Consider the following 288,358-nt stretch of genomic DNA (forward strand, 5'->3'; position numbering starts at 1 on the left):
ACCTCTTCCTTCAAGCATGGCTCCATCAGAGTCCTGGCAATCCATCAATTGCACAGAACTGCTGGGCTGCAAGTGCAGCCAGAAAGCAAGAAAAGTATTAATTTACCCTAAAAGCTGATAAAAAAAGAATTATTGGCAAGTTGATGAACATGAAAAACCAGCTTTAAGAATATTTCCACTTGTAAACAGGAAATATTTCCTTTCCCCTCAAATGGAGATTTGACAAAAAGTAATTTTTCCTCTATAAATCTGGTCACATGTCACATGTCAGCCATGGTATTCAGAAATGTGGAGAACTAAACTCTGAGTCACTCTGAGCCAATACAAAGCTCTGGAAAAGTACCCAGCTAGGATGTTATTATACCAGGGTGTGGAGTTTTTTGGGTTTTTGTTTGTTTGTTTGTTTGGTGGGTTTTTTGTTTGTGCTGAATTTTGAATGTTTTTTGGGTGGGGGGTTGTTGCTTGTCTGTTGGTTTTTTTTTTTAAATGGGGATAATACTATTCCAGTAGCTGATGTCCTTTAGAAAACAGTAAACCTCTATGCTCCTGGCCCTACTGGACCACTACCAAGACAAATTAGGGTTTAGTGACATAGGCATAAATACCTCCAGGCTTCAATTTTTTTACTTTACCCAGTGCAGAGGAACTCTCTTAAGGAAAAGAGAACTGACTAAATGTTCATTAAAAAAGTGAGGTTGCAGAGGATCAGGTCTTTGAGGACTTAATCACAGATTTCCAGGATGAAGAAATACTGAAGCTTTACTCCTTTTATTTTCCTTTAGTATATTGCAGTGGTGGCAGATCACTTACCTAACAGTGCTTTTTCCACCAAGAGGCCATGTTCCAATTCAGGTTTTAAAAAGTTCTTGTTCCTTTTTCATGCCCCATTATTACACTAATCTTCTTTAATGTATTCAGCTACCATATATTTAGGACCTTCATTAAGAGTACTAGTCCATGAAGAGATTTCTATTCAGTGCATAGATCATAAGAAAATGAAACATCAGAGGTAATTTTTCAAGCAAGCCAAGGTCTTTAATAATACAGCCAAACAACGCTCTATATACACTGGAATAATCTTTTCATTATCTTTGTATGAAGGACACTGACATCTTCTCATTTTTCTCAATGACATGAATACTGACACCAAAAAATTCTGAAAACTCTCCTTCATATATTCTTGCTTTGATGAAGCATGTCCTTTGAAGTTCTGTTCTGTGAGTGCTTTTGGCTTGTGCTCAATTTGGCATAATTTAACAACATATTATATTTATGTATGTAAACAATCCCACTCAAAGTCAATGAGCCAACTGAAATGTCCTTTGCACTTGGGATCAAACCCCTGATTTGGAAGAATGGAGGTAATTTTCCCTTTCTTGAGAGGTGCATTTGTGAATGTGAAGTCAGAAGCAACCCCCAAAATATTTAAAATTATTACACATCATTTTCTGAAGATTCTGTACCACAAATAATAACTGTATATTAATAAATTAATTTTTATTTTCTTGTTTTTACTTCTGGAAAGAACTTGTTATGTATCTCTTCTTTTCACAACTAAACATTTAGATGTTCAGGTGATCTGAAAGGAATTTTCCATTTGTGCCCACATCGCCTGTCTTGCACTTGCATCTGGCCCCATTGATTTCAAAAAACCTCTCTAAATATTAGAAGACTTCCCAGAATGTCATTTCCATTAGCTTTTGAGGAAGGTTTTATAAAATAATGAAATGTCTCTCTTTTTATTTTCTTTTAATTGAATCTTTCTTACATCCTGACATTTTTAGCAGGGAGAACAGAATAGTTTAATTTGGCCTTTACCCTAGAAATTGTTCAAGTTTTGTTTCATTATTGTCATAATTTCAAGCATTCCTCAAGAATGCATCTTCCAGCCAGGTAGAATATCAGTCCAAACAGGTAACAGTCCAAAAGCTGTATTTTTAAGAATATTTGTTTTTTTCTATAAAAAATTTAAAAGAAGATGAAAATTATGTCACATCAATTCTCTTTTTCCTTGTAGGTCATTTTTGAAATAAAGAAGAATAGAGCATGATTCAAGTAAAGCAAGCAAATAAATGAAACTATAAATAAATTTCACTTTATAAGTTTGTTACAATATTGTCTTTAAAAGCAGTAAGAATTCTTCTCAGGTGATCCATTTCCATACCCATCTGCTTCCTCCTAACAGCTTTTGTAGTGCAACAGTAATGAAGCAAAAACCATTGATGCTCATAGATGAATTGGATATGGAGGATTCTTTTTATGCAAAAAGGTATTCAGTAACAAAGAAATACACTCACTGTTAGACAGTTTGGAGATTTACTGCTTGTATTATCTATATTGCATGTACAGGTCTATATGTATTTACTGTAATTTTCAGTCACTGCATCTTTCAGATTTATTTTTAATATGCAGTGTTGTGTACTTTTTTTGGTACAGTATTGTATATTCTGTACATTTATTTATCAGACACTCTTACTGCAAAGGCTCATCTTGATTATTTTAATTACCATAGGATCAATTTGGCAACAACTGAATTATTTGACCACAGGTCCCAAGGGGCACCTTAGTTCCTTAGGATCCAAACTTGCTCCCTAGCTTAGAGATGCTTAGTTTGCAAAAAGAGATACACAACATAAGTAGTCATTCCCAACAGAAAATCACTTGAGGTTTCCTAGCCTCTGGTGTACTATTACATTGCCAATTTTGAACTAACCACAAAACTTGAGATTTAAGCACTGATGAGAATACTATTTAAAATATTCTCTTATAGTGTGATACACAGATGAAGAGCAGGCCATATGAAGAGGCTGTACAGAAAAAAAGAAGGAAAACATTTTTCCAGGAACATGAAAAAAGCACCAGACACAGAAGATCTATTTTTTCATAAGAGTTGTATAACAGTTCATTTCTTGTTTGTGTGATCAAAGACAGAAACCCAGAGAGACCAGTGCAGAGCTTTTACCCTCTCATGGAAACTGAAGGAACGACTCAACCATAATGCTTTCTGGGAAAGAAGCCTCTCTAGCCTCAATTTATATGGATTCTACTGGGGAGTAGATTGCATCCTTGTAGGCGTTTCTTCTGAAAATCCCTGGAGGGGGGATTAAAGTTAACCACTCCATTCTCTTTCTATAAGATAGGGTAACAAGTTTCTTGGGAACTAATATTTTAAATATCCTATACAAATTAAAACCAAAGTATATAATTGTATGGGTTTTAAAAAATATTGTTACTGGGCACATCTACAGAGTTGACACAACTTGGTTTCTTTAACGCCTCCATCAAAAACACTCACATGAAAGATATTTGGAATTCCATACCTGCTGTACAAAAGCAAATGTTTTAAAACAGCTTGAAGGGGATTATTTTTTGTATGTATTTTTGTCATTCTTCAAAGCATGATAGAGCCCAGAACTGTGGTCATGATACATTTAATAGAAATCTATCAATAATAAATATGGACAGATTATTGAGTTCATCACAGTATAATTCATACTTAGCTTTTTAAACAAATCCTTCATGCAAGTTAATTATTTTCATTCCCATTAAACAATAGTGTAAAGATTTTCGTATCCCAGTATGGGGAGCATATGAACAAAAAAAAAAAGCGTTCTACTGGATGCATGTTGCCTACATCAATTTAGACGAGGCACATGTTGGGGATTGTGGCAGGAATATTTCACATTTTCTTCAAAAGGAAGTCAGAGGATCATGCAACTGAAAAGCTGCTGAAGGGGAGCTATGGAGAAGAAAATTATTTCAAACTTGTGATATGTTTCTTAGCGGTATTTCTTTTTTTTTCAGTAGCCATTTCTTATACATAAAAGAATAATCAGAAAGATATGGGCATTGCCTAGCAAAGTACGTGTCATCATGGCAGCACCACTCCCTATAAAATATTTCAAAGCTTGATGTGGACCTTTGCCTGAGGACACTTTATGCACAAAATACTATATGATCTACACTGGAAGGCTTGGTGCTCAAACTAAATATTAACATTTTCTTTGTTTCCCTTCGGGATAAATAGCTTTCATCTCTTAAACACACCAACTCTTTACACAATTTACATAAATGGGAGAAGAGCAGTCTGGATTATAGCCTCTGCAGTAGTTTTGCCACCTGGCTCAGTCCCAGGCAGGCTTAGATATCACTATTCAATGTAATTATGCACTCAGATAAAGTCAAATTTTTTTAGCCTGATACAAAGTCTGGCAGCAAGAAAATTGAGAGTATCATTCCACATAACATTGCTACTAACACATCCATTCTGCAAGACTGAAATGGAATTTAGACAACATACAGGCACTGGCTTGTTCCTCTGGACATGGGTAAATGTCTTATGGTGCTGCTGGAAGAACCTCACCACAAACAGCCTCAGTGATGTTTTCAGGGACCAAGAACTCCAGTCAGATGCTGTGGCAAGTTGCAGTGTTAAAAAGCTCTCTCGCACAACTCAAGCAATGAGACAAACCCCAGTCTTTTGCTAACATTTTTTGTAAAGAACTGCCAAGGTACACAATACTTGAGAATATAGCATTACTTTGTGCTTATATTGACAGACCTACTTACTCAAAGAAGTCATCTTGCAGTGTTCCTCTGAAAGCATATATCCAGCTGATATTTGCCAAATGGTCCAGTCACAGGACAGACACCACAATAAGCTTTGTTACCCATTATCAATCACTGATTCCTTATTAAAACATGCTGTTTGGTAATTTAAGTAAGACACATTCATTGTCAGAGCACTCAGTCGCCATTATTGGAGAGCCAAATATTTCAGAAGATTTCATCATTTTCTCAATGATAATCCATTGGTTTAGCCATCCAGCTAAACATCAGCCTGTTTCTACAAATGAGGTTCCTTAACTAAAATGGATATGTAAGTTTCTGAACAAAACAATATTCCCACAGACAAAAAAAAAAGAAAAACACTTATTTATTTTTTACCCACTTTTTTTTCCTTTAAGTAACCAATGATTTGTTAAACTTTATGTTATCATTGTTGTTATAAAGAAATTAATTCAAAAGTGGGATAAAACAGCTATTTTAAATTACTAAAAAAGATCTTTGAAAATGGCGTGGCATTACAAACAAGTATTGTACATTTCATAATCTGATGCTGTTGAAGTGAATATGATGGCACAAATCCTTTTATTTTTTTCCAATAAAAAAGGCCAGAACAGGAATCAAAATGATGACCTGACTGACCAGAAAGAATTGGAAGAACAAGAATCAAGATGGGGCCTACTTTGGTGTGAAATTTCATTTGCTAATTTAGACCATTTACAATTTGGTATTTAAGCAATGATGAAAGCAGTTCAGCTTTGTCTGAGTACCATCACATTAGCATTAATTTACTAATCCTGAAATCTGGCATTACTTAATGTTCTCTTCTAATTTCAAGTGTTTATTTTAGTTCTTCGGGACTGTAAGATTTCTTACTTTCTCTGTTTTTTTCTTTCAATTCAAAGAGGTCAAGTATCTAGAGAAATATCTCTGTGAAAAGGCATCTCTATTTCTGGCAAAACACAAAACCAGAAGCAATAAAGCTTTTTCTTTGTTCACAATCTCAACAGCCATCAATTTCTGATTACTATTTAAACATCTCTGTAGGTCTATACTTCTTCTGAACAGCCTCTGCTGAGACCAAACTTTTAGGAGCCTTTATAAATAGTGTAGCTGTGTAATTTTATTTCATTTCCAATAAAAATCCAACCGCCTTCAGCTGTCTCCCTGGACATATGGTATAGATATCAGTTATAAAAATAATATGCCCCACTACAATGTCTGGAATGGATAGTATGATGCTGGAATGAATGGCTAAGTGGGAATAAATTATTTAGTAGCCTTATTATTTAGGCTGTGATTCATTCCTGTCATGGGAATGTGAAGAATATTTTCGAACAAAGAGCTCATTGGGGCAAGAGCAAATGGAAATTACATGTCACATCTGCATGCTTCTTTCTGATGGTAGCCTTTGAGCCCAGGGACTTTGTCTTTGCATAGCATTAAAGAAAAAAATATATATTTAGCCTTAAGAATAAGCAACCATAATCCCTCTGTATTATCCAGTGTAGTGGACTAAAGTACTGCATCAAACACCCAGTTAACAGCTTATTTCCCCTAAACTTTCCAGGTTCCAACAAGACTATAAATACCTTATATATATAATCCCTTGCTTGTCTTACATAAGTTTTACATAAGGAAAATATAATGTTCTATAATACACAAGTCTTTAGGACTGAGGAAACTGGAAATAAGAAAGTAAACTTTCATAACATAGCAACCAAAATAGAATTGGAGCAAGCAGCATGTTGATCATCCAGGGTGCCAGTTATGCTAAAGCAAAGGGCAGTCAGGAAAGGACCCTTGGAAAACAATGCTCTTGTATTTAAAATTATACATATGGGATTTTTTCTAATTAAATAGCAACTTTCCCACTGAAAACACACCTCCTTTGTGCTGTTCAATTTTTAATAGCTGCACATTTAAAATCTCCAAAGTCAAAAATATCTCTGTTTAAATTAAGAAACTAACCCATTGGTCTAAGATGATTTATCTTAGGTCATGGCTCTACCTCTTGTTTCACTTTTTTGTTTATTTTTTGTAGTTTTGGGGGATTTTTTTTTATTGTTGTGTTGGTTTGGGTTGTGGTCTTTATTTGTTTTGGGGGCATTGGGTTGGTTGGTTGGTTGGTTTAGCTTGGTTATATGATGGTGATTTTTCTGGTATTAGTAGAGTGGTTGTTGGATTTTTCCTTGATATGGTTTTCTTTTGTTTCAGATTTTTAAAATAATCTAACTTACTCTGTGAAATTTGTAGCAATAATTTGAATAAGAATTCTCTACTTGTCAGTTTTCACTTGAATCTTTCCCTTGTAAAACACTTCATGTAAGTATTTCAGTGAGGCAGGTCAAATTTGGGGCTCCTTCTGCTGAAAGCTGCCTTTGTTGTGCTCAGCCAGCTACACTTTGCAGCTGTCCTTTCAGCTGCCTGCCACTCACTCATTGGGTGCTGGAATAACTAGGTGCAAAGGGAGCCCAGAGCACTCACCTCCAGAAACAACCGTCACTAGAATCTAGGAAAAATTGCAAAGCTGTTCGGTGTACAAAAAGAAAATTTGAAAATGTTTCTTGAAAGGAACGGTCAGAGGATTGCTGAAAAACCATTAGTAACTTCTGACATCTCAAATGCAAACTTTCTTACAAAAGACAGCATATTCTGAAAATACAAGCCTCTGGGGATTACTCCTGTTTATACCACTGCTGTGCAGCAACTAGAGGTTGTAAGGTCTAAAACTGAATACAGTAACACATGAAGAAGAATTATTTTATGTAAATTTATTATCATAACAACTTCCAGGAAGAAAGATCTTAAACATGGAACAAAACACCAAGATGGAGGTTTCCCTAGACAAATATATTTTTCAAAACTAAAACATGAGTTTCTTGTATATTGTAAAGAGGTCCAGCTCTTAAAAACAAATACCAAGCTGGAACAGTTTAAAATTACAGACAGCTAATCCACAAGTAGCCATGCTAAAAAAGACTTGCAAACATTTGCTCTTCCTCAGGAAAGATTGAGGAATCAGTTCAGCAATACATACCTGTGCTACAAGAAAAGTTTCCATTTTAAAGATGACTTCTGATGTACTAATACCTTAAAACACCTGACTTTAAAACAGCATGGGAATCTTCAGAGAAGCTGATGTTCCCTGACGTAGTCCCCTCCTATACAGGTCTAGAAATTTCACTTTTTGAGAATTTTATAGCACCAGTAGTTTTTAATTCTTAAAGGTTAATTAGAAAATACTAGCACTTTGGTAGCATTTTCCATTCTGAAGATTTTTAATCTTCAACTAGTGCACATAAACACTAGAAAAATACCTTTCTCCTTTGAACTGCTTTGAAGAATGTTAAGAGAAAATTCTTCACCCAGAGAGTGATTGAGCACTGGAACAGGCTCCCCAGGGCAGTGGTGACAGCACCAGCCTGGCAGAGCTCAAGGAGCATTTGGACAACACTCCTGGGCACATGGTGTGATTTTTATGGCATCCTGAGCAGATCCAGGAGCTGGACTCAATGAATCAGGTGGGTCCCTTCCAATTCAGAATATTCTGTGAAGTGATCAAGACCATCAGAGTTGCTGCTTCCTGAATTACTTGTAGCACTAATTCTTCTTCAAACTAGGTGTTGTACTTGTAATTACTACACTGAACTTTCCAGAAATGGTTCTACAACATTTTGTTGATACATTCAGTGAACTTAGGTCTGTAACTGGGATTTGCTATATCATAAATCTACGTGTACGTCCATGCTCTTTAAAACCTACTTTTTAAAGAAAAAATTGCAATAGTTGAAAGATACACCCAAAATAAAACCAAAATGAGTTCGAGAAATCCCTTTTGTTTCTAGAAATCCCTTTTCTTTCTTTCTTTCTAGAGCTCCAGCCTTTGAGCCACTATTCAGAAGGGCCAAGTTGGCCAACAGGTAGACAAAGCAAGCACACAGCCAGTGAATGATTTCTAAGGACAGGTTAAACACCACCCCTTCTTCTCAACTAATCATTGCCTAACTGTAGGTGAACATCACCTCTATCCACAACTGACACCCTATTCAGCATCAAACAAAATTTATAGTACATATTGGCAGAGCTGGATCGGTTCACCAAGCCTGATTTCCTAACAAGGAAAAGCATTTAGCTGAAGATAGTCACAAATAGACACACGGTCTTGCAAACTCTGCCAAGTCAATGGGTCTTACTATTAATAAATCAAGTATAGAAGTGATGAAATTCATTTACCTACTGATAATTTTTATCTCTTTTAAAGGTGAAATCTCAGCCAGTGCTAATAAACCTACTTAAACCAGGGATTTTGTGTTTGATGGGAGGTTCCAAAAAGTGAAGACAAGTGCTGCATTTCAAAAACTCCCTGTGTAATGAAGGCCCAGTGTAATTCAAAAGAACATCAAATTAAATACATGAAGCAGTGGCATTTTTAACCAATGTCCATATGGCATTGTTTTGAAGTGTGGTCTGTATTAGAAGAACTTGCAATGAAAATACCTGTGCAGAGTAGATCAAGAAAAATGGATGTACAAAACTCTCCAGTGTTTATCCTAAGCACAGTCACTACAAGCACAACCCCTTTGACCCCCCTAGGCAGGTTACCCATGGCAAGGACAGACTTCAGCTGCTGTGCCTCACAAAATCTGCTTTGCAGATGGCCACTCATGGCTCTGGCAGCTGCTGGACAGAGCAGAGGAAGACCTGTGCTGGCTGTATGTAGGGAGATGCCAAGCTTAGTCTTGACCAGGCCTTCTCAGCACTGCCTTTATGATCTACAATTGGCAAGGGGTCAATAACAGAGGAACATAATATGTAGGTGTTGTACAACGAAAAGGTGTATGAGCAAGTAGGTTTACAGGAGCAACAGTAGATCTGCAGTTCCCTCAATGGCTGTAGAAGAAAACTGGAAGATGAAATCTGACAGTTTGAAAATCAGAAGACTGCCTGGCCAGATTTCCTTTGGGTACTTCAGTATTTTACCACCAGAATCCTTGTCAAATTTCCACGGCAGCATGTGATACCATGGTGATAGTATTGTTTTCACTTCTCTTTTCTGCACAAGTAATTTTTTCCTGTTCTGAATTTAATGTTTTTAAAATAAATTTTAAAGGCCAGAGAAATGGTTATGCACCATTGTATTGACTGAGGAGTTGAAAAATTTATGATCTTCCCATCTATTTTAAGTGAGATAATTTTCTGCTCTAGATGTTGAAACACCAATATTTCTAAGCACTACTTCTACATCTTAAAGTTTTAAAAGGTTATAAATAGGAAGAAAGGCTTTGGTAGGTTTGGTATCAGCTAAAGAAGAAAAGATGGCTGACTTTCTTTAACAATAGTCACAGCAGATGAAAAAATATTTGCAAAAGATGAAAAAATAAGGGTTTCAAAATCTAAAAAGCTAATACTATTTTCCAGTTTATATACCTCCAGAGCTTGTTCTACGTATGTCTAAAGAATGGTGTCAAAAATGGGGTTAATGTCTTGCAGCTGAATGACTCCTGGTTGTGTCATATTAGATATTTGGTTTTTTCTCTCTTCCTCCTATAAGCTTGTTCAATTCACAGACATCATAGATAGGTATTCTTTGGATAGAAAATTTCAAAGGAAGATATTTATATTTTGGTAGTACCAAGGATATAAGTGTATAATTATGCTATTATTCCTTTGAGATACATTTTAGGGGAAGGTCTAAAAAGCTTACTTTCCTTGGGGGTTTTTAAAAGATGTGTAGATGTGTCACTTAAGGCACATTGTTTGGAAGGCAATATGGTGATGCTGTGTTAGTGATTGGACTTGTTGATCTCAGAAATCTTTTTCAAATGATTCCATTCTATGATTCAAGAATAGCAGGAGCCAGAGCAGAGGTAACACCATCCTCTCTGGCTACAAGCTCTCCTTCTTTCCATCTCTCCCCACCTTTGTAGTCTCGTTCTGCAGCCACGGGAGCTGACGTGTGCTGGCTATCCGCTCCCGGAGCGGCCCGAGGAGACCACGGATTGCACCACTCCCAGGTTCTTCGCAAGAACCCCGGGTAGCGGTGCCATCTGCGACATGGGTGGCACAGCCGAGAGCGGGACTACGAAGCACTGAGGCGAAGGAAGGAGAGAGGGACACTCATATGGGCACCAAGGCGCTTTATTGTCCCAGGCGGGACCAGTGATGGTGCCGGAGAAGGACCGCTGGGAAGGCTCTGATAAAGGGGATGGGCGTGACAGGAGGAGACACGAGGGAACCAATAAATGAAGCCCGGGGAGGAGCGAGGGACACAATTGAACCAATAAGTATTGCATGGGGGAGGGAAAAGGCTCAGGAGGCAAATCATATCTTGAGTAAGGGATGACTGACATAGAAATTTCTCAAAATAAAGGGGGGGGGGGGGGTAGTTACAATGATGGACAGGGAAATTGGGCAGCACCAGGAGGGAGGATATAAACTTATAAGGACATAAGGGGAAGGACTAGGGGATGGATCACCTTAACAGACAGGTCACTGGCAGGAAAACAAGGGACAAACAAATCAGTGACAAACCATTGGGATAGAGAGACATGGGGGGAACCGACCGATGGTCAAACCATAATCTTAATTTATAAAAAATAACCAACTTTACAACAAAACCTGTATAAAACACACACTGCTACACACCTTCTCTGTCTAGACAGTGGCTTAGTTCCCAATGCCACCTTTTCCCGACCAATATCTCCTCCCTTTCTTCATTCCTCTTTTTTAACAGAGCAAAGTCTATGCTGGGTCCTGCCTTAAAGGAGGAAACTAACAGTGTTGGATCAATCCTTGGACAAAACTCTCCAGGTAAAACTGGATCATACTGAAGTTTCCCACTAAAATCCCAGAATTAGGACAGTAATATCCAGCAACAATTTTAGTAAATGGGGAGAGAACTTTTAAACAACTTTGTCTTTACCATAGCTGAAGAACTGCTGATGGTTATCAAGACAGATTTCCTTATATATACAATATGGACTACCTCTCAGGTACCTTTTTTTTTTCCTTATGTTAGAAGCTTTTCCCATCTGAATAAAATTGATTGTATAGTTACAAATAAAAAAAAATCTACAAAAAAAAAGGACAAACAAATCCCCAAACAGATAAACAACAGAACAAAAAAAACCCCAAACAAAAAAATCTCTAAACTATGTTTACCTAATATTCTACCATAACATCCACTCAGCCTAATTAATTACTTTAGTTCACTTGCATCAAGTCTTATTTGTATTTGTGTTTTGCAGTGTTAAACATTCAGTTAATCCTCCTGATGCAAATGAAATTATGCCAATGAGGGTTGCCCAGTGACACATATCTCAGTATTTATGCCCACAACACACAGAAGAATGGCCTGGGAAAATGTGTTCCTTTATCATAAGGCAAGGTCCCCAGTACAGCTGCTCAGTGATGTGCAGGGTGAACTCCAAATTTAAGAACCCTATTAAAAGCATAGACTAAGAAGTCAGCCTTTTACACTTCAAGTTCATTAATGGACAGAAAGGCATCATGTCAAGGAAGTAGAGTTGTGACACTTTTATAGAGGGTAATAGGAAACAAAAACTCATCACAAACTTGTGAGCAATTCTTTCTCTCCAAACCAAGCCCAAGTCACCCCTTGAAAACCATGCAGTCATTCTCTTCAGCCATGATGAATCACAGAATCACAGAATATTTGGGGGTTGAAAGGGATCTCTGGAGATGATGTTTTCCAAATCACTACCAAGGGAGAGTCACCTACAGCAGGTGACACAGGAACATGTCCAGATGGGTTTTGAATGTCTCAAGAGAGGGAGATTCCATGACCTCCCCAGGCAGCCTGTTCCAGTGCTCTGCCACTTTCAACATAGAGACGTTCTTCCCTGTGCTGAGGTGGAACTTCTTGTGTTTTAGTTTATGACCATTTCTCCTCGTCCAGTATCTGGGCACCATTGAGAAGTCTGGCACCATCCTCTTGGCACTCACCTCGGAGATATTTATGTGCATTGATGAGATCCCCTCTCAGTCTTCTATTCTCTAGACTAAACAGGCCCAGCTCTCTCAGTCTCTCCTTGTTAAGAGAGATGCTCCAGACCCCTCATCATCTTTGTTCCCCTTTGCTGGACCCTCTCCAGGAGCTCCTTGTCTCTCTGGTACTGAGGAGCCCAGAGCTGGACACAGCACTCCAGATGCGGCCTCACCAGGGCCCAGTAGAGGGGGAGGATCAGCTCCCTTGACCTGCTGGCCACGCTCTTCCCAGTGCAGCCCAGGATCCCACTGGGCCTCCTGGCCACAGGGCCACACTGCTGGCTCATTGTCACCTTGTGATCCACCAAGACCCCCAGGTCCTTCTCTGCACAGCTGCTCTTCAGTGGGGCAGCCCCAGCCTGTGCTGGTCCTTGGGGTTATTCCTCCCCAGCTGCGGGACCCTGCACTTGCCCTTGTTGAACCTCGTTAGGGTTCTCTCTGTCCAACTCTCCAGCCCACCAAGGCCCAGCCCAAAGGCAGCAGAGCCTTCAGGTGTATCAGCCACTCCCAGTTTGGATCATCAGTATGAAATCAACCTTGGCTAAAAGTGAAAATATTCAGAGAAATCTGAGAAACCTGTATGCGCATACATGGACACAAACAACATTGTAAATATATGTATCTTACCAGTAAAAAATGGTCAAGTGATAAATTGTTTCCAGTTAGCACTTGCAAGAAGTTAGATATTGATGTGATTAAATCATGTTTAACTAAGTATAAAATTCATTTAACCTAGTTCTCACAACTGAAAACTGATCATCACAAAGCAAAATGCATACTCATGGCATATCTGAAAAATGGGTATGCAAATTTAAGATCTGATGCTCATAGCTGGATAACCCAAATATTACTGCAGACATTCCTTTCAATCATACTGGTTTTTCAAGCACAGCCCAGAGTTACTACTAATGGGTAATCTAACAACAGTGCTTGTAGTTGGCAATTTAATACACACTTACTCATCCTGCTGAGACAGATCAGTGAAGAACATGTTTATGAGCAGAGAAGGCTCAAGAAATGCCAGACCTCCGAACCAAATATCTCATTAAGAGTCTGGTAGCAAAGCAAAAGTCCACAATCACAGAGATTAGAGCCATAATGCCCTATTCACTCATTCCAGCTAATTCCCCTGAAAACTCAATGTCCTTGCTAGCACTTTGCACCATTACCTCTCACTACTTTTATTGTTCAGGTTTTCTCTTCACCTTTGAGGTCAGAAGCACACTGAGGAGAAATTACTTGGAACAGTGGAAACTATTTGTACTTTATCTGTAAAAAGCTATCTGCTTTCCCTTATAATCATAATCTCAGTTTATCAGAAAAATGGTAAGGAAAGCACAGGTGATTGACTCAGAACATTTTCATTTTTTAAAATGATTACTATTGTTTACATTTTGAGCTGAACAAAAGAAAAATCAAAGTTCTTTTAAGTGAACTCAACTTGTTCCATGCTGATGCTTTCCGACCTTTAAACTAGTAATTTGAAAAAAAAATAAGGTGTATCTCCAGACACTCCTTTCTGTAAGTTGTTCAGATCTGTGTTTTATCTATTTAATTTTATTCTCATTTATAAATAACTTACCCTGCATATAAATGATAGGAAAAAGAAGATGGTCAGTTACATCAGACAAAATGTACCTTCAAAATTAAGAAGCCTAGCAAGCTAAAATACCTAACAAATCTGTTATTCAGACAATGTGGATACATTAAAATTATAGAAAACTAAACTGAATGTACAGGCTATTATGGCAGGTATCACAATATTAATAATTCCCTGGTGAGAAATTTCTAGCTTTGATCTGAGCCAATCCTCATAGGAACAAAATTCAATTCTCAGACAAAACAGAAGACAAAATTCTAAGCCTAATTTTGCTTTTCAAAGAGTCTTCTGTAAAGGCAACATAATTCTTGAAATGCTTTAAGAATGCAGATACTTCACTTCTGAGAGAGAGTTAGAACTGGTACCTGGGGGTATTATGAAGAAACACCACTCCATGAGCTGAAATAGAGGCTCAATGAGCTCACAAACAGCTGAATACATGTTACTCATTGCATCTGAAACAGATTAGATTTTCACATTAACAACCACAAGTATTTGTCTCTAACAAGAGTTGCTTGTTACCTCTCTCCAAAAGCAATGATACAAAGGAATGAAAGCTGGTATTCTCTAGGGGCCTTTTTTGTGGAACAGAAGTCAAGTTTTGTTGCACCTAAATTCTTCAAGCACAACATGAATTTCAGATGTGTCAATAGTCAGATGTGTGGAAGATGAACCAATCTTTGCAACAGACAACTTTTCTGACTGTATTTGGAAGAAAAATCAGGGACAGGGAGAGCAAAAAATTATTCCTGGATATAGGAACAGAGACAATTTCAGCCTTAAAAGAATTGTCTTTTAGAAGTGAACAGGAATACTAGCTGCAAGCAGCATTTTTTTATCTCTATGTACCCAGCATAGTGGCCTTCCTGCTAACTCATGGTGATAGCAAAACTGTGCATGGTAATAGTGAGGCAGAAAAGTCCTGTTCAGTCTATTTTTGGACAAGTACTGCCTCACAGATATGGTTTCAGTGCCAGAGGAAGCTCCTGTGCTGATCCCAGCCATGCATCCGAAAGCCAAAGTTGCCCTCACTCACTTCTGAGCCAGCTGCTCTGGGAGTTCCCCCTGGCACCAAAGCCATCAGTCTTCATTGCTCCATGGACAGCAACAAGGCGCCTGGGAGAAGGGAAGTCAGTCTGGGATATCAGCTATCTCAGCAGGAGCAGGAAACCCTCCACAGCTTGGGAGTGTTCCTTAAGCCATGCTAAAGGACAGAGGAAAATTTAGAAGGGATATTAAAAACACAGGGACAACAAACCCACAGATGAGTTCTGTCCTACCCCAGCCCCTCCTGCTCCCTCCCTTGTACCAGCAGCACTGTAGTAGCAAAGTCGCTTGCAAAAAAAAACCACAAACAAACAAACAAAAACAAAAAACCCCAAAAAACAAACAAAACAAAAAACCAACAAAAAAACAAACAAACAAACAAAAAACCAAAAAAAACCCAAAAAACCCCAAAAACCAAAAAACAACAACAAAAAAAAACCAAACCAGCAAAACACAGACCAATTAAATGAGCTTTCAGCTGAACCAGGGTGGCAGTATGGAGGCTCACTTACAGTGTGTTTCCCAGACAACTGCTTTATGGCCTTCACACTTTCTACCTCCATGCACAACGCACAACCCCTTCTTCAACATAAAGAAGCCAAAGTGTTTATAAGGAGGTGTACCATCTGCAGTGCTGGTTTCTGAAAAATCTACATTTAGTTTGGCAGTCTCACACCTACCCATTCCTTGCCAGCTGCAAACTAAGTGGATTTGACAAAATACAACTAGATCTCAGCGGCACAAATGAATGCAGTGGAAAACAGAGGACTCACTACTGGACTGTACAATTCTTGTTCCTAACATTCCTCCTATATCATGTTGTGTCTTCAAATAAACTAGATAGTAGAAAAGTATTCAGCCTCTGTAGTGACTTTTTTATATACCTTTGACTCTTAGAACATTGTTTTTAAAATCAAGACAATTTGAGAGAGAGAGAGAAATGTCTATATGTTTCTCTATGTATAACTCAACCAACTAAAATGCTTCTTGCATTGGCTCTAGGGGGCATGAAAACAATTTCTTCAACTTTAACCTTCAAGGCATTGTTGGTATGTGAAGGCATTTTAAAAAATAAAATTTTATCCAGGCAAAAGCATTACAGAGTGAAGTAACCATGAATGAAAGTTACTCCACATCATAAGAGGCTGTGAGACTAATTTTTATTTTAGAAAAAAATGAGGAGAAACCACACTTGTGCATACTTTGTGGCTTCCTTGGAAAGTTTTGGTGCTAAATCCTGAGTCCTGCTGACCTAAACTGGTCTGTCACAGAGATAAATGGTCATGACTCAGATTCCGTATTTCAAAACAGCACAAGGTTTTACTCAGTGACTTTTAAGTAGTTTAGGAAATGAACCCAGACACAGAACAAAAAGTTTGGATGATTACTTAAAATTTGACACAATCATACTGTCTGGAAAAACAGGACCCAAATCCCAATGCAGATTACTATAACAAAAATTCTTTTTTTCCCTGTCTTTACTCAGATGCAACTTAAGAATTTCTACTTTCTCCTATTCCACATTACCTAGACCAGTCGGATTTATATAATTTTTATCTCCATTTTAATATCCTCTTTCTCCCTTCAGAAACCCTGTCCTCCAGATAGAATACAGAACTGTATCATAACTTCTTTTACCTGTATTTATCTTTTACTGTTTTATCAGCCCAGCTCAATTTTTGCTCAATGTGAACATAAAGTTCAACAACAACAAAGAAAATTCTGGTTTCTTTGGACATTGTATTACCTTTTGAAATTTAGTGATCCCTGAAATCCTTTAGTCAAAAGGAGGCTATTTTAAAACAGCACCATCAGCAGTAACTAAATTAATCTCAGAACATGATTTAAACTGTGCAGTCATTAATGCCATTTCCTGACACTGCAGATGATGAATAGGACTTTTCTGAGGTTTAATGACCAAAATAGGACCAAGACCCAATTTATTAAGGCTCTATGCCTCCTATTCTTACCTGCATAACATAAAAACATTCAGAACAAAGCAAAGACACGGAAAATGGTTTAGAAACTTTCAGAACTACCTGCAGTAAATAAATGTAATACTATAAAAATAGGAGTATTCATAATAGGTAATTGAAGAACAGCTATGAACCTCCCACTCAACATATGCACAAGCAGACACTGTAATTATTATAGAAAAGCTGCAAGTGGTAAGAAGACCAAAGTGTTAACAATTTTTTTTAAAGGACTGACCCTTGTGAAAAATCATCCTCTGAACAGGTACTAGAGCACCACAGGAGCTGATCTTCCAAATCTCAAAAAACTGTCTTTTTAATAATTTTTTTAAGATTCATGTTAGTATACTGGCTCAAATAAATAACTGCTGGCAAATTCTACCATCTCAAGTGCAATTTTCCATTGATATCTAATTATTTTGCTTTTAAAAAGCACATTTTATTTCTGCCTTGTCTTTGTTCATAAGCATATTCAGACTCCAGCATTCCCAACAAAACACTGCATCATCTTTGTATCTCCATGAATACTTTGTATTCCTCTTTACTGTCATCATTAGTCTTCTGTAATGCTTCTATAACGCTCATATTTTCACCAAAAGCCTACCAAAAAAACCTCCCAGTTACTACACGTGAAGATCAGCTTTTGTTCGCTGAAGAAGATTAAAACCCCTTTTGAAACCCCTGAAACCCTTCATGCCATTAGATCTGCCATCAGCATACAGATTACTTTTCTCATCTTTACAGTACAATGCCTTGCAAAGAAGAGCATTCAAGGCAAAGGAAAGAGAAGAGAAAAAAGACAATAATGTGAAGCAGCCAAAGTATAGTAAATTTGCACCAGAAATCTCTCTATGCTAACAGGTACTGGTGGCAGGGCTGGGGGGGGGCAGGGTTTAAGCCTCATGTTTGGCTCAGTAATCAAATACATTTCATCAGTGTGAGGTGAATGCCTTGAGGTTTTCACAGGTTTCAGGGATGCTGGCCCCCGGAAATTTCAGTTTCTGCATGAAAAACCTTAGGTCAGCTCAAAACACATTTGTGCTAATGAAGAGAAACTATCACCTCTGAATCAGATTTATTTGAATTATTTCAAACTGTCCCTTTCTGGGGACCTAAAATGATCAATTCTGATTTATGCACATCTACTCTACAGGCTCACAAGGCTCACCTCACTCTTCATGCCTCTAATAAGAATTTTGTAACTTCACAGGTAATTGCATACATGAAAAGCATTCACACATTTGAAAACGCTGGCCAGGTAAGCCATAGCCAAAAATCAAGTAAACTAAGACAATTCTTGTTTTAATAATGTTACACTTATGATGGAAAAAACACTATGCAAAGTAGAACTCTTTTCTGACCTGCCATGTTTTGGCACTAAAGCTGTACAAATACACACATGTAGTCCCAGGATTCTGAGTCACGAGTCTCTAAAAATGAAAGTCAACTCACTGTCCTTTGCAACAACTTTTTCTTCTCCCCAGTTGTCATGAACTCCTAACTGCATTGAGTGGCAGGGGAATAAAACACCTGACATCTTGGTCAAAAGTGCTTTGCCTAATAAACACCATCTCTTTGATCTGTGACAGCTGTAGACTTAACAGGTATCCAGCCTTCATCCAGGGTTTATCAAACAATCTATTTTGTTTATCTGCACAAAATAGATTCCTCCTGGGTAGTGCAGAGACCCCTGAATTCTGTGGGATGCTACCTTCTACTTTCAGGTTATTGTTTTTAAGCACATTTTTCAAAAGCACATGCAGGTAGTAAAAAGCTTAGTTCACATTGCCTAATGTTTTCTCTGACACAAATATTTTCCCCAGAGAAACATATCTCCTACTTCCACCCAAGACAGGCCCTCATATGTACCTCAAATATATCATCAGAATTACCAGAAGCTTTGTTCTCAACATTATTGTTGAGATAACATATGAGTTATTGCCTCATTAATGCTTAGAGGACTGATATTTGCAAGCAGCCTGAGCAAAGTGCTGGAATTTTCTTTTGAAAAGCTCAGAGATGCATTCTCATTGTGTGTAGAAACATCTTCTACCAACAGAGAAAACAGCTCAGTCTCTTTAACACAGTTTTCATGGTTTGTTTTTACACACTGTATGCAAATAAGCTGTGCAACTCAGTGAGATGAGAAATCCTTTATGACAGGAATTAAAGACTGAAAAAGAGATTTGTAAATATACAAAGGATTTTAAAAGTTACTATCAAGAACAACTGTATGTTCTTTGTATATTCTGTCCAAAATTCTGGAATAAACAATGACCCTGCAGTAACTCAGACTCTGGAGGATACCTGGAGCAAGGACAATGTTAAACTTAGAAATTTAAGTTGCATTTCATAGAATCATAGAATGTTCTGGGTTGGAAAAGGCTTTAAAGATCATCTATTTCCAACCCCCTTTCCATGGGCTGGGACATCTCCCACTAGACCAGGTTGCTCAGAGCCCCATCCAGCCTGGCCTTGAACACTGCCAGGGATGGGGCATCCACAGGTTCTCTGGGCAACCTGTGCTAGTGCCTCACCACCCTCACAGTAAAGAATTTCTTCCTAATATCTAATATAGGCCTACCCTTTTTTAGTTGAAAACCATTGTGCCTAGACCTGTCACTGCCTGCCCGTATTAAAAGCCTCTTCCCACCTTTTTTTATAGGCCACCTTAGGTACAGAAAGACTGCTAGCCGTCTCCCCAGAGCCCTTGTTTTTTCTCTGATTACATGACTCATGCTTCCTCAGGTAATGCAGTGGTGTTGCAAACATATATATGCTACAACATGTATGTATAGCTATATCTCTGCAATCCTTCTCTCATTTCTCACAGCAGATACTTGTAATGCATATAACTCCAGTCCAAGAATATATGTGGAATTCACACAATTCAGTCTTGGAAGAGAAACAAATTTAAAATTGAGTGTTGTGCTATTTGTTAGAAATTAAAAACCCAAATTATGATACTTCATGTGAAACACAGAGCTTGCTTTTTGTCCCAAAATATCGATTCCTAAGGTCATTACATCACTACAGAAAGAAAAGGAACAACAAAAAACCCAGCTGAAACACTTGAACAGTTGAAGCTATATCAGCTAATATATTTGACCTTCTGAAAAAAACCCTAAACCAAGTAAAAATATTATGCAATATAATTTGCCTAATACTTGCCTTTTTCAGATAGTAATTCCAGAAAAAGCAGTTGTTTTGATACTTACAGAGCCAAACCGAACCCCTACCTGTGAAATCTTTATGACACAATTATTCACCATGTACTTTTCCCATATATGAAAAATTACTAATTTATGACACAAAATACTAGATAGAAGAAAGTCAGTATAGGTATCTGATATTGATGATTTTCAGGGGCAGGTGGTGTTTTTGTTTAATTAGCAGAACTTCAGCTCTGCCAACAGCTTCTATATTACTGCAGAAGCACCACAGCAGTAGTACAGTGGAACACATGATATGATGGATTAGTGATACTTGAGGTTAATGGAATTGACCATGTTCAGCTGCAGAATAGGCCTGAATAATGTTGAATAACGAGGCCTGGTAAAGCCTGCTAAGTAAGCAAATCCATAAGATTTATCCCCTTTCCTCCTTCCTGACCACTAAAGCAATAACCTCTCAGATAAAATTGTTATTTTGTATTTGGAAGGATTCCACCCAAAAAAAGAGCATTTATAAGTTACATAGACAGAAAACCATATTGTGCTTAGTGTGTGCATTCATCTGTTATGATAATTATATTTAATACAGGACTATACCTTCTCCTCCTGTGTACTACCATTAAAAACTAATATTATCCCATTTATACTGCTTCTTTTCTTTTCTTCTTCAGGTCCCTTAGTGGAAAGCTTTGCTCAGGTGAGGCTCTCTTGCCAAAAGAGAGGTTGTTCTCTGCTTATCCACAGTGTCACTAGGCAAACATATGCTTTCAGGAAATTGTACAGCATCTAGATAAATCCAGGACAAATGCATTTGTCACCCTTAATTCAAAAATTCTCTCTATAATTTACAGTTTACTCCAAATTACAGCAATTCAACCAAAAGAGGAATTTGCCTTAGTACTTCTGAGTTTTTTGGTAGACATAATTAGTGCCACATCATTTAATAGCTTGAGTTAACGCACTCCAGTTCATTTTTGCTTGCCAGTTTAATGTGATAATAAGCAAATATCTGATAAGAAGCAACTGAGTAATCTTACTGGTGTTGCTTACTCTGTAGAAGAGAAGGCTCAGGAAGGACCTTATTGCCCTCTACAACTACTTGAAAAGAGTGTGTAGCCAGGCTCTTCTCCCAGGTAACAAGAGGCAAGACAAAAGGAGATAATCTCAAGTTGTACCAGGGGAAGTTTAGATTAGATATTTGGAAAAATATCTTCACAGAAAGGGTTGTCAAGCATTGCTCAGGGAAGTGGTGGTGTCACTGTCACTGGAAGTGTTCAAAAAACATGTGGTTGTGGCACATGGGGACATGGTTTGGTGGTGACACAAAGGTGATATGGTTGGACTTGACGATCTTAGAGGCATTTTTCCAACCTTAAGGATTCTATGATTCTATAAAAACAAGAAGCATCATCAAATAACAGTCTAATAGTTTTAGTTAGACTATTTTTCTTGACCAGTAATGACCCTTACTATGAAGTATGACAGACAGAAGAACACAGCATACTATTCCCAGGAACAGTTATGAGGGCCAAGAAAAATCTGAAGCCAAATTTAAAGATGAGGAGAGCAGCATTTCTGTCTGCTGTGCCTTAACCACCACCACAGCAAGGATGAGCCACATGGTGCATTATATCAAGGCCCTGCAGCTGCCTAGCCACAGTCAGCAGAGGCACATGCCTTTCCTGAGAGCAGCAGCAATGATTAAAATACTCAGAAAAAAAAAATCTCCACACAGCACCAGAATGAGTCAGCATGAAGCAGTGTTCTAATTCTCTGCCCTGTCCATCCAATCCATACTGGTGGTGTTTCTCTGGAAAGGGTGTCCCACCCTAGGAGCTGAGTCATGGTTGCTTTTCACAAACCTCCCACTCAGCTCAACATCTTCAAGCAGCCACAGTACAGAACTGGTCTTCTAAATTTCAGTGTGCTTTCTGGGGAAAAAAAAATAAATCCCAAAGAGAATTGGGCAGACTACAGATGAAAGGACTGCCCTACCCTAGGGCACAGGCAACCCTGTTCCCTACAAGTGCAGGTCAATTGTGGACAAATTAGACCCCTCAAAGTGCTTTTAATGGGCTTTAGTTTTGTTGAGACACCACTGAGACATTCAGGCTGCAGGTTAAGAAGGCAACAAGTATAGACGCCCCTAATTGCCATGCTGTTGACTGAACTTGTCTTGACAAAGGTTTATTAGCTCAAATACAGACTAATTTGAGAATAATTTATAAATTACAGGCCAATTTAGGCAGATAAGTGTGGCTGATGCATCAGTGCTATGAGGAGCCAGAACAAAAAGCACTTTTCTCAGCCTGTGCAAGCAGATCCAAACATGGTGTTTCTGGTCACTTTTCTTCACTTGAGAATGCTGCATGCAACAGCACAAGGGCAATTGTGGCAAAGCCAGCTCTGATTCAACAAATGAGTTTTGGCTCAGCTAAAGCTAATTCTTGCAGAGCCTCTTCATATGAGCCAGGCTGTGGGAAAGCAGGAAGCAGTGGAGACTGTGTCCAACATGGACACGGAGATAGCAGAACTCCAGAAATCCAGCCCTAGAAGGACAGCACGCTAAGGAAGTTCTGCAGGAGAAAGAACAGCCAGCTTTGACTTGGAGCCTCAACACCCTGCTAAAGCTCCACCTGGTATAAACAACATCTCTGCACCATTTCTCACTGTGTTCTCTAATAGTAACATCATGCAACCAGTAAACTACAATTATTCTGCTGTATGGGGCCCCTAAACAACTCAATGGGGAAAAAACCAAATCCTCCCGTCCCTTACACAAGAACACACAGTTTTTTCTATTCCTGACCTCTGCTTTGTAGTTTCACATCATGAAAGACTGGAGAGGAATGGATGCCCTGGGTTAGGTATAATTTGCCTCTAATACAGTACTTAAAAATCTCTTATAATAAGAGTGTATGTTAGCTTATCAATATCACAGCCTTTTCACTTTAAATTGTGTCTTTAGTCCCTCTGCTGAAATGTATCATATTTATGGGCACTAAAGCTTATATTAGTTACTTTATCCAAATTAACTGCAAAATGAAGTTGAGTTAGAACTTCAATTTAACCTGAAGCTGCACACAAAGTCCCTTGTACTTGCCTGAACTTAAGATTGCTTAGAATTTTATTGCTGTAAGATTTTATTGACTTTGAAGTGCAAACATAACTGTGGGCAAAGGGAAATAATATAGATTTTAATATAATTTCTACTGAAAGAAGTGTTAAAGTAATAACTCTGAGCAAATTTAGTATTTGGTAGACTGACAACTCCAGAGATAAGATTACACAAAAAGCTCCACTCTCTGAAGGGGAGGCAAATGTACTTCTGGGGTTTGTTTGTTTGTCTTCTCTTAATCATAACATCAAAGTCATATTTTTTACTGGTGATGCCTACAGTAAGGCTTTACATCCATATTTGGGGTGTGCAAAAATGATCAGGAACAAGTGTGTTGTTGCCACTTGGTGACTTATCACTGATCTGCTTCTGTTAAGGCCCAAAGATTCAGTCCTACACACCTTCAGTAGGAGTTCATGCTGTTTTAAGCAAATGTGTTTGTGTTTCTTACTCAAAACAGGAGGACATCTTACACCAACAGCATACCAACTCTGCCATGATTTCTATTGCTACTTTAAAATATGGCTGCAAGTAACAAATAGCTTCCTGCTCCAAAACAGGAGAAGTTCTGGTAAACTTGAACGCCCCAGGTGCAAGTTTCAAGGGCCTATTTCACCAGGCAAGCTCTGAGAAATAAAATAATCCTGGTGACAGAAACACAGGTCAGTGCATGCACACTGAATAGAATGTTATTAGCCAGACAGTGTTACCTGTGTTTTACCTGTTTTCCATCCTTTTGTGTTTATCATTTTCATAATTTAGTATCATTCACTTCTTATGTCTGTTCCCATATCAATTCTCACCACCTTCCACTTTCCTTTTCTTTTCCACTACATTTTTTCTCCTAAACACACTTTTTATGTCCTCTTCCTCCCTAAGGCAGTCCATTTCTCTTCAGCTCCTACTGAGGAAATCTTGTACTCACCTGTTTTCTGTAAGCAGGAAGTTATAATTGTCCTACCCCAAAGCTATGAAGAGAAATCCCGCAGCCGACAATATGAGCTGGTTGTGGTCAAACTCTGCTGAGTCACTGGCGGGAATGTGCAATTCAGACAAAATTAATCTGCATCTGTGAGGACCATGGTATCATCCCAATCTCCAGACCAGGGAGAACTAGCTTAAAAATTCAGTAAATACAAAGGTACACCTGTAGTCTTAGAACCATAAAATTATAAAATGGCTTGGGTTGGAAGGGACATCAAAAATTACTTAATTCCAACCCCCTTCCATGGACATAGACACCTTCCAATAGACCTGGTTACTCAAAGCTCCATCCAGATAGGCCTTGACCACTTCCATGGATGGGGTATCCACCACTCCTCTGAGCAACCTGTTTCACCACCCTCATAGCAAAGAATTTCTTCCTAATATCTTATCTGAACCTACCCTATTTTAGTTTAAGCATATTTTCCCTTGCCCTTTGACTACATGCCCATGTCTCTCTTCATCTCTCCTACAGGCTTCCTTTAGGTACTGGAAATGTCTGGTTAGGTCATCCTGAAGACTTCTCTTTTCCTGGCTGAACAAGCCCAATCCTTTCCTCATAGGAGAGGTTCTCTATTCCTCAAATCAACTTTGTGGCCTCCTCTGGATGTGTTCCAACAGGTCCATGCGTCCTTCCTGTGCTGCTGATGCAGCCCTGCAGGTGGGGTCTCAGCAGAGCAGGGCAGAGGGGCAGAATCCCCTCCCTGGCCCTGCTGCCCACCCTGCTCTGGATGCAGCCCAGGACACGTGTGGCTCTCTGGGCTGGGAGTGCCCATGGCTGGGTCATGTCCAGCCTCTCAGCCACCAGCACCCCAAAGCCCTTCTAGGTAGGGCTGCTGGGATCTGTCCATCCCCAGCCTGGATTGATACTGGGGTTTGCCCTGACCCAGGTGCAGCACCGGCACTTGGTCTTGAGGTTCTCAAGAGCCACTTCTCCAGCTTGTTCAGGTCCCTCTGGATGACATCCTATCCTTCAGGTGTGTCAACAGCACCACTCGGCTTGGGGTCATCTGCAAATCTGCTGAGGGTGCACTTGACTCCTCTATGCCATTAAAGAAGATATTAAATAACTCGTGTCCCAGTACAAACCTCTGATGGTCGCCTTTTTTCACTGATGTCCATTGGGACTGAGCAGCTGACCACGACCCACTGGATCCAACTAATTCCTTATCCACCAAACACCACTCCTATTGAATTCTTCTCTCCAGCTTAGAAGGATGTTGTGAGGGACAGTGTCAAAAGCTTTACAGAAGTCCAGATAAATTACATCCACGGCCCTCCCCTTTTCCACTGATATGGAAAAGTCACTCCATCACAGAAGGGCATTGGGTTGGTCAGGAAGGACTTCCCCTTGGTGAAGCTAAGCTGGATATCCTGAATCACCTCTCTGTCCTCCATGTGCCTTAGCACATCTTCCAGGATAATCTGTTCCATCATCTTCCCAGGCACAGAAGTGAGGCTGACAGGTTGGCAGGTCCCAGAGTCTTCCTTTCTCCCCCTTCGTAAGATTGGTACCGTGTTTTCCTTTTTCTAGTCACCTGGGACTTCACCTGACTGCCATCACTATCTTCCTCAAGTGCCAGTTGAAGCAAACTCAGAATATTTCTGAAAGCCTGAGAAAACCTTCTGAATTTCTACCTACTGGTTCAGTCTTCCAAGATTTAGTGCCAGCAGAATTCTCTAATGCCACTGAGTTTTATTTAGTTGCAGCCCACGACTAATTTGCATGTTCTATCTGTCTGTAAAGGTAATGCAGTATATTAACAATGGCGTAAGAAATACACATTGAAGATAACTGTTTAAGGAAAAAAAAAGCTTTTGAATCTGGTAAATAGAATAGAAAAACGCCTAACATGGTGAGCAATTAGGAGCAGCATCCCAGAATCCTTCACAATAAAAAGAGGTTAAAAATAAAGTATGGAAATAGAACAGCCTCTGATATGGTCTGCTAGGTCTAAGTGTTTTGTACTACTCTAATGTTATTTCAAAATAGTGAAGAAGTGACTCATCACACTAAAACCAATAAGATTCTAAAGCTGGTTTCTGTCATTATTTTTCTATTTACAAACTGATTTTGCATAAAGTGCAAATAAAAATAATTCCACTCATTGCCTATGGGCAATAAGACATTAAAGACTTCATTATATCTTTGGTGCTTAACTCCCACTTATATGCTCATATATTAAAACAAGAGCCTTGAATTCCAGAGATCATGTTGTCGTGAAAAACAGCCAACATTCCCATCTCAAATTAAAGTAAATATCTTCCTTGCTGTTTTACAAATGAGCCAAGCCAGCATTGCTGGTTTTTGTTGAGATGCAATATGCTCATGGCTGGGCATATGTGATGTCTCCAAACTAATTCAGGGTTCATCTGTCCCCAGTTGTGCAAGTTCATCTTAAAAAATGGGACAAAATTATTCTGTTCTTCAGTTTTCAATCTCAGGGCAGATTTCATGAGCAAGTTCAACCTTAGACATTACAAGATTGGATCACTCCTTCCACAACTAATTTGCCAGCTGTAGGTGTCAAGACAGAAAGTCTTTTCAAATTCTGCCTTTTCCCAAATTAGTCTTACCTTGACAAGAAATCAAAATAAAACATGACCTCATCTCTCCTGAAGAGGTCCTCACCTCCCTCTTGTTTTGCTCCTGACATATCCTCATTGTGAAGGTTCAGTTATTTCTCCTTCCTCATGACAGAGTATCTGTAAGACCCTTCCAGTCTGTGGAAATTCATATCCTCTTCTTATTATGGGTCCATCCAGTCTCCAACCCAAACACTGGCCAGTACTCTGCTCTAGACCATGTACAATCCTGTTTCTTCTCCACATCCAGTAACATAGGGATCCACAGAGTTTCACCATTTTATCTTCCTTGAGAGAATTTGTCCCTCAAACACACTCCACAGAAAGAGACTGTCAAATTTTGAGGGATTTTAGCAGTATGTATAGGTACCCAACAAGGGAGATGAAGAAAAGACAGCTGAATTCCTCTGAGGTATGCTCACTGACAGCACAAGAGGCAGTGGACAAAAACTGAAACATGAAATTTTGTTTGAGCACAAGATGTGAGTGTGGTGAAAAAGGCTGCCCAGCAGGCTGTGGAGCCCTCATCTGTGGATGTACTCAAGAACCAACTGGACATGGCTCTAGGCAATCTGCTGCAGCTGATTGTCCTTAGCAGGAGGGCAAACTATGTGACCTCAAGAGAATATTCCAACCTGGACAATTCTGTGAAATTTCATTCCCAGCTGTGTGAACTTGTTCAAATGCTCTCCCTTAATAATGGGACCCTCTAGATTTCCATTTGACAAGTCCCAAGCAAAACATGACACACAAGGGCTGACTGAGCCATCTGTCACAAGGCAGATCAGCATTTTCCAGCTCTAGAGCTTCATCCATCTTTGTGTTGCTATTTGTGTGCTACTTGTGTTGTACTGGGGAGGCAGGGGGAGGGTGGTGCAGAGAGGCGGCTTCTCTGAGAAACTGCCAGAAGCTTCCACCATGTCCAGCAGAGTCAATCCCAGATGGTTCTGAGGATAGACATGCTGCTGGCGAAGGCTGGGCCAGTTAGAGACGATGGCAACACCTCTATGATAACATATTTAAGAAAACAAAACAAAAGTAGTGGTTCAGTTTTAATTCCAGTCAGAGAAGAGGAGGAGGTGAGAATATGTAATGGAAACTTGAAGACACCAAGGCCAGTGGAGGAGGAGGGGCAGGAGGTGCTCCAGGTGCTGGAGCCAAGATTCCCCTGCAGGCTGTGGTGAGACCATGGTGAAGCAGCTGTGGCCCTGCAGCTGATGGAGATCCATGGGAGATGCAGAGATCCACCTGCAGCCCACGGAGGAGGTGCCCACACCAGAGCAGGTGGATGCCTGGAGGAGTCTGTGGTCCAGTGGGAGACTCTATGGAGAGAGGGGGCCCTGCTCCCAGGCTGGAGCAGCCTGTCCTTGGAGGACTGCATCCTGTGGAAGAGTGACTCTTGCCACAGCAGTTTTGGGAGGACTGTCTGCCCATAGGAGGGACTCGGGTTGCAGCAGTTTTGACAGGACTGCTGCTCATGAGATTAGAAGGTGCTGCTTGTGAGGTTGGAACCACGCTGGAGAAATTCACAGAGAACTGTGTCCTGTGGGAGGGACCCCATGGTGCAGCAGGGGAAGGACTCCTCTTCCTGAGCAGCGGAAGAAAACTTCAGGTGAGGAACTGACTAAACTCTCATGCCCTGTCTCTCTGCACTGCTGGTGGGAAGGAGGGAGGGTTTGGGGGAAGAAAAAGCGTTTTTAAGCGCTTATTTTATTTCTCATTATCCTCTGATTTTGTTAGTAATAAACTCACTTTGTACCTCTAACTTGAGCCTGTTTTGCCCTTGGAGTGTTTTCTCCAGTCCTTATCTCAACTCATGAAGCCTTTGTTAAATTTTCCTCTCCCTGTGTCCAGCTGTGGCAGTCTGGCCAGTGACAAACGGCAACACTACTCCACCCTGCTCAGTTACATTATTGCCATTTCTATTTCACTGGCAGTTTTTTTTTTATCAGTGCTCCTAAACCATCCATAAAGTTTGATAAAACTCAGTCCTGATACAGAAACTTTGTGGAATCTCTCTTCAGCCAGGCTGAAAATGGCTTGTTCACTCTCTTCATTACTGCCTGTTACTTGGATGTTAGCATTTCACGTCTGACTGCACCACCACCCAGCCTCCCCAGCAGCCTCTGTGCTGCAGCCTTCCTAAAGACCAACTCCTCTCATTCAGTCGTGTGTTTGACACTGCCGTTGCAGAATCTCAAGAAAGAGGCTGAGATAAATTTGTTGATTTTTTCACAAGTACTTCAGGAGGTGGAGGATGAAAAGGAACTTCTGTGGAGCAGAACAATTCTGCTTGCAGGGCTCTCGGATCGATTCTCAGGAGAGAAACAATAATGCATCAAAATGCTTCAACAAATGAGTACAGCTAGCAGCAAAAACCTAGATAAGGACTCTTGGGATCTAGGGCCTACCCACACATGAGGCATTACAGTATCATTAAATAAAATGATTAAATAGCTTTAAAACCAGATAGGAGAATATGGGACTCACCACTTCCTTCAGCCACAGCTGTTGGACAAACCAATATGCATCTTTTATTCCTCACCAGAGTGCTTGATAGCCAGCATACAAGGATTTCAATTATGTATTTAAGAACTGAAAAACACAAGTGCTTGTGAAACAGCAGGCCCTTGTTGCAGATGTAGTAAACCAAAAAGTTACACCTGGGTAGTGTAAAGTGTGGAAATATACAGGGCAGAGCATTTCAACAGCTGAATTAGGTGAAAAGCTGTTTGTGCATGTAGTTTATGTCTGTAAGCTTCCTTGCATACCTGCCCAATGTTTAAAGTTGGGTTGGTGAAACATCAGGGTGAAGGTACAGTTTTTAAGTCTCTATTCCCTTGAAAGCTCAGTTAGTTAGTCAGCAGTCATTCCCACAATTCAGATGTATGAGAATTACGAGTTTTTCTCAGTATCCTATAAAAAAATCTGTAAGATATCTTTGTCATTTTAGTTTTAAAAAATCAAATTGTAACAATTAATAAATAAATTATTTGCCATTAAAATAAAGACTACTTGGTTTAAAATACTTTTGAAATTACTCATGGTGTATTTTTGAAACACTGCCATGCAACAAAATAACAAGGTGTACACTTTCGCTGCTCAGAATTTACCTATCAACTTCTAAGAGGCATGTTCTAGTTACATTTATGTTTTGCTGGTGGAATTTCCTGGTTTGCAGCAAATCCTTTTAATCCTTTTCACTTCATTTTAGACCAAAACTGATTGTCCATTCTGTGTAAATTTGAAAATTAACTCCTTCATTATCAGTATTTTCAAGCATGCCATATATACCAGTTGATGCAGTAGTACACACAGCCTAACAAACAGCCCAGCCTGGCCACTATGAGCAGAGGATGTACCATTTGTAAGCATTACTTATGAATACCCAATTATATTTTTAAGGGGGTTGTCTCCACTCAATTAGATTTCATTTCCCCAAGCATCAGCAAAATATGTTATGAACAAGCTATTGAACCTTATGAAATGTTTTTACAGAAGTAGTCAAATCTGACTACCTGGTGATCAGTCAGATTGTTAATTAGTCAGATGGAAATTAGCAGTAAGATGGAAATTGTGTTAGTAATCATTTATTTTTTGAAATGGCAGCATTGAAGCAAGACAAGTAAATGAGTCTGAAGAGCTTTCAAAATGTGTATCTTAGTTATTAAGGTGCTGCTTCTGCTAAATGAAGATGTGGCATGTTCAGTGTTCTAACACTATGAGCTGCAATTTAGGAGCAATACTAGAGTTTGGAATTGAGTAAAAATTCAGGGAAGTCAAGCATACTAAACAGTATTGAGTATTAACTCCAAACTGGTATCTGTGTTAATATGATGTAAAGAAGAAATTTCATCATTGCTAAATCATCAGAGAGAAAATCATATCTGTTACAATTTGTAGCTATGAGCTGTGATTCTGCTTAGGACTTTGGCCTTCACTCCAGATTCCTTGGTAGAACATGTCTGAACACCTGACTTTCCCTCCTGCAAATCCTCTAAGGCTTAGAATCATCAAATCATAGAATGGTTTGGGTTGGAAGGGACCTTAAAACCATCTAGATCCAATCCCTCTACCATGGGTGGACACCTTCCACTAGACCAGGGTACTCAGAGTCCCATCTGAAACAATCTCAGTTATTTAGGGAAAATACACTGGAAAAAGCTGATGAGTTATTTGTATATGCAAAGATTCTGAGGAGAAAGAAGTAGACAGGAATGACCTGCTGTTCTAGGGTGACGTTATGATGCTTGTATCCCCAGTTGTCCATTCTGTTTATGAGGTAGGGAGCAGAAGGAGCACAGTTTTGTTATCTGCTGCACTCTCCCCTACAGTCTGCTGGAACACAGAACTCCACTGCTGTTGTCTGAGCACGGACAAGGCAGAACACAGTGCTGCTTTTGCTTTTTAGTTAGTTAGTTTGGCTAGCTGAGGCAGTCCAAGCTTTCCCTGGACTGTTTTTCTTTCCCTTTTCTTGGAACCATTTGAACCTGCTCCAGACCGGGACCCGGGGAGCACTGAGAGCTTGCACATTGTGGCCTCCGGGGCCTACTCTGGGCAGGGGCCCTTCCCAGTGCTGGAGGGATTGATAACAGAGCGACGACCCACAGGAGAGACTTTCTGAATTTGTCATCTCTTCAGAGCAGCAAATGAGTTTTGTCATGCGGTATTGTGCTGGGGAACGTCTTTCCTGTTAAATAAACAGGTTCTTTCCACTTCTCTCTGAGGAAATTTTTCTGAACTGGTTGGAGGGAGGGGCTGAGTGGGTTGGCTTTCTGGGGGGCCCATTTTGGAGATTTTCTCCCAGATTTGCCCTAAACCAGGACAGCTGCATGGCATGTTCTTCTCTGGAAAAGTGGAACCCCTTCTCAGTGAAGGCAGAGTGGGCAGAACACCCCCTGCCCATCTGCCAGCTGTGCCACAAGCAGTCGCTTCCCTGGCAGGGAGTGGCGCTCTCTCCAGCAGCCCTGCCCACGAGGGCTACTGGGACAGGCACCCTGCGCTCCCTCTGCACCTCCTGGGACACAACCATGGCTGAGGTCTCAGGCACACAGCCTGATCCCAGCACTTGCTCACAAATGAGGCAAAATCCTCCACCACTTCACTGCAGGGAGAGTGGGAGGTGACAGCCTCACTGCTGGCAAGGCAAAGAGCACTACAAGAACACAAGACCATGCCCACAGGTTATCCGACCTGAAAACATCCTTGGAAGTTATTCCAGTTGTATTTTTCATGAGACAAACACCTCAACTATTAAACAGAAGTAAGTTACAGCTTGGATAAATTTAGTTTCTGAAGCTGAAAAAGATTTAACAGATTGCAAAGACCAGCACATGAGTTATTAACACTTCAGTTATGCCAGGGGCCTAAAAATGGTCATCATTGATACAGCAAAGCTAATGTTTTGAAGATTGAAGCAGCAAAATTAGTCCTCTCATTTAACTCTTATCAGAAGCAGAAAGTTTTTCTTCACCTTAATCATTGCCTTTTCTGAAAAGTAAACTGATAGCATTTTTAAGTATTCAGTGTACCATAGGAAAAAAAAAAACCACTCCAATTGTAATTACTTTTGTCTTGAAAATCAAAGCCTAGAATACAAGAGAATCCAAGATCCTTCCTCAGGAGAATTACAGGAACTATACTTTACTGCTTTGGCATCAGGCTAATTGCTATATTTGGTTTCCGTTCTTTCCCTAGAGACTAAAGTTAAAAATTTCACCATCAAATTGAAAAAGGGCTATAGCTTGCTGCAGTCCTAACCCATATTTTTCCAGTGAAAATTTAATCCTATGTCTAAAGGTTTAATATATAATGATCGTATGTAATAGTTTTTCTGCTGTTTCAAGCTGAAATTTCTCCACTTTGAGTACTAGATTGTTTCTGGCTGCAGATGGGGACTTGTTTGGCATTTTGCTCATTGACAATGGTTGTCATATAAACAGTTATGATAATGATGATTGTTTTCAATTATAGTCCAAGCCTCAGAGAAAAATCTTCCTAGATCACAAGCCAAACACCTAGTAACAAATTTAACTTGTTCCCTAATGCATATGAAAATGAACACATGCACTATACAAAGACATTACTCAGGAAGTTAATCACAACTTCTTGTGCTGTTATTAGCTGAAAGCACGTCCATCATCCTTGACAGGGTCTCAGCCACCATCACGCATTAACATAAACTGCAGTTATCACTCCACCACATAAGGTAATGGGGGTGGAGGTGCTCTGAGAATTGATGCAGGCAGGCCTGCCTCAGCCAGGATGACAGACCTGACTTGTGAGATGCTGCACAGGGAGCTGGGTGGCTTGGCCACAGAGCAGAGAGCAGCCTTTAGGCCAGGGCTGGACTACAGCAGTGGAACCTGCCTCCCTGTGAAACTCCAGGGAGTGCCATTTGGCACTGCACAAGAGATCCTGCAGAATGGTGGAAGGCCAGGACTGCTTGCTGCTAGGATGTGTTTCTGTACACCAGAAACATGCCAGGTGGGGTCAAAGCTAGCAAAGGTGACCAGATCTGCACAGATTTTATACTGAGCTAAAAGCTTGGGGTGTCTGCAGATTAACTGTGCAACAAATCCAATCGTAGTCAAAATCTGCCAGGTCCTGGTAATTGTGGTTCACAACTGAATGGGACCATCAGCACACTGAGTCTCCTCCCTTGCAAGTACCAAATGTAACCAGATAAACCTCTTAATTATGAGATGATGGTGGATGATTGAGGAAATGACATACACATAACATACAAACAAAGAGTAGCAATTCTTCTGGTAAACCTCCCTATGCCAAGCTAAAATGCAGGAAACAACAAGCTGAGTTCTCACACAACTTCTCCTGACAGATGCTGGCAGCAGGTCGCACGGGAGGTTTTGCATTTAGAACTGTAAGAGCCCAAACAGTCTCTGACACCAATGCCAAAGGAGGAGAGAAAGATGAGCCTTCCTCTACAAACAGAGAGAAGGTTTCAAGAGAGATCACTCCAAGAAGATCAGTAAAAAAGGCTCATATTTTTAAAAGCATCTGGTAATCTAGTAAGGTTGTCAAAAGCTTGTAGGTGTCTTTAAACAGCTAATCCCCTCTGAAAAAAAAATCTGATTTAATAGCTGAATCATCCCTTAGGGAGGCAAAGTTAACTTCAACTTTAAAAGTGGAAGATCAGTACTTTAAAGGAAAAATCTGAAAATGGAAATCAGAATTTCCCTCCCACTTCCACCTACAAGGTACAAAAGACAAAGGGACATAGAAAGGAGGAGCTTTACCCTGCAGGTAACTAATAAATAATTGAAAGTGAGCCCCTTGTTTGTAAATAGTTGTTATAACTGTGACCATTTTGGCTTAAACATTTTAGCAACAATTCTGAAGTATCCTCATGACATGTCTGATGAAAAAACAGAAAGAATTGAGATACTGTACATGGTAATCTTAAGTAGTCCAGGTATGGCCACAACTTAACTAGAATTAATTGCTCATCTACCTCTGGTGAGTTTCTTTGTGTTATGACAGCTAAAACTGAAATAGAAGGAACTCAAGAAATCAATTTCTTGGTAACAGAAAAACAGAAAACTTGGTGATAAAAATGAAAACTCATATCTTCAGACAGAAATATATACTGATTTCTCTAACAATTCAAATACAATTAAAGTGTTACAATCAAAGTGTTTTTTTTCTCTGAGACAATCAATTCAAATGGGAATTATTTTTCTCTCATGATGGAATATTTCTGTTTATAGTCTTACAGCTTTCTAAATCCTTCTGTTTGTAAGGTTGAACATAGAGTCTAAAAAGAGCAATAGAAAGGGATAAAGTTACAGATCTACAGTGTTAAAGGAAGCAGCTCCTGATACTGAATTATAGCGCTGAATTAACAGATGCTTCCCTTTAATATACATTAGTAAGTTCCTTCAGACTGCTGACTTTATGACTTACCTTTGTGAACCAATAGCATGGTAAAGGGTACCAAAAAATGGTACTACCTAGGGCAGCATATACCATGTTAGGAATCATAGAAATCTTAGCTTAATGATAGAAGCCTTAATTAACCTTTAGTCATTAAAAAAAATAAATCAAAAGAGCATAGTTTAGGAGCAACAGCAGAAACTTTTTTTATTATTTTGTCTCAAGTTATTTTCACCTTTCATTAGACTTATCCATACAAGACCAAAGGCTAGAGTTCTTTCATATTTTTGAAATATAAATTTTACATAGAAAATCTTTTTTCTGCTTATTTAGAAGCCCTGTAAAAATTCTTGTAGCTGGGCAACTATTTCTGTATCCACAGTTTCCATAAGGGCGTGAAAACCTTGTTCTCCCAGTAATTCCTGCTGTGCCTTTAACTTCTCATAGATGAACTGCTGCAGTGACACAGTGTGTACTGGGTCCTTCAGTGCAAGCTGTGGAAAACATGTAAAATAAAAATATATAACAATGCAAAAAAAAACCCCTATATGACTTACACATTTTGATTATAACCTCAGCTCAAGAAAGAAATCTACTTTTTTTCCCTTCATACTTACTTGAGAAACAAGAGGAAACACTAGTGCAAAACAAAGATCAAATTAGTTATTATCAAGGCAGATATCAGTTTTAAACTATTTGGAACAGTGTGAAATCATGAGTCTTACACTTTGCTCTAAGGTTTGATGCTTTTACACAATAAAGTAATTTCAAAGCTACTTTATTAGTTACTGCTGAACGGGGTTCCTGTAACTCCTAAAAATCAGATCAGATCTTACCAAGGACTTTATAGTGATGGCATGCAATATGGTCAGTTTTATTTTATTAGTAAGAAAACAAAACACCAAAAAAGTCAAACTTGTTTAGATAATATAACAAACAAAATAACCTGTCCATATGTATAAAGAATAGCCACACTTCAGTACTGATACCCGTAGACCTCAAAAATCTAGCTGGATTATACAATTTTCTTTTGGGCAGGGAAAGACAGGATATTTGTTACTATTTTCCCATATTAGCTGCCTTTTAATAGCAAAAATAGGTAAAAGAAGAAGCTACATTGACAGAGGATGTATTGCTAATTTTAGTGTCAGCAGACACATGGGCAGGCTCAGGGTGTTGACAGTTACGCCACATTTGTCCCTCAGTCCACCAGGCTGGGAAGAAGGGGATGGGAGATGGGGACACCTGGTGCTTGCTGTATCATAAAGTAGGATGTTGAAATCAGTGGCAATTAATGCAGACCTGTGATCTGTTCATCTTAGTGTCAAACCCAAACAACACTACTGTTTATGCTGGAAAGTAAACTATATAAACTATTTTGCTGTTTCAAGGTAAGACCTTTGATGTGGTGCTTTTAGTTTGGTGAAGCTCCTCCTTTATCCAAGCACATTTGTCATTATTTTTACATTAAAATTACAGGTAATTTTATTACCTGTAATTACTATAAAACTCTTTAGAAAGGGGAAGTAAGTGCAGTAACACTTTGGTACTCTGTAGGAGGATTTTTTTCAGTAAATGTAATTTGAATCTGTAGAATATAATAGACTTTTCTAACAAAATTTCTAAATTACAACTAATCTAATCAATATTTGCCAAAGTTAGCAGCATTTTTTTCCTGCCTTGCCAGGCAAAGAATCTACCAGTTTCTGAATGATTTGTATTTGTTCACCTAAAACTGTAGCTTGCTGCTACCATCTGTAAGTCAAATGCGACTTAAGCGTCTTCAGACTTAATTAAGGAGTTGATACACTAACTTGTTTTCATTCAGATAGTCACATCAAAAGTATTTCAAGTAAATAAAAGAATTTCCTGCAACAAGAAGTTGATTTTCTTTTGCTCTACTTTTTTGTAACTAGTATTCAGAACTAACAAAACAAATGAAATAGTTTGATATAATGAGTTTGTCAACAATATTAGACAGCTGCAGTCTTCACTGACTAAGAAAACAAAATCATAAGTTTGGAAGAACAGTAAACATACTTGGCGAAGGACTATATACTAAGTATGAATGCTGAGTTCCGAGGTGTGTGGCCATGTGTTTTATTGAAATGTGACTGATTCTGATAAGACAAAACAAATCTATTTTCCAGTTAAAAAAACTGCTAGTAAATTCCAACAGCTTAGTCAAAACAGCTACCGACAGGAAACAAAAATTTGGCAAGTCATTGGTTATTGTAATGTGCTTTATGATGCTAGGTGAAAACATGGATTTGACTTTTTTAATCTTGTTACTTTAAAAATTGATCTTGACACTGGCTGGACTGAAGAAACTAATCTTCCACCTCACTGGCTGTAAACATGGGCTTGAAGCAGACAAACAGTACAGAGATTTTGCTGATTCCCTTTAGGTTGTTCTTGGATTTTCTTATCACATTATATATTTATTATCTCTTTTACTTTACCAGTGGTACCAGCTACTATAATTTTCTAAGTTTCATGTGAGTGTGTGCACTGGTGCTCCTACAGAGAGGAAGAAATTTCCATCACACAGAGGTAGGAATGGGCCCAGGTAATGTTTTGTTTTTAATCCAGTTTCTAAAATCAAATGCTAGCTTAGCTTTCAAAGCCATAATTAACAATTCTGATTATTATCTGACACTTCTGCTACTAGTGACCTGCCCAAAGGACCTGTACAATTTTGAAGTAAATAGCCAAGTGTTGTGTCGCAATTTCTGCACCATCTGCAATGCTATATATCACACTACTTCAGCTGGGATTCAGAGTGAAATTTATAGCAAACATTCATAACAATTGCAGTTCACTTGCTATCACAGCTGCAAGAAATTACATTAAGAAGAGTAAGAATACTGTGTATACTAAAGTTAGCTGAAAAAATGACAGTGTAGAAGGCTTAAGTCAGAAATATATCAGGAAAAATTAACTAAATATAAGAATGAAAAGACTAAAATAGGCGGCTATTCTTACAAAGAAGGCTTGAAAGGAGAAAAACAAAGAATAATGCTTAGGAATCTAGAAAACAGCAACCATGGAAATAGTTAAATTTAGACTATGAGATTCAAAACGAAAATGAAGCTTTGACATTCATGTATGATAATTTATTCTCTGTAAACTTTATAAGAAAACAAAGGCTGAAAATGTGTTTAAGCTTAACCTTAAAGAGAAGACGAGGAACAAAGCTCAAGCAATTCCTTAGGGAAAAAAGGAAAGTGATATGCAAAGGAAGACATATGTAAGCAAAGACAGATGCAAGGGAAGTAAATCAAGACCTTTGATGTGGTGCTTTTAGTTTGGTGAAGCTCCTCCTTTATCCAAGCACATTTGTCATTATTCAAATGACCATTGATGTCATATTGCATGTCACCCCAGAACAGTTCCCTCACTGTAACTGTGTACATCGGCACCATATTGGTATGTTGTGTAATTTAATGATACAGCATAATTCAATGTGCTCTGATTTTCATTTTGCCTGACATATCACACTGAAGGTAGTCCATGACAAATCTAACAAGTCTAAATTCCTCAACACATATCCAAACTATTGAAGTTAACCTGCAACAGAAAACTTAAGATCTGACACAATGTTATTAAAACTTTAGCCAGACAGCAATGCAGTCTGAGTATACTCAAAATTAATGAAAATTAACTTTTGCTTTTTAAATCTGATTAACAAACAAAACATGTCTTTCTCCTCCCGGTTGATCTATAGATATATCAATCCCTATTCCTAACAATAATGATATACACATATATATCTATATTGAGAGGTTATACAAAACCACAAAGAATAAATATCACTGTGCAACAAACAGCTAGAATTTAAGCCCACAAGCAAGAAGGAAGTTTAACAGAGTCTAGAGATGCTTTTAAGAGTAACAATTATAGAACTGTGTAGTACATTTTTAAGGACCACTGAAAATTAGATTTCTGCATTTTGTTTAAATATGAAATTGCAAGACACTAGGAATTTCTCTTAAGGCACTTCTAATAGCAGAAGAATATGGAAAGGTTTACATTTTTTTAAAAAAAACATATATTGTATTGCTTTTATATGTAAAAGAAAAGTTACACAAGTATACACTGGCTTCTTTGTAAGAGTTCTTCACACTAGAAAAAAATTCTATGCAGGCACATTAATTCTTTTAAATATGAGAAATCTGGCCTGCCATGACATTTCAATAAAGTTTAGCTCTCTTCTTTTCTCAGTAAATTCCTGAGTTAGTATTGTAATACCCAGATTTTGTGGACAGATTATGTTTATTTTGATAACAGTTATGAAGATGCAAAAGGCAAGCAGAAGCCTAAGTGTTGTTGTTGCAAGGTTTGGCAGTAAATTTCCTTTTCTTTGATTCAAAATATGAATTTTCCAAGAACAAGAGATCAACCAAACCTAAAAAGAATTTAGTGTGACAGAAGTGAAGCACAAAATCAGGTCTATGACTGAGTAACAGATCTAAAACTTACCATTTTTTTCCTTTTGTCTTGTTCTGTGGGAGGTTCCTCATCTTCTGTAGCTTTGGGCTCTTCAAAATGAGACATTAACATGCAGCTAAAAATGGGAACAAGAACAGTTTTAACATACATTATCATTAAAAATTATTTCAAAGCACTTTTGAAAACACAGAACAGATACAGGAGTTTCCTGAAAGTCAGGCTATCTGATCACAAGTATTTTTTTCCTGAGAACAGTGAATCTCAGGAAGCCTGGAATGCATGTTGTCTGTCACCTCCACCCAGGTAACAATCTCAGTTAGCCTTCATGCTTTAGTTTAAGTTGTGGGTTTAAATGCATTTGTGCACATAGAAAACAGACTACATGGCTTTAAAAAAATACAGAAAACCTACTGATCCTTACAAAAAATTTCCACTCCTTTTCAAGAAAATGCCATACAAGCACTCTATACATAGTCAAAGTGGCTAAACATATACAAAGATGGCAAAGATGTCTCATGGCATTCATGTTTTTCTGAGATCTTTGTCATTATTCAAAAGGACCTGAAAACTAGCAAGGACAGTGCTATTCTACAATAAAATCTGCAAGACACTGAACAAAGATTTTAAACTCATTTTTTACGTGCCTCAACTGGCAGGTACCCATATGTAAAAATAACAGCCATATTTTAACTTTTATTTTTGAAGTATAAAATCAGAAAATATGAAAAAAAATCCAGTTTAAAAATCAGAGATTTTCCTGCTTGCTGAAATTATTTGAATGGACTTAATAAAGACATTGATGAAAGCTATCCTATAGAAAACATGCCTTTCATTAACTTTACATGCTCTATGCTGAAACAATAGACAAATATTCCACCATTTTATCAAATCTTTTCCTGGAATTTCTGCCTTAAAAACCAAAAAGTATTTAAAAAACACTCAGATGATGACAACTTGCCACCGTGTATCAGGTATGATTTAAGACACAAAGGACACATAATTCACATATTACAAAGCACCAAGACAGATGCAGATTATTGTTCATTTTCAGTCCTGCATTACTGTGCATTTTAAATTACTGCATTCCACTAGCATGTGAAATGCTCCATCAACTAAGATTAAGAACCCATTTTAATGTTATTAACATGAAAAAAGGTTGTGATTTTATGTGTTTTTATATGACTTTCTATGAAAATGTTCAGACTTGTTCTGTTTACATATTTATTTCTATTTACATGTATTTAGAGCTGTATGAAACACTTGCTAGACAGCATGGCAAGCAGGGTCAAATACTAACACAAAAGCCATTTTTAATAAAGGGATTAGTTATTTCAAAATAATACATCAAATTGCATATCTCCTCTGCTCACAAATGGCTGCTTGCATCTCAGTTTATTAAAGGAAAAGGAGACAATTTAGTCTTGTATGTTGACATTGGCAGTTTTAACTTTTTCAGATCTTCATAAATTTTAGGTACCCCAGAATTCCAAACACAAGGAGAGGAGAGAATAAAAGATGAGATGGTGATAAAATTAGGAAAAATCTGAGTATTGGTGAAACAAGTCTAGAGCAAGGGAATGCTCCCCATTCCAGAAAATCTGAGGTTTGTAAATTTCTCTCATAATTATCCCAACAATGTGAAATATGAACTCTAGGAAACCCAGCTAAGTGCAATCTCTTTGTATTATAAGACAGTGTAAACATTTCCATAACCTGATTAAAATCCAATATAAATCTAAAAACTCATAATGCTTTACTGCTTCCAAAATCTCTCTGCTCTAACTACAACAGTCTCTTTAAAATTCCACTTTAAATGTATTCATTTAAAGTGGTTAAGTCACTTAAGCCCTTGCCATCGTTTAACCTTTACAATCTTCCCTGTACGTGTTTACCCCATTCTTCACCCTTCAGTGGCTAAAGTTCTATAGTGTTTCAGCTTTGATCTTCCCTTGTTAAACATGCACATAATTTTACCTCCTGCAGTACAATAATTAGCTATATGATAATCAGTGGACATCACATTATCTTTTTTCTGAACCAGATTGGCCTTAAGCCATTCTTCTTTAGTCTGGAGAGCCACAACAGTGCACATGATTTCAGATGACTGTTCTCACTTTACTTCTAAATGATGTCAAAATATATTATGCAAAAGTCAAAATCTTTCAAACAGCTCTTTCAGAAACTGCCAACATAAATATGTCCTTGGTTCAGTGTGACTATATTTTATGAAGTAAAAACAATGTCAAGACTTTGGAAAAGTAGTGACAAGTTCTACAAGCCTTCAGGCTTAAAATATGAAATGAACTAGGATAAAGTTGAGAACTATTTTCAACAAGTACCAGCAAAGCAACATGTTTAGAAATAGAAGGGCTCTGAAATGTTTTCTCTAATAGTAAACAAAACACAGTGCCAGACATTGTGCATATTCCCAGACTTTCTACTTACATCTTCTTTACTAAGAGTTTGGTGGAAGTACTTTGGCAAGAAATTCCTAGGCATAGTTCAGGCTCAGTGTGAGTGTGGACTGCTCTGAACACACAGTTGTGTGCATACCATCTGTTTTAAGTGGAGAAGAACTTAATAGATTACGCTCTGGCTGTTCTGTGCCACCTAGTTTCCGTGGCAGTAAATATCCCCTTAAGTAGTAAATTAATTAGTTCAGATAGAGTCTGTTCAATCACCATGTAATGGTCTGAAAGAAAATGCTTGATTCTTTGAATCAGAGCATCATTAAACTCTGTTATTACAGAACTCTCCATTCTAAAAGTAAGTAATCATTACAGAGATAAAAATGACATTATGATATCTGCCCAAAAAATATCTTACTATTCATTAGGTTGGCTTTTTTTCCCCCCAGCTTTGATGGGCTCCAAACAGTAACCAGAGAACCATCAGAAGATGAATGAGTGTGGTGCTGGGTGGCAGAACACTCTGGACACTTTCAACATCCACATTCCTGCCACAAGCAAGCTCCAACTCCTAGCTCAGGAAACTTTTGAGATATATTCTGTAGCAGTCACATGTGTTACATGGAACAACTGAAGAACTCTTCTTGCGGGATATGCTTTTAAGTTCTCCAGACTGTGAAATATTGTGCACTAGGTAAACTCACATGAGACTCGTGTCACATTCAAATAAACTCTGAACTACCTCTAAGCAAGGGTGGTCCCTATCAATACACAAGATTGTTATATTGAAATTTTAGATCCAAAAGTCAAGTAAGCAAAAAGCAAATCTAAGCATATGAGTGTTCTAAGACATCATTTACTAGATAACTTAATGAACAATATAAAATTATACTGTCATTTTAAGACCTCTTTCCCCATTGCAAATATTTTAAGACCAAAAGCTCTGTGTCTTCCTAAACACTCACTCTTGAGAAAATTGATTTCTAACAAGCATGTCTTAACTGCCAACAGAATTTTCAAATGAAAATACTTCATATAAAACAATATTGCTACTGTTAAACCCTGTTTAAATTAGATTTTCCGCTTACTCTTTGTATGTTCCTGTTTCAGAATCTTCAGTCATAACATCATTCAGTCCTTCCACTGAAATGTTGATGATACCACAAAATTTATCTTGGATAACACTGTAACAGAACAAAATTTATTTTGGATAACATTGGAAAAGAACAGGAAAGTGACTTAGCTAAAGGAACTGCACAGGAAATTTGCTCAATTGTAGAATACATTTACTGAGAGATATTTTCCTTGCTTACTGCTTAGCTGAGCATGCTATCAAGCAGCTAATTCAGAATATTTTTTTATTACAAAAAGGCTTCAAAATATACAAGAAACATTATTTTTAAATATAACAGAACTTAGTGTGCCACTGAAAACCTAAAAGTAATTGCAAATGAACAGAATAAATTACACATTAGCAATATCCTTGACATTAGGAATCAAGAAACTGACTGGAAAGGGCATGCTCCTGCCAGCAGGGAAGAGAGTAGTGGCTTCTAGTCCCAAAACATTTACAACTTTTCTAACATCACTATTCAATACATAAACCTACACAACCTCTTGAGCAATGGCTGCTTGTAAAGAAGGTACACTCCCCTACTTACCTGTATTTCTTCACCCTCCTAGGTAGCCAGCTCCCCAGGGCGGGTGGAAAAACCCTGCAATCAGTTCTGCAAGAAAGTGACTTTCCTGACTGTACAGAGAAAGGGTGGCTGGATTTATCTGTTTAAACACAGACAGCTTCTGCCATTTGACAAATAAAGCTATTTAAGACTAATGCAAAAGGCTGGTAGACATCACTTGGGAGTTAAAAGACACGAGTACCTTTACTCCGCATGACCTGACGGCTTGACTAAATAGGCCCACAATGCCCAAAATGACACTGAACGTTTACATTTACATTTGCCCCTGCCTTGAGAAAGAATGTGCTGGTAGGGTAAGGGTGTAGGAACATGATCTCCCCTTGATAGACGTACTAGGGGACACCAGCTCCTAGTTAATGGAGAGCAGCCAGCTGCTGCTTCTGCTTCATTTCCTGCTACTGTGTATCTAATGCCAGAGACATGCTATTGTAGAACATGGGTTCTCAGACTCCTACTCCATGAACTGCAAAAGCATGACGACAAACTGCAAGTGAAAAGATGCTCATCTCAGGAATACCTCCAGCTACATGCAGCAAAGAAAGAGAAAGGACCGAACTGGTGATCATAAACTACAACCCTTTTCCTGGGACTGCCACTGACTGATGCACCTTATCACTCCCTGTTTGGAATTTGAGGCTTAATTCTCCCAAAAAGATGCTGCTCCCTAAGAGGCAGAGGCAGAAGCAGACACATTCCATTTATTTACAGGCATCGAACATGAACATATATTGTACTTTGTAGTTGATCATTGTTTTAACACAGACAAATCTATTTCCTAATATTCTTTCATTTCCTTTTCTTACTTGGGGTGAAAACTGAAGACATGGATGAACTGTAGCCCCTTACACAACAGCAACTGCTTTTGAAAAATTTCTTATTGGAAACACAACAAAATTTGATACATATGACAAAGAGTTAAATAACAAGAGATACCTTGGAAAAATGCTTACCACATTAGAATATTAAGTATTGAAAGTATTTTTTTATGTTTATTTTGATAAAACTGTAATCTTATTCATGATCCTTTCTTTCAAAGGGATTAGTTTTTGTTCCCTTTTTAAAATTCAGCTACTCTTGTATGCCAGAATCTGAAGTGTATTTTGCATCATCAGTCTTGAAACTCTTGAATTCCACAAAATGAAAACTGACATGATTTCTAATGCCTGATTGCCAGTTATGTATTTTAAAAGACATTTAGTCCTTTGCCAAAAGGACTATCACACTCAGAACAGCAAAATGTTACATGTTTTGAGACTGAATCTCTGTTAGGTTCTGCAGACAGCAAGCAAACAACCTACTGACCTCACAGCACAGCTGAGAAAGTCAACAGTGCCTCAGTCACCTCTGCACAATGAGCCCTCTGAGACAGAGCAGGTTTCTTCACAAAGTCAAAGGTCCTGCCTAGCACACCTCCATTAAGACTCTTTGGCCTCATCCTTGTTTTTGAAACACATCTCTAAGAAAATGCCTAAAACAGTTAATATTTTCCAACATGAGTAAGGTTAGTATTTGCCAACAAGCTGCCCTCAGATTCATGTCAATAGTAGATAAGGAGCATTCAATGGAGAAAAATGTGAACACTTTGAGCCCTGGAGAAGTAAACTCTGCCCTGTTCATATACACTATTTTATTAATAATACAGGATGCTGTCCAATATCTGTATTATTTCTTCCTTCCAAGTTGCATGAATCCCAGAATGGATTGGGTTGAAAGTGAGGTCACCTAGTTCTGACTCTGCTGCCATAGGCAGGTCACCTTCCAATGGACTAGGCTGCTCAAAGCACCATCCAACCTCGCCTTAAACACTTTCAGGGAGGGAGCATCCACAGCTTCTCTGGACAACTCAGGGCTTCATCACCCTCACAGTAAGGAATTTCTCCCTAAAATCTCATCAAAACCTACTCTCACTTTTAAGCCATTCCCCCTTGTCCTATCACTACAGTTTCTGATAAACAGTCCCTCTCTGGCTTCCCTGTAGGCCCTTTCAGAGACTGGAAGGTTGAAGTCAGGTCTCCACACAACATTCTTTTCTCCAGGCTGAACCGCCACAACTTTCTCAGCCTGTCTTCACAGGAGAAATGTTCCACTCCTCTCATCAACCTTGCGGTCCCTGGACTTGCTCCTGGAGCATCAGGTCCTTCTTACATTAAGGGCCCAGAGCAGGATGCAGCACTCCAGCTGAGTTCTCATCAGCACAGAGCAGCAAAAATATTGCTCTTGATAGTTACCACAAAAGCTCATAAAGGAATCACTAATTTCTTGGAAAGAATATTCCTATTTTATGTCATAACTGAGAAATAGTATTTCACTTCTTTAGTGGAAGATTCATGAGAGTGTTTTTGGGTTTTTTTAAGGAAAAAAAAGAGCATAGAGCACCTTTCAAAAAGTATTTGCTTGCAGCTTTCACTAAATGTAATTCCTTTTCTTTTCTCTGCTTTTTTCTCCCCTTTAAATGGGACATACAGTTTTTTTCTACCAAAGACCCATTGAAATATTTACCAAGTATGGAGCCATTAAACACTGTGACTATTTCTAGAACACAAGACACATGCTGGTGAAAAATAAAGATATCACAGACTCATGCTTTAAAAAAAGAAACCTCCAAGTTCAGTAGCAATATAAAATGCATCAGGCCTTATTTTCATAGATAAGAAAGCATGCCATGTCACTCAAAGTAATACCTTTTCAAAGATACTAAAATTAGCCTACTTATTTAAAGAAATAATTAGAAAATTCATGAGTGGATACAAAGAAGACAAACACTGCATTTAGATGAATTTTCAGAACAGAACAGTTAATATGTTTCATACTAAATCTTAAACCTGGAGGAAGGCACCATTTAAGCAGTTCCCCCATTGAATTGCATACAATCCAGATTAGCAGTGAAACAAACAAAACCATCAGGCTATAAGTGGTGTTCTATCTACCCAGTCTTCCTAAATTATTGGCACAAAAAGTGTTTTGGTATGCAGCAAAAGTAAAAGGCCCACAATTGGGACCAAAAACACTTCATAATCCAGTTTCAAAGATATAAGCACTACTTTTTTTTTATTACAGAACAGATATTTTATGCTGCCTGTTAATAAAATTCACCTTACCAACAGAAAACAAAATTTGGCATTCAGGGCAGCTTCCATAAGAATAATCTCAAAACTTCTATTTCGAAGTTTGTACAAGTTTTTAAATAAAAGAATAAAAGTTCTGCAAATAACAGAACAGACCCCATCTATTCTGAAAATAAAAAAACACATTTTGTTTGGTTTTCTTCATTCTGTTTTAATTTCTAATGCACACAGCTCTCTATACAACTTATTATCCTGAGGTTTTATGTGAAAATTCCTAATTTTTACTTCACTTACATAGACAACTACTGGAGATAAAAGTCCATCATCATGTTAAAACATGTCCTGACATATTTTTAGTGGTGCTTAAATAAAATGGATCCCATATCTCCTTTGCATATCCCTCAGAGAATGAGAAAAAAAATCTGTATGAGAAAAAATACTTTTTCAGAGATAAAAGAAGATAGAACATTTTCTGCTTTTCTACATTCACCAGGATGATGCAAACACCAAGAAGAGTTTGATTTCATATCTTTACTAGTCTACATATTGAGCAAGCTTAATTAATTCTTTTTTATTATCTCATTAGCCAAGGAAAGAGGTGGAGTGGGACAAGCAGAGATTACTCTGCAGATACTGAAAGTGACGTAAATGATTATCACACACACACACACACCCCCTTAGGAGCTGCACAGTTCTAGGGAGCTCCTAAAGCAGTGAAGTAGCAGCTAAGACAGTATTGCCAGGTGAGTCCTATGACTGACCATAAGCCTGATCTTCATGAAGCACCACTTTGCTTCACAAGGGCAGATTTCACTAAGGCTTCTAATTATTCCCTAGTGATTTTAATTGACATATGAACCACATGTGTACATTAAAGAGTTGGCTTCCTCAAGTGAACATTTAAATACAAAAGATACTGGCTGCTAAAGAAAGGCATTTCCCTCACAACTGCATAATAAATCTCTCAGTGCCTTGTTAGTCTAATCCCTGTGTCGGCAAGCTGGTAGTTCGAGGATGTCTCCACTCCAAAGGATGGCTTTCAATGGCTCTAACTCTCTGCTGTGCAAACAGCTGCAACACCAGTTTCCTTTCACGTTCCCCCACTACAGATGGTGAGAGGCATACCTGGCAAACAACTCCCACAGCAGCTTGTCAGTGAAAAAGATGCACCTACAGAGAGAAGCTCTCATGCCTTTGTGTAAAGAGCAGCTGTGGAAATCAAATAAGAGAGCTGCTCCCTGCCAGATTTGAGAATTGAGAATTAGGTTTATTCAGTTTTTAACCTTTGTGCATTATCAAAACTCCTCTGTAAAAAAGGCATAGCAGCATTTCTAGCAAGAGAAACTTAACTAGTTTCTACTGCATTTGAAGTCCACTATTACTGAAGGTATTCACATAAAATTAAAAATTTAAAAATATAGCACATAAAATTGCAGAACCTACTATGTGCAATCGATTGTGCAGTTGTTACCAAGTGAAAACAAAATTAATATTTATCATAACGAATTCTGTAGGAGAGACAGAAGGTAACAAAAATGAGTTGAAGAGAAAGAGACTGCAGTGGATTAGCCTCTGGAGAAAGGTGCATAAATTACAGCCCATGTTTTCCCTTCCTAAAAGCATTTACCCATTATATTTAACATCTGATCTTAAGTTAGAAAATGATTTTAAAAAATAGTTTCTACTCAAGCAATACTAAACAGTTTAGGCTTTTGTCCAAGAAGCTGAATTGTGTGTTCCCTAGAAGTATTTGATCTATGACAAATACAGTATTATTTCATTACACTAATAACAAACAATAATGAAGTCATACTTGCACTTTCACACCCACTCAGTGCAGTCAAGATTTATATATGTCCTGGTAGCAGAAAATAGATTTTTTTTTCCTGCTGGAAAAGAACTGCAGATGGACAAACAGAATGAGTGGGACCTGCACAGCCCAGAGTTACACCACCAAGAAAGAGAAGAGAGAGAACAAGAATGCTGAGGGCAGCTCTGGCTCAGCTGGAGAATGCAACAGGCTCCGGGCTGGAGCCTGGAACAGCAATATGCTTCCACACAATTTAAATCAACACCATGGAGGAAAGTCTATCAAAGCATTGTTCTCCACTTTTCCTTGAGGAAAATGGTCTAGCTGTAAACTGTGTAACTTATAAATGTGGTTGAAATCTCTAGGGCACAGCCTGTACAAGAAAAACAGCATCTAGAAAAATAAGTAGATTTTACAACATTGGACTATTTGGCACATAGTTTTATGACATTTAATTCCAGAAAAAAGTTTGAATTATTGAATTAACAGAAAAACAAAAATCGCAGAAATTCAGGTTGAAAATAAAGCTACAGCATACTAGACATGCCCTGACAACAACAAAACACCAACATTTGAAATAGAAATAAAAAGTTATATGCAAACTATAAAAGAAAATATCCCTATTTTGAAGATGAAGCTTTAACTAAGAACACATATCTTGACCTGACACCTTCAAATAAAAACCAATATGTAAATGTTTTCAGCCATTAATTTAGCATTATGTACTTACAGTGTAGTGTATTTCTTCAATTTGTACCTCTTATCTAGCTAAAAAGTCCCTAATAAATATTACTACATAGATGACATAGATGATGATCTGTTATTGACGATAATTAACCAGCTCTATTACTTTAGACATAATAAATTTGGTCATTACACTTTGGTAAATTTCAACAGCATTTTGGTTTTCTTAACTCCAATTTGGGGCATTTCATAAAACCATACAGATACACACTAATAAAAAAATCACTTAAATATTTACATTATACAGACTGAACACACAACTTTGTATATTACAATATGCTATAGGTATAAATAGAATTTGTATAGTTTGAAATTTTTCTCTTACTCAAGAATTGAACATGCTAACTGTAAATGTGGGGGTTTTCCCCCTGTGCTTTATTTAATAGAGGAAGAGTATAAACTCTATTACAATAAACATATGAAACACTCTTTTCTGATTCCCCAAGATTTCTTGGCATCGTGATCATACTAAGAACTGATGTTTTGCTTGCTGCACAATAGCTATGGAATTTCTATAGGAACTTACATCATTAAGTACGGCAAAATAAATTAAAGTGTACTTTATACTACATGTATACTTGAGCATAGGTGAAAAATTACTACAAACAGGGACCTAGGTTAATAAACTTATCCATGTTAGATTGAAATGACAAATAATGAAATAATAAATTTCAAACATTCAGTAAGCAAATGTTGATGCAGAACCCAAATTGTGCTATTTTCCACAGTTCTATTAAGCAGTTGATTTTAATTGGTAGAGGTATTTTTACAGAATCGAGTTCTTGATTTCTTAACCTTTCATATCACAGTTAACACCAAATCAAATGAGATAAATTACAATGATGAATGTTCGAACAAGATGACCTGTGCCTGACTTTCTGATACTGTTCGCTTGAGCAGCCTTATTTGGTCCAGTTCTGAATGTTCCACCGATTTCCGAGTTAGAGACTGCACTGAGTCAGCTATGTTGTATCTGCCAGGCTGATAAAAGCCATAATATTCTATACTCTTTTCCCCTGAGTTTTCCAGCACCTTTAGTTTCTGCCTAAACTGAATAATTTTACAGGTTAAGAACAGGATAACAGCACAAGCCAGAATGAAAAAGGCTAGTAAAATATCAAAAGCTTGATTCAGCTTTTCAACCTGTTGTGTACAAATCAGGGCTGTTTTTAATGATACAGGAGCAGGACCTGTTGTAAACAACCATTCTTCTTCTACATTTCCATTAGTAGGTATAATTTTTGCTGGAATTTGCGCTGGTAATGTTGATAACACTGTAGCTGCCTGTGACGGCACTTCAACAGCACGTTCCTGATAAGGCAATGGGGTAGAAGATGTAGCTGCAGTTCCCTCCCAGAAACCAACATACTTAGTTTCTGTAGTGACAAACTGCTCCAATGTGTTGTGCCTGTTCCCTTTATGCCAGGCCATCAGCAGAGTGGTAGCGCTGTGACGCACCACGACAGATCCCAGACTTGCGGCAGAGCCTGGGCTGGCAGTGGGGCCAATGCAGTTTGAAAACCAAGCCCATTTCATAAAATGCAAAGGTCTACCACGCATACTCTGAGGATGCTGACAGTGGATTTTTGCAGAAACAGAAGATGATGCTAGCCAATTAAGTAAGGCAAGCATTTTGCAGCTGCAGTTCCAAGGATTAGCATGTACCTGCAGATGAGTTAAAGATACTAAGGGCTTGAGCACTTCAGCTTGTAACTCTGTGATATTATTAAATGCTAAATTGAGTACTTTAAGTGACCGCCCCATTTTTTCAAAGGTACCATTGCCAATACTACCTATTCTATTTCTGTCTAGCTGTAGATACATTAAATTGGTCAATAAAGTAAAAGTGCTGGAATTTATAGTTTCTAAATCATTATAACTTAAGATTAGCTGGCTAAGGTTGTTTAATCCAAAAAATCCATTTACAGCAACACATTTTAGCTTGACATTTTTCAAAGACAGATATTTAAGCTTATTAAGTCCCTTAAATGCAAAAGGCTGAATTGATCCAATGGGATTGTGAGACAAAGAAAGTCTTTCAAGATTTTTGAGCCTTCCAATGGCATTTGATGGTACAAGTGGTAAGTTGTTACCTTCAAGAAACAAATATGTAAGATTTTCAAGATGATGAAATGCTGCATCTGATATCCGTGAAATCTTATTATTTGCTAGGTTTAGTGTTTGGAGACTTATCATTCCCCAGAAAGTTCCACTTCCAAGGACACTGAGACGATTTCTTTGAAGTGTTAAATATCTAACAGAAAGAAGATCACTAAATAATCCTCTGGGAAGAAAAGCTATTTGATTATTCTGAAGGTATAAACAATGAAGATTGGAAAGGCCTTCAAAGATTCCTGGATCCAGGCGTTTAATATGATTGCTATTTAGATGCAAGTAGCACAGTTTAGGGAGTTCCACAAAAGATTTTGGGTGCACATACAAAATACTGGAATTATCCATGTAGAGTGCAGCAAGCTTCAGAAAGCCTCTTAGATCATTTGGAGTGACATGTGATATATTATTCCCACTGAGGTAAACAAGAATTGTTGTTTTAGGAAGGTTCCAAGGGATGCTCGAAAGCCCTGCATTACGACAGCTAACTTGTCTCCCTGTGCAGAGCTGACAAGCAGATGGACAGCCAAAAGCCTCCTTCTGGAGCAGCAACCAAAGAAAACAATTAAATATATACAGGAATGCTCCTGGGCAGGGTGAAGAACTTTGCAGAACACACATATCCCTGTCTTTGGCCTTCTTAGTCCTCTCTGACTTCACTAGTAGAGATAAAAAGAAGTATATAAATATTATTAATTCAAATATATTTATTATATATATTAATCATTAATAATTATTTGAATCTATGTGTACAGTCTTAAAAATATGAGCATTACTCTCAGAATTGGTATTTTACATAATATTCTTTCATGCCAAAGAAGGAGTTTAGAACTCCAACTTACTAACTGGACTTCACTGCAAAAGATTTTTCAAAGTAAATGCACAATTACATAAATATACTGCTAACGTAGCCAGAAAATATTCAAATGGCTGTAGCATAAAAGTATCTAAGCTGCCAGAATAACAGCTTCTATTAATTTAAAAATACTATATATTCTCTACTTCTTATAGTTAACCATCACTAAGAAATGTTTCAAAAGCATGCAAGTAGAAATGCCAACTGTAAACAAGTTACATTTTACTGGCAGATCACTTACAATTTCAATTTTACTTTTATAAAGCTGAGTTACATTTAAAAGAAATAAAAGCATTTCCTTACCCCAAATCTGAAGTTCATTATTTCCGTTATTTTGCTGTTTGCAATCCACTAGATAATGTTATAAACTGACCAACTACACTCATTTGGGAAACCGTGGTAAAGGCAGTATTGCTGTGTACTACAGCACTGACATTTTTGCCCCAGGGTTTGCAACAGTTTGCTCAGGAAACTAAGAAAGAAGTGCCTGAAGTCAGGTTGCCATGGATACAGGAAACCCTGAGACAGGAAGCCATTTTATCTGTGCTTCAGAAGTATTGTTAGAAAGGAAATCTCAATGATTTGTTTCTAGAAAACCAAGAACTATCTTAGTCTGTAACTGCTGGGTTTGGTTGTTTGGGGATTTTTTTTTTCTTTTTCTGTTTTGCCTTTTTTTTTAATCCACTGACTTAACTAGGAGAGCTTAAAAGAGTATTATCTTAAATCTAACTTTCAGAATAAGGCACAACTATTTGTAACAGCACTATTGCATTACCTGCAACTCCCTTATCTTTCAGCCAGAACCTGAAAAGTTTTATTAAATTCATAGCAACACTTACACTGTTCCCTGTCTACAGAGCCAAACTGCTGCCACATGCACACACATTCCAGTGGCCTGGACAAGAGGGAAAAGAAACACTCTGGATGGAAGAGCCCAGTGTCTCCTGCCCTCTGACAAGGCACAATCTGCCAGCAATCCCAGAGAAATCTATGAAATCCTAGGATATGAGACTCACATGATGTGGCACTAAGCTGCTATGTACTTGTATTTCTGACCTGATCCAAGCACTTAACTGTTAAGTCTCACTTTAGGCCACCCTTTTAAAACCAAATTTATCCACAGAGGACTATGAGAGATGGTTTCCGGTTCTGAGAGCCACACCTTTCATGCACAGCTTTCATTTCCTGCAGTGTCCCGGTGCAGAAAAAGACTACATGGGCTATAAATATCCCTCTGCTTAAGGACCGGAGATTACACCCTCAGTTTATCCATCACAGGCAAGAAATACTTGCAAAGCTCCATCACATCATCAAAGGGGGAAAGGGGAGATTAAGCCTACAAATAGCAACATAACTAAAACTCCATGATTTTACTGCAACGAAACCTTCTGCTCAGCAGAAAAAAGATGACAAAGCCCATCAGTAGCCACAGCCAAAAAAGAGCCACAACAGCAGGAGAATCAAGTCCCTTCAGCTACAGTGATCTCACACAGGAAGCGTGAGTTCACATAAAGGGTGAAATGTAACTCAAATGTCTTTGTCTATATAATCCAACCTGAAATGCAGGACACACATGAGAAAGGGAAGTAGAATAGACAAGGATACGCTTTTGAAGAAGCTTACTTCCAAATATATAGTCTAAAATAAGAAATAAAATAAGTAAGCAAAATTGGTCCATGGGCCATTTTAGACAAAGCCTATACCAGTTACAACCCAGAATTAGAACTGCATTTGTTTCTTTTTTTTCTTAAACCAATAGATCAATCGGAAAACTAATTCTTCTTTAGATTTGAATATTTATTTTCACACTTATATTTTTTCACAGTATTTAACATAATTGTTGACATTATGAGAAAAGTAAAATAAAATGTCATGTCATTTACTTAAAGGGAAAACATCATATAGTCCACAGGAATTATGGTGAAGCATCCTGGATGTGGGGGACAGAACAGTAAGCGTAAAGGAAAAAGATTATCAGTAGAGTCAGATGAGGGGAAAATCAGAGACAGGCAAAAAATGGAAAGTGACTTCAAACAGGAAAACTGCCTATAGTCCCTTTATATTGAAACCTATATGTGTAAAAAAACCCAGACAAAAAAAATTATTCTTCCAAGGTGTGCTATATGAAACAACACTTTTTAGCTACAAAAAGTAAGTAAAATTTAAAAAAAAGTTTTTAAAGGCAAATGTTCATAGAACTCTCTTTTTGAAAATGTCAGAAGCAACACAGTTTGAAAAACTAAAGCAATTAATGTGGCTCTATTGTATATCTGATAGCATGAAAATTTAGAGGGACCAGTAGAGCAATGACCAGATAAAAGAAAGCTGATGACTAGTAACTAATTGGCTAAATGTCTCTGTGGTCTTGCACTGAATGTACCTTATGAATATTCACAAAATTTTTGCTTGAACCCTAGCTCCACTGTGGTTCTGACCACACTAAGGACTCTTCTGACAGTTGAATGCCATGCCCAAAACAGGGAAAAAAAATCTTAGTCCAGGTCATGGCTCCTTCCATTCTGCACTAGGAAATCTAGAGAAGTACTGCTTTACACTTTGTTAATATTGCACCCGAAGGCCTGCAGATCTGATTGCAACGTATTTTAGAGTTATTATTTCATTAATACTACATATTGTTAAAGTATCTGAAAGCAGTATCTGTTAAGAACAAGATGCAAAATTATGTGCCACATAACTGATACCATTTTGGGGAAAACCATAAAAAAGGCTAGGTGCGATACTTATGTAACTTGGATCAGCATTTAGTCAAAGAGGCTCATACTTAGAAATAAAATCCATTACTTTTTGAAAAATGTACAGAAAAACCCAGGAAACACTAACAAGCTTCGGCTGCTCTCGTATTTCATTCACTGCAAATTTTATTCTGCAGAGAGAGCACTACTAGGTTTGTACCTGAATACAGCTTCACATGGGAACAGAGAAAATTATTTTTGAGCCCACAAGTGAATTCCATCTTAATATACTAATATTGATGAAATTACTAATGCTATTGGCATTTTAACATTAAAATCTAGTTCAACTATGACTCCTTGTAAATACAAGCAAGTATTGAAGCCTGAGTAACAGCAATTTGTCAAACTGGGCATAAAATGACAGGTAAAAGTAACTGAAAGAACATACAAGCACTTCGCCCATGTTACATTAAAGCCAATATAATGAATATTAGGTGGCACAAAGTAGTCATCCAAATCCCACTTACATACAGTAGAAAACATGCAAGAAGTTCAAAACCAGGGTCTAAAGTCAATTTTTGAGAAGGGATTTCATTCTCATAATTACTACAAAATTCTGTTAAAGCCCACAAATGAGGAAAAATAATTCTAGCTCTGAAATTATTCTTTTAAGGTTATTAGAGTGAAACTATTTATTGCTGTCCCATTATGTATTTAGCAACCATCTGCTCTTGCAGGGCTTCCTTCCTTATACTTTTATTCTCCACAAGTAGGCTATTGTACAACTTTATTTTTTCAAATCCCTACTTCCTTTTGCCCACATCATCTCTAGATATGACCCCAAATCAAGGCAATTCCGAAACTAAACTACTGCTTAAGTAGCACAGACATCAACATTTAATTAACATCCAGTAGGCAGGTGAACTGTTGACACCTTATTAACTTATCAGATCCTGAAACACTTTTCTGTTTTTTTCATGATCTAGTTTACTGAAACATTTCTGATTGTTTCAAATACTGCAGATTCCTTCTAGGATATGATGTTTATGTTTCAGTAAGAATCCTGACTTGATGCTGCATTTACCGAAAATTTCTCTCTTCCACAGCATAAAAACAACAAAATTATTTTTCCCATTGAGGATATAAAAATAAGTTTCCATTCCATAAACCTAATTTGACCTTAGACTCCAGTAAAGTAATATGACAGAAAGCTTTCATGAAACAAAAAGCTCACTTTGAGAAATTAGTTTATTCTCTTTATTCAGAAATCTAAGTCTTCTATGGAGCAACCCCTAAGTTTGTGAACAAAACAGTAATATAAAAAAGGTTGGTGATGAATGTAACCCACAGATGTGATATACTGATAACAACACTACAGCTTTAGCCTTTACTTTTCACTGCAATATTTAGCAATTCTGTTTGAACTATAAAAGCATGTACTCAATATGCAAAATGCAATTTAAACCAAAAGGTCCAAAGAGCTCAAATTAATTTCCCAAATTTCAACTTCTAGAAATTTAATCAAAACTAAATTCAATTCCAAAACCACACTCTGCCTGCTAGTTTAGGAGACAGGTTGGGCATACACTTGGCATTAACAACTGATAGCTCCAAATATTCAATAGAGAAAACTTCAACAGTTTCTAACAACTACAACAGAGAATACTCACACACAAAATACAAAAGCTATTTCTGAAAAACACAAGCTTTCTTTATACTTGGGCATTTTTTTAATATCAAAACCTGATGTTTTGTTTTAAACACTCACTTTCTCATTAAATTGTTTGAATATGAAACATTATTTTTCGAGACAGTACTTATTTGCAGAAGGTCTTGTAGTGACATGGGTTGTGGTGTTTATCACTTCTGGTATCTTATCATAATAGTCTGGGACTGTTAAAGAAAATCACTGAAAAATCTCAGCTACTGTCTGGCAGTCTCAAATTTCACAGAGTAAAGCAAAGAGATAAGCAGATATACCAAAACAGCTCAAACACACACAGGTGCAAAAACAGCTGTAAATCTATGTTTTGGGTTTGGGAATTTTTTTTTTTTACTTTTGTTACAATCTTGTGATATTTACATATTTTTAGTAATATGCTATACTTCAGTCACTACTTATTCAGTATCTAATTTGAAAACATGTAAACCATACATTGCAAAGAGTTTGAAGGAAGCTAGTCAGTCTGCTATCTTTTGCTTTTATAGAATTAAAATCTTAAATTTTAGGGTAAATCATAATTAGAAAAGTTTTAGGAAAGACTTCTGAAATATTTTATATAGGCCGTAAACAAAACCAAGATATCAGCAGCAACCAAACCCTTATGACTGTAGGTTATTTTTTTGCAGCAGTTTAGATGCAATTAATGACATAATTTCTTGCTATCACTTGGTACATTTTTCCTTGAAATCAAAGCTTAAGTGTCTTAGGGGAAAAGATAATATGCTCCTGACCAGTCCATACTAGCTATCAAGTGTAGGACAAAAATTGATGGAGACTGTTAACAACGAAAGTTTAATGAGTGCATCCTTTTGCCAATGCCATAATGTGACATGCAATTAAAGAAGTTGGCAGTGCTCTGTGTAACCTTCTGAATTATGCAGACTCTGATAGTCAGACTAAGACCAAAGCCACATTTTTCACTCTTATCATTAAAATTGCACTGTTACCTGTCAGGCTAGCTAAATAAATCCAAGGCCAAACACTGATGACAACTGCAAAATCGTATTTTAAAGAGCTCCTTTAAATGCTAATAGTCTATTAGAGGCGTGGGTGAGCATTCCTTTAACTAGAGGGATTAAAAAAATGGAGGGGAAGATAAAATAGCTTCAGAGTATCATCCCTATAAAGAAAGGAGGATGTACAAGTAATTATGTAAGAAATTCTGACTTTATAAATGAGGACATAACTATCATGAGGAGAGCATGACATTTTATTAGGCACTTTCTTGTCATTTAACTAACGTTACATATAGACAACTTTTTGAGAGAAAAATTAAAATTTCTAAGTAATTTTAACAAATGACAGAGGCAAAACTCTATAATAATCTAATGAAGATTTATAATTGCATACTGTAAGTGCTTACACTCACAAAATGCCAATTACCTAGCTGGCAGAACTCATACTGGCTGACATATCAGACTTTATACACAATGAGAAAAAGTAGACATTCATTTACATAATGACTAGAAACCTGGGGAACCTCTTAACCCCTTCCCCACAACATATAAACATACTTAACTCAAAGGGGTAAAATGAAAACTATTCATGTACCAGAAACCAAAATGAAGAAAGATAAATTAAAATACTTCATATTTTAAGCTCAGTAAAGTCTCCTCTACTTCAGAATGGTACCACTCTACACAGGTAGTTCCAACAAAAATGAGCCTATCCTCAAGGACCACAATTTGTGGCCTGTTTTGGAAAGCACTGAGTAAAAGTAAACATGGCAATCTCCCATTCAAGAGTGACAGACATGGAAATAACAGTCACCTGCAGAAGGGGAGTGCTTAGCCTTCAACATGGCGTCAAATGCTACCCGTGGGTGCAGTTAGGCACCACCCCAAACAAGGCTGATCATTGACACTATAATCCTCCCAAAATCTGTTTCCATTTTCTTATTAGAGAAAAAATGTTCCTATCAGTCTTTAGCATCTTTCAGTGTTGTGTTCCACTAAAATACACACAACTGTAGAAAAAAAAAAGATAACTACTTTGCTAAATAAATCATTAAAAGCTTTCAATATCTCCAAAGAAGGACATTCCAAAACACTCTAATACTGACATTATACTGCAGTAAGCAAACTAATTATTTCCATATAGATAGATATGGGTAGGAGAAGAGGCCATAGTACTATTTTAGCCACTTTGGCATCAGTAACTACAAGGATGACAAAGGATGCTGAAGAGCTCAAAATGCAGAACCCTAGATAGTGGTGGATAGATAGCCCACACATTTTCCACAACAAATAAGAGGCAGAATGCTGCTACTGACCATATTCACTAGTCACTACTTTAGGGACTAAGGGCACATCTAACAAAACTCAACTCAGCCTTGAAGAGTACTCTTGCAGCTCTAGGTTCATGAACAAGCCATTAAGGCTGTAGACAAGCACAAATGACTGAATATAACAGTAGGAAAATCACGACATTTGTGAAATTACTCATCCAGGTTGCTGTCACACTCTAGCTTAAATACAAATTTCCTCCAAAAAACTTCAAGTCCTTGCATATTTTTCAAAAAGCCATTCCCATTAGAGCTACTGTGTGTCTATCCACACTTTTCTCATGTACTTAACATGGAGACACTCACTCCACAAGTGCATCCTTACTGCCTGAATGTTACTGGTCCCCATTGTTATATACAGCAGTTTAAAGACAGAAGTCTTCAACCTATTTTATGAAATAGTAAGATTCTTTAATAAATTAATGAAAATGCACATGGATGGATGAGTGATAAACAGGCAGTAAGAATACAAAACACAGAAAATATTGCCAATGCACGTACCTGTCAAACATGAAAAAACATGCTAACATTAACTGGATAGCAAAAGCAGACAATTATATAGCATTTAATTTGGGCAAACCCCTAAGTAATACCAGGAAATTACTGTTCCATGAAAAGGTGCTGCAACACACTAATCAGGAAAGTAGCAGTTATTGTTCTTTTTTTAATGTGAATTTCTAACCACTAACACAATGTGCAGCTGTGGGAAGATAAACAGGATGCTAGATTGAAGGACATGCATACATGATTAAAACACAGCACTACTGTTGATACCAAAAGCATGCCATTACATCTATCTCTGTATGGTACTGCCTAGATGAGAAAATTAGTGTTGCTAACAATTTGTCACTTCATAATCTGCTTAGTCAAACTAGTCAGCCCAAGAGCCACTGTGAACAATGCTCTGCATTGAATCCTGTCTTATCTGTTCTAAAATCCTTCACTCATGACACTGTCAAAGGTGTTGTACTTGAAACAGAAAATTATTTGTGTCAAACTATTTTAAATTAATAATGCTAGAACCTACCTTTTACTTTCCCCTAAAATGCAGAAAGTCCAGAGTTCCACATATTTATAATTATAAACCTGATCACTAACTAGAGAAACAATTAAAATCCATGCAGTAATACTACAGAGTTTACACGGAGAATAAAAATGGTCACTGTTTAAAACTTTCCCCAACATTTTATCCATAAAACAACTCTGAGGGAACAATGAGAATACATGTTATCTTTATTTTCCCCCCCACTGTTATTGTCTACTACCTCCCTCTCTTCTCTAAAATAAACCAGTGCTTCAGCTATAGGCTAGAGAAAACAACTGGCAAAAGGAAAAAAATTCTCAGAAAGTGTTAGACACAGCACAGATGCCTGTTTTCCTTTCAGCAGAACCTTGAAAATCTGAGCTTGCTACCAATTGCTACCAATCCTGCCACCACAGAGCAGCAAGATGAGGGAAGAATCTCACTCTCACCTTGTCCTTCTCAAGACAGCCCATCAGCCATCCACATAAGATAGAATTCTGTTCTGCCTCTGCAGTTGAGAAATCCTGAACTTACCTTGGATATCTAAAGTAAAATCTAGTCAGGAAACTGGCTAGTGAGGCATCCCAACAGGAAAAATTACTATAGCTTTTCTTGAAAACACATTAATCCGAACATTTTGTTTAAATACTGTATTCCATTTAATATTCCATTTAAAATGTTTTTCTTTTTGTTTCAACTGTGCAAATGGAGTTGTGCAAGAAGCCTGCAGATACAGGATACAGCAAGTATCTGTAGTATAATCCCTGAGATACAGCAAAACCAGAGTGACTCACATTGTTCTAGTAAAAGAAACAATCAATTGACAGAATCCATTTCCCACACTCAGTCTGAAGCTAAGTTTGGCAGTCTATCAATTGTATAATTGTGAGAGTGAAATTTTCATAGCCTTGACATAAATATGTCTACTAAAGAGAAACTTTTTATTTGAGAAGCAGCTTTCTTAAATGATATGGGTAACTGAAAAATAAAGCTGTCATTTGCAGAAGGTTTTATTAAGTTAAGGACTGCCAGAAATAATTGGCTTTTGCAGCAGGAAATCTGGGGCAGCTGAACATAGTTCAAAATAACATGGTTATCTAAAGGAATTTAATTTTTTCCTTCCTCTAACAGAAACTTCACAGGAAGACAGATGTAGTTCAGCACGTTAAATTTTAGCTAACACCTCCTTAAAAGTATTTCAAATATACTTATAAACAACATAATACTGTTACATTTACTGGGAAAAAAACCTCTCAAAGCAGCTGCTTCGTTCACCTTTAGCTAGATGGTTATCCTGACTATCCATCTGACCAAAAAAAAAGGAAAATTTCTATGCATATAAAAAGCAATGAAGCCTCTAAACTACACATAGGTGTTCCCTGATTTTTTTTTTTAGACAGTGACTGCATAGACTACAGCTTTGACAGATACTACATATTCTACAGATACTAACGTAGCTTTTAGCATTTGGGAGCAACATCTAAGTTCTCAACAGACAATACAACAGACAAGAATGTTCAGGAAACCCAAAAGACTAAATGTAAACTCATGCAGCCTTCTCTTCCTGAATGTCAAACAGATAAAAATAATCTGAAGGTAACTATGGACTGAACTCTCACCTAAACGTGTTATACATGACTTCTAGTATTGACAACTTAGAAGTTAGTGTATTCAGCATTTTCATTTAAAACTTTCATTTTCTATGTATGTCCAACAATGACAATGGCTACTGAAAGGATAATAGTAAAATTTCCTTGCTATAAAACCTATAGTGTTTCACAGAAACAACAGGGTCTTCCATCGCAACTCTTTCTTACACTTAATGTCATAAAGGAGAAAACCAGAATCAAAGTTCAGATCACCTTTAACAGCAAAGAAAACTGAACACTGTTCCCTGGAAGGGACACCAAAATAGTAACATGTCAACTAAAGCAACTACTTAATCACAGATGAGAGAAGCAGATAGTTCGAAGTTAATATGAGAACCAACAATAAAATCTGCAGTGCTGGTTCCTCACTTTGACTAAATGACATTTCCTATGAAATGGAAGAAAGGTTACTGTAATGCTTATGAAGCCAAATAAGAAGTTTATATAACATAGCATGGAATTTCTATCTTTGCAAAATTTCTCTTGGGGGAGAAAAGCAAGCAAATAAAACTATTTGTATTGGAATATTTAGCTGCAGAATTGTGAAACACTTTAAAAACAATTCCAAGGGTCTTTGAAGTATTCTTATTCAATATATTGTACATTTGCTTACCTATTCAATGATGGCAGAAGAGAAAGCAATGCCAAAGCAGAAAGTTTTCTTCTTTCTGGCTGAGTGATGTTATCCATCCGATCAACCCACATTTCAATCATGTTACCAAGAATTTGGTCCAACTGCATTGGGAAACACAATGTTCTTTTTCAGTTTTAAGTAAATCAGTGAGTTTAGAAAATAACTTATTTTAATTTTTCTAGCAAACGAATACATTATTTAGTCTTGGAAAGACACTACATAGTTGTATACCTGACAGAAGTAACAAGCAACATGTACTTTTTAAATTTTCTATGACAATGCTTCTAGGCCCTGAACCCTACATACCATTAGCTGTAACCGAGAAGCTTGAAATGTATTTCATTTATGGAGAGAGAACTAATTCTGGACAGCAAATTATTCTGTTTTTCCCTAACGGACTCATAGAAACAAAGCACATGGACTTATTTTGTTTTATCTACACAGTGACAAGTTAAAAAAAAAAAGACTTGTCGCTATCTGTTTGAAAACTGTATTATACCCCCAAAAAGCAAATTTCACTGGAAGACATAACAGAACACCTGTAGCAAAAGGCCCTCAGTAACTTCACCAGTGAAACTGAAGCACACTGAATTTGATACTCTAGAAGCGCAGAGGAGAATCATTAGACCATCCTCCAGGCTGCAAGATCCATCAAGATGGCACAGAGAAAGAAATTCTCACCCTACAATTGCATGTGAATTAAGGGGGTTTACATGGCTAATTGTGGGATGCAGCAGGAAGAGAATTTAGGGACTCTATAGAAATTTTAATGCGATGTTTTAAGTAATTATGGGAACATGTAAAAGTTGTTACATGGTGTTCAGGGAAAGGAGAGAAGGAGGGAGAAGAGCCCCTTTTCAAGATTAACTGGGCAGGAACAAGCATGGATAATAGAGGGAAAAGTTTATTCAGGTCAAAAGAAGGCAAGAATACTCTATGTAATACAGCTGAAATATCAAGACACAAAAAACCCAAAAGGACAAAAAAGGACAATAAACCTTACCTCCTGACCCAATTCACATGCCATCTGGCTCAAAAGTAATGAAAAAAACCTTGCATTTTGTAGTAGAACTCTACCCATGATCCCCAGATAAGTAGACATCACCACTGGGTACCTCTGAAATGAAAATAAACCAAAACAAAAAGATGCTTAGTGTAAGTAAAAGAAAAATATTTGACACACACAGCAGCAGTACCTGGAAAATACTTGCATGCATCCTTTATGTCTTTCACTAAATTTTAAATTATAAATTGCTATTTAAGAGCCTCTAGAACAGAAGACTGAGTGAGCAATCTTTACCAGAGTTTTCAGTTCTTACAATATGAAACCTACAGTAATTTCAAAGTCTATTTCATCCAAACAATCAAGACAACTTGCAAGGTGATTTTACTTTAAATTTTAAAACCAGTATCCTAAGGAACTAACAGTTTATTGTACTGTTGAAATATTTCTTTTGAAGTTGATGCTGGTTCCAAGTTACTGCTTACAATTTCAGTAAAATTAAGAACTTAGTATCTCTGAAGTTTTTACTTTTTTCAGATGGAAGCCATAATACATTTGCCAAAAACTAATCTGCAGGTGTCTCAAAATTAACTGGATAGAGTAAGAAGTTCACTAATTTATTATCTTTGGTTATTTTATAAGAAGCTATGGATTTTTTCATATTAAATTCAGCACATAACAATATAACTGTATTTTGTAAAATAACCTACTTGAAAAACAAAATGCCAACATTTACCTGAAAATTCTAACCCAGAGTAATACATTCTGAATAGGGTATATTCAACTTATTAGTCATAAATCAGAAGAATTTTAAAAATCCACTCTCTATCTTTGTGTTTTGGACAGCAAAAAGTACTTTGCTATATAGTATTACTTGGCTTAAATTTGGAAATCTTATTCAACTCAGAAACTGGAGCTACTTATTGATATTTGAAGGTGCTCAACTGAGAAAAAAGTAAAGATTTTGATCAAAGAAGTAAAAAAGCTTGAAGAATTCCACCCACTGATTCCTGCTAGAAACTGAAAGGTTCAACACAGTTAAAGCATATTTGATTTTACTCATTTGTTGAATACAAAGAGAGAACAGGGAGAAGTTATGACATGTAAGCCAGCAAAATCTTAAAGACTATTTCACACAAATCATTCTCACACCCTTCAGCTCTTCATATTAGATATGCCAGTTAGGAAAAGAAGGTCAAGTTGATCTTCTCCTGGTTCAGTTTGTTTTTCTCTCATCCAGGTACAATTAAAAAGGAATAGTATGTGTCTTAGAAAAAAAAACCAACAAAAAAACTACATCACCGACTAAGGGTTACACTAGGCCTAATGTTATAACTCTTAAAAATGTTAATAGTGAAGGAACAGTGGAACAGCAGAATTAAATTTGTGCTATTTTATTAAAACAAACACTACATGACAAAACAAATACTGGACAGGTTGTTTTTTCTTGTGCTACTGTGTTACCTTTAAAGATTTTTAAACTAGATATGAAAAATCTATCAGATGCTCTTAAAACAAGAGAAAATACAACATCACTATGAAAAAACTGGAGATAATGGAAGGTACTTTCATTTTCCAAAGGAAAAGTAGAGAGTAGGTAAAGAAACTCTTACCTCCCCTTCTATAATCCCCCTGAATACTGATGGCAGAAGAGGTTGAAACATTTGAGGACCCAACACAGGGTTGACTTTTAGGACATTTTCTACAACCTTAACAACAAAAGCAAATTAGACCATTAGCAAAGTACATTCATAAATCTTAACCAAAGCTTTAAACCCATGTGAACTGATGTACACATATAAAGTGCTCAGAGGATGCTTACCATTAAATACCAGCAAATCCTAGATTGCTGAAACTATATTCTAGTAAAATATTCTGCAAACCTGATTTGCATAAATGCACCGGGTTAAAGCTGACAGGCCAATGAAACCCACCTAGCCAAGCACTTCACGAGCCTCCCCATGTCCCAGGCAAAGTTGATGAGGTGGTTTGGAAAAAGGGACGTTGTTATGGTTCCAGGAAAAGAAAAGGCTGAGGTGGTTGGTAGGGTGAAGCACCAGCAGTTCAGAGCGTATTTCCATAGCTGTCATGTCATTTTTTGAGAACCCGCTGATTAGGACCTACCAGCTCCTTGCAGGTGTGCTCTCAGAGGTGCTCTTCTGGGCACCTTGCTCTGGTTCCCAATGTTTAAACTCTTTACCCTTTGTTTTTCAGCTCCTTTTCCCCCCATGTGCTATTCCCTAAAGTAATCTGTTTTCCTGCCTTCTTCCATTTTTCTTTTGCCCAGATGTTTGTGCTCCACCCTTGTACCAAGAGAGATGGGAAGAGGCTGCGAGAATAATGGGCTGAGGGCTCCTCACTCCTACTTCCAGGTATAGAAAGTGATGCCACATGCATGAACACACTGATGTGTTTTTAAAGCACATAAAGGTATCATAAATGTACCACACCTAAACACTCTTAGTCTCCATTTACTTCCACCTCAGAGGAATTTCAACAAGGACCAATTGTTCTGTGCTCTTGACCAAATTCTCCTAAATATTTTTTTCTCCATTTTGAACCTTGTTCCCAATAGCTTCATTTAATACTCTATTTTTTGCACTGAGAAAAGTGTTAAGCAGTTGACCTTTCTCAATGCCTCTCAATTTTGTAGACCTTTAATATGCAGAGGTATAAAAGAGGCTTATTATATACAGAGGTAAACATAACTTCTCCCCTACTCATCTTTCTGGGTACTGGAAGTTTTGGCCATCTCCTTTGTTCCTTGCACAGTCTTTTTAAACCTTTTATTGTCTGTGTCAAGATAATTAGAAAATCAAGTCACATCAAGTCTCAGCAATCTTGCAACAAATTGTCTTATCAGTCCAAATTAGTATTTTTCAACCTTATTAATTTAATTACTGTTCTAATGTCCATTTACAATCCACCAAAGCTGTTTGTAAGAAACTATTTCAGAGAACACCCCCGGGTGTTTCTGTTCCCAATGCTTATCTAGATTTTGGGGGTTTTTTTTGTTTCACAAGTCAGCACAGTGAAGCCTGACAAAACTTTTGCTTTTTCTAAAAATATTTAGAAGGATGACAGCTCAGTTATCCCTCTGGAATCAAGAGGGCATTGCTAGGAAAGTGTTCCAAGTATACTAGACAAATCTTGCAGCAAGGCCACACTGGGACCCAAGTGAATAAATTATTCTGTACTAGCAGTATAATTCCATTTTAGAAATCTGATTAAAAGCTGCTGCATAAAACATTTGCTCAACTACAGACTTTAAATAATATCACTGAATAGACTGAAATTGACATTTTAAGTTTCAGACCAAGAGGCCTTATGCTCTTCACAGAAGTAACTACAAACAGGGGAGACTCTGAACTTCACCAGTTGTTTTCTGTCCTGGATTCTGGAACCAGCTGTGAATCCACCAAAAGGACAGCTGGGATCCAATTTATATCCCCCATCACATTTACAATTAATTTAATTCAAGTCCAAATTTTCATAAACAACACAGAGCCCCCTGTTAGTGCAACCACTGGAAATGTTACTAGTAGTGCACTACAGCTACTAGTCAGTTAACTTGCAACGTATATTCCAACTTTATTTCCCAAAATTCTTTAAAAGACACATTCAAATTATTGTTATTAATATTTCAAAAGCTTATGAGTTCCAGAACATCATTTTAAGGCTGTGTGAAAATATAAATTTCTGGTTCTTTGAAAAACCTTTAGCAACTTTATTTAAGCAGTTACAGCCATTACAACAGCAACTTATGCCAAAGGTAAACAAAGACTCTTTGAATTCTGTGTCTGGTACAAATGGAAGTATGCTACACAAAGGAATTTCATGGAGACCACATACATACAACATTCAATAAAGATAGGAGAAGTTTGCTCTATACTCACTAGGTTTGCTCTATTCTCACTTCAAGTAAGCAGTTAAACCACCACTGATGGTTTAACTCCAATGTCAAATTCTGCTAAATACATTGGTTTCTTCTACATGTTCTAAATTCTACTTGAAAACATTACATGTACAAGATGAGCCTCTGAATATTATTTTCATTATACTCCACCTTTAAAACTTGAACTTGACCTTCAATAGTTATGTCCTTCAAAAGCTCACAAAATGACCGACATAAGTCAGCAGCATACATCTGAAATAAAATTAAAAAGAAGGTATTATGCAATGCATTTTATATATTGGTATATATTTCAAAACTCAATTCCTTAGGGGTTTACATATGCCTAAAGACCCGGTTTCTCTTCAAAGATCGTATCTGCTAAAATGTTCATCATTCTAAACTAATTAAAATCTAATCTAAGCATTTTGTTGCATTTTTAACATTGCAGGACATTGAAACAATCTCAAAGAATTTTCTAATGAAGAAGGTGTGACAACAAGGCATAATATCTTGTTCAACTTCTGCTAGCATGTATATTCATAATTTTAATCTGGTAGGATAATAACAGTAACTATTATTACCCAACATAGGACTATTCAGATATCAAACTATTAAATCAATCCACAAAGCATTAATTCTAAATAATATTATTTCTCAAATCTGAATGTCCACTGTGCACCATAAAGAGCTAACATTAAAACAGTATGATTGTTTACACATATATGAAAAAGAGTACAAATGTGTGTGTGTATGGCATTCTCCAAGATGAGAGAAAGAACAGTTTGCCAGTAAAGAACTGAGGTGGTAGTATGGATCTTATATAATGGTAACATACCTGCAAAAATTCAGATGAAGATAAGAAAATATAAGCATTGATGATCTTAAAGCAATTTTTGAGATTTTCTGAACTCAGCTCTGGAAGAAACAGAAATCACAATTCAGAACCTGATCATCAAACTGAAGTACAACCAAGATGATTTCCTTCTAAAAGTCTTTTCCTCTTGCAGCTCGTAGAGCCAGATGCCAACAAATAGAAAAAAGATCTTAGATCCAGTGCCAATCAGGCTCTCTCTCTCTCTCTCTACCAAAGACAATTACAGATGTGGGATGACAGCTCTCGTGCTCAAATGGAAGCACAAGAAATCCTACAACCTCAAAAGCCAATGCCAACTAAAAATGAAAAACAAACAAACAAAAGTCAGGTTTTGGATCCAATACTGGGTTAAGAAGATATTAAACAGAATAAATGAAACATGTATTTTAGAGACTTGCAATTACAGATAAATGGTCTCTCTCACACTGAGTCAGTAAATGCTGAGCAAAAAGAATGAAATAAAGATTGCAGTTCTGCTCTTCTGACCCAGATGCCATATCAAATGGCATTGAGCTGACTCACACTGAGCTGTAGGGCATAGCTTGAGTATTTCAGTAAAGAGAGCATACCCGCCTAAGAGATAGACACACACGGAGGAAGATATACAGCAGCAGCTTGAAGAGAGAAAAAATGATATATCCTCAGGCATTACCTGTAAGACTGTCAAAGGAAAAAAATCACTCTGGAACATGTATAAGCAGAACTCACAGCAAAATGAAAAGTTTCAAAGTTTCACATGGATGTTGATAATAGTGCAGAAAGTCCACATTGTGTAAAAACAAGGCAAAAGACCAAAAAACCTCAAAGGGATAAATTTCCTTTAAAGTAGTTTGGGAGACAAACTATTATTGGATAAAAGAGTTGGACCTCAGTTCCATCAGCTTTCAAATATCTAATAAAACCATCATGGAGAAGCAACAGGAAAATATTTTTACATGAATTTTAAATAAAATTCCTTCACCAGATGGAACAAGCATCTGGCTAAGACTTCATGTGTCCCCCATGGCTTAGATGAAAGCAGTCATATGAAAGTGTGGCTTACATCTAGCAATATTTATATATAAAAAGTTCTACCAAAAACAGTTATCACCATGACTGTGGCTGCTTTTCCATTATAACTTCTGTATAGTTCTGGGGAGGTTCAGCAGACTTTCTTTTTTACCCCACCCATTAGGTAGAATAATAATGTTCTTCCATTGGATACGGCCATAAGACAGCTTTGCATTCCTGTGTATGTTCAGATGTCAGTACTCAGACAGGTCATATCTTGTAAACATTTATTATGAGTACTTTTGTCTCTTGACTTGAAAAGAGATCACTTATCAATCGAACATGCTCATCAAAAGATTCCAAGATAACTATGAGTTTAGTTTAAGTAGCATATTACTAGAGTTACACATTGAGTCCTCCTTAGAGGTCTGCATTTGTGTTTTTCTCTTTACTGGATAGAATAATATTTAAAGTTTCAGACACTGAAGCAAGTAGATAAATTCTAAATAAATGGTCATATAAACATGAATTACTACTAAGTCTTCCATAACTTCCCATTCTGTGATAACCAATAAAATGTGTGTAGCAAAAATTGTACTTCAGGTCAAAATAAAAACAGGTAGGACAGATGCAACAGAAATGACAGAACCTCAGTTACTCAAACACAGCTCAATGTTTAGCAAAATTTTCTGGAAAGATCTCATGTCCAACTAACTACATTTAGAAGCTACTTATACATCAATTCTCTTGCCAGGATTTCCATATTGTTCTGAATTTACTAATGTGCTCCTTTGAGTTTTGTTTGGATCAGGGGAGTTAGACCAGTTTCAGTAACCTGGTTTTTGCCAGTACCTTGATAAATACAGCACATGCACATTAAACTTGGTGCTTCTTGGAATAGGTATGTCTAGATTATGACCATATTCCCAACCTGAAATTGTATCAAATTCAACTGTCATTTTAAGCAGCCTCGGTGCAGAAACACTTCCATCCTCAGACAATTAATGTATTTCTCATTTCCACATTATTCAATACATTGCAAGAGATGTATTAAAGAGACTGTGCAATCCCTCTACAGGGCAATTACATTTCAACACAGTTTAAACCGTAGCACCAGTGCTGAACTAAAAACCAAGTATGACTATTATGCTGTGAATAATTATTAATTAATAATAATATCAGTGGCAGCACCATAATCTTTTAAGTGAAGTCAAGCCTTCATATTAAATGCAACATTCTGCTTCTGAAGGCAAATCTAATTGACTTGTATAACTCCTCTGACATCCACTTCCAACAACAGTAGTATCCTGAAATGGGTATAAAAAGATATTTTCATAACAACAATTATATCTGGAAGTGAACAACTACATATTATTTTCAGATTAGTTAAAAAAGGAAAATCAAAAACATATTTATAAATATCTTTCCCCTTCAAGTTCAAAAATCTCACATATGAATTTTTCTTCTCCTGCCCTCCACTCTTCTACTTTGTCCATGTTCACCTCTGACATATTTTCTGAATGAATTACGTGCTTATATAGAAGCTAAACACACCAGCAAAATCCTTACATTATCTATATGTTACAGTAATTCCATTCAGTAAAAATAAATTCAGAAAACAAAGGTCAGGAGGTTAATATTCCTTACATTGTATTTTCAAGAACTAATTTTCTGGAGCATCTTGTTGCCAGTTCTCCACCCTATCCCACAAGACATAAGCATGGTAGTTACCTGTTCAGAACTTCCCTTCATCTCATCTGTCCTTTGACTTTTACTTTGATGACTTCAGACTGAATTGAAAACCAGACCTGGAGAGATTATCTTTTTTTTGCCTTATCTCAGACACTTAAGGCACACAAGACTTTGCAATTTTGACTTCTCACCTTGTTCTGACAGCTACATCACCATGCTAAGAAGGACAGAAGAGTCTGACTTAAAGTGCTGGAAGTTTCAGCTGAATGCTGCTACTGGTGTACTAGAAAAATTCTGCTACAGGTTTAAGACTGAACAGTTATTTAATTAGCTAGCACTATTGATCATCAGTGATCAATATGTTTTCTTTTGCAAGATGCTGCACCTTAAACTGTACTGTTGCACTTGATTTAAGTGAACAATCTCTTTTTCAAGTGTCCTGAATGAAGTAGCTCCCTAATGGGTAGCAGATGGCAGTATTGTACTGGTTTTCTAACTACCATGTTTTAAAATAAGGTTAGCACTAATCCAAAATTCCAGCTCTATTTAAGCACCACAATACCATAGCTGTGTCATGTGGAGGCTGTCTTGTCAGATTCTCCTGATGTAAACAGATTTTGTAGGCAAAGAGCATATCAGAATGGTTTCCAGTGGAAACCATTGCACCTGGAAAAATGTGCATCATTCGTAGCAATCAAAATTTTTGACGAACATGACACTCAAAAACAGTTTTTCAGAAATATGCTCAGGAAGTGAAGTAGTACAGAAGCCTATAGGGTGATTACACATCAGCTGCTGTGTTTCACTCCCAACCCTGATAAAAAAAAAGTTTGACATAAGCATGTTTGAAGGCTCATCCTAAGGACACCCTACCCAGCTTACTGTACTACTTACTCTACACCAGCATCATGCAGCTTTCAATTTTCAGAATAAATAATTTCTCTTGAGAATGTATTTTTTTTCCAAAGGAGAGCATCACTATTCTCCAGGATCCATTCATAAAACAAGAAAATTTATAAGTGTAGAATATTCCAGAGTACCTCTTTTTTAAGAGTATGTCAGGGTTTCCATTTCTACTCATCTCTACTCTCTGAAAAGTATCACACAAGGACTAGGGGGAAAATACCAGTAGCAAACAAATAAGCCACAAATACCGAGTACTTCTGAATTTAAGTCAAGCGGATTAGCAGTGTGACAAACCATGAAAATCAAAGCCATTCATGCAGTGCAGGCTTCCTGCAGCAGACACCACCTCTGAGTGACACAGAACAAGAAGGCAGAAGGAGAGGTTGTAGTTATGGATGATCACAACAGTCATCAGGACTCAGCAGCCACTGAATTTTAGCAGTAGCTGTGGAGTACTTAACCATAAAGCCACTACTACTAAACAGAGCAGTTTTGTCATTACAGATCTCGTATACAAGGGGAAATGACAGAAGACATCATCATCATCCACCTACCTGTCATGACATAACTTTCTACTGACCAGTAGAAATAGAATAAAATATTAAGTCCTGAAAACAATTATCAATTAAAAAGCTAACTTCTGTAATTCTGTGAACACATTTCTCTAAAAAAATGAACCCATTTTCTGTAGTAGTGTTGAAACCTCAAAAGCTAAAGATCTAAACAAAAAAATACTAACATAAAATTAAACCACTGATTTTTTATACTGCTTTTAATTATGAAGCAAAAGTACTTAAAATAACAGTATTTCCTAAGCATTGAATCCTATTTCTCATTACTAAGTTTATATTTTGCCAACAAACTGCTGTTTTTCATTTCAAGTGTTTATAGACATATCTAGGTAGTTTGAAAACATCCTACATTGTTATTAACTGGATAAGGGAAAAGCTAATAACTTTACTCTGGTTGCAAGCAGAACATGCAAGTATTCCAGATAATCAATATCAATAACACTTGGCACATTTGGTGCTCAATTTCAGAAACTTCTTAAAATAACCTGAAATTATAAACTTTCTCTGAAATCTGTCTTATCTCTCACATAGAGCAGCTCCAATTTATTAAAAAAGAAGGGTATGTAGATCATAAGTATTAAAAAATATGAGATCATAAGTCAGACAATAAAAACCTATTCCTTAATTTTTGTTACAATTCTGCAAGCTCCCTTAGTACTTGCAACTACACAAGCATTGCTTAGTGCATGAATAACAAGTAGCAGGAAAAAAACCCTGAAATTTTACTAGTGAAAGACTTACCAAGAAGGGCAGACATATTCTGAAATATTCTCAGGAGTTCTGGTGTAAGACATGGACTATTCTCCAGTGTCACTAACCTAAGAACATATCAAGCAAAATATTTAAGATGATGTATGAGTAACATTAAGCAATCATTTTGACAGATGTAAATATTTTAACTTTGAGTAACCATCTATGTTAACAACAATGTGTAACAATTATCCTAGAGCATACTTCAAGCAGAGCAATAGTCCTCACAACACTCATCAGTATAGGCACAGGTCTTGCCAAGGTAGGAAAACAAAGAACATAATACTGTGTTTTTATAAAGACAACATAAGCGCTGAAATACAACAGTGAGAATGTCTAAGTAGCCAGCCAGGGAACTTGGAGCAGGTGGGTAGAGAGGGATATTCACAGTGCAAGGACAAGACATGTGTTCTAAACCTCACAGGAGAAGCTGTGACAGAGCAGCTCACATGTTTATATTTTTTTTAAGTCTGAAATGAGGCATTATCTTACATTGTTTATAACAATTTAAAATTCCTGAGATTTGAAAACAGTAGTTATAAATTAAGCTTGCATTTAAAGCCCCAGCAACAAATTCCATTTTCTCCTAGATCTTAGGCATGGGATTACCACATTTAAGTAACATGTCTGGTTATGTGAAATATCTTAGTTGTTTTGAGGGCTTCTTGGTTCAAGAAGCCCTCAAAGTCCTAACTGTCTCTGCCAGCTCCCAGATTTCTCTGATGCTCTGAGACATCTTAGAATATCATTCTTCTGCACAGACATCAGAAGAGCAACCTCAAGATCAGTATCATTAAGAAGATACAAAAGTTCTGAACTGATACAGGTAAAAGGCCCCACTTCTATATTTTGAGACACTCTTGCACTTTTACTTGCTGCCACCAGCATTATAAATCTCAGTTTTGCTGTGTATATAGAACAGAGCATTTGTAGATTAAGTATTTGTAATTTAACGCTCATTTATAATTTAGATCAAAGGAATTGCTCACAATTTCAAGACAAACCCTATATATTCCTGTTCTTCAGAATTTGGTCCCCTCTTACAGCATCAGCTGCACCAGAAACAAATAAATCAGGCTCATGGCAAACTGAGCACAGTGTCACTTCAGTCACCAGACAGTCTGAGATACAGAAAGTAACTTCTACATTTTATCCTTGTAATTATGACATCTCTTCCTGCAGCCAGCTCTGATCCACTGGCTCACTGCTCTCCTTAAGTCAAGCACACCGAATTGTTAAATTAGCACACAGTGTGAGTCTAGAGTGTGAGTGAGTCTCACACACAGTGAGTCTAGACTTTTTGTCCTGCTACAGAATGGTATCTTCAGTATCAACTGCCTGAAAATGAATAAAAGACAAAACACAACTAAAAATAGCTGAGTATATAAATTTCCTAACCGCCTCTCCTCTGAGAAAAGGTATGATATAGGTGATGTCATGTAGCAAACCCCATGGAGCTCAGTAAAGCTCCATGGAGAATTGAAGAGTAGGAACTGCTGAGTCATGATGAGACAGCAAAATAAGTTCCCATCTCTCTAACCCCCACCCCAAAGCTTATCTCTGTAACCCTATAAGCCATCTTACCTAACCCTTACTATTGGTCAAGTTTGGATCCCCTAAACCCTATAAAAGGGCATGTTTTAGCCCATGCAACAGAAAAAGAGCTGTTGCTGGAACCTTCACAGCCTCCCCTGCAATAAACCATTGCCGTGGAACACCAAGGTGCTCCTTCTCCTCTCTCTACCATCTGCTGCATCCTCAGCCAAAGGCTACCTACCTAGCAAGCTAAGAGCTGATATCCGAAGAGAGCTGATAGCACTATAGAGCTGGCAATCACCGAGCTTGCTGAGGGGGTAGCCTGAGGCGAGGGCAACGAGCTAGCTGAGCTTTTGGGCACACTGTCTCCCTGAGGACTGGGCTCCCGGCCCATCTTGCACTGCTCGATAATAAGGCCAGAATAGACGCTTTATTAATGTCAAGGTAAGGTAACAAAAACATATCAAATTTAATATTCAAAGCTTTTTACAACCTTTTTTTTCTTCTGGGAATACAAAAATAAAGAAAACATTCTTACCACAGCTCTAAACCATCTTCCAGAAGATAGACATGTGGAGGCTGAGAAACATCTGTACTTAGTTGGATAACTGGAAGTAGAAAAGGGTAGAGATTTTTGCTGTCTGCTCCCAGTCCCTAAAAAAATAAGTAAGAAATGTAAAATATGTCAAAAGCCTTAAATCAAGCATTTCAAAAATAGCATGGAAAAGATCTACACTGCTGTTACATCCACATGTAAACATGCATTCAAGAAATCAAAGGTTGAACTTGCTTCCATTTCATATAACAATAAAATAGCCCAATATTCCTAAGCTTTTTCTCAACATGTCTTGAGAACTTTTTTTTTAAACAATCCAGTTACCAATAGCCTGCAAGAAGAAAATATAAAGAACATACATTCCTAAAAACATTCACTGGTCATTCTCTTTCTTGGAGAGGTCACAAGTTTAACAAATACCAGATGACTAAAAGCTGAACATTTTATAGGTCAAGAAAAAACTTTGGTTCTTATAATTTACAAAATCATGTGACATTCTAATATTCAGGAGAAGGGTTTATTTTTATAGCTACCCAAAGATTCACAGGCCGATGACAGTGATTCAGTTTTTAAATGATCCATGAGACTTTTGAACAATAAAGAGTAAACTGGGAACAGCTGCCAATTACTGAACAGCATTACAGAGTACTGTAATATTACTAATCAAGAGAGCTGCGGCTAGTGGAATGCTGAGCTTACATAATTCCTGTATTTTGATAATGGAAAAGTTCAAAATATTTGGTACTTTTAAGTTGCAGCTTCTTTGTGTATTTATCTACTTACTTAAACAAACATGGCTTAAAATAACAAGATTTTTCTATAAATCTGTCTCATCTTTTTGTGACTACCTATACCAAGACATACACCTTTTGTAAAAAAACCCTCATATTTTAGTCTCCACAGGGGACTAAAGAAGTATTTCCACAGTTTGTTTATGGTAAAAATCTATTTCCTCTTCCTTTAAAGTTACACCACTTTGGAAAGAACCTTTATTTCTCCTTTCATAATATTTGTTATTTCCCTTTCACTTTCTCTCCACTGTTAACCTCTGCAATACCATCCTTTTAAGTCATGCATTTCCACAAGTTCAAGACTGCATATTAAGTCTGTTCCTTTACAGACACTGCCATAGGAGCACTTCTCTTGGTCTCTGCTAGTCCTACTACATTTTCTTTGAGACACAGCAGGGGTTGAGGTAGTGTGGCATATAGTCTGTATTAAAGAAGTAGCCAATAACACATATTCTGCAGGCAATAAAACCACGTGCTGTTTTATCATCAAAAACCTGTAGGAAGTACTGACAATGTTTATGTGACTCAGATTCCTTACCTGGACGAGATGGATTAGGGTGGTTAGAATGGCACATCGTAGCATATTGTGCTCCTCACTCTGCTTCCATAGCAGTGGTAAATACTGAACCAAACATCCCACATATGGTCGTATCTGAAGTTCAGAACACAAATTGGTTTCTTAATATGTGAAACAAGACTAATAACTTATCCCAAACATAGCTGCTGAAAAATATAGGAGCTGATTTTGTCTCAGAAAAAAACACAGAGTTTGCTTAAATCTTTTTATAACAGTGTATTCTTTACTCTGTGGCTAAATTAACTTCCGACTGCAGAGTAGTTTCAAACAAACATATTACATATGGTGATATTTGTGCACAGCAAGCAAGCTTATGTAGTAAATAGGACATAAAAAGTACATAAAGCCTGATACACAGAGGTATTTTCATATTAGTATAATGTTAACTTAGACAGGATTCCTAAACAGCATTCTTTAAAACCAGTAACAGTCCCAGTAAAAAAAAAAAAGAAAACAAAACCAAAAAAAAACCAAAAAACCACAAACAAACAACTGAATAACCTCTGGAGTCACTGAGCAGAAGTTTAACTGTGTAACTTTGAGACATTTGTCCTAGCTTGTATTATTTTCTATTATGGTCTTCAATACTAAAAAGGTTAATCTATTTGTCTTTTAAAGTATTTAATTAGGAATTAACCTAAACATATTCAAGGGGTTCAGAAATCTGCTGTCATGTTGACTTTTTCTTCAAGGGACAATTATGAAAGCTTCATCCGGCTCCCAGACAGGATTACTTATAGAAAGACAAGATAAACTCAAAGACATGCATTATCTCTGTTCTTAATACAGTAACACTGAAAAAAAAAAAATTCCCAAACCAAACCCACCACAACAAAACCTGAGACAAAAGGAGCCAACTATTCACTGCTTAATTCTGCAAAACCATCTTCTAATTCTTCATGTAAAAGCTGAAGCACATAATTTAACAGTAAAGTACTGAGAATTCATAATGTGAATTTGAAACCTGTTATGCAGTTAAGGAGATTGCTTAGAGAAAACACTGACCCATATCAGTATCAACAGATCAATAAGAAATTAAAAATTTAACTGCACACTCCCTACGAGTGCAAAGCATTTTTCCCCAAAAATGCCTTTTTAAATATGTAAGATAGTTTAAAATATTTGCTTATATATGAGACAATTAGAATAAATCGCAAATAAAAGAATAAAATTGCAAGAAATGCCACAAGACTTTAAGAGTACTGAAGGAGTTTTAAGCTGATTCAACACAAAAAATACATTACTTGCATAACTTGGGGAAATTAAATTAACATTTTACACAAAAGATAAATGAGAATTGAGAAGAGGACCAAGTAATGCCAACAGTGCAGGCATCTCTGACAACAACAACCAGTCTATTAATTGATGACATTTTCCTTCCACAACAAGTCCTCCTCCATATTCTTAGGACAAAGCTAAAACTGAAACATATATTAAAAAGTACCTGCATATTGACTCTTTCAATCACACAGGACAGAACATGAAGAACATGCATTTTGGTGTCACATTGTGTTACTTCCTGAAGTAGCTGAAAGAGCAGTGTAAACATGGACTCCAGGTACTAAAAGAAAAATAAAGAAAAATAAAGAACCACCAATAAAGAAAGATTAGACCATTAAAAATATAACTGGTCACATGAACTGGTAATTTTCTCATATGCTTAAAACTCTAAGACGTAAACTTTGAAAACACTTACAAAGTGTGCAAAATATTACTCTTTCACTTTCAGAAAAGCACACTACCCAATCCCTGACTAAGCAAGGTAAAAAAATTCAGATCTACCCCTACATACCAGTTCAAACATGAACAGTTTGAACGTATACCATTTTCACATTTTGATAAGTGTAAATGTGATTTCACTGGTAAAACAGGCTGTCTCTCTAGAAGGAGCACGTTATTAGAGTCAAACCAAAAGTAGTCTTCCAGCCTTTGGGCCAGTAAATAAAAGTTAAATATTGAACCAAAAAAGACATCTTAGAAAATTCCAGTGTTTGCAGTCTAGAGGCACTCTGCATTTTGGTTTTGTTCTCAAGAGAGTTGAGATTAACATGGAAGTCAAAATAAAATGAGAAAACATATCTGCTAAATTTGAGTGACCAAAATAAAACTTTGGCATACTTCTCTCTTTCCATTTTTACTAACTGAGAACAGTAATGACTATGGTAAAGAATACAATCACAGGAGAACTAGAAAGTGGTACCTTTTAAAGGCACTACTGTAACCACACACTTGTATTTAATATTTTTAAGAAGCAGCAGGTTGGAAAGTACTGTGTGAAACAAGCATGTAGAAGAGCCACAGAGTTGTGCAGATGTATTTCTTAGATACAATTTTAATATATTCTTATCATAAAGAAACTAACTATCTGGCAACACTTGGTATATAAAGCACTAAACTTACTGCTATAAAGTTGTAATAGCATAATACTAAAATCTATCTACACATTAGCAACTTTAACAGCAACAGTATGAGTATATATTTGGGTCTGTGAAGACTGAACACATAATACAAACATGCACACACATCAATTATTAAACAACACTGTTCAAAATGAAACTGGAAAATATATTTTCCTGCTTTTCTCTATGCATTTATCTACTCTTCAAAATATGTAAATGCTCTTACCGGTAAGAACTGGTCAGTTCTGAACTCAAAGTCATCTACAGGTAAACAAACATTAAGGAAAAATAATACAGACTGAAGACAGATACCAAGACTCAAATGAGCAAATATTTCATGGATACTCAAAAAATATAATGTGAAGAATTTGGTAGTAAGTTTAAAATTGATTGTTTTCCAGTAATTCAGAATTAAGAACTAATCAAACAGCTTTGCAGATAAGGATATTTAACTTCAGCGTCGTAGCTGTCTCAATACGGACCTGAAAGACAAAAGTCAAGAAGCATCATGCATACGTCCATTAAACATTTTGATTATCCAGAGTACCTGAGTACTCTGGATACAGAGTACATCTTGATTAAAACAGAGTACCTGACAATATCAAATCACTTTATGTTTTGGAAATTGAATCACTCTCTGTGTTCTATCATCCTCTAAGAAATGTAGTCAGTTCATTTTCATTCACTTTCATTTGAGTATCCTTTACATTTTATTTGTCATAGCTGAAGTGGTAGAAATTGAAAAAACTACTCAGGCAAAACCTTCAAGGACAAGAAGTAATTAAACAAGAAGATACCTACTTAGACTGTGATAAAAATTCTTGCAATAGAGGAGATATTTTACTTGGAATTATCTCTGAAGCTTCCTGGCTTCACCAAGAAGCACAGAATCTAATAAACTCAAGTTAGACTGTTCTTCCTGTAGATGCTTAGAAATGCCTTAGAAAGCATTAAATAAAAACAGCTGACACAAACACACTTCGCTCTGCTAAAGCTGTCTTTAGGAATCACAGAAATTATTATTATGACTGGCAATTGCTACTTTATATGTATTTACCAAACTAGCAAAGTTTATTTATTGGTTGTTGGGGTTTTTTGTGGGCTGGTAGCCCAGTTTGTTTAAAAACAAAAACAAAATAAACAGTAGCAAAACCAGCATCTCAACTTCCTCTCACCTGCTGGTAAACCAAAGTTGTAGCTTAAAACTACAGATTTGTACTTAAAAGTTTAGCAACCAATGCCATTTATCATATCCTGTTAGCAGGTATCTTTAAAGCCTAAATAACCATAGAATCACAGAATCATTATGGATGTAAAAAACCTTTAAGATCATCTAGCCCAACCACCAAACCAGCATCACCATCACTAAACCATGTCCCCAGCTGCCATATCCACACATTGTTGAGCATTTCCATTTCCACTGACTCCACCTGTTCCAATGCTTGACAACTCTTTCAGTGAAGAAATTTTTCCTTATGTCCAACCTGAACCTCACTTGGTGCAGCTCAAGGCAAATTCTTCTTGCCCTGTCACCAGCTGCCTGGGAGAAGAGACCGACACACCTGGCCACAAGCTCCTTCTCAGGGAGTGATAAGGTCATCCCTGAGCCTCCTTGTCTCCAGGATAAACACCCCTAGCTCTCTCAAGCACTCTTTACAGCACTTGTGCTCCAGATCCTGCCCCAGCTCCATTGCCCTTCTCTGGACTCTCTCCAGCCCCTCAGTGCCTTTCCTGCAGTGAGGGCCCAGAGCTGGACACAGCACTGGAGGTGTGGCCTCAGCAGTGCCCAGCACAGGGGGACAATCCCTGCCCTGGCCCTGCTGGCCACAGCATTGCTGATCCAGGCCAGGATGCCATTGGCCTTCTTGGCCACCTGGGCACAGCCTGCCTCATGTTCAGCTGCTGTCACCAGCGTCCCCAGGTCCTTTCCAGCCACTCTGCCCCAGCCTGTGGAGCTGCCTGGGGTTGTTGTGACCCAAGGGCAGGATCCAGCACTTGGCCTTGTTGAACCTCACATCATTGGCCTCAGCCATGATCCAGCCTGCCCAGATCCCTCTGCAGTGACTTCCTGCCCTCCAGCAGATCAGCACTCCCACCCAGCTTGGTGTGATCTGCAAACTCACTTCATCAATGCTGTATACTAAAGAGACTAGTCAAAGAATAACTCAGTTCTACCTACATTACTTTATAAATCACTGTAAGACATTTCATAATTTTATTCCTATAAAACCAGATTGTTGCTCTTGGAATTAATTTTCCCACCAAAGTCATCACTTATTGAACATTCAGGCCTCAGTGTATTTGACATTACTCTTCAGTATCTCCACAATGAAACATCACCACATCTTCCCAATGGTTTACCTCTTGAAAGACACAACAGACTTTAAAGGCATGATGTCATGAAATTCTCTATCAAGTGTACACAAAGTGAGATATTTCCGTTTCATCTGTGATTACAACAAATGTGTAGTCCAAAAGATTAACTATTTATGCTTACCACTAAGTCACGGTCTTGAAGCAAGTTACGAATTGCTTCATATAAAACAGGTCTCAAGTCTGATTTGAATTTTACAGAAATCCACTGTCCAATCAGCCATATTACTCGTCGGCGTATTGGTTTATACCTTTAAAAGTAGGAGGAAAAAGTTGCACTTGTTAACTCATTGCACTAGTTGTTATAGAGTACATTGATGAAAAAGAAATCCAAGAATCATGATGAAAATGTTATTGTCCAAAACAATTAAAAGACTTAGTTGTTCAATATCAACTTCAGTGCAAAAAGTGAACTTTCCATTAAAATTCTTCACAAAAAGGCTCAGGAAAAACCAGCTTACTCTGAAAAAGATAATTTTCATCCTAAATGACTGAATCTTGAATGTCTCCCTAGGGATGCAGTTTATTCTACATGCAGCACAACAATTAAAAAAATAAAAATAAATGTTACATTTATTACTGCAGTCATGGTATCTACTGCTTTCACTACAGTTCCCAGCAATTCCCTTGATATTCTGTTTATGCTCAAAAATTTTAAGTCAGATACAATTTAAAAATGCAAACTTAAGGACTGCACTACAGCAACTGTCAGAGTAGTTCACTGCATCAGTCTAAAACTATTCTAAGAACAGACATTACCTAATCTTGCACTAGTGCCACAACAAGGGCACAAATCAAACAGCTTTAGAGTTGATGGGAAGAACAAACCAGAACAATGATTGAGAAAAGCATTTCACAGAGCTAATATTTTTCTCCACTGATCAAATAACTTATAATTATATGTTTAACTTACAGATGTATAAAGTTAAGACAAACCATATTTAGAGAATTCTAAATAATATATGGTTATCATAAATGTGTTTTTCACTTGAAGAATTACTCTCTTGTAAGCCATCAAGAAGACATTTAAACTGAAGTTATTGCGGTTTCTCTACCTTTAGTAAGTGTGTTTCATTAAACATTCCCATAACTATAAGCCTATAAACAAAAAACATCTTCAGAGAACATGAAAGTTGTGGAAATGGCATATATAAAGTAATTCATTAGACTGGAACACATATCTAATGTGGAATAACAGTCCAGTGTTGCTTTATGTTTACTGAGTGGCAGTGAAGCAAAAATAACACATACTGAAGCATGACTTACACAAAACATTGCCTTATTAATGCACCCTTCGTTTTGTTCAAGAAGCTATGATGATAGAACTTTTTTTACTCTTAGAAGGCCCATATCTGACACAATCTTGTAAACATCAGAGTATTTAAAAAACTAAGTGATTTTATTGAGATTTTTATATATATGTATTTTTTTATATATAGACCACTATCACATAAAGAAAAGTTTTAAATTACATGATCTAAGTACATAACAGTGTGCTGACAGCAAATATTTTCAGGTCTGGTCGTATGTACTATATGTTCAATACATATATCCTACCTCTGCATCTCTATATTATTTCTCTCTCTCTACATGGTAGACAAAATACAGCATGCTTTTGAGATTTTTTTGGGGTAGGTGCGTGTTTGGGTTTTGTCTGGGTTGAGTTTTGTTTGGGTTTTTTTTGAGGTTTTTTGTGGGTTTGTTTTTTAATACTGAAGTTTCTCATAGGTGCTCATTTTTTCTACATTCACTATTTCTGGGAAAAGCTTAGCTTTTTTTTTAGCTTTTTTTCAGAAGATTAGCTTTTACAAAAAGAGCACACAGTGACTGAGTATAGGTCCACCACTAAGCCTGGTGGACGTAAAGCTCACATAGGAAAACTGATCATATTCCAAAATAAGGCCATCTCTCCTGCATTAGTCATAGGACAGTACCTTTAAGCAGTCTGGACTGTATCAGGTTGTCCAAGTCAAAAGTACTTTACTTTCTCTCTCAGGAGGAAATGTTGCTTTACAAGTGAGTAATTGCAACAAAAAAATGTATTCAGTAACATACTTTCATGTTACAGAAAAGTTTCTCATTAATCAGAACAAAGAACTGCAAGTGCTAAGTCTGGCAGTGCACGATTTCTAAAAATCTTTTAGAACTTTTTTTTTTAATTCCATATTTCTTCTATTACTGTGGTCATGGCTGATGGGCTTACTATCAAGAGGTAATGAAACATTCAGAGAAAACAAAACATTGCAAACTCCACGCTCACTGACACATAGGTTTGTGTTTCCAAACATCAACCAGTTCTGAACAAGCACACAAGTAACCATGGGACATTCTGTGGGACAGCAGAGGATGCCTTCAAACCCACTCTATCTGAACTGCATATGTATTCCCCAAGCTGCTGTTGAAGCAGTACTCCATTGAAACCACAAATATTGCCTTCCCTTATTGCCATGGTGGTCTCCTATGATGAAGGCAGTAAAAGCAGTTAAAGTAAACAGGGTTTCAAAATTCCAGACAACTTCTACTGCAAGCTTTTGTCCCTACAGGAACTTACTTCATCCTGGGATATCACCAATGCCAACCAAATTGTTAAATCAGGTGTCTTCCTGACTGTAATACAACTGCATCAACAACACAAAACTTGTCAGTTTTACTTATGCTAGATGGGTGAATAGCATAATAGCCAGCACGGGCTTCTAAGACCATGGCAGCTTTATTTGGGGACTGCTGCTGGAGGAGAACAACAGCAAATGAACAATCTTACACAAGATCTCCCATTTTTTCCTGCTCTTCTGACATTTAGCCTAATAATTACAGTACTTGGCAACTTGAAAATAGTAAGTCAATCTTAGTAAAAAAAAAGTCTAATGAGAAGAAGAATAAAAGCATTAGGAGACAGCAAGTAAACAACTGTGGCAATCATTCTTTGACACTAACATAAATTTATACGTCCAAAAATAAGTAATTAATTTTTTCAAAGTTTACTGTAGCAGAAAAAAGCAGTTTAAGTTCCACTCCATAGGAAACTGAACTCTCTTTGTAAATAGAGCATCTAGAAACCAAAGAGCTGACTAGCAACCCATTATGGAAAATCATTTACAATTTATAGCAGCTCCTAAGGGTATAAGGAAACAAATTAGTTTATGTTTCACTTAAAAATTGCCACTGGTAAGATGATTTGCAAATGTAGAAGAAAAACATAGTACCAGTCTTCAAAGGACATTCGGGTCACTGCTGATGATTGTGTTGAGAAAAATAGGACATATTTATTTAGAGTCAACGGCTGATTTGAACTTGTCTGATAAGGATTAGCATGCACAATAGCAGTCACTGTCCTTCCCCTGGGGAGTGAGCTTCAGGGGAAGGGAGGAACAGTGTCTTCCAGATAGTTACAAAGAGCGACAGCTCAGTCTGTACTGAGATGCCAAAAACAATCTTTCAAAATACCCCATGATATCCACTGAACAATAGGAGGTACTCCTGTGAAGGCCATTCAAGTGAGGGTGACCTTGGTGAGAAGGAAACACCAGATGGATTGCATAAAACTCTTCATGCAGGAGAAGGTGCAATCATCCACACTTTACAACACAACCCAAACCATTATTTCCCCTCTTTATTGCAGCAAAATTAACTGATCAGAATTACAGAGGGCTTGTATTTAAACTTAAAGAGAAGAACAAATCACTATCTTGGCTAAACTACCATGTTACAGGGAAGATTTCCACAGACTTCAGTTGAATTCTGCTGCCTAGACGTCTCCGGAGGCCTAAATATCATTTTTTAAACAAGCAAAGGTGGTTATCCTGAGAAGGTTTAGTCAACTCTAATGTATGCAAGAAGACAGACAATGAACTTCTACAGAACCCTGAAATATTCACCACACAGTAATTTGAATAAGAACTGTCAAGAACACTGTCACTTCTGTGACTGCTATCAGTTATCTGTAAGCATTTCATACCTCTCCTCATGTAGTGGAGAGTATTTCAAGTTGAGTATTTTGCAGCTTGGCAATTTTTAGGCATTATATCTTATCAGACTTGTATCAATCATTTATATTTAAATGATGAAGGCATAACAAATCAAAGTGTTTACCTGTCATGAGAAACCTGTAGTTCTGCTAATAGTTGATTTTTAAACCATTGATCAAAATCCACACTATCAAATAGTTCATAAGCAGCCAGTCCAACAGCATTATACACTGGGGAAAAACGATAGTTATGCTTATTGTTTACTTCAATGTTAACTTTTTAATATTGAATAATCAGATTAATAGTCAAACCACATTTTCATAATCTGAACATAATAAAGAAAACAAAACTAAAGCATATTTTTCCAAAGAAAGTTTTATCAGATCATAATGAAAGGAAATCTGGTGCAAATTATTAGTAAAAGAAAAACACTACAGAAGAAAGGTTAGATTCTCAAAAAAAAAAAATAAAAGTCAAAAGAACAATAAGGATCTTATTCTATCATCCAGGACAATTCCATAAGAAACAATTATTTTCATTTGCCATAAAATGTCCTCACTTGTAAAATGGACAGAGTATCTCTATTTTCTTCAGAAAGTACTGAAGGTCATTTACTTGGCACAGCAGAAAGAACAGGACAGTAAAGGAGATTGCTTGTTTCAGAAAAAAGCCAAAAAGCAGTGTATTTTACATAAACATTTTCAAAAGTGAAGACCAACATCAATGAAAGGAGAGTTAGGATTTAGGTCCCACTTTCCAAATGATTTTAAAAAAAATCTTGCAAATTCTTCATGCAATTTTTAAGAAGAAAAACACATACAGAAAATTGGCTCTGTTACTTCAAAGATAAAGTAAAACTTAATTTACCAGCATCTTTAATCAGTATAGCATTGGTATTTTCCACGTTGGTAGATCCTACAAGCCAAAGTTAAAATAAATAAAGAAGTGTCACTAAAACAAGGAAAGTAAGCAACTTTGCACTTAAATGATTTAAGAAAGGAAGACATGCCTTAGAACCGCTTTTGCTGCTTTTATTCAAATTACACGTTCAGTCATTTCAGTTTTGGTACTTTGTTTAGTGACTATATCAAAATCAAATTTCTGCTTTCACACCCTATTTTTGACTTACTTCTTTGGAGACAAACATTTTTAATAACAACATACACATAAGTCAGAAGCAAGTATTTTAAATTAAAAGACTCAAAACCTGCAAATTGCAGACAACTGTCAACCACATAGTACTACATCCAAAAGGGTCTTACACCTGATTTTTTATATATGTGGGCCTAAAAACAAATATTTTCTGAAGCCATGCCAAAATCTACACACAAAGTACTTTATGAACAGATTTTGTGAAGTCAGAAACCACTCTCAGAAAATGATTATTTATTTTATTTTAACAAAATGTAATGATCCTTTCTGATAAGCTCAAAAACAAAATACTGTAACTCAACTAAGACAGCTGGGGCAAACAAACTGAGCTGAACTGACAGGGGAAAAAAAAGCCACTCCCACTTATTATCTTTCCAGGTCATTTTAAAACTTTGTTTGGGGGCAAAGAATCATAAGGTAAAACAAAGAAAATATTAATCACTCCTCAACCCATGAATAACTCAGTCTTCATACAAAAAAATCCCTAAATTTTTAAAGCAGATTCCTCAGATTTGGAAAGTTATCTAGACTCTACAAAATGACAGCATAACTTAAACTTTTTCTTTTAAAATTTTTTCTCCCTCCAAGATTTTGGCAGAGACACAGCATGAACTGCCTTGCAATATTTGAATGGGAAGTTCCCAACTATAAACAACCCAAAGAATTCATTAAGGTTGTGAGTAGATCACTCCTAAGAAAGCCTGAAACCTCATAAAATTAGAAATGCCACAACATTTGTCAAATATCTAGAATAGTTACAATTAAAACCAAAGTCCCTTTAGGACTTCCTCCTCCTAGATACACAATGCATTTTGTTATGGTAGGTTTAGAAATAACTTTGGAATATTAACAGGTACTTTCAAAAATACAGAGAGAATGCACTATATAAAATTAGATGTTACAAGGTAAAATTGTTTAATAGTTGACAAGAGTATGTTATGAATGTAAACAATTCTACATTTTATACTTCCCTTATTTTTTTCAATAACTTACCTTGTAGACTGTGAACCATTTCCAAAAGAACTGGAGTAAGAGTCTGATTATATTCATGAAAAATATCAATAAAAAGGACTTCCATGCATGGCTGAAAAATTAAAAGATCTGGTTAGAATCTATTAAAATAAAGGCAAGTAAAATATATTTTATGCTAAAATTTTAAGTGCTGAATACCTCGCACTGAAAGTCACAATTTAGAATACAACAGCAGCAAAATTAATATTGTAAGAAATATCACTTTCTTTCTCCTATACTCCTATGCTTAACTCCAGCAAGAGTTTGATGGCTGCATCTGTATCAACCAGCCCTGTGGCAGAACAGTCAATCTGTGGAGTGAAACAGCTGGTGCTGTGCCGCCAGTGACCACACTGCAGGTATGTCAACGGTTGTTGGTGTATTGGCTTAGTGGCTCTAGGCCAGGGTCTTGGTCTGAACACCATTTTACAACCAGAACATACTATGTGCACCATGCTAGGGTTTTAAAATAAAAGTAATCCGGCAAATAAGTTTTGAGATCTCTCTACAAAGCAAACCACAGCAGTTACAATTGGGAGACACACTACAACAGCATATTTCTGATCGGAACACAAAATTAACCAATAATTAATTAATGAATATAATTAGCTAATAAAGATGCACCTGGAACTTCCTTCACTCATCATGTCTACTAACAAAGTCATAAGTGATTACATTAATTATCAGTTTAAAAAAGAGACAACTTCTGCTGGCTTTAACCAGATGCTACATAATTCAAATGGTGAAGCAAACTCCTTTTCCCTCCCTCCTAAAATATGAAGTGCATAGATTTCCACGTATTTCATCAAGTTTGAATACTGAAAAAAGAACAAAGTTAAATTTTACTAAATCTGAAGAAGCAAAAGGATTTTTTCCAAATATTATCTGTCTTGGTTACAAAACTATCGAGAATTGCATTCAGGAATGTTTAATGGGTTTCTTTCAAACGGAACACTTACTCTGAGACTGTACTTCCAAGAATCTCCTCCAGTCTCTTCTACAGCTATTATTCCACAAAGACAAGAAAAAAAGCATTATTTCAACTATGGTTCAAATAAAGTCTAGTGTTAAGTTAAGAGGGTATCATAGACTATCAAGAAATCTTTTATTACAAAAAGAATTTCTAGAAAGAATATTTGTCCAAGAAAACTGCAGGAAATAAAATGGCCAATATTGCAGTAGGCAATTTGTAGAGACAACGTGGATATGAAGCACCTAGGCAAATATCTAATTACACTACTACCAACTATACAGCATGTTTCTTACTGAAGCTTTCTGGATCCTCTTCCCACATAGTCAATTCTTCCTTTGTCAGCAGGAAATAGTGAGTGACTAATCTCCTACATATTTCCGTTAGTGTTGGGTATGTGAAAAAAGCAGTCTTTATCTTATGTGCTTCAAGAGTTTCAGGGCTGCTGTCTGAAATAAAACATGAAGATTTCAGATTACAATTAAGTGGCTTAATGATCAAAGACTAGTCTAGTAAAATTAGAAAAATCAATCAAAAAATTCTTGTCCTCTGAGAAAAACAGAAAAACTGAAAAACCTTACTTTCATGACAGACTTTAACTAACTTTCAGCTGGTAAGAGAGGTTTTTAAGCAAGTAATTGATTCTGACATATACCAGTATGTATATACAAACTTTTCTCAAATTCATAGAGAATGCTAATTGTTATCTAGTCACTGCCACTAATGTGAAAAGTTGAGGTTTTTTTTTTAATTCACACATACAGCAATGTATGAAGTTTCAAAATGAAACAGTCCTACAAAGCAAAACATATGAACTCCTTTATATACAATTGCATCTCCAATCCACTGTATTTCATTGTACTGGTATTAGTTAATTACAGAAAATACACCATTTTATCAAACATATCTCATGGGAAAGATGCAACAAACAAGATGATGATAATAAACCAAACTCTATACCTCCGCCGCCCTTTTTAAAATTTGTTCAATGGAAACTAGAACAATCAAAAAAGAAAAGATATTTGTGCTCCTTCTGCATTTAAAATTCCTTTGGAATGTCATTATCTAAGTACACTAATACTTTAGAAGTTAAAGTAACAATTCTCAATATAGAGGTAGAACCATATATATTTAAATAATTATTAAAACATTAATAAAGAAGTAACTGTTGAGAATAGCTAGCAAAATAATTCTCAAGACATAAAAAATTATTTTAGTAGTGAAGTACCTTCAATATTTTTGGATGGTTTGTATGCATAATTTTTTACAATCATCTTAATGAGATTCATGCATTGCACAATAAACTGCTCAAATACAACTCCTTCACCAGCTTCTGTGAAAACGTAGCTTACAGAGAACTCCAGTGATCTCTGAATCAAAGCAGTGAATGAGCAAGGATGTTGATCCAGGAAGTCCAAAAGCTTAAAAAAAGGAATTAGAAACAGAAAAATCAAAACACTTAAAAATGCCTAAACCTATATTCTTGCATGTGAATTTCCATAGGTGGTAGATTAATCAAATTTACTTTCTTTTCAGGTCTGTGAAAAAAGATTCCCATTTGCTATCTAAGTACTATGACAAGGACCAAAAAATAATGAGTCAGAGCATTTTCAGCTCAATTTTGGTGAAGCTGATAGGTGCTTTTTACTTCTGATAACTAGGCTGAATATTTAAAATACACCCATGGCCTCCAGATAGAATCTGAAAACAACGGGAACTCTGTAGGTTTTGTAACTTTAAAAAAAATAACAAAACCAAAAAAACAAGACCAAGTGTCTATGTTAACATTACCTTCAATACAATATGCATTTAACACTTGCACAGAATCAGCTGACAAGTCCAAGTGTATTAGACAATACAAGCCTCAGAGGGCAAGAGTATGTTGGTCATTTTCTTTTGATTAGTATGGCCAGTAATTCCACAGAAATAACAAAGCCATAGAAACAGTGATCTAACTACCTATAAAAGGCATGATGAAAAGCCTATCTCTTCTTTATTCCTTAATACCAGTACCATTGTTTAACCAATGCTTCCCAAACTCTTCCTTAAACAAATCCTAGCTAAATAATTTATTTATGAAATGCACTTAATTTTGTTTGAGCTAAGAAAATGTACTCTTCACTGCTGCAGCTTACAACAGCATGAGTAAATAGACACCCCTATCTTCAAAAACACATCTCCTAACAAAGAAGTCTCAAGTTACAGTACCTTCCACTTCTTTGAATGGTCTGAAACAGACTCACTTTAAGGCATCTAAGTGTCTGGATGGGGACTGCTCCTCCAGAAATATAAGCGATACAATAACTGAAAAGAGATTTTACTTACCACTTTAGTGAACAGAATTATGGTCTTTTCTAGACGATCTCTGCATATGCTTTCTGCTCTTATACTTCTACCTGGTAAATCAGACATTTGACCACTATCATTTTTTAGACTTTCATTTTCATTCTGGATAGCTAGGTTTCAAATAATTAACACTGGAGAAGAACTTATTTTTACTGTAGTTAAGACATTAAGTTAAGCCTGAAAAAAGTTCTAGGGCAAAATAAATTCCAAATCAAATTCAAGGTAATGACTGGGAATAGAAAATATTAAACTGTTTCTCTCAACTGTACTGAAATTCACTGCAGTTGATCAGGCTATAAAAATTGTGATATCATTACAGAAAATTCAATTATAAAAGGCAGTTAAAATAATGCAAGCAAATGCTAGTACAGACAAAAAATAATTATGCATTGAAAATATAAAGATGTCCTTTTAATAAAACCGCATACTGTTGTGCTTTTCTAGAAACTCCACCTTGAAGAATAATTTATTATGGGCATTAGAAAACATTCTGAATTAGGAAAAAAAACCAGACAACTTTTATTAAAAGAAAGAAAAACCAGAAAGGGTCATATTGAAAGCATACAGGCAGAAACACAATATAACAAAAGCAAACACTAATCCTATAAGGTAGTTGTACCTGCTTTTGCAAAACAATCTACTGATTAGAAATGTAGAAATGGGAAGGTTCAGCTCAGTTTTTGTCTTAGGACACAGAAACCCTTAAGTCCTCATATTCTAGGGGACTACAATAAACACCAAACCTCAGTATGGGATGGCCTTCAATCCCTTCTATTCAGACTCTGCACCTCGTCAGAAATGAAATAAGAGCCAGAAGGAGCCTGACTGCAGTATAGCCAAAGTGACAATTGGAGGCAGTTTCCATCTCTTCTAAAAATGAGGCTCAAAGCCCCAGTCAGACCTCTTACTGAAGTACAGGCTCCACCAAAATATCAAAATTACACATAACTTACTTAAAAAAAAATTTCCTCTTCAGTTTAGACATCTATTCTTGTAAAAAGTGTTGTTGAAATATTACACCAAATAGAATTTTGATGCGATTTTAGCCCACTGATACAAAAAGACACTTTTACTGAATTCTTCCTTAATAGTTTCAGCAGCATTTAAAAAAATAGTGTCAACTTCTACAAAAATACCTTGCACCTAAATGATTATTGATGATGCACTAGCCTGTATATTTTCGTCCAGCTTCTAATATTTAACAATGAACACAAAGAAAAATGGTCAGATACTTACTACACTCCAGAAACTGTTTCAACCGTTCAAATACAGCATGTAGAAAACCCTGAAAAACAAATGTGTCTTTAAAGGTGAAGCTTATTCTGCACCATATTATGAGAACAAAATTATGTCAGACTAAAGTTAGTTCATTTGTGTTACCAGCTCAGACATGACCACATAACTTTGAACTGAACTCTTTTATTACTTTAAACAATTTCTTCAAGAAATTAACAATTAGCTAGCAAGCAGACTGCACAGATGATCCAAACTGACCTTATCAGTACCACTTAAAGGCATTGCAACTCTAGTAGAAGGAAGGATAGGTAACTAGAGACATGTCCTTTAAAATATGCTTATCAAGTTGTACCCTGTTCTCAACTTCCTAGTGTAGGGCGTAGGTTGTAGGTACTCAACTCCTCCACAGGCAGCACTGGAGGTTAAGGAAGGTGCTTGGGTCTCTTTATCTCACCCTACCCTCTCCATTGGCTGCAGACTACCGGCTTTTATCTCTCTCAAATGTGACAGGACAAGCATGGCATCAAAGTCATCACTTAACGAAATGGTTTTAACTGGGGGGCGGAAAGCACATGTAAGACATCTTTCAGTAAGCAACAGGTGTGACCACCATGTGGTGTGTAACTTGGAAAGGATGTCTTTTTTTTTAAACATGATGCCATTAGAATCCATCTAGGATTTGAGAGCCCTTGGCTGATGGGAGGACAACTTTGAGAGAATGTTGCTTGATCTTCCTTTGCATAATACAAATGCATGCCTTTCAATGATTTCCAGACATAGCTCCAATAACACCTGAAATCATCAAGAAAGTTTTCTAATCTAGAACTAGAAACACACTTACCATCACCTCTGCATTCCAATGAGGTTCTACAAAGCCATGGACTGTTAGTTTCCGAAGCACTAGGAAAAAAAATTACTTGTGTAGCTATTTATTAGCTCTTGCTTCAACAGATTTCAGAACACAATAAAAATTCCACTTGCTGTGTCTTTCTTTCAACTCAACGCTTTAAAAAATACACATAATTTTTGGTTGTGGATGCCTCACCCATATCTAACATTCACCTTGTTGAAATTACTTTAAAATATACCTTGTGTGAAATAAGGAAGAGAACTTTTAACAATTACTCCATCAGAAAGAATTGTGCCAAAACGTTTAAGTATTAAACTCCTGAAAGATCCTGCAGTAGTAGGAAAAGGACCAAGTGCAGTCAGGTAGGGCACATAAGCCACTGGTAAATTCTCTCAGGTTTATCACTGCCTGTAACCCAGCAAAAGCTGCACGCTGCATCTTCGGAAACAATTCAGGACGTGTATTATTTACATTGCAAGAATTGCATAGAATAAAATCCCAATTGTTAAAAGCAGCAAAGTAGTCAGGATATGCATTTATTCCACTCATAAGCCCTTGAGCACCAACCTAAGACAAACTAACTGCTAAGGCTAGCTTTTTAGTGGACACAAGGTGAACTTAATGGAATAAAACTTGTAGCTCAGCTTCCTCAATTAAGTGCTAAAGACATGCAAGCCTAAATTACAATACATGTAAGAAAACATCCTGTTATGCCACCCACCTTCCAACCTCCTAGACATTGACTTCTTAAAACATGCACAGTGGAGTGCACAGTTTCTCACATACTGAGAAACAAAACCACTCTCTCTCTCCCCCTTCTGCATGAGCAGTAGTCCTTCTGCCTTGTTAACAGTACAGGTAAAACAAACCAAAAATACAGTTATTCCTAAGGGGAATGGCTTTGTTAGAGAATGGGAACTATTTACCAAAGAACTTCTATACATTCCCTGTGAAGAAAGTTATTTGATTCCTTACACTTAATGACTTAACATCATTCTATATTATTACCTTTCAATGACAACAAGGTCCTTTCTAGGGAATTTGCAGCTGCAGCTTCATCCCCTGTACAAATCTGTTGTAGGAATGTATCTGTATGGTGATTCCACAAGGAACACGCAAAGCTATAAATACTTGATGTAAGCTGCAAAAGGAATATGAAGAATGTATTTTGTTTCCTGAATTTTGCTATGCCATAATAAATCCCCAAATTTTAAAGGCTGGTTTAGACTATTAAAATATTTAATCCAGCTTCTTGTATGTATCGTGGACCACAATGTTTAATTTGCTTCTTTGTAATGAGTCATACTAACCTTAAGACATTTTCCAGAAAAATACCTTGTCTTGATTTAAAGATATTATGATAGACTCATCGGTGTCCCTGACTACTTGGGTCTATGACTCTCACCTTAAAGAAAACTATTTAGGGCTCTTTTCTTACCTGATTTTCAGTAAATACAGCTGCTGGTGCATAATATGGTATGACGCTTCAAAAAATTATCAGCTTTCCTCATCACCTCTTCTCCCACAAAGACAAGGACAAGCTGTCCATCTTACAGTTAAATGAATGTCTGATCATCTTACTCTGGGACACACTTAGCAGTTACAGGTGCAATATAGTATTGAACAATGCCTACTCCAAAACTAAATTTACTTTGTCGATAGCTGCAAATACTCGTTTTTTTTAAAACACAGAATGACAAATAGATTCTAATCAGGTAGAACTGAACAAATCTCTAACTTAATTCACATTACAGTTCACACACAGTGCTTAACTGATAAAGACTTCTGAATTACAAACAGAAGATGAAGATTTTTTCGCTCAGTTATGGTAGCAACGGATGGCTTCATAATTACATAAACCTGCATTTAGTCTGTTACACCTTATATCAATGGAGTCAAATGCACATGACCTGTTTATTTAGTTGCTTTGAATGAGTAAAGGTTAGTAAAGGTCCTATTTACAAGTCAGTCTTGAATGCCTCAGACTTCTGATGTTTAAAATTTCATCTTATTGATGACATAGACAGAAATTTCTACATAGATAAGTAGGTAAACCTCCATAAACAGTCTTCATTTACAGTACTCACTTTTTCCTTTAAAATGAAGGAATAAATTAAAATTTCAAAAATTCCAGAGTAACATGTTTGGAAAAAATGTTTAAGTCACTAAATTCAGTTAGCTGGTACTACATTGTTGTCCAACTCCAAATGGGTTTGGAGATGCATGGCCTACAGCCAAAATTACATCTGTGTTCTAATCAGTGCATTTTTACAGTGGAGAATGTAAGCTGAATGACTCGATATTTGGCATTTGCATTCACATCTTGCCTTTTAATTAACCTGAAGAGATGGCCTGGAAAAATCTCAAACACATTCCTGCTGGTAGTAAAAACTAAAATATGGTAGTGTAGAAGTCTAAATCCCGGTATTTTTTAAAGAGTATACTGACTTAAAAATTCAGAACACACTTCCAAAAAATCTCAATAAATGCCTAGAAAAGGTCTATCAATGTTCTATAGATGAAGCTCAGCATCTTTACATAAATTAACGCTCAAGCTGTATGCAAAATTAATAAAGATCACAAATATCTCACCCAGAAAATGACCTCCAGTTATTCCACAGTACACAGATACCCACAACGTAAGAGCACTTCTGTTCCAAGGACAGATATTTAAGTCCACAGACATGCCATTAATGCCCTACCAGCTAAACTCAGGAAGAATCAAGCATGTACAATACACAGTTTGCATGCTGTACAGTACTGCATCACATTACTTACATCATAGAAAAGCTTCCTATCTGCAGCAAGCCGTTTGGATGCCAGGGTCTTTGTAACATGGTAAAACGTAAGTAGCGCCCTGTGTTGCTGAAGATCATCCTGCACCTTCACAGATTCTACAAGAGTGGGTATAAGTTCTGGCCATTGTCTTGGGCAGTCCACTCTGGCAACTTTAGCAATCAGTACAGAGATCTGAGTTGCTATCTGCAAAAAATACCACAGACACCACTAAGTCAAAGGGCATTTAGGAAATGAATAATGACAAGATCCACAGTAAAATAAAACCTGAACAAAAAAAAACCCCTAGAATGATACATTTTTTGTGCTTTTTCTCAAGCTGTTTTCAAGTTTGCTGAATGCAAATAAATGTGGAAAAAAAGTTTATGTTTGTAGCAAGCATTACATAAAATACTAAACTTAATACGTTGCTTAAATTTTACATGAAGACCAGTAACTGTATTTATTCTAGAAATCACATAAAGAACCAAGTATCTGGGAACCACTTCTTACTTAGCGATCTTTTCTCTAATTTTCTATGAACATACACTGCTGAGTCCGTATTACCCACAGTTCGGCTCTACCCGACTTTTAGATAGAGCCATTCCTAGCCCCAGGAACACAGATGTGTAAGCCTAAGCCCCATCCCAGTAACTGGAACTGAGACTCTCTCTTGCTCCAGATCTTCAGAACCTCAGGCCAGGAGCACCTGCACTACTCATACCATCTGACTTTGGTTGCTAGGCCCAAGTTCCACTGGCATCAGTCTTGCCAGCAGCTGGAACCTAGTCCTTGGAGCACACATGCATGATGAACAGAGTGAGATTACACAGTAAGACAGGTAAGTGATGCAATCAGAACACAGGACAGGCAGTGATCATCAGGCACAGGGTTTGTTCAGACACAGGTACAGACCACCCACGTTTACACATGACTGGCCCTTTCTAAGCTCTCTTTCTGTCTATTCTACACTTGGCTGCTGTACAACTCCCTTCCCCTAAACATTCCTTAGCATATTTTGCATGGTCACCCAAAACCCTACCTCAAATATCCAAAAATTTCACATTCTTGTTTTTCCTATTCTTCCCATTCTAATTGAAAAGGTCCTTGACTGGATTAGTGAAGTAGACACTCTCTCCCCTCAGCACACTAGAAAACCACACTTCCAGCCTGGGGAAGAAGTCACCTTCTTAGGCTACCAGAAGGGATCCAAATCCAAGGAATTACAGGCCTAAGAAGGATAGAGCTTCTTTACTGGTGCCTGAGCTGTTTCATCTGGAGTCTGACAACCCCACCAAGCTTTCCACCACATTTATTCCCACCATGCTACTTAGTGAGAAGAATTGCTTCAGGAAAATGATGTCAATGTTCACAATGAAGAGCTGGGAGTCCTACTTATTACTATATCAAATTATGTCAATTGACATAACAGGAGGAGCAAATAAATTCTTCTCCCTATGTGACACAAGAAGCAACCTCCCAGGAAAACCAAAAGTACTTTTAACTTGAGCACTGGCTTTTTAAATGGGGAGAAAGAAGAAAAAGAACTTGCTGAATTACATTTGAAGAAGTTTTCTGTTCCACTGTTCCCTCCATATGCTAAATATCTTCAGAGGGCATGGCAATTATGCTTTCACCAGATTATATGTTCTCTTTTTCTCCTACACCTCCCCTGGAAGTCAAGTTGTATCATCACATCTCCATACTATGCCTGCTTCTCACTTTTTTGTGTTGTTTTTCTTTCTATACAAGAGTCAATTTCTTCTGCTTTCAGTGATGCAAAAAGCATAGGCAGATAGCAACTGTGTTATGAACTGTCTGTGACTGGAAAAGTGCAGTTATCAGGAACACAGGATATCAAAACTCAGACATATCAAGCAGGCTGGGAACTAAACGAAAGATTCCTTGGAAAGGACACCTCAGGATACCTACAAGAGAGATTGGGGAACAAAGGGAAAGAAAGGGATATGGACTCTGTAAACATATTTCCATATCACACATAATTGTTTGGGCAATTATTTAGATTGCTGCGATAAAAACAAATAAAAATCTCCACATCTTAAAAAATGACATCCCAAAAAATGTCATAAGGATGTACAAACCAAAACATGAAGCCACTACTCTTTAAAATGTCAGTTAAAAACGTTCCAATCTCAACTGCAACTACAGTTGGAGAACTCGGGAACTGTTAATCGCATTTTAGTGAATTTAAAACAGCAGTGGCATTCTTAACTAAGAAAAATGCTATGCTACCATCTTAGCAGGCAAACAGATGAAATACTAATGAATGTATGAATGTAGGAAAAAAAAATTGATAAAAAGTTTTGGTTTGCAAAAAATATACTTAATATTAGAGTTTCATAGTTAATTTACCTATTAATATATGCAAAAAACCATACAAACTTCAAAATTAAATATTTGATAAATTATATTCCACCTAGTAGAAGCATAAATAACACACACTATGGTTCAGCTTGACATACTTCATAGTTGTTTTTAGTTAACATACAGAAACAAGTAATATTTGTCATATTGTTTACATTGAAACAATATCTGCAGAACAAATTTTAAAACACTTTATATGCTTTTTTAAAAATTGCATTTGCAATGAAAATTCTTAGCTCTAGTCAAAACTGTCATTTCACAATGGGCTTCTACAAAGACTAAATTACCCTAATTTTGATAAAATGCTCTAAATCCTAGAAATTACATTATCCTGTCAAGAAATTCCAAGAAGTTAAAATTGAACTGTCTGCAGAACAGAAGTTTATTCCCAATGCCTTTTCTTTTCAATCTTAACCTTAAGCCTATGATTTCTGTATTTCCTTGACAACATTTTTTAAGATCCAGCTCAAAATATTAGCAAATACTTCCTTGCAGAATCTTATACTTACATGATGAAGAAGTTATCAAAAGTAAGATTGATTCATCTAGTATGGGCATATTCTGTGCCCCTAACATTAGTTCTGGACTCAATATAATAATAAATTCTTATTCTAATCAAAATCATGGCTTACAATTAGTCACTTTATGTAAGAAAAGACACTATCACACTGAAGCTTTATTAAGCTTATTTAAAGTCACTAAAATGCTGTAACTAGACATGTGACAGCAATACTGCTCAGGTGGATTTATACAGCAGCAACCTCAACAGCTCACTCCTGCTCTGCCTCTGCCACATTTCCTTGCATGTCCACACTGGGAGTCAGGTAAGAGAACAGACACAGATGAAAAAAACAAAAAACACTCAGGGAAAGGTTATTTTCCAGCTACATCCATTCCCTGAACCATTTCACCAAATGGTTGCACAAACAGCAAGGGACAACAAACTGCCACTGCAACACCAAAAGAAACAAACCACAGAGACAAAACGTTGTTTCCAGCCAAAGTGGTTCTATAATTCAATGAGTTATGACCTATGGTAAAAGATCTCACTTCAAGGTCTGTCTGCAAAGCGCTATGTAAACTGCAACTTCATTATTATAATAAAATACTTTGTAAAGAAAGAAAACAAGATATCTATCAATACAAGCATTTCTTGGAAGAGTAATAAACAATCACCACTAACCTGATTCACTGGCTCATTAAAGTTGGTGATAAGTCCAGCACGCAATGTAGATTTTTCTTCTTCAGAAAGAGCACTGCCAGGATATATTTATTAAAATATTATTTATTTTCAATTAAAAAATTACTATCGATTCATTTGTAACTATCAAAAAAACTACCAAAACTAACAAAAGAACATCCTTTGTTCTTCCACTATCTCAAATATCCTTAGAAAGAGAGGGAACTGTGAAAAAAATACTTTTAAGGCATTTTAGTCTCACATTCTGAGACTTGATGTGACCTTTTCCAAGATAAATGGCAAAAGAGTTGACAGAGTGAAATACACAGATATACAATGAAAAAACACAAAACTGTACAAAATACAAATTGATTGCTCATAGATAACTGTCATATAGTTATTACTGACAGAATAGAGGATTTGAACATGAATTTGCCCATGTATACTAATGGACAGTGGCCAAAAATATCCAGAAAAAGGCAATCACCATATCAGATGACAGCTTTTTTGGAAAAGCAGTTAAGTCTTTTCTATTATAAATCCTTTTCTATAAGAAAGCAATATATTTACACTTAAAAGTAAAGATCCATTGAAAATTATAGCTTTGTGTGAAAAGTACATTGATATATTCTCCATAAAGTGCAGGGGAAAATAGTGAGCAGGGAAAAAATTCTAAGCCATAAAGGTTAATTTTCATTCAAGTGCAGCATTGCGGTATCTTAACACCTAATTTTAAGTGACCTTTATCAGTTTAAGACTACAAGTTACAGTATGATATCACTCCTGTATTACTTCAGATTTTATATCATTCATGCAATTTTCTTATAATTTCCAGGCAAGAAACACAACACACTGCTCCAAAAAAGGTTTTGTTGGTATTTATAGATTACACTACTGGGGGAAAAGAAAACCCAAACCAAACTAAACAAAAAACCCCAACAAATTTTCATCTACTGATAGCACCTGGAAAGCTGTTTCTCCTTCATAAAAAGCCTGGAAGTTATCACGCAAGGTTGTTCAGATTAAAGTTTCACTTAACATTGCAATGACTTAGAAGCACGCAAACATCACATCTCAGTGAAGGCTAGAGGCTGGAAATTAAGAAGATTAAACACACCAACACAACCACTTCCTCTTGTCTGACCTCAGGCACAGATATAAACTGACTAGTTTTATATACTGAGGTTTAAAATTATATCTAAAGCTCCCTAAAGCATAGGTTTTACTCTAATCTAGACAAATACTAAATATTAATCTCAAAATAATAAGAAAACAGAGGCAGGAATTGCCATAAGAACAAACATTTACAAAAATATTCTAGTTTTCACTTTGTCTTCACCTCTGCAAAAACACAAGTACTCACTATTTCCTAGATCAAAGACTTATCATTTGAAGTATAGTACAAAAGGGGGGCACTTCATCGTTTCACTGGTGACTCAGAACTGTACACTAAGTCTTATTTTCCAAGGTAATTCTAGCATTCAGGAGCCACAACTTTATTTTTTATATTTTAAATCAAGACATAGGCTTTAAGATCTTTTCCGCAAAAAATTAAATTATCCCTAAAAATATTTTGGTTAAAATTTACAGAGATTTCTGCAACAGTAAAAGCTTTTCTGCATGTAACTGTTTTACTTATTAATCTAGAGCCATGAGAAGATGTTCCATGACAATAATTTTTTGAGGGTTTTTCTTTTATAATATGAAAATGCAGTGTGTAATTTCCTCACATGCAGGCATCCTCTAAGTGGTTTCTAAAACTTAAAAGCTCTTATTAATAATATTTAAAAATCTATAATCAATTAAATATAGATTGTATAATAACTCACTTTCAGAGACAATAGAAAGCATGTAAAACCTGGTTTTTAAAGAAAAAAATAGCCCATTTTACTATATTACTGAATTTATTTTGTTTCTGGGCTCACAAGACCCCTGGCTTTAAACTCTTTTTCATAATTATATTAAACTTATCATATGCACAGTCTAAGAGCAGCAAGAATTCAGTTCATTACTTACTGTAAATAAAAACGCTGTAATTAAGCTTTTGCCATTGCAGACAAAACAAAGGAAAGAAAATAAACAGATTCATGAGGACCAGCGCTTTAAAGACACCAGCTTGTGACAAGCAAAACTGGAAAACAGTAATGAAAAAAATCTAAGAAATCAATGTCGATGCAAGTGTCACCCAGCAGCACTGTGTGACAAGAGTTCCTGAGGGTTTGCCAGACCGTGGGAGGAGGAACTCAGCGTTCAAACAACACGAGAGTGACATCTGCCGGAGAAGAGGGACACCCTCAGCCCCTCGAGGAGACACAGACCCGCACCACTGCCCTCAGTCTCCCTTAATACCTTGCAAGAAAGCCAATTCCACAATTCTGCCTGTAAAAGTTACAGGCAGGGGAGAAGTCAGGAAGAACGTGCCTCCTTCAGCCAGTTATTTCCCTTCAGCATTGAATTATATGTGCCCAAAAATTAAAACAACTTCATCTACACATGAACTTCTAAGTACTATCTACTATGCTGTAGTCTTTCACAATTTGCAAATTCAACATTACTTTGATCTTCTTCTGTGTCCATGGTATGGAGAAATATACATCCAAATACTTTAAAAATTATTTTGGCGCTTTTTTTAAAAAGGCCTGATATTTCACATTTGGATTTATGGCTTATGAGAGGTCATCACACAACTGAAAACATATATTTGAAAAGTATTGTAAAGTATTGTACTGTGTTGCTAACACAGTACTCAAACAAGAGAACAAAGTCCACAAGAGACAGGATACAATTGTCTGTAAAATCAAAAACACGTTCAACTCTTGAAATCAAGACAAACCATTTCTGAGGAAAATAAAAACACATACAAAATCATCCTGTGAGACCGGCTTTTGAGGAGGCTGACAACAAATTTCAAAAGAAGAAGCCAAATTGTGCCTGAAAAGAGGCTATGACAATTCTAGGCACTTCGCCATAGCTGTATGAAAAGCTACCTGAAATAGAAGGAGGGAGGAAGTTCACAGGCTCATCTTCTAAATCACTCTCACTGGAAAATGCAGTTCTAAGCCTGATCTATACATCAAAACATGCTTTGATGTACTACTATGGATGGAGAGCAGACAGCTGCTGAAGTGAGATGCAAGACAAAAGGCAAGAATTTTGCAAAGACAACAAAAATGCAGCATCTACAATGAAGTCTTCAAAAAATCATGGTATTCAAAGTATGATTGGTTCACAAAATTATCAACTGAAAATTAAATCAGGATTTTTCAAAATTACCTCAACTTATTCTAGGAGAAATGTGATCTGGTTGAGTGCAGACAAAATGTCACATCTAACATATTTAGAAAGAAAAACAGTTGGACACAGAAGAAAAATTTACTATGCATTACCCCATTGAATCCTTAACAGCAGCCAACAAATTTTAAAATTTATTTTATCATTTAATTGCACTAAATTAGTGGCAGGAAAGTTAGAAATGGGGAAAAATAGGGTTGCATGGGAAATTTAATATAGATTTAACTCATGGAATCTTTAACAGCCAAGAAAAATTTATTTTTTAAATTGCATTTAATTTAAAACTACAGGGAAACTAACTACATTAAAATATTTCTATTTAATTTTTACCTCAAACAGTAAAATTCCACTTTTTAGTTCTGCAAGAAATAAACTACACTTTTTTACCAGAAATACTACTAGTGGCTAAAAATACTAACAAATTGAAACAACGTTTAACTTCTTCCAACAGTTCCAGCGAAGTACCAGTGTTGTAAGCAGAATCCTGTTAACCAGAAATGTCAAAGATATATGCCATCTTTCATGAAAAAGATGCTATTTTCCTTTTACATAGAAAAGAATCCAAATCCTTGCAGATGTTTTGCAATTATATACTAATTCACACATACAAATACTCTAGTGCTCTATGCCATAATGAAGGAGTACTACACCACTTAAAATGTGCTGTGGATACGGAATTTTATAGTTTTTCATTCCTTCGGTAGATCTTTGGAAAGGCTTACAATGCAAGGCAAAATACATTGAACTATCTCAAACAATGAACAATGAAAATCATATTTTGCATCATAACACGAACTTAGATTTGTGATCCAGAAAAACTGTACCTAGAATTCCACCTAATACCCTACATCTGACAGTGACAGTCCCACCTATTACAAGCATTTGAGACTGAACACTTGCAAGCCTTTGAGTTCTGGAATTGAAGCTCTTTGTGAAAGCACACCTGTTTTTAAAGGAAAGATAAGCACTTCACACAAAAGACTGGGAAGTATATAATTCTACACGTTACATATTAAAATGGCACTTTTTGTAAATTTTAAATAAATTACATGGTGCTCATGAAAAGTGCCTATATTTCTCATCTTCTTTGGAGAACTCTTTGTCATGCCTTAAAGAACAATGAAAAAAGAAGACCAGAACTTTTTAGTATGGTAACTGCTGCCTCCTTCCTGTGTACACATTCAATACATATCAGCTTGAACAAAATGAAATGTCCTTCTCACTGTCCAAGAGATTACTTTTCACTTCTGTCACTCTCAGTAAACCCAGATGTTAACGTTGCAACACATACTGCATCACTTCAAAACCTATTACCTATGAAACAGCCTTCTAAGTCAGCTCTCAAAAGTAAATCAAGAACAGTCATAAGAAGCAATATAAAGACAAAATGTTTTATCAGCAAGTCCTGAAGTTTGAAGCATGTTGTCAGTTCCACCACAAATTCTATAGTAAATTCTACCAACTAAAGATCTCCTGTTTTTCCAGCCTGGCAATCATAACAAAGCCAACTTTAGGATGGTTAAGTGGAAGATCTCAAAACTTACTGTGGTGCGACCCGTCTCCAGTAGCGATCAATTCCATTTTTAAAGTACAGCACAGCTAACCATCTTACATTCACATCCAGGCTATGATTTGTAAAGATATTCTGTTAAAAAAAAAGAAAAAGTTAAAAATTTCTCAAGATACCACAAGAAAGACAGAAATTGTATCAATGCATGTCCTGGTATATGTAGAAATACACACACCACAGTGATATGGGTGTACATAAATAAAAAGCCTTAATCATCATTTGACAGGGAAGTGAAAACACTGGTCTAAGCATAAATTTTTAGAGATTAAAAAAATGTTTATCACTAGCCCAAATTTTGACTTATTTAAAAAAACAATATATAAGGCAAACGTATTGCTAATCTTGTCTGGCAGAGAAGGAAATATAAGGGTATATAAATCAGACAATTTTTACAATCTTTAATGACATAGCTCTCAGAAGTTTGTGCCACTGCAGAACACAGGCTAATTCCTTATTCTAGTCAGAATCCAGTCTTCAGACTATTTATTCATTATGTTATTTATTCATATGGCAAGAACCATCCTATCTAGCAATACTGTTTTAAAATAGTGACCTGGTAGGTCTGCAATTCTCAAATTTGACTATGCTTAGGAAATCAGGAAATTAGTTTCTACCAATAAAAAGCTATGTACCTGTAGATACATACATATATATACACTTTTATATATCTGTATGTACATACAGACAAACACAGAGGAGTTATTTTGTATGGTAATGGTGTAAAATTAATCAACCAAGAGAAACTAAAATAAAGGTAGGCTATTGAATCTCAACACAGGTACTACTCTGAACAGCAGCTCTCCTCCCGTTTTCTACTGCATCAGATGGATCCTTCTCAAGGGGTGAGACATCATTACTCCCACCTTTAGAGAGCAAGCATGCGTGAAGCATGTTCTTACTATACAGTACACTGCAGAAAGAGTGCACCACTTGTATTTCTTGCTTTTAGAAGTCCAGTAAGAAGGGACCTGAAAAATGCAGGGATTCTGGTCAAAAGTATCTGCTACTTTTGGGCACCATGCCTGCAAACACAGGCATAAACAAACCTTTCAAATAACTCAGCACAGCAGAAACCTGGGACCTCATTTTCACTATGAATTGAAAACATAATTTTCTCTCAAAATCTACTTTTATTAATAGTAACATCTATCTAGAGGTAATGGCCAACCCAAAAAAACCCAACACACTCCAATCACTAGAAAGTAAACAGATTTACATGCCAACAATGACATAAACTTCAAAACTAGCAATTGTAGAAAAATATCAGAAAGGTGGTAACCCACCAAAAATAGCACACAACACAAAAATGATCTCTATGTAATATGTTCTCCTTCCCCAAAGCTCATTTAGGAAGACAGACTGAATCTCTAAAAGACTTGACCTTTCCCAAATGCAATTTAAGCATATTAAAATACTAACAGCTAACTTCAAACACCATTTCCACATTACAAAAATAACATTTCAAAATAAATGAAACATGGAAAACCCAAAATACTCATACTGAATATTCCTCTCCTTGCTAAAATATTTAGCAAAAGCAAAGCTTCCACAGATAAACACCCTGAAACTAGACCAGACCTAGACAGAAAAAGACCAAAGAATCTACACAAAAACAAGTAGAACTTCTCATAACACTCTTTATCTTCATATGAACTTCCTAAAACATGAAGTACTTAATATAACACCGTAATGCTGTCACAGACAGAACAGGAATGAAGCCAATATACAAACTGATATAACTTGCACAGAGGTTCTTTTCAAAACCATCCAATTCTGAATCAAAAGAGAGATACGTAATACCTTCAAAAGAGAAACACAGAAAGTAATGATAGCAACTCCACTAGGTACTAAAAATGGTAGGATCAAGGATGCATGTCTCATGATCTTCTTTATGATTTTCTCTACTCTGTCCCAGAAGCAAGTGTATCTCACAGTAAGTAATTACATTACTTGCCACAACCCACAGATATCAGCTGTCTTACCCTCTCTCCATTTACATTAACTTGTTTCCCTGAATCCTTTTCTGCTCCACCAAGAAGATGTCAACTATTTTCTCTCCCAGACAGCACACTTGTCATGATCAAGTTAAAGAAACAGACTCCTCACTTGTTTAGTTTGGAAGACTATATCGATATTTCACTCTTAAAGAAAGGCTGATGTGGCCCCAACAAATCCACCTAACCACATAAAAAGAAATTATCAGCATTTGAATATTATGTACCAGCATATGCATCTTTAATAAGCATCTAAACATCTGAATTTTTAGTCCTTATATTTAAAATTAACTCATATCTGTTCCAGTTACCTGTGAGTACTCAATTTGTTTACACCCCAAGGTGTAAGATCTCAAAGCAAACATGACTAAAGGAAAAAAACATCATTAGTGGCAATTTCTGCTGGTTTCTATCAAGATCATTTACCACCGCAGCTACACTATTGCAAAGCCAGTACATAAAAGGAAATTTGACAGCTCAAAGTATCTTCTTCTACTCCTTTCTCTAAATCCTCGGGCTCACCTTCAACCTTCCAAACAAATTAGAGGGTTTATAGAGACCAGAACACATCACCCAACAAATCTGAGGCATTCGATCTATGCACTATGAGGACAGATGTTTGTAGAAAAAACATTTTACCTCTGTTTTTAAGACTATTATAAACATATGCAGAGATATTGGAGAATAACAACAGTGTTAACTTTCACGTATCTTTGCTGAAACAGCTTCATTTCCTTTTTGACTGTGTTGTCATCATTTTGACCATATTAATGCATCCATTTCACTAATGGTCATAGTACTTCTAGAAGTATTCATCTTCCCCATTCCAGACCTTACTACCATAGCCAGGTCAGTTAATCTCCCTGGGAGTTTCCCTCCACTAACAAAAAGGAAAGTAATCCCAGAGAGGTATCACACAATTCAATGGAAAGCATGAGGGAACTTCTATGAAAATGCTCATAAAGCATCATCTTCCCAGAAAAGGAAAGGTCCTTATTGCCTTGATATATAAAAGGTCCCCTGCCTCTTGAGGCAGTAAAGGCAATTCCTTTGAGTAGGGCCCTCTTGGCCTTTCACCATCCACAATTCACAACAGGCAAAGAAAAGATTTAGCACTACTGCCCACTCATACTGCTAGAGACTGGATTTCCACCTTCTGAATACCTGGGAAAAGAGCTTACTTTGAGATACAGTGATGACAATGCCTAGCACTGTTGTATCCTACTTACCACATCCTTCAGCATAAGGATTCTACTGCCTGGACCATGACAACTCAGGGCTTCCCCTCAGCCAGAGGTTATGGTTCAACCGTGTTCTAGAGACCAGTACTCAAAATTATTAAGAGTTTACTTAGTAGCACTTTTTCACTGTATCTTACCAACAAGACTGAATAAAAACCTGGCTGTGTCTCCCATTGCTTCAGTTGCTCCTCAGCTGGCTTCAACACTGCAGTATCTTGGCTAGTAGCTTGTGTCAAGACTTGCAAAACAACAGTGCTAGCACTGTTGAGATCCATGAAAATCTGAAAACATTTAAAAAGGAGAAAAAACACCTAATGAGAAAAAGATAGCAAATATAGACAGGTATTTTCCATTCTTATTATCCAAACACCCCACGCTTATTTTTCATTAGACTACACAGTGTAAAGATAGCGCGACACCCACTCACAGGCAGTTGAGGTACAGGGATAGAACTATTTGCTTTCAGAAATCTCTCAGCAGAAGGAGCAGGCATTAAATCAATCATTACAAGCACATTTGCTAGATCGGAGGAATTGCAGGAAATATTTTGATTGTAAAACAGTTACCTCTTTTGTGAAGCACAGCAGCTAAGAGCAAAACTGCAACTAGAGATAATTACTCAGCTGTAAGCAGAGCAAACCATGGGGTTGTCTGAAAGAGGCAAAAATGCAGATTATTAACATTTTTGCATTTTACTTTTTCTTCAAGACAGAAAACGGCACATTCATATAGTCACATTCTATAACTCAAATTCATCCAAACGATTCATATTAATTAAAAAAGAAAGCATTAAGTCTCACAATTAGTCTTACATGATACAGAATTTTCCTCAATGTATTTGGTTTCCTTCTTATTTAGCATACAAATGCTAACCAGCTGAACTATAAATGCATATTGCCAAATTTCCAGTTTATATACGTGGTTTGCACTCTTGTACGCTATGAAGGCAAAACAAAACCCTGCTCTCCAGATGATAAAAATTACACTTATAATGACCACAGAAACAATGTTACAAGAAGAAAAAGACACATATATGAAAGAAACTATGAAGTCTGTTTTCTGCTTAAAAAAAAATACAGTTTAAAGCCTAATTAAATTTTAATAACACATACACAGTTGAATATTCATATACTTAGGTTTTCTAAATGATCAACAAAGAACAGTTTCTCTTCAAAGAAGAGAGAGAAGGAGGTTGAAGTGGGGCATCAGGAGGAATTTCTTCATGGAAAGGATTAATAAACATCAGAATGGGCTGCCCAGAGAAGCTGTGGAGTTGTCATCCCTGGAGGTGGTCAGGAAAAGACTGGATGTGGCACTTAGTGCAGTGGTGTAGCTGACAAAGTAGTGATCTGACAAAGGCTGGACTCAGTCTTGGAGGTCTTTTCTAATATCTTGATTGGAAATCACTTCTGTGATTTGCTTTTGTTTAATGGGAAAAAAAGGTTTATTTTTCCACCTTCAGGAAAAAGATCAAGATTAAAATTGTTACAGTAATAGTAACGAAGTGGAAGACATGAAATTTATTCTGACACAGGTTTAAAAATTTTAATTTTTTTTTTTAGAAAAATCACCTTAACAACAAAACTAGCCACAATACTGGAGAGCTTTTATACCAGTAATAGCATTGCACAATTGAAAAAAAAAGTTCTTCATCTCCAAATCTCCAACCATCCTCTAAAAAAGCTGACTAAAATTTGAAGGTCCTAAGGTTAAAAAAAGTCTACATTTAAACCCATGAAACACAAAATCACATCTCTCCTCACAGCAATAATTAAATTGTTGACTCCATCTCTGCTTTATACTTTCCATGTGAAGAACCTTCCAATCTTTCTGCTTTAACCAGTTGTGCACAAGGTAGCAGAAGGGGGGTTACTACAGGGGTGTCTTCTGTGACGAGCTGCAAGAGGCTTCCCACACGTCTGACAGAAGCAGTGCCAGATGGCCCCAAGACACACCTGCCACTGGCCACAACTGAACCCACCAGCAACAGCGGTAGCACCTCTAGAAAAACATGTCTAAGAAGAGGGAGGAAAAACCTGAAGGCTTTGGCTTCCACTGGAAATTTATATACTCCACTAGAACACTTCTCATTAGAAGACATACTTGAGTTAATAAAATGCAAGCACAAAAAACAAGTGACTTTTTTCCAGTTTCTTATTTCAAAACAATTAGCTGGCAGTTCTAAAGATAACAACAAAGGACAACAACAAAAATCAAAGAGAAATATTTGCTTCTTTAATAATGTTTCTCATTCCTGAAAAGGTTTGTACTTCCATGTAAAAACTATGGAGCAGCTATGGTTTGAGCTACTGCTCAAAAAAAAAACCTCAAGAAAAATCAAACAGCTTAGTGGGTTAGAACAAAAACTTATTTAATTCAATGCTCTTGCTCTGTCAAAACCACAGCAGATACTCAGGTCAGAACATTTTACATAATGCTGGCTTGCCATCCAGAAAACTCTGGTTCAAGGATTTTCTATTAAGAGGCAGGGAATTTAACAGCCCTCAAGATTTAGTCTCCAATGAATTTGCACAGTTGCTTTTTGATCCCATATAAAGATCATTAGATGAGGCCATCACAAGCCAAATAGCAAAACTGAATTAGAAAATAATCTCCCCAGAGATAGGTCAACTACAAATAATGTTTATAAATACTGTAAAATATTTAGTGAAGTGGTATAATCTGTATGATTTGGATAGCAAAAAATTAACTGGAAAAACATCTAATAAACGTGTAGCAAATACAAATGGCAGACATGCAAAAAAGCTGTCTATTGCCACTGCTTTTTAAAAATTCCTCTGAACAGTTTCTGTTTTCTTCTAGTAAGTCGCTATTTTACTTGTATTAATTTCTAATTTAAAAAAAAACAGAAAGAAAATAAAGAGAAATTTAAAAATTTCAACAAAATATTTTGAATCAATCCTTACTGTACAAAACTTGAATTTGCAGTTTAAGCTAGCTACAAATTAGTTAACCTAAAACAAAGAGCTACGGTGACCAAAATAAATAGTATAACCCTCTGCTTCTCCCTGAACCCCTTAAATACCCAAAGAGGGAAGGAGCAGGAAAAAAGCAGGTTTTCCTTTGGATCATGTTTTCCAATAATTTTCACACCACATTGTTGACAGGTAAATGTGCTAGGCATAAAAAAGCAGACAGAGCAGCAAGCAGCTTTTATTTCACACTCTTGACAAAATGTGATGTAAACTTAGAACAAGCTTACAAACTGTGACTGAGCCATAACTGCCCAGCAAAAGGCAGGGGTGGGATCCCGGGGGCACACACAACAAAAAAAACCCAAACAAGCCAAAAAGTCAAGCCATCTAAGCACACTGTTCCACAAACACTAGAGGACATTATAGGAGCAAGGAGGACTACATGACTTCAAACAATGCCATTCAGGTTCAAGTCCTAGCATGTAATTTCAACTCTGACGAAGTCGTTACCTTCCCTTCTCACTGACAGGATTTCTACAGGGAGCTTATTCTCTGCATGCTCCCTGTAAAGACAATCCACTCAGGGAGGGCACCAGCTCCTATCTTAGTGGTATCTGCTCAAAATGCAGTTTTAATTACTGCCATGTAGAGATGCACTTGTGAAAGTTATTCCTGCAGACAGACACAGCTGCACCTTGGGAGTTTAAACCCAGATCTCTCCAATCTTAGATTGTTGTGATACTCTCACACTGCCCTCTTTTCTTTTCTAATTGATGAGATAGAGACAATCCTCACTATTTAAATATCTGACTTCAGCTGTTGCATGGGAAAGGCAAAAGGGACATAGGTTACTCCAGAGACTGGTTAAATCACAGAGACAAGGACTTTCTCCATAGTTCATGGGATTTCTACACCTTTACTCAGTACTGAACTATATCTACAAGACTGTCCTAGAGATGCAACTCAGAAGGTGAGTATTAAATAGCTATTGTCTTTTGGGTACTTTCAGAGACATGAGGCACCTATAGAAATTTTGGCAGTCTGTCAACCTTATAAGCAACACATTTTTAGAAGGAATGGTCTAAAGGTCTGCATCTGTGTCACAACAGCCAGAATTTCCAGGTTTGATTACTGAGTAAGGGTGTCATTTCCTTTTTTTGTTTACTAACATCAGTCTGTGTCTTCACAATAAACACTGAGCAGTATCAGGAATGTTCACTGCCTTTTCTGTCGTCCACACCTATTGCTATAACAACCAAATTGCACACAAACATATTGGAGGAAGGAAAAGAAATCCCTTTCACTAGAAAGTATTCAATGTCTTAAATGTTCTAGTTTTATACTAGCCATGTCAGTTTAATGTTTTTCCTTAATAGTCAATGTTTCTGATACTAACAAATAAGTATCTAGGTACTTTTCCCTTCACACTAAAAAGCATCCTAATTTTAAAATCACATGAGCTATGAAAAGAAATTGGCAACTACTAAACATCTGAAGGGGTACAAAACAAAGGATTTCATCACTAAACACCTCCCTACTTCACTTCTTCTGAGAGAATGCAGTGTAACAACTCACTCATATCCAGATAATTAATTCTGTGTATTTTTGTTCTCTTTTGTTAAGGATCCAATTAATTCTTTCCAGCTGTAAGAAGGTGCAAGAATAAATTAAGATTTTATGAAATCAGAAGAAGACAAAGTCATAAACACATTACACAAAATACAGTGTGCTCTCTCTGATCATAATGCAAATACATTCTGGGCTACTTCAAGAGCACCAGTGGCTCTGAGGATATGGTGATCCTGCTTTACCCAGTGTCTGAGATGGTTCCTAGGACTCAATTTCCAGCTTGATTCTCACAGTTCTCCCTCTCTTCAGTTCAAGAAGGAGCAAACTGGAAAGAGGTCAGAGCTACTAGGATAGTCTGTGGTCTAAAGCAAATTATCTGTGAGGAGGTAAAGTTTAATGTTGTTTAAGACAGTGGAACCTAAGGAAGACTTTGCAGACACCTAAAACTAATTCCCCAAAGAGTGCTTACAAAGAGGACTTGCTGCTTCCTACCAACAGATTATACAACTAACAAACAACTTTAAAGCTACACCCTGCAGCTCAGAAGTAGAAAATTGGGACTGTCATTTACAGCACATTTGTTTCAAGGAAAACACGAAAAAAAAAAAAGTTTCCATGCTGAAAAGCCACAAGAACTCCTGAAACAAGTAACACAAACACTGGCATTCAGTCATAGAGATAAGATACGTTACCAAGGATACTCTCACCTTCAGGAAAAGTTGTTAGTTACACTGATTTTTCTCCAGCCTTCCACAAACTCCTCCACAAATCTCTTTTCTAGCATTGCAGTTATCTGCATCAATCATGCCACATGCTCATAGTCCTACTGAGGAATGCACCCAAAAGAACTAAAACTATCCTGGTTATTGAAGGTACTACTTAAACTCACTAATAACTACAGCAATCACCAAAACCAACACAATGACTAATATTAAGCATTACTAAAATTTTTCAGAACCTACATATTAATTTTTCTTTATGTAATTGAACCAAGCTATCTAAAGTTTGCCCAATTTTTAAGCCACAGTAAAGAAGACAAAATGTCTGAGCAGCGAAGAGTTAGAGGTGTTTTTTTCCCATACTGGTAGTGACAGAAACACAGAAGTAGAATTTCCAAAATTTCATTTTTAGAAAAATTTAATATTGAAACTAAAACTTAGGTCTGAAAAAAGCATGCAGAAGACATGAATGATACAAGAACTAAGAACAGCGAGGACCACAGTAACAAAGGACAGCAACAAGCAAGGCTGACAACAATGTTAAGGAAAGTCAATCAGATTATAGTAAAAACTCTGAGAAGAAGAATGAACTTTGATATTAAATAGTAGCCACCAAAGTGACCAAAAATTCCCAACAGAAAGACCAGGGAGCAAAGAAATGAGACAATTCCAAGGATTAACTCAAAAATTACTGTGTCATAGTGTTCAGGACTGATGACACAGGAAAAGACAAAAGGATACACAGACGATGTAAGAATATTTTTAACATTTAATAGTAACTTTCTAGGATGACCAATACTACAAGGTCAATCTCATTCCTTTAATTTCTTCCTAATTTATCTAATTTAATGGATTTTTAAAAAGACCTGACAGACCACTTAAACTAGTGCCATACAGCTGAGATGGAAACGCATGTTTCATTCAGTCCTCATGTTCTGAAACAGGTTTAAACCCTTTCATTTTAACTACAGTTAACTCCCACTTTTGATGAGACAGTCTCAAAATGTTATATGTAAAGCATGGGTGACAAACACCTTTATCATTTATACACATGATAATAAGTGTCCCTGATGAGAACAGTACAGTGAAAGAATGAGAGAAGAAAAACAGAGAGCAGTAACAAATTTGGTATTGCCATGAAGTTTGAAGAAACCAAACTCCATAAGGGACATGCTTTTTGCAAAAACTCGGATATATCCTACATACATATAAATTTGAATTCAGTAGCATTTTGCTGATGTGCTGTGTGAGCTGATTTAAAAGCCAGACCAAATATGTTGCAGATATGACTTCACGTATGAGAGAGACATGGGAAACAAGGCACATGGAAGTGTAAGTGGGAAGCTGCAACACCATTGCATTTAGGGCCTTGTCCTTGTATTTTACACATAGTGCTGTCTTCCACGGTAACAAATTGGAGAAATAACTCACCACTGCTGCACTGAGCCTGCCTCTGTTTAAGGGAAGACTGCTCGGCAGAAAAATTGCTGTTCTTCAGCCTGCAGGAAGAAAACAACCACCTGGAATAAAGGCAAGTACGCGCCCCTTCCCGCACAAAACAAGTTCTCTCGGGTTAGCGCCTCATCTTCCTCCCAAGCCTTCCATTAATTCCAGCCTAACTAAAAACTGTTTCAAGGAGAAAGCGGGAAACTGTTCCCTGGAATTAGGTAACAGTTATTTACTTCCTGCTCCGAGCAGGCCCTTTGCCGCGGCCACCAGTAAGAGGTACGGGAGGCCTGGCTGCCCTAACCCCGGGGGCGGTGCCCCGGAGCCGGTACTGTGGCGGGCACTCCACGCCGAAGCCGCGCCGGCTCGGGCAGCGCGAACGGGGGCACAGCCGGCAGAGCAGCAGCCGAAGCGAGTACGAAGGAGCAGCGCCGCCGGCAGCGGCGCAGCCCCGGGCTCCGTGCCCCGAGCGCTGCCCCGCTGGCAGCCGCCGGCGCCGTTCCCCCCGTCCCGTCCCGTCCCCTCCCGGCCTCACACGAATCGGGACCAGCGAGCGCCGCTCCGGCACCACCGCCTCCCCGGCGCACGACCCTGACGTCACGTCCCCGCGACGCCAGAGCGCTCCCGCGCCGCTCCGCCGGCAAAAGAGGGGCGGGGGAGGGGCCTGGGGCGTCGGGGGCGGGGCCGGGGCGTCGGGGGCGGGGCTCCCGGAGCGCGCTGCCCGCTGACGTCAGGCGGCGGCTACACGCGCGCAGGGCGGTTTGGCGCGCGCGGCAGCCGATGGCACTTCCCTGAAACGTTCCCGAGGGGAGGGGGGACATCAGGGGTGACGTGCGTGGTGTTCATGTCAGAACATAACGCTAAAAATGTATGTATGAGAAAGTAAAGCAAAAAATACAGAAAGGATTAAAAAAACGAGTGTACTTTATTGGCGTGGCAGCGGCTGGGAATGACTGCACCGGCACTGTGACTCCGGGCCACGATCGGGCGGGCGCTTTGTGCGGAGTCTGGGCGTTAAAGCGCCGCGTTATCTTCTCGGCAGAAATTGATGAGGGTTGCCCTGCAAATCCATCCAGCCTTCCTTCCTTTCCTTCCTTCCTTTCCTGCCTTCTTCCCCTCTTTCCTCTTTTCCATTTTTTTCTTCCTCTTTTTTCCTCTCTCTCCCCCTCTTTCATTCATCTCGCCTTTTCTCTTTTTCTTTCTGCCCTGCCCCTTTATCCAAAACCCACTGCCGTCTGCTTACGGACTAGGTAGGGCTACTAAACACACACATTTTTAGGCCGTGTGTCATTTACTAATAAACCTTGGAAAGCTTCTGTGGACCCGCTGACATCCGTAGCCCCTGTAGCCCACGGTCACTTAGGCCTCACGGCTGCTCCCATCGCCCGAAGGGTGGGACGGACCCGCCGTTCCCGGGAGGATCGAGCGCGCGCGCGGTCCGCCATCCCGCCAGGGGGCGCTGCCCTGCCCGCCGGCCGCACGTGGGGCCGCTCGCCAGCTGCGGTGCCGCGCGGCACGTGGGGCGCGGGGCCGGAGCGAGCCGAGCGGGGCCGGAGCGAGCCGAGCGGGGCCGGAGCGAGCCGGGCGGGGCCGAGGTGAGACGAGCCGGACCGGACCGAGCGGGTCTGAAGGGAGCCGAGCGGAGCTGCCGCCATGCCCAAGGCGAGGGCCGGGAAGCGGCCGGAGCGCCGGGAGGGCCGCGCCGGCGGTGAGTGCGGAGCGTAGCGGAGCGGGCGGGCGGCCGGGCAGGATCCCGGGAGCCGAGGCCGGGCCGGCCCTGGCACCCGAGGCGGCGCTGGCGGGGTGCCGGCGGATCGCGGCTGCCCACGCTAACACAGCAGTCTCTTTCCCAGGCATCCTGTTCAACACCGGGGCCGGGCAGCACATCCTGAAGAACCCGCTCGTGGTGAACAGCATCATCGACAAGGTGGGGGCGGCGGCGGGCCCGGGAGCCGGGGCTGGCGGGACGGGCCGGGACAGCGCGCCGAACCGGGTGCCGCCCGTCGGAGTGCGTGGTGGCCTTGGCCTTCGTCTGTCTCTTAACGTGGGTGCCCGCTGGTTACTCACGCGTGGCCAGCAATGCGGCATGAACCAGCGCCAGGACATTCCTGCTCTCCCCGTTTCCCACTCCTTCCTTTCTAAACGACTCTCGCGCTCCCTTGAATACACAGTTCCAAGTTTTTACTGTGTCAAAAGCGCTTACTTTCATTCTAAAGTCAAATGATTGCACGAGATTGGTGCTTTGGAAGCACTCAAAATGCCGTTTGTCCATAGGCTGCCCTGCGCCGCACAGATGTCATTCTGGAAGTGGGCCCAGGAACTGGAAACCTGACAGTAAAGATGCTGGAGAAAGTCAAAAAAGTAAGTGCAAATTCTCTCACTTCCCAAGCTCTGACTGTGCCGGGGCTTAGACTACAACAAACAGAAGAGTCTTCAGAGGTGTGATGAACATAAGTAGAATTACTCCATTGATATTTTTCTTAACATATGAATAACCCCAGTGGGTTTTTAGCTGATCACATAAATTTTGTGTGGTTTTATCCATTGCTGTTATCCATTTATATGGTAAAGCTTGCTTGTATTTGGAGAGGGTAGAAGGTGCATAGCCTAATAGGGACTTTGAAAGGATTCTTTCAACCCACAGCAACAGATACAGGGTTGGGGTTTTTATGATTAAATTCCAGTTAGGAGATGCATGGAGTTGCAAATATATACTTTTTTTTCAGGTTATTGCATGTGAAATTGACCCTAGACTTGTTGGTGAGCTTCAGAAGAGAGTCCAGGGCACGTAAGTATCAATTATGGAAACAGGGAGCACGTAAAGCAGCAGAGCTACTTTGGTACAAATTTTGGCAACAGTGCTTTTCTGAGGATAACCACAAGGTATCTTTTCCCCCAGGTGTCTAGCAAACAAACTTGAAATCAAGGTTGGAGATGTCTTGAAAACAGATTTACCATTCTTTGATGCATGTGTGGCTAACTTGCCTTACCAGGTATGAGACGAACAACATAGCATACAACAACATTAAAAAATTATTTTTAAATGCTGATTTCCCAGGAATTATACTAACACTATTAATTCTTTTTTCTCAGATTTCTTCACCTTTTGTTTTCAAGTTATTGCTTCATAGACCTTTTTTCAGGTATGTGGAAGAATAGAGCTCTGTATTACTTGGGAGGAAGAAAAATAGTTTAAAAAATGTTTTAAAATCCATTATTTTTTTAGTTCCTAAGATACAAGTTTGATGGACCAGAGCTGCACTAAAGTTTTTCTGTAATACATAGTCTGACAGTGCCTGGAAATTAAGTTAATGTTGATGTATTGAGCATGAGGAGAAAATTTAAACTTGGCAACAGTGCGTGCCCAGCAGATAAAAACAGGAGTTACATCTCCTTAGTATTATAACTATTCCAGGGATAAGCAGGGCATCATAGCATTTCAAATACCTTCCTATCTAAGTTAGGCTGGAAAGGGTAGAATCAATGCCAAGTCACTTTCTTGTTGTCTGATCTAAAAATGTAACTGCTCTGTCTGTGTGTCAAACGTCAGTATGCCAGCAGCTTTTGATTTCTCTGAAAGGAACATTGGTAACATTATCGGTCAATTTTGGAAAGCTTGGATTTGAAGGACTCAGCTGAGAGTTACTCTAAATGATTTATTACAGTCAGGCAACTCTAACACTAGACTGTCTCTTTGATTCTGATTCATTTAGCAGTATAAATAATCAAATTATGTAATAGATTTAAGGAGACTTTGATGGCTTCACCAAGTTCTGTGATGGGTTTTGGGTTTTTTTTAACACACAAATCAAGGCAGAGTTGTTTATTATGAACGTTTACTCTTCTAAGTGCTGAGGCAAACTGTGTGTTTTCCAAGTGTGTTAGTTGGCTTCTGACATAAAAATAGAATACATAGAATTGATTTTTTCATTTCTGTTATTCTCAGGTGTGCAATCCTTATGTTTCAAAGGGAGTTTGCACTTCGTTTGGTTGCCAAACCAGGAAGCAAATTGTACTGCAGACTCTCTATTAACACTCAGCTATTGGCTCGAGTGGACCATCTGATGAAGGTATGTCACTCTGCCTTTAGGTAACTCAGCTATCAAACACAAAAGAAGAGTGTTGCAAGGGATGTGAGGAGTTTGTTCCTTATTCACACAGCTGCTTGACTGCTCTTATCTAACAGGTTGGAAAGAACAACTTCAAGCCTCCTCCCAAAGTCGAATCCAGCGTTGTCAGAATAGAGCCGAAGAACCCACCACCACCTATCAACTTCCAGGTGAGCAATGTATATTCAGCATAACATGTTAGAGATAATTTCATACTTCTTCCCACTTACTACTCAATTCCATGTGCTGATTCTAGTACAAACTACCAGCTATTCATTGGAGTTTCCAAAATGCTTATTTCTCTGTTGATCAGGCTTGTGTTACAACATTAACAGAACATGCCACCATCATGGGGGCAGCTTTGTGTACAGTATCTCTCATAAGACCAAGGTCAGTTGGAGAACTGTTGGTAATAATGTCCCTTTCATCATGGTTTCCGTCTCCCAGAGATGTTTCTGGCTGATAAATTTGCAGGTTTTGATCAAAGGAATATATGAGATTTATCTTCAGACAAGTGTGTGTAATCTCAGAAGACAAATGTTACAGAAGAGTATTCTTAATTTATAAAACATTTCAAGACCATTTCAGCCTTGCCCAAGGTTAGCCAGATTTTCTTCAAGTATCTGCCTTCTCTGCTCGTAATAGCACCTAAGCATGAAAAAGTACAATTCAAAGGGTTTTGGGGGTGAAGTATTTTCTCCTCCATTTGTGTTGCTTTGTCCAAGATACAGCTGGTTTTCTGTTGTTTAGAAGGACATTTCCATGAAGGATATTCCTTTGTGTTCAGTATTGTTCTCAAATTGTCAGTAGTGACTGTTCTTGTTTGTAGTAGCTGTATGTTACTTTCTAAAATTCTGAAATTTTCAATTTCAGGAGTGGGATGGTCTGGTAAGGATAGCCTTTGTTAGGAAAAACAAGACACTCTCTGCAGCATTTAAGTAAGTAACTTCTCTCTGTTAACCATTTCTTTTGTGCAAATGCATAGCAGTCTTACATAGTCAGTGATAAACCACGGTGGATGAGTTATACTGATGTCACAAGCTTTTTCTTTTAGAGGAAAACTAGGCAGCTTTTTATGAAGAACATTTCTGTGTAATCGTTACAGTTTTTAATAGTAGATATTAACAACCAATTGAGTGAACAAGAGTCACAGTTCAGTTTTCATGCTAAATATTTATTTCTTTCAGATCAAGTGCTGTAGAGCAGTTGCTGGATCATAATTACCGAGTTCATTGTTCCTTACATAATACAGTAAGTTCCTTCCTAATCTCTTCTACTTCTGTGTTCCGTGGCCTACATACTGACTTTTATAAGAGTAAAAAATTAATATTGAAAAGCTTAATGTATCAATGTTTTTCCAAAAGAGTTTGAAGGTTGGAGGAACTTGCCTCTTTTCGTGGAGAAAAATCTAAAAGGGTAATTAAATCATAGTAAAAAAGCTTAAAATTAAGTATATTGTCCGTATCTGTATGTCTCAAGGTCTTTTACTAATTTAATAAAACATTTCTTGTCTGCTTTTCAAAACTGTTGTGATTCATATATAATGAATGAACTGAGATACAGAAATTCAGATTCAACAGAATAATACAATAATCCATAATAGAAAAAGTATAACTTACATTTTTTCACTTGAAACAAGAACTGTTCTAAGAACAGGAAATAATTAATTATTTAAATGAACTTTTTCCTGTGTTTTGAGTAGAAAATCATTTCTATCCCATTTTTCATTGACAGGAAATTCCTGAAAATTTCAAAATTGCAGAGAAAATACAGACAGTCCTAAAAGATACAGGTTACTCTGAAAAACGAGCCCGTTCAATGGATATAGACGATTTCATTCGGTATTCTTTTTTTTTTTCTCTTTATGCCTTCCTTTTAAGCTTCTTGAAATTCTACCTGCATCTGTAGCTGTGTAGCACAGATTAGTATTGGGTTGCACAGGAATACTAGGGTTTCCCTCTTAGTACCTGACACTCCTTGCTTCCGGTCCTGAACATGAGCAAACACTTAAGGCCTACTTATATATTTCAAATGCTGTTTATAATATTGAGAGCAACTAGGTAAGGATTCCTGTTTCAGGTGTTTCTGTACTAGACCCTTCTGTGTCTCCTTTAAAAATGGCCATAGTGTAAACTGGTTATTAAAATTTTTCTAGAGCTTTACATGGCTTTTCTCTGCCTTGAGGATTAGGCCGTAGTCTATAGCATAATTTTAAATATGAATGATTAACTGCTATATTCCACTCTTACCTCGGGTGGCATCATGAATCCTGTTGTAATTCAAGACAAAAGTTCCTAGCTGTTTCTCATTTGGAGAGCTAAGACAGGTAATGCTCTCTGAAAAAACATAGTGAACCTGGTAGGATCCAACATAAGTAACTTCCTTGAGAATAAACCTGCATCTCTAAAATGGCAAATTTGCTAATAACTTCTAGTTTTAGATTTGTTAAAATTCTTTTTTTGCAGTTGATCATTGATGGTTGCTTTTATGCTATTTTCTATGCACATCTTAAAAATGCCTCAAGCTGAAGTTTAAATTGCTAGAATTGTCATACACATATTTCAATCTTTCAGATTGCTGCATGGCTTCAATTCAGAAGGCATCCATTTTTCATAGATACTGCTAGAAGAATGAAAGATGCTGTATTTTTTCACCAAAGTTTTACCCAAGCCAGAGTGAGTGCAATGGGACAAGCTCTTCGTAAAAGCAATGAACAGAATACAGTGGGTATGCTTGGACTCAAAATGTTAGATGTGATTTTATCGCAGACAGTAGGCAAGGAGCTGCTGCCCAGTCTTTTAAAAGCAGCAAATTCTTCCAGAGCTGAAGCGAGGTGCTGGACTGCCTCATGACTGTGTTTTCCGATATATATCCAAAACATGGATTGATGATAATTGAAATCTGTGTTCTCCAGTGATGGACTTTACCTCAGTATATTCATGTACAATACTCAACAGTACAAACCCATAATGGGTCTAGACAACAAAAAAAAAGTTGTAGCAATTCCTTTTTTGGTATCAATCATTTGTGTGTTTGTTTTAAAGTGTATTTAAACACTTCCTTTTGATTTGAGATGCCTGTCTTTCTCATCCTTCTGGTAACTGCCAAGCCTGTTAAAAATCTGCTTCTCTTAGAGAACCCCAGTGAGTGTTTCTCAGAAAAGAAAAGAATTTACCTTGTGGGCTTGATATCATTTACATTATTGCCTTTACCCTCTCCTCCACTGTAGGAGCTGGAAAAAAAACTACCAGTGGGCCAGGGCTTATAAATACAGACAGCAGGGTGAGTTTTTTGTTAACTAAATTCAAGTAACTATTTTTTAAGGTAACCCCTTCACTGTTAATGCAGGAAAAAATTCTAGCACAGATCATAGCTTTCAGTGAGATTTAGAGCAATGCATGCAAATTAGCAAAACCTCCTCTAAGAAAAGCTTTTATTTATACACATCATTAAGGTTGGAAATGATGTCCTGAGTCCAGCTAGCAGCCCCATTAACATCCTAATGGTTTTTAAAAGTAATCAATTCAGAAGCATGTATAGAAACAGGCATCCTGAAGCATTGAGTTAAAAAACTGAATTGCACATTTATTTCACTATTTAATTATTCAGTAATTCTAGTGCTGCTTCACTTCATGCAGTGAAGTGAATCAAATGATGAGTTAGTTAGATAGCCACAAAGAATATGGTTGGACTGATACAGAAGGAACAAGTGCAGAAGATATGTGCACTTGTTGTGTGCACTTCCTTAGTGCTTTTGTTTTACTGCAGAGGAATAGAATATAAGCTTGTTTGAATCCTGTTCAAGTAATTTCAGTCTGTTATGGCAATGTGCTGCAGAAATTCAAGTACCACAACCAGCCCTATTAATTCTTCTTTATTCTAATTGCTTCAGTATCAGGTGTTGATCTGACTTATAGCAGGCTCTGGCACAAAGACTGGCAGTAGACAGTTGCAGCTAGCATGTGCTACTTGACAGGACACTTGTAATTTACAGGGCTTTGTAAAAAGGTGCTGAAAGCTGACTGTCCTTTCTGTCCTTGTGGAACCCACAGTAAGCCATAGCCTGGCTGCGGTTCTAGGCTTGCATGAACAGATATATGGAAGCTACTGTTACTCCTGTGGGATGCCTCAGTCTTCAGAAGTTTCTTAGAAAGTAAAAATTGTCTAGAGCAGCTTGAGAGAAGACCTCTGATACTATATGATAGCCTGTACTATCACCTGCTAACAGAACCTATTGCCTTCTATTCCATTGGCTTTTTTTCTTTTAGCTGTGATGGGTGATGATCTTAAAAAAATGTTCAGAAAGAGGTGTGATGTTTTTTTAAGATCTGCTGCAAAATTAAAGTCAGGAGAATGGTCTGGGGAACTTCCTTCCATATAACAAACTTGTATAGAAGAGTTGGCTTTATTTTGAAATCAGAGGCCTTTTCAGAAATGTAACCGATCTACTTATAAATTGAAACCCTTCCCAAAGCATAACAGAAATTCTCAGATGTAATTCATTTAATAGCTTAATTTATTAAACACATTATGTAAAATCTACATTGTTTCAGTTTTCATGTTTACACACAAGAGGATTTTTTATTTTTAACCATGATGCGACAAGAGCTTCCCATAGCCTACCTTTCTATGGGAGATACAAACATTAAACACTACAAGAAGTTCTGGCTCATTTAACTCTCTTTTCATTGCCTTCCCTTTATTCCCCCCCTCCAGGCCTGGCACAAACAAACAGGCTTGTATTCCAAAAGTAGTTTTTAAACATCCCCAAGGGAAAGTCTGCTGATACAAACTCCTGGAAAGAGGGAGAACTCCTAGAGAGATCTACAGATCTTACATGAAAGGTCAATCTTTTTTGCATACTGACTTGCAAAAATAACTTGAGTGCCACCACCTAAAAAGTGCTGATACACATGGCGCCATTTGTGAGAATTCAGGTATTTGTGGGATTTCTATTAGCGCTAGGTAGAGGTATTGTGCAAAATCGTCAAATGATGCAATTTCACCCCACTTTTCAGCTGCTGGCACTGTACAAAGGGAAAAATAGGTATTAGCTACTTCTTAAAGCAACAGAACTACTCAAGCTACCTGCAAACTACGGTTAATGTACATGTAACTTTGTCATGCATCAAAATCCAAGTTTTTAAAACAGTATGTGAAAGGCCAGTATGGACGTATTTATCCCCAAAGTTTGATAGTTAACTTATCCATACATAGCATTATCACACCATACCACATATCATATTATCTGCATTATCCTAAGATACAACTCTCCTCAGTACTTAAAACATTACCCTTTAATATACATCAACTAATTTATATTTTTGTGGGTTTTTGTTGATTTGTTCATTTTTTTGGTTTTTTTTTAATTGTTACAGATAAAATGTTGAAATTATATAATCATTCTTAATGGTATTCAAAGAAAACAAGATTCCAGATTTTCACACTAAAAATGGAATGTCCAGCTGTTTGTCTACTCTTAACAGCCTGCAGTTCCTCTTAAAATGATATGGCACATCCTGTGAAATGAAACTATCCACCAAAAAATAAGTCTTCTTGAAACACACACACTAAAGTAATTTGTATTGACAAATAAGGAATGTATTTTTTAAGGCTGTGCTTCAGAAAGAGGATATTTAGGGTTAAGTAGCCTTCATCAAGGCACAGAATGGGAAGAGTTAAGCACAGCTGTTTGTGGAAGAGAAGTTACGTTAAACCACTAGTGAGGTGTGCATGCACGCCACAATTTTAAACTGCACAGCTGGTCTTTGTCATAGAACTGAACATGGTCAGAAGGAAGTGCTGTGACTTTTTAATGGCCACAGTTTTACTTTATTAAAAATATGGCAAGTATTTCCAAACATTTCACTATTTGAATAAATGAAATATCTAAACAAAGTGCTTCACAGATCTGGACCCTGCAGGTTGTGCTGTCTGGTCTAGAAGCATTTTGTAGACATCAGGAGCATTTCACATAAAACTGAAAATGTCATTCAGGTGAATAAGAAACAGGAGATTTCCACAAACATTGCTAACATTTTTACGCTTTCAAGTAGTTGAGTTCTCTCGGTCACTAGGTTTTGTAACAAATGTGTGCTACAGCAGTACAGGTTCCTTTAGCAGCAGAGGCCCTTTTCAAAGGGCACGTGGTCTTTTCGGGTTGATCTGTTTACTGGCCTGTTCCTCCTCTTGTAGAGCTGCCCGGAAAGATTTCACTTTGTCTTTAAGGAAAAAAACAGAAGGATGAGAACTGATGTGCCTGTGCTCAACAGATCTTGAAACTAAGCCCTGATCCTCCACATCCCAGCTCTAACAAACAACAAAGAACATTCCTCCACAAAAATAGCTGACACTACAAACTACTAAGGGATTGAGCTAAGCTTGCATTCAAAACCATGCAAACAAGTGTCTTCTTGGATACTACCCCTGTCTCTAGGCAGGATAGGTTTGTAAACGGCAGGACTGTATTCCCAGCATGTGAACTGTTCATACTTCCATTCTCCTTCTATCTTAGAGAGTCTAGGGAGATCTATACTACCTCTATCCTATTCTTTCCCAACACCTTCCAAACCACTTTTAGGGACATACAAAATCCTATTTAGAGTACAGTCTGCTATTTCTAGTACATTCCAAAACCCAGAACAGTAAATTCTAGTCCCCTCTGTTTTCTTATGAATGTGAAAAACATTTGTGAATAAGTTTTGGAACTTACTCACTGTAAATAGTTAAATGCACTGTTCGCTAGTTTCATTGTAATTCAGTAAAAGTGGGAGAAACTTAAGGAAGGAAGTGTAGCATCCTTGTTTTTCTATTCCTATCCCTTCTATTCCCCAGTAATATGCCCAAGAACGGAAAGAAGGAAACCAAAATGATGGCAGTAATATGTCATCATATTGCACAGTGACAGAAGTAAAGGCTGAACAATTGCAGAGTGACCATTACATGCCATGAGCACAACATAGATGATACCAAGACAGCATATACATGTTTTCTCTTGTAAAACTACAGTTATATTAAGCTGGTTGTAAAGATGCAAGATCTCTTAGCATTTTACCTCCAGTAGGCTTTTCAAAAACAGTGTCTGCTAAGTTTTTGAAGAACAGGTAGCCATCTAAACTGTATTTTTTTCACTGCTGGTGTCTCAAAAGCCATCATCCATAAAAAAACAAAAGGAAACTCTTAACTCCTAGCAAAAGTGTAACTAGCATTCTCAGGAGGCAAGCAGGCCGCATCTGATCTGCTTGTATTCCAAGCAGATACTCAGACTGAGTAAAAAGTGAGATTTTAACTTACAGTTTTTTAACATAGATCAAGAAAACTGTTCCATCAGCCCCCCAACCCACCCTTGAGCTTTTGCCAGTAGAGCAGTATGTCTCCTGGAGTCCAAACAGTTAACAAAAAATGAAAAGGAAAATTAATCTCCAGGATATAACCAACTGACAAGCTCATTTTAGAAGACAAGTGGAAGAGTTAATTTTGGGCACTAAGAATTAGATGCTGTTTGTTTTTCAACAAACACAGGCTGACAAAATTCAAACAAAGGCTGTTAAAAAAAACGAAACTAACAACTAAAATACTCAGAGCTTGACAGCACTGTTAAGCAGTTTTAAAAATGACAGCAGGCTCCCTGCTACACTACACAACAGCAGGGACAGGGAGTTCCTACGGCTTTTTCCTCATTGCATGGCCTTCTATTCTTTTTCATACAGTTGGTTTGGATTTTCTTACCTTCCTTTAGTGTTTTTGAAAGAAAGAAAAGTTGCAAGACTGAGTTGTACTTCCTGGAGGTAAAGCATAGACTCCTTTACATTAGGATGAACTGATCTTAGATGTGAACTTTTTCTTAGACTGCAGAATAAATGCTCCTTCCATTGAAGGCCAGCATAAGCAGGGAAAAAAGACCCTAGAATATAACCACTTTTTATTTCCTCCTTGTTTTTACTGCCAAGTCTCCATGGCATATGCTAATAATGTACAGAGAAATGATTAAAAGCAACTTACCTCTAAGTTCAGTCAGAATATCAATTTTTTGCTCTAGAATTGCTTCAAGTTGGGTAGCGTAAGAATCCACATCATAGTCTACTTCTTCTGTCATCTCAAGAAGTAGTTTTTCAACTTCCAACCATCTAATGGATTCCTAGATAAAAGTTAAAAAATACAACAAAATACATCAGCAACATGTCAAGACAAAGAGCTGATTAAGACTTTTTCACACAATTAGCAGACACTGTACAGCCTAGTCACCTCAATAAACCAGATTTCAATCCAAAAAGGAAACCTTATTCCTAATGCAACAAAACTGCATTTTTTCTACGTTATTTTTTAATTTCAGTGTCACATCATCACAGGCAAACCCCAGCTACCCAGTTCTCTTCAAATTCAGAACATTAGACGGTTGTAAAGATGAGAAATTTAGGGAACCGAACTTTGTCATGTTTGTCTCCCCTTAGACAAGAGTCAAACTTTGAAGTCAGGCTCTAAGTTTGGGCTGCTTACCACTATATAGTCACAGAGTCATTATTGCATTCAAGGAGCCAAGATAATTCTGGCCTGTTTTGAGAGAAGCTGTATAAAAAGGATAACTATTTTAAACTCACTATTATATGATCTAAATCCACATGCAGGAATACAATATAGGTTGGTTAAAAAAGGTTATCTTTGCACTCTGAGCATTACAAAATATAAGAGGGGGAAAAAAAAGCTTGCAGCAAAGAAGAGTGCAGCCAGGAGTTTAAATGTTACAGAACCATGCAAAATTGTGATCAGAAGAACTGAGCCCATTGGAAATGCTTTGGTTTAAAAAAACAAGAAAGCAGCTGACAGTTCTAGGCATACTAGAAAGCTTGGTTTGACATATTAAGATGAAGTCCTTCCCTCTGTGCTCCATAGCCCAAGCAAAACTGAAAATGTAGTCCAAAACCCTTGTTTGTTTTTTGGCTTTCAGAAGAGATGGAGCTTACACCAGGGTAAGATTCATCTCACCTAACATAACCTTGTACATTGAAGAAAAAGACTCCTGAACACATAGAGCACTCTGAGTTGCATTGGTCTATTTTAGCCATTTTTGTTAGGAAAGGATGTAGTGTATCAGGAGAACATTGACAGAAGATGCCTAGTACAGCTGTGGATTTTGTATCAGTGCAGTCCAACTATACACACAGCATAAACAAGCCATGCTGTGAACGAAGGGACCTTAGGCTTGGACACATTTCCTCCCAGAGACTGCCAGAAGGAGCAATAATCTCCAGCAGAAGGCCAGATGGACACACAGAGGCAATTACATCTTAAACTAATTCAGCTTGTCCCTCCAGAAGCCGCATTAGGACATAGGCTCAGCATATGGCACATGACTTTCACACTTCCATATGTTTTACTTCAGGGCTAATGTTCCATAGTAACTAGACCTCTACATCCGCTGTAAGATGTTTTATTTAGCATCTTGCTTTATTGTGAATGTTCCACTAAGCTAGATACCTAGGCTGAGGAGATAATTTGTATTCCCTACAGGTTTGATGGTCTGCTGTTCTCTAGGAACAGATGTGCCAAACAGCTTGCCTAAAGGCTTTAAGGTTATGAACAGAAGCAATCCACATTTCCTTCTGAAAACAAGTAACTTATTGCCATGATTTTGTGAGTGTAAAAGGTTCCATGGCACTGACCAGTACTACATGGGAAGTATTGCTTCCAAAGGCTCTGACTAACAGCGAGTGAAATCTTTATGTACGTGTAACATGGAATCAAATAGGCAGTTTGAAATACATGTCTCTATTCTGGATCTCAGAGGGAGATGTCACAAAAGAATACTCAGATTCAGACACAATACTTGGAGGGAGACAACCAAACAGAAATGGCACCAACAGAGACATAACTATTAATTACCAGCCCAGCAAAGGAAAATTTTACTAAATTTCTGGAATGACACAGAAATCATAGGGACAAAGACTGGGTGTTATGGAATCTGTTCCTGTTTGTTTGATACAATCAGCTTAACATAATAAATCAGTTTAGGAATCTTTGACAGACAGAATGACTACGGATCAGATGCTCCTCCATCTTCAAGAGTATGCAGTTTCATTGGGAAAACCTGGATTCCTGAATTACGATAAAACAAAGTGGAGGTCCATCTTTTACCTGGAACACAGTCCTGTGGTCTTCTACTACTTGCTCTTCCATTTCTACCATTTGTGACACAGCTTCATGGAAACTAAACAACTGTGGAGAAACTTCTTCTTCCTAAAAACAGCAGTTAACCTTGTTAGCCTGGAAAGAACTGTGACTAGAACTGTGACTACAGAAAAATGTTAAATGTGACCCATTTAATCACAAAACATGGAAAAAATATGCAGAAGGCAAAACCATTCACACAGAGAATTTACTAGAATAGAATACTCCTAAGAAGTATTAAGAAAACCTCCAGGAATGAACAGAAGGGGCAATAAATTCAAAATATTTACAGAGTTAAATTTAATCAATATTCACCAAAAATTTCCAGTCACTAATACTAACAAATACCAGTAATCAGAATATTCCACATAAAAATAACAAGTTAAATTAATGGGAATAGGAAGTCTCAAGGGAAGAATTATAATTTCTAACAGATTTTAATGCCCACAGAAAACTTTGGGTTTCTGTCAGGGCTTTTTGTTGTGCATGCTGCAACAGACAGGAAAAAACTTTCAAAAAAAAGAGAACAGCAATTACATTCAACACATTCCAGGAAATCAAAATTAAATTAAACCTTTGGGAAAAAAAGTGAAATAAATGTGAAGGAAGAAATCTAAATTGCACCTAGTGACTGCTAAATTAGAAGAAGGAACACATGGATTTACAAACTGAAGCCTTCTAAAGAAGGCTTCTTTAGAAATGAATAGCCAGCAATATAAAAGTACTGTAGGCTGTAATTAATGTTTATCAAGACGGTGTAGTTCCTTACACAATGCCTTTGAAATAGTTTTTAAAACATTAAGTAAGGCTTAAATTCATTCAACATGAGCTATGAACTAAGTTATATGATAGGATACATCCAATAGGAACCTCTAAGAATCACTACTATGTTCTTATGAAACAGAGTCCTGGAAAAAAAGTAATTTACTAAAGTGAGATATACCACAGATATCACAAAGAGATGACTGACAAAACTGAGAGTCTTGTGAGAAATGTTAGGATTGTAAGGATTTTTCCTATTTTTCATGGGCATTTTCAAAAATAGAGTTTTAATTCCTTTTGAAATTTAAGGACCAGGACTAAAGCTGATAATCAGCAATGAGGGAGAATGTCCTTCAGAAGACATCTCTCAGCTCCCTACTCTTCCAGCCCAGGGAGACATACTGGGAACATCATGTGGCTGTCATCCCAGTTTACTGGGGTTTCACCCTAGGAAAACCAGGATGGGTAGCCGGATTTCCACATGCAGGGAAAGGCAAACTCAATTGAAATGAGGTTTGCATGCAGGGAAAATAATGCTCAAAACCAGAAAGGGTTAAATAAAACAGATGAGTTTTAGGATACTTCCAACTGCCTAAAAAATGTGATGCTATCGTGGAAAAAATACATGACAGACATTAAAAGCCCTAGGCAGCACGGATGATAAAGAAACCATTCAAGAAACATTTTCTTTTGAAAGGAAATGAGTGTAATACCATAAACAGAAAAGGTGAAGAGGTATGCTGTATGTATTTAAGATCTTACTAACAGGCTATTGATCTGGACTTGTTCTGCCCACTGTATGTCATCATCTCATTCCATATAATTCTGTAAACCACTCACATTTTGTTCACAAAGCAGTTTGAGATCATCTCTCTGAGGAGAGCTTCCCACACCCCACTGTGTCTCCAAGTCATCCATCTGACTGGGAGTATGGTGTATAATGGAACGGATATCTCCTGCAGCACTAGGATCAACTGTCAGCTCCTTCACCCTATGGGCAGAAAAATGTTTCATTTGAAAATTAGTCACCTCCCGTGCAAAAGAGTCACAACCAAAAATAAAGCTCTAAAGGTTTATGCACAATCAATTCATTTAATAAGGAAGATGGTGATATCAGCTTCACAAATTTAATGTACTTTCAGTGACAAAAAGATGTTAGTCCAGTTCCTAAAAGGCATGGACCCTTGCATTTTTACTACTTGCATGTGGATTAAAGTAAATCTAGCAAGAAGTATTTTCTGATTGAAATCTTACTACTTGTTAACAGTTAGGAGGGCAAAAATTTCAAACTCCTCAACATTAACTCAGTGGGTGATATTTCAAAGAGAAGGACATTCAGCACCCTAGACCTGACAATATTTCTTTTTCTGCATATACAGCTGCACTTTAAAAAAGTTAGTCAATTAGCTCTGCACTAGCTGTTATAAGCAAATGAACCAAGAAATTCTGAAGAAAATAATAACTTGCAACCAAACATTTCAGAGAATAAATAGATCCTTTCACTAATTTCAAAGGTGAAAATATTTTAATAAAATGGTAGGCTCTCACAGCATGTAAGTAGTTTAAAGACTGACCATGATTCTGTCAAAAAAAAGCCTATTTAAAAGCAAATTTATAAAAGATGCATGAAAGTCTGAGAGCAAGTTTTAGAACATATTCTCAATTTCTTTTACGGGAAAAATGTTCTTTCAACTAGCATTTATTTACTACAATAGAAAATATTTTTCATTTATCTTCAGAGTGCTGAAAAGCTTTAATAACAGATGTATATATATATTTAAGAGAATTTTCCCTTTCAGAGATATTCAAATTACCCTAAACACAGAATTGTTAGATTTGGTCCATTAAATGTACAAAGATGACATCACCATTTCTATTTTTTTTAAATGTATGAAGGGAACTAGCAAGCCTGGATACAGAATGTGGATGTTTAAGGAGGGTAAACAAAATACTGGGAAGATGATTGCATATCATGCAGAACCATCACCTGCCAAACCAAAATTAAAACAAAGTATGTGTGACTCAAGGCAAGGGGACTAATGAAAGGTTGGTCTGTAAAATTACATAGCCAAAAAGAAAACTTAAAAATAAAGTTCCATGTATAGAATGAAGTCGACCTGGTGTTTGAAGGAGAAAAGTCGTCATACTCATAGGAAGGAGAGAGATCAGAGCGACTGCCACTACCCTGTGAGAAGGGAATGTCCGAAGGACTAATTCCAAATTCCTTTACTCTGCAGCAGCAAAATACAGTGGCAAATTAAAAGAAAATGTTCTCATAAACACAGTTAAAATGACAACTCTTTGTTTAGCATACTTCTTTAATTGTTTAACTACAAAATCATATTTATAACACAAGTGTTACAACATCTTTAAACTCTCTGCAAACAGTTCAGATCACTAGCAAAACTGAACCAGCAAAACCAGTGCTGCTAATTTGCAGGAGACTATAACAGCAGTGTTATGAGAAGAGTAATTCCAGATTTCATTTTGTATGGTTAATATGATTTGGTCTACATTCAATATTCCACTAAATTACTCCTTTTAGAATATCAAGATACAAAAGCATAAATTCTATTTCACCTCCTGTTGTCACTGTCCACACACTAGTGTCCAGCACCTAAAACTAACTACAATGAAAATTATGTATTTTTAGAAAAAAAAATAAAAATCTATACAAAACACATAAAGCGACATTACAGTTACAGGTAAATACTCCATAACAACATACAATTTTAACACTTAGAGGAGGAAACAGTTTCAGTACAACTATTTGGTACACTAGAAAGAGGTGCTTGTTTTGTTTTGTAGTGACTTTTTACAGAGTCACTTCAGTAACCTAAGTTGTATAAGGGATTATAAGGGATAAAAGTTCCAACAAGTCTTGAATGTGCAAGGTCCTGCATCATGTTACTGTAAGCAGAGTAGATGCCTCATTCTCTTCAGGGAGGAAATGAGATAGACTGGTCCAAGCCAGGCAGGTTTACTACCAGCTCCATTAACCCAGACACAAGGACATTTGGAGACAGAGGGAAGCAGGCAGTAAGCCTCCCTGGCATGCCTTTGTGCCTTGACAAGCAGAAGCAGTTGTGGTTCTGCCTGACCTCACACTGGGCAAACAGACCCCCAGATGGGGGTGGCCCCCTCTTCTGGCAAAGCCAGGGCTTCTGATGGCCCAGAGGCTGTCTGCCACCTTTGTCCTTTGCAGCAAAGCGTGGGGCATCTCTGAGTCACAGGTCTGGCTGCAGGGACACACAGGACCTGAGTGCCCCATCTCCACAGACTTTAAACACAGGAGAACTGCAGCAGGTGAGGGCTCCTTTCAAACACTCACTGGAGAGAGTTGAACACTTTCTTACAGCAGTACAGGTCTCCAGTGATGCATCTGCCTCTGGAGACGCTAATTTCTCTACAGCAATCATAAGGCCTGTTGGATTTTCCACCTTTTTAAGCCTTCACTTAGTGTTCTCAGATATTTGCTTGAATTTGGGAAGTATGAAATTTTATATGTGTATATAATAAAGACTGGCAACTGCACACAATTCCAGAAAAGGGGTGGGGAAAAAAAATCACATCACAGAATGGTATTTAACTAACACTCCAGGGAATCTTCATGAACACCAACTATCCCTAATGCAAAAGATGGTCCTTTCAAAGGGCGAAACTAATAGTAGCATGTCCTACATACCTTGCAGTCCACATTATCCATCTCTGGCTAATGGCACAGATGCAGTTTTAGTCGATTCTTTTGTAATGGTTGTACAAAGTGACAATTTAAATTGAATATGAGCCTGGATCAGTAATTTGGTTTTAATTTTAGTAAGAAACACAACTACCACTGAATTATTCAAGTAGCTAAAATAATCATACATCATGGAACAACACTATTCCAAATTTCAGTCATCAGCAGCCAGTACAGCTTTAAGAAATGTTTTTCATACCTATTTGCGTATCTCAATGTATTTAGAGTGTTTTCACATGATGCCATTCCTGGAGAAATCGTAGCAATCTGGAGAAAACAAGCCACACATTAGTAAATCACTTTATACAGATGAAAGGGTAGATAAATTTAAATGTATATATTTTTTAATCTCCAGTTTCATTTCTGATCTTCTACAAAAAAAGTCTGCTATGTACAGCTGTCCTTATATGACGACATCTCAGGGACACACTAGATGTCTAGTCAAAGCTTCAATTTAATTTTTTTAACCCTACAAGGAACATCAAGAATTCATAGAAATTCAATTTCCCCAACCATCTTGGTAACATACTCTGCAAATGTGAAATTGTAACTTAAAAAATACACTCCTCAAAAAAGGAAATATGCAACTGGGTCTAAATATAGCTACAAACAATTACCACATTATTTTTTTATGTATTCTTTGAGCCTCTCCTCTGTTCAAGGAGATTCTATGCTGATTTTGGCCACATCAGAAAATGAACTTGATAGTAGTAAAGATAAGCTTAACTATTTTCCTAAGTAGAGATATATTTTTTCTCAATTAGAAACAATCTGTAAACAGTACTTGAAGGTAAATCTTTAATGAGACCTATCTGGAATCTAAAGGTCTTTTTTTTTCCAGTTAAATTAACTACTCTGAAGATAGCACCATCTTTCCTGAAATCAGCAAAAATTAAAACTGTGATTAGGAAAAGTGGGATCATTATTTCTCCTAGTTTCTCTCAGTAGTCCAATTTTTCCACCTGTTCTCTTCCCTAAGCAGTCATAAAGGCTCTACCCAGAACAAACACCTCTATGATCCTACACACTAACGTTTTTGTGCCATCATAGACTCAGGAGACTGAAACTGATGGTGATTAAATAATCCCCGCCTTCTCTTTCATTCTGCTGCTGACATTCCTGTATAAAAGCAGAGGTAGTCATCCCAAGAGGAATTTCTCCTTCTGGGGAGAAAGGAAAACCATGTGGTGGAAGTGATCATACAGATCTAAGTGTAAACCTCTAATACTGGTATACATCAATTATGAAGGAAAACAACAAGCTTATATTTGAGATCACACAACTGCATGTCTCTTGTTCTGTGTACTAATTAACAAAAATCTAAAATTTCCTAAAACCCTTCCAAACTCATATAATGTGAAAAATGCATACATCTCTTGCACCAGTTTAATGTTCAGAGCATGCCACAGACAGTGATGTTTAGAGATTGATGCTATTTGGCTTCCCAAGTCATTGTTACATGCGATACAGCCTAGGGACAGCTGAACTATCCTGACAATTGGAAGTGCTGAATGAATTCCATGTTTTCCTTCGCTTTATCTTTGTGGCTTTGACTTTACCTATTTACTACCACTGCTGTACCACTAGGAGACTACTCCAACACTTTAAACAGCATAAGGTATAGCTGCTCTAGGGAAGTGCCATTGTAGATGCCTTGGTCTGTGTGAATATCCTGTTCAGGACACATGAACTTGCGCACAAGTCTTGTGTATGACCTCTCCTCAGGCTCCAACAAACCCAGTCCAGGCAGGACAGGAGGACTCAGACCTGTCTGTTGCTCACTTTCTTGTTCCTAATTTCAAATGAGGATGGAAGAAGCTACACTACTTATGGACAGGAGCATCTTTCAGATCTGCAATAATCATTCTTCCTATTTTGAACCAATAGCCTCACACTGCTTGTAAGCCATCACAATGTGATCAATGGCCCTGCTGGGACATGGAAGTCTGCAGATTCCTACTCCCACGCTGGAGGGCTGAGGGGTCTGACCACTTCAGCTGTGACTGCAGCACACGAAGGATGCAATATGCCCAGGAGCAGCAGTGGTTAAAAAATGAGACTATTTTATGTAGTCACACGGCAGCTTTCAAATGACAATCCATTATCCTACAATGCAACTCTTCAAAAACTTTAAATGGTTTCTCAAACCATTTCGACAAGAACAGTAAAACTGCAATGACTGAAAAAACTAAAAAAAAATACTTATGCTGATTGTAAGTCTCTGGATTTCTTCTGAAGGAAGCAAATCCTAGTTGTAACAGTCCACACTATGAAGTTTCAAGATTTTATGAGCTTTCAAAATATTTTTCTGACCAAATTTGAAAAAACAAAGAGGTTCCAAACCACAGTTTAATATTATATACAGAGAGAATACTCCATCCCTAAAGATGTAACTTTTACAACTGCAACATATCCATTAATAATAAAAGGAAAAATCACATAAAAATGAAGTGTAGAAACTAGCCAATGAGTTTTACTCATATATCCTCCTTACAGATTCATATATCAGAAAGCAAAATGGAAAACATACAGCGGATATTTTATTATTTCAGGGATCCTTTAGTAAGTTAAAAATCACAAGATTTTACTCCATCATTTTATATATATATGCTTTCCATATTGAAAAGCACCACATAGTTTTATGTGGTGAAAAGCACCACAACATCTTATTCAAACAGCACATTTGAACAGTGCACAAAATCTCTCTTGTTGAGAAAGTCCTTAGTAATAACCCCCATTGCTGGCTGGGGTTAAACCATGACAGTATCTTAAGATGAAATTCTGCTGATTACATTCTTAATTAAAAAAATCATGTAGACAAACACTAAAACCAGTATGTCACAAGGGGTCCTACTGTTAAGAAAAATAGCAGAAGAATGAATTTGAAGGCAGTACCTTATCCTCAAAGAGGTTTTTTAAGCTTAAATGTGAAATGTAGTTATGTGAATGAGAAAATAAAAAAAAATAGTTCAAGCATATTTCCACTTTCAGAGGGGATTATTTTTATTATTTAAGAACCTCCATGAAATATTTACAAAGGTTAATTATTTGATGTGCAGAGAGTAACTTCCAACAGGCTAATTCTTCAAACCTCCTTCAGCAGTGTGGATACACCTGCTAGAATTGCACCATCTAGCTATCTAATCCTGCATGAATGGGATTCATGAAGTTACAGAGTCATACAATGATTTGAGCTGGAAGAGACCTCTAAAGGTCATATAGTTCAACCCCTATGTAGTGAGCAGGGACATCTTCAGCTTGGTCAGGTATGTCTCAGTGGGAAAGCAAACTATCCTGTTGTTTCATTAGAGAACTGAAGGAAAAAAGGTTAATAAAAAAGTTATTTTACCACTGTTTTTGTATTTGAACCATACCTAACAGCTAAAGGGAAGACTAAGCTGTCCTAAGACCATGGTTTACACATTGTGGCCTGCAGACTTCTCTGGCCTCTAGACTAATTAATTCAAAGGAGCCTGTGAAAAGTAACCAACACAAATAAGCCTGTAATCAGTATGTACTGCAGAGAATTCACATTCTCATAAAGAGAAATGTTACAGACACACAAATAAAGCAACTGGGCATCAGGACTTTTTATCTGTCCTTTCACTGATCTGTCAGAAGAATTCTGTTTTTCAGACTGGCACAAATGCACATTTACAGCTATTCAACAATTATTTACATAAGTATATATACCTTCATATTTATAGTAGTTAATAATTTATAATATTTACAATAACTTTTATTTATGTTCTATTTTATATATTTATATATAACAGCTATTCATCCCATCTATCCCAACAACTTCCCTTTCAACAGCATGAAGCATATTCTGATGAGCTTGATACCAACTTTTAGTTTAATCTTTGTTGCTTAAAAACTAAAACTCATCACTATTTCCAGTCTACACCCTCTTTTCCAGAATTCTGAAAAAAAAACAAGACTCTTTTATAATTAAGACACTGCTAAAACAAACAAACTTCTCAAGGGAAAACTGTTTCTAGCTGCCAGCCTAGCTAGAAAACTAGAACCAGCAGTAAGAAAGGTCAATGAAAAAGTGAGAAGGGAACAAGTTATCTAAAATCACAGAATCATAGAATCATATGGCCTGGAAAAGACTTCTAAAATAATTTAGTCCCACCATTAACCCAATGAAGCCTATGAGCATGTCCCTAACTACCACATCTATGCACCTTTTAAAGATCTCTGAGGATTGAGACTAGACCACTTTCCCTAAGCAGCTGGTTCCAATGCTTGACAGCTCCTTCAGTGAAGAAATTTCTCCTAATATTCAATTTAAACCATTGAGAAATGTCTCTTTTGAAACCTCCCTTCACATATAATGTCAGTTAGCAAATAAATGTAAGTCCAACACACTACCAGTAGCATGCAACCAATTTTAAACATAAAAGCCTAAATTCGCAGTGTCTTTTCTCTTTGTAATTGTTAGAACAGTTAACCAAATCAACTTACCATACAGGTACGTGAGTTTTCTCCAATGAATGAATCTCTTAGCACCTGAGTAAGTTTACTTGCTCTGAAGGGTGTATGAGGTTTATTTCGGCCTAAGGCTCTAATGCACTCCTGAAAGAACAAAGAGATTCTTTATCATGGGTTAAATAAAGGTAATAAAAATGCAATTCAGAATCAGAAAATACATGCCTTATATCTGATGCACTGCCCCCAAAAAAACATTAAAATGTACTGCTAAAAGCTTGAATTCAATAAGCATTAGAGTTCCACTTGTGATTAAGCTCAGTCCAGAGGAAAGAATTTTTAAAGGATTAGAAGCCTAAAAACTGTCTCAATGTCATCCAAATTGTTTACACCTATTGTATCCAACAACAAAACTAAACAGGGTTGATGTGAAATGTTCAGGCTAACAATTATTCCTGATTTTCAGCTACAAAAGCCTGAATGAACTACAACCTCTGCCAGCAGCAGCAGTGTGGGCAGGGATATGGGTTAACTGCATCAGTTAAAAGCAGTGGCCTTAACTCTGATTTTACCACTGTCTTTCTTTCCAGCTTAGAAGAAAACAAACTTTCTGAAAGTTCCACAGGTCACAAACCAAGTAGGCATAGGTCTCTACTGGAAGCAAGCTCTCTACTTAGCATTGGAAGAAACCTGGAAACATTAGGTCACTCCCTGTTTTAAAACAGTCTTTATGTGAAGAAACAGGGATAAGATCTTCTCTTCCATGCCCAGAGGCAAGGGGCTACACTAATATTTGCAACTGATTGGGTTCCAGTTAGCAATACTGCATAGATGTAAATATTACGGAATTACTACAGAAGATACAGCAGCAACTAAGTACAACAGTGACACCAAGATACCATTACTCTAACCATCACTTCTGTCCACTCAGCACTCTAATACTGTCTAATAAGTTATTCCTATGCAAAGAACTTTTAATTTTAAATTTTTGTATTGTCGCAATCATAATATTTTGACTGTTAATTCCAGACTCTGCATTTTCCTTAAGAGACATCTCTTCAGATGCAAGGCTTCCTTGGTGCACTTTTAAAGTATCTACACACAGAACTTCTACAGCCAACCAAACTTGAAATGTATTTCAAATCAGCTTTTTTGCTTTTAGCTGCACTAATAGATGGAATAAGCCTTTGTGTTACATGAATAATTCTACAGAAGTTCAACTAATCCTCCAGCTTCAGATATATCCTATATTGAATTACTGATATGGCAATCACCAAGTTTTGAATTTTCATTTACTGTAATGATTTCTAGTTTCCTTTCTCCTGAAAAATTAGAAGTGGATTATCTCCTAACTAGTAAAAGATTGTAGAAGAACACCACTAGTGTCTAAATTTTTAACAGAGTTTTAAGATACATTTAGTTTTCATTACATCTCTGAAAACCAGGTAACAAAATGACAACATTACTCCCATGTAGAGACATTACAGAAATAAATTCCGGTGCCAAAATCCTGAACAGGTTAAGACAGGACTGACATCCAGATGGAAAGAGCAAATCTTGGATTATCAACAAGGACCACTTTGTCAGAAAGTATTAGTTTAACTGGAACGTGAAAATAACTTCATGGCTTCTAAACACAAATGTTAAAGGTTGTGTAATGTTTTTGGGGAGAGAGGAAAAATGGCAAAAATGTAATTGAGAAACGTTTACGGTTTTGTATCACCTTTTAGACTCCTGCAAGAAGTACATTCATTTTTATTTCCCCCTTCCCCAAATAATTTTGATGAAAATCACTAGTACAGCAGCAGCAGAACTTTTTGCTATAATTAAAAAGACAAGTCATATAAAAATTAACCAAATATGTTGTATGAGCACTATCCAGTACAAAATAAATAAACTGGGAAAAAAAAAACCTCAAACCAAACCCCCCAAACAAAATAGCTTTATTCAGTTGCATTTGGAAATGAGTAGTAGCATCAACCCAGTGGTGCCAGCAATGCTTACTTTGACATTAAAGCAGAATAGGCCGTTAAAAGCAAAAGTTTTGGAACTGCTGCTTCCAGTTTTTCAACATGCCATAGAATTTTGTAATGATACATTATACATCACAATTTTATGGTGTGTTGTGAGATCTATTTAGTCAGATACCAGTCTCCTTCCAAGTTTGTACTGGGAATAAAAAGGTAACCACACAGATCTTGGGGTTCAAATTTTTTATATAAAACCAGTGTTGGTGTTGAGAGTAGTAAACCTAACTAAAACTAACCAAAACCAGAGACAAATTCTAAGGCATTCAAAAGCTACCATTTCTCCAGTTTGAAATAAAAAAAATACTTCCCCTATTTGGACTGAGCCTCTTTTAATCACTATAAAACATCAAAAAAAAGGCAGATGAATATTTAAGTAGTATTTCTTTATATTCAGTATTTCTTCTGTTTATATGTATTGCATGTATGAAAACATGTAAAGTGACTGTATCAGACAATTTGCTATGAAGAAGGGTTGGCAAAAATGGATTTCACCTTTCAAGGTTTATTTTAATTATTTGCTAGTTTTTTCTGGACATGCTGCTGTTGTTTTGCTTTAGTCAATATATTAATAGCAGCAAATATGTTGTCAGTGTAGTATTATTTTTTATTTAAAAAAAGAAATAGTGAGATCAGTAAGAGTACTTCCTGTTAGTATTTCATATTCTGAGTACCAAAGTAAATCATTTGCCTTCCCATTTTAGGTATGTATCAGAAATGTCTACAAATTCAACCACTGGGGACTTTTAGTGAACTTGGTTTTTTGGGGTGTTTTCTTTGTTTAGGGGTTTGGTTTTGTTTTTCAGTTGGTTGCTTGGCTGGTTTTGCTGGGGTGTTTTGATTTTACTTTACAAAAACTACATTTCAGTTGATAGCACCATGTTTCTGCATTGTTTCTACTTGGGACTTAGTAAGTGTTTCCTCATGCATGTAGAGGAAAAATTAATAAATTGGTTTATACCTGTCATATCAATAGACTATGTAGACAAGCAAAGCCTGCTTGTCTAATTTTACTAAATTTACTTTACTAATTTTACTTGTCATAGCTATTATATGTAGGCTTCCACCCACTCCAAGGCAATAGAAACATATCAGTTACCTTGAGTGCTAAAAGGCTCTTGTTAATTTCTGCACCTTCCAGTCGCGTCTGCCTATCTGCACTCGAAGTATCTGCTCCTCTTTCATTGCCAGCCAAATCAATCAGAGAAAATTTACCATGCAATTTCCCTTTCCTTCTGAGAATAATCTGAAACACTGCGTGGCTTCGAGATGAGTGTGCATTTGCAGATGTCTGGCCAGATGTCCTTTAAACAAGAGACAAGCACAGAAAGACGTTAACCAGTAAAGGATCATACATGTTAAACACTAACTTCACAATGATAGGTTTTCAGTGCACATTCCTTTATTTTCTTACAGGCTGACAATGTCTAGCACTCTTGTGGACACTAGACATAGAACACTAATATTTGGATAGACATAGTACAATTATGCCTCTTCTTCCATCTCTTTGAATGGAAATGGAAGATTAGTAACATTTTGCCTCCCTTTTAAAATCAGATCTTCACAAATTTCAGATTATCAGAGCTTACATAAAAAATATTGATGGCATTTTCATCTGATCATGCAGCAGTCCATGCTCAAGGCTAATTTTAAAAACAATGAAGCTGAAGTCTTAAAAAAAAAAAAATTGTGCTTAACCTCTGCCAGTATGCATCAAGGCCTTTTACAGATGAAGAACCTGGCAGCATTCCAGTTTTTAAATTATGTGAATTTAAGTCAGTAAGCTGCTTACATAATGCATGCAATTCACATCCTCTTGAACAATCAGTTATTTCTCTCTAGGAGACAAAGAAACTCTAAACGTCTCTATTTAAAACATAGGTAGATTCTTTACTTGCAGACAACATCATCAAAAAATCACTTGAATATGGAAAGGCATCACTAGAAATACACCCCAAAAAATCTTGTTCTGATTTTTTAATGTACTATGAAAAACTGGTGCAAGCTATAGAAGATACCTGCAGCTGTTGCCTACTTCAATAAGCTTAAGAACATCTTCAACACATTTGACTTCCCGCTCCTGTAATCCCACCACCTGGACTTGCTGTTTACCATCTTCTAACACTCTTAATTTTGTCTTCCTGTTCAACAAGTCAAAAACCTTAGGAAAGGAGGAAAACAGAACAGTTAAAAGAGGAGCTTTAAAAAAAATCCTGTTTCGAATTCCATTTCAGATAATGCAAAACATTCCATGGAAATACATGATTGGAAGAGAAATGTAAAAATCCCTTGAAATACAGCTTTTAATACAAAGAGGGGAAAATTCTTTTATGTGACAAGCTCAAAATTTTGTCAGAAGTTTGAGAAACTCCTTCTTTCTCAGAAAAAGATCAGGTAATTACCTTACCACTGTAGATCTCAAAAAACGTTGCATACACTTGAAGTTCTAACTTCTTATAGTTTGGCTTCTTTAGCATTAAAAAGACATCTCGAGCTGTGAATACATTTCCAGAATAAAAAGAAATCTCATCATGTGTTTTCATTTAGTGAAGATTCATTTATGTGTAACAGTCTATTTTACAGCACCTCATATTTTGCACGAATGACAAATAAGAGTCAGTCAACCAAGCCTAAAACAACACAATCTAAACTGCCACATTACACTGGAAGATGCAGAAGACCCCAAAATGATAAACTGAAATAATCTGTTAGTGCATCTTTGTTAAGTAGTCTATATTTACATTTGTGTAAAGAAAACACATCTAGGGACAACTTTTGATGCTACCAAAGTTCCACTGCAATGCAAAGAAAGTAAACTGTTATATTTATTTGTATGACAAAGAGTAGAAAATTTATTGATCTCAACTGGTCTGCCCAAAGCCAACTGATCAATGAAGTCTCACCTGCTAGAGCATATATGCCTTTAGAACAATCTTGGTTCTTTCCTGAAAAGTCGCCACCCATAGTCTAAATTAAAAAAAAAAAAGCAAGGAAAAAAAAAAACACCATAAAAGTCACATAATTGTAGTTTACATATTTCTTATTTATTAGAACTCATCTAAGTGTGTAATGTAAAAAAAGAGTATTGCTGATTTGTAAAAGAACTACTTACATGGGTTTTCCCACTGCCTGTTTGTCCATATGCGAAACAAGTGGCCATTCCCCTTTCAAATATGGTCTCCACTAATGGTCGAGCTGTAAACCTTAAATGCAAAAAAAACCTGTACTTAAAAAACTGGAGTACTTTAAGATGCCACTACCCCAAGGAAAATTAAAATGCTAAGGCCAGTAGTGACAAAATTGATCCTATACTTCGAGAGGTCAAAGGACATTTATACATTAATTTCTGAAGTAATACTAGCTCTAAAGTATTCAAATTTTCCAAACCATCACATGCTACAAGGTCTCTCTCATTTGAGGTCTCTCTCATTTGTTTCACAACAATATTATCCTTCTTTAAACCCTGAAACAATGTCCTTGTTTTAATGATCCAATTCCCCACAGTTTACTAAACAGTCTGGAGCTCCCTCAACATGACAGAATATGAAGATATTGAAGTGAAACAGTGTAGCAGATAAAGAGTTTTGTCAAACGTAAATGTCTGCTGTCGTTTTTTTTCCTCCCCAAATCAACTTCCAACATTAAATTTGGAAGAGAAGAGGCCAAAACATGGCTGCACATCTCAATTTTTGAGAACATGCATACATTAAGAAAGAGGTAAAGCTAATGGACACCCAAGCTCTTAAGAATGAAAAAATCTACTTATCTGTGAGGTACTATTTGCTGTATCAAAAGTATTATCTGAAGTATCATATTTTTTTTAGATAATTAATTTTATTTCAAGAAACACAGAGCTATTGTTCCTACTTCAGCTGCTTATCATTATTATTTCATTGTAAACTCCAAAAGCAAAGGGTAAACTAATGGAGAGTTACATATGGAGATGATTCTCTCTGCAAAACTCTTTCTAAACTTTTTCCAGTTTAGAATAAGTTGTTTTCCAGTTGTTTACACATAAATAACCTGATAGTGACCAATAAAGGAAAAAAATTAATTACAGAAACACTGAGATGCTACAACCTTCCTTCATTCTGCTTTCAAATACAAGATCACTTACAAAAACAATATGGGCAAGACTGAGGCACTCAGCAGCAACCCAGGATTATATAAAGAATCTACATCTAGCTGAATCATGACTTTTCATCAAGAATACACCAAACAGCCTCCTGAACAGCCTTAGCCTTTCTTTCTCTGCTTTTTCTAAGTATATATCTTCTGTCTTCTCAAGAGGATATTCCCGTACTTTGATGTTTCTTCTTTCTATATATAAAAATTGAAAAATTCACAAAGTCTAGCCACCTTAGAAGCACACTCCATTACTTCTGTTTGATTGAATTTGAAACTCTTTATTTTGCTGATTTATTAAAAAGGGACTTAAATGTATCTATTTTAAAGTAAAAAAAATAGAAATATATCTTAAAATGTTTTCATAAAGGATTACACAACTCCAAATGAGACTATGTTAAAAGAGTCCAAATTTACTTTTACTAGAACTTTTATTTGCAACCTTAGTCTTTCAGAAACCTGAACTGGTTCTCCTTTAAAACTCATATGGCATATCCATTCCAACTAGTGAGTGTTTTTTAATATTAACAAAGATTTGCAACTCTGTGTTGTGGTTCATGGATTAAAAATACTTAAAATACAGGTTAAGCAAAATAATAACAGTAGTAATAATGGTAATAATAATGGTAGTAGAAGTAATAATAATAGAGTGTGTACTTTTCTACCTTGGACTGAACATTTTTTCAGCATAGATATACCATAAATTTAGCATATTGGAGAAAAATGGAGCATCTTGACACAATATTTTTTTCTCAGTATGACCCTGAGGCTCTGATGAGAGCACATGATGACACCTATCCCATTCTTATTTCTGTTATTATGGAAGACCTTAAAACAGATTGCCCTTCAAATAATGATCATTATTGTGCCATATGAGGGAGATGGAGAAAGACTAGAGATCTACTGTTTCAGTTTGAATACAATAATCTTAAAATATATTCCTATATTGCCACTAATGTATTAAATAACTAATAAAAACTCTGAAAAAACTCAGTACAAAATACAACAACATTGTATACCAAAATATACCACCCCTCACACTAAACACCATGTTCACACAGATAAATAAAGGAAAGAGGGAGATTAGAAGAATGGATTGTCAAGCAAGATAATTACTTCATGCATCATCAACCAGCTGGCTCTCCCACAGCTCTTCAGCGTCAAGGAAAGATGCTTCCAGCAGACAACCAGCAAAGACAGAAATCTCCAAGGATACAGCTTTGCTGTTTACAACTCTTTTGTTAGTATTAGTTTCATAAGATTTTCCTTTTGCCCCCTTCTCTAATTATAACAAGCATAAGACAGAAGTTTTTATTTTCACAACCTTTTAAGAATTCTTTTGCTATCCACTATCAATCTGGGCATGATCCTAACTTTGACTTCCTAGCTGTGGATTAAAAACAAGTAAGATATTTCTCTGTCAATACTTTTTAAGACTATGGGAAGCATTTCCCAAACATACGAAAAATTATATCTTCACCAAATTCCTTTTTAATATCAACATTTCCTGCAAAAAGTTTCAAAGTTATTTAGATGCATACTAAGATTCTGACCAATATTATGTCAGTTTCTAACCTTGCCCACTACTGTATGTGCTTCATTTAGTGACTTGTTCAAGGGAAATAGCTACTTCTAAACATGCTTTTAAAAGTGCTGTGTGAATTATTCCGTACCAACAGTGGAACTGAAACAGAAGAGCAAAGAACAAAATGGAGATCCAAATATCTTTGGCCTATAGAGAGGATATGTGTCTTTGCTGCTGTTTGTTTTTAAATTAGAAGGATTTGGCATTTACAGCATGATAACTTAGCTCTATGCATTTCCACATTACATCAGCCAGATTGCTTCCAGAAGATATGTTAGCTCAGGCATCTTGGCAATACTGCAATATACACTCTCTCACTTTATTTGTACTCTTTTCTCACCCTCTACTGATTTGTTTCCATCTCTTAATTATCCTATATTCAGACTGCAAGCTCTTTGGTGCTAGGGCTCTCCTTTTCTTCCAGGTTCCCTGATGACCAAAAGCCATGACTCAGGTTTCTCAGGTGCTGCACACACACTAATAATAAGACTGGAAGCAAATGGAGAACTGATTCGTGGCTCAAGTAATCAGCAGCTGAGGAGGCAGGCAATACTTGCTAGAGCCTGGAATGCAGCAGGGCTTGGAGGAGGACTGGGAATAGGACTGAGGTCAACAGAGGTGGAAATGACATTGCAGGTGAAAAATTAGGGATAAAGAGTTAAAACAAAAGTAAACAGGTAAAAGAATGGAGGTAGCAATATACCAACTGGTAACACAGAGAATAGAGAATAGGAAAAAAGTCTAAGACCAATGTAAGTGTAACAGTTATTAGTATGGAAAAAACATGAGAAAAAAGATTCACCAAAAAAAAGCATATACACATACCTGTAAACCATTTCATTAGGAGCCGTGTCATCAAAGGCATAATCAAAACGAAAAGTTTGGTTTTCTAGGTACCTTGTTAAATCCACCTTTTGTTTTGGTTCATGTACCATCACAACATCTTTACTAGGAATTGTTATTACATCAAGGTCTTTCATTAAAGTTTCTATAAAATAAGTGAAATATAAATTTAACTAACAACACATCATTATTTTTTACATTTTCCCATTGTTTACACTCTCATAACATCTCAGATAACACAGCTCCTCCAAGTAACAACACTGCAATGGATTTGGGCTTCTGATGCCTTGATAGTAATCTGCTAAACAAGAGATTCCATTTTGGAAGTCTAATCATCCTATCCTACCAATTGCTAGAAATTAAGAGAGGTACAAAGCTGTTTAGACTAAAGACTATGATCATTAATTACAGCACTATCATTGTAACTTATTATGCCTTCTATAATACCTTTCTTGGACTTGAGGTCTTATTCCTCAGTGATTATATAGTCTTCTACATCTTACTACCATATCCTTCAAGTTTTTATAAATATCTTCTCTAGTGAAGAAATTAGATGGTAGTACTATACTACTTTAAAACACAAAGAAATTAACCTCCTTATGATAAATACATTTTATTTTAAAATTTTATCTTGGTATTTTCTTTAAATTTTGCTTTCATTCCTCAGAGACATTTTCATTTGTGCATTCCTCCTGGAACCCATATTACATTTCTTTAAAATATAATTCTTCTAAAGTAAAATCCTTTCAAAATATTATCTTGTAAACAGAATAAGCTGAAAATTATAATGATTCTTCCTATCACTGTGACTTCAACAGTGAAATCCTAGATTATAATTACTATACAGCACTGCAATTTACTGCTAATTGTTGTATGGTATATGAGTCAGCAAAACAGAGAACCCAGTGATCCACAGTATGCACAAAAATAAAGACCCTTTGTGTATACAGTCAGGATTCACTAATGTGTCCTACTTGCATTTCTTTGTAAAATTTCTTAAGGCATGCAGTTCAAGAATTTGACATGACTTTATACAACCAGATAGAAACCTTTTCATGAATTAACATCCTGATCAAACAGTACGATGGTTACCATTGCATTACATTACACACCAATGGAAATGCACATTCCAGTCAATGTATAATGAATTTTTCAACTGCACTGCAATAAAATGAAATGCAATTATTCTGTAGCAATCACAGATAATAAGTAAGGAACAGTGACAAAAAGAAATGTATGATGGACAATTCTTTGCAGTAAAAACCTTTTAGTTTAACTAGTCAGAAGAGGATTTTTCTTAAAAAATTGTTTGGAGTAAGACATATACTTCTTCCCATCTATTTGGTATGAGAAGCTGCATTCTCTGCTGATGAAAATTAGGAATAATGTCTCTGAAACCCATCATACATGTCACAACTATAAATACATGTCACTGAACTAAAATCTCAAAGTGTCACTCTGAACACCTACTTCCTGTGAAGTCAATCCAGACAACAATTGATGCTGAGAATACCTAATGTTTTTGGTGATAATTCTGCATTTTTGAGACGACAAAACAAATTAATTTTAGTTTTTCCAATCATAGGATTACAGGCTAGCATCTTTCATTCTTTTATGCTTTCCTATGATTTTATGAGAAATACTGTTTCTTGTGAACTGAGTGTTTTCAGGAGATTGTATCATGTGGGTACTAGATTATCATCCCCTTCAGAGATTATTTATCAAAACTTTTTTACTACTGTTTATTCTTAAAAATGCATAACAGCTGTAAGCATCAATCTCATTTTTACTTAGACATTCATATTTCTACAAACACCTCTGATCTACTTTTTTAATAGCTCCCAACCACTAATATCACAAAATCAAATCCTACTTCTGAATCCCAACTCATGTCCCTTAAAACCTGTTTTCATTTACTGTGATTTCACTTTGTTCACCTCCACCACAGGTAGAAAGTCACATTTTTCCCAACAGTAAAATTAAAAATTAAAAGAAAAAATAGAAGCAGCAACGTGAAAGGGAAAAATAAGTCAAAACCTAACTATATACTGGTATCAACATATGTATGGGAAAGGGAACACCTTTCTCCCATTTTCCTCTGGGCATGCTTCAGATAATCCTAAATGTGTACTTCTGACAGTACAAAAACAATAAACAGCATCCCATGTTGCATCAGCATCAGAGTGGTGCTCGTTTTGAGTCCTTCATCTGAACAGAAGAGAAAGAGAAGGAAAAAAACATCTTGCAGCACTGGATTCAGACAGGCTACAATCCAGTAGGCATTTGTGTTCTAAATTCCCACTGAAAGTAAAAAAGCTCCCTAGGAAGTCAAAATTTCAATTAAACTAGAATTGAAAGCTGAACAGTTTTTTGTTGTTTGGTTCTGGTTTTTTTTTTAATACAGACTCTAGTCTGATGAGCAGGCAGTAAGAAAAGTAGCTCAAACACTCATCATATAAAATAAAAAGTCATTAAGGAGTTCTTTTAGTACCTAACCATTTTTTTAGTGGCATTTGATGTGCTCTAGAGTAACTATGCCAGCCCTGAGCAACAACTCCAGGGGATACAAGTCTTCTGTTTGCCTGCAGTCCACTAGCCTTGTGAGGATGTCTTGGACAAGTTCAGGCACCAACCATGTCATAAGATACCTCCTTGATGTCTGATTCAAGATCACTTGGAAGTACAAAAATATATATACAAAAACATATATGAAAGTTTTCACTGTGTAACCCTCTGCTCAGGAGGTCACTTGAAGGATACTTCAAAAAAACAATGATCCTAATACAACGTAAGAATAGTGAAGAGATTACAGCAGAAATAATTTCCAGATCAACTAATACATGCTAGATGATCTTGGGAAAAAAATCACACTCTTCCTGTGCCTCACCTCCTACTACATGAAACTGTGGAAGGTAAACTTCTTATCTCCCCAGGTTATGACAAATCTATGAATTTTCTAGGTTTATCACACATATTGTCTAATATAAGAGCTTCACCTCTTCACCTAGTATTTCTAGAGTTGTTTAACACAAATAATGTTACTATCAGAAGCAGCTTTTCAGATAAACAAATGAACAAAATCTTCAACAATCATACCTTTCTTATTGAGTGGTCGTTTTCGTACACAAACACAAATCCTGTGCTCATCAATCTGCAAAGGGAAGTCTTTCAGTGAACTATTTCTCAATTCCAGTTACAAAATATTTAACTTTATTTGACTTAAACAAAGTGAAATTTCCAAGACAGTGAGTCATCTGAACATGTAAAAACCCCTTGTGCCTGCACAGTATCCAAGAACCCAAAAGGAGAACCATATGTTAACAAAACTCCCCACAGACAGTGATCTAATCCAATAGATTAATAGGTACTATTGGACTAGGCAAGCAAGTCTAGCTTTAACAGGGTAAATATGCTATTGACAGAAATTATCACATTCTCTGATTTCCACAGAATTTGAGTTTTGATCATTTAAGGATTCCACTCCTCTGACTTGGCTGCAAACCAAAATCACATCACCTTCAAAGATCAAATAATAATCATTATGTTGAAGACAGCTCTTCAAATAAGTTTCATGGCTTTGTGTGCACATCCCTTAGCATCCCAGGAAAATTTACCGTACAAAGGCCGAGTGACTACTTAGTACATATTGGCATTATTTAATAGTAAAAATATATTTAAATAATTTAATAACAGTTTAGTAAAGTACAACTTCCAAAACCTATTCATTTCAGTATCAAAAAATTACTAGAAAAATAAACCCATGTTATATTAAATACTAATATATATTAAAATACCTATTTTTTGCATTAACAGACAGAAATATGCATGAGAAAAAAAAAGAAAACACACAGCAAAAACAGAGAAGAGTAACACACTTCCATGCTGCTGGCATACTTACAGGATCTGCAGTTGTCAGTGGTCTATAATCCAAACTTCCCCTGAAATCTCTTATCATGCACATAATTTCATAGTTTGGGTTTGTAGCATCAACATCCTAGGAAAAAGTAAGCAACAGAATTCCTTCTATAATTTTTCTTTCCAGAAAAGGCATTAATTGATTAACTATGATCTTTTTTTTTCCTGCAAAACACCAGAAATGTCTCTTGCAAGTTTAATACAAGTTTAATGCCTTTTTCCACTCTGATGTAGCTAATTTACTGACCATAAAGGAAACAATTATATGCTTCCCATGTCATTTTGGTTGCCATATAATAGAAAATACTTATTAATTGAGGAATCATTAATAGTCTACTCAAGAAAGAGAAATTACTCCTGCCTTTGCCAGCACCTTCACACTGAAGAAACATATAGTCCACACTTCCTTATCTCAGGTATGGCACTCTGACAAATGCACAGATATTCCACAGATATTCCAGATATACACACACCACAGAGGACAGTGCAGGAACCCCAGTTGCTCTAAACACAACCCTGCGGGATACAAGCCAGTTAAAGCAGCTTGGTCCTAACTATTGGTCCTGTGTTAATTACACACATATTTGGATGCATTGCAAATTATTCCCACACCCCCAGCAAAGCAGAAGCAATCCCAAGGATACTCAATAGGCTACATCCAGGCTGTGATGGGTTTGGCTGAGATAATTTTCTCCATAGAAGAATGTGATATGCAGCTCTGTTTTGGATTTGTGCAGGAAACAAGGTTGATAATACATGGATGTTTTAGCTACTCCTGAGCAGCACTTACACAGCAAAGTCACTTTTTGGTCCTCACCCAACCCCGCAAGCAAGGCAGTCAACACAGCCAGGACAGCTGACCCCATGACACAGGAACAGAAGATAACCCATCCTTAAACTTGGAGCAATCAATACCAGAGTGAATGGACATGTAAGACGCCATGCATGGAGCACCAATACGCTGAGCCTGAGCCTACCCTGTTTTCCGCAGAATTGATGAAACAACTTCCCGTCACTTCTCCCTGCAAATACCTGTTTTACAACACTTCAGGACATGTTGCTGATGCCAAATATAGCCAGTTCTGGTGCTCAGACCCTTCTAAGTTTTGCATGGCTACCCCCACATGATATAAAATTTCTGAATCACAGCTGGCTGTGGACACAGTGTAGGCACTCTCAGAAAGCACCAGATTTAGGTTACTAAACTGAAAGGGAGCTGGCTCATTCTTTGCACTTGTGACACAGCCAATCCTCAACTCAGAAAAAACTGTGTCCTGGTGATCAGAAGCTTATTGTACCTTGATGCCATTCACTCTCACTACACTGAACTAAAAACTGCTGACAGTAAGTCTTCACAAAATGCTTCTTTATAACATTCAGAAAAGAGTATTGTTTATCATGGAGAAAGGATTTGCCTAATATTCTTCAAGCCCTGTTTAAATGTCTTACACACTAGCACTGCTTGGTGAATTATTGCTGTGTTTCACAACAACCTACTCAAACAAAAGTTTAAGACTCAGATGCAAGAGGAGTGTTCACAGAAGCAATAAAAAGAAAATTTTACAAGTAACACCACTTCAAACTATTTTGATATATAAAGCCAGAAATGGTAATTCCTCACACATAAGGACATTTTAATGTTTTGTGTAAATGGATGTAAATTATAAAACACAAATTTAACATAGGTGATTTTAGGTCAACTTTAGGAAGCATTAAACCATGAGAAGTAAATTGTGTGAATGATTTACTTGATGGTGATAATTCTCATGTCAGCAGCAGACTAGTACTATCTCTTTAGAGACTAACACATACACACACTTCTGCCAACAAGATTACAGTCCTAGCTTTGCTAAAGCTTTTACACTATTGTGACAGAAAATCATTTAATATTAAGAGATTTTTCTCAAAGGATTAGCAACTTCATTCATTTCACACAAGTTTTTAACAACTGGCTACCAAGCTGCTAGCATGATGAAATTACAAATGTATAGACTAGTTTAAAGAAAGAAACATTAGAAGTCACTGTTAAAACATGAGGCTCAAATAGACTTATAAAGCATCAAAGATTATAATGAACAATTTATCAAAATGTTGTATTACCTCCTGTAGAATAACAGACCTCTCTAAAAGTCAAAAGGTTGGTTATTGTCAAAAATACATTTTCCCTAAAAAATAGCTAAGATCAGTAGTTGTACTCTAAAGAACATGCAGCAAGACAGCAATTGAAAGCAATGATTTCTATAGGAAAAAAAAAAGAGGGGGAAAACCATCTAAAGTAGTAGTAGCAGATTATGAGAACAATCATATGAAACAACAAAATATTTGTCAAATCTTGACAAATTTGACACTTACTTTCAAGATTATCACAGTTCATAAAAATTATTAAAGACAGAAAAAAGCATAATTTTGCAGATTTCTCTTGCAGACGTATGATTTTCAGTTGAGCTAAAAATACTAACCTGAGCTCTCTTTTCTCTAAGTTCCTGCTGCTGTAACCTTCTTTTTTCACGCTTCTCTTGCAATTTTTCAACCTCTTTTACACAGTTAGATTTTCTACGTGCTTAAAGAAAAAGATGCAATTTAAAAATACTTTCCATATTTACACTGTAAACTTTAATTAAATTAATGTATCAATAATTAGAATGCATCAAATATTTACTATATTTTCAAGCAAATCTGTTTAGTGAAGAATCATTACGGCATTTAAATTTCTAAAATGCATGAAATTTATTAGAAAAATGCCATAGGAATGGGACAATAATCACACAAACAAAAATATATGACCTTGAAAAAATACTTGGACAGATACATGTGATCTCTTGGTTTGAATTAAAAGTAAGCCCAGACAAATTAAAAAAAAAATTGGAAAAAAAGAGCACTAAAAATACCACCATGGTTAAAAGAAAACAAAGGAAAAGCAAATTCTAAATACTAGTACAATTATGATGAAAATGAACATCTGTTTAGCCACAGCTTTCTGAGAAGCTCCTCAAGGAAGCTCACAGACAACTGAACATGTAGACCATTTGTCAGTTATGCATAACAACATAATCCAAGAGAATGTACATGTAATGCCCAGAATGAACGAGTCCTTGATACACGGTTTACATACAAGGGGGTCCAAATTCCTTTTTTGCAGCTTGAACTGGAGATATATCTGAAACACTACCATTCTGTTGAGAGGAGGAAGACTGCTCGGGAAGCTGAGTAGGTCGTGCACGTGCAGAACCAACCACTGCAAAGGAAAGGCAAAAAGCTCATCTGGACATGGAGGAGTAACCTTTCTACCCATTTCTGAAATACTTTGTTAAGATGAGATAAAATGAGGCCCCTTTCTAAACACAACAATTTACTGTGGATGAGGAGGAGCCATAATCATGGGAAGTCTATTAATAAAAACATCTGGTATGCAGACTTTTTTACCCTAGTGCTGTACAACATGATTATTAAGTACCAATGCTGCATGTGCATATTTTTAAATCCTGCAGAATTAGTACAACTTACTATACACACAGAATGAATCATTTACTTGGAGATATGCAGTCCTGAAGCATAAAGTGCTTCAATTTTATTAATATTGTAATTATACCCAAAAAACTAGTAAGAAAAGAAGCCCTGGTGTTTCACATTCTCTAGATTGCACAAAATGCCCCAACCCCATTAAGCCTATGATCATTGGAGGAGCAAAGCAAAAGAAATTAAGGCCAATGAAGTGCAGCCCAATCCCTAAGTGGAAGAAACAAGCCTTTTTGCCTCTATACCAGAAGGGATACAAATACAATCAATATGTCTAAACTTATGCATTGATTCTATATGTGCTAAGAATGCCAGCTTCTGAAAATGCTGTGATGTCTTTTTCCAGTGAATGCAGTGGGAGTGGTGAGCATGTGAGCATGTGTGATAGAGCTGAATAGTTTAAATTGTATTTCGAATAGTTGCTTCGACCAGCTCTGCTTCAGCTGGCACATTTCCTGCACACACTTAAAACAGAGTGTGTCAGAAGAGTACTGAAGTGAAGGTATCAGCTTTGATCAGTAGCCAGAGATGAGACTCCAAGCAAAGGCCAGCACACTGTACAACACGGAAACAACTACAGAAACAAGTTTTGAACAGGACAGACAAGATGAATGCCATCATTCCACATATCATAGGAGATCTAGCTTATAGTATAAATTGACTAGATAAAATAAGACAGTGTGCTGAGAAAAGGTAAATTATATGGCCAAAAAGAAAAATATTTAGGCCAACAGTGAATGGTAAGAGGCAGGGTACACATTAAAATACAAGTTACAGGGTTATTTCATACTAAACAGATAATTTACTACAAATGAAAAAATGTATGGATGTGAGGATACTCCATCAGTGAGACATCTCATATTTAAACCAGACTATATAGGAAAAAAGCCCCAAAATACTCTTGTATTTTCAATCTGCTTAATACCCCAGAGCCAAATGGCAGAAGGGCAAAAGTGGTCCACATCAGAAGAGTCTGATTACTTGTAAGCCTACTTGTTTTCCAAGTTTAAACAGATGGACTGGAATCTAGTCTGAAGAAATGCTAGTAGATTATTGTTTGGAAGAAGAATCATCATCATCATCACCATCATCAGTACAAGTCAGTTAAGTTCAATGTAGGGGAGAAAATGAAAACAATAAGCAGTCACTATTCTTCCACAATTATAGATGCATTTTATCTGTATTCATCCAATACATTCTTTTCACCTATTCTCTTGTGGCAGTTCAGCAATTTTTTTCACCTTTTTTCACTATACTGTAGAGTGATAAAAAAATCTATAGGACTTAAGTATTCTTATATTGTTATGACTGTTCATACACAGACCATTACAAAACAACAGGCTGTTAAGAAAAATAGTTTAAAATTTGAACATTTTAAAAATTCAAAGCACGCTACTTAGTGTATACTGAAACATTCAAATAAGCGGAGGACACTTATATATAAAAAGTCCAGGCATGATTTACCATTGCATAATTAATTATCTTCAAATTTCTGCACCATCAGTTAATTCAGCTTAACTTTTATAATTATATATTGCTTAAACTTGCATATAAATATTATTTGTATAGGGTGAATTCCTAAGTATACACAGGAATAATTTTAGGAATTATATACTGTATCTTTTACATGTCAGAGGCCTACATACCAAATAAGAAATGCAAAACTATTAAGGAATACAAGATAAACAGGAGGTTAAAATGTTACCATATTTTTAACTTCATTGAAATGGAAAGAGATAACTTTTACCTCTATTATCTCTGGCAGGAGGGTCATTCTTATTAGGTAACACAGTTCGTCGACTCTATAAAGAAAGAAGTCTCTCTTATTTGATCACCATATTATTGAAAGCATAAACTGCAGCCCCACTTCTGCTTCTTTCCAGTGAATTAAAATAACACAGCACCAACAAAAGAGACTTGATTGCAAATCCCAGCAGGAAAAGTGAAGGGATGAAGGTTGATTGAACTGTCTGTAATGTTTCAGAAAACTCCAAAACCTTTTCTTTATCCCTCATTAAGACATTTAGTTATACAAATATTAGTTCCCAACTCCCTCTTCCTCAAACCTATTCTTAAAAAAATTTAGAAATCCCTATTCAACACAGGAAAAAGAAAAGAACACTGTTATGAAATAGCACCACAGACACAAAAATTAAGTTAAAAATTCTAGCATAACATCATGTATAGAGCTACTGTAAAGTTACCAAGAACATATTGCATAGATATTACCAACCTTCACAATTTTGTTTACTTTGGCTGATGAAGCAGGTGGTGGTAGTGTCTCTGGGCTAGGCTCAATATCATCATCAGGTGCAAGATCTGGGTTAAGTGAAAATATGCTCTCTAAATCAATCTGTGAAAAAGAGCATAAAACACATTAATGACACTTGACATAAATCCTCTCTTTATCTCCTGTTATGTTTGACAGTAAACAGTAATTATATTAAGTGGTTTTACTCCACAATTTGTTCATGCTAAGATCTGAATTATTTTCTGTTCACTAAAAATAGATGAATCTTTGGTCTTTGTATTATTTGAAAACACTTCATTCAGTAAAGGGATGAATTAAAATGACCAATAGATAGCATAATTTTGTAAGGTGATCAAACTAAAAGAGAAATAGCTAGTATTACTATGGTAATTTGACAATTACTGCAAAATATGTAAGACATTCTGTAACATAAAAAGAAGGAGATCTCAGTTATCTTAAATTTCCCAGACAGTGCACAAGAAATAAATTGCAAAGGCCCCCAAAAAATCAAACCATAGCTGAAATCATATTAAATTTATCATGGGTTTGGTTTTTTTTTAAAGTATTACTGACTGTCATTCAAACTGCTGTAAAATGTAAGGGAAGAGGGGCAGGATCATAAAAATATGATTTTGTAAAAATGTTGATGGAGCTTTGGTCTCTATAGACTTCTATTTTTCTTTGCTGAAGCTTTCAAAGACTTCAGTGCTGTATAGATTCTGTGTGTCTTCAGCTGATGAAATCTCCAGGACTTTCTCATGGCTCTTTTTTTCCCCTGTGTTTTCACAAAACCAGTGAAGTGTAAAGTACAATTATTTCTGATATGCTTCTCCAAACTTAAACTGGCTAACATGGTCCAAAATTTAAAGGAAGATGCGGTTGGAAAGTGTTACACAAAAAGACATAGTTTCATAAAAAGGCAAGGCTGGAAAATTGCTGCCAAGAATAAGTGAATAAGCAAATAAACTGGCAGTTAAATTCCTCAAGAATATAAAGACAAGAAAATTTCTAGTTTAGCTCTCCTACTAGTTTCCTGTCTGAATTGTGTGTCATTCTCACTCTTAAAAATTTTATTTTTCTACTTGTAAAAACTGGATAACAAAGTCAGCCTTTGAACTCTCAAAATCAATAGATGACAACATCTGTCTAAAAGCTATGACACAGAGCTCAGGAATTCAAATTTACAGCGGAAAACAATGTGCTCAACACTTTCTGCACAAAACAGTCTGTAAGCAAAGAATCATGAAGTAAATTAAGATTTATGTCTCATTTTTGTTTCCAGCGCAAATTCCAAGTAATATTCATATAGATTACACATTTGTTTTAAAGTTCTAAAAAAATGAGCTTACCTCTTTCCCTTTAGTATCCCCATTTTCAATCCATTCAACAGTTACACTTTCATTATCTTCATTTAGAGATGTTACCATAGCTTGGTGAATTCGGCCTAGAAAGCAAACACAAAGTGATCATTTATTGATGGAAATGATCTGGTGGAAAAAATTTCCAGAATATATTTTCATTCCTGCACTTAGTCATATAGAGAGAGGTAGGAAGAAGATGATTGAAAAAAACAAGGTGATAAATAGAAGGTGGTTGTAGGCCACACAGTGTGAAGTGGCTCAGACCTGATCCACTAGTAGAGGCTGTAATGGGACAGTCAACATCCAAGTGAAAAGCACAATCAACAGAAAATCCAGTGGTAAGTGAACAGAACCTCTCAGGAAAGCCACACCACTTAGACTCTCTGTCCTCAAGAACAGAAAACTCCAATACCAGAAGATTCCGACAGGTGCTAAAGGTCCCTTAGGTGCGCTTCACAAAGGCTCATTTGTCCCCCCTTCTAGACTGATACAACATCAGACATCTCAGCACTGAAATTAATCCCCTCGAAATTGTGCTCTGATTCTCATTTTTTATAGGCAACAATTAGGTGGTAGTCCAACTAAAATTAAACTGCCTGGAACAACATAAACCATTATTTTATAAAGAGCTTACACAGATTGCTAAGCTCAAGATGTGCAAGATCCAAAGGAAGCAAGTCCCCACAAAGTAAGACAAAACCAGTAAACCTTCAGTAGGAATAAGGACTTTTCTTCTAAAATATATAGTACACTGCAATTTTTTCATGGCCTCTTTCCTATGCACAGTACAGAACAGCAACTGGAAGAGCAGGACAGTCATTCACAGACACAAAAGGATCAAGACCCAAGTGTCACATTGATTTCACATCCATGCTTTGCCCTCAAGTACCAAGAACTGAGGTTTCTAAAGAACACGAATCCAAAGCAACTGCTCCTCGCACACCCTCCTGTAATGATGTCCATACTATACAGAAGTAATCCTTTGCTCCACCTGCCATGAGCCACCCCCTAGGACTCTGTGCAGCTCCCAAAGCATGAGTGATCGTCCTGGAGCAGTTGTGCATATGCTGCTGCTGCTGCTGCTGCTTCTAGGCACCTGCTCAGGGTAAAACGCAGTACAATCAGCACAGAGGCTTCAGTCTGGGACTTCTCTGCCTTGCACTTTTTCTTCTTTTCTAAAGCTATTCGCCCCACAAACCCCCTTTAGTTTTCTGCTCCATTGATTGTTTCAGCTTTTTGTTTTAGACACTTCAGTCACAATTTGACAGTTTTCCAAAACAAAAAAATAAAGGGTTTTTACAGTCTTAAGCCTTCTAGGGCCTGCAGAGGGACAGAATGAAAGAAAAACCTTGAATGATATCCCAAATTATCTCAGCCAACAGTGAAAGTAACAAATGTATACCTTTAATACTTCTTCTATTACAAAGGCTGCCTAAATATTCACATCTAGTTAAGATTTAGTAAGAAGGGAGAAGTCAGGCAAGTATCACAGAAGGTAACAGCAAATCCCTGTACTGTCTCACAGTGTGTGGAGGAAGAGACTAGTTGCAGTTCAGGTGAGGTGTAGCGCTCAGGAACTTGCAGAGCAATCAGCAGCCCTGGGCAGCATCACCTTCACCTCTGCAACACTCGCCTCACTGGCAGCACAGATTACACATGCATTTACAGCCTCCACTCTTCTCTTGGCCCAAAGCACAACAATCGCTCCCACACTAAAGCACGTTAAGTAGATTTTTTACATTCTAAATAAACCTCCCCCCCCCTTTTTGCTTCACTTAGTTTCTGTCCTCTGGCATTCTCTTGTTTTTATTTCCCTGACCCATGCTTTTTCTGAACAAACCCTTCCATTTGGGCTTCCTGAGCACCATTCTCACCATCCTGAATACACCTTTCCATTAATATTTCAGCATTTAATAACCATTTAATAAGGGAATAAATTTTGTGCAAAACCACTCTTGTAGAACTGTTTCAATGAGCTGTCTGGTCCTTCAGTAAAGTAGCAACAGAAGCTGCTATCTTCCTGCACTAATGCGACTCCAGCCTCTTCTGCAAAGAGTGTGCTGAGATCAGGCTGCAAGGACACAAAAACTCTGGGAAGTGGGAATTAAAGCTTACGTTGGTTTAATCTTCTGCTGCTTTTTTAAGGCCTGGCCCAGCTGTCAATTCAGAATCAAGAGAAAAACTGTTGTAATAAGTCAGCCGAGACTCCATTTTCTTCATGCAGGAAAAGCCCCATCTTTATTGTATAAGTCATATTTCAAAGGATTATCAGAAAACACTGTGTCAGCTCTTATAGGCTGACAATAAACTCACACTTAGTTCACTGGTCAGTACATGGCATTTTAAATATCTATCAATCTTCTGTATTTGTAATTAGTTTACATACTTTTTCTACTGATTCTCATGAGACAGATCCCTCATTATTACAGGTGCCCTTGTTTTTCACCAACAAATGGTTTGTGGTGTTAATGAACTCTCATTCCCAAGATTGCTTTGCCTGGGAACTTGCAAGCTATTGTTAGCTGAAGCAGCAGGGCCTAATCTATATTTTAAAAGACCTTTCTTTTATAACATCATTTACCTGTCTGCAACAAAATACAATGTATGAAAAATACCTGTTAGTAGAACATATTTGATACAATATTCCAATAATACTTAGTACATTACCAGATTTTTAAAATTTTGAAGAAAACCACTATTCACAGCTGAAACCTGTGACACTGTCACCAACTTTTCAGCCTGCAAATAATCACAGAGCCACCAAGTAAGTCCTACTATGTGTTTCTGTGTTCTGTTACTTTTGACAGAGAGCAAGTAATATTTTAAAAAGGTTTCATGTTTGCCATAACAAGTGAGAAGAGATCAAAGCAGGCTGATGAATGAACAGAAAATACCCCACACTCTAACAAACACAGTAAGCCAGCATGCCATAACAAAAGAATCACAATAAATCTTCCATCTCTGTGCCAGATTTCATCCCTTCTCTGGCCAAAAAAAGTCAGGGCTGAAAAATACCTATAAAAACCCACATATTAACAAAAATAAAAGTTATGTTCATCTTCCAAATATTCTGAGCTTAAACAGATAATGTTCACTACAGTGAACATTAAACTGGCAATGTACTCATACAATTTGTTCCTAAAAATTCTTTGTGTTACTAAAAGTTTACATGTTATTGAAGTGCCAGATAAAGCATTTACATTTTTACAATTGCCTCTTGCTCTCTGGAAACAGTATTCCATTATATTTTTCTAGTACACAGCTGAATACAGCAGCTGGGAAATTCAGGAATGCCAGCAACCAATTAGGCTGGCATAAACCTCGTCTAGCATATAAAGCAAGACCAAGCTACAAATGCTAAAATGTAGGAGCCAACTGGCAGAGTGTTTCAATGCAACAACCCTAATTTCTGGTGCACTTTTAAGAGCTGGTATCAAAATCTGACATATAAGCATGTCCATGTAAACATGAACCAGCATTATAAGCTGAAGAAGTAACAAGTAGTTCAAGAAGATGCACCTTAAAACCAAGAGAAGTAGAGCTGATACAACAACTCTTCACTAGGCATTTCCTTAATTTCTAGTGCCTCTCCTCACATGATTAGAATTCAGACCACAAGCAACTTTCTTTTTCTGAGAAGTTGTTCCATTTCTGTAGGGCTCCCTGTCACAGTAACAAGCCTGTCAGAGTTTGTGTTTGGACAATATTCTCAGGCACACGCTATGACTCTTGTTGTATGTCCCCTGTCAGGGCCAGGAGTTGGGACTAGATAATCCTGACAGGTCCCTTATAACTCAGCATATGCTATGATTCTATGAGTCTCAAAACTAATGAAGTTATTTGAAAAAACAATTATTTGGGTAAGTATGTTCTGTCATACAGCATGTGACATCTGGCTAATCTCTAGTGACCAGAAAATACTGCTGCCAGTACAGCAGTAGAACAGAAAAACGTGTGATGCCAACACTTTACAATTACCTTAAATACACAGACATTACAATATTCTCACTCCAATCAAGTGAAAAACATCAATTCCCCATTCCCTTTCTTCCTAGCCATCTGATAAACATTTGACAAACAGAAGGAAGCAAGCATACTGATCTGATCTGCAGACTTACAATATAAATCTTCTCTATTGGGAAAGTTCTTATGGCAGTTAATGGTGAACAAGAAGGTTCATGAAGAGCAGTGAAAGCAAATAACCAGAGCTAAATCAAAGATTTTAATTAACCCTTAGCCTAGGTAGCAGTGCCAACTCATTGCAAATACTAAGTGCACTTAAGATTCTTACCTCTAAGGAAAGAAAACATTTTCTACCTACCAAGCTTCTCCAAACCACCACAATTTTGAAGCAGAGATCAATCAGAGTAATAAACCCATGGCCCTTTCATCTTCCTACTATTTTTCAGAGACATAAGTTATCAGTCTGAAATATCAGTTGCTGCCTAAATTACAGTTTGGACTACAGCAGTGGCTGACATGTGACAAACTCCTCTGTATTTTCCCAAGAAATAGAACTGGACTACAGCTCTATTTCCCCACCCGCCCACATAACTGAAGTGTCTGCCCCGAAAAATGCTGTACTCACACATCTCATGCACAAGCTTTATGAAATCTTAGAAACAGCTTTGAGCTGCAATAATAAAAAATTACAGGCTCTGTATTGAGCTACAGAGAAGAGAGGTTCATTATTTCAACTATGATCCTCTCATTCCACCCCAAAAAACAGTAGAAGGACCGTGCCCTGCAGTGTTATGACCATCATATAGTTTAAGTCTTGGCAGCCCAAACACAGGAAACTATTTTTAGCAGGACCCAGCTGTAGCAATGTTAACAGACCCCATCTTGACTCGGGGCTTGCTCACCTTACATCGCTTGTACTTGCCACATCTTCAGAAGCACTAATGTGTTATATTAGCTCTGGCAGTGGGCTATCACCCAAACATGTAGCTTTTTTAAGGGCATCAACAGATTAGGTCAATGCAAAAATATACTACAATTTCACACCTACTACAGTCTTCCTGAGGATGACCACTGCAACAGAAGCTACTCATGCCTTAAAAGATTATGATACACATTTGCGAAATTACTGTGATTTTCCTATTCATGTTCCTGAGTGACTAATGGGAATGTTACCTCATCTAGAGACACCTGGACATGACTGACCTTCACCCTCTGTCAACTGATAATCAAAAATTAAAATTGTAAAAAGCAAAATTTTCTTTATTTTCTTTTAAGTAATATAAACTCCAAGTTAAATATATATTTAAAAAAAAAAGTTTCAGAGAAGCACGAGGCTACAAATACAAAAGCAGCACATACCAGACAGAATTACTGTAGTCCAGAAAATTATCTTCTGTGCTACAAGTTCCAGTTCCTGGCAACGCTGGTGGAAGAGCTTTCCTGCTCTCACAGAACTCAAGGAGGAAAAAAAACCTCACCAAATAATGCCTGTGGCAAACTTTAAGGAAAGAATCCCAAGGAAAAAGAGAACTCCTGGCTTGGTGTCTCCATCAGTGTCAACTATGGGGATGTCCCTATTCATCCAAATCATTGTTTGTCATAGCCCTCCCTGTACTACACAGACAATCCTGCTGCTCATCCTCAAGGAAAAACCAGTACTTACTGCTGACTGATGCTACTTGTTCCACAGCACCAAATGTATTTGATTTTATTTTGTTTCAAAGTTTCATTTATCCACATATCAGTGGATATCATATTTTATTTTCATTTTATCTACTACTTTTACACCACTTTTGTTTTCTTAAATCATACAAATTTATTTCAGCTCTGCTGGCCTTCCCTATTGTCTTGTCTGTTATCTTAGTCACAGTATTATCACAGCATTGAATGGACATTAAACATGCACAGCCCCTACAATATTTCTAAAGTTTTAGAGATATATAAATATATATATATATATATAATTTTAGTATTTAAGAACTTAAATACTAAAATTAAGATATAATTTCATTAAATACATATCTTAATATTTATTTTTGTGAATCATCCCTAGCTGCTAACAACTCATTTTGTTGTATTATCTAAATTATCACAGCAATACTCAAGTTCTTCATACATATGTTACAACCACACCTTATCATCTCTGTAAACATCTACAATGTAAGAGACAGGGATTTTGAGAACAGAAAGTTGTATTACCCAAACCAAGTTTCCCACTTCTGCCTATATGGTTCTAGCTTTGAATTAAAATCTAACTTAATCTTTGTCCCTACATAAAAACCTACCAAACTCAGAAATATCCCAAGCTAGGCATGTAGGCAATTTCTGTGCAAGTACCAATCAAACATAGTGCTTTACAAAAACAGAGTTCACAGATATTACTGCCAGTCCACAAAGAAATGAGGAGGGGAGAAATAAACAACACACAGACATGTGACTGAGCTGTGTATAACATTTAGCTTCAAAATACAAATAGTATATTTAATGTTCCTCATACAGCAAACAGGACATAAGTCACTTTTTGGTTTTCCATCCATTCAACACTAACAAGCCACTCCACTCCACTAAATCACAACTGAGTGTGTTCAACCTAGCAGAGCTTGTTAGCTATCCATACTGAAGCACCTCCTCTAAAAAAGTTACCAAGAGCTGCATCCCCACATTGCTGTTATGGTTTTTGCTTCTCTAATAATTTTTTACTTCCAGTCTTGTCATGTTGTGATTTGGTGGGTCTTTCTGCTGACATTTCATTTTGCAGGTTGATCTCTAAGTTTCCCTTTACGTTGAAAACAAGTTTTCTGTGGTTTCTCCAGTTACAGGAACACTTTGTTTTGTACACAAAAGACACTGGCAGGTCCAGTTTCTTTTGGGGGTAGGGTGTTAATATCCTTTTAAGCAGATTTCAAAGGGCATTATTTTACATTAAAAATCTCTGCTTAAAACATCTTGTCTTTATTTGCTTTAGAAGCTTTAACTGCCAGTGAAATCCATGGCAGTGAAATCATTGGCTTCACAAAAGGTTTTCAATAGTATCTGACCATGGTAGCACTGGGAAGTTTATACTACATACTGCCTCTGGAGGTGCTAGTCAGAGAGAAACATGTTAATAAACAAGATACATGTTACTAAGGCAGCTGAATTCATAACAAAGTGTCCCATTATAATGCCAACAGATGCACTGATACCTTGATACTTACCATCAAGGTATCTCAGCTGTATCATGCCAGTAATCCTATCATTTTTAAGAGTAGGTGAGCTATCAGCTTACTAACTTACCCACCGAAAAAATTATTTGGAAGGAAATGCCTTCAAGTCATATCTAATACATGCTGTTATAAGTCCCACAGAAAATTTTCAATAAACTGAAAAAATTTCAATTTGAAATGTTTGAAAACTAGCACTTTGATGTCAATATATACAAACTTTTTTAAAGATTTCATGTGTTCACAGTCATTTAGTACTTTATGCTCTCTTTTATGGCTTATATAAACACACTTGTACAAGCATTATCTCTACCTCTTTCTGTCTTTTAAGAGTATCTGCTTTTCCAACACCATCAACCAAGAAATGAAATACTCCTGACGCTCCAGATCACTTTCTACAGGAACACTCATCCCCAAATAAGGGTAATTCTGAAAGGGCACTTACTTTTCCTCTTGGCACTTCACCCTGCCCACACTTTGTGATTAGTGAGAATATGAAGGTTCTGCACCTATCATTTACATTTTATGGTCTTTCAATCTGTAGCAATAGGATGTTCGGTTTGTGCCACTTTTACCCCAGTTGTTTTGCTCTACACCTCTGTCATAGATGAGTAATGCAATGGTTGACTCTCACAGTTAAAGGGCAAATATTAAGTATATGTTAAGAGAAGTTTTGTAGATGCACAGTTATGTCTCCCCCCCTTACATTGTTATCACAGGATGGCCTGGGTAGTCGGGGCATTTGGGAGGGTTCGCTTGTTACTGTGGCAAAACCTGGCCTCAAGATGTAAGAAAGTGATCTCCGCCACTGGAAGCAAAGAAGGAGTCAATTGACAAGACTTTGGAAGGGGCTAAAGGGCAGAACATCCATTGTGCGGATGAGCACATGGTGATAGAATCCTACAATGCTCCCTGCACTGTATTATCTTCTCTATTCACTCATCTGTTGTATTTTTGATAAGGTCAAACACCTCTTTATGTTCTGAAACAACATACATCTCCAGATACACGATAATCACACTCTAGTGAAGTAATGAAGCTTCCCAAAAGCAGTGTTACTTTCTGTGTTATGACCAGGAATTAATAACTTTAATGTATGGGAAAAACTAGCCATCCAGTCCCAAAACTGATCCCAGGAGTTATGTTGTTAGTTAAAAATTACTAAGTAAACTATCATCACCTGTCTTAAGCACCTTACCTTTCTTGCGTAAAACTTCATCTGAATAATTTTTCATAGTCTACTAAATAGTTTATTAAATTCAGAGAAACTTATGGCTTACCTTCACAAAATGGTCAATACTGGCAGTGCTGCATAAAGCCTCTCCTATCCTGATGCTCTGGCAGGGACAAACTCAGGTCACCACACACTCAGCTCCAGGATTCAACATCATGCTAACCCGCTTCACCTCTATCACACTAGTTTGGGACACAGAGACTAGAAGCACTTCAGAATCTGTCCTCCACTGTTTGCTACTAATTTTAGTCAAGGTACTGTACATTCCTGTATGAATGATTCTATTTGATTTGTAATTTTTCCATTTACTTTAGTGCAAGATCAAGCAGAATGAGCTGTAATCTCCTCTGAAATTAATAGTAATGCAATCACCAGTTGCTCCATGGTCTAAAATCTTTTTATTCAGTTATGCTGGTTTTGTTGTTGGGCTACCACAACAGTCTTTCTCTTTGTGGAGAGGGGAATGAACTCAGACAAGCATCTAGCATTTGCTGTCAAGGTAGATTGTGTCATGGTCTTACTGAAGCAAGGCATAACCCATGGCCAACATCTTCATTCTCAAGCATCAGACAGAACTAGGATATAAGAGAAAATGTCCTGAAAATCACTTCTGTGCCTTTCTTTCAGACCACACTGTGGAGAGAAAACCTAAGACAACTGGTATGGTGTTGGTTCATGTTCACAGCTGCCTGAACCAGTATCTTACATGGCATATTGCTTGGATGTACAGCACTTCAGTGCTCAGCTCAGGTCCCTCAGCTGTGCCTGTAGCACACTACTGCACCAGGCACAGAGAGGTCTGCAGAGTAAAGCTGGTGGTGCTTGGGATCAGCCGTTCAAACTGTGTGTTTTGCACAAGACTGGTCTAGCACCCACAGTCTGAATACCCTTTGCCAGCGTGCATCACGCACTTCTCTTGCACATACCCTCCAGCTACATTTCATCCAAAAGGAATTTTGTGTCAACTAAAGCACAGCAAAAGGAAGTAAACAGATCAAAGATATGTGTCCAAAGCCCATTTACTATATGAACTGAATCCTTGTTACAGATGCACCTGCAGTCCCAAATGGTATCTATATGGATACACACAGAGTATCAAGACCTCATAATTTACCTTGACTTACATAAAAATAAGAAAACTGCATTGCAACCTCTAACAATGATGCCTTCAAGAGCATGGCTAGGTGCATGTGCTGCATGTCCACGCACATGCACAACAATATGAAAGCGTGATGCTTACTAAAATAAAAGACTGCCCAAGCAGTGACAGACAAAATGATGCAATTCAGTCCTCTCCTCAAGAATCAGACACAGGAGTTCCAGTTTTCTCTAGGAGACATGTCATTAGGTTCATTCCAGACGGGAGGCTGGAAGTGAACTAGTACATGTGCATTGAGAATTATCATGGTACCAGGACACTAGACTAAAATGAGGTGCAAGATAAACTCATAGCCAGAACAGTGCAAATTGTGAAATATTTTAATCCTCTGTACAAGGAGATTGCATGCAAACAAGGAATGAAGTAGGGCATCCCGAAAGAAAAGCATGTTTTCTTTTATTATATAGGCCTTTCACAACACTAGTTACAAACTTACAGAACATCTTGAGCCTGGTGTTTAGTAACACTACATTATACTGAATTTGCCATCTGATCCTTTGACAAGACAACTTTTTGTTAGATGGCTCTAAAAGAGTCATCCCAAATATACGGGAGTACAGAAAAAAGTGGCAGATGAGCTTCAACACTGTTGGGGTTTAGGGTTTCTTCCTTTTGTATTCTTTCTCTAAAGGAATTTTCTCTCATTTTTGTTGCTAACAATAATGATCAGTATTTAAGAGAGACAAAAGAAGCAACTACTTTCACTCCGAGGAGCAGAGGTACAGCGAGAATTGCACTGCGGGAAAAGGGACTAGGCACAGCTCCTAGGTAGGTGCCTTGCTCTCTTGGCCTCAGAAGGGGACGGTCAAGCTGCTGCTTGGCACAGGAACTCGCTGCTGCTGCCGGAGCCTAGCCCTGCCCTGCTTCTTGTGCTGTGGGTGAGCCTCTGCACATGAGAGCAGCCACTGAACTGGGACATTATTGGCACCCTGCCTCACTGGAAAAAAAGGATCCTTCACCATCTGCTGGGGTGCCTCAGGGGAAATCCCAGGATCTCCAAGCCCCTCTCCCTGTCCTGTTCCAGAGTCAGGCTGCCTCTATCCAGTTCTCCTGCCACTGCTCCCAGTTTTTCACTACACTGTAGCCACACACCCCTTGCCTGCTGGGATGCCCTGTAGTTCCAGCTGCAACTGCAGAGTTTCTGCTGGGTGAGCCCAGGGTGAGCCCGCCCTGCGTTCCAGTCACCACTCCAAGGTTCCTGCTGCAGCTCCTTTCACTATCCGGATGGGCACTGGGATAGGCTGCCCCTGAGGGTTTGTAAAGGAAGCCCCTTCCCACCCCTTCCACCACCTGTGTCCACCATTATGGCAAGAAGAAGCCAGCTGGAGCTGCGGCACAGCGCCCCCTGCAGTCACGGGGGAGTCATCACACACCCCGCCCTGCCGGGAGCCAGCAGCACCCCTGCCGGCTGGGATCGGAACTGCACCAAAGGGGAAGTGCTTAAAGGGCACAGACACTTTGTTGGGTTTCCTGTTCTTGTTCGTTGTTGCTGTTGTTGTTTCTTTGCCTTGTTATACATACAAACACTAGTAAAGAACTGTTATTCCTTTTCTCATCTCTTTGCCTGAAAGCTCCTTCCTTTCAAAGTTATAATAATTTGGAGGGGAGTCATATTTTCCATTCCAAGGGAGGCTCCTGCTTTCCTTAGCAGACACTTGTCTTTCAATCAAAGACAAATGCTAAAGGAAAGATAACACATCCAGAGAAATCTTAATTACAGCTTTATAATGCTGAATCTGGAACTAGAAGTTATAGCTCTAGAGATCCTTTAGTTGACACAGCTCTCTCAAAACATCATTGCCTAAACATGCACCTGCAATGACAAAAAAAAGCTGTTGAAACTTAAAAGCAAGTATCCTTTTCAAAATATAAATAAGACTTTGGTATACCCACATCTCAAGTACAATGGCACACCCCAAAAATATTGTGGAATTAGAGGAGGTTAAGGGAAGGACAACTAAGAAAACAAAGAGAAAGAGGATATTAAGCAGGTAAAGACTGCTCACTTCTAAGGAGAACACAGAGGGTGGACTTGGTTGCGCTTTACAATCATAAAGGACAAAATGCATGAAAAGTATTATTGACCAAATGCTTCAACACTAAAGCTGGGAGTGGTCTCTTAAGGCACAGGTTGCAGACAGATGAAAGTGGTAGTGTATTTCTGTATGCAGAAAACAGGGAACTTCTTGATCTTGTGTCTGCAAGAGTCAGGCAGTAAAAGTCTGGTCAAAAGGTATTCAATAAATCCACAGACAACTGGTCTTTAAATTGCTAGAACTAGGGAAAGTTGTACTTCTAACATCCTAGATAGAATTCTGCATGGTAGGGGAAGACAAAGACTTTGGAAAGAGACAAAGCTAATATGCTTCCCTAAATAGCCCCTGGTTGCTGGGCTAGATGAACCATCCATCTGATTCACTAGTGTACTTCATATAAAAGTGGTGAGCTTACTGCAAGTACCATAAGTAGTAAGGAGACTGAAGAACTTCCCCAAAAAGCAAAAATACTTCAGAAGAGTTAAAAAAAAAACAGCTTTCTCCAATTTCAGTAAGTCTTATAAGAAGAAAAGGGAAAAGTTTTCATTCACCGTTCATAAAGAAAAATTTGGTTACATATTCACACAGCAATATCCCTTTTAAAGTGTAAAATATTCCCAAAATGAAACAATTATAATTACCAATTTCCAAAACTCCTGCAAAGTTTTCCAGCACCTTCTACTCCCTCCCATGGCCCATACCAACCCCTTCCAGTTCTCATATTTAAGAAAGATTAAACAGCAATGCAAACTTTATTCAAATGAGAACAAGACATCAATGTATAACAGGACTATATTTGCTGTCCTCTAGGAAATTTTTCTTTTACTGATGCTGCATAAGTGAAAGTTTCCATTCAATTCCTGATAACAACATTTCTACCTGTCCATAACAAGTTCATAACTTATAAACACTGTGCAGGAATAGTTCAGTATCTTATATGCTTGTGGGTTTTTTAATAGTTTTGTAAAACTGAATATCGTTTGACATATTTTTGTGCATTTAGTCTTTGGAGACCACTGAACAATTTTGCAGGCAACTTCTATAAACTTCTAAAACTACTTCTCAAAGTTACTCTCAGAATACTTCTTCATAAATTTCTGCAGATCCCGACCCTCTGTGTTCCATATCAATTTCCTTACATTTCTCACGTGTAAGCAAACTTAGATTCAGTTCAGGTACGTCCTGGTATGGCACTGACTCGGACAGTTACCTTTCTTCCTAGCAGCCAGTATACTGCTGTGTTTTTGACATAGTAAGAGAATAATGTTGATAACGCACTCGTGCTTTCGTTGTTACTCATTAGCGCTTATCCCAAATGGAGGACATATTAGTGTCCCATGCCAGTGAGTAGGTGACAAGAGCCGGGGGGGAAGCATAACCAGGAATGTTAACCTGAACTAGCTAAAGGCATACTCTTTATTTATACAATAGCATGTAGGGATAGGACTAGGGTAATAGTCTTTGACTCATAGGGAGTAGGTTTAGACTGGATATTCAGAAAAATGCTTTGTTGTGAGGGTGGTGAGGCGCTGGAAATGGTTGTTGAGAGAAGCTGTGAATGCCCCATCCCTGGAAGCTTTCAAGGCCAGACTGGACAGGGCTCTGAGCAACCAGGTCTAGTGAAAGACCCATGGCAGGAGTAATGAGATGGTGGTAGTGGATAATTTTTTGGGTCCTTTTCAACCCACATCATTCTATGATCCTGTCACTCCATACCTAGACCAGTATATAAACCGGTGTGAGCTGGCTGGGAGGGTCCAATTCGCTGCAAAGGGACAGGCTGCATACTGGTCGGCAGGTGGTGAGACCTTGTTCTGTGCATCACTTGTCTTTTTTGGCATTTTGTTTCTCTCTCCTATTGTTCTCCCTTTTCATTACAATTATCTTACTAATTTTACCACTACTACTATTATTATTATTATTATTATTATTCAATCATTAAACTACTCTTTTTTCAACCTACAGGTTTTAATTTTTTTTTTTGTTCTCTAATTCTCCTCCCCATCCCACCAGGGGTAGAGGTGTGTGGACTGGGCAAACAGCTCAGTCAAACAGTGGTACTTAATTGCTGGCTGGTATTAAAACCTAGACAGTCTTTCAAATGGCATTTGGGTTTAGTGGTTGTTGAAATTTGTTTAGTAACAGGATTTAAGATTGTGGTGGATTAAAATAGTTTGGTGAATATCATCTGCAAAAGATTCACGTGACTTGGCAAGTCTTCTCCCTCTCTTTCCTCCTTTTTCATTTTATTTATTGTTTGAATAAATGTCCAAGACCTCCTTTTGAAGGTTTTCTCTACTTTCTCTAAAGCTAACCATACCTGCCTAAAAGCAACAGCTTCCTGCATCATACAGAAAATTTTTAACAGCATCTTCTACAGATATTTTCAAAATGATACCCTTTGCTTTTCATGACCCATTCTGAAGGAGGATACTGTATGGGTAAATGAAGGCGGTATAGAATGTAATCTTATCCCCTAAAGAGTTCAGCTGAACCAATGACTAAAGATTAGGAGCAGGCCTGATGTTAACAGGCCACACCTGTAGCCAATAAGAAGAGTGTTATAAAAGAGTGGATTTGTGAGCGCTGTAATTAGTTGGCTACTGCGAGGATAAGGAAGAGTCAGTGCTTAGAGGTGTTGCCTACAAAAAACATCAAGGAGGTATGAAACTCTAGCAATATGGAACCTTTGCAGTGTAATGATAATAGAACTCTTGCACTATAATGACAACACCATCCCATCGCAGTCTGTTGTTTGTTGGAGTTTTTTTTTCCTTTACTTCACAAAATTATATTTAGTAAGAATATATACTGTTACTTAATTCATTACAGAGCTGCCAACTGTTGCTCCAGTTCAAAAGTGAGAAGAGTTCATTCTCATGCAAGTTTAAAGCTTGTATTTTAGCTTTACAAGGTTCTAAAAGTTCAAACCAACAAGAAAACATTAAGAAGTATTTTAATTCTTCTGTGTTTGATGAAAGCTTATCATAACTTACAAATCCTCAGGTCATTATTATAAAAAAAATAGGTCATTATAAAATATTGACATTATTCATCACCACCTGAATTCCTATTGTACTAAAATGCCAAAATTTACATAAAAGTTCAAATAATAAAAATACAGAAGTACAAGAAAACATAATCCAAAGTGGAATTAGAAATTTTGAGTATTCAAAAACCTAGGTGTTTATGTGCTTTTCAAGCTGAATTTATTTCCACTGCCCTCTTCCTACAGCCAGAGATCCTCATTAGCACATCACTGTGCATTCCTGCATCTCTATAAATGAAACACTTCTACAGGACAGTTGTGCAAACACTTCTACAGATCAGCTGGAAATACTCCTCAAACTCCCTATGTAGTTTAGCCACAGAATAGAAGTAACACATTTTAGTGACTGCAAAATGTGCAGCCCTGTGAACAAGTATGCGCCACACCACGCTTCTAAAGAGAAAGTTTTAGACAAAGCCCACTGCGCATCTCCCTCCACCCACACATCCAGTGTGCTCGTCCACTGAAGGCAATTCCTAAATACACAATTCTATAATTAAAAGACAAAAATTACACTTCTGATACCTGGGACTACACAAATCTAGAAGCGCTTAATGAGAGCCAAGAGAACATCAAACTTAAAAAACTTGGCACAGCTTTAATGAGATTTCTGATAACTTGAAGTAAATAACATTCCACTAGGTGAACAGAATTACCACATACTCCTAAAAATGAAAACAAATAAAAGACTTTTTGTTATCTACAAGTCACTTTGTTACTGAGTGGGATTGTCCAATTAGTTTTATGTGGTGCTGGCGTTACATCAGTAGCAGAAAATGCAGCAGACTGTCCCCTTTAGAGAAGCCTGGGAAACATAAAAGCAGCTTATGCCTGATGGAACAAGAACTGCCACTAAATAAAAACTAAGCTACTCTGAAGGAATGTTTATTTGAATAAAATAAAAAAATCTACTATCACATTCAAGTCTTAAAAGCAACAAAATCCCTCATCCATCTTCCAAGAGTCAAAATATAGTATCAGATACAGTGTTGCTAAACAAGATCCAATTTAAAAAAGGCAAAAGGAAAAAACTGATGAAGCTAAGCTTACTTAAATTTAATTGATAACTCCCATTTTTGAAAACCATCATTAAAAGTTTTGGTTAGACACAGTTTTACAGAGTTGTCTTTAAGAGCCATTACCCACTCCTTTTAAGCAATTCTAAAATTGAGTTCCTAGCAACAAGAAACAACTGAATTTAGACAGTAATAGTACAGCTATCAGAAGTGTTCTAAGCATGTGGTGTTCATGTGAATGGTTCAGTGCACTATACACATTAAAAAAAGCACACAAGCATAGTCTGATAAATTCATACTCTTATCAAGGAAAGGTAAATCTAGTGCATTTTCACACACAGCATTATTGCCTTTTGTCTAACAAATGCAGACCCTAGTTTTATATATTTAGCAATGACCAAATTCAAATGCAGCAAAATTAGCTTTGCCCAACACTTTTTTAATGCGGAAATGGTAATGCCATCTTTGTAACACCCGCCTGAGAACTACTACCTGTGGCATGGAGAAGGGTGGCACAAGAGACCAACATCAAGCCCCCCGTTCTACCTCCACGTCAGGAAAGCATTTAACAATGGTAGATGAATTCACTGACTTCCAGAAAACCAATGGTATGTGAATGTTCTACGGTCAAAATTGACCTTATCATTATTCCTTTTGGGGATATGAACAAAGCATGTTTCCAGGTTATTCCATGACACAGGCAACACTGTCTCATGGCTAAACACTTAATACAGAATTCAAAGGATCTGTTTACATAAGTCAAAGGTGTAGGAAAATCATGACAATCACTCATCTATACATGTATTTGGAACACAACAGAAAATACAAACTGTTTCATTCTTTAAATGAAATTTTGAAATATTGTACCCACAAGCAATATAAACACTATAAACGTTTTTAGGAAAGGAACTCCAGCAGGAAAAGAAAACAGCACATGTGTCCATACATACACAGTATGAATGGGTTTGAGGATATAGCAGTATTAGACAACCTCTATCTAAATGACATATCTAAATCACAGTTTTAGTTCCCTGCCCCCCCATCTTCATTTCCCTACAAGACATCCAACTAAAAGCTAACCCCAGCACAGCAGGCAGCGAAAAGCAGTCTCAGGTTAAACATCCTAGTAATCAAAACTAACTGTAGCCAATTTAATTATGAAAAAATGTCTAACAGTCTTACATAAGTAGGGAAACATCTGCCCAAACACAAGAAAAATTGCTCCAAACACTATAGCTAGGAATATCTGGTTTTATTTCTATATTCAGTCCATTACAGAAAGAAATTTAAATAAAACTCCAAATACCAAGTCACAGTAAAACCTAAAGGTTTGGAATGTACAACTACAAGCAAATGTTTTAAAAGGTTGTTAGAAAGATCTTCAGAAACATAAAAAAACTTCTGAAAAGACATGAGTTATAAATCTGGAAAACACAAACAAGATTTCAAGAATGAAAAAGAACTGTTCATATATCTGAAAGTTTTTTTGTGTTTTTGAAATAGACGAAGAGATATAACAGAGAATGTTATTGCAGCTACACAAAAATCTTCTATCCTACATCTGGGAATACATACTGAAAGCATATACACCTTTAAACAGTTTTATCTATGCTACAGACACATAATGAGAAATTGACTATTAAAATCCAGTATCTTCTTAAAAACTTCTCAATTTTAAATCACAAACACCACCACGCCTGACCATGTATTATATTTTGTATATATTCTTGCAACTGGACAAGGTAAAGACTGCTTAGTAGTTCTTACTATGAACTTCTACATCTTACTTCTTGTATCACATTAGAAATTTAACTTAATTCTAACATAAACCTTAAAGCTAACATAAACCTTTAATGCATCAAAAGTAACTGAATTCTTTTCCTCTATGGAATACACACACAGTGAATAATTATAGGGAACACACTTTAGTGGTCACCATGGGTTGACCACTGCATTCTCCTCCTGATCCCAAATCCTGTCATACAGCATGGTGAGGAAGACAAGATAACCCAACAAAATATAAGACAGGAAGAAAAGCTGGGGAAAAAAAACCCACTTTATGATATAAGCAGTAAATGTTTATAAACAAAGAACCTAAATAGTAACAGAGCAATGAAGTTAATTTACTCCATTCTGTTACCTGTTCCTCAAACACAAAACCCCCCCCCCCCCCCCCCCCCAAAAAAAAAAAAAACCCTAAAAAAAAAAACCAATAGAAGCACACTTCACAGGTCAACACAATAAATATGCTACAGATTTTGTCTCCAAGAAAAAAACTCACCTGGTAAATACTTCACTCTTTTCTCTACCTTGTTACACAGTAAGTGGATGTATGAAAAAAAACTCAAAAGGCTAGTTTGTTTCCTAGAGTAAACAGAAAGAGATACTTTTGCATGACTTCTTCCCCATGACTTATTGTCTTGTCCCACCTTAACAAGAGGAAAAGTGATACTTGGTGCCATGGCAGCACAGAGAAGTCTTCCACCCATAAAGCCATAAGAAGGAAAGGTGAGCAACACTAGGCTCAGGCAACAGGCCATCAGAGAGCATGGGAGCTCAGAACAATAACTTTACCTATTAAATTAAGATCAGATTCCCCCATAACATGATTACTGGGGGAAAAACATGTAATACAAGCTGTGTGATCCTAGCTCCCACATACAGATCTAAAGACATTAGTGCCAGAAGAAATGCTATATTAAACACACTTACAGAACAAAGATGAGAAGTTTCTCTGAAGACTAGGACTCTTGTTATTCATCTTGCAAAAAAGCTATTTCCACAAAATACAGAAGGCCTACATAAATACCTGAGAATCTGTGAGTTACAATAAAAATTCATGGCTTAATGAAAGCTGAAGACATAAAAAGTTACTCCAAAAAGGAGACAGAAAATTTAACATATCCTCCTGGTCAATTTTTCTGAGGGAAAAATCTCAAGAAACTTTGGATCTAACAATGAGAACCTACACCAGATTAGCCTAAATGTTGGACCCAATAGCTAGACCAGCAACAGCAGACTTGAAACCATGGGTGTATTCCGGCTATTATGGAACTATAAAGACACATTGTATCTGTACAATTACATAGGGATTAGGTAATTCAGTCAAATGATTTAAATGTGGTAACAAATACCTTAATCATAGGGAACAAATAGATGTATGTCACCAAAGGAAAGAGTAAAAACACATTACCATTTAAATCTATCCTCAAGAGCTTGTAAAATAGGGTGACTACCCAAACCTGAACAGAAATTTTATAGCATCATTAAACCTTCTCTCCTGCTATAAAAAATCATTCTTGCTGCTGGGAGTTGTACACGAAGATACAAGATTACCCAGAACACAGAGGATGCTACCGAACTCCCAACTCTGAGAAACAAGAATTTCACAGAAGCTGCGTTTTAAAGAAACAAAGCATAGCCCCAACTGTTGCTAAAATGTAGCTCCATTTGTGTCTGAAGGTGAAAACAGTTACCAAGATGTTTTAGAAGACTAAGCAGCGAGAAGCTCCCAGTAGGTTTTTAGACTGAATGGACCATCCTTTACCATGACCATTCCAGCTGTTCCAGACACAAATGAAGAAAATTCTTAAGTAGGCAATTAAAAACATCATAACCATGGGCAAGATTTCTTCCTACCTCACATCAGTAAGAGGTTATTTAAACTACAAACTCAGGAAAAAGAAAAATTATTTACAGTTCCTGATGTAGTTTAGTTTTTATTATAAACTAGATATTCCTACCATCCTTCTTAAAATTCTGCTATGCTTCCAGATTCAATCTCCTCTGGTAACAATCTTCATGTCATAACTGTACCTAGTCCTGTCCTCTTTCAACAATTTCAAGTTTTCCTCTTCAAACACTGACAGCTTTCCTATTCTTGTATTGTGAAAAACATGGGCATAAATTCATGATCTTTCTTTTTTACACTATTTGATGGTTAATCCTTAAAAAGTCAGCATTTTTCTTTTCCTGAAAGTTCAGTCAAATCTTAAGTCAGTCTCCTAATTACAACAGTGTCCCTTCTCTTCATGCCTGTATGTTATTTCTGACAGTGAAGTCAGAATTGCATTTGCCTCTCCCTCTCTCCCATCCCACTTTCAAAACGAGCAAATATATAATTAATTTCTCTGCCTTTCTACATAGTATTTCAGATATGCAAAGACAAAACAGGAACAGTCTGAGGAGGAAATGGTCAGAAAAAGAAAAAAATTAATCAATCTACTAAAGGGATGCAGAGCAGAAATGATTTACCTTGTTTCAGCAAAAGACTGCATTTATGAAGAAAAAAATGTGAAAGACTATTTCTACAAATACTTATACAGGTCTCTGTCACCATTAATGGCATAATGCACAGGAAGTGTAGATACAGGTGTAAGTTTACACATAAAGCAGCAAGCTATTATTATTTGTGTAAAGGGAATTCATCAACAGAAAAATGCCTATCTTTAGACCTCAACAAGGTACATCTTCTGGACAGGATCAATACCGTGAGTTTGGCAGGTACCTTCTGGTTTCCTACTAACTGCCCTAAGTTTCCATGTCAAAAGGCACATCTTTCAAACGTGGAAATACAGTCCATTCTTAGCAATTTGCAAACTAACACAAAGTAGTTCCTTCCCATTTCCAAGACAGACTAGTCATATTTCAAGCAATGTGCATAAATTAAACCAAGCAGTAAATTTCAGTATCAGAAGTTATTATAAAAACCTAAACTAGGTGACCACTTAGTACCTCTTTATGATACATGAACATAACTAGTTATTCCATGTATCTTTATGATACATGAACATAACTAGTTATTCCATGTAACTTTATGATACATGAACATAACTAGTTATTCCACTGGAACAACGAGTATTTACTAGATAGTAACTGGAAATACTATCTACAGCTGTAGGTAACAGTTATAAGGATGTTTACCCACTGAGAAAAAAACAGCAAGCAGCTCTGCAACATCAGCTCTTGAAAATGCAGGGGTTTATCCAAACTGCTTTGCACGTGCTTTTGGCCATGACTTCTAACAATGCCCTTCTTTTGTACAACATTCATTTTCTATTCAGTTCTACATTAAATCTCTCACTTCAGGCTAATTAGAACTTGTCAAAATGACAGAATATGTGACTTATTTTTTCCAGAATGTTCTGGTCTCACTTGTAACAAGCACGTTTCACCAAAAAAAATGCATTTCTTTTAGCTTTCCTTCTTACTTAAAGAAAAATAGTCCTCTGGAATCAATAAAACTCTGTATTCAGCAAAGAATGTTTAAGATTACTGGCAGATAGATGAAAAAACCCACACACTTTTTCACTGACGCCATTAACTAAGTAAAACTATTCTTCTCTGGATTCAGTAAAAAAAAGAGGTAAGAAAAACTTAAAGAATTACTATCTCTACCTCTCAAAACAATTTTTAGTTTTAAGAACAGACTCACTACAGACAAGAAAATATGTAAAAAGAAAAGCCCATATGAACACATTCCTCTCTCCAAAAGTTTCCTAAATAGTTTTAATGGTTTTCAGCCAACAGCAGCTGATATGACAAACAGCCCTGATCCTTCCTAGAATACAGCTCTGGGGAGAGCAGATCCAGAAGATCACATGTAAAGACTTCCGTGTCATCTTGACTATGACTATGTATATTTGCTACATACTGATACTGCTGGGGTCACAGATCCCTCCATAAGCTATTGGAACACACTAATTGTGCAGAAAAGTAGCACATCCAAAAGTTTTCTACTGGGTTCAGTTAATCAAATCATCAATTAACGTATTAAATAATCAGACGAGAAAATCAATAGACACACTGGAGGGGAGAGAGTCTGTAGAAACAATTCAGCTGACAGAGGGACAAGCAGCAAGACCCTCACCTTGTCATCAGCAACAAGACTGATTTCCACTGCTGTGGAGCCGCAGCTGAGGTTATAAACTGCCTTCTATGGGGCAACACAATCTAGTGCTGGCTGTCCTTCCTTATATTCCTCAAAATGCTCTCTCTTTTCCACATACCTAGGACAGTTTCTCCTACAGTTTAATGGGAAGAGAATGACACTTAGCTGCAGCAGCCTGAGTCAGAACAGGACATCTCTTCCAGTCTCAAAGTAAAAAAAGGACATGTCACAATAACTAGGACCTGCCACTAATTATGACACTGCAGTCTTGCTCACACATGGACCAATTTAACACGAATTCTCAAAATCCTACAGTTTGAGCAACTGCTGTGAAGACATCCCCCTAGTCCATATTACTGATGAGTAATATACTTAATGTGCTGCATCACCTTTTTCAGTGATACAGCAAAATACATAAACCATTAATAGTAATGAAAATAAGTATTATTTTATTTGAGAGTTACCAAAATCACTTCTGATATTAAAAAGCGTGTACAACCCTACAGACCAGAAAACAAGAGCAGCAAAGCATTTTCATGCCTAATTTCCAAAGGCATAATTTCCAAAACCAAATGGTAATGTTTCTTAGGAGTTCACAAAGACATCAGGAAAAGTTTTACAAGATGCTACTGTGAGGCTTTCTGAAATCCCAGACAGAGATGCACAGGAGTTACAAAAATAATTGCCAGACTGATCAGATTCATCACGTGGCAAACAGGGCATTTGGCAAAAATTGAGGGGCTGGGTGTAATCCAGTGTCCAGCCAACACCAACCATTATTTTATTGTAGGGCTGAATTGCAGCATGGAACACAAGAAAGACAAGCTGCATAAGGCTTGTTGGCTGATTTTTTCCTGCCTCATGACAGAACCATGCTAGCTTCAGAGCCTTGGATTTCCACATCTCTTTTCCCTTAGAAACATCTGCTTACTCTTTAGCAAGCTTCTAGATCCCAGAGGAAAAAAAAAAACAAATCAAAAATCAAAAACACACAGCAACAACAGCAACAACAAAAGCTTTCCAGAAAATCCCAGCAGAACCCCACCCCAGTTTAGCAGGTTTCACAGATCTCAGAGAGGCTGCAAACAGATTACAAATTCCCAACTCAAATCCAAGAGCTGAAGTCATGAGTGACCTGCCATTGATTCAGTCAATTTCCCATGTCAGTTGTCTCCTAACGGACAGAACCACAGAATTGTTGATATTGGAAGGGACTTCTGCAGATCATCTAATTGAACGCTTCTGCCAAAGCAGGGTCACCTAGAGCAGGTTACACAAGAACACGTCCTGGTGGGCTTTGAATATCTCCCGAGACAAATTTGAAGAGTTAGCACCCCAAACCTGTCACACACGCCTTCTTGATTCACATGTATTTTCAGATAGCATCACACATCCTCCCACCAGGAGAAGCTGGGCAAGACGAGAAACACTGGATCCCCAACGGAGAAATTACAACTCACGGGCATAAATAGCAAGTACTTTTCCTACATTTTAATCACAAAGAGCATCTGAAGTAATAACATCATGCTTTCTGCCAAGTGATGGAAATGTCCAAAGGCATTCCTATCAGGGCATTACCGTTGTGTCATTTTTCAGAGCACCGGAGCAGACAAGAAGTTACCTCTTCCAAACGAAAGGCCTGCCTGCCTGCCTGCCTGCCTTCCCTCCCTCCCTGTCTCCATCACCTCATCCCCTGCCCGAAGGCCCTCCTTCCTCCCTGCCAGAAGCTCCTCGGCTCCCCTCCCACCGACCCACGTCCGAAACCCCACCCCGCCCCCCCACCCCAGGCCATCCCGCTCGGCTCGGTGCCCGCCCCACCCGCGGGTCCCCCCCGGCTCCCCGCCGGGCCCCCCGGCCCCGCCCGTGCTCTCCTGACAACCGCAGCGCGCGCCGGGCGTGGCCCCGCCCCGGCTCCGCGCACACAATGGGCCCCGGCGCGCGCGGCCCCGCCCGCCCCCCGCGCTCCGCGCGCGCGGCACCGCCCGGCCGAGATGCGGGGAACGAGAGGGGGTGGGGGGGGAGAGGGGGGAGGGTGTCCGCGGCCGCCGCCCCCCGCGGCCCGCTCACCATCGCTGCGCTTGATCTCCACGTAGATCCCTATCTGGATCTTGCCGAAGTTGGCCGCTGCCATCGCTTCATGGGGCGCACGGGGGAGATCGGAGGCGTCGCCGGCCGGCCACACCGCGGAGAGGGAGGGGAGGCCGTGCACGGCAGAGGCAGCGGCGGCTCTGGGCGGGGGCGACGGGCGGCCGGGAAGGAGGAGGCGGGGAGCGGAGAAAAGGCGCCGGCCGGATACAACAGGCGCTGCGGGCGCTGCTGCGCCTGCGCGGCCTCCGCGGCGTCACGGTGGCACCGGCTCGCGGGAGGGGGCGGGGGCGCCGCGCGGCCGCAGCCCGCGCGCCCCGCCCCCTGGCCCCGCCCTCGCCGCGGGCGCGCGCATGGGGCGCGGGCTCCCCGCGAGGCGCCGGGCGGGGCCGGGCCCGCAATGCCGGCTGCGCCTTGGGGCGCTGCGCTGGCCTGCCTCACACAGCGCACACACAGACAGCACACAGCACACAAACAGACACCACACACACACCACGCACACACTCCCCTGCAGCACCAGATGGTGGCCGAGCTGCTCTAGAGCCTTAATGTAATAGCTTTATCTACCTGCTCCATGCTCATGCGGCTCCCATGTGCACAGCAGAGCAGCTTAGGAGCAGTCGTCCTGCTCCACAGCCTGCCAGCGGCTCTTGTGTCCCAGGAAGGCACATGGTGTGGTTCCTGGGGATGTGCAGAGCTAACAGTTGGATTAGATAATCCTTGTGGATCCCTTCCAACTCGGAATATTTCATTAATCTTTGAAGGTCACAGCATCAACTGCATCCATCCATCTTGGGAGCCTACAAAGAAGCCGGAGAGGGGCTCTTTGTCATGAACTGTAGTAATAGGACAAGCAATAATGGGTACAAACTTAAAGAGGGGAAATTTAGGTTAGATGTTAGAGAGAAATTCTGTGAATGGTGAGACACTGCTATGGTTACCCAGGGAGGCTGTAGGTGATGCCTCCACCCTGGCAGTGATCAAGGCCACATTGACTAAGGCCTTGAGCAGCCTGGTATTGTGAGATGTGTCTCTGACCCTTACAAGAGGGTTTGGAACCAGATGTTCTTTAAGGTCCATTCCAACCCTTTAACATTCTATGATTCTATGACCTTTACTTCATGTCCTGTGTCTTTATACTGCTTAAATAAAAATAAAACACAATTCATGTTCCACATTTCCCTGTTGTGACTTCATCCCAGGCAGGCCACTGTGTTACACATTGCCCTCGGGTTTCTCCTCCAAGGGTGGTTCCTGACGTGATGAATCCGCCACTGGTTTAAAATCATCCTTCCTGCACAGCTTCTGGTGACCTTGAGCAGCATCACAATAAACTCCCTAATTACTTGCCAAGCAAAAGCTAGTCTACTAAAAATAATCCCCCAATCCACACATCAGCTGGTTATATGGAATGACAGCTCACACCCTGCCACACCACTGAGGGCTGTGCCCTCACAGCCAGCCTGTCACTCTTGCCTCACCTCCCTGCCTTCACTGTCAGTTTTGTACTGAAATCAGTGTGATACCTGGAAAGTCAGAGTCAAGGAAGCGCGGCTCCCAATTCCTACAACCTTTGTACATGTAGAGTAGCAGCTGGGGTGGTACAGCTTTCCCCCACCACACTGCACTCTCAGAAATACTCATTAGGCCTTGATCACCTGAGCTAAGCTGCTCTTGAGCTTATCAGAAACACTGTCTGCTCTCAGGAACTTACCTTGTCTAATGAGCTCCTATGTTTCAATCAATAAGCTTGGAAACTCATTTTTATTGCCTGAAAAACAACCCAAGTCAAACATTTTTGTCATTGAGCCTTCAAGGAAAGTTACAGGCCTGAATTTTGGCCAGGATGGAGAATTGCTATCTCTAAAGTCCATTCTCCTGTGACCCAGTTCACAGCGGTTGTGAGACCCTTGTTGCTCACCTGCAAGACTTTATTTATGATTTGCTTGTTTTAACCCTACCTGATGTTTTTATATAATGTGAAAATAAAAACATTCAGGTTCTCAGGTCAGATGCAGAGTAATGTAAAAGTGACTCATTTGAAATAGTTAAATAAGAAACAAGATATTATTTTTCATATTGTGTGCTCCGTGTATTCCATAAATGTTAGCATATGAGCAGTAAACTATATATGCTTTTCTGGAAAGTTATTTGACTCCTGTTGTGGCAGAAAGAGATGACTACTTTTACAAACAAATCATGCCATTGAGAAAACAAAAGTGTATCCTAGAAAAATATAAACAAGCTTAAGTGTTTACAAAATCAGCTTTTACTCTATATTAAAATAGGGGGTTTTTTTGTTTTAGTCATGAAATACACATAGGAGCATTCGTAGAGCAAGTCAGCAAAGCCCAGAAAACTTCTTGTTTATACCTGGAAAATGAACAGTGCTAATAGTAAATAAATTCAAGATAATTAAAATATATGACCAAGCATGATAAGTTTTCTTAAGAAATTAAAGATTCCTAACTTTTTGTAAGAATGTATTCTTTTCATTTTTTTAGAGAAAAGCTTGCAAAACTTACTCTTGAATACTGGGTCGTACCGAGTATTCTAAATATATATCTCTTCAAAATTTTCATTAATATATATTCAATGCAATTTTAAAGAGAAAAATAAAGTTTTGAGTTCCAAAATCTAGTCACGCCTTTTTAATTGAGGTACAGGAAAATTTTATTATATAGAATATAGCATTTTATTGGCTCTCAACATAAAATTACTCAGATCATTTTTTAGAAAGCATATTCATGGCTTCTAAAGTAATGTTTACAGAATTCCAGAATATGTGTCTACTTTTTATGCATTAAGAGCATCAGGACATATTCCTCTTGCCAATACAGAAAAATAATACAATTACTGAAGCTTTGGCACTCAGTTCAAAACTTTGACTGTTGTTGGATTAGACATCCAAAATACTGGAAAATGGTCATGCACCAGTTATGTTTCAATGGTTAGCAAGAATTCTTCAGTCTTTAACAAACACTAAATCTGCTTGCATTTCATACAGACACAATCATATCAATTAAAAATTTCAGTTTATTGTATTTCAACATAAAACTTGAGTTATTGATATGAGTCTACATGCTTCATAACTTAGAAGTAATTTATTATCAAATATTTTAACTATTTCACAGCATTAGTGAAAAAATAGGACTAATCACCATACACATTTATAATCATACTGATATGAAATTACTTCTTTTTAAAGTTCAAATCTGAAAATACATTTCTGTTTCCATTAATGCATCTGGTATCAAATGTGTAAACAGGGCAGTTTAAACAGTCAGGTTTAAGTAACGTGTGGACACTTGCAAGATTAAAAAAGTAAGCCAGCATATCTATTATAAAGAAACAAATTTTTAAAGGAGATGTTATACAACTATATCTTCTCAGGTCATCATGAGAACCTATTACCAAAAAAAGAAAATGCAAATTTAATAATAGTAGATGATTTTTTTTCACTTAAGGGTAAGAAAATATGCTAGAAGAGTCTGAACTAGCTTGACATCCCCATTTCCCGCTGAGACTGATAGACTCGTCTTGTCCACTTCAGTACCTTGGTGAAAACAGTTCAGCTGAGCTGTCTCTCAGATCCCTCCCTGTTCTTTTTTTCTTTCGAGCATCTCTTCATCTGTATTTTATCACTGTTTAAAGCTACCCCCTGATGGACACAGCACTTCCTGAGTAATTGCACTATATAAGAGCATCAATAATAAAAAGAGAACTGCCTTACTTGAAGATAAAATACTAGAATGCATTTCCAACTGCATTACTCTATATAAAAATCTGATTTTGATGTAACTACCTCTGAATAATGAGCTATTGTAACATTAATAATTTTTCATAGCTGCCTTATCTGAGAGTCAAAATGTTTTCAACTGGACACTCAAAGTTTAATAACTAACCTTTTATCTTCCAGACATGCATTGTAGATTCCATTGATTCAAATGTCTACAAATCTGCTTGTAATCAACAAGTTAGCAGACAACTCATTTGAATAGCAATTCTTTGGGGATTATAATTAACTACTTGTGTATTAGAAACAACATGGATGATTAGATTTTCAGATTTAAACAAATATGTCTAAGCATAAGAGCATTCTTGCTCTGTATAGGGAATGTAGGTGCTGAAACCCTTGCTGTGAAGCTCAAACATGCTTGTCATGTGTCTAATTTAATAGAGCTGTCAGTGAGCTACCCAGGATCACTGATCTCTGCTCTTGCAGGCACCACACTCCACATGTGTAAAGGCCAACACTCTTTAAGTTTTAATACATTCTTCTGGTTTCAATGGTCAGTCAAAAGTGTGGAGAAAAGTAATAACTGAGCAAAGCTGTCCCCAAACCAAATGCAATTATAGAAATAAAACTGTTATTTCTCTTACTGCATTATTATTCCAGATTGAGCTGCACTCTACAGAACTTCTGCATGCATAAAATCATAGCATTGCTGGGTAGATAAAGGAGTCAAGAAGTGAAAAGAGTGTGAATGTATTTCAATCCTTTCAAACCAGGAGACATGAGAGAAGCAAAGTGCTTTTGAGAAAAGAACTCCTCCCTCTCTCACCATGCCCTTCACTCCAACTCTGCATTTGTAGTAATGGTGGCAACATCTTTTACTCTTCCCTGTATTTATAGCTACTTCTGCACTTGGTGGGTTTAGTTATAATATGTCCTTAAGGTGAAAATGGCAGTCCAAGAAAAACTACACTAGTTCAAAAGTCTCAGAATAACAGGGGAAGCACTGAAGAATAAGAAAGCTGTGTCTGCCTATTGCAGTAGACAATAATGAGGTCATTATAGCTCTGGCATATACATTACTTATTTTCTTACTCATTCCATATGCTGCTGCTGAGTGTCTGACCCAGGGCAGCTATCTATTTGGGGTCATGTTTCATTATGCTTCCCTATTGATTGTACTAAAGACAGGCAGTATTCCTAATAAATAGCAAACTGCTTTGGAGGAAAACTGAGGAGAAGATGAATCTCTGTCCAAGCTTCTTGCTGCCTACAGGTTAGCCCAGAACTGTGGTTATTTATATTTAACCTTCATTCTCCTCTTCTTCCATTTCTCTCTTTGCACGTCTCTCAAAGTCTTCATGGAAAATTTCGGAGGGATTATGGTAAAATGGTGTTCCAGTCAGGCAATTTGACTGAGTGATAAACACACATTTCTTACACCCTTCTACTACCCAGTTTCACTTTTCTGTGAGAAGGAAATATCCAGTGACATATTACCTGTGAGAATAACTTTAGCACGTATGCATCTATTTTAGACCTTAATCTAATATTTTCACCCCATCTTTGCACCATCACCAGTAAGGCTTCTGTAACAAATCATGTAGAACTATTAGACCTTGTGTAAACTGGGGGGTTTCTTTACTTGTCCTTAAAGGTTATTTGGTAGCTGCCCATAGGTTTCTGCACTAGTAGGACACAGTGTTAGTAAAACCAGGTATTCATACATAAGGTATTTTTGTCTTAATACACAGCTCTTTAGCACATTGTTATGTTGAAATTTGAATTAATGTAGATTGTCAATGTGCTTGTTTTGTGGTTTCACCCATTTTTGATGTCCTTTCATATGTCCAGTGTAACATTTGTGCAACTAGCTAGAACTGCATGGCATCATACTGTGTCAACATCCAAACAGACACTAGGCTTGGTAATATGCCCAGAGGACACAGAGCTCTGTCCTGAAAATGCCTGTTCCTCAACCTACAAGTGAAAAAAATGCAAAAAGAGCTATTTGTAGTTCCTCAATCATACAGTAGCCAGGGCCTAAATTCAAACTAAAAGGATATTTATTCTAATGGAAGAAAGGCGATGGATTTGGTTACACAAATCCTGGAAGACAGAAACATTGAAATGAGTATGATGGCACAGCAATCCCAAGGTTTTTTCCAAGCACTAGCATAGACCTCTGATAGTAGAAATCCTTCTACTAGTACCTGGATTGTGCTACTGGAGCCCACTTATAATGACGAATAATCTTATGAAGTAAAAATCATGAGAAAACTTTTTTAAAAATCAAAGTAATTAAAACAGCGCTTTTCATCCATACCCTCCTACAAAACAATCAGGTGCATTTTTGTTCCCTGTGTTTTTTCAAAAAACAAACTTTCATCAAGTCTTCTAAAAAAGAAAAAATAGTAGAAATTGTTTTATAAAAAAACACTACATAAAATTATTTTCTTAAAATGTATTTTTGTCTAATAATTTCCAGATTCATTGGAAAATTTTATAAATTTGCTTGCAAATTGATTCATACATGTTTTTGTCTTCATTAATGTCAGAGAAAAAATAAATTTGAAAATATTTATCAACTTCTTTACCATTGCAAATCTCACTGCATTTCCTATTTATTCATCTTGGAAATTAGAGAGAATTGATACATGCAGACTATTCTGATCAATTGTACATTAGAAAAATTATGTCTGTATCAAAATGAAGAATTTTAGGAGTATTGTAACAAATGTTTTTTGTTTTTAGGGTAATGTTATAATTTATAAGCACAGCTAGCAGAATGTTTTTGTCTTTAAAGTTAAAAAATAATCGTAGACATTGTAACTACTTACTGTAAAACCCACAATATCTGAAAGCTATTAATACCCTACCTTTTATTGTAAAATAACCCATATGTTATTTTTCTATATTAAAGGATTATGGTCAAATTGTGTTCCTTTTTCCTGGTTTTCAGAAATGGTAAAACTTTTAAAATTTAAAAGCCCTACTGTCTTCGAGTCCCAAAGCAAATGTCTCACCACTTCTTACTTTCCCAAAGCAATGAGAATGAAATGTTATCAATTGAAGGATGCATTGCAGTAACTTCCCAGTCAAAGCAGATGTTTACCTCGGTACAGTTGCAGCTGACCTGCTACTTTGAGATCATTTGAAATCAAGGGTTCCTTTAGATTCATTGTGCAGGAGGGCAACTCACAGGAGTTTCATGGCAGTGAAATCCTACCAATTTTTAAGAAATAAACTGTACCAGAATGGATTCTGTGGCACAGACATCTCTCAGGATCAAAATATAAATGGGGAAAAGCTACACTTTTGTGTGGAAGGACTCCAGCAGGCATCAATGTTTGGGCAAGTCTTTTTCTTCTGGAGGAGGTGGCGGGAGGTCTCCATATCTTTAAAGCTGGAGGCATAAAATCTGTCATATTGACAGAGGCACCTTTGAAGAAGATCCAGTGGCTAGCTGAAAGGCCTGGCATGGCTACAGTCACAGAGAGCTGCAGGTGGCACAGGAGAGCAGTTATTTGAAAATATCAGCATGCCTCAATACACTATGAATATAGTGTAAAGTTTTTCACCTGAATATTCATAATTGAGTTCCAAAGTTTCCAAGCTCACTACATAAAATGCATGAAGGAGGAAACACTTAAAATATTTTTGGGTCCACCCAGTTAAATATATTTAAATATATTTAAGCTTTTTATGTCAGTACTAAGTAGTACACAAACAGTGAAAATATACTGGGGAGAAAACTGCTTTTTATCTTTAGCTCTGAAGGTGGGTAGGAAACATTTTGAAGTTGTGCTCTTCTGTCAGGTTAAAGAAATATATTTGTATTAGGTTCTGGTTACTAAACTTCTGAGACATACTTGTAAGTGGTATAAAGTACCAGCTGAGTCTCAGAGCTTACCCTAAGAAAGATCCTTTCTTATTTTTCTTATTTCCTCTGGCAAAGGTATATGTGATTTTCTCCTTTTTAGTGCAACATTGCCATCCAGGCAAACGGCAGAAAAACTTCTGAAAGATAAGCAAGTTTCATTTTATTTCCTTTAGACTTTCTAAGAATGAGATGCCCTCAAAAGCTCATAGACAGGACTTTTTTTTTTTTTGAAGTTTCATTTTAAAAGAGACTTTTTTTCCTTCTTCTTAACATGCTTTTAAAAAGATATACTGGGCATATAGAAGAAAGTTACAATTCCCAAAAATGTATATATCATCAAGATTAAATGTCATAATTGAAATATTAAAATACAAATGAGAAGTAAAATATTGAAATGTGTAGGAGTAGTAGTGTCTTGAAAATTACCATATTATATACAATGATGACACTTAATACAACCTGGTGTCAAGCTGCTCTTGCAGAAACAGAGGTCAGTTCAGGCTGTATGTATTCTTGAAGAGTAGCATGGGGTATGTTGTAGATAAAAAAATCCTTTCTGTTAAGTGTAGTTAAACCCTGGATCAGATTATATGAAGTGTTTGTCATAATTCTCCAGTGAAGGTGATTCAAGAAGAGATTAAGTATCTCTTAGAGATGGTATATACCTCTGAGCAGGAGGATGGGCTAGATGACCTCTTTCAGATCCTTGCAACCTTACATTTCTGTTGTAATCGTGACAAATCCTTTTTCTCCTACTTAAACCTTCTCCCCCACCTGGATTAACAGATTTCATGTGAACTTCATAGCTGTTATAATTTTAGCAACAAGTTTAATGCTGTGTGTTCAATCACCGCCAAAATTATTTACCTGGTGGCCTGAGCATGCAGCTAAAGAATTTGAAGAAAGAATCCCTGCCTTTCAATATGCTGAAGAGATGGAGGAGGGTTTTTTCTATATAATTATATACAAAACCATCTAAGTGCCCTTCAGTGGCAGTAAAATGAACCTACTTAGTAATTACTGAGGTTGTTAGAGTTACTAGCATTTTTCATTTCTAATTCTGAGGTTATAACCTCCTCTAAGGAAATCAGAAACAGACAAAACCAGGCTAACCCAGACAATTTCAGGATATGCAATACATGTACACCTCTGTCAGAAACTTCCCAGACAAGTTGTTTTTTGTTGCTCAGATGTCAACAGCCATCAATACAAAGCAAATAGAAAAATAACAAGACCTAGTTATGATGAGAATAAAATCCCTGTCCTGTAACTTTCCCGTCTTCATAATTTACAAATGTTTGTATTAATCTCCTTCTGAAACAAAAAGAAGTTTAGATAAACAAGTGGTTTTTACACAAATTGTTCATCCTTGGAGTAAAATATATCAGTAAAATATCCCAACATATTGATAAACACTGAAATGGGGGACGTATGGGTTTTTTATTCTACGGGTTATAATCTACTCACAAAGTTGCCACAGATTTTAGAGAATGGTGTTTAATTCATGGTGGCTAATTTATAGAAAGTGTAACTTTTTCCCCTCAGCTCTGATTTCTTATTTTAATTAAAAATCTTTGAAGAATTTGATTTTATTTGTCTTATGGAGACAAGTGTGGGTACTAAACACTTTACAAATTATGTATTGTAGTTAGAGGCTCAATTTATGTGCCCCAGAGATAAAAGAACATCTCATAACTTCATTCTGTGACTATCTTATAGATTGTTATATATTTATTAAATCAGATTTCCATGATTTTCCAGTGTTCACCAAAAAAGAGGCAAATAGAATGACTCTGGGTAATGATGGTGCTTGACAGACTCATGGTGAACAATATAACGATTTTCTTGCATGAAGTTTTACTGTGTTCACAGAAATCTCTTTAATTTGTCATAATCCTTAGCAGTGACCTGTCATTACACACACAAGTCTAAAGTATTCACATCAGAATAATTGGTAAAGAAAACTTGCATCACTGCAAAACACCTGCTACTCTGGAAGACTGATAATAATTGTGTAAGACTTGGAAAACGCTTGCTTTGAATAAGCAACAAAATGGCATATTGAAAGAAGTCATGTCAAGAGGATCGCTCAGTAATACCTTATCCAGGCAGCTGCCAGGTAGATAAGTCTAAATATTCTTGCTGTGTAGAAAAAGAGTTCACCCTAGGCCTGGCAAAATTATGTTAGTAATACATTATTGGGATTAAGACATCCTCTATATATTAATTTTTACTTAGACTAATGGCATTTAGACACCCTAGCTGGTGTTAGAATGTGCAATGTGCAGAGCTAAGGCCCCCCAAAACCATCAATATTCAAAGGCCATCAATATTTAGGAAACCTCCATGAAGGCAAACACAAAACCACTAACCCTACTGTCATCTCTGCTGTCCTCTTTCTGCTACAAAAGCTTGTCTTTCCAACCTAAACTTGTATGTAGGAAAGCAAAGCTAACTATTAAATTTTTTTCTGTGGTCCATATTTGATTCTTAGTACCCCAGGAAACTGGAGGCATGAGGAGTCCTCCAATCCAAATACACTGAGTAAGAAAAAATTACAAGGACATGCAGAAGGCCAGCATTTCCCATATTCCCAATTCTATGAGTGTTTCCATGAGGGTTTGTTCTGAGGGCTGAACAACTGCAGCAATTAATCTAACAGTTGATATGTCTTTTGGTGTGAAATTGGTGCTACATATAAAGCTGTTTGTTAAAGACCAGCCAGCCTAGTGACAAAATAACCTACTATTGCTGGACAATCAATAATAAATATGGTACAGTGCAGTATTGTTTGCTGAGATAAATATTTACAGATCATAGTCTAATGCTTTACTAAGTAATCTCACTAGTCCAAGTGGACAAATATAGTACCTGTATTGGCTCAAGGATGTGGGCTATTACCTGAGAGCTTTTCCACATTTTTATCTCTTCTTTTGCCAATTACAAAGTTCAGCAGTTTGCATTGAGTACTACTATATCACTTAGGTAAGATAAGATTCTTCCTTTTATTGAAAGTCTGTGAACATTTCAAGGATTTCTCTGGAAAATAATTTTGTATCAGATTGTAATTTCTGCCATTCTTTCTTAACCCTTTTGTGGATATAAATCTTCAGTTTGATTTTCATCTGAGCTTTTACTTTGTGGCTTTCATTTTTCTCTCTGCTTCTAGAGTATGTCAACAGGAATGCATTTCCAAATGATAGCACTTTTCTGCAGAACACAGAACATTTTAACCAGATAGAAAAATTATGTGATTTCTCCCTTGTAAGAAACTCTCTGGTCTTGCCCAAGATATATATGATTCTATGACATGTTGCTCCCCAGCTTTTAGATCTGTACTTAGTATTTTTATGAGATTGTATCTATCCAAAGTGCAAACACTTATCAACCCTTACAAAGCCATTGGTATTGGACAGGAGAATAAATGTTCTATGGAATACCAATAATAAAGTTATTATTAAAGATTATTGATATGCTTCTAACGGATAAAAACATATGATCAGAAATTCAGCACATGTGAATACTCGTATGTACTTATTATTTCACCTTACAAGGCCCTTGCGGAGTGAAGGGCAGCAGGCTCACACCCTCATCCTGAAGTGTTCTGAGGTGCCCTGTCCAGAAGTCAACCCAATCCTTTTCTGTGATGCCCACCAGGAGCAGCTCTGCATATTTATTGTACATTCCTTTTAGTCTGTAATTCTTCCACGTGCATTTAGAGCATTCTCTCTCCCTGAAAATCAGTAACTGAGATGTGGCAACCTGTTCTTGTAATAACTATATAACCTTATCACCTCTCCAGGCAATTTTGCCTTAAATAACGAAATACAGCCACTTACCAAAAATGCCTTGTCGAGGAACCCCATGGGGTGACTAGTGTGCATAGTGTGCATGCTGTTGTGGGCCAACTCAGAGTTTTCCACCTCAGCCACACAGCTCCCATTTCCAGCACTTAATGGGTGCTTTGAATCCCTCTTTGCACAATGGGCCTCTGCAAAGTGAAGCTTGGTTTGGGAAAGCTGCAGCACAGTGTATCTCCTCTCTTTGTAGAATCATACAATATTTGAGTTGTGAGGGATCTTTAAAGGTCAGCTAGTCCCTTCAATGAGCAGGAAGATCTTCAATTAGATCAGGTTGCTCAGAGCCTGGTCCAGCCTGAATAAGCCCCAAGGATGGGGTATCTTCCACCTGTCTGAGAAACAGTGTTTCACAACACTCATGGTAAAAAATTCTTTCCTTATGTCTAGTGTAAGACTGTCTCTCGGACAGGCTGTTTGGGTCCAATCCAGCTAGCTATGGACCTTAGCCCACATGATCTTACACAGATGAAAGCAAAAGATCGGAAGCGCTTTTCTCCATGTGGGGACGAATATCCTCTGTTTATTGACTTGTGAGGAGACACCTCAGACTCTGGTGACTCCCCAGGTGAGAAAGAGGGCATTGCATGATGGTGGGAGACTTTTATACCTGGGGGAATGGGGGGCAGAGTAGGAGGACCACAGCCCATGGGATACAAGTAGGGAGGGGCGGGGGGAAGGACTGACCAGGAAGGAGACCACCAGGGATAACACTTGGCAGGGGAAAAAGGGGGAGACCATGAGGTCGTAAGATACTAATCATGCAAACAGTGCAAATTACCAAAACACCCAGTGTAAACAACTAAATAACTATTTAGTGCAATACAACAATCTGGTCTCAATCTGCCTGTTTTAAGTACTAGGACAGGAAAGTCTCCCCAGAACCTTCTGTTCTCTAGGCTGAACAGCCCCAGGTCTCTCAGCTTTTCTTCACAGGAGATGTGCCTCATCCTTCTTGTCATCCTCATAGCCCTCCTCTGTAACTACTGCAACAGGTCCATATTCTTCCTGTGCTGGGAACCCAGGGCTGGATGCAGTGTTCCAGGTGGGGTCTCAGCAGAGCAGAGGAGCAGAATCCCCTCCCTCCCCTGCTGCCCACACTGCTCTGGATGCAGCCCAGGACATGTTTGGCTCCCTGGGCTGGAAGTGCCCATGGCTGGGTCATGTCCAGCCTCTCAGCCATGAGCACCCCCAAGTCCTCCTGGGCAGAGCTGTTCTTGATCTCCAGTCTGTGTTGATAAAGGGGCTTTCCCCAATCCAGATGCAGCACTTTGTGCTTGGTCTGACTGGGTCTCATGATCCAGTTCACATGGCTCTACTTCTCAAGCTCTTCCAGGTCACTCTGAATGGCATCCCAATGCATTTTCTGTGATGCAGCTCCAGCTATTGCCCAGACAAGCTCCTTTGAAAATCCTGGTGGTAGTGCTTGTCAAAATGTTGAAGTAAATGTAATAAATACTTTCCTAAAACTCCAATGTCGTAATGTTCTTCAGTAATTTCATTTTTAAGCCAGAGCAATGATTTATATTTCCTGTTATTTCAGAATCTTTCCATCTAAAACCTAGCTACTCAAAGTGAAAATTGTTTTTACTAGCTTCAGCTAGGCCACCATCAAAGATGTTTTTTTGAAATGGGAGTCTTCCTGGTTAATCACTAGCATAATGATGAAAGTGATACATCAGCCATGTATCACATTCAGAATGGAGATGTCGAGTCTCCAGAATCAATAAAAATTTTAAAGTCTGATTTCCTGTATGACTTCATGTTTCTGAAATACCCTAAACTGGTCCCTAAAAGATGCATGTGAAGAAACATATTTCTAGTATTTCTCATAGATTCTCTTGAATTAGATTGGAAATTGCTCATGGTATAAGTAGCCATACATAGAAAACAATGCCAGGTTTGCAGCTGTATGTGGAATTTTCCTGATAATATTTCTGAAACTGGGTCACTTTTATGCAAAGTGCTAAATATTTAAATTCAAACTTAATCCTTGAAGTGTGCTTATTCTGTCTTTTTAAGAATTTGACAGCATTTGCAAGGCAAACTCTAAGGACTAGTAAAACTAAAAGAACACCAGAATTAAGGGAACAAAAAGAAGATAGATCCCTAATATAAAAATAAATGAAATTATACCAAACTGAATAGCATATTTTTTACTCCAGTATAGAGTTATATCCAGTGCATACCAATAGTTTCATATTTGAAATCAACAGTGAATTCCATGCAATAGAAGAGATGAAGGATGAACTGTTGCTGTTCTTCATTTGCCCAGGTTAAAATACTAACATATTCATAAATAAGCATTCCTTAAGCATCATATTTTTTACACTGGAAGGAATTGTTTAGATTAGTTAGATTAGATTTGACTTCAGAATACTATAAAATCTGAAGTCGTAGTAATTGAGGACAATTTATCTCTTATTTCACATACCATTTTTCTGTCACTAAAAGGCAAGTATCATGAAAGGAAGGTAACAGGAGCTGGAAGAGGAAGAAAAATAATTTTTTTAAAGAGGGAGTACAGCAGAATTGGGGTCCTTGTTCATAAAATCAATTATAGTAATTTTGTTTAGAAGAGAGGTGATAGAGTGATGACTTTACTATTAAAGGCATAAATAGATGAAAGATGTAGAAGAGTTTACAGAATGTATTTCTACACAATTTAAGAAATAAATAAAAATTCTGCTTCTTCAATATATCTATATATCTTTAATATTTTAAATTGCAGTTTACTGGATTGACCAAAGTGATAACATTTACTGTGGCAATGATAAATTTTGACTAAATGCCACTCCTGACTGTGAATGCCAGTTCTTCTTTCACTCGGCAAAAATATTTGGCAGCAGTGTAACTTAGGAAGACATGGCATCTCCCAAGAGATGACTCACAGAACCTTAAGACAATCCACTTACTAGTTAATATTTTAGAAAAGGATTTGAGGGGTTTATTCTTTTTATAAGAAAAAGCTGTTGAATTTTAAAGCTGAAAAGTAGGGTATGATCTTGGATACATGAAAAGAAATCCTCTTTTATAGATGGAGAAGAAACTGTCATTGCCTTGTAGCTTAAAGTTATTCTGAACATTCTTGTGCCCTAGATTTTTCCTCAACACTCAGTATATATTTTGAGATTAAAGTTGTTCTTTCTGATAATCAGAAATAATGAATATATCTGCAGTAACTTCATACAATGCAATTCTGTGAGTTTCAAAAATAGTTTGGCACTCTAAACCTAAAACTATTAAAAGACATAGGAAAAAATACCATGAAAGCTACAGGCAATAATTTCTCTCTTCCCTTTGCATTTTGCCTGATATCTGGCTACATAGGCTTAGTTTTGTTTACTTCCCTACAGGAATGGTATGTGAATACAAAGCATAATTATTGGAAATTACTCATTGCTACAAGAGTCTCCATGGGACTTGTTCCAGCAGTGACACCTAGAATCCTGTGCTATTTCATCAATTTTATAAAATTGTCATAAGGTTTTCAGCTCAGAGTGCCATGGTGGGTGGGGAGCTTTCTGGGCTGGGTGGTTTTGCAGCAGTGTTTCCAGCAGGCACTGAAGAGCATCCTGGTGAGCACCTGGGAGGGCAAACCCCGGCCTCTCAGGGCTTAGCAGTGAACCTGGCTCACAGATATCCTCTCTGAGACAGAGGAACTGTGTTTAGACATCTCCCTCACTGCAGGGCAAGACTGGCCTCAAGGCAAGTGGTTTCATGAAGACACTTACTCAGAGAGTCCCTCAGGACATCCACATTTTTGTGATGCTATGGGGATCATGTTATGTAAAATGATCACAGTACCAGAAAGGGTGTACTGACTTTTAATCCATGCAAACCAGCACTAACTAGCTACTTCATGTATAAATGCTGTCTATTTTACAGGTATTTATGCTCATTAGTACCTAAAATCTATACCTTTTATTTATGGATCTTATTTTTTAAATGTTTTTAAAAACACCAACAAGCTTGGCCAATGCATTATACGTGTAAAATGAAGTCTTATATGTATACTGCTGTCACAACTCTCCAGATACAAGCCAAATCCCAGTCACTACTTTTTCAACAAATTTGCATAAAAATATAATATATTAAGCAAGTGTTTCATTTGTTTAACACAGGAAATGATTCTTTAAGCAAGTGACAATTATATCACAATAATAAATGGATTACACAGAATTGTTCATTAAAAGAAAAAGTTAATCTCTTCCTAAATTCCTTTTTTCCTGACCTTTGACAGATTTGGAGCAAGTCTTTGGAGTACATATACCGTTAACATTTTAGGGAAGCTTTTGATGCTCTGTGATGCTGAGAGCTTTCTTATTGTTTTGGGAACAGCCTAATGATACTAAGATATGTGGTGTTCTAACAGCCCTGTACATAGGTCATGGGGTCTTTGTGTCTTCTTGGTAACTGCAGAGAGGGCATGTCACATCCTTGACAATTTTTGTTGCAGATACACATTTCAACAGAGATACACTTCTACTGTGGCTAAAGTGGATTTCTGATTGTCTTCTCTGAGGAATGAATTGATGTCAACAGTGGGGATTGTCAATATTGCCTAAATCAAGCACAGCATTAAGATTATTCTTTGCTAAAGAGACATTCAAGGAAGCTGTGATGCTTTCAGAAATTCTAAGAATGCAGTTTTGTGTTCAGTTCTCATCAGTACAAATCCCACTCTGTTGTGCTGGTAGGTTAACACTGTGATCATTACCCATGTAAGCAGGTACAGAATCTGACACAAAATCCATAGAACCATTGTATTGTTACGGTCTGTTGAAGGTCTGGTCTACAGTATGTGAAAGGAGAGTTGGACAGATGCTTATGTGTGTAATATTAAGTGTTTCAAGTTTGGCACTCAAGCCACTATACAGGTTTTGAGATAAATTGGTCTGTGTAAAAGATTAAATGGTGCAACTTTGGTATGAGAAACAAGAGGATTAACCAAAGGCTGTTGGAACAGGGAAGCAGAAGCTGCAGAAATGGTTTGGATTTCTTCTAGCACTTCAGCAGACAGGATTTCTGCAGTTTGTTGTCTCCAGAAAACTACAATCCAAAAGAGCCCTTGTTGAAGTCTGACACTTTTTTTATGGTAAACCACAAAAAGTATCTTTGATGTTTACAGTGGGAATCAAGATCAGAGTTGATCACACAGCTGCTGACAAGTTCTCCTGAAAACACAGCACAAAGAGGTTGCTATAGTCAAGAGGGTATTTTTGCTTCTGTTAGAATGAACTGATTTTGTTTTGCACAAATAAGGGGAAAAAATCTATAAAGTGGAGCCTGGAAAGTTCCATTTCCTGTTTTCTGGCCTTGTTTAGATATCCCATAATAATAAATGACAATATTTGTGAATAAATAACCATCTCCCCAGTATACCATTAATGTACTTTTCATTAATTATGTCTTGTTGAAGTCTAATAAAGAATTTTCTGAGAAGCCTGCTTCTATCACATTCTTTGCTTAGAGTAAATGAGGAAAATTAGACAAGGAACCTATAAAAGCAGTGGGACAACACTTTGAAAGTTTCCCCATCTCTTAATTTCTAAAGCTCTGTAGATAATTGCTCAGTGGACATGACAATTTCACAGCAAATGAACAAAATACCCAAAACTAGTGTAATAAAACCATCACTGTGACTGACTTGGATTTTCCTGTGTTACAATAGGACTAACATTCATCAAAACCCAATCTTTTTGTAAGATATGAAGAAAAAACCTAACATTTACCCTTGTCAGAGCTAATCAGGAGTTACACCATGACAGTCCATAGATTTTGAAATATCCAAGGATAATTGTCTGGAAAAAGATGGACTTGCTGCAAAATTCTGGAGCCTTTTAGGGCAAGAGTGCTCTCTTTAGACCATGGCAGGAACCCATGCAGTAAATGGTAGAGGCCACTGAGTTATTCCAATGCCAATTCCTTGTTTTTATACAAGGAACAGTTTAGCGAAAGAAATTACAGTGACAGATTAATGTCAGGAATGTATCACTTCTGATAATGCATTCATTTTTTGAAAAATGCTGCTTTATCTCTTTCAGCTTTGGAAAACATCATTTGTTAGTCACAAATACCAGTTATTAAACCTTCAAATGTTATGCACAAAAGAATTAGGACCACACTGTAGCTGCTGAAATGCTATTGGGGAAGGAAGGAAGGTGATTTAACTTTTGGGTGCATGAAGTATACAATGGTCATAGTTATGCAGATGGATTTTTGCAATGACTTTTCTGTTTTGTGTGGACTCAGTTAGAATACTTAAACCTGACAGACATTTTTTAGGCCAAGAATAACAAAAATATGCCTGTGTGCTCATATCTCAGAGGATCTTTGTTGACTAAGAATCTTTTAATTAAAAGGTCTTTTTGCTGTGATTGTGACTTTTTTTAGGTGTTCCACTTCTTTCACTCAGAAGTCTGTAGTATTCTTGAAGCTTTGTTGGAATGAAGCTTGACAGTGTCTGTTTAAATATAGCCATATAAACACGTAAGTCAGCCTGTTGAAATTATGCTATTTCTTTCAAATTCTTGATAAAAACATTGTCACAGAATAGAGCTATAGAAAGTGTTTTGGCAGCTGCAGCAGTAACATTTGAAGCATCTTCATAATTAGTGTTATATACAGCTTATTTACTATTTAGATGCACTGGAATTTGCTGCCAAATTAACAGCTTTTGCTCTCTTGGGACTTTTAAAATAACATGGTCCAGCATACAATTTTATTTCCAGCTTGCCTCAATTCTCGTTTTATTTTTGTATGTATTTATTGAAGCTGATTATTTGCTTATGTCTTTCAGGTTTTTTTCCTGATATTCTTTATGATGCAGGAAACATAATTTATTACCACAGGCACAGAAATAATATTTTTCTGGAAATGAGGATTTAATTTTTGAAGAAGGGGTGGAGCATAGCAATACCTTTTTGGTAAATGCCAAGAAATACAACTGCTGTTTCATAACAAAAGTAAAAGGACTCCAAAACTGACAGACTGGATTTACAGTAGAGAGACGCTTAAGCTATGAATTTACCAACTTACTTTTTAGTCCTATGTGGTTAAAAATATTAAAGTTGTTCTTTCCCAATTCATTGCTGCATTTTCCCTCTGTCAGCAGTAACAGTGTGTGCTGCATGGTTCTGTCTGTACTTTGGTTGGGAGAGAAGAAGTTATTAGAAAGGTTGGTGTTCAGCTTCCCTTTCCCAGTTTCAGCCCTAGCCAGAAGAGGTGCAGTCCTAGTGCCTGAGAACAGAGCGCCTGTCTGTGATTCAGCACTCACTGTCATTAGCAGAAGTGTTCTCCCTTAACTGAAGTTGGACCTTTGGGTTGGGGTGTCTGGGGAGGAAGGCTTGACCAGCTGGATTATGCCTCCCTGTGGGGGTCCAAACCAGCCACAGGAAATGGCAGGACAGCACTGTCTATTAGTGTACCTCTCTTCCTCCTAATGAAGAGAGATTTGAGAGCAGGGCCATACCTTGATTCTGGCTGGTCAGCACTGGAGTTTGGCAGCTGTAGGATGGATCACATCCATCTTCATTGAACTGCCATGAGGAGTTGAGTGAGAAGGATGTTCCCCTACATTACACTGCACAGAGCTGATTCCATGTGAGAAGCCATAGTGAGATCTGCTGATGTTTTGCAAATTGCAAAATGTCACACTACAAAATATAACTCTTGTGGAGCCAGTGACTGGAAACAGTCTCTTTTTAATCCTTTGTACTGATGTCAAACATTGGCTTCACTGGTGTGTTGTGGAATACCACTTCAGAGGTAGTCCATAAAAATAAAATGTGCATTGCAGGCCCTGGTAGGTTTTCAGATTTTTTAGTGCACTAAGTGGAACATTTTTAAAGTTTTCTGACATTTTCTCATGGAGGTTTCTCATGGATGTTTACTTCTGTCTGAGCTTTGATAATGTAAGTCTGTGGAGTGCTTTTCTTCTTGCAATTTGATAGATTTTTTTTTTTTTTTGGTAGAAACAAAGGAATGCTAAATATCTTCCCCCCTGAATAACAAATCCATTTTTTATGGCATTCACAGATTGCCATGTCAGAGTGCTAGAGCCATTTAAAACAAGGTTAAAAACCTGTGAATCTGTGAAGGTTCTTCTGTGAATCCTCTTCTGTGAAGATTCTTCTGTGAATCCTCTTCTTTCAGTGTGCTGTGCTTGATGTCACCAAGCTGCACATGGGTCTTGGCACACCTCAGCTGATAGAAAGCTGGTGTGGAGATGCTGGACACAGACCAATGACGGACAGCTGCATTTCAGAAGGGTTTTGTTTCTTGTGCCCTACAGGGCACAGTAGGGGTTAGCAGCTTCCCAGGGCCAGGACCATGGGAATTTCCCAGGGCAGCAAGACAGGACTTCACAGCCAGGGTTCTCTCACTGCTATTGCATTAAGGGTACAGGAATTCAGCAGAAAATAAACCTCCTTATGTTCCAGCTGGTCTACAGGTACCGGAAGAGCTGGGTGTGGCTGGGCTAAATTTCTCATTATAGCCAGTTTAGCACTCTAAGTCTGGTTGAGCTCAAAAGAAAAAATTGCATAAGCACAAATGCAGAAATAATCCAATTTACCAATTTAGTACTACAGGTGTGATCACATTCAATATGGATTTGCACATCCAGATTGACAAAGAATGCAGTTTACTGAAGCAACAGGAAACCAAGTTCAGGACTGCAGGTGATACATGGTGATACACTAATTAGAGAGTGTTAACAAGTGGCACAGATGTAACAGAAAGTATAGCGAGGGAGATTTGTTGACACTGTATACGTATGCACAAATGGACCTACAGGAACACAGAGGCAAAAAGCTCACCTAAAATAGCCTCTTCAGGAGTGGAGGAGAGACACAGCCCACTGACGGACCCAAGCAGGCAGAGATGTTTTCCTCCTCCAGATGTGTTTTCTCCCTCCAACACATTCTGCTCTCTCCTTTTACACCACAGATTCTGGCCTGTCCCACAGGAATGGAACAACCACATGTTATAGGTGGGATTTGGAGACACATGATGTGCTTGCTTTACATGGCCCATGTTCTCCCTCACTTGCATCCTGAGGGGTATGTGAATTAAAATCTAAATGGGAATTAATGAGCATCTCAGTTACTTCCAGAAAGGATTTACAGTTGACAAAAAAAGTAGAACAAACACTTTGATCCTATTCCACATACTGAAGTGGCAATAAAAGGTTTCTCATCAGAGGGTCATTGCACCTATCATTTTCTTATTAATGAACTAGATTTCAAATAAGGCTTGTTTTTCATGGTGAGGGGAGTGTGGCCATTGACTGGTACAGAGGGGCAGGTGAAACAACCTTGGGCTGTGAGACCTCATCTGCAGTCCAGACATCATTCAGCTGATAGTCCTTGCTCAGGCCAGGTGAAAGATCAACAAGGCATCCAGCTCATGTTTTCTCAATCAGTCTCATAAATTCTTCTCTGTCTTAGAGCGACACCATACAATTCTGACCCTTTCCTACAATTTCACAGCCAAAGAGCTAGGCAGAATGAGGGGACAGCAAGGCATCCCTCTCCCTGGGTCTTAGGCATATTCCTGGGGATGGGTTGGTATTCACAGAGGGTTGCTGTGGCTTTATGCATAGAAAGCACATGCTTCACATGCCTTATTTGAAAGTAAAATGATGCAGTTGAATTTTAGGTGTGCTATTTGCCCACTTTTGCTGGACATTACCACTGCTGTCACAGGGAGAGGGGGCCCTGCTCCCAGGCTGGAGCAGCCTGTCCTTGGAGGACTGCACCCTGTGGAAGAGTGACCCTTGCCACAGCAGTTTTGGGAGGACTGTCTGCCCATAGGAGGGACTAGGGTTGCAGCAGTTTTGACAGGACTGCTGCTCATGAGATTAGAAGGTGCTGCTTGTGAGGTTGGAACCACACTGGAGAAATTCACAGAGAACTGTGTCCTGTGGGAGGGACCCCACGGTGCAGCAGGGGAAGAACTCCTCTTCCAGAGCAAGAAGAAAAGGAAGAAAACTTCAGGTGAGGAACTGACTAAACTCTCATGCCCTGTCTCTCTGCACTGCTGGTGGGAAGGAGGGTTTGGGGGAAGAAAAGGTGTTTTTAAAGGCTTATTTTACCTCTCATTATCCTCCTCTCATTTTGTTAGTAATAAATTCACTTTGCACAACTAAGGTGAGCCTGTTTTGCCCTTGGAGTGTTTTCTCCTGGTCCTTATCTCAACTCATGAAGCCCTCATTAAATTTTCCTCTCCTCTGCCCAGCTGTGGCAGGGAAGGGTAAGTGAGCAACTTTTGTGGATGCCTGGTATTTGGCCAGTGTCAAACCATGACAAGCAGCAATGGCCTGATAGGGAACAAGCATCCAGGAGTGCACATATACCTGAACCTATTGGAATCAGTAACAAAACCTCACTCACTGGCTTGTAGCAAACTGAGGTTTTAGTACCCATATTTAGCAATTCAGCTGCAGAGTTAGTGGCAGAAAACAAGGTATTTGTATGCAACACTGACTACCCAAGAGATGGGACAACAGCCCCGCAGTGAGCAGGGAACAAAGGAGCGTTGAGCTGGATCCACAGGCGCTGCACAATACACTGGCTGCGTTTGTACAATTAGCCCATCTGACGTGAGTCACGGCTTATAAAGGGCTGTCTGTAATCCCCCAAAGCAGCAGCAGCAGCAGCAAGGCATAGGAGGAGCTGGGGCTCTACAGGCAGGATTCCTTAAAGAAGAATAATCAGGTCACTTGACATGTGTTTGGTATCTGTACGGCCAAGAAAAACTCAGCCAAACACCTGGACACATCATGGGATTGGTAAAAACAGATGTGTGACTAACAGGAAAATCCTGCAAGCCTAGTTTCCTTTTCATTGCTTTTAAAAGTGCCCATCATTTTCCCTGGTACACTCACTGGTGCAGATAGACCCATATAAACTATTTTTTTAAAAATTAAACTAATTTTTTAAAAATAAATTAAATGTTTTGCTACTCTGACTGAAGGCCAGATGTGTCTGGATTAGCATGAGCAAGAAGTTTGTCAGAAAATATTATCTCAGCTTATCAGGGCTTCAGTCTCTGCCAGCATATATTATCCTTTCATGCATCTATGAGAATGCTTTTTTGTTTTGCTGCATGCTTTGTTCTTTTGTGAATCCGTACAGAGACAGATGTCGTTTTGGCTAGCTTGAGAGAAAACCAACAGTTCCCTCCTCTCTACCACTCCTATGACAGCTCAGTGGGTTGCTGCAGGGTGACAGAAAGGAGGCCATTGAAAACAGAACAACAGAATTTCAGTTTCAAGTCCAGGAGACCGCTGTCAATATCTTGAAGCTCCCTGAAAGGTCTTGAGTATTGGTAGTTTTCCATAACTTGAAAGAGATTGGGAATCACTGATCTGAAAGATTTAAATCCAGCAAAATCTAGAACCTAAGACTTTGTTCTCTTTCTAGGTCCATATAGAGGTAGCCTGGTTTGTTTAAGCTCATATTCCCTTCTGTAAAGCTACCTTGTGAAGGAGACCATCATTCCTTCAGCACACTGTGTTTTCAGTGACAGCTGAAATATTTCAGGCTAATGTTTTTTGAACAATCCTACTTCCAGGAAAGAACTGATATATGGCTAGGTTTGTACTAATTCTCACAAGGAAACAATAATTTCACTGAACTGTTAATTCAGCCATCATCCCTGTTGTCATTTGCCATTGTTTTTTAAGTTGTTTTTATCGGTAGTTGTGACTGCTGATATCTAAAAACCCTGCTGATATCTACACCTGTAATGGTGACTGCTGATATCTAAAAATCCTGAATTCACTTGTCTTTTGGTTCATGCAAAGAAAATGAACAAGGAAAGATCTTTCCATCAGAAAAACATGAGCCAAAAAGACCCCACATTGAAGTGCATTAGGCTTATCACTCACTTTGCACTTGTCAGCTATACTGGTTTTATAGGAATTTTCTTAAATAAAGGACACATGAGGAAGTTAATTCCTCAAAATGCCCTGTGCTCAGCATCAAGAAAATATCTGTAAGTCTGGACAGGTTAAGCTAGAATTTTTACTGCTCTGTCTTATCAGACAGGGATTAGAAAAGGATTTGGAAAGAAACATTGTTTACATTTAAGCAGGTAGTACATAAACTTCCCAGATTGTTGCTGTGCTAGGCACACTCTACTCCCATCCCCTGGTGAGCAGAGACCATAGCAGCCCTGAGACAAAACACCCTGACCCTGGGATGTTAGCATTTTGTTGGAACCGCAGACATTTCCAAAATATGTGCATTCTGTACGAGACAAAAAACAAATTGCCCTCTATAATAAGATTTCTTCAAGTAATTCACTTCAAAATAAAATGTACTATTCTGTTTTGATTTAAACTTTTTAATAATATGTATCACATCCTTCAAATTTATTCTTTTGCTTTGAAGAGAAGCATTGGTGCTTTAAATCTTAATGCTGCTGGGGAAAAATCATTTGTGAATTAGAGTGAAAAATACAATTATGTGAGAAAGGAGGTAGGTCACTAATGGATACTTAAAAGCAACTCCACCATTTATAAATTGCCTCTGCTAAGAGAATGCATCATGTGACATGCCTCTTCTCACTATGACAAAAAATCACTCCTTTCTTTTCCTGCACATCTATGGTTTATGAGTAAAATGGCAATACCCCATTTGTGGACCCACTGTTGTGTCTTCCAGCCTTACCCATTCTGTAATTCTATGATTTACCATAGTAGATCTCTTCAAAAGAAATAAATTAATTCTTTTCCTTCTGAACAAGAAAATAAAAGCTGTATCATTTTCTATCCATGAGTCGGGGTCCATGGCTGGGCACTCAGAGCCCATGACAAGATTTCTTCAATGCTCAACTGTGTAACCACCCTTTTGGGTCTGGGAGATGCTCTTGGTGCTGTGTCTGGCATGCAGAGCTACTTTTAGAGGTGGTTACAGTTTTAGTCAGATTCTTCAATTCCTATATCTTTACTTGCATCAAACTCCAGCTTTAGGCCACTATAACTGATTTTTTTATGTCTGCAATTTTAGTTCATCCAGTGTGAGCCAGCTGACTCCCTCACTGTAGAAACTTGGCTTTTTAGACTTTTTCCCTTTGCCAAATGCCCCGATACTGACCATGCTTTAGGGCTCAAAACCTTATTGTTATACAGAACAGTGTTTTCATAAGAGGGAAATTCTGGCATCCTTCGTGGTGGAGGGGGAGTTCCTTCAGCCGTGTCTGTTTAGCTCTTGAAGGGTCAGCTGCCTGGCTGGCCAGGACACTGGGAAAGCATGATGGTATACACTGTGAGATAAAAAGTTGAATCATCACTCCCTGGCTACAGGCCTTTTTCTGATGTGTTATGGACATCTCTGACATCCAGGGCAGAGGGAACTGGCTGATGGAACACCACCAAGGAAAATGGGACTTGCCCTACATCACACACTGTACCTTGCTCCAAAATCTGAAAAGTGAAATTTTGTGCCAGATGCAGCTATTGTCATTTCAAGGAGAATCCAGGACTCCTCTATTTGATTTTTCTGGACTTGAACAAGAGAAGAGAAATATCAAGAGGAAGGTCTCAGGGTAATTTTTGTATGTCTTTGGCAGGTAAGTGCTATTACCAGGTATCTTATGTTGGCATACTGAACTATGAGAAACTTGCAAACTGCAAGGGAGGAATCAACAAACTGCAAAAGGCTGGAAACCTGTCCTGATTAAGTCCTTTGGGTTTAAACAAGGGACAAGAGCCCTCTATTTGATTTTGTTTGATTTTGGGTAAAATTAAGAGCCTCTATTGGATCTTACCTGACCTATTAAAGGTGTTGAGTGTAATAGTGTTCACAGTATTCATGTAAGTTCATGTTAACTGACTTTTTCTGCTGTAGTAGATAATATGTGGCCTCTCCAATCCTGAAAACATACCATCTGTAGTTTGGGCTCCTCATGGAAAGGGATAGAGCTTATTGACCTAGAAAATATTTGTTTCCTAGCTTCCTAAGGGGATGTCATTGTCATCTTCTGGCCTTATCTTGTTGCTAATACTTTGCCATGATGACTTTTAATGTGCATGTTACCTCAAATTTCTTTATTATTTGTCTCTTGGTGTAGACCAAAAATGGTCAGTTCTGTAATGTTCTTGAAGGAATGAATAAATTTGTGACCTCTTGGCCCTTTTGGCCCTTAAGACATTACTGGGACCTTTTCCCCCCGCTGTCAGTCTTTCCTCCTGAAGGACTCCAGAGACAGGACATACAGTAGGAAAGCACACAGGTAACATGAATTATAGGAAAGAAGAGAAACTGCTGGTAGATTTGTGAAAATGTACTTTTGAAGACAGTCTGTTGCAGGAGGTGTCATGCACTTCACTTGTAAGAAAAAGTTATCAAATGTTTTGTTGATGTAACAAATTTCAGCCATAGATGTGACTGTGTTTTAACAAGAGTCAATGGCAAGGTACACTCAACTATTTACAGCAGAGAGGGCAGAGTCAGACAAAGCTGTCAGGGAGGCCCATTCATTCAGCCATGAGTTCCTGACAGGGCCCCCTTGCTTTCTAAACTTCTCAGAGAGGAGTTTAGGTGGGGCTGGATCCAATCCTAGCAGCACAGACTTGTTTTATGGAAAGTGGTTTATGTTAGGAGGGTTATATGTACACAATCAGTCCTTTGTGTCACTCAGCTGAGATGTCCAAGTTTAACATGCAGTTAAATTTAAAAGCCATATTAATCTCTTACTGAGAATGTGCTGCTGCAAGGAATCACTCACCCCTGAGGTGTAACCTGGACAGACATTCCTGTGCAGGAGGTGATCCTGGTGCAGCCCAGCTCCCTGCAGGACAGCCCCAGAACTCTGGGCTGCTCACTGTTCATGGCTTACAGTCACAGTAGCTCAGCAGCAAGGTGTGTGGATCACTGCTCCAAACAGCCCTTGGCTGCCAGGTTTCATCCATGCCCCAGGGTCCAGAGTAAGCTGGGTGCAGCCATCACAGCCCCCACTGGTGATTATGGCTTCAGCTGGGGCTGCTGCTGGGGGGAGCACACCATCCCATAGGCCAGGGAAAAGGATGGATTTTGGAAAAAGATGCACATGGGGGCTTGAGCAGACCCATTCAGAGGAACAATGTTAATGCCATGTAGGCTCAGAAATCATGCACTGTGCTGCTGTGCACTGGAAATACAGCTAGCTCCAGGCATGGTCTTCCCTGATCCTCCTAGAAGCTCTGATGTCTGTAGTGATTGTTTCAAGCTGGATTCATGAGATCCTGAGTATTCTGTCCTGGTGACAATGTTTCTCACCAGCATCAGATAAATCATGCAGCATGTGACAGGCTGTGCTGATGCACACAGTGCTTGGGGGATGCTGACAGCAGGCAGACCACCCCTGGCTGTGGTGCATGCTTGGAGACATGCTCCATACCCACCCCACAGTGGCTGGGTGGGTTCTGGATCTGAGGGTTGGTGGCTTGTGGGCAGGAGCATGAGGAAGGACTGGCACTGGGCTTATAGTGTCACCCACCATCTAGACTCCTCTTTGTGAGGAGGAAGCCATCTGGCCGAGGCTAAAGGTAAACACACCATGTCAGAATTCACCTGTGTGTCTTGTTTTTAACCTTGTGGGTGCATTTTTTTCTGGAATTTTAGTCTTTATTAGTGTAATTACTATTTGTTCTTACAAGGAAAATATACTCAGATAAACCTTTTTAATTTCTATAATCCCATATTACTTGCCAATTCAACTTCAAGCTTGACAAATTAAGTATTTTTGTGTTTTTTTAAAATAAATTCTGCAGGAACTAGTTGCATAAACCATTGGTCATTTTCCCCCTCAGTGAGTGTATTCTAAGCCAAAGAATTATAGGGCAAAAGTGCCGTTGAATGATACCAATGAAACTGTAGACGTGACAACTTTTTCAAAAGTAGAGTAAAAGGTTCAAAGGTTTGAAGGTTGAACCTTTTGAACTTTTCAAAAGTAGAGTAAAAGGTTCAAAGGTTCTCCAAGTTGTTTCCTCTTACAGGCAGGTACTTGCAATCAAAACTGAATTTAGGGGATAAGATCTATTTTTGGTTATGTTGGTGCACAGCCATGGCAAAACAGTGAAAACTGTGAATGGAAATGGGTGTGTTTCAGATTGCTTTGTAGGGATCTCATGTCAAAGCAGATGTCAGACCTCTTTTGCTTTAGCTTTATATTTGGAAAGAGGTGGCTGTTTTTTAAGCATGTGCTTGCTTGTGATATTCTACACTGAGGCTGAGAGAACATGGATTTCAGCTCTCAAAAACTCTTCCATATTTCATTTAGGATGAGCCATTTTTCACAGCTGAATTCAACGTTTGGAAGGATAGATTTATAGACAGTTCAAAGCAAGATTTATAGACAGTTCAAAGCATTTCTTTATTTATATCTCAAAAAAATATTACAGTGGGAGTTTAAATCTTTCTGGATCATACAATTTGCTGAGTATTAGAGCCCAGTTAAGTAATTCGGGTTTCTTTTCTTGATATATGACATAATCATAAATGTCCTTATTAAACTAAATTTGTTGAAGCCAGAAAAATTATTTATTTGAATATATTTATGCAAAATTAATCTCATCTTCAGAGGTTCATTTCCCAAATTTAGTAATTTTTCCTAAAATAAATTAAAAATATATTTTAAATGTTACTAATCTAAATACTCATGAGCAGTACTATAATAAATCAACCCTCTAACAGATGCTTACTTTAGTGAAGGAATAGATTTAAACTTTGATTCTCCAACTGACCATGTGGAAAAAAAAAAATCAATGCTGATTTGGGTTTGTTTTCATGGCATTTGCAGTATCTAAGCACTGCTTTATACCACACGAAACTTCACAAGATATCTTTTTTCTGCACCAACTAAAGCTTTACCACCAACCTTAGGCAGAACCTAATATCATAGGAAGGCTGTGGTACTCCATGGGGAGCAAGACAGTACAGGAAAACTCTTGCATGCACATAAAGGGAAATACTGACTGAAAAAGAGACAGACAAGCGATCCTGCCTGTGTGCGGTGCTCGGCTGCTCAGCAGTGACTGTGTACTGTGCCCACGTAAATCTGTGCCTGGAAGTGCACAGTGCAGACAGTTCAAATCAAAGGACTGAGCAATGATTAAACAAAGGTGGGACTCTAACTGTGTGGGTGTCTGGTTGTGTGGTGACTCAGAACAGCTGGAAGCAGCCAAGGGCAGGGAGAGTGTGAGGAGGTCTGGGCACACGGAACAACCTGTGAGGGTGGAGAGGGGTCCAGCCAGGCTGGGGTGGCTTCCTCTGCACAGGGGACACTGAATGTCTTGTCCATGCTCAGCAATAAGCCAAGGCAGATGGCTGGGGTTGTAAAAACAGCGTGGCAGACATTGATGTGATGGGAAATGAAACATCTTTACAAAACAGTTAGAATAGGAATCCAGGGGAAAAAATGCTGAAAAAGTAAAATGTTATTTTGTATTATATAAATGTATGAACTTCATTGAGGTAAAAGTCTTTGCTTCCCTCTATCCAGCTTAAAAGATCCAGTTTAAAACAGACATTCACTGCACTGATAAGAATAATATGATAGTTAAGAAATATCCTATGTTTCCTGAGATGGGAACTTCTGTTGCTACATTAGAGAGATCTCAGATCTGGATGAGATATAAATACTCATTCTCCAAACCACACATCAGCTGCAGAGTGCTAAAGTGATGAAGAAGATTCTATAAAAAGTGACTCCATAACTGGCCAGTACAGATTTTGCAGTAATCCAGATCCCCTCTTTGGAAATGGGTGAGATTATGTGCATCCTATCATTCTTCTTTCCGAGCTGCAAGAGCACTGCCATCACCAGCCTGCTACCCAGCAGGGCTAATTACAGCTGGCTCTGCAAATCAGCCATTGAATAGCCTCAGGAGATTGAAATCTAAGAAATTAATAATAGCAATAAGACAGAAAAAATACCCTAAACCAAACCAAAAGTCAACAGATGCAAGCTAAGCATATTTTAAAATATAAAAATTAATTTTGCGTAAGGCTGGATAGGCTTTTACTTCATTCTAGAGGAAATATGTATCAGTACTCCTAATAAAAATATTCATACTTCTTTTTCTTTTCCCTCAAATTAAGACTAGTTCTTTCTCTGTGTCCTTTCTGAGGAACATTATCATATCATACTTGACAAGAATTCAATAACTAAAAGTATATTGGTCACAGCACCTTCAACAATTTTTACCCACAACATTTTTTCATTAGAACTCCTTTTATTTCTAGATTATTCTTCATTCTATATTGTAAATTCAGAGATTTTGAATATGTATCAGTAGTAGTTCCAAGAACATCCAAGTGTACTTTATAGGCACTCCATTTATTAAAACAATGAGAGTTTATTTTGGTATGTTGTCTCTCTCTAGACCTTTTGGTGTTAAATTTAGCAAATTGAGCCATTTTCTTTCATACTGTGAGCCTGTAAATGTGACACTGAGAAGTCTAACAGCTTATGTACTGTCCTGTTAAAAAAAGCTAGATACTTCACCAGAGACTCAATATGAAATAAATTCACATAAGTACAGTAGGTGCATTTAAAATGACCAGGCTTCCTCTGCTGCAGAATGTTGTGTAACTATTGCAGGTGATTGATGTACCATTTGTACCCACTGGGAAAGACCATTTTCCATCATCACCATTTTCCATCATTCAGTGACACCACATTCAGTTGAAACACTACATTCAGCGACCTCCTTATGAATTTGGACAATAGTGATATCATTACTTTGGGCTTTTCTATATTTAAGATTTCTTTTATATACAGGAGGACAGGGTGTTTTCAGCCTTACAGATTAATGTTCCTGTCAAGTATTGCTAAATTGCTGAAATATGAAAGGAGGAAAATATTCCACTTCATAGCTAGTTCCCTACCCAAGAGTTCAGATCCATCATTTCCATATCATACTGTGCTGGTTTTGTCTGTGCTGGAGTTATTTTTCTTTACAATGGGTAGTATATGGCTATGTTTTGGAATTGTTCTTGTCGTGGTTTGACCCTGGCTGTAAGCCAGGTGTCCACCAAAGCCACTCTATCACTTCCTTCCTCAAGTGGACAGGGTAGAAAAACTATAATGAAAGTCTCATGAGTGGAGAAAAGGACAGGGAGGGGTTACTCACTGCTCACTCTCATGTGGAAAACAGACCTAGCTTGATTAATTTAATTGAATTTATTACCAATTAAATCAGAGTAGGATAATGTGAAGAGAAATGAATCTTAAAAATACCTTCCCCCATGCTGCAGACAGGTAGAGATATTACAAAAATAAGGTCTTATAAAATAAGGCCCTGCTACTTAAGCTCAGCTAGCATTAGCTTGTAAGTTCCCATAAGGCAGAATCAGAGGAATGAAAAGTCCATAAACACAGCAACCTATTCTTGGAGAGAAAAATAAGTTTGCATCTGCATAATCAATCTGTCCCATGAGAATCAGTAAAGAAAATATGTAAACAATCCAAAAATACAGAGATCTGGTGGAAAGGTAAAATGACCATTACTAACCAATTAATTGAATGGCAAGAAAACTACTAGCCAATTGGAATTCAACACGAAGTCTGTGAAAAATGTGTAACAAAGACTTATGTGAATAATGAAGGGGCTTTCCTGCATGAAGAAACTGAGTCCCATCTGCCTATTATTGCAATAGCCCCATCCTTTCCTGGGAGTGCATGGGAAGCTGGGAGGTGACACAGCAGGGACAGCTGAACACAAGGAGATCCCAAACCGTATGGTATCATCCTCAGCATATAGAGCTGCAGGAGGAAGAAGGAAGAAGCAGACATTCAGACGGATGCTGTTGGTCTTCCCTAGTCTTCCATACATGTGATGGGGCCCTGCCTTCCCAGGGAAGGCTGGACACCTGACTGCCCAAGCAAAATGCTGAATTAATTCCCTGTTTTATTTTACTTGTCTGCATGGCTTTTGCTTTACCTAAAGAGCCTTTATCCCAATACACAAGTTTTCTAGCTTCTACTCTTGTGATTCTTTTCCCCTTCCCACCGGGAGAATGTAGTGTTTAGTTGCTGGCTGGGGTTAAATCACAACACATCCCTTAACAAATATGCACTATTTTATCAACTTTGCTCTCCACATGAGCCGTACAAGTAGGACAGACATACTGTAATCCTCATTCTACAGGTAAATAAAATGCCAGCAAATAAATAAATTACCCCTCCAATGAAGCTGAGGAGTGAAAAAAATCAGAATTAAGAGCCTGTTCTCAGCGGCCTACCCACTTTGGGCTATTGTCTTGTGAGAGAGAGCCGGAAGGCAGGCTGAAGGCAGGCTGGCTTGCCTGGTTCTGGGCCATGCCAGCCAAGACACTTCTTACACTCTGGGTTGGAAGAGATGTGGGACATCCATGCCCAGACCAGGTGCAGATGGGAAGGACCAGTTGAGATACTCAGGAGGGTGGCAGTAGGGATGGCTGAACGTGCTCCAGGAGCCCTTTAGAGGGTCTAGGCTGGCCCATGACAGAAGCACTGCAGGAGCTCTTTTAGCAGCCAATAACTGCTGTGAGGAACATGTTTTGTGGTACTTCTGAATCCAGAACCATACCATGTAACTCATCCTTCAGAATCATCCCATACGCAGGCATCTGGACACCATAATGGTACGTGACTGACACTCAAGATTATTTAAAAAACTAAAACCATAGAGGTTTATTTTGTTTATAAAGGGTTAAAAAACCCCACCAAACTGATCCTTGACAATTTGGCTTATCAGAAGACGGAAAGCTCATGCATTTTGGTGGCACAATCTCCCAAAGTCATCCTTGGCATGAGTGGGTGGCTGCATTGCTATTAGTCTGCCTGGGCAGGGGTAACTGCTGGGTGCTGTGGGGTTTAGACTCAAGAGATTATGGATATATACAAAATAAGAGCATGTAGATTTAAGGAGCTTAAAACTGTGTTAGCAGGTTAAAGACTGTGCATATTTCATACAATAGACCAATAAATGAAAGACATTTGTTGTGGTTTTCCATTACATACAAAAGCAATAGGCTTCCTTTAGTAGATTAGTAAGAGCAACTAACCTTGCATGGCATCGATGTGCTAGGGTGGAAATGTTTGCAAACTATGAAATGGGACTGTTTAAACATCAAGTGTACTTACAAGATACTAATGAAGTTATGTTATGCGTTAAACTAATCAGTGTTGTCAGACAGTCATCCCCCCGTCTGGTGATCTTATAATAGGAGCATTGCGAGCAAAGCGATAAACAGGAGGATTAGCTGCAGGAAGTGCAGAGTAGTTATGACTAATACATGTGCATGTAAATCCCACCACTGGGAATAAAGGCAACATCTATGCACACTTGGTTAGAGAACTGTTTTGCTCCCAAGATGTACCTAAAAGCTTCCATTCACTTAATTTCTGTTGTACAACATAGAGAAATTGCTTCTGCTAGGCTCATATGATCCTTTTATGTTGTTAGAAGCAGGATGAGGTACAACCACCAGGCATTTGGCCATCTGCAAGCTGGGTTACCTACTGTGTGAAGGCTGTGACCCCTCTAGGGTCGGTGAGGACAGATGGGCTTTTCCAGAGGGTCATTTGCTGCATGAGGGTTAGGAAATTGTTGCAGGGGAAAGCATTCCAGCAGTGTCTCTCTGTCCCCAGTGATTAGGGAGGATCTTCCCCGATGAGCTTAGACTAGATGCATACTTCCCAGTGGCCTAGGTTAGATAGAGCAATATTTAGCTTTGATCTTGCGTTGCTTATTGCACATGCACTGTTTCCTATAATTACTTCAATGGCTTATATATGACAGCTTAGGAGGAGGAAGCTAATGATAAACAGATATTTGACTGTTCTATCTTTATCTCTAGCTCAGTTTAGACAAAGTTAATGATCAACAGATATTTAACTGTCTTATCTTTATCTCTAGCTAAACTGTACTGTACTTTATATCCAAATTGAACAAGAAGAGCAATTATAAATAATAATAACATGCTGAACAGATGCAAGTCTTTCATACATAATGTGAGCTCTAGCTGAAATTTATTCAGTTCCCTAAATGCATACCATAACTTCTAGCTGGGTTTTCTTTCACATTAACAAAAGCAAGTAAATGAATCTGGCAAATGGTACGAGGTAATACGGCTGTGGACATACATTCTACGTGGTACTTTTGGATTTCAGAATACATAATTATTGTCATGTGGCCCAGAGCTGAAGGTTGTAGGAAAAGGACAGTCCTTATCATTTTAAATAGATTTTTGCCAAGACTCATATGTAAATTTGTGGATTTGGTCCCAGCAACTGTCAGAAACTTGAGCTACAGACAAAATTGTTGCAGCTCTCCAGGTGGTGGCACCACAACCCTGCTTTTCTCTAAGGCAAAATAGTGCTCTGAGAAAGCTAGGGAAAGCAAACATTTTGTTTCATAATATTTGTTCTGTATTTAAATAAACAGTTAAACTTAATTTGAAGAGTCACACTTAAATCACTAGTAAAACACAAAAAAACCCCTTTCTAATAATTGTTAACTATGGTGCTTCATTTCTTTTCTTCAAGCTTTTTAAAATATTCTGTCATTCTGTGCATAAAGACTGTTTAATATTTCATGCACTATTTGCTCATGTTAAAAAATGAAGTGACAAAGAATAGAGGCAAAGGTCTCCTACTTGCAAGCAACAGTGGATAAATATATTTGTTTGTAGTATGGGACTGCTGTTCCACTAGAAGGAACACTTGACATTTTGATGAGTGTCTCCAGGGAAAATAGGTACTAACTTCAGAACATAATTTTAATCATACTAAGGAGATTAAATTATTCAAAAGAATCCCACTGGTAAGGTGCAGCATTTCCTGAAACAGTTTAGTGGAAAATGCCATATTAATCAGTTCAGTATTTCACACAATAATGACTTAATAATGGGAAGAAATCCAAATCACTACAGCATAGCAAAAAAAAAAAAAAAAGAAGAGGCAGAATGTTCACGTAAAGGGAGTAGGATTGTGTTTCAACTTCCTCTTCTAAAATTTTCACAGAGGGGAATAACAGTGGGAAGAAGGCTGTACTGATTTTATTCTTGTTGGTGTGCTTCTACCCACAGTGGCTCTGGTACTGTGCTCAGTTGGGCAAAACCAAGGTGTACCTGAGAGGCTCAGAACCCCACAAGCTGTGCCCATGGCTTTGACTGACTAGAAGCAGCATAAATAGAGTCCACTGTTCACATGTTGGCATTTATGCTGGTGGGATTAGAGCTCTGTTTAATGGAGAAGACAGATCCACTTCCAAGCATCTCCAGACCCACTTTGGTTTGTCTGCCCTTACTGTTAAGACCACATGGATTCAGCTGGAGTACTTTTCCTCTCTTCAGAAAGATAAAAGCCAGACATTTGGGTACAACACTTTTAAAATTAACAAAGAAATGAACATAAATATGAGTTATGGCTGTGTTCACTGCACTTCTGCAATTCACACACAGATCTGGCCATTTTTGTCTTCTATTTGCCCTCCATAGGCATTTTTGATATCTCTGTTAATGACACATATTACCCATGTGTTTTCCACACATTCTTGTGCCTTAACATTTTATTATCTTGTCCTTTTTCCTCATGCTCCTTTTTTTCCCATCTTTCTCCCCAGACCACCAGAAAAGAGTTTGCACAGCTGGTTCAATGCCACCAACATGAAATGAAATAAAGTTGTCAGTCAAGCTGTTAACCTTATAAAATATCAGAGTGTAGCTGAAGTTTTTCTGAAGCAGCAGCACACAAAGGTCTCTCCACACAGAATGTCCTTAGTAGCAACGTCCTTACTGGTACAAGTGACCCATGTGTGGGTGAGAATAATCAGCTAAGAGAGGTGAGGAGTCACACTAAAACTTTTGGCCACATCGCTTTGTCTGCTCTTCTTCAAAGAGAGGGGAGGGAGTGCAGTCATGGGGTTTTTTGAGTGATGATATTGATAGAGATGACAAATACAGAAAAAAAGAAGGGCACTGGAGGTCCTCTCTGGACTTACTGCCACTGAGATACAACCAAATTGTGCTATCAGCAGTTTGCTAATGTACACATTCTGGGACAATGCCAAGAAGTTCATAAAGTGGTAAGTAACTGGCAACATGGATTTGCCAAGAATAGATCATGTCAGACCAGTCTAAGTTCCTTCAATGACAGTGTAAACAGCTTTGTGGCAAAGGGATAAAGTAGAGATGTAATATCTCTGCTTTAGCATGTTTATTTGCACTGTCCCTGCGGCATGCTCATAGGCAGACTAGTGCAGTGCTGTGCAAGGGAAACTACCAAAACTCGTGACACACAGAGAAAACCAACCACAGCAATCACTGGTTCACCTCCAGCTTGGTCACACATATTGAGGGGCATTAGTGTATATATTCAGTGTTGTGTTGCCTACCATTAAATGAAGACTTGGTTGAAAAATGAGAGAGGATGGCTGATATATTTTCATATAAGTCTAAGCTGGGAATGATTGAAAATATTTTAGATAACAGGGGTGGCATTCAAAAGGATCTCAATGAAAATGAGATCTAGGTAAGTTTAAATGGACTGAAGTAAATAGGCTGTGATTCAATGAGGATAAATGAAAATCTCCACACATTGACTGAAAAAATGATCTGCAGTGTTGTGAGGGGGTGGGGGAATGAAACAGGCAGCAGTAGCCCAGACAAGAATCATCAGCTTTTAACAGGCCAAAAAACAAATGCAGATTAAGCATGTCAGGATGCTGTAGAGCACTTAAAACAATCCTTCATTTCTGCCAAAGCCTCAGTTGGACTTCCACTTCTGCATGATTCATATAAAGATATAGATTGAGAGAAGTATTTCTCAGTCTGCAAAACCAAATGCAGAAGCAGAACAGAGATTTTACATTACTAGGACTTCTACAGTCAGAAATGTGTTGTAGAATATTACTGCATGCTCTCAAATATTTGAAATCATTAAGGCTGACTTGAGAAGAAATGGAGGCAAATATGTTGGAGATTTTCAGGCAAGAATAGTGGAGGTAAATGTGTATGGATTGTTTAGGTAATGATAACAAACAAAAACCTGTGAAAAATATGATCTTTGGGGAATGTTACACAAATGCAAATAGGGGAGTGGTGGTGACAATCAGAACTGGAAGCTGAGCTTATAGTAGAAAGACCCTTGCACTTATGAACATGCAGTATTATTCAGCAGTGTCCAGGAGGATGTACTAGAAGCCCAGTGTACACAAGTCTGTTATTGCCACCCTTCAGTGTCTCAGTAGGGAACAATCCATTTTCATGGTTAGTGAGAAAGATAATACTCATATTCAACTTTCTCTAGCTTTTAAGATGCTATGAAAAAAAAACAAAAAAAAAAACCCCCAAAGAAACAAAAAACCCCAACCAACCAAAAACCAGGCCCAACCCAAACCTGTTTGTTTCTTTCGTAATCCTATAATTTACAAATTCTGTAATACCCAGTAAGTTTTTCACTTGTTAGTCTGAATTGATGCATGCATCTTTAAATAGATATAAACAACCTAATTTCTCTGGTTTAGTCCCCCCTCCTTTCTCATAATTTCTGGCATTTCTAGTTCATTGTTGAAAAAGAGTGAAGGGCTCCTTTTTGAAGGGAGGAGACCATGCACACAACCACAAACAAACACCACCAGTCAGAAAGCAAACTGTGCCCATAGGATGTAGAAGTTGATGAGACATGTTACTGCTATCAGACAATTGCTCTCATTCCAGAGTTAGTGCTGTGGTTGCTGAGTCACCAGCGTGTCATCCAAAACATGATTCCAGATGCCTCTTTGGAGGTGAAGACGTGGTCACTTCTATCAAAAGCAGAATAGCCTTGGTGTCTCTGAACCCTGGTAGGGATCGAGTCAAACAACTGAGGTGGGCCAGGATGGTCTTGCACTGCATGCTCAGAGGTACACAGCCTCTGATACCTTTCCATCTGTTTTCTTCCTGTTTCTTCCTAATTTTGCTCTTTATTCTGCGGCTGGGAGTGTTGGAAGATTTTCATTCCTTTGCCACTTGCTAGCACCCAGGGCACACAACATACTTGGTTGTGATTTGCTGTTGAGATTTAGCCCTTTTATACATGTGGGGTATCTTATTTTCTAGAGTTTAATTTGTGAGGATAATACCTAGTTTGGTCTGGTTTTTGCTGTCTTTATAACTTCAATTACTGTTGGCTTTAGTGCTGTAGCTACTTCTTCAGTGGTGGAGAAATATAAGAAAGATGTTGTGAAAGGTCATTCCAGAACTGGAGAAGTCAGCGTTTTGCCTTTTTCTTCTTTTTCTCTTCCTTAATACTGCCCTTCAAACCATTTCTTCAAACATTCTCTCAGTGTCTAAAAAAGAAGCCCTCACTTTTATCCTTAAAAAATTATAAAAAGAACAAAAATCAATTTCCTGCCAGTTGTGAGCTGTTGCAGATTTCTCTGGCATTGAGTGTTGCCTGAGTTGAGCAGTGCTGGCACTGGGTGTCCCCTGGGTGGTTCCTTTGTGAAACTATGCTCCAACCACAACCAGAGTTGCTACTTCTTTGTGCAGCTTTACAGCCTGGAGACTCAGTGTACCTCAAGGATTATATATCTTATCCTTCAGCTTATTTTCTGGGCACTTGGAAACACAAGATTTCATTTCTTTCGTATTTCAGCCACTTCTAATGTGTTCAAATGTGCATTGAGATTATGAACCCTTCAGAGCACTAAAAATCTATTTCATGGTAACAGAATTTTTTCTTAAGCTTTTCAACTAAAACTCTGTACATGTCTCCCTAGTCTTGACATTTAGCATTCCAGTTTACTCTAATTATTCCTCTGAAACCCAATAGGCAGCTACACAGTTGCCACCAATGGTGCTTGGCTGCCACTGATTTTTCCTGGTTATAAAATTCAAAAATTCACATGAGGAAAAGTAGTCAATCTTTCTTTTGAAAGTGTTGACAGTCAGAGGTTTAGCCACTGCAGCTACTTTGGAATGAATATGTCTACCTCCTGTCACTTCAAATAATGACCTAAACTCTCCTGTCAGTTTTCTTTGGAAAACTCCCCAGATTTTTCCAAGCTGACATCTCCTTAGGAGAGAGCAGGCTTTCCTCTGCATTCTTTTTCATGAATCCCAGCTGAATAAAATCTATGAGGGTACTGAAGACAGAATATTGACAGAACTGATGGGAAATGAAAGCAAAATAAGATCTGAGAGAGGATGTTTTACACAACTCAGTCTCTCACTTTGGTATAATCTTGTAACACAGCACTTGGTGTAAAACTGCTACAGGATCACACCATGAAACCTGAGGATTTCACCTGGCCTCTGCAGGCAGACATCACTAGAACAAGAGATAAATGTGAAGGTATTTTTTTTAATGCTGGATCTGATTTATAATTATAGCTTTTGTGGATTCAGCTGCCATTAAGGATTGCAGGGAAGACAGCAAACAAGATGAAATGGGAGGGGAGAAAGAAAGAGTGACAGAGAAAAATAGGAAGTAGAAAAAATATCATGACTCTGTAGATTCCAACAATATCCTGTTGGTCTTTTTCCAGTCTTCTCAGCGATTGCTGTCTGGTTGAGATGGTGGTAGTAGACAGTATCCATCAAGTGGTGAGGGAAAAAGTCTTCAAAACACCATGTCCATGGGATTGAGTATGACCCCTGTACGTCCCCTGAATGAGGTAACGCTAGATCACTGGACACTTCCCGCATCTTTTATATCTTCCTTTTATATCTTCCCTTTTATATCTTCCTAGATGGTGCTGCTGTCTCTGAAGTTAGTGTAGTTGAATCAAACATGGCACATCGGCCAAGGCGAATCCTTCATCCTAGCAGTGAATGTCCTAGTACCTGGAAGGGGGGTTTTCATAGCTGTGTCATCACGTGAGAGAGGATATTAGCATGATAGGAAGGATTTATTTCACCTGGAAGGATTTGCCTCTTATCAGCCTTTTCCCTTATCTGGAAACCTAGTTGGTAGCCTCAAGCCCTTCTGCACCTAGGAAACCGTTAGCTCCAACAATCCTGTCTCTCACAACACCAGGGTGGTTACTGCGAGTGATTGAATGTTTGAGTCATTGATCACCAGCAGTCCAGTCTCTCACAGTATCTGAGGTCTCTCCCAGGCTATCCAACACTGGGCAAACAGTATATCCAGTCTCTCAGGCCATGGGACTTCAGATCACCTAGCCTGCGCTTGTCACTGAACTGGATAAAATCAAAACCACACAAACTCCCATGATTGAGCAAACCCAACACTCTCACCTGCCAGTAATGTGCCTTTTCTGCAGTGCTACAGGACAGAATATACTGTCTTCAGGTCAGAAACTTGCCCATGGTTTGTTCATTGTGTAGTTACTGAGGTCAGGAGGTGACATTGGAAGGCAAGTAGTAATAAAAATCTCTCTCATGTCAAGCAGAAAACCTTCAAGGACAAGGGCCTCTGCCAGGTGGTGCCACGGAAGAGAACACTGAAGTTCATAAGCAGTTATTGCAGACAAGTTTTTATTTTAAAAGAGAATCGAGAGAAACAGCACAAGAAAGCTAATCCAGGCAGAGCAGCCTGTGTGATTTTTTTCTTTTTTAATACTCCATTTTAATGTTTATGAAGTTAAGGCTTAAACAAGCACTACTGGTGTTGTCAGTAATACTGTAACATTTGCTTTAAATTCCTTTGTTGCTCAGGGAACATGTCAGATTTTCAGTACATTTAGCCTCACCATTTCCTTTGCAAATCAATGCTGCAGAATGGTGCAACCACACCAATTTTACTAGGAATGAAATGCTGAGAAAATGAAATTCCTCCAGTGCTATTTCCAGGTATTCTGCAGTGCAATATTTTCATTAAATTCGTTCAGCAAAAATCCAAGCTATAAAAACATGGTATTCCTGTAGGATTAAATAACAAAGATCAGCAGTGAGATTATAAAATACAGTATTTGTACTTTTGTGGATTCTAGTGCAACTATTCTGTTGTGTCAACAGAATATTTTTCAGGCTATAACAATTATCAAGAATATCAGAATATAACAATATTATCAGGGAGGATACCAGGAGATAAATGTAAGAGACAAAAAAAAACCACTTCAGCCTTCAGTAACTTCACAAGCTGGTGTTTGAATTAAAATTAAATGCCCTGTGCTATATGAAATGCCTTTGGTTAAGGTATTTCTTGTTATAAATATTTTATGTTGGATAGTTATGACCAGCTTTATTTTTAAGGCATCTTCAGTGACCTCTGAGGCAGGCAGTGGAAGGAAGCTGATTGCACTGATTGAAATGCTGTTGCTGAATTCCAGATGAAGGACACAGACAAATCATGCAGCTGTCTCTGGCTAATCCAGCAACTAGAAATAATGCTATGTGAATGTACCATATTTTACCCAATGAGAATTTAATTCCATATGTTTATTTTTCAAATGTTAAAGAGCTCAAGGGAGAAGAAAATGAGAGAGGAAGCTTATTTTCTTCCTCATGGGTGAGAACTGGAAGTCATTCTAATGAACTTTACCAGGGGCCTCACAGCAGAGTAATAGTTATGGACAAAAGTATTCCTAAGTCACAGTGGTTCTGCAATGAGACTGAGTCATTTGGAGACAGACACTTGACTTTCTTCTTGTCTGATTGAAACAGAGGTTCCTTTAGGTATTGCACTGCTGTTCAAAATTTGATTTGGAAGGCACTTGGAAGCAAAGGTGGTGACTGACAATGTAAATCCTTCAGGTAGCTAAATGTGTGTAGCGAAAGAAATAGCAGAGCTAAGCTACAGTGGTTTGCAAATCCATTTGAATTTTTCCAATGTTGTCTATGGAATAAGAATTTTGCCCTTCCACACAGCATGATTAAGCATCTTGGTAGTATGTGCTTATTTGTGAGTATGATTTTGTGTGATTTTGATGCCGCATAAAAGCATGCACAATGTTAGGCTTATTTTAAAATGCTCATGTTTTGAAATGAAGTGTAAGTTACTGTATGAGAGAATCACTGTAATAACTTGCCATAGTCTCTACTCTGTAAAACTCAAAGCTTGAATTCAGATAAATATACACAATGAAATCTGGCCAGCATGCAACTAATTAAGCCAATTAGATACTGTCTCCCTGTTCATTATTCTGTTAATAATGACACTATAATGACTATAGTAATGACTTTTATGTAACAGAGGAGCAATTTTGAAGTAATAAATTTGTTATAAGTCAGCTGAAGTCTCAGGTGTAGGCTCAATCCATATAGGTCCTTTCAATGCTGTGGATTATGAGTTTCCATAGAAACTCTATAAACATTCAAGAATTAAATTTGGAAAACTATGTTAGTAAATTAATTTCTTGCTTTACAAAATGTTTATGTTATAATATTTGTTATTATAAAGAACAATAATGTCTGTTGGCAAAGTATAGGTTATAAATATTTGTATTTTCTGACCTTTTTCCTGTTTTTCCAATCTTATTCCACTATGACGCACTTTCTACTACCCTGTAATTCTTCTTCAGCTGAATTTTTATCTGAAGTACATTATTATCATTTTGCAATTTCTTTGTTGACTGAACAGAAGGAGAAAATACAGGAAAGTAGTAATTAAGAGTAAACCAAACTCTGCTATGTCCTACTTTTTTTTCTGCCAAATTCTTTCTAGGTCACCACCTCTTTTCATAAAACAACAGACAAATGCTCCTGTCCATAGAACAGAAGATTAGTGGAAAACAGTTTCCAAGACATATATTTTCTCCCTTATGCCACTGACGATGTCAGCAATAAATTTGCCTGGAAATGCAGCTTTTTTTCTCTGTAAATGAACAGGTGTTTTGATTTGAATTCAGCAAGATCCATTGCCTAGCTCTGCTTTTTCCATGTCTCTGATTCCAAATTATTACTCTGAGCAATGGACTACTAAGAAAGCAGAACCATGTGTTCCACATCACTGGGGAACCTCCTGCTTTAATAAGGCTCTTTCTGGAATGTCAAAGATCAAGCCTCCCAGTGTCTGAGCATTTCAGAAACACCTCTTGGTCTGAAATTTGTCTTAGTCCCTTTCATGGCAAGGCTGGATCTCTTCATCATCAGCTTTAACTCTTCAGACACTGATTCTGTGACCACATAAACACATCATCTTGCATATTAGGCGTTCTTTGCATCAGTGATCTCTTCACAAGTTGTTGAATAACAAGTGACACATCTGACTCACTTGACAGTTCCTTTTACAGCTGTGCAAATTTTGGAGAATGTAAGGAAGAGCACTAGCTAATGACAAAGGAGTAAGGAGGAAAAGGGCACTGTAAGGCAACAGAAAAATCTTAAGCAAATGAACCATTAATTTATAACTCAGCAGCTCAGTAGAAGACCTTCCAAATGGTCAGTGTGTTGACATCTTCAGGTTGAATATCCATAAAAACACTCTTTAATATATAAATATGGTATTCAAAATTGTTGAATATCCATCCAAAAATTTTGACTATCCATGATGGTGAAAATATATTACAGAAGCTGAAAGAATGAGGACACTTTCTGCCAAAGAGTGAATTCAAATTATGTAGACCACAATATTCCTTATTGAAGTTGTCAAATTATGTACAGTTAATTAAATTATGCCAATGAGTGAGGGTCACAGAAAGTTTCAAAATATGACTGGTGAAACACATCAGTCTTCAAATGACTCAAACAGAAAGCAGTGGCAAAAATGGTAGACACTGACACATGGCCATGTTCGACCATGGAGGATCCCTCAGGACATGAGGGCTCTGGCCCTGGCAGATCCAGTCTACAATTCCTCCAGCAGAAGCAAGAACATGAAGAGTGCAGGCAGTGGTACAACAAATGCATTTATAAAGGCCTTTTGAAAGTATGAGTGCAGCACCTGCATGCAGCACTATGTGCTTAAAAATGGACAAGCATGAAGCGTACAATGTCAGCAGAAAGCAGCTTGTTCAGTGTTTCACAGTCTCCCTGCCACTTGCTGACACCTTTCTGAAAGAGTGCACCCTGCCTAGCATTGTGAAGATTCCAGCCTTATATTCAGCTCTAGCCCTCATTCTGTCCTTCCTGCCTCTAAGATCTGTATTAACCACCTCATAGAGAAACATGTCATCCCCTGCCTTTATCTCTCTACTCTTTCTGATGTTGCTGAGTACGCTCCACACCTGAAGCTCTTGCTGACCTTCCTTGCTGTGCTGCTGTCTTTCCTTGGGTCTATTCATCCTCCCTAAAACCAGTTCAAAGTTTCTTTTAGGTAATTCCCCCCTTTTCTCCTTTGAAGAACAGTTCTTGGTCCCTGTCTACTTTCCTTTGGTGATATCCTCTGCCTAATATGCTTGAACTACTACATTTACCCTTCAAAAACAAAGCAACTATTTTAAACTACTCTGTCAACCATAAGTAAACTCCTTTGATCAAGTAAAATATTTCTCCCATAAGTAAACTCCTTTGATCAAATAAAATATTTCTCTCTTCAGATCTCTGATGATTAGCTTAAAATTAACTTGGTCAAAACTGAGTTCCTTTCAATGCTTTGCCAACTTCCATGCTTTTCTTAAGCACCAAACACACCAGTATTACTGTTTTCTGTTATGGTTCATAGCTGAACTACAATTTTAACACTTCTTTATCACTTTCTTTGCATACCTACCTTCAGCTATGTTTATCCTCCCAGCATTTTCTAGACTGTAGTTCTACCTATCTGCTCTTCTTATTCAACAGTTTCAGTCAGATCATTACCTGCATGGATCTTGGATATATTACTCTTCTTCTGGCCTTTCCCAAACTTGTGGCATAATACTTCAGCACTCAAAGAACAGATGAACTCATTTCTCTCAGCTGCAGTGAATCTTTTTGTTATCCACCATCATATGAAAGTTCTTTTTTAGAGCTCCTTTTTTTACATCTGCCTTATATTCATCGTCTTAGTGATGATGTCTCTGAAAATCCAGTTTCCAAATAATACACAAATACTGTTACTTTCTTGTCCCCTACTGCTCCTTGCACTCAAACTGGTGCCATAAATTAAAGAGGAAAGCATATCAGATACATGGATTAAGATCTAGTTCAGTCAAATAAAATCCAGAAAAAGGAACAAAATAACAAAGCCACCTGCAATGGCTGCATGGGTTTATAAGGTATATTTATTTTATTTACCTAGGAATATAAGGTTTATTTATTTTAGAGATTTCAAATTATTCAGAGTGATGAGTTTGCAGCCTAGGTTTTATCACTTCCTTTTAAAGGTTGTTACTCTCTGATGTGCCCTCACATGTTTAACTTGCAAACATTTCACAACACACCCAACTGTGAGACCATCTATTGATAAAGTTAATTTTATTGAAAGTGGGCTTTGTGTTAAAACAGGATGACACAATTTGTGTCTGACTGTTAAAACTGTGATAATAATAAAGTGATAGGGGCTGAGGATAAAATGCTGCTGCTTTAGTTAGGTTTTGGGTTGTATCCCTTCTGTTCCTGTACAGTTAAAAGTATGTCAAGAATATTTAGGAGTGTTTTCTGAATAAACACATTCACATAAATAAGGATTCTCATTGTCAGGAATACAGTCTCTTCTAGTTTCTAATAGGCTGAAGCAACAAGCATAAAAAAAAGGGAAAGAGAACACCTTCTTTGAAGGGCTTATACCCCTAAGGTAAGAAAAGATACGGCAGTTCAAAAAACAAAAAGAGGCTCAGGAGATACAGGATAGCCAGAGCTCTTCAGTAGTCACACAGCCAGTTTTTGAAAAGGCTGATGATTATACCAAATAAAGGGCTTTTATTGTGCTGTTAGCAGAAAAAGAAAGGAACATGCTAAACATAGCTATTTTAGTTTATCACATACACTTATCAGAATAAGGAAGCTGTGTTTAAAGGTCATCATGCTATGTGAATCATCAGGGAAGATTTGAAGGAATATCACTATGGATTTGGGTCAAACTGCTCTTTGAAATGTTATCTCAGACCCTTTCTCCTCACATGCTTTTTATCACACTCACATATCCTCCTTCCTCTGAGATTGTCATATTTACCAATTTCTCACAAGCAGAGGCTGTATCCCTCTTCATGTCTGCACAGCCCTTAATACAAAAGAGGCCTAAGTAAGGTGCGTGGTTACTAGGAAAACTATCATCACACTTGTTCTGCATTTCTGTGCCCTTTCCTTTGCTTGCAAAGTTTAAGAAGAAATAAAACCACCAAAAGTCAGAGCACTGAGATCTTTAAACCCCTGGCTATATATCACTCATGCATGATTAATGGGGCAGAAGCTGACAGAAAGGTTGTGTCTGGATATATACGATGAACAGGACCAAGGTTCTTTAGTAACTCAAACAGGTTTAACACTTGTATCTTGACCATGCATCTAAACCTTCATATTGGCACCATTGCACCCTGATGTGTTTTAGGAATGGTGCTACCCAGTTTAGTGCTCCCACTGAGATTCTCCAAATTATGTGCCATTTACTTGCCCTCTTCTCCTCTGTTTCTCTCTCTGTGGAGAGCTGGAGATGAGAATTGGAGGCACAAAAAAGCAAAAATCATGAGTTGGGATAAAATCAGTTGAGTGGAAAGGGCATTGGACAGTGTACACCACACACCATGAACCAGACAGTGCACACCTGTACTGCACACACCATGTGCTGTTCCCAGCACACCTGTGCCATGCTCTGACTGCTTGCCCTCCCTGCAGCACCTGTCTCAAAGGATAACACTGCATGACTACCTTCAATCAGGCATTTCACGATGTTAAACCTCTTGACTTCACCAATCTAAATCATATTCCCGTTGTCTATGATTTCCTTTTTATCTAAGAGGCTGGTAACAAATTCTGTGAAGTACACCAGGGCCATTGATACCTTCACTGTGTCTTGGACCGTAAGCTTTCAGCAGAGAGCTCCTGGCACTCTACAGACCAAACAGATTTTGTTTCGAGCTGATGACTGCTACCTTAAGGGGATGACTGGCTGAAGGGAACATGTGCTTGGTCCATGAGCTGATCCATGGTAGCCCAGTCTCATCTCCTTCTATTTTACTGTGCTTCTGCTTCCATTTCATCTCAGAAGGCTGTCAAGGTTTTCCTGAGCCAAATGAGCCAGAAGAGGAAAATTGTGACTTCTCACAGTATGTAAACAGATTTTCTGGGGTGAAGTAGATGGTCTTTGTAACCTAGGGTTTTCTCCCCAATCAATAATATGATGCTTGTAATGGTGTAAGTGGCTCAGAAACAGAAAATTATTTAAGTTAATGAATAAATGAATTTAATTATACAGTCAGGGAGCCAGAACATAAGAGTTAATCTAAACAATCACAGTAGATACACAGTAGATCAAACAACTCATGGTTTGGCATCAATTATCATCCCAGTCAAGAATGCAAGAACCCTGGGACATCGGACAGTCAGCTCTGTTCCTCCATCAGTTCCTAGATGGTGCGCTGGCACTATATTGAGGATAAAAATCTGAACAGAACAGGATCCTTCACTACATATTTGCAAGTAATTTAGGAGGAAGCAACTAGTATATCTTTCCCAATATGAAACATACGCTACTTCATCAAGTCAACATATGGCAGGGGAGTATGGCTACATACCTCAACAAACAATTATTTAATACAGAAAATGTGAAAATATTTTAAAGAGTAAGAAAATGATAATGTGGTTGGGTGCTACTAGTGAACAACTATTACATCACTATGAGAGTATATATTGTTTTCTTTTACATTACAACTGTGGAGGAAAGAACATGTAGTCTGTAGAGAGAAAAGGAGAAACTGTATTTCAAAGGGTAAGAGATTCTAAATGTTTGAAGGGAGTAATCCCATTACAGACCTGTATTCTGTAGGTGAGTGCTACTATTAAGTAAAGGGGGAAAACAAAGAGCCAGCTATACTCACAAAGAAGTTATGCAGCAAAGGCTGGGATGAAGATAAATCAGATGGGCTTATCAGATGGACTGAGTGGCTTACTGAAAGGGTCACTCTTCTCCTTCAACTGCCTCACTGTGAATTTTCTTTTTATGTATTTTGCTGCTTTTGTACTTACAGAAATGCACTCTTTGTTGTAGCTTGCCCTTATCAAATGTGCTTGTTTTGTGGAAGTCTCTTTAATGGAGGACAGACACAGTTTCAATCCTCTAAGGTCATGCTGCTCTTCTCAAAGGCTATGGGCATATGCTCAAATTAGGCCAGTTTTTTTTCCACCTAGTTCATTATTGCCTTTCAAGAAAGACTTGTAATGGGCAACATGCTCCTACAGAATTGATATATATTATTAAAAAATAATAGTCTGCAGGAAATTTAGTTTTATAGATAATTTATGAAGTATAATCTATGTCTGCTTAGAGATAAGTTGGTCTTTCTCATATTATAACAAGTGGCCTGTAGTAAACACATTAATACTAATGAGTCACCAATTAGCAGCTTCACAGAATATACCTGGCTTTTCTGGAAGGTACAAAAACAGAGACTGGTGTGCAAACTGAGATTAGAGCCCTCAGCAAGAACAAAAACAAGTCTACTGCTGTCTAAAGCAAAATTTGAGTGTCTGGAGCCACTCAATACTGCTGGCTCCTGAGTACTGCTCAGGAGCAGCAGTACCAGCACGGGTCACGTTATTGGGGAAGTGGCCTCCTAAGTCATGGCCTTTGCCAAGAATATGAAGGATTAGGAGCATTTCCTGTTTGTTGTAGTTTTGTTGGTTTGTTTGAAGGATTAGGAGCATTTCCTGTTTGTTTAGTTTTGTTGGTTTGTTTGATTTTACTTTACTTTGGTTGGCTAGTTTTTTGGTTTTTGGTTTGTTATTCTAATTATATCTTTCTTCCATTTCCCTATTCATTTCCATATGTCCTTATGCCCTCCCTCAAGTGCTCAAGTGGGAAATAGAAATTCCAGGTCCAATATTAAGTAACATAAGTAATCTAATAACAAAGATACAAGTAATTGCTAGAATTTAATAATGATTTATGAAGGCTTTTATATCTCACACTTAAGAAAGTCCTAATGAATTCATATCTAGAATCTCTTGTAATGTGTCACAATCTGCTGTGATAGGATGTGGTTAGGGAAGTGGTCTTTCAGGATTTCAGATTTTAATTGATCTGCAAGGCTAGATATAACTCCTCTTAGCAATTCCAGTAAATATGTAAACTAAAATATATAGATAGAGAAGATTTCTCTGGATTTAGACTCTAGATCACGCCAAAGGGAATTTCTTCATTTTGTCCTAGTTTATATTTCTAAGCAATATTCTCCTGAAGCCCAAAAATGAGTACACTGAATCTATCCAGAGTGGTGGTCAAAAATACAGATGATTTCTAAGTTCTTTATCGATATAGATATAGATATAGATAGATATAGATAAATAAAATAAAATAGTATATACATATACTAGTTTAACACCAGCTTTGAAAAACAATTTTCACAAGGACATGGGTATTTCAGAAACAAGCAGGTTTTTACAAGTCTCTGGATTTTCACATCATGGAATTTTCTGGGGTAATTATGCAGGAATCAGGATTATGCCTGATTTATTGAATGTTTTTCTTGGTCAGCTGTAGGTAAGTCTAGCATTACAACTATCTAAAATCTGTGGAAGGCAAAATAAGAAGTCATTAAACTGTGTCCAGGACAGACACAAAAAGACATCTCTCACCCTGAGCTGTCTATGCAAGCATAGAAGTATCAGAAAGGAGCAAGAGGATTAACCAAACTGGCAGTGTGGCATTGCTGGGGCTGGTTGCATTCCTCTGAGAAGAGCATCAGCCATCTGGATACTTCTGTATCCTATCCATGTCCAGCAAATGCACAGAAGAAATGCTGTAAAGAAAAAACTTCAGGAGATTGAGGTATTTACCTTACTAAAATCAATAATGAAAATAATTTGGTGTATAAGTTCCTACAGGGGAGAAAATAAAAAACATTATAGGTTTCTTATGTTTTCCAGTTAAAAGATACAGTTACCTTGAAACCAACTGAATTCAAATTACTTTCAGATTTTAATAGTTAACAACAGAGTGGGATGGCTGCAAATTTTTGCTTCTCTACATTTTATAGCATCACAGAATATTCTGGGTTGGAAGAGACCTGTGAGGATCACCAAAGTTCAGCTGCTCACCCTGCAAAGGACAGCCCCATAAATCACACCATTTGACTGAGAGTGTTGTCTGGATGCTTCTTGAACCGTGCCAGGCTTGGTGCTGTGACCACTTCACTGGGGATCCTGTTCCAGCCTTCCCAGCCACCCTCTGGGTGAAAGACCTTTCCCTGATATCCAACCTAAACCTCCCCTGGCACAGCTTGAGGCCATTCCCTCAGTCCTGTCACTGCTTACCAGAGACAAGAGATCAGTGCCTGCCCCTCCTCTTCTCCTCACAAGGAAGCTGTAACAGCAATGGGGTCTCCTCTTCTCCAGGCTGAGCAAACCAAGAGGTTCAGAGGAGGGATTTGACCAAGTGTTGCCCACATACCTCTGAAGTTTGGGGAAAGGTGATCCAGAGGCCTTGGGAAGAGTGAATGGACCAGGGCTAGGTGCTGAGGAGAGAGCCAAGAGCCCTCTGAATCTGAGTCCCTCCAGCCCTGAAAAAGGTCCATCCATCACTAGACTATGATCTGAAATTTGAAAGCTGCACAAGGTATAGAAAAGTTTCTTATTTGAACAACTCTGTATGAAGATGTTTTCTATTCAGCAAAATAATTCAATATTCTGAGAGGAATTTTCTCAAACTGGGCTCATTTTGCTGCATAGTGCGTCACAAATCTTACTCCAATAAAAATTGGTATGTGTTTTTACTCAAATTGATACCTTGAGAAGGCTGACCTGGAACAGATGCTGGACAGAATTAAAGAATAAAGCAGGTATTTATTAAAAGGCCTCAATGGATCCACCTTGGGCAGTACAAGAGCCCAGCCAGGGCTACACCCAAGATGAACCCAGAATGGTCACAAAAGGCAGGACCAGTCACAAAGTCACTCACTTTTATAAGTTCTGGTCTATTTGCATATTGGAGTTAATTTTCCAATTATACCTCTAGAGATGAAGTCCCATCCTTCTTGTTTTTCTTTCTTCAGTCCACTGCGGTTTATGCTCTTGGGCCTGTAACCTGTATTTATTGTCCTTGGTCCCAAGCTGGAAAAGGAATTGTTTTGTCTAGCTACTCTGTGAAGAGAGCTTACCAACACTTAATATGAAGCTCAGAACTACACTACACTACACTAAAGCAGTGCTGCTACTACACTAAAGCAGCACAGAATCTGAAAAATACAAAAGCTAAAACTTAAGGCATCAAAGGAAAATTGAAGCTGAATATTGTAGACAGTGTTATCTATTATTTTTTATCATAATTACTATTGGTATTGTTATAGTTGTTATTCTATGATTTTTTTTATCCTTTGTTAAATGCTCACATGTTCTACACTGTAGAAGATGCAGTAGTCAACACCTGCCCCTGTGTGCATATAATTTCAGCTTCTGATCTGGCAATTTAAAATGCATGGCTGGAATCCACATTAAAGTTAATAGTGCTCCACTTGAACACAGTAGTCTGCCTGAGCATTATAAACTGCAGGGCTGGGGCTGTGAGGATTTTCATGTGGATGTAAGATTCCCCTTAGTCTCTTAATCAAAGCTTATGGCTGATACAGACAGTGGTTTTCATACCTTGGAAGAATACTAGAGCTGTCCTGAAACCAGGTGTGCAGCTTTATGGATTTGTACTTGTTTTATGTATTTTGAAAGGAAATCTTTCTCTGACCCAAATTTCATGTGAAGCAGAGGGTCCTTCAACCCAGCAGCCTGCTATTGGAATGACTGTCACTGTCAGCTTTGCCATGTACAGGGACTCTGGAAATCACCTGTGGCTCTGGGACAAAGCTTTAGTTGCTGCCGGGAGGGCCTGGACACGTCCAGCAGCCATCGGTGGGGATGGGCAGGCCAGCAACACCTGCTGCAGGGCTGGAGCCTGGCTCCTCTGTGGGGACACCTACACTGCTCCAGGTTTCCTCACAGGAGCTGTTAGGGACACCAAATCTCTTTCTGGGGCCAGCAGAAGGATCAAGATGGGATGTTTTGAGGGAAGCTATCTGGGTCAGTTAAGCATTTTTGGTGGAAATTGTGTTCATCAGTACACATCTGATTCATCCTTGGATTTTCAGTCATTTTAATTACAAGTCTGTCTGAGTTTGAATTTACTTGTGTGCTTAAAATTGAAAAATACTTGAATGAAAAAGAAGAATTTAGCCAGTGGAAATTAATTTCCTGTTTCAATTTTATTTCACTATTAAAGAAGAAGCTGATGCAGCTGACCATGAGGAAGACTGTGGGAGTGATTTGCACACAAGGCATTTAGGAAGGTCACTCTTCCCACACAGCAATGTGAATCTAAACTGTCTGCAGCATGTACCTCCAAACAAATACTGCCATATTTAGAGGAGTCTAGAAAATACTATTGAGTATAGGATGTTGAACAGAAACAGTAATTTTCATCAGTGTATTATCTGCCCCCTCTTTACACTGATTCTTCAGGAGAAAACAGGCAGCTAAACTCTAGCTGAGATTAATAAAAATAGCAGCAACCCAACTGGAAGTAACTTGCCATTGCCATGTATACAACAGATTTCATTCCAGATTCAGAAAAGATCAATAGTATCATGGCTATGCTGTCTTTGACGTCTGCCAGCTGCAGCTAGTCAGCATAATACAGAAATAATTTTTTTTCCTCTCTGAAATAGTGAGTGGCTATTTTAACTTTCAGATTACATATGAATTTTCAGAAACTTAGTGGAACTGAGATAATTAATAGAGTAATCTTACCTCCAATGCCTCCCTTCTCTTTCCTTCAATTTCCATCTTGGACCAGAAAATATCCTTCAAAGTTGTTGTGCTACTTCAGTTAGACTTAGAGATCATGAAAGTTACAGCTGGAGAAGAGTACGCTGACCTCTTAAATGTCAGGTTAGTACAGCACAGGGTCAGGTGCTGCCCTCAATTACACCAGTACAGGACTGGAGAAATTTTGTTTTCTTCAATGACGTTAATCCTGTTAACTGAAAGTCAAGAACACCACCTTCCCATTTCCATTTGTACTACTTCCTCAACTCCAGTTCTGAAATTATTTCTATCAAAAAGGATTTGGGGATATTCTGTATAGCAGAAGGTTTATGAATGTCAGTGGTATAATTGCCTGCATGATGTGAGATGCTTGTCAGGTAGCCTGTTTAGAAAGAGCTTGTTTATCCACTGTGGGCACCACAAGCATGATCAATCTGAGACACCTTGAATTTATGGGGTGTAGAGATTTCAGGGAAACAGAGCACCAGGTATTAATTTTTTCCTGAAAATCTCAACTGTCCTGATTCAACATAGTTCTTGATGTCCCATGCTAAGCTCATGCTCTGTTTAAGGAAATATTTTCATCAGAATTTTGATGAAGAATATGCTTTAGCTCTTGCTTGTCTTCTGGTCTCAGCCCTTCTCCCTGTATCATTCTTCTCCCTGTTCTCCTAATTTACTCAGACCCTTTCTTCATTTCATTCTCTCTCATTTCTCTGCACACAAAAGAAAACACGTCTTATACATGTTTTCAGGTTTTGGAGAGGAGAAATTTACTTTAGATTATTGTGTAATTACTTCACCTCTTCTGAAATAATAGCTTGAAAAAATTACTTTGTGTAATTATTTTCTGGACTCACGCTAGCACAAAATTTGAGTAATTGGATTATGCTTGTCAACCAAAAAGCTATAACACTGGATGTTCTTTAATTGTTTCTGTTTATATTTGGATAATTACCATTATCTTCACACTTACTTCTGCTGTAGAGTGTTTTTTGAGTAAAATTTCTGTGGAAACTTTGTTTGAGTGTGCAGAGCTGCAGGACTCTGTCTGAATGCTTGATACCTGCGCAAGACCACTAGTGGTGTTCCTCATGGCAGCTGCCTCCCTTGCAGTCACAACCTGTAATAAAAATTCAGCTGTGTGTCAGTGCCATAAAAACAATGAAGGTACAGCTAGAATTAATGTCTGTAGTCTTCAGCAGAGCTGGTCCTCAATGAGAAGAGTAGGAAGTTATCTCCATCCCTAATAAACCAGCATTAAACACAAAGTTGCTGGAGTATCACTCTGTGGTTTTGGTGATGGTTTGTGACCCACAAAAATAATGATATGTGTTTCTGAGACTTTTCTTTTTCTCAAAAGAAAAGCTCTACCCTCAATCTATGAATACTTTTTGTCCATATATTGTCTTTCCTCGTGTTATATTTTATGCATTTGCAATTTCTCCTTGGGGAAATAACAAAAATCTGTTCATTTGAGCAGGAGACAAGAGTCAATATTTCTTAGAGGTGCAAAGTCTATGCTTTTCGAGCTCAAAACAAGTCACCTCAGACAAAGCACTAAAATATCCAGATAAAGCCCAGAACTTCTTGGTCTCTATATTTTATGCTGGTTCAGCTATGTTTTTCCTAAAGTTAACACTGATATGTTTTAATACCCCAATTTACCTCCAGTTTTACTAATCTAAACCAGGGACATTCAGTTTTATGTCAAAAACTCTCCTGAAGCCTGGTCCATGGCAAGCTGAACATGAGCCAGCAGTGCCCTGGCAGCCAGGAGGGCCACCCGTGTCCTGTGGGGCATCAGGGACAGCATCACCAGCCAGGCAAGGGAGGGGATTGTCCTGCTCTGCTCTGCACTGGGGCAGCCTCACCTCCAGTGCTGGGAACACTTTTGGTCACAGCCATGTAAGAAAGACAAAAATCTGTTAAAAAAATGTCTGAAGGAGTTCATGAGGATGGTGAAGGGCCTTGAGGTGAAGCCTTACAAGGAACCTCCAGCCTGTTCAACCAGGGGAAGAGGAGATTGAGGGGAGACCTCTTTGCAGTGGACATCTTCCCTGCGAGTGAAAGAGAAGGGGCTCTCTCCTCTGCCACGACCAGCGACAAAACCCAGGGAAACAGCATGAAGCTGTGTCAGGGAAGGTGTGTGATGGCTGTTAGGAAAATGTTTTTCTCCCAGAGGATGGCTGGGCACTGGAACAGGCTCCCCAGGGAAGTGGTCACAGCACCAGCCAGACAGAGTTCAAGGAATGTTTGAGCAATGTTCTTAGGAAAATGGTGTGATTTCTGGGATGATGTTGTGTAGTGCCAGGAGCTGGACCTAATGATGCTTGTGTATCTTTTCAACTCGGGATATTCTATAAAGTTCCCTTTCAGTTTCTGACTTTTTGCTCAGTGATGGAGATACTGAAGTGGGGGTGCCTGTGCAGGAGAGCCTCACTGGAGGAATAGCTGGACATTATTTGGTTCCTCTGACCTTTTTGAAATGGCTGAAAACAACTCACACAAGGAGCAACAGTTATCACAGTATAAAAACTGTAGAATAACAGTCAGAAAAAGGACCCACCCTAAAATTTAAGGAGCACAGTAGTGTGTTTTTCTCCAAATAAATAGATTTGTAATCTGGCAAGGAGTTTGCATAAATGAATACAACTGACAGTTGGTTAGTATTTTCCTTCTGCATCAGGATTCCTGTCACATCCGTGAGAGTGACAGGGCTTTTCACAGTGTCTGGGTGGTAGACACAGCTGAAATCTGCATAACATGTCAGGACAAACAACAAATTTGGTTTAAAGATCATGTTGTTTTTTAAAAACAAAGATATCCTAGAAGTATTTTAAGACTAGTGCTTCCATTAGCATTCCCAGTTAATTCAGTAAGACAATCCTAAAAATTATGGACACTAATTAGGTTTGTACAGTATTTTATTAATTAAAGGGAATATCTCTATCCACTTGAAAAGTACTCTGAACCTACTGAGAAATTTAGTACCTCAGAACAACAGTCCTCTAGGAACTTCTCTTATGTCTCTTACATAAAAGGCAACTGTTTTGTTGACTCTGTACATATTTATGTATAGTGTGTTGCATTTTAAATATGAAACAGTGTGATAGGGCTTTTTTTTTTTTAGTTCTTGTTTGCTTTGAGCTAACTGAACACACACTAGCTTGCTATTAAAAATCAGATGTTCATTTAGAGAAAGTAGTCCTTTAAGTAAGAAAAAGACTTTAAAATAAGTGAGGAACAATGTCTTCTACAGCTTTGGTCTCATCCACTATTTGGTTTAAGTGTTCAATAATTCTGTGAAGCCATTTGTGCACCAGCTTATTTTTCAGTTTATATGCCTGAAAGATATGATCTGATTTACCAATAGATGCCTTTTTGTTTTTCTTCCCTGTAAATTAAGGAGCCCTTGAGTGTCATTCCTGGACACACACACAAAAAAAAAAAAAAAACAACCCCAAAACAACCACACCCCCAAACAAACAAAAACAAACAAACAAAAAACCCAAAACCAAAACAAAACAAATTGTCTTCATGCTCAGGCAGTTACCACCACTATGCTATGAAACAACTCAGGTAGAATATTTTAGACTAATCAGCCTTGGGAGAAATATTAAGATAACACTGTTTTACATTAAAAAAATTTGTTTTAAAATAAACATTGTGATATCTCCACTGATCTGCTTCTGCTTAGAAGACAGTCAAAATCCAACAAAACACCAGAATAAAACCATTGCAATACAGTGGCATGGTATGCATCCAGAAGATGGTGGTCTGGACAATGCAAGGTAAAAGGATTAACAAAGTGGATGCTTATTGAATACTCTGCTGTCTGGAGTTTTATCAGATGAGTTCTGCCTTAATATTTCTCAAAGTTTTTTTCATCTCTTGTCAGCTACTTTTCACTCCCATCTCTGAAATCAATACCAGTGCTCCTGATTCCTCTACCAATCACCCCAGGGCCCTGAAATCTCTTCTGATTGCCCTCAGACTTCTCTTTGTTATTTTGTTGCTGCCAGTTTAAACAACCAGTAAGAGGTAGTAATCAGAAGGCCTTCCTAGACTGGAAGGGTTTTCAGTAATGTCCCTTACCCCAGCTCGGGGGGGGACAGTAAACTTTCTTGTGAGTTGAGTCTGGCCTCCATTCCCCTTATAAGAGAAATTCTTATTACAACTACCCTTCTTTTCTCTTTGACAAAGGGGCCTTGATGCAGGGTACAGGTAGTGTTGTTTCTTGGTGTGCAGGGTACAGCTGGTGCTGTTTTGGGACACCTCAGGGCTGTCTCAGGGCTGCAGCAGAATTCTCTGTAGATGCAGGGAGGGAAGTGAGACTGGGTGCTGCTCACATGGGTAATTTGGAGTAAAGGGAGCTCCTGTATTTCTTATGCTTCTTCCTACTTTTTAGAAGGACCTTGCTTTAGCAAATGGAGTTACCACAACCTTAACTCCTTCTGTTCCTGCATAGCAGGAGGCCAGCAGGAGTAATGATGGTGGGATGATGCAGTGACACCCGTGGGAGCATTCAGAGGAGACACAGCCTGAACCACAGGGTAGAGCCCTCCCAAAAGTAATGGGCTGTCACAGCGCTGAATTGCCTTTAACCTGCATCTGCTCCTCAAAACAACAACTCTGGACTTATTCCTAGGGTATATAAATATGGAGTAACTCCATGCCTCTCAGTGGAGTTATTTCTCACTCACACTTCTTCCATAAAACAAGTTTGACTTAGATTAATGGGTGCAAAAGCCACAAGATTGTCAAAAGATTGTCAAACTCCATCATTCCATATGGGAAGTGACCTTCTTCTTAACTATGAAATGCTATGGTTGATTAGCTCTAATTTGATTCAATTCTTAAGTCTCTTCTGTGAGAAAAAGAATTTGGGTGGGAAAAAGTGAGAGTGAAGGAGATTTTGTTCTGTGTGGAAGTTCTGTCTGTCATGGATTCTGTGCTTTATTTGTAATTTCATAAGAACAAGCTCACCTGGGAAGTGACATTTGTAGAGTTAGCCCACCCCACGACATTAAATTTTTTAAAACGCAGAATAAAAGCTATAAAACATTGAGAAGGAAGATATAATGGACCCCAAAGAGGTTTTCTCATTTAATTTATGTGAAATAGTTCATCTTCTCCCTAGGCAATCTACATTTTCCATTATTTTCAAACAAGCAGGAAATCATGTCTCTAGTTTTGCTGTATTATTATCATAATCAGGCTGAAACAATCTTCACAATCCTCTATATGCCAGTGAAAAATATATTATTCTCACTTGCATCACACTGTTTTTATGGCAGATGACTGATGTCAGAATTGAGACACATTGCTTTTTGAGTGATATAATTCAGATTTTGTGTATTTCTTACAAAGAGTTTAATAAGCCCCATACAGTGTAGGGTGTGGGAGTACAGTGACCTTTTCAGGAGACTATGAAAAACACATCTGAGAACTGGTTCACAGCTAGGAATTGAGTACTCAAGAAATGTTGAAACAGCCAGCCTGCTGCTGGATGTGAAGGTACCCAGTCATGAGCAAAGCCCTTCCTATTCCTTGAAGCCTTGATTTCCCTTCCCTGGATATCATCAGAATCACCCAAACCCTTCAAGATGAGGGAGAGCATCCCAAGCTGTTTGAATTACGGAAAATTCCTGTTGAATTTGCTTGTGCACACTCTCATGCAGCCACAGATAATTTTCTCACTATCTACCATTCCAGCCCATGAGTAGGAGGAGCTGTAAACCAGATCAAGCCTGCTTGCTTGGGTTAACATTTGCAGCGATTCTTACACAAATGCCCTTTCATTCCTAGGCATGTGGGCAGCCTCAATGGCATAAATGGAATGAAGCACATAATGTCTGGGAGTCCTATGTGTGTAAAGGACAGCAGCAAGAGAGAGAGAGGAATTTTTTTACACCAATAATGTTCCAAATTTTAAAAATATCCAAAATACAACTTAGCTTATCTCAGTCCATTGGGATTTGTTGTGCAAATATATTTGCACAGAGCTCATAAAATTACAGTAAAATTTGGAGCCAATTAATTGCTGACTTCCTAACAGGCATTTATTTTCTTTCCATGAAAATTTTGAACTTCAGATCTACATTGCCCACTAAGACAAAGTACGTTGGAAAATTAATGAAAAGCTCACAGACACATTGTTAACTTGGCAGCATTATCTCTTCTGGATAAAAGCCAGTAAAGCATAACTCTATGTCTCAGTTTAGAAACACAAGCACAAGCTACAAAGACTGGCTTTTTATGGATAAAAACTTTCTACAATGATGGCACATAGACTTGTAAATATGGGAAGCTATTTGGGCCTAAGATGTGGGACTGTAATTATACTTAGTGATTCTTCCCAGGAGAAGGAAGGAGAAGGTCTGACACAATTTTGAATTTTATTTTAGTATGAAGCTTTCCTAGGGTTTTCCTAACATCTTCGAGGACAGTATAGCCCTTTCCAGCAAAAAAATTTGCATTTTTTGTATTTGTTGCACTCTGTATAAAAATATGTTTATAATAAGGGCCAAATTCTGTTTTTGTGCAGCAATGTCAACCCAGAATAACCCAGCAGAGAGATGTAATTTAACATAGAAAGCTGGCTCAATTGGACTTGCTGCAGACGTGCTAAATGGTAACAGAATTTGGCCTGCAAGATATGTGTTATGCAAGTGCCTCTGCATGTCTTTGTCTTGTTTCTGGGAGGGAGAGATGCCTGGGATAACCTAACTGGACTAGATTTATCCCTGTGGCCTTCCCTCAGTGTGACAGGGCTCTGAATAAGGCCCTGGAAGCGTCGCTGTTCTGAATCCCTACCCACCACCATAAGCATCAGGAGACTCCCTTCAGTAGCTACAGGACGAGTAGTAAGCATGAAAAGGATGGGTGGCAGAAGAGACTTTGGATGGATCCCTTTGGACAAGAGAACATATAAGTGCTTCTGCAAATGTGATCTCAGACGTATTCTGCAAAACGTCTCCTCTTCCCAAGAAACCAAAAAAAGAAAAATCACTAGTGAGCCTGTTGAAGGCTGTTTTGTTTGTTAAGAAAAATTTGCTGCTTTATCTATATTATGTTATTCTTAGAAGAGGTAGGTCACTGTTATATGAATTGTTTAGTAAAAACTTTTAGTCAAATGTGCTTGATCTGGGGTCAGAGTAACTGTTTGCATATGGAAGTACTGAAGTGACAATGAAATCTGGGTTAGAGGTGAAAACATCAGCCCATTCCAGGACAGGAAAGGTTTGCACTGCTAAATGCACTTAGAGAATGTAGGTGAAAGCATGTCAAAGTAAGCACTGCCTTTTTTCCTTTGTCGTGAGGAGGTAACAAGTGTAAGGAACCACCTGCACATTTGCTTTCTGGTTTTGAGTCCTCCAGGGACAGCCTCCTTATCATACAGCCTGGACAGAACCACAAGAGCTGCTCAGCTGCATGAGCCCCTGCATGTAAGGAAAAACCATTTCATGGTTTTCCCTCTGGCCTCCAATGTTTCTCCAGTGTTTCTTAGCCAAGGGTAACCTTCCCAGGCAGGGCATCCTTATGGGAGGAGAGGGGTCCTGACTGAGAGGTGCTGTGCTCCGCTACAGCACATTGCACACACTCCTGCACTGTCTGCAGGGATGGCAGCTCTGTGCTAATTAAGGAACTGTGCCAATTACCTGCATCTGGCCTCAGAGTCAGAGCATATTATAGACTGTGTTTCAGAGCCTAGTTCCCAGTGTGCATCATTTGCTGTAGAAGTGGCTTTCTGTTTGATCCCTTATTTTTCACCTCGACCGGCCTCAGATGCACAAGTGGACAGAGGAACAAGCAATGAAGCAGCTTCTTTCTCCATTGCTACTGATTTATACCTGGCTTCTTTGAGACCTTTGTGCTTCCACCTCCCTCACATAGGCTCTGGCCTGTCCCAGGCACACAGTGTCATTGGAAGGCTGACTACATTTGTTTTTATCACTACCACAACCAAGGCAAACAACGTGCTTCTTATTTAAAATGTGTAGAAGACTGATCTCTAGGCTGCATGAGTGGCAGAGGACCTTGTCATTCTGCATCTGCAAAATAAATTGGATTAAATTTATTTTATTTCCTGCAGGTGTTCAGCAGTATTTTTGCCAAGCAGTAGCTCAATGGTAAAGAAATACCTTCTGGGGAGTGGAATAATGAAATAACATTGTTGCTAGTGTTATCTCATCAGGCTAAGTTGTTCTAGTGATGATGCTAGATAATACTCTGTGATGAAATGATGCTAATGATATTGAGACTTCCTGCAATTGAGACTTCCTTTCCTTCTCAGATCTTGGCCTCGGTGGAGGGAAAGAATAGATTTAGGAAGTTAAAAGTATGTAAATACAGTATTGTTAAAAGTATGTAAATGTAAATGTACATACAGTAGGTACAGTTCACATATCATTGTGAACTGATACGTTACCTATTTCTAAATGTTTTATACAAGGAAAACTCATGCTGAAATTCCTGGCATGTGATATGGTTTAGACAAATCCTTAGGCATTCAGGCTTTTAAAGTCCATATGGAACTGATGTGAGCACTGGGATTCACAAAGATCTTTTTACATTAAGAATGTGTCAGAGAAACAATGCTTGTTCCTAGAAAACCTATCAGATCTCCTTATGTTCAAGCCAATGTGGAAGTCTTGTCATTCAGAGCTCAGAAACACATTTAGAGGTTATGGCTGATACCTTGATTGAGCTCTTGATCCACCATCATAATATAGGCTTCCCTCCCATAAAACTTGATACCTTCTTGATTGTGTTTTCTGTCTAGGGTGAGACCAAGCAGCTGAGACCACAGCTGAGACCACAGCTGCCTTTTTCACTGTTCCCATCCAGCCAATTTGCACTGAGTCTGTCTCTCACAAGGGGATCTATTCCCAGTCAGACTGCAGAAGGCTTCCAGTGACAAAATCTCTTCAGGCAGGCTGACAACTCGGTGGCTGAAGGCCTGCTAAGTGCTGTGGTGGCTAAACCACAGAGATGGTGTCCAGGCACCAACTTTTCAGCAGTGCCCTGGGAATGGGAGCAGCTGGTGAGAGGCAGGTGGCTTAGGATCAGAGTTGGAAGGATGCATGCTGCCAGGGTGGGTCTAAGGTTAGAGGAGCAAACAGTTTGGGAAACTGTCAGGATCCCAAATTTAGCCTGAGTGAAAAGCAGCAGGCTGCCAGTTGGGAGGATCAGTGATCTTCCTCGGGCTCAGCCATTCAGGAATATAAAATTTTCTCTTAACTGCAGCAAATTCCTTCCTCTGGTGCTATAAGGGAGTGAATGTGACATTTCCCTCAAGTAAGGACCTGTGATCCTCCAAAGATAATTTCAGTTCACTGCAGGCATTTATTTTAACCACTATAGAGGAAGGGCATGAGGCTCACACTGGTCTGTCTCTGAAGAGGGAGGATCTTACATAGTCTATTATGGACTTTAGGATTATTTAGAGATGTGAATAGTTACACAGATTTCATTTACACTGATAAATCATGCATCCAGTACTTATCTGACAGACCAGCGTGGACTGCATCAGAGAATCTCTTTCTAGACCTGGGATGATTTTGTCAAGTTATAGGTGAGGCAGTGTGGCAAAGTTATTGCAGCTATGACTGTCACTGCTTTGCTCTAGGACTGGAGAGTCCCACCTCCAGTGCTGTCAGTCAGGAGCCTTTAAATATACAAAGTGGTCTTAGAAAAAGGACTTAAAAAATATAATTCTACCCAAAATCAATTTCCCTGCTGTGAATTGAATAATGCTTTTTTAATATACTTTTATAAGCCATTAAAAAATTAAGCTTCTTTCTTTATCATCAAAGTAAAGCAACTGCACTTTATCTGGAGAATGTGAATGCCTAAAGCTGCAGTTTCTTTTTCACCAACTCTCAGTAAGTGGCCATTTAGTCTTAATTGCTATTCACAGTGTAGTCCAACTAAGAATGGCATTAGCAGGTCATGAACTATTTGTAAATCAGTAAAAGGTATGACAGACAGTTTTTGTTTTGCCTGAGGTTTTGATTCACATCTTTGTGTGAAAATCTAACCAGCTGGAACACTATCCAAGCAATATAAGAGTAATACCAAGCTATCAGTTATAAACAAAATAACTGTACTTATGTAATTGAGAAGTGCAAAACTTTATAAAACACATATTTATATTTGGAAAGGGACACGTTGCTGCACTGACAGAGCCAAGTGACAGCATTGACATTTGACTTGAGAAATGCTGCCAAGGTTCCTTGAACTGGAGGTAACTTGTAGGAAGACATGTTATGGTCTGGCACTTCAGGTTGCTTGTCCAGACAAAACAGCTACTCCTTTTCTGCTGGAAGAATATTTTTTTCCAAGACAGGAAAATTAGATGAATTGTGGAATTCCAACGGCAAGTTTCTCCTATACTTGAAGGGAGCAGTTCAGAATTCACTCTTATCAATCCAGCTATTTCCTATCATTAATAACACTTGCAGTGGCAGCTTCAGTAAAGTACATTCATGAAGTATTTTTTTCTCAGAAAAACACTTCACTCTATCTAGTATATGGTAGAGATAATTCATGCTATTAATGTATAAAATATTGTAAAATCCAAGCTATGTCTTTTGACCACCCCAGCCGGGAGCAGAGTCTTATGTTTATTCAATTAGTTTCCAGAGACGTTAGGATAATATCGAATCTGTTAACGTATGAATGGAACTTTCCTGGGCGATGATCACTGACTTCCCTGGAATGCAAGAGTGATCTCCGCCTCCTCGAAGATGGCATCTAGTACAGTGATCCCCCCAGCGCCACCCTGTTACATGTGAATGCCGACTTCTCCCGAGTGTTCTAACATCTACACACCTGGAACTGGGCTTTTGTCTAACCCTGTACATGTATGGCCCCAGTTCTGCGTGTGAAGGGACACAGGAACATTCGGCCATCTCTGCCTCAGGCGGAATAAACTGTATAAGAGCTCGCTGCGCGAAAGCAGCCGGCGTGAACAGGGGAGACTCTGACACTCGGGTGTCAGACCCGTGTGTTCACCCAGCGCCGATCCCGGGGTCAGCACTGCCCTTGGCTGTGGTGGTTCTTTTTGCCCATCGAAATTCTGTGTCACTGACAATTTAATAAATTATTGCTAAATTTCTTATAAATTTGGCTCTCAATTTGATGATTTATAACACTCTACATGGCTGTTTTGTGGTTATAGTTTAAAATCAATACATGCTTTAGTTGTGCCTCTTTACATGAATGGAATACTTGCTGCTGTTTTTCAGTCTGACATTAAGGTCTTATATGCCATTGAAGTCACCATATTTGTAACACCAGAAAAGGGAGATAACAAAGTGGGCAGGTAGAAAAGGGCACAGACCTGAATGCAATTTATTTCAGGATGTGGAGGAATGTGCATGTGACATAGAAGCCTGCAGTGGGATCACTTTTGTGGGCCTGCACAAGTGTTAACCATGCCCTTTTCCACAGTAAACTCAATCCACTCTCCCTTGATGGGAGGTGGCAGGGCTAAGCAAGAAGAGGTTCTGCCTAAAAGACAGAAGTCTTTGTACAGGGACTCAACTTAGGAAAATCAGCTTGGACAAAAATAATGCAGAAATGTCTCTCATAATAGGGTTGAAATGCAGCCTTACCCACTGAATTTTATGAAATTTGACCGATTTCAGTAATTCTGAGTCTCAGGCAAAACTCATGTTTTCTTGATACATTGCCAATGAAGACAGACTCTTTATTCCTACGAGGAAAGTGTTTAATTTCATCCACTCTCTATTCTTAAGAGAGAACAAGATGGTTTGGGGTTTTTTTTATCATGAGAATATACTCTCTCAAGCAAGAGTTTTGCAGTTTCATCTGTGTGCCCTTGTTATTTCACCTGATTGCTTTCTCTCTGGGAGCTTCACTTGTGAGAAGGTGTATGGAGATCCAGAGGGCAGGCTCCAGGTGCTTGTGAGGGAAGCTGATCTGATGGATGGACTTGTCCCCTTCACTGAGTGATGCATTCAGCTTATTTTCCAAAGGATTTTTATAATCTGTCTAACAGATAGATCTGAAATTCAGTGTTACAAAAGAAAATACTCTGTGTTCTTGTTATGCAGTACATATGTTACTAGCGGACCTGTAATTTAATGGCTTTGTGCAGGTCATTATTTTTGTCATTAAACGACAAATCATTTTCAATCAGGCTCTCAGTAGAGAACTTGACTCTTGTCAATCTAAGGTGAAACCCATTGGTGCTTCCTAAATCTGAAGTTAAATTTATTACATTTCAGCTCTCTTTGGTGCAAGAATTCTTTGCACTGATGCCCTGGCCCTGGCTGTTACAATAATAATCCCCACACAATGTGTGCTGCAGTTCCATCAAGCAGCCTCACTTTGTAAACTGCTTTGTGAGATTAATAAACATATCAATCCAGAATCCAGTTCAGGAGTGCTGTAAATCACTGGAAGCACCAGGTGAAATTGTGCCACAAATGCAGTTAAAAGAGGCTTTGTTATCAACTTCACCATGGTCAGGACTTCCTGCCTGGTCTCAGGTGGAACTTTTTACTGATTTACCTCAAGTGAGAAACTGGTGCTGAGCAGAGCCAGGACATCCCGAGTGCCTGGTTTGCCTGCAGGTTTCCTCATCTTTCATAGAGAAAACTGCTGTGCTTCTCCTCATTTCCAAACCCAAGCAACAGTCTGTTGCCACATCCATTTGTCTATCTGTGGGCCCTTTTCTGCTTAGTTGATGATACTGAAAATGTCATAAAGTGTGGGCATGGGATTACCTGCTCAGAACAAAGTGACTGGATGGTTGTGAAGGATAAGCATAACTTTTATGCTTCATATAATTGAAAAGTTTATTGTACAGGCTATAAAAATTAATGTCTAATAATTTTCAAGTGGAACATTTATCAATTAAAATGTTTACAATATGACAGGATTTATTTTTCCTTGGTTTATGATCTCACTGTTCCTGCCTAAGTAAGGATTTGCCATGTCTGGAGGCATTTCCATCCAGAGTTTTTATTTTTGCACTTTCCATTTGAAAGCCCATTCACCTTTCATGGCAAAGGATCCAAAAGAATATGGCATTCACCCTTGACTTCTAAGGACAACATATGAATTAAACAGTTGTAGGGTTACCACACAGAAAACTGGATTTCTCTTACTATGCTATCATCTCTCCTGATCCAGTGGAAAACACAGTTGTGGTTTTTCCCTTAATATTATTCCTTTGCATCTGAGCTTCTGGACACCCAGAAATGTGCCTCTAATGAGCCACAGGTATGCAGTAGCACGGACCTAAAAACCACTGGGCTTGTTCTATAAACCTGATTACAATATTTGTGTGTCCCTCTCTGATTCTGTCACATTTACTATCTAATTTCCTTCCCCACTGTAGCATATATCAGCAGCATACTCAGGGGGTCCAGAACCAACAAACATTTCTAGAAACTCTTCACAATATGAGTGTGTGTTTTAGGCATACAGCGTGGGAAAGGCTAATGGATTTAAACACTTATGAAGAGAAATCCAAAATAGTTGCACACCTGGTTAACAGAATCTTCTTCCCAGAATGTGCATATTGTTTCAATCAGAAATAATACATTGAAATCCCAGGCCTTTGCCACTAGGTGGTACACACATTATGTTTCTCAGTTGTATATGCTCTTGTTTGCAGATAAGGTTTGCTCTGAATGCACTCATGACAACTGACGTAAATGCTGAAGTCTCCAAGCATATTTTGATATGCTTGTTAAACCTCTGACATAATTGTTCGATACTTAGTTATCAGATAATCACTCCAGTGGTTTAACAAGCAGTTTTTTCCTTGATTTGGCGGTGCTGTGGTTATATGTCAAACTAGGACATACTGGTTCTGCTGCCAGAGGAGGTGGTACCACCTACCACCTCTATCACCACCCTCAGCACCCTGTTCCTGCCTGCTGCCTGCCTAGCCATGTGCATGGAACAGGTCCCAACTGGCACACTGCACAACCATATGGTTGCAGGTCCCAAACAGGGATGTGGTGAAGACCATCCTCTAGGAAAGAGGGAGGTGACATTCCTTCTGGTGACAACTATTTCTGCTGAATTCAAGTGACTTGGCAGTGTGAACTGAGATTATAGATGGTGTAAGTCTCAGAGAATCCCACCTTCATTAACTATATTCATTAAGGCCTCAATTCAACAAAATTCTTAAGAACATAACTCATTTTAAGTATCTGAACTGTACTATCAACTTCAATCAAGCTGCTAATTGCTGAAAATGAGGTGAGTGCTAAAGCAATTGAGGGATGAAACCGTACAACCTATCGCAGCTACCCCAGAAATCAACCGCAAAATGTTCATTGATTGGTTAAACCAGGCAGAGCTGTGCTCCCAGTTTGCACTGGAATCACAGCATCCTAGAGGGGCCCTCTGGCCATGGCCCCCTGGATAAAACTGAGAGCACATGTTCATCTCCCTCTGCTGTTACCTTCTCATCCTGGCACCTGCAGTGGTGCTGCATGGGTGCCTGAGGGGCTTATCCCAGCCACTTCACTGACTCAGGAGTTGAGATGAAGCATGCTGGCCCAGAACTTAAGATTTAGTTTCTGTATCTGGTCCCAAATCCTTCATGCCATCAAGACTTCTCTAAAATCATCATGAGTTTTCAGCTGTGAAAACGTTTAGGGTTGAGCCCAGAGCAGTGCTTAGAGTTTAGAGGTTTTCATTCCCCTGCTGTAATTTTAGCAGAGATTGATTATTTAATCTATTTTCAAAGTGTGAAATCTTGTAAGTAACATGTCAGAAATAATTATTAAAACAAAACTTATTTGTATCCCTGCAGAATACACAGAGCTATTGAACACTGTAACAGTCCTGAATTTCTAGCAGGAGGGCTGAGTAGTGTGTTTCAGGAGAAGGTGTACTGTGAGATCAAATCACTCACCCGCACTCACACTTGGTGTGTGGAACCATCTTTGCAAGCATCAGCAATGACAGCTACTCCTCAAGTGGGAAGAGTTGCTGAAACACATATTTAATGCTATTGTATGATAGGATTTAGGTTTTGATTATAAGCCTGACTTTGACTTCAGTTGATTTGATATAAAGCCAAACTCAGGTAATGGCTGAGGAATCTTTAGCCCAATATTCAATATTAGGTATTATCATATTCAGCTATATTTTCAAGGGAGAAAAATAATTGTGTCCTGTAATACAGAAGTTAGGCAGACAGTTCTCCTGTCTGGCCTTCTACCTGGTATGTACAAACCTCCTTTCTCCATGGACTTCTCTGAGTAGGTGGAAGAGGACTTGAAGGCAACCAAGATCTTCCTTCCTTGGGAAAATTTTGACTAAAAATGAATGAGGCAGAGATTCAACGTTGCTATTCTTATACTTCAAGTTTGGGTCAATATTTTTTCACCTGATAGCCAAATATAACTGGTACTTAGTATTTTTGGAAGTCCTTTGTTAATATTATGTTCCTGCAGAAATTCATTTCCCTCTCATCCCCAGGGACCCCATCTCTATCTCCAGCTTTTCCTTCTGTCTGCCTGCAGTGGGGTTTGGCCTACAGGAATTGGTAATCCTTATTCTGAAGTGGGAGGCTGTGTACCCTATCTGGGTTTTATGAACACTGCCAAGCAAAAGGGCACCCAAGAGGGCAAAGAATGGAGATGCTGGTCCACACGTATCTGGCTGTGAGCTGCCATGTGCTGTTCAGGGAAATCTATCACAGAGCTGGACTTGGGCTTTAAATCTCTTTAGATAACATGCTGACCTCTTCTGTAGCTGCAGTGAAGGTGCTCACAGCAAGACTTCATTCTTACCTCTCACTCATGCAAATTTGTTACTACCTGTTCTGTGCAAATAAAATGAATTAGGAAACAATGCTGTTATAAACCTTCCATCTCTGTTGATGTAAAATGAGATGCTAATGGAATACACAAGTGTGCTGTGAGAACTGTACAAATACATATACATATACAGATATAAATGTCTTATATAGTTCTGCAAAAATTCATAGATGTTATAGAATGCGTGAAGATTAAAGATTTGCGTGATCTGCTCCATTGCTGATAGTTCCTTAAGTATTATAGTTAAAAGTTGTCAGATGCGTTCAAGAATATAATTTATATATAGAAATACAGTATGATGATGCTTAATTCAGTGTTATTCAACAATATATTTCATGCCAAAGCTTTACTATATATTAAGCCAAAGACATTTACTGAGAATTTACTTCAATCCTAGGGAGGTGTAATGTAGCTTTGAATGTAGATGAGATTAATGGTTTAAAGTTAATTGTTTTTGCTAATGTTTTATTTGAAATGTCCTGCTCAGCAAAGGTAATGTGACATTTTGCTCACTAGGGATGTTGAGCCAAATTCACTGCTGACATAGGCAGGTGTAACCTCATTGACTTAATTGGAAGCTGCACCTACTTACGTCAGTGAATTTGGTATCTTGCCCTTCTGCAGAGGAGGTGAAAATGTAAAGGTTGGTGCTTAGAAACCTGCAGGCAGAGCACAGAGGACAAAAGAAAGAGGAAATACCAGTGTGTGAAATGAGTTGGTTGGTTACTTTAGAAAAGTAACTAGTAAAAGCAGCCAAAGCTGACTTTGCCCTCTCTAGGAAGAACTGTGTGTTAAATCTTGTTGAGTAAATGGTGAGAAAATAATCTGAGGTTTTAATAAACACTTGAAAGAAACAAACATATAATTGTTTCTAGAGCAAAGAATAACCATTGCCCTTTTGTGAGGAAGAAACTTGTTCATTAGAAAGAAAATAGAGACAGTGAAAAAATGCTGATGACCTGGAGAAGGAAGGAGTGGTTCACATCTATAAGTGTATATTAGCCCTGAAAGGCTGTAAGAGATAATGGGGAAGTGGAAGACAATGAAGGAGGTGCCTGGCCACTTGTTTCTACAAGGCAAAGACAGTGTCCCCATGAAGTGCCAGGTGGTCTCTTCTCAGCCACTGCAGTAGGAGCTCCCTTGTGCAGAACAGAGCTACAGGCCTGATTGCTTCCAGTGGAAAATTTGCTATTACATGTGTAGGACCCAAGACTCTTGAGGATAGACTTGATTTGTATTTTTCATGCCACATTTTATTTCCTTTAGGGGACTTTGAGGACTCCCTTTACAACATCATAACTTAATTCAGGAAAGGAAATCTGAAGGGTGGATCCACAGTTGCTCTAAGTCCTCATTATAAGCACAGTGAGGGAAAGAGAGAGATAATCCTTTGAACAGAAACAGATTGATCATATAAAGTTCATTTGATGATGGAGACCATAGCTTCCCATGCAAAATCTACAGATCTTACCAAAGCTGTGGATGTGGTCAGATTGTAGCTGGTATGCCTCACCTCAAGTCCTGTGTGGGGTTTTGGGCACCTCAATGTAAAAAGGACATACAACTATTAAAGAGTGTCCAAAGAAGAGCCAAAAAAATGGTGAAAAGGTGAAGCTGTATGGGGAGTGGCTGAGGTCACTACAGCCTAGAGAAGGGGAGACATCATCGCAGTTGACAACTTCCTCATGAGAGGAAGAGGAGGGACAGGCGCTGATCACTCTGGACCCCAAAGAAATGGCATGAAACTGAGTCAGGGGAGGTTCAGGCTGGATATCAGAAAAAGGTTCTTCACCCAGAGGGTAATTGGGCACTGGAACAGGCTCCCCAGGGAAGTGGTCACAGCACAGTGATCCTCTAGCCTTGGTTTTCCTGAGCCAGTTTATTTTAGACATCATGGAGAGCATCAGCAAACCCCATGGGGCTCCAGCAAGAAGATAAGAATTGTCCTGCAAGAACTAAAACACTGTGCTGCCTGCAGTCTGTGGCTATGTTGTTTCTTGATCCTGACCCCACTCCCAGCCCAACTACAGGCTGGCAAGCTGGTCTTGGAAATAGTGCTGTTGGAAGCATTGATGTCAACTGGTCTGAAGTTTATACCTTGCCACAGGATGTCTGAAATGTTTCCTAAAGTTTTGACTACTCACAGCAGGTGAAAAGCTCAGGTAGAAAACGTGTAAAACCTGTTGAGAATGCAGAAACTGAAATAAATCCCACAGAGTCTATTAAAAAAAAAAAAAAAAAAAAAAAGTTGTGGGCATTTGGGAGAGATTAATCAAAGAATTATTGTACTTACCCTTGATCTTTAAAAGGACATTCAAAATGTTTAAAAAAATGTGTATTCTCATCCTCAGCCCACCACCTCCCCCTTCCCCATGATCTGTGGGAAGAAAATGAAAGGATGGAGAGTTACCATGCAATAGAGGTGAGGCTCGCCCTGACATGTGCAGAGCATCCTCCTGGGGAAGGTAATACTCCAAGCTTTTTAACCCATGTCTGAATTCCTGATACATGGGGCGCTGCACAAAATTCAGGAACTAGATATTGACTTCAGTCCAGGAATGCTATTGCCACTGCAATTGGCTCTGAATCTAATTTCAAAGCTTGCTAACTGGCTTTGTTTTCAGTCCACAAGCAATCCTGCTGATAATTAAGGGACTGTGCTCAAAAGTTATATATAAAAATATATTTTCTTGAAAAGATTAGACAATTTATTTAGCTGAAATCCATGTAAGCCAAGAATCCTCTTCCAGTAGTTTATAAAGCTAGGAAGAAAAGAGGAAGTGTCAGATTATACGAAAATAATTAGATTTTGAAGCATTTTCTGAATGGGAAGTAATTTTTTTATGCAATAAGAAACAGCCTAATGCAATGTCTTGCCCTTTAGCCTTGGTCATGCTGACATTCATATGCCATCATTGTAACCCTTTCAAATGCCTTATGCATCAAGAGTTCTGCAATTATAATGCACAGATGATTTTTATTGGGTGATTCCTCTGCTTACATTTTCAAAATCCTCTGAGCTTTTCTCCAACACAAATGCCTTTCCATAAAATAGGCAACAAGATAAGATGATCTGATGTAGTTTTCTCCAGTCAGAAATACAATTCCTGGTTTATAAAACATATATATTTTATAGGTTGTTAAAGTATTGAAAATTTTATGAACAGAGGAAATCTGCAAATGAATTATTCTTCTGAACAGGAACAATCAAATTTAGGTGTTAGATGCCTAGTAATGTACTCAATACAGAGTAACCTCTATTTGAGCATGAAAACAGCAAGATACTTGAACTAAATAATAATGTTTTACCATTGTATTTGGATTCTAGTAATCTGCATGAAGAGGATGAAGGTGAAGTAGTGAATTTTTTTACACTTATTTGTAATATGTATCAATGCATTATATTATGATTATTATGTTAATATTCCAGTAAGACATAACAGAAATTACCAGAATAGCAGGAGAGACTGTTACAGCCATGTAACCTGATAATTGTATAAAGCTGTGCAAAGAACTGAGTGATTTTCTCCTAAGAGCTCAATCGAAAGGTTTTGTTATTTGCTCAAGAAGTAGAGGTTTTCCTTTATTTGCAATTTACCTGAGTTTTGTCAATGTTTTCAGATGTATTTTGGTGAAAGTCAAGGTAAGTTCAGATGTCAAAAAAACTGTTTACAAACTAAGCCTAGAAATGTGAATGACTGAAGAAGAGATGTATAGCAGTGAAGTTCAGAGATGCAGAAGTTGGCAAGAGAGAAAAAGAGTATTTTTGCACAGCAAAAAATGACTGTTAGTTATCTTACAGCTACACCACATTTTTTTAGAAACTCACTTTATGATTTTAGAACCAGATTTAAATATCTTACTCATCAAGGAAGCTTCTAAAATAGGTTTTAGCATCTCCTGGACCACCTCTCACCACTGTAAGTCTTGGCAAGGGAGACAGAAAAGAGATGAAAAGTGAAGGACTGTTTATCATCCCAGACTAGTAATTTATGTAGCAAGTTCTTCCAATCCCTTTTAGCCACAAATATCCCCCCCACTGAATACAGCCAACACCATTTTTGATTTTCCAAGACCGCTGACATCCCACGAGGCCAGCTCTGCATCTCCCCTCCTCCTCGCTGGCAGATGTTCTCTGCCAGCTGCTGCCAGGGCTCAGAGCCTGGGCAGCCTCCCCTCATTGGCACAGCACTGCAAATGGCAGGGGGCTTCTATCTGAATAGGGACTAAAAGTTTGTAACATCTGTACTTTCTAAGAGGTTCCTTTGGGCTGGCAAAATAATTGGGCATGGCCTTAATAACCACATGCATCGTGGTGTGAGAGAGACTGTCAGAGTGATATTTATCTGTAAGCTGTCATTTCAGAAGGTAGAAGTGCTATCTTGCAAGATAGGCATTGCAACAGTGCATTATTTATTAACTAATTAGAGGTATGTTATTTATTAGAATTTGGTTCTGTCATCCTTTGTTCACAATCTTTAACTTAGACTGTGGATTTTGGTTTAGTAATTTCACAGCATCAATAAAATTCTGAGTTTTTGAATTTTGGAAATTACTGTGTTAGAAATTGTGTCTTCTGTGCAGAGAGAAATTTGGGGTGCACAATCACATTGTATTGAGGCCTGAAACTGGAATATGCAGCCACACCAACTTCCAAAATAGAGAATAAAAACCCATAATATCCCACACTGAATTACAGAGCACAGGACCATGGTCAGTGAAAACAATAGAGCAGATCCTAGAAGCAATAGTAAGAGGCATCCATACTCTGATTTACTAATTAGGTCTGCCCTGCCATGTTGATGGTTTTATGTTTCTTTTGCAGGCAGCTCAGATGTTGCTGGCTTAAGGTTTTCTCCTACACTCCTTATATTGGCCCTGTGACACAACACAGTGTGGCCTGAGGGCCTGGAGTGACTGTGAAAATGTTCTTTATACAATAACCAGACGTAACAAATCACTGTACACAACATGTGTGCTCATGTGTGCACTGTTGCCAAAAAGATTTTTGCTTTTTATACAATTTTCATACATTTGTAGCTCTGTAAACAACTATTATATTACTATATATAGTTACATATCTCCTTAATTAACTCTGGTATGTTTCCTATCCTTTCTCTTAGATTTTAGAACAATAGGCTGACCTTCTAAACACATTCCTCAAATATTGTATAGTCTTATTGCTAGGAAGAGGACCTACAAGAAGAACATTTTTTTCCCAACCAGTCTGAGAAGTCATAACAGAAAGTGAGGCAAAGAAGCCCTTGGACCAACTCCTAGAGTTTGACCCATGGCTGGGTTACTGCAGCAACTGAATCTCCTATTGGATGTACCTGTTAGACATCCTAATTAACCAACCCTATAAAATTGTCAAAATCAGGTGCTGGGTATGCCCCATCACCACCAGAACACCTGGAAGCTTCCAAAAAAAGATCTGCTTTTTGCTTTACTCTTTTAACACTATTGCAAGGTTTGGGGTTTTTTTTCTCTTTTGATTATACACAACAGCACAATAGAGCAAACATTCTTCTAGACCACCAGCACCTTGTCCTCTCAGCCCCAAAGGTACATTTAAAGCCAACTTCGGAATGTTTTGCTAAGAGTAACCTCAAGTTCTGCTTTCTAGGATCCAAGAGCTGCCTCTGCTCACCAGGGTTTGCTCTGCAAATCTCCAGTGAAAAGTCTCTGTGGCTGTTAGCATAGCTGCAATCCCAGCTTTAGGCCAGCCTGTGAAGTCACAGCCCACATTCACAGTCCACATCCAAATCCCCGTTTAGGGGATTACGTTCAAGGCCATAACAGGACAGGGAATAAGGAAGGGTGGAAAATTGGATTGGAATTGACCCAAATGGTTTTTTCTGGTGTTCCAGAGACATTTTAATCACTATTTTGCAGTCAAATCCCTTTGCTTCAGTAATCCCATTTTTGGTAGTCCCTTGGCATTCCTATTCTCTTAAAGATATGGGATTCCAAAAAAAAGACAAATGTCTGCTTCACTCTTACTAACAAGCTACCAGCCATCTGTTGGAGTGATTAACTTCTGGAGTGCCATAATTTGCATGCATTTTTAATTGTTTTGAGGCTTGGATGTAATTTGTTTCCAGACTTTTTTTTTTTTTACTATTCACTTCCCAAGCAGTGAACAACAGTGGTGGTGGTGATGTATTGGGAATATCAATACAGTAAATACTGTTTATCAATTTATAAAAGCAATAAAATACTTAAAGTTACATCTGCATCAACCCTCAACATTTAAGTGGTGTTAGGGTGGCCATCTGTGTCCTGGGGTACATCAGGCACAGCATCACCAGCCAGAAAAGGGAGGGGATTGTCCTGCACTGGGGCAGCTTCAGCACGGGTTCTGGGAGCAGTTTTGGGTGCCACAGTATAAAAAGGACATAAAGCTATCAGAAAGTGTCCAAAGGAGCACATGAGGATGATGAAGGGCCTTGGCACAAGGCTGTATGAGAAGTGTCTGAGGTCACTTGGTGTGTTCAGCCTGGAGGAGACCGTGGGGAGACCTCAGTGAGCTCTTCGACATCCTCCCGAGAGGAAGCAGAGGGGCAGGTACCAATTTCTTTACTCTCATGACCAGCGGCAGGACTTGAAGAAATGGCCTGAATGACCAGCAGAGGTTTAGGCTGGATATCAAGAAAAAAGCTTTTTGCCCAGAGGGTGTCTGGATACTGGTGCAGGCTGCCCAGGGAAGTGGTCACAGCACCAAGCCTGACAGAGTTCAAGACGCACATGGACAGTGTTTCCAGGCATAGGTGTGACTCCTGGGGTGTCCTGCACAGAGACAGGAGTTGGATTTTGTTGATCCTTGTGAATCCCTTCCAACTCAGCGTATTCTGTCATTCTATGGTTCTATGATTCGATGCATTGCTGTTCTCTGGTGCTTAATATCTATTTTTGTGCAAAGAATTAATTTAGAATGTCTGACTAGATTATTTAACTTAATATTCATTAGAAATAATTTGTTTTCCAAAGTTTTACTAGTATATCATATGTTTAAAAGAATATTTCAGAACATAATCAGAAAAAAGAAAACATATGGTTTAAAAAAATAAACCAGCCTAATCTCAGTCGGATGCTGCTATTCATAAAGTTCTAACAGTGTTCATGGGAGTAGTAATAAATCAGAATGGAAACTGTTTGCTGGATTTGTATCCTGAGATTCATCACGTAAAAGCACCCACTTCTGCGCTGCATGAGAGAAAATAGCAGGTACAGAAAGATGTAGAAAGTCATAAAAACCACTAAGATGGAAACTCTACATGAGCTTTTTGTATTAACACAAAGCCTTTGGGTCAAAAAGGGCCAGGGTAATTAAGATTTTAATTTTTATCCCAGTCATTTGGATTCTTACTTAATAATGTAGGTTGCAGTTTGCAGTTTAGCTGTGCTGCTGGAATTTTAGAATCATTGGGCAGAAGATCTAGGTTTTCTTCTCACTCATGAACGAGGAGAATCAGGTTACAAGAAGCTCACTCAGTTTGATTTAGATTATGCAGACTAAAGAACAGAAAATTGATCTAATTTTGTACATACCGGGCTTGGCAGGAACTGTGTATCACTTTATTATATTGGCTCATCTCTAACTGTGGAGAGCTGATTCTTATTTAGAGTAGACAGCTTTTCAGGTTTTTTTTCCCTCTTTGTTTCTTGATGATTATTAGAGCCTTAAATGGGTACTCCATGCATTTTCAAAATTACATCTCTTCAGTGCTTCTCTAGTATACAGTAGAACAGACTATTTCAATCAGAGTTGACATTAAATATTCATCCAGTGCAACTGTCCAACTACTTCAGGGCTAACCATAAGCTACAGCATGTTATTAATGGCATTGTTCAAATGCCTCTTAAACACTGACAAGCTGGGAGCATCAACCTCTCCAGGAAACTGTTGCAGTGTTTGACCACTCTCTTGAAATACTTCTTAAACCTTCCACTTCTCATGGCACAGCTCTGAACCATTCCTATGTGTCTCATCACTGGAAAGAGAGGAGATCAATGTCTCCCTCTTTATCTCTCCTCCCCAAGAAACTGCAGAGAGCAATGATGTCACTCTTCACGCTTCTTCTCTCCAAATTAGACAAGACCAATGTCCTCAGACACTTCCCATAGAACATTCCTTCCAGCCTTCTCACCAGTTTTGGTCCTCTCCTCTGGATCTTTTCATCTCACTACAGTCCTCAAACTTCAGGTGAACACAGGACTATACACTGGAGTGGCATCAATTTAGTGCAAAGGGAGGCTGGAGGGGGAACACGCCTTGCAAGGCTTGGTCCCTCATTTTAGGGGATGCAGAAAAAGAGTGAGAAATACTCATCCCCATCCTCATATCATGATAAAGGCTGAAAGTTAAATTCTGACAGCAGCTGCCAATGGCTGTGGGTTTTACTCTTTTCTCTTCCTCTTCTGACTTTTACTGGGTGCGGAAACAGCAGCTGTCAGCACAGGCACCAAATGTCTCTGGGCATCGTCACATGTACAAGAAATGCTGTACAGGTGATTTCTGACTCCAGTAGATGCTGATGAACAGAAGACTTGGTGACTCATGCCAAATGCAAGGGCCAGAAGCCATTGCAGGCTGGAACAAGCCAGAGTGCTGTGTTGGTAAGGGTAAGATGTGCAGCCCTTGGCTGGAGAGAGGGCCTGCATGAACTTAATTCTATTGTACTTCTGAGGAAAGTAATTTCTGTGCCTCCAGTGTATTACCTCTTCAGAGAGCCCCTTGGAGGTGACTCACTCCTGCCTTTGCATCAGAGGTTATTGTTTGAAGTAATGGCATATCTGTATAAAGGAAAGCAAAGATATGGCCAAGGTCACTCTATCCCAACCTACTTAATAAGAATCTAATTGAGACTGAGCACTTTCTATAGCATCAATTTGCCCAGCCTTTTATCCAAGGACAGTATTGGGTACTTTTAGTTCTTCCTGCATTTACAAGGTCTGTGATCTGCCATTGTGGCTGTGAGAAAATACTTGAACAGGAAAGAACATGAGTTCATAGAGTCATTGATACATCCAGACATGGAAGGGACCCACAAGTATTATTGATGTTCAACACCTGGCCCTGCACAGGACAGCCCTGAAAATGATAGCATGTGCCTGAAAGCATTGTCCAAAACCTTGAACTCTGGCAGACTTGGTGCTGTGACCACCCCACTCCCTGGGGAGCCTGTTCCAGTGCTCAACCATTCTCTAGGTGAAAAACCTTGTCCTGATGTTCAACCTAAACTTCCCCTGACACAGCTTGAGGCCATTCCCTCAGTCCTGTCACTGCTCACCACACAGCAGATTATCAGTGCCTGCCCCTCCTTTTCCCCTCATGAAGAAGTTGTGACTGCAATGGTGTCTCTCCTCAGTCTCCTCCAGGCTGAACAGACCAAGTGACCTCAGCTGCTCCACATATGGCTTCCCCTCAGTGCCCTTCACCCCTCCATGCCCTCTCTGGACACCCTCCAGTACTGTCCTTCTTACACTGGAGCACCCAGAGCTGCCCCCAGCACTGGAGGTGAGGCTGCCCCAGTGCAGAGCAGAGCAGGACAATCCCCTCCCTTGCCTGGCTGGTGATGCTGTCCCTGATGCCCCACAGGGCACGGGTGGCCCTCCTGGCTGCCAGGGCACTGCTGGCTCATGTTCAGCTTGCCATCAGCTTGACCAGGGCTCCTTTCCATGGCACTGCTCTCCAGCCTCTCATTCCCAGTCTGTCTGTACATCCAGGGTTGCCCCACATCCCGTGCATAACGTGGCACCTTCCCCTTCCTCTTGAACTTCATGTGGCTGGTGACTGCCCAGCCCTCTCTGCAGGGCCTCCCAGCCAGAGCCAACAGCTCCTCCCAGTTTTGTATTATCTGTGAACTTTGTATTCCTCCCAGTCCTGCACCCAATCTTTTCTGAAGATGTTGAAGGGCACAGATCCTAAGGTGGAGCCCCATGGAACCCCCACCTAGTGACGAGGCACCACTCTGATGTCACCCATTCACTGCAACCCCTTGAGCCTGACCCATGAACCAGCTGCTCTCCCAGCACATGATGTGCTTGCTTATCCAGCTGTGTGCTGGACATCTTGTCCAGCAGGACACTGTGAGAGACAGCACTGAAAGTTTTACTGAAATCCAGAAGGATTACATAACTACCTTCCCTCAATCAGCTAGGTGAATTATTTTGTCATAACAGGAAATTAGGTTTGGCAAGGAGGACTTCCTCTCATGAAGCTCTGCTGGCTGTGACCAACAACTTTGTTGCTCTTCAGGTGTTTTTTCAACAGCTCCCAGCTGAAAATTTTGCCAGTCACTGAAGTGAGGCTGACAGGCCTGTATTTTCCAAGGAACACACTTAGAAAAGGCAGTGAGATACTTGAGTATCAAACTCTTGTTTTCAGTCACTGCATGGAGCATGTGCAGTCTGTCCAGAAGACTGTCAATGCAACTTCAGGAAACTGATTACTGTCCGTGCACATCTAGTGCCATAGGCCTGAAGACATAGGGGATAACCATATGGAATGAACACAGCAGGACAAAGTGATCCATGGCCCAGGGTCTAGAACAGAGGGCAGTGATTTTCTGGGGCAGCCCAGCAAATCCCAAGCCAAAAGACTGATCTTGTGTAATAGAAGAATGCTCCTGTACCAGTGTGTTCCTGCACCCATCTCTCTAGAGGTATGACAGGAAGATACCTTTGTATGTGTCCCAGGCAAAGAGACACAGAAGACCCTACCTGTGCACACCAATCTCACCACTGGGAAGACATCTATGTGTCATATCCCAGAGACTCCTGTCTTCCCAGATCTGCTTGTGACCAATCAATGCTAACATGTTTTGTCCATCCATCCAAGCCCTGGTCTGTCACAGCCCATCCCAGATTGTATCCTAGCTCTCAGCAGCTCTAGATGGATGCTGATGTCAGATACTGGAGATGTTGCATGGTCAAGCTAGAAATGGTATTTGGCAGGAAACTGCACTTAGGAACAACTGAGTGGCTGGGAAAAAAAGACAAGTTCTGGCACTAAGTTTCAAGCCTGAGCAATGATTGCAAGATCAGGCTATCAACAGGCAAAGTGAGGCCTTGAGGAGACTGGAAAAACCAGGTGTATAATTATTGTAGTTAATAATCAAACTTAGTTGCACAGGAACTGCAAGCATTAATTCCTTTTGTTTTAGAGGCTGTGTTTCTTCACTGCTCTGACCCTTCCGGTTCAGCCAGAGAGACTTTGAGACCCACATCTTCCCAGATGCCCCCTGGGAGATATTATTCTGCAGGGATCAGCAGGGGAGGCCATTTCTCACAGCCCCTTGCCCTATTCCACGTCCATTAAGCTTCTTCAGTTCATTTTGTAAGACCTGCTGACATCACATTTTATCTCCTGTCAGCCTATAGTGAGGTTGTGACTGTGAACTTGTTCAGCAAGGTCAGGAACCCAGTGCCCTTCCTCCCCACTTCGCACATGCTATGTGAAACAACTCCTCTAATTCCTGTTCTTGCACTGAGATGGGTCCCATATTTATATAATTTCCCTCCAGAATAATCTGCTTGTTCTGCCTGTTCCACTGAGCAAAGATTTGTGCATGCAGGAGGGAAGGGCTGGAGCTCTGTTTCATGTGACTTCCATGGAGGTTGTCCTAATGACAGCTCCTCAGCTGTGCAAGAGTAAAGAAGAGACAACTTGTAAGAGAAATCCCTCTTTAAAGATGCCAAATCTCTGAAGAAATCTCTGAAATTCTTTAAATGTTTAATATCTGCATTTACCAAATCTTGGTTTCAGTTCGGGAATGCACAAATATTTTCTAATGACTTCCCTAGCTTTAAAAAGAAAAGTTCAGGGATAGCCATGCAATTAACTGTGACTTAGATGTGTTTGTATAGCAACAAAAACCTGCTAGGGAAAAAAGTTAAATTTCTACCTGAAGGAGAGTGTTTGTGTAGATGACTTATTCAAATGTGCACATAAATTGTTTTGACACGTTTTGCAGGAAGGAATAGAGGTACATCACTATTGAAATAGCTCTGTGTACCACAAATCTATTCACATGTAATTGGATTGCCTCACATGTCTCAGACAAAAATAAAGGCTGACAAAAACAAGCCTTAAGTGATGGAACAGATTTACACTGAATTTGATCTCTCCACATTCAGTAGTGCTGAATTCACCACACTGTACAAAAGAAACTCCCAGCTATTACAGGAAGGGGAGCAAGAGCAATGTGTATTAAAAGGAATTGCTTTTCCAGCAATGCCCTGCTTTTCTCTGTCCAGGCCGTTCCACAGTGCAGGAGCAAGGGGGACTGTTCCCATTTAGGCCAAACAAAGTGTAAATCTCCTAAAAACTGCTCTGCTTTGCACTAAAATGGTTTCAGAGTCCAAGTTTTGTGTAGCTGGCATCTCCCATCCACCACCCTGACAGCTGTGGGGACCTTCAGTGTGTTGCAGGGGTTATCCCCTGTGGTTCAGAGGAGCACCCAATGGATGCCTGGAGGCTAAAAACCCTCAGCTCATGACTATGAATTCTCACTGTGGTCAAGTGCACTTCTGGCTACTATTTTAATTACCAGCGCCTATCCCTACCTTGCTACCTAAAGGTTATTCTGATATTTTAATCTAGTTGTTTGTATTTCATTTAGTCTGCCTCCATAGACCTGGGATCTGGCAGAACTGTAGGAGAAGCTGCCTTGTTCAGTCAGACTCAAGGTTCATCTCTTTTTGGACTCCATCTTTAATTATGGTTGATATCAGGTTTTCAAGAGAGGCAATAGGAACCTTTTACCTACTCACTGGCAGTCAGGCTCAGAAGGCACAGTTTAAAAACATATTTGTCAGCAGTAGCTACAGCCACTCTGGGTAGTCTAATGTCCATATGCTGCCAAATCTCACTTTGAACTGTATTTCTTGATGCTACATTTTCTCTCTGTCACTGACACGGGAGTCTGAAAACATTGGCCTTACTGTTTTCTCCATTTCTCCATTCCTGCATTTACCAGGACTGGTAGGAGATGAAAATATACTGGGTTTTTCAGAACAGATCCAAAGCCAGCAAGTGCCTGTGTGTGTCTGTGTAAGAAATTCAGCTCCAGTTAAAATAAAGAGCAAATGCCATGCACATCACTGTGGACTGTCAATGACTCACCACACTGCTCAGAGCAAAAGAAATGCAGGAACAGTCCTTGTTTCCTTCTGCTGCCAAGTCTGTACCTTTGCCCATGGGGAGAAGCCTAGTTAACTGCTGACACCAACTCTTAGTTGAGGCAAACCACTGTGAGCCCTTTGCTAGGCAAATGGAAAAACCCATCCATCTACCTGCTTGTTTGTATTTGCAGGAGCAGGAGGAAGGCTTGTACTCCTTGCCTTCCCAGCCTTGCTTCCAAGCACGGAGGAGAGGGAAAAGGAAGGCAGAGGGAGCATAGGAAGCAATTACATGTGTCCAGCTGAAGCATATAATTTACTCATCTTCCGATTCCATGCTACAGGCCTGTTGTGCAGTTTCCTCCCCCTTTCCATTAATTGAGGGCTAAAACCAGATCTGTTTCAATGGGCAAATCACTGACTTGCTCACATGTGACAAGTGCCTGCCTTTCCCTGCTTTCATTTTTCCCTGGAGGAGCTCCTGCTGCAGCACACACCCTTGGGACATCTTGTTGGAGCTGCACCTGCTCAGGTGCCTGAGGACCATGCTGCACCTATTATTATTTCATAACTTGCAGTGAAAGTTGTGAAATATCCCTCTGGAAGTTCATGCATGGCATGCCACATAGAAAATCAAATTGCTGAAAGAGTGCCTGCTGTGAGTGGCACAGTGAGCCTGGGTATGCCCACCCAAGCAGAAGGAAAGGTACCATCCTTTGCAGCCATAGCCTGGGACAAGGCCAGACATTTTGGCTTGATCTGTGTGTCTCAAAGCACACTAAGCATCAGGTCCTGCTGGAAAAGTTAATTAATTTGGGCTTTGACTGACCTACTTGCCTCAACAGTGCCATCAGTTGTGGTTAAGGTCTCCCATAGTGAGATCCTTCCCGCTTCTGCTCCTTCTCTCTTGTACAAAGCCAAAACAGTTGCACCCTTTTGCATCACAGCCAAGAAAAATAACAACAAACCTGGTGTAGTTCAGAGCTCAAAGTGACTGTTGTGTAAGATTTCCCATGGCTGCACCTTCATCCTCACTGGGCTGTTCTCAGCTGCCCCATAGCTCCTTCCAAAGAGCAGGATGAGCACACAGAGAAAATATTGTCATCACTTTCATCATAGGGGGCATTTAGACAGCATGGTAAATGTTTTAAGACTGGAAAAATGGAGCATTTCAGTACAGAGAGAGTGAGTGTGAGAAATGCTTTCATGGGCTGCCAAGTGCTGAATCACAGCTGTGGATGTACCTCCTAGAAGCTGCTGGAGATGTCCTGTGAGCAGCCTGTGAGCACCCAATGCATGTGCACAAACACACGTGCACATGCAGACCTCTCACATGCACACAGCCCCTCCACATCTGCTTGATGTGCCTTTCAGAGCTGGCAGCATGGGAAGAGAGAAGGGATAGCTGTGCTTTATAGCAAAGTCCAGAGAACAGGGTTTCTCTGTAGGAGCACCAGAGAACATAATCTCCCAAAGAAAGTAAGCTCCTCATTGCACAATGTGAAAAGGAATTTGGAAAAAGACAGTGGTGCAATCTTCTCAGGGCACTTACCAGGTGTTTTCATTGGGGGAACTGCTCCGTGTGTGTTTGTCCAAATGTCATTTCTCCCTCAGTCACGTAGTGTGCAGTGGAACATCAGCCACTCTTCAAGCCCCAAAAAGTCTCATTTCAGTGCTTATTCACTGTCTTGCTTTGTTTTGACAGGTGCCATGGAAAGGTAAGCTGCTATAGTAATGCTAAGGAAAGTAGATATTAACTTTGCATTCCTTTGGAGGAATTTTAGTTAGCCACAATCTGAGGCAGTTAGCAATTGACTGTTAGAAGTGAAGTCACAAGAAGACATTAGGCTGAGAAAAGGCTAGAAATGGCTTAGCAAAGTGTCATGGTTTAACACTGGCACAATGCCAGTGCCCCCATGAAGATACCTTCTCCCTGGTTTCTGCTGTGAGATGTGACCAGGAATAAGCAAAGCAGGCTCCTACTTAGGGAAAAAAAAAAAAAAAAAGAACCAGAACTTTATTAACTACTCTACAACTACAGATAAAAAGGAACACACACACAGGGAAAATGAAAACCTCACAAATGCATTTCCTCCTCCCCCCACCAAATTTCCAACACAATATATTTGTTTCTCAAATCACCAACTCTTGGTCCAGCACCACCCTTCAAACAATCAATCCTCAGTTCATCAAGAGGAGAGGAGTCCTTCTTGTGCCATGGGCTTCCCCTGGAAACACAATCGAAGCCTCGTGTGTTTCCGTGTCACTCGTGGCACCGCCCGGAGTACATCTGCCATTGTGACCTCTTCCTTTTCATGTCCAGTGCTCTCACCACTGAACACGGACCAGAACTGCTTCTAGGGTTGTCTTTTAAGGATGCTCTGTCCCGATCCAAAAAAGGCACAGTCTCTCCTTTGGGACACCTGTCCCCACAATCTCTCCTTTGGGACACCTGTCCCCCCCATATTTTTTCACCCCCTGGGGCCGAGGGGCATCAACACTGAACCCTCTTGGTTCTGAGGCCATTGCCTCCCCCTAGAATGCAGTCTCTGTATCACAAGGAGCATGGTTCTGTCCATGGCTATACAAAAAGAGTCCAGCAAAAGCTACTCCATCATCTCTTCCCACTAGGATTCTTCTCTATTCTTCTACTATCTCTCACTTGCCCAGACCTCTCTCACACTGGCCTATTTCCTTTTTCATCTTCCACTCTATCTTCTAGGAAAGGTCAATGTTCTGTAAAGTTCTCATTTTCCAAAAAGGGGTTAAAAGCTCCTACAAGCGGCCGGCTGAACCCCCCCCTCTTCTCCGTCCCAGCCGTGCTGCCGGCACAGGCCATGTTTATCAAGCTTCAAGGTTACAGTCCCAGGCAGCGGCTCTCTCTCTCTCTCTCTCTCTCTCTCTCTCTCTGTCTCTCAGCGGGGGCTGCCCAATGGCTCCCAGTCTCTCTCTCTCTCTCTCTCTCTTCCACCCTTCCACCCCCGGGCTCAGGCCTACCTCTCCCGGCCTCATGGCTTTTCCCCTCCCCCTGCCCAGCCAGCAGCTGGGGGGACAGACCCCAACTCTTTCCCGCCGGAAACCCAAGAGAGCCTCCCAGGGGAGAGCTCTGCTTTTAACCCCGTGTTCTCAGAGGCGTGTCCATGTCCCAATGGCCAGGTTAAATGCCAATATTAAAGTCTGAATATCCATTGGCCAAAAACACAGCATCCCAAAAAACACATTTCCTGTCAAACCACCACACAAAGTCACAGAGACACCTCTCCCCCAAGTACAAGTGGAAAAAACAAACAGGGTCACAATGCTGGTCACATTGCCTGTTGTGTGACCAAGAGATAGATGCTCAGTGACTTTGCTGATGTCTGAGGCAGAGGAGGCTATGCAGACCAAGATCCTGCTTGGTATAGTCACAGGACTGGATTAAATGTCTTTTTTTTTTTTTTTTTTTTTTTTTTAGTTAGGGACTTTACTGTATTTAAAACAATTATCACAGATAAGTGAAAAGCTCATAAGTGAACTCAGGCTGCACTTTGCTTTGCAATAACTGAGCTGTGGATAATTACAAGATTACCCTGGGGGGGCAGCTCCTTTACTCAGATGGATTTGAAAGCCAAAGCTTTGTGACATGGTGTGATGACTTTTTTAGGGACACAGTCAACCCTGTCTTTCTATCATCTGTAGTTTGGTCATATGGGGTTGTTAACTGGAAGAAGGGAGCACAGCAAGAACACTGTCAAGTGTTACTTGCAGCTAAGTTTCTGCTAGATCAGATTTTTGAGGTATCTCTTATAAAGATGGCTATAAATAAAACAACAATTTATTCATACTGAAAGAACACACGGGAAGATAATTAAAATCTCCAGAGAGAGAGCCTGAGATTATGATAAAAGGGAATAAAAATCCGGAAATATCCAAAATGATGTCTCAAACATCTCAGTCAAAAACATTAGATGAAAGAGAATTTCACCAGTTTCATCAGTCACCATCAGCAATAAAACACCTCCCTCCTCTTCTGTCCTATGGAAAAGTTCAATCCATTCTTCTCTCAGACGCCTTCTGCTGAGATCGACGGCGTGCCTGGAATCCTGAGATTCCAGCGGTTTCCTGCCCGACGGTTTTGAGCTGAGCCGCGCACTGGGGCCGGAGCAGCAGCAGCAGCAGCAGCTGTCCGGCAGCACGGCAATCTCCGAGCCCGGGGCATCTCCTCAGCTCCCGGCGCGGCTGGAGCCCCGCTGACCGCCCGCTGACCGCCCGCTGACCGCCCGCTCCCATCCCCGCTCCTATCCCCGCTCCCAGCCCCGCTCCCAGCCCCGCTCCCAGCCCCGCTCCTATCCCCGCTCCCAGCCCCGCTCCCAGCCCCGTTCCCATCCCCGTTCCCATCCCCGTTCCCATCCCCGCTCCCATCCCCGCTCCCAGCCCCGTTCCCAGCCCCGCTCCCATCCCCGCTCCCATCCCCGCTCCCATCCCCGCTCCCATCCCCGCTCCCAGCCCCGCTCCCATCCCCGCTCCCAGCCCCGTTCCCATCCCCGTTCCCATCCCCGCTCCCAGCCCCGCTACCAGCCCCGCTCCCATCCCCTCTCCCAGCCCCGTTCCCAGCCCCGCTCCCAGCCCCGTTCCCATCCCCGTTCCCATCCCCGCTCCCAGCCCCGCTCCCAGCCCCGTTCCCATCCCCGTTCCCATCCCCGTTCCCATCCCCGCTCCCAGCCCCGTTCCCATCCCCGCTCCCAGCCCCGTTCCCATCCCCGTTCCCATCCCCGCTCCCATCCCCGTTCCCAGCCCCGTTCCCAGCCCCGCTCCCATCCCCGTTCCCATCCCCGTTCCCAGTCCCGCTCCCGTCCCGCGGTGGCCGCGCCGGCGGGACCGTGCGCCCGCGGGGTTCCCAGCAGCAGCGCGGCTCCACGGGAGGGCACTCTGGTACCACGCAAACCGAGCCGCGCAAGCATTTGTCTTTCTTTTAAAAAGGCAGTTTAGCGGTGACAGGTAATTTGGCACATTTCTCGCTGAGATGAGCCAAATGATTTGGCAGATATTTCACATACGTCTGAAAATAGGAGCACCTGCTGTCCTACGGGGAGGCTGGGGATGAGGGGGATTTCATTATTTGTTAATTACAAGCCCTGTAACAAAACTCTCACATTGGGTGCGCCAGCCAGGCCCTGCAAAGAGAGACCCATCTGCCTAAAGATGTACAGAGGCACTTACTTAAAAAAAACTTTCCTTCCAAGTGCCAGCATCTTTTCAGCCATCTTGGACAATTCCATCACCTTTTAATGATGAGGAGTGTGATTGATCTGGTTTGTCAGTCACACCGCATGACTGCATTTGCATGACTGGCAGATAAAGGTAGATCTGATGTTCTGGGGGTAGAGAAACTTGTGAAAGCTCCACATCCTCCTCCAGGAACATAATTTTCCTTTTTATGGTCTCCAAAAGGGTCTGCTGAAGTTTTAAGCTGGCAACAGAGAAGAATCACCAACAAAAACTTTATTAGAATACATGCAATACAAAGGAATTTATGACAGACCATAATTGTGAATACAAAGGAATTTATGACAGAAAATAATTGTGAGTATACCAGACTTCTGAAACCAATTGATTGCCCAGAATTCATCTCAGGCAAAATTTTCAGACTAGGAAAAGCATTAAAGAGCTTTCAGAGATTGAAATAGGTAACAATAATGTGAAACATATGTAAAATACTAATGAAAATTATACATTGAAATGTCTTTTTACATGCCCCCTTTCCTGATGAAGTAATTTTTGGTTTCAAATACTAATTAAAAATAGGACTGAATGCAGACAAGTCGGGTCTATGTGTGAATAAGCATTTTGGCAACTGTAATCACATAAATTGGCAGAAAACTGTACTGATGTCAGTCCAGACACAGTGCAGAATATGAATGCAATAGCAGTTGACAAAGTTAGGCAGGTTTTACTCCTTTCTTCCTGTCTCCAAATCTACAGGGCAGACAGATGGCCAAAGCTGGATTATGTTTTTAACTATCTGAACTTCAGCACTTCCCGCTTTGAGTCACAGTTTTGGTCCTGTATTAGGATCCCATTAACTTCACAAACGGTTTGGAGGAGTATTTGATTTTCTCATAATTGCTATCAGCTCCACCTCCAGTAAAGTCTAATGTCTTTATTTAATTATAAATATTTATTAAAAACCAAACCAAAGCTAAGAATCAGCTGTACAGAACACCAGGGAAAAGGAGAGCAGAAAAACAAGAGCTGTGCCCATGTATGAGGTTACAGGATGGAGAGGGTCCCTGGGTGCAGCAGTCCCTGCGGGGTCCAGACCCTGCAGGACCAAGCTGGGTGTTATTTATGCTCATAGTTCAAACATGATCACTTCCAGTAGAATTCCTCATATTTTCATGCCACATCTGTTCTTTATAAATTGCATGTTGACCCAGAATGTCTCCTGAGAATATCTACAGAAGAAAATTTTTAAAATGAAGATTTTCATCAAAGCAAGCAAGCATGCAAGATCAAATGAAGCATCTTTGCTAATTTCAAACATTTTCCTGTCCACTGGCAATGATGAAGTCTTGTTCCAGCAAAGATTCAGGCTCATATTGCACCGCGGCACAGTGAACACCTTGAATGCTGGTGAAGGGCGACAGAAGTGCTACAATGGACATCTCTGTCTGCTCTGAGTGTCTCTTGGGCTGCCAGAGCTGACCCCAGGAGTGCCCTGACAGTCCTGGGCACTGGGCATCTTTTGGGGATTGGCAGGATGAGGAATGGGATGGGCAGGCACAGGAGGATTGGCAGTGCACTGCTGGCCCTGACAGTGCCTGTTGATTTTTCTTGGGTGGTTCCCCCTCTCTGTTCTCCTTTTTATGCAGGAAGCACTGAAAATCTGGGCCTATAAATCTTTCAAAACATATAGTGGCAAGCCAGATGCAATTTCAGGCTGTAACAATTTTAAATAGTAAATATTACTAATTAGAAACACTGTAGTTATGTTCAATCATTTAAAAAATTAAAAATAAGGGATTAGATGCTGTCTATGTGGAAAAACACATTTATTTCATTAATTTTACAAGATTTAGAGTTTATGTAGTCTCAGACCAAGCAAATGCCTTGAGCCAGCCACTGAAGAGATTAAGAGCAGCCCTGGGCACAAGAGTTAGATCCCCAGTCTGTCCAGACAAACTCTTGGTGCAAAAGGGATTCTTGGAGGAGTACATCAAATGAAGCTCACTTTTAGTTCAATAATAGGCTTCTAAGAAGATGCCAACTAGGTATATCCATCATTCTTGGGTTTACTAGCTTATTTAACATTACAGATTGAAAAAAGTAGTCTGCAGGCAAAAAAAAATTCCTCTTGCTCTAGTTTATTCATATCACAGTTGAGGTTTTGAGGAGACAGAACTTACTTCCAAAGGCCAGAGCAACAAAACTTGAATTTCTTGTCCAGTTTTGTCTTGGATGCAACGTGGCAATTACTCTTCATGCTCTGCTTCTTCTGTAGGTTAGGTAGGTAAGGCAAGGTAGGTATCCAGTACTTGTAGTAGACAGCATATGGCAAAAAAACACAGAAGTGTAACTTCCTAGTAGTTTGTGATGAGTATATCTACATCAGTTACTGATACATTTGATTGCTCTTTGAATATAGTCTGTATATTTTGTTTATTTTTTATTTCAGGTTTTTATGATGAGCAAAAATTGATACATTTGTGAGGAATCTGACTGGCAGAGCTTTAAATTTTTTCAAATATTAATTTTTAAATAATTGGTTTTGCTCCACTTTGGAAACAGTGAATAAACGAAAATCAGATCTTTTTAATTATAGCATCTGAACAGGACTTGAGATTTTTACCTTGAGACAGTCACAAGGACTGGGTCACCTGCACCATTTTACTCATTCCCTTTGCATTCTCTCTCAAGCAGGATTGTCCATTTTCTTACTATTTTTCTTCTTGATAAAATCTCTAGACTGATACCAAAATAGCTAGAGAATACTGCCTGCTGAAGTTGCATAACTATTTGAATTTCTTTTTTCTCAGGATAAATTGTGAAAAGTGACATTGAATTAATCCATTATTGAGAACATCATTAAACTATAATGAGGACAAAGTGGTACAAAATACATTCATTCTCACAAATTCTTCATGATTGTAATCAGAATAGCTAATGGCAAAACATGTTACTTTTTACAATAAAAATGTAATAATAGCAGAAGACATTGTAACTTGAATTGATTGTTGTACCAAACTTATAAATCAAAAGGCTTTATTTGAATAACAGACTTGTTTTTGTAGAAAACAAGTATGATACGAAAACTGCTGTAGAGGTACCAGAAAGATACTGATCTGGTCATGTTGCTGTAGTAGAGTAGTTCCCTTTTTAGAGACAGGGTGAATTAACAGTTGTTGAAGAAATACGAATCTGGTCCAATGTTTAGTAATTTAAACACTTTAAAATCTTGTTCAGTCTGAAACAATAGTAAGTCTGATGATGGATGCTAACAAATAAAACACCCAGCCAGTGGAATTCGTCCAGGGAAATGCTCAGTTTATCCATCCCTTCAGGAACTGTTTTCCTAGCTCTCCTACGGAAGAAATGGTTGTGATCACAAACACCCTCCTTCCACTCTTGTGGCATCCCAGTCAGAGCAGCTCCTGGCAGCAGCCACCAAGCTGTTTCACCCCTGCTTTAGCACAGCTCCAGGCTCACTCTGCCTGATGGTGCAGCACCATGTCAGACAGCTCTGCTCATCCCTGTGTACCCTGGAGCACCTGAGCAGGGACTAAAGCATCACAGAAGGACACTGCTGGGAGCTGCCTGGCTTCCTCATGGACAGCCACTAAGGACACCTCTCTGTGATGAGGAAGGGGCTACATGGAGACAGAAGCAACTGATACTTTCCTGTTGGTATTGGGAGAGAGGTCCTAGAATCATAATGAATATAGGGAAAAATCCCCAGATGATCTACTTCCATGACAATTTATTATCCACCACAGTCTTAAACCCACCCACTGGGGCACAAGGGGGTTCAACAGCAATTAGTCCATGAAGAGAAAAGGACTTAAAATTGTTGTTGGTGTCTCATTCTAAGAGTTTGGAAAATAAGAAGCACTTTTCATCCCAAACCATACAAGTGGAATTCATATACGTGTGCATGTATATATGTGGTTTATAACTAGAACTGGAAGGTGATAACCACTTTATGGCAAAGGTAATAATTCTCTTATCTTTGCTAAGTGGAAAGACAATCTGCCTGATGGTAAAAACCAAGTTATTACTGCTTTTAATGCTGTTGTGAGTAAAATCCTTTATGTTCAGCCTTTTAAAATGAAGCAGGGAGCTCAGCTGGTAAAGATGGCTTAATGATAAAAGAGAGTTGCAAACTGGCTTATAGTTACCCTTGCAGAGCTCCCATAGTGCCATTCTGGTAATGATCATTTTTTAGAGAGCTGGCCACCTCTAGCATTTGGCTGAGCTGCAGGAATGCCAGTTGTAATTAAACAAGTTAAAAATACTTTTTCACAGCTTATTCAGGTGACAAATACTTCCTGTTTTGCAAATACGTGAAAACTAAAGCAGCTCTTCTCCCTGAAACATTGTTCCAAAATACTGGTTTCATTTTAATGAATAGGAAGAATTTTGCAGAATTTTCTTCAAATATTTTCCATGCATTTCCACCAAAAAGGCTGCCCTTGTTGTCCAAGTCGTGCAGCAGGGACTCACTCTACTGAGTCACTGCAGCCTGCTGACAGAACCTGCTCCTGCCCTCAACTTGGCCAGTGTGAGCCAGTTGGTCCACAAAAACAAGTTTTCCTAATTAGCCATCTCTACTGACAGGTAGAGGTCAGTTCTGTGGTGAAAATGGTGCTAGACTAGGAAGGCCTAAATAATAGGACTAAACCAGTAAGTAATGGTCAAAGAGAGGAAATTCACCCATCACAGGCCAGGCTGTGAGTAAAGCCTGATTTCCCCAGTGTGCGTTCTGTGAGAGGAAGTACAAGCAGCCTCACCAGGCCTGCTCAGCAACAGGGTGGGCACATGTGCAGTGAAGAAACCCTCACTCTGCCTTCAGTCACAAATAAGAAGTACACGTGGGTCCTATGAAAATGGGACTTGCAATGGGCTGCATCAGATTGCTGGCAAGGTACCCCCAAGACATTTACCTGATCTGCTCTTCCAAGATGACCAAGCAGAGAAAATCAGATTTGACTGATCATGCAACCCTAACCTTGCTGCTTCATGTGAAAATTGATTTCATGGCTCTCAACACAGCTTTCTGAGGACAGTGTTTATTGTGTACCTCTTAAGCACACTTCTATGGCACTGAAGTGTAAATGGCCGAGAGACAGGCATAACATTCCTGACAGACCTGTTGAATTCATGCATTGTATGACAATATCATGACCATAAAGGCTGCTCTTTTTCTGTTCCACTACACATATTCGAATTGTTATTTTGTCCTTATTCTCTCTTCATTCACCACCCTGCAGTAAATTTTCTCTGTCAATGAAGTTCTTGTGTGTTGTGGTGCATGTTTTTGATCATAATTTGGTCCTAGTAGTCAGTTTTATAACCCCCTCTTATTTTGCATTGTTGTAACATATTTTATTACCCATGGGTTATTCCTTTCCCCCCTTTTGTTGGTTTTGCCCTAGTTATCCATCTCCCCAAAGACCTGCCCTTTTGTTCTGGTTCCTCCTCCCATTGAATGTAAATCCCTACCCAAGCCTGCCCCTTTCTCTAGAAACTTCCCTATCAATTTTGTATCCTTTGAAACCCCATTGGTTTGTTTAAGTTGTTCTCCTCCCCTGTACTCCCCTGTTGGTTTAGACATTGTATTCCCTGCTTTGTGTTCCACCCCCAGTTTCTCCCAACTGGTTCAAGACTGTATCCTCCTCTGGGACCGCCCCCATTTATAAGTTGATGAGTGCTTTTGATTCAATGTCTTCCTGTTCCTGACTGTCAGGGGAGTAAACACCTTTGGAAAACATACAGAAGACCTCTCCCTGTTCCTTGTCCCTACCCTTGGCACAGTCCTGTCCCCAGTGCAGCCTACCCATGCCATAGAGCAGCTGTGCCCTGCAGCCTCACCCTGGATTCGATGGCTACCTGGGGGTGGCCCACTCTTGTCGACGGTGTCGGGAGCTGGTGAGGCTGAAGAAATCCAGCACTGCAGCACTTGCCCCATGAAAAAGCCTGTTGGGTTGGTTAACCCAGGCAGCTCACAATGTGCTGCTGTCAAGGTCCCATAGCTCTTGTGGCGAAAAGCTGGCAGGACATGCCAGCATGACAGTGCAATGACAACCCCTGTCCTGGATCACTGAAAGCTGCAGGTTTCCATCACATGGAGAATCATCCTGACCCCACTCTTATATTGTTGAGATGAAGCGGAAACCCTACCCTAAGAGACTCTAGTCCTTCAAGACATCCCCTTAGATAAATGCCTTGTACCTAAGCAGTTAATTAATTTTAGAATGACCTGTTAAAGAGTATATAATATTTTCACATTACAGCTAAATATCATCTCCTGTAAAAACAAAGGTATTTAAACAAATAAAAACCTTGCAAAAATAGCACTTGAAAAAGTATATTTTTTTAACTTCCAATTATAATTATTTTTGAAGCCCTGAAAAGTAGTTCATGTGTTGTATAAATACCCATCAAATATCGTAGTTATTGCTTGCATCACAAAGGGTAGTATGTTCTCTTCTGTTCTTTAGCAACATCAAAATAGCAAAGTCCAACCCTTCAGATGCTGATGGCAGTGTGTCACCCTGCAGGACAATGGGAGTTGAAAAGAGAAGAGGACAAATACATGTCACATCAGGGTTCTCTGAACCCCTTATGTCATGCTGCCTGTTTCAGTGTTGCAACACACTGAGTTCAAAACAAAATGGTTTCATAACAAAGGGACATTATGATGAATTGTTGCCATAATGTGTTACCATAAGGTTTTCCAGGACCAGTGTGCTGTCAGTGGCAGTCATCCTACAAAGTACATCCCAATTCTAGTGCATATAAGAATGGTCTGTGAGTGGTTAAATGGTGGCTATATGAATACATAAAAATGCTGTTGCTGATGTAGAGAATTTGGGTAGCAGTAAATAAAGCAATCCCTTTAATCCTCTTACTTCCTAAGTAAATAGTATGAAAACCCATATGCATAAACAACATTAAATATGTCTGTATGAAGAAATACAGCTTGACCACAGGGAAGTTTGCAAGAAGTGATGAAAAAGGAGCTGTGAAACAGGGGCAGCAGGAAGGAGCTGTGTTAGACCAGTTATCCAACTCTCCAATGAGTTCAGTGAGGTCAGTGACTGCTGTTCATGACCCCCACAGCCCAAGCTGCTGTCTCTTAGCCACCTCTCTGGAACATCAAATAAAAGCTGAGTTGCCTTGTGAGGATGCCACATCCTTGCTCCAGAGGTGCAGGAGGCATGCCTACCCTGTGTAGCCATGGAGCTTCCATCTGGCTTTGCAGAAGGCACCACTCGTGATGCAGCTGTGGCAGTGAAGGAGTTCATGTGTTCTTGTGAAATCCATGCAGGAGATGAGGAAATATCCATGGGACTAATTTGTGTCAGGTGGCATCCACACAACTGCAATATTTGCAAAAGCCAAGTTGGCTATTCTAAAGCCAGTTCAGGCCTGTCCATAGAAATATAAGAACAAAACTAGCCTGCAGGTAGTTCTACTTTAAGGTATTTCAATGTCAGTGTTTTCCAGCTCATAACCATATAGCAGAGTCAATACGAGGGTTGCTGGCTTGGCTGAAAGGTCCTCCATGTCACTCTCTCCCATTTTAATTATGTGCATTACAACTCAGCACTGTTTCATGTTGTAAACTGAAAGGACCAACTTGAACATGAAGACCAAATAGAGGTACAAGTAGTTATATATAAAAGAGGTAATTTCTGTCCTCTGAATGAACCTGGAGAACAGCTCTGTGTCCCTGCTGTCTAAGGGCAAATGGTGTCAGTCTTCTTTTTGAGGCATTAGTCCTTTTCACAGAAGACCACCCTAACTACCACACTGCACCCTCTCATGGCACTCTCAGCAGAAAATTCAGTACAGGGATGCAGAAGCCAGCTCTGACTTATAGAGAAAAAGACTGTGCAGAGGTAAGGGCTGAATCCCCCTAAGGGATAGGAGGGAACAGAAAATAGAGAGTTGTGTTTGGTAAAGCTGGGCACTGTCCTGGTGAGGATGGTAAGGTTGAGTTACCATTCTTCAATCTCCAATGTGGGTAACAGATTGAAATGTGGCCTCTTGAAGCCCTGCCATGAGTCTAGTTTCTGTGATACTGAAACTATGGAGTATGTTAATCAGTGGCCTGCATTGCAACAGAGACACCCCCTCCCCCAGCAAATCTGCAGGTGACACTAAATGAGGAAGATTAGCCTAGGCACAGAAGACAGCACTTCAGTCTATAATCACCTTAAAGGTGAGATATCTGAGGGTGTCAATCCAGACACCAGAGGTTCAAGCCACCAGTAGCCCCATGAAGCTTAGCCATGAGAAGCAGAAGGTTTGTCCACTGGGCAGGACAGTCAGAAGCACAGCACAGCTGGGGAATGCCTGGCGATGCCACCACCCTGTTGAAGTGGACCAAAGGACTTGGAGTGGACTGCAGGTAGAGGCACTTGCCAGGCCAGAGCAAGGCCAGATGCCCACTGAGGTGCATCAGATGGAGTAAGGCTTTTAGTAAAGGGATGCTTTCATTTCCCTCTATTCAGTGATTCTTCTCTCCCAGGATAGAGCCCAGATTTGGAAATGGGATCTAGGAGAAGACTACCGGGATAGATATGACTGCCAAGGAGAAGCTTGAGGAGCTGATGTTCAATCACAAGAGAGTGGGGCAAAGGAGTGACCACCTACAACAACTCAAAGGGAATGTAAAAACATGAGAGAGCCAAACCCCTTCTGAAAGATGACACAGAAAACAACAATGGCTGCAAGCTGTGCCTTGAGAAGATCAGAGTAGACATCAGGAAGATTCCTTTGCTAGGTGTGGAATTCAGCACAGAAGCAGGCTATTTAGGGAGGCTGGAAATCCTCCCTGAAGGTTTTCAGGACTAGAAGGAGTTAGAGATAATGGGTGGGTAAAATGCTACATTAAAGCAGCTCTACTGATAGAAAAAGAGGTGAGTGTTACTTCTTAGTATTCAGCATGGAAAACAGCTGTACTCAACATGACTGCATAGCTCTGTGATTTCACAGCAGGGATGCTGTACTCTGAAAGAAGCATGTGCATGTTGAGGCCACATTCAGCAAGGTGGGGATATGTCACAGGTCCTTCCACTGTGAAGAGGTGAATTGCCCAGTTTCCTGAGTAATTCTTTTCCTCCTGCTCATGGGGAAGGGTAAAAAGGTACCTGAGGCAAGAACAAAAGGGATTTTAATGAGATTAGGGCTTGACTCTGCTGTAAGCCATTTAATGAGGCACTGAGCATATGGTTCCCTCCTTCCACTGAAAAACAAGAAAGGCTTGTTGATCATTCAGCAGTGCTCCGCATTTCTGCCACTGTGCTGCAACCTGGGCAAAGGTTTGATCACTGTGGGGCACAAGGTGGAGCAAACAAACCTTTGCCTGCTCCTCCTTGTGCCCCGCAGTGATCAAACCTCTTCCAAGGATGCAGCAAAAAGCTGGGCCTGCTGGGACCCACACAAGACCCACAGCACATCATGTCCCAGGTGTGTTTCCATCTCTGCCAAGGACCATCTCCCAAGCTCTGAGAAAAACCACTGAGAGGTGTCCCGGCAACCAGGGGAGGGCAGTGCCTATATCTCATTCCTGAAACCTCTTCATGTATCCCACTGCAGAGTTTAAGGTGTAAAGAGTAAGCCTGGAGCACCAGCTTGTGTTGTTTTGGTATTTTGGCTGGGCAGATACATCATCCTCCTGAAGCAACCAAAGTACCCTACCTGGGCCATGAACAAGGAGCTCAGTTTCCAAGTTTCCATTTGGAAAATACATCCATTCACTGAGGTTTTTTTATGTTTCTAACTGGGGGAGAAAATCACCCATTACAGTGTATTCTCTGTGTCTCCAGGCTCACATATAATTTCCAGTAGTTCTCCTCAGCATTCCACATTATAAAATCAATCTCTATTTAAGTAACAGAGGGATATTTATTTCTTAATTTTTAATAATGTATTTTGTGATTTGTTACAGCTCTCCGTGTTGTATTATTTATTTATTGTGCCTATATGGTGCCCTGCTACATGGTAATAGAGGAGCTACAGAAATTAGGGACCTAAGTTCAATAATTTTGCTACATCTAGGACTACATCCAAAATTAACAAAAGAGCAAAACTGCAATGCAAGAGCAATACCATAATATTTTGTTCCCAAGTTTTAACTGACCCAGTGGAAGCAAGCTACAATACTCAGAAAGATCAATCATCACTGCAATAAAAATTAGAACTGGATCTTAACATATATCCCAAGGTGTTTCAGAAATAAGTAATATGCTGAGGAGTTCTTAAAAGTTAATAATAAATTTGTGCACAGGCTCAAATGAAACAAATATAAAGGCTTTCTTTTCATCCCTTTCTTAGATTCTCCCTGCAAAGGTGGTTCCCTTTCAAAATACACTCAAAAGTCTTCAGCTCAGGGAAAAAAAAAAAATTACCTCAAAAATGCCTGCATTCCCTAGGTGAAATCTCAGCACCATTCATTTGGTAGCATGAACTTCAGTAGGCTACAGTTTATCTTAAGGAGCTGAATTAATTTATCACTGAAACCTGAAAGCATGAAAAACAGGGGTTCTGGGCCTTGCCTGCAATTTGTGCTAAATCCTAGGGAAGTCATGGTTCTACCTGCTCAGGCACAACAGCTACAGCATGCCTGCTTCTCCAGAGTTTAGCTGCCAGGAGCCCAGGAGCCCCTCGGGCAGCCCAGGTCCACAGGCCCTGCTTTCCATGGGAACAGTGCAGTGATCGCACTCTTGAGTGGCACGGAGTGGAAGAAAGCCAGATGTAGGGTGTATTTACTCACAATCACCAAATGAATACCCATCCTTCATGGTGCATGGGATCTGGTACGGAGAGGAGCTGGAGCTGCCAGGAATCAGTAGTGTAATGACTTCCCTTCAGGAAATCTTTACTGAACAAAACAGAACTGGTTCTGGTAGACTGGTTCAAATTTCTCATGCTTTGATCACTCCATTTACAAACTTCAATACTTCTCAAATCTTTCTGCAAAATCTCCATGTCTCTTTCACTTCCCTCAAGATTGCATTGAAGAAATTCTTGGCTGATGGGTTTTCTTTCCATGTTGCTTCTTCCCCAGCTCCACAAGCACTCCTGTTCTGCAGAAGTACACCTTTTTTCAAGGCTATTTTCTTGTTGGTCTGATGCCTATCACTGCCTCTGAGTAGTGTCCCAGATACCAGGCCAGTCTTTGATGAATGTCATACTATGGCACTGTGCCTTTCACCCCACTGCCAGGTGCCTGCCTGCTGGACTGCTCAAAGTCTCCACAGATGACAGTGAGGCAATTTAGATCCTAACTATCAGGATATCTGGAGTGTTGGCTGAGCCAGCAGCAGAGGTGATCATGTTAAGCCTTCTCCTGCTTTCAACAGCCTTTTGAGATGTTCTGCTTCCTCAGATGCTAGAATGAGAGTAGGACAAATAACTTGGTGTAATTTCTGCTTTCTGTAGCTGATGAAATGGTAAGGGTCTAGGCAGAAATTACAAATCCAGCCATGAGAGACCCAGCAATTTCAAAGCCTACTTGAAACAGTTCCAGAGGGGAAAATGCCATTTTGTTGCCCCCAGGACAGGCTGTCTGAATCATACCCTAAGAGGAAATTCTAAGAAAGCAATCTTCAGATCATGGGTTTCTGTGGATGGTACCTCCTTCACGCACTATGCAATTGTCACTGGCCTTGGTATCAGGATCTGGTTTTGTCTCACACAGAATAAAACCTCTCTAGTTTTAATTGAGAATGGCATACAGACAAAGCAAAGCAACCTGAGTGACCTTCCTAATTCGGCAACTCACTGACTGACCTCAGGCAGCCAAGGCTGGTTAGAGCCAGCCACAGCTGGCTCCAAAAGCTTTTCGGCTCATCAGTGTTGGATCTGAGTCTTTTGTGGGGAGAACCTGAGCCTGGCTCTCTTCAGAGGCACCCCTGACTGTGTCCAGACTAGCCCAGCTCCATGTGAGCAAGGTGAAATGAATCTCCTGCTGAGGCAGAGCAGCACTGCCATTTACACTCTGACACATGAGAGCCTGTTTTGTGGTGAGAGCTTAGCAGCAGACCCAGAGGGTCGTGAGTGCTCCAGCACTCATGAGCAGAGCTCATGCTGCCTCCCCAGACAGTGTGGCTTGCCTTCTGGCACTGTAGTCCTCTCATCAGATTCTGCCATTGAATGAGGGGCTGTAGCACACGTCACCAGACACAGCTGCTTCCTTCTTGCAGGGGGGTGTGCCAGTGCCTCCTCTGCAGACCTGCCTTGCACCGTGACACAGGGCCATAAGAAGTGTCCTGCTGGATACAAGAGACAATTGTGTCTTTGTGAGGGTTTGTGAGCCTGGCCATGACCTGCCTGGCCAACCCCTGTCCCTGTGTGCAGATTTCCACAGATTTCCCCAGAAGAAAGAGCTGTGGTGGAAGGGACTCCAGAGGGTACCTCCATGTGGAGCTCTTCTAGCAGCACTTTTAGAATCTTCTGCCCTCTAACTTGCCCAACCCCACATGGGGCCCACCAGCACTGTCCACTTCTGCCATCTCTTGTAGCAACAAATTCCTATACCCACCTTGTAAATAAATGTTTTCCTTCATCTGCTTTAAACTGATCTCAGTCTAGTGCTCCCTGTTTCTGGTTTTATGGGATTTGAGATTCAGTGAATCACAATATTGAAGTCACCTTATTGTTGCCTACATGATTTTGTAAAGGACATTGCTTCTTTCTATGGCTGCAGAGTAAACACCCTGAATCAATATTGGAGATTTCCATTCCCTTTGCTGCTTAGTAGAGCTTGGAAGTCACAGAATTCATTGCTCATTTAAGAGAGCAGCACATGTTTTAGACCTGGATTTTTGGTAGCAAGTGATGTTTTCTGATGGTTAGTTTGTGTGTTTCTTGCAGGCCCTTTCCACAATTAACAGCTCTGCCTGAGGGAAAGGAATTAGCCCTGTCTTACATGTTTGCAAAAATACTGCCAGGTACACTAGTGCAATTTTAGCTCAAATGCCTTTGAAAAATCATAGGTCAATTTTGAAAACTGCCCATGATTAAGCTACATAAATAATTTTCTTCTGGGGATGTCTTGCTGTGGTTTTTAATTAATCATTCAGACACTATTCTCACCAGTGAGCACTGAAAACTGTGTGGCACACTTGCTGAAGAGTACAAAACATTTTGATCACAGTCTTCAGAAAGTCTGGCCAGAGATACAATGGCTTCACTAACTATTCCATACTAACACACTCTGAAGAAGAATGGGAATCTTTACCCATCTGCCTCAGAAATCGACATATCAGTTTCTTTCTCTGGAAACCAGACCAAATTAAACAGGCTCACCCCAAAGGGACTGCCTGCATGTTAATTGGCCCAAATTTGTACAGTGCCTTGAGATAAAAGGTGTTATGAGGACTCCGGGAATGGAGCCAAAACATACCTCCCTGATGTAGCCCTGAATAATTCTGTGCAGGTCTATCACAGGAATGTTCTTTCTATTCTCCTAAATCTGCTGGCTGAATGTGTTGCCCTATTTCATCTTAGTTGTTAGAAAACAACTAGCTCAAGGCCTTGAATCAGCAATAAATCAACTTTTTTAAACAAAAAAACATAGCACACCCAGTAGATCAACTGACCTTTAGCCCTGAACATAAAACTGAGAAGTACATTACTGTTTGTTTTGTGATGCACCAGGTAACTCTCTACTCCTTTGCCTCCTCATGTGGTGCTCCTGGTGTTACTCTCAGCTACACTATCACAATTACCATAGTGATTCAGGCTCTGAATAACCTATAGGTTTCTTCCCCTGAAGCATCTTAATAGGTTAAGCTCAGGGTTGCTAATTTTATAGTATTTCAAAAGATGATTATATATTTATGCATTATTTATTGCACAAATCTAGCATGATATATTATTTACAGCAGTATTAAGAGTATTTATTATTTATTATGCTCCTATATTAATATATATTATTTCAAGCAAGAATTTTTGTAGTGTTGTTTGTTGATTTCAGCTACTGGAGTTAGTATTCTGCAGAGTAGACAGTACTGTCCTGTGGGCTGAGACTGCTGAAATCTAATTACCTTGGCCAAGAAATGCTATTCACTTATGCCTGAGCATTATTTTATAACTCAGGGATGGATTGTGGTCAGCTCTGTCTGGATATAAATGACCATGAAGGGGAATGCAAGGTATCTGCTCTCCTCCTCTATGCAGAATGCTAGTGCAGGTCCCAAACACCAAATTTCTTTCCTCTGCCTGTGAACCTGGGCAGACCCACAGACTGCTGCAACTGCTACAGACATCCAGTGAGTTGTGAATACAGCTATCCCCTTTGTTTTCCTCCCTTTGAGGGAAACCAGAATCATTCTAAATAGAAAATTGCACAAACCTCAGCTGATGCAGACACTGGCTAGTTAGGGAGGTGATTTCTTGAAGTGACATTGGTATTGCAGCAAAAGCTCTAGCTTAGAGTTAATAGACCTTCACAAAAAGGCCTTGCTGAAATAAATTATTTTTGCTGGGGAATAGAGCTATACAACAAAGACATGTCCAGTCCATGTGGCTTAATCTCAGCAACTGACCTCTTGTCTCGGAAGTACAGAGCCTGAGTGGTCTGCATCTGAGAAGAGCTACTCTTGGGCAAATCAGAAGAAAACATTCAGGATTGAAAAGGGCTGGAAGGCACCTTGTAGCAGAAATAAGAATCCAACTTGAATACAAGTTTTAAAACCGTCAAGATCACAGCCCCATCCCTCCTCAGGACTGCTGCCAAGCTTCTTCCTTAAAGCATGGGGTGGAGGCTTCTGAAGTGTTCAGGTTTTAGTGGTCTTCAAGATCCACCTTCCATTCCCACCCTGTCAAAAGCACTGCCAGACCACATCTACATATCTAGAGCCACATCCAGTGGTCCGATTTGCTTACATGTACTTGAGCTTATTCAAGAAGTACCTGTCCTGCAGTAGGCCTCTCTCCTTCCAGCTCCACCACCTTGGACCTAATTTCTCCAGGCTGGCATGGTTTACCTGCACCATCTTCCATGACTTGTCATTGCAAGATGATCTGGAGTTCACTCAGACATTTTTCACTAAATGGTGGCTGTTTGCCATGCAACCCTTACTTATATTAGGAGATTAGGACATCTAAATCTTAAAAGACAGTAGGTTAGGAGAGTCTTAACCTAACTAATCTTTAATGAGAACACTTTCCCAGGCAGGTTTTAGATATTGTCTGAGGCTTCAAGGACTTTCATGATCTAAGCTATTTGGTTGTCACTATGTCAAACTTTCCTGAATCACCTTTGTCTGTGGGGTGTGCTATTTGTCCTGATTTTTCCACTTACTCTTTCTTTTTATCTTTGGTCCCCCATATTCTCTTCAGCTGACTCTCTGATCCAAGGCCTCTCCATTGTGCCAGCTCAACTTCCCTCTCCTGGTTTTCTCAGCTTACCTCACTATTCTCCCTCCTTTGTTTTTTCTGTCTGCACTGAAAACACTAAAACTGTCTCACTCCACCTCTGTTGACAAAATTGTTGTGCATACTCCTTGGTCTTCACACTTATCCTGACTCACTCTTACTATAAGTGGTAGAAAAACAGCTGTTTATCTCAATTAAATTTTGACTGGCAGTTAGCATCTACCTGTCACTCTTATTCACTTTTCTCCAGTGTCTCCTTCAGCTACTTTCTATGCTATTTTTTCACCTGGTTTCCATGAGAACCATCTCAGTATATCTCTATCCTGCCAGACCTATATTTGGTCCCTGTCAGGAAAGAACAAATAGTTTACTCTCAGGCAATATTTGAGGCTTCAGCTGTTCCAGCAACACTTAGAATATGGTGAGATGGTGAGAGTCACCTCATCAAAATGTATCCAGGACACTCCATGTGCTCATATCCTGCTATACCATAATAAAGTCTGGAAGTCTGTCCCATAGCACAATGTAGCTGTGCACCCAGCTTCAGGTGACAAAGCTTTACAGATGTGCCTCAAATTGTTCACTCTGGCAGTGAACAAGAACAAAGAGGATGCTCTGGTATCCTTTCCCTTGAGAAAACAAGTTAACTTCCTTTCAAATCTCATGAAACAGCCTGTGGGATGGGCAGCTGGACTTTAGATGTGATATCTTCCTTCTGTTTTGTTGACTGGCCTTGTGACATCTCCATTTGGAAGTTCACTAAGTCATTCACTTGCATTTTCACTGAGAGAATGAGAGGGAAGACATGGGGCTGCTCTCCTCCAATGGGATATGTAGCTCCCTGGCATACAGAAGAAAAGGACCAAGCTTTGCAGAGGTCCCAGCTGAGTCAGCCAGGTGATTGGCAGCCTCTCAGAAGTCAGGGTAGGACATAAACCCTCATGGATGGCAATAAAGCACAACACAGGGATCTCTCAGTGCCCTTAAGGCAAAAAAACTGCAACAAATTAAAGATGATGCAATTTGTGGAAAAGACATTGCTGAATAATGCCATGCTGTACACAGCCACTGAGAAAATTATACTAAAGGACTATTTACTTCACAAAGTTCTCCCTCTACACCCAGTAAGAGTATTTTTAAAAACCATTATCTGGGCTTGGCATATGTGAGAGCTCCTAAACAGTAATAGTTCATTTTTTGCCAATGGGTGCATCAAATTTTGTCACCTACAGCGTTATGACAGGACCAGCTATTATGTCTTTAAAACATGGAGGTTCAGTTGGTTGAGTATCCCTCTTGTACGGAGGTGCTTGTTTCAGTTCAGCACCTGCTCCAGCTTAGGGAGATAGTCCTTACACTGTGGAGAGTAATAAACAGCTGGCAGTCAGTATGTAATACTGCTCTACGCAGGTTTGTGAGAAAATATCCTAATTTCATTTTATATCTAGCCTGAATGGGAATACATGACATGAGGGCTAGTGGCACCAGCTAAATTGTCTCAGTGTAACCTTGTAAAAATCCAATGTCCAAGATACAGCCATGAAGACTTTGACATGCCTAGTGTAATTACTTATTCCATGTATGAGAGCAGTGTGAAAAAGGAAGAGTCAAACTGCAGTTCTTGAGGAAGACAGTGGATGCATCATCTTTAGCTGTGCTGCAATAGCTACCATGAATACTAGATAAGACAAATGTGAAGTACTAAGTAAGAAAAAACATCATGTGTTGCAATCTTTTTAGCAATATATAAAATTCAGTAAATTTAGCAACACATAAAATATAGTAAATTCCCAACTCATTCACCATTTTTTACCCCACCTGGATCGAGGGAAGAGGCCTCAGAGATTAACTCTCAAAATGTTTTATGAATATAAACAAAAAGATGGCCTGTGCCATCTTTGCTCATCCTTCTTTCACTCATAAAGCACTGGCATGCAAGTCTGTTGGGAAGGAGCAGGGGTGGAAGAATGAATAAAATAGTCAAAGGTACCGAGAGGAAAGGAGAAGCTGGCTGATAGCCAGGACAGAGGGACTTGGCAGTTCCCAGGTACAAAGAGTTAGACAAATCTTCTGCATTTGTAGAGCAGAAGAAGTTTAAGAGTGGATGGGAAATGAGGCTGATTTATTTAACTTTAGGCCAGTGTCTGTTTCAGACTGAATCACTGCTACTTGGAGTCTGACTTGTTTTGACCTACTGTGGTTGGACCAGGTGAAGGAAAGGTAAATCCTAAAACTTGTCCACTCTTTCCATTATCTTGCCTAAGAAGAGATACTATTTCTCTCTTGAAAAATGTTCATATTCCATCTTTAGACTCACTCTTAGCAGTGCTGTTGAATTTTCAGCATCTTTTGCTTTCTTAAACCCTTGGTGTTTTTTCAAATACTGTCAAGCTAGTTGACCTGGGTTGAATTCCATCTGTAATCTGTAAAAAAAAGAAGAAGATCTGTCTCCCACACATAGTCCGTTAAACTTTCTAGAAAAACTCCAGATACAACTATCTGGTGAAGCAGGCTTCTTAATTAACTTTGTACTCTGAACAAGGAACCATTACTCATAACTCAAATAGAGGTATTACACTTGTGCAAACTTTAGGGGTTTTATTTACAGATTGTTGCATTGCTGGACTTTCTTTGAAATTGCATTTTTTCTTTGCTCAGTAGCTTCCTGACTTACTTTATGAGATTTGTGCCAAATTTGTACAAATTTGTGTATTTGTGTGTGACATTACCAGAGAGATCTAAATGCCCACACAGCAATAAGGCAGATGTGAGAGGGAAAAATAGGGGTAGTGACAAAGACATTGCCACTTCATGGAGCTCCTGCTTGTCATTAAGAAGATCTTGTAAAATATATTTTAATCCCAAACAAAGCTCATGGATGTCTATGCTTGCTGTGATTCTGAAGCTAACATAGATGTGCACTAAAATCTGTCACTGACCTGACTGGTAGCTGTGTTTGGTCCAGATGGTCAGCCAAGCAGGTAAAAACCTCTGAAAACCTCTGCCCTGTGAGGATGTTGCCATCACCTTCAGCAGAACTTCATCACAGAGAAGTGGTCATCAAAAATGATGACCTGAAAAGTCTGAAAACCTTGTTAAAAATCCTAAAATACCATTATATTTGTCAAGTGCAGTGAGGTCTGCTTAATCACAACTTGTTTGCCAACATCTAATTTTATCAGCTAAATGAAAGAAAAGTCAAAATTTGTTCAAATCTCTTATTAAACTAGTTTCTGCTTTAATCTGTGTGATGCTGAGACAATGATAATAAAACAAGTGTGATTTAATCAGCTCTGACTGTTCTGACCTGACAAGCCCCTTCATTTGGAGAATGATTTCTTGGCTACCATAGAATATTCATGGACTCTACAGGATATTCAGCTCTCCCTCTATACTTGCCAAAGATTTCTACTGGAATTATAGGTCTTATTGCCTGACATGTAAAAGAATAATATTAGCCATTCCAAATACATTTCAGAATAACAAATCAAAATTAAATTATTATATATATTCAAGCATGTTTTTCCAAACTTTTTCTGACTGTTTGTTGTTTCTTCATCAATGGGAGGAAGATTTCCTCTCTCCAAGGGATGGCTGCTAAGGAGCCATATGTGGGACACAGCTCTAAATACTCCTCTTGTGTAGGCCGCTCACTCGATAACTAAAGGCGTTTGTGGTTGACAGATTTAAATTTTGCACCTCTCTAAAACCAGAAAACACATGAATGCCAGTGGTTCCAATCAGTATTTTGCTGCTACTCTGTTGCTTGCATGCATTTTATGGCCTTACCAATCCCAAGTTGTCTGGGCTGTGTACGTTTTCAAATATCCTTCAAGTCTGCTTACACAAGAAATGCTAATTGAGAGGAAATATAATCACTCCGGTTTACAGAACTATTTGCAAATGTGGAACACAACTTTTGCCTGCATTTAGGAACTGGGTGGCAAAATTTGATCACTTTATAGTTGACTGTTACAGTGTAATTAAAGTAATTTATTTTGACTTCTCCTGATTCTTTATAATCATTGAGAGATTCATAGAATTTCAGAGTGGTTTGGGTTGGAAGGCATCTTAAAGATAATCTAATTCCAGCTCCCTTACTAGGAGCAGGGATACCTTCTACTAGATGAGGTTTCTCAAAGATCCATCCAACATGACCTTTAATGCTTCAGGGACTGTGTGTCCACACTTCTGGTCAACCTGTTCCAATGTGTCACCACCTTCACAATGAAAAAATCTTTCCTACCACCTAATCTAAATCTGTCCTGTCACTATCTGCTCACTTAAAAAGTTACTCTGCCCATATTTTATAAACTCCTTTCAAGTACTGGAAGGCTGCAGAGATGTTCATGGAGACTTTTCTTCTTCATGTAGAACAACCCAAACTTTTTCAACGTGACTTCACAGGAGAGGTGTTCCAGCTCTCTGATCATTTTTGTGGACCTGCTTCAACACTTCCATGTCCTTCCTGTGCTGGGAGCCCAGAGCTGATGCAGCCCTGCAGGTGGGGTCTCAGCAAAGCAGAGCAGAGGGGCAGAATCCCCTCCCTGGCCCTGCTGCCCACACTGCTCTGGATGCAGCCCAGGACACGTGTGGCTCTCTGGGCTGGGAGTGCCCATGGCTGGGTCATGTCCACCCTCTCATCATCAGTATTCCCAGGTGCTTCTCTGGAGGGCTGCTCCTAATGAGCTGTTCTCCAGGCTGTAGGCTGCATGTGGAGACTCAGGGGCCTGCCATTGGGGCTGTAACACCTCAATTTGGGAGGGGCAGAAACAAGCAAGGAGAAACACACTTCTAAAGATAGGGTAAGAAGAGCCTCCCTCCCATAAGCCTCTGCAGGCACATGTTAATATTTTAAGTTCTATTGGTTTATGCAGTTAAGCTCACCCTTGTCCAGCCCCCTTTACCATACTTGTATCCCCCTAGAATGTTCTCCCTTCTCTTGATCCCTATTGGTCCCAGTTTGCCACAGTGTTCCACCCGTGTTATCCCATTGGTTCCCCTAGTCTACTGCCCCGCCTCTGCACTATTTTTCCCTGTTTCCATTGGCCCTTGACCCTCAGAGACACCCCTTTCTCCCTATATTTAACCCTGTGTCCTCCAGTCTGTGGTGTATTTGTTGCTGGACCCTCTTTGTGCCAGTAAATGGGTTTTGCCCCTCCAAACAAAGACCTGTCTCTTGCCTCCTTTGTCAGCTCTTTCAACAAGCATGCTCTGGGCCCTGGAAGCACAGTTTGGTCTCTGGGACTTACTGAAGTGCACCACTTCAGCTGCACTCATGTCTGGTATTGCCTCAGCCCAGGCGCAGAACCTTGCCCTTGGCATTGGAGCTTTGAGTTTCTCATGGGCCTACTCCTCAAAGCTGTCCTGGTGCCTCTGGATGGCATCCCATCTTTCTGCAGTGCCACCCGCACTGCTCAGCTTCCTGTCACTGCAGATGTACTGAGGGTGCACTCGGTCCCACTGCCTCTGTCACTGATGAAGATACTGAAGAGCCAAAGTCTCAGGGCAGCCCTGAGGGACACCACTCATCACTGGATCCATCTGGACATAGAGCATTGCCTGCAACTCTCTGGCTGCATCCATCCAGACATTTCCTTATCCACTGAACAGTCCATCCTTCAAATCCATGTCTCTCCAATTTTGACATAAGGATGTCTTGTGGGATGATCTTGAAGGCCTTACAGAAGTCTGGGTATAGGACATCACATGTCTTGTCTGGTTCACCTTGTACACTACTAGCTGCTGTGATGACTGCTGTGGCACTGATGGTTTTTAAATGGAACTGAGTCAACATTTTTTGTTGACAGATTTTTTTATAGCATCAAAGCTGGTTGCCTCAGTAGCCTGTCTCTAACATGCTTGTATCAAAACTACTGCATGAGGTATGTGGATGGTGTTGTTGCTGTGATCCACAACTCAGCTGGCAAGGCCTGGACTGGGAGAGGAGTGGGCTGTGTGGGGCAGTCCTCACCACAGCTGTGCCTCTGAAGCAGCTCTAGACTTGAGAAGCCCTGACACAATCACATCCAGCTGAGCTTCAGGTGAAAGAGTGGTTTCAACGTTTTGTTATTGGTGTTGTTTTTCTTTTTTGTCTTTTTTTTTTCTGTTGAGAACTAGGTCCTAGTGCTAGGCATACTATTACAAGATCAGGCGATTACAGTGCAAATAAACAAACTATTTTATAGAGAATCTTACTGGGAAAACATAATTTTTCTCCATCATATCACTCCAAAGGACTTGAATTCAGGAAACTTAGGTTTTGCCCAAAACTTATGTCAGTTCTCTTTTAACTGGGGGATGCCATTATAGATAGAGGGGTAAATGATCAGAAGATTACTGTCTACTGTTTTGAAATATTTATTTGAAATGAAAGAAACTTTGTCACTTGAATATGCACTTATGGACAAACAGCATCCTATTCACAAACCATATGTCATGCTTGATTTTCTCAACAGTTACAGAAGGTGAATTTA

At 38.7% G+C, this 288,358-nt stretch overlaps 4 protein-coding genes across 7 annotated transcripts; 1 reads left to right on the forward strand and 3 right to left on the reverse strand.

Annotated features, from left to right (window-relative positions):
* Nucleotides 1-35,134: 35,134 nt before the first annotated feature.
* Nucleotides 35,135-114,325, reverse strand: IPO11 (importin 11). 2 transcript variants are annotated; one of them, XM_071425348.1, is made up of 32 exons: nucleotides 114,193-114,325; nucleotides 113,643-113,710; nucleotides 107,554-107,638; nucleotides 107,125-107,268; nucleotides 103,727-103,827; nucleotides 98,895-98,967; nucleotides 95,330-95,533; nucleotides 93,560-93,692; nucleotides 92,543-92,601; nucleotides 91,702-91,750; nucleotides 90,445-90,515; nucleotides 89,348-89,540; nucleotides 88,416-88,568; nucleotides 88,109-88,152; nucleotides 87,132-87,222; nucleotides 85,854-85,901; nucleotides 85,111-85,216; nucleotides 81,146-81,272; nucleotides 79,097-79,130; nucleotides 78,875-78,915; nucleotides 77,694-77,810; nucleotides 76,211-76,324; nucleotides 74,864-74,979; nucleotides 72,781-72,857; nucleotides 67,841-67,920; nucleotides 67,177-67,257; nucleotides 64,724-64,819; nucleotides 63,111-63,224; nucleotides 62,087-62,208; nucleotides 42,902-42,997; nucleotides 39,436-39,520; nucleotides 35,135-35,447 (listed from the first exon to the last, which is right to left on the reverse strand). In XM_071425348.1, exons 4-32 carry the CDS (start codon nucleotides 107,260-107,262, stop codon nucleotides 35,283-35,285), a joined length of 2,928 nt encoding a protein of 975 aa, XP_071281449.1. In that variant the 5' UTR covers nucleotides 107,263-107,268; nucleotides 107,554-107,638; nucleotides 113,643-113,710; nucleotides 114,193-114,325; the 3' UTR covers nucleotides 35,135-35,282. The 2 variants fall into 2 exon arrangements, with proteins under 2 accessions (XP_071281449.1, XP_071281450.1); XM_071425349.1 differs by lacking the exon at nucleotides 114,193-114,325 and adding an exon at nucleotides 113,990-114,131.
* On the reverse strand, nucleotides 43,008-58,572 carry LRRC70 (leucine rich repeat containing 70). Its single transcript, XM_071425350.1, has 2 exons — nucleotides 52,404-58,572; nucleotides 43,008-51,903 (listed from the first exon to the last, which is right to left on the reverse strand). The coding sequence occupies exon 2, from the start codon at nucleotides 51,863-51,865 to the stop codon at nucleotides 49,967-49,969; it is 1,899 nt and encodes a 632-aa protein (XP_071281451.1). The 5' UTR covers nucleotides 51,866-51,903; nucleotides 52,404-58,572; the 3' UTR covers nucleotides 43,008-49,966.
* An 852-nt stretch (nucleotides 114,326-115,177) lies between the features above and the next one.
* On the forward strand, nucleotides 115,178-122,308 carry DIMT1 (DIM1 rRNA methyltransferase and ribosome maturation factor). Its single transcript, XM_071425355.1, has 12 exons — nucleotides 115,178-115,365; nucleotides 115,511-115,584; nucleotides 115,932-116,018; nucleotides 116,384-116,445; nucleotides 116,557-116,650; nucleotides 116,751-116,800; nucleotides 117,604-117,727; nucleotides 117,844-117,936; nucleotides 118,640-118,704; nucleotides 118,954-119,017; nucleotides 119,501-119,607; nucleotides 120,340-122,308. The coding sequence occupies exons 1-12, from the start codon at nucleotides 115,311-115,313 to the stop codon at nucleotides 120,380-120,382; spliced, it is 918 nt and encodes a 305-aa protein (XP_071281456.1). The 5' UTR covers nucleotides 115,178-115,310; the 3' UTR covers nucleotides 120,383-122,308.
* KIF2A (kinesin family member 2A) lies at nucleotides 122,265-180,394 on the reverse strand. 3 transcript variants are annotated; one of them, XM_071425351.1, is made up of 21 exons: nucleotides 180,106-180,394; nucleotides 156,477-156,571; nucleotides 155,110-155,229; nucleotides 154,624-154,678; nucleotides 152,473-152,595; nucleotides 151,820-151,920; nucleotides 149,344-149,439; nucleotides 148,542-148,596; nucleotides 145,428-145,590; nucleotides 142,005-142,095; nucleotides 141,796-141,859; nucleotides 141,295-141,386; nucleotides 140,911-141,053; nucleotides 139,992-140,196; nucleotides 136,902-137,012; nucleotides 132,631-132,698; nucleotides 130,810-130,923; nucleotides 129,533-129,683; nucleotides 127,898-127,999; nucleotides 125,768-125,903; nucleotides 122,265-123,987 (listed from the first exon to the last, which is right to left on the reverse strand). In XM_071425351.1, exons 1-21 carry the CDS (start codon nucleotides 180,167-180,169, stop codon nucleotides 123,902-123,904), a joined length of 2,235 nt encoding a protein of 744 aa, XP_071281452.1. In that variant the 5' UTR covers nucleotides 180,170-180,394; the 3' UTR covers nucleotides 122,265-123,901. The 3 variants fall into 3 exon arrangements, with proteins under 3 accessions (XP_071281452.1, XP_071281453.1, XP_071281455.1); XM_071425352.1 differs by lacking the exon at nucleotides 180,106-180,394 and adding an exon at nucleotides 179,617-179,670; XM_071425354.1 differs by lacking the exon at nucleotides 130,810-130,923.
* Between the last annotated feature and the right edge of the window lie 107,964 nt (nucleotides 180,395-288,358).

This window comes from Agelaius tricolor, unplaced genomic scaffold (assembly GCF_023055355.1).
Source record: "Agelaius tricolor isolate 1412-34295 unplaced genomic scaffold, bAgeTri1.0.p SCAF_4, whole genome shotgun sequence".
Lineage (NCBI taxonomy): Eukaryota > Metazoa > Chordata > Aves > Passeriformes > Icteridae > Agelaius > Agelaius tricolor.

What these genes read in the sequence shown, in the direction of transcription:
- IPO11 (XM_071425348.1), bottom strand. Translation starts at nt 107,262, where the DNA reads ATGGATCTCAACAGTGCTAGCACTGTTGTTTTGCAAGTCTTGACACAA. An exon ending in GAATATGTCTGCCCTTCTTG is followed by an intron (nt 67,921 to 72,780) that starts GTAAGTCTTTCA and finishes TGTTTCTTCCAG; the next exon opens with AGCTGAGTTCAGAAAATCTC. An exon ending in CATGTGAATTGGGTCAGGAG is followed by an intron (nt 62,209 to 63,110) that starts GTAAGGTTTATT and finishes TTCCCAATGCAG; the next exon opens with TTGGACCAAATTCTTGGTAA.
- LRRC70 (XM_071425350.1), bottom strand. Translation starts at nt 51,865, where the DNA reads ATGTGTGTTCTGCAAAGTTCTTCACCCTGCCCAGGAGCATTCCTGTAT.
- KIF2A (XM_071425351.1), bottom strand. Translation starts at nt 180,169, where the DNA reads ATGGCAGCGGCCAACTTCGGCAAGATCCAGATAGGGATCTACGTGGAG. An exon ending in AGGCATATATGCTCTAGCAG is followed by an intron (nt 141,387 to 141,795) that starts GTGAGACTTCAT and finishes ATGTATTCACAG; the next exon opens with CTCGAGATGTCTTTTTAATG. An exon ending in AGAGCCTTTTAGCACTCAAG is followed by an intron (nt 137,013 to 139,991) that starts GTAACTGATATG and finishes TTGTTCTTTCAG; the next exon opens with GAGTGCATTAGAGCCTTAGG.
- DIMT1 (XM_071425355.1), top strand. Translation starts at nt 115,311, where the DNA reads ATGCCCAAGGCGAGGGCCGGGAAGCGGCCGGAGCGCCGGGAGGGCCGC. An exon ending in TGGCTAACTTGCCTTACCAG is followed by an intron (nt 116,651 to 116,750) that starts GTATGAGACGAA and finishes CTTTTTTCTCAG; the next exon opens with ATTTCTTCACCTTTTGTTTT. An exon ending in ATTGTTCCTTACATAATACA is followed by an intron (nt 119,018 to 119,500) that starts GTAAGTTCCTTC and finishes TTTCATTGACAG; the next exon opens with GAAATTCCTGAAAATTTCAA.